At 45.7% G+C, this 288,358-nt stretch overlaps 3 protein-coding genes and 1 pseudogene across 3 annotated transcripts; 3 read left to right on the top strand and 1 right to left on the bottom strand.

The window, feature by feature from the left end:
• Positions 1-34,337: 34,337 nt before the first annotated feature.
• Prosalpha7 (proteasome alpha7 subunit) lies at positions 34,338-39,748 on the top strand. Its single transcript, XM_075678246.1, has 2 exons — positions 34,338-34,829; positions 37,733-39,748. Exons 1-2 carry the CDS (start codon positions 34,569-34,571, stop codon positions 38,231-38,233), a joined length of 762 nt encoding a protein of 253 aa, XP_075534361.1. The 5' UTR covers positions 34,338-34,568; the 3' UTR covers positions 38,234-39,748.
• A 14,655-nt stretch (positions 39,749-54,403) lies between these two features.
• l(2)37Cb (DEAH-box helicase 16 lethal (2) 37Cb) lies at positions 54,404-182,819 on the bottom strand. The gene is made up of 21 exons (XM_075678245.1): positions 182,289-182,819; positions 178,495-178,632; positions 173,096-173,154; positions 167,293-167,467; positions 158,931-159,103; positions 149,447-149,576; positions 130,800-130,934; positions 128,295-128,372; positions 126,677-126,802; positions 123,422-123,490; positions 115,213-115,323; positions 110,514-110,629; positions 109,397-109,538; positions 99,653-99,721; positions 99,411-99,542; positions 87,386-87,505; positions 77,870-78,010; positions 76,684-76,902; positions 69,966-70,259; positions 67,458-67,619; positions 54,404-55,408 (listed from the first exon to the last, which is right to left on the bottom strand). The coding sequence occupies exons 1-21, from the start codon at positions 182,484-182,486 to the stop codon at positions 55,094-55,096; spliced, it is 3,102 nt and encodes a 1,033-aa protein (XP_075534360.1). The 5' UTR covers positions 182,487-182,819; the 3' UTR covers positions 54,404-55,093.
• Positions 182,820-199,186: 16,367 nt separating this feature from the next.
• Positions 199,187-200,497, top strand: LOC142568344 (zinc finger BED domain-containing protein 4-like; annotated as a pseudogene).
• A 34,479-nt stretch (positions 200,498-234,976) lies between these two features.
• Positions 234,977-275,094, top strand: LOC142568326 (Na(+)/dicarboxylate cotransporter 3-like). Its single transcript, XM_075678333.1, has 13 exons — positions 234,977-235,378; positions 240,063-240,212; positions 243,739-243,854; positions 246,907-247,073; positions 249,399-249,477; positions 250,546-250,734; positions 250,972-251,094; positions 257,364-257,441; positions 260,270-260,374; positions 267,088-267,268; positions 270,555-270,716; positions 271,460-271,597; positions 273,086-275,094. The coding sequence occupies exons 1-13, from the start codon at positions 235,268-235,270 to the stop codon at positions 273,242-273,244; spliced, it is 1,758 nt and encodes a 585-aa protein (XP_075534448.1). The 5' UTR covers positions 234,977-235,267; the 3' UTR covers positions 273,245-275,094.
• The last annotated feature ends 13,264 nt before the right edge of the window (positions 275,095-288,358 follow it).

The following is a 288,358-nucleotide window of genomic DNA, read 5'->3' as shown; positions in this document are numbered from 1 at the left end:
TATTTCTCGTAAGGACCTCTGCATACTCCTGGGATTCCCGTGTAATTTGATCTATACGTTTCCTAAGTTTGCGGTTGAGGCGTTGTTGTTTCCATCGTCGTGTCAACCCTCTGCGGGCATTCCAAAGATGAAGTAAATGCGGGTCTATGTCTGGTGTCTCGGTTGTGGTGCGCAGTGTGCTCGTGGTGGCCTCTAGATTTTGTGCGAGAGAGTCAAGCCAGCGTTCGTACCCTTGGCACTGAGGTGGGTCCTGGCGACGTTCCCTGAATTTCGCCCAATCCGTTATACGCACATTTCGCTCGGGCCTGCGCGCACCCCGTAATGACAAGGTGGTCGCCACAATGTAGTGGCCACTACCAAGGTGCTCCTCTAAAGGCCCGTGCGCAACGACTGGGCCAGTATTGCACACGAAGGTAAGGTCAGGGCAGGTGTCACGAGATACGCTGTTGCCTATCCGAGTTGGGTGCTCTGGGTCGGTAAGCAGTGTGTATCTCATGTTACAGATGGCATTCCATAAGCGGGTCCCTTTAGCCTGCGATTTATCCGTATTTATTAATGATATGCCTAATGACATCACTGTACCGTTGCGCTTGTTTGCGGACGACTGCGTCATTTACAACAAAATTCAATCGAGACAAGACCAAGAAGAACTTAACTCAAATCTGCAAAAAATTAAGAAATGGTGCGACGATTGGCAAATGGTCATAAACCCTCAAAAATCAGTGTCTATGTCTATTTCACGCCCTATGTGTACCCTTAGTTACTCGTACTACATTGATGACAACAAATTCGAGAACATTGAAAAACACAAATACTTGGGTTTAACGTTTACATCAGATTTACGCTGGAATACACACACAGAAAATGTGTGCACCAAATCGCTTAGAGCCCTATGGTCTTTGAGGCGGAACCTCAATCGGGCAACCCCTGAAATTAAATGTCTTGCTTACAAAACTCTAGTTAGACCAATTATTGAATATGCTAAATAGTTTGGGACCCACACACCATAACTAACTGTTCTAAACTTGACCGAATACAGAGGCTAGCCGCCAGGCTTATATTTAATAAATATCGTCGCATCCATTCTCCAACAGAGTTATGTCAATTAGCTGATCTAGCACCACTTGAGCAAAGAACTAAATACGACAGATTAAAATTCCTCTTCGAAGTTATTCACAATCAAGTAGACATTAAACCAGATGATTATTTTGAGCTTCCTATGAACGCGTCAACAAGGCATCGTCATAGTATGTACATTCCTCCTCCACTCGCCCGCAATGATTGTTTCAAGTTCAGTTTCTTTCCTAGGGCGATAAGAGACTGGAATTTGTTACCCGGCTCTCTTGTAACCTCGATGTCCTTAACTACCTTTTTGGAAAGTCTTAAAAGCACCATCTTTTGTAATAACACATAGTGAATTAACCAATATGTATGCATTTACTTTTACATGCGTGACTCCCATTGTGTCTATGACGATGCGGTGCCAAATTGTGAATGGTTCTTTATTACTTTCCTTTGTATGTTGTAGTTCATACTTTTCAATTTTAAGACAAGCTTTGTGAGCCAAAGCTTGTAGCTCGGTCGCATTCTATGTATCTTTTTGTTGTTTTTATTCTCCATTCCTGTAATAACCCGATGAGGGCTGACAGTATCAATAAATGAAAAATTTAACGTAACCCCATGCAGTATGCGAAGCGTTAAAGTCGCCGGCCACCACACAAACCCGTGAAAACCTACCAAATTTTGTTAGTAGGTGCTGAAAACAGTGCGTTCGCGAACGGGGGGAGCTGTATGCATTGAGTATAAACAGACTCTCGCTGCGTTTACCTTGCGTAATTATTTCCAATCTTTGGTGAGGAATGTCAATGTTAGTGGTAGGCATGCGACATGTAACATGTTTCGAAACTAAGGCTCCCACAAGAGGAGAGACACCCGAGAGCGTGCTGTAGCCGGATAAAGAAGGGGTGCAATTGACTTCCTGTAAGAGGATGACATCGGGAGGGTTCGTGGATGTGGCGATATACTGCTGTAGGGAACCTCGTTTTCGGCGGAATCCCCTACAATTCCACTGCCACACCACTAGTTGCTCCGCGTTACGCGGCGCCATCATCATCGCGAGAGGAAGCAGGCGGTCGTGCATAGGGATGCGGGGGCCGGGTGCCCACTGTTTGAATCCCACCGATGGCAACGGTTGTTTGGATCGCACCGCTGGTACGAGTTGTTGTGGTCGTACCCGCTGGTACGATTTGTTGGGAACTCGGCGCTGACGCCCGTTGTTGTACCTGGGTCGCAAGCCCCAAGGGTAGCGTTGGCCTGGCGGCCTGGGGTACAACTGGAAGCATCAGAAGGTCCCGGCAAAGCATGAGTCGACTGGTAACAACAAAACAACTTGTTTATTTTAACATCGCAAAGAGTTGGCGGTCAGGTTGACCGGAGTAGAGAGACGGGAGAGCACTTTACTCAACAGAAGAAATCGGAGCCCTCCTTTTGGCGTCCGGGGGCAGCTGTTTTTATACTCTCGCAGTTGAGGGCAAGAAGGAACCCCTCAATAGACGAGCACGTGATTGTACAATGGGTTAAGGTGACGCATACTGTCGTAGCGCCGCTGGTCGGGCACAAAGACTGGGAGGAGAAGGTAACTTCTGCTCTCGTAGCGCCTCTGGTCGGGCACAATGGCACATACACTCACACACGCACATGAAGACACGTGGCATCGGAACATGCCTGGAAACGCCTGGAAACGCCTGGAAACGCCTGGCGGGGAGCGTAGCGGCGACGCCGAACGGGCCAAAATGTCTGCCGCTTTGTTGCAATCGCGCCGGCTAAACCGCGCGTCGTAGGTGAAACGTAACAGACCGCCCCGCCGGGGGAAGGAGATCCCGATGGGCAGGGGACTGCATCCGCTGTCCGGAGGGATGTCGCTCGATGATGCTCATAACCGAAGTCGGGCGTCCCTCGACGTTTCTTGAGCGCAGCGCACAGAGAAGGCCTCGTTCTCTCGTTCAGGTTCGCACAGGACACTGCAAAGTGACTTCGGGAGAGTTCACATTCTTGTTCTCGTTCCCGGCAAGCGTTAGAACTACGCTGAAACTCAACCGCTCAGTCAGCAAGCACGGCACAACCCTCACTAAGCCCTGCCAGGCTCTATCCCTTTTTATACCACTGCCTAGTTCCTTACAGTAGTCTAGCATCACTCAGAACGCGTCCACAAATTGGAAAATTGCACTAGAAAGCATATCATCACATTGAAACACTAAACAAAAGCAATATGTTAAAAAAAATCCTGCCTCAGGAAGAAAAACATCAGTAACAAACAATTTTGAGGCTGATTCCTACGTTAGGGGCTTCGACTTAAGCCATCGGCGTTACCGTTGAGACTCCCCTTTTTGTAACGCACCTCAAAGGAATATTGTTGCAAAGCGAGGCTCCAGCGCAGGAGGCGGCCATTTTTGGGAGAGATGGTCTGCAGCCATTGGAGAGGGCAGTGATCCGTCTCAATGATAAACCTCGAGCCGGCTAGATAGCATGACAATGTCTGAACGGCCCACACGAGACATGCACACTCTTTCTCGGTGGCGCTATACGCCTGCTCACGACTGGTCAGCTTACGACTAGCATACAGGACGGGGTGTTCTACTTCTCCATTTTCCCGTTGGCACAGTACAACGCCCATGCCTCGCTCACTAGCATCGCACTGAACAACGAACCCTTTTGTATAGTCTGGCGATCGTAGCACAGGCTGGCTTGTTAGGGCACTCTTTAGGGCGCTAAAAGCTCTTTCCTTTGTCTCGTCCCAGACGACTGTTTGAGGCTCTGTCTTTCTTAGAGCATACGTCAGGGGAGCCGCGATATCAGAGTACCTGGGAATGTACCTCTGATAGTAGCCGGCGACACCTAAGAACGACCGAATATCGGTCTTCGTGCGCGGTTGCGGAAAGTCTCGCACAGCGGCCACTTTTATTTCAGAGGGGCGGCGACGACCCTGACCAATCACGTGACCGAGGTAGACAACCTCGGCCTGTGCTAACTGGCACTTAGGAGCCTTTACTGTCAAGCCCGCTTCGCGCAGGCGGGTTAGCACTGCCCGCAAGTGTGCCATATGCTCAGACCAGGATGCGGAGAATATCGCTACGTCGTCTAGATACGGTAAAGCGAATTCTTGCTGTCCCCGCAACACTTTATCCATGAGGCTTGAAAAACAGTATGGCGCGTTCTTCAAACCAAAACTCAATACTTTAGGACGGAATGTTCCCATTGGTGAAATGAACGCCGCATACCTACTAGCCTCTTCTGTAAGTGGAACCTGCCAATAACCCCTGACAAGATCTAGGGTGGAAATAAACTGAGCGCTACTAACTTTCTCAAGGCGCTCCTCGATGTTAGGGATCGGATAAATTTGATCCTTAGTGATGGAATTAAGCCTGCGGTAGTCGACGCAAGGACGAGGTTCCTTGCCCGGTACCTCAACTAAAATCAAAGGGGAGGTATAATCACTCTCACCTGCCTCAATAACACCGAGCTGTAGCATTTTCTTTACCTCAGCCTCCATAATATCGCTCTGGCGGGGTGACACCCGGTACGCCTTGGACCGTACTGGCTCTGGGGAGGTAAGTTCTATGTCATGAGTAAGGACAGAAGTCCTACCAGGCCTCTCAGAGAACAGACCTTGAAACTCTTGTAAAAGCTGATGTAGTTCGGTTTTCTGCTCAGGCGACAGCGATGCTCCACTGACTAAGTCACTAATGACTTGACCGGTGTCTTCCCTGTTCGTCACTGAGCCTAGTCCCGGAAGCTCGACCGGAAGCTCTTCAGGAACGTTTACCATCATGCACACCACTGCTTCGCGTTGTTTATAGGGTTTGAGCAGATTACAGTGGTAAACTTGCTGTGCTTTCCGCTTTCCTGGCAGACTCACCACGTAGTTAACGTCCGACAGTTTCTGAACAATTCGTGCTGGGCCCTCCCACTGCACGTCTAGTTTGTTGTTTAGCGATGTGCGCAATATCATGACCTCATCGCCCACCTCAAAACGACGGGCCCTGGCTGTCCGATCATAATAAACCTTGGCCCTCTGCTGGGCCTTTGCCATTGCTTCACCTGACAACTCCTGTGCCCTTCTTAAGCGTTCGAGGAGCTTAAGCACGTACTCCACCACGACTGGGTCGTCGCCCCTGCCTTCCCACGATTCTCGAAGCATGCGAAGCGGAGACCGAAGCGAGCGACCGTACACCAGCTCAGCTGGCGAAAACCCCGTAGCTGCATGCGGCGCGGTCCTTAATGCAAACATCACCCCAGGCAGACACAGCTCCCAGTCAGTTCGATGTTCAAAACACAATGCTCTCAACACGCGCTTCATGACGGAGTGGAGCTTCTCAACGGAATTCGACTGTGGGTGGTACACTGAGCTGTGTAGCAGCTTTACCCCACACCTTTCGAGAAAAGTTGTCGTCAAAGCGCTAGTAAACACTGTGCCCTGATCTGATTGGATTTCCGCAGGAAAACCAACTCGCGCAAATATGGACAGAAGTGCATTGACTATCTCAACTGAGCTGAGTTCTTTAAGCGGCACTGCTTCAGGGAACTTTGTCGCTGGGCAGATCACAGTCAAAATGTGTCTGTACCCCGTGGCTGTTACCGGCAGAGGTCCCACTGTATCAATAACGAGCCGTCTAAAAGGCTCCGTAATGATAGGTACCAATCTCAACGGCGCCCTCGATTTGTCGCCTGGTTTGCCTACCCGCTGACAGGTGTCACATGTCCTCACGAAATGGTCTGCGTCCCGAAAACACCCTGGCCAATAGTACTCTTGCAAGAGACGGTCCTTAGTTTTCTTAACTCCTAGGTGTCCGGACCACGAACCCCCGTGTGACAAGCGCAACAGATCCTGACGATAGCATTGAGGAACGATCAGCTGATCGAACTCCACTCCTCTGCGGTCTAGATACTTCCGGTACAGGACTCCACCTCGTTCCACAAAACGCGCATTTTTCCTGGCGATACTTTCCTTGACATTGCAGCGTATGTTTTCTAGGCTACCATCCTTCTTTTGCTCGGCTATCAAAGCCGACCGGCTGACTTTTAGCAACCTATCAAGTCCGTCTGACGTAGGCGCGATGAGCAAATCTGCAGATAGCTCTTCTAACTTTCCCTTATCGGGCATTTCCTCTCCAGTATCTGGCGCCTTCAACGCTACCGGCTCAATTTTATTCAGTTCGGGCGTGCTCTGAATATCGGCTTGCTGCGCCTCTGACCCTTTTTCATTGTTTGATAACGTCGGCCCCGCAACTACCGCCTTTGCAGCGAGCTCCCGAACCTTCGATCTGGTTAATGCCTGAACGCTAGCCTCACCAAACAAAAGCCCCTTCTCGCGCAGGAGGTGATCGGACCTGTTCGAAAATAGGTACGGGTACTGGGGGGGCAGCATAGATGACACTGCCGCCTCCGTCTCAAGCGCTCCGAAAGGTCCTTCAATAAGCACCTTTGCTACTGGCAGACACACGCTATGAGCTTCCACGGCTTGCTTGATCCATGCGCACTCGCCCGTGAACATATGGGGTTCTACGTAAGACGGGTGAACTACATCCATCGTAGCTGCGGAATCGCGAAGCACTCGGCACTCTTTCCCGTTCACGAGGAGGTCTCGCATGTAAGGCTCGAGAAGCTTCATGTTCTCGTCAGTGCTGCCTATTGAAAAAAACACAACTTTTGGTGTTGTTTCCGGACACTGCGCCGAAAAGTGACCCGGCTTCTGGCACGTATAACAAACGCGCGCTCGCCTCATCTCGAACCGCTTTCTGCGTTTGGCTGCCGCCGTCTCTTTACGTTTGGTCGGACTGCTTTCACTCGCATCCTCACTACGCGTGTCCCCTTTTAATCTCATGGGCGTGAACTTCGGCCTCTCAAACTTGGAGCCAAATTCACCCTTTTGACCGTCCTTAACTCCGCGAGCTCGACGCGTCACAAACTCCTCGGCTAGCTCAGCGGCTTTAGCCACCGTACAAACGTCTGGCCTATCCAAGACCCAGTACCGCACGTTCTCCGGTAACCGACTATAAAAATGTTCTAGCCCGAAACACTGTAGAACTTTATCGTGGTCACCAAACGCTTTGTCTTCTTTGAGCCACTCCTGCATGTTTGACATAAGCCTGTACGCAAACTCCGTATATGACTCACTTCTGCCTTTCTCATTTTCCCGAAACTTCCGACGGAACGCCTCCGCAGACAGCCGGTACTTTTTTAGCAGACTCGATTTCACTTTGTCGAAATCCTCTGCCTCCTCTCTATCCAAGCGAGCGACTACGTCGGCCGCCTCGCCGGGTAACAAAGTGAGCAAGCGCTGTGGCCACGTTTCCCGAGAGAACCCCTGCTTCTCGCATGTTCGCTCAAAGTTAACCAGGAACAAACCAATGTCCTCTCCAAGCTTACACGGCCGCATCAGGTCAGTCATTTTGAACAATACGCGTTCTCCTGCACCGTGTGCCTGACTTCCATTACGAGCGCGTTCCATCTCTACCTCAAGACGCTTCATTTCCAAAGCGTGTTGACGGTCACGCTCTTGTTGCTCTCGCTCTTTCTGTTCTTTAAGTTCGCGCTCTTCTTTTTCTTTTTGCTCTTTAAGTTCGCGCTCCTGTCTTTTTGCAGTCTCCCTCTCTTCAATGGTCTCAAGGCATTCCGACAGCTCGTCATCCTCAGCCTCTAACTCAAGAATAGCCTTTAGCAGTTCTGGTTTTCTGAGTTTGTCCGAGACATCCAGACCCAACTCTCTTGCAAGCTCCAGCAATTTCGGTTTGCGCAACGACTTCAAATCCATGGCTGCTCTGAATGCTGCTTTCTCTACTGCTTACTATTGTCTTGCCGCAAACTAACCCGGCAGCAACGACAACCACAATTACCAGCTCTGTTTCTGACACTAACAAAAGCCTGGCAAAGCTCAGAAGAAGAAAGTCCCGCACTCACCAAACCTCGCAGCCAAGAGTCCAGCGCAGTCGTTCCGCTGCAGGCAACCAGTCATCACACAGGGCTCGTTGCACTGCTCCCGGATCGTTGTTGAGCTGCTCAGCATACAGTCAACTGCATCTCTTTGCTGCTGGCCTCCGTTGTCGCGATCTCACCGCTGGCAGACAGTTGTTTGAATCCCACCGATGGCAACGGTTGTTTGGATCGCACCGCTGGTACGAGTTGTTGTGGTCGTACCCGCTGGTACGATTTGTTGGGAACTCGGCGCTGACGCCCGTTGTTGTACCTGGGTCGCAAGCCCCAAGGGTAGCGTTGGCCTGGCGGCCTGGGGTACAACTGGAAGCATCAGAAGGTCCCGGCAAAGCATGAGTCGACTGGTAACAACAAAAGAACTTGTTTATTTTAACATCGCAAAGAGTTGGCGGTCAGGTTGACCGGAGTAGAGAGACGGGAGAGCACTTTACTCAACAGAAGAAATCGGAGCCCTCCTTTTGGCGTCCGGGGGCAGCTGTTTTTATACTCTCGCAGTTGAGGGCAAGAAGGAACCCCTCAATAGACGAGCACGTGATTGTACAATGGGTTAAGGTGACGCATACTGTCGTAGCGCCGCTGGTCGGGCACAAACACTGGGAGGAGAAGGTAACTTCTGCTCTCGTAGCGCCTCTGGTCGGGCACAATGGCACATACACTCACACACGCACATGAAGACACGTGGCATCGGAACATGCCTGGAAACGCCTGGAAACGCCTGGAAACGCCTGGCGGGGAGCGTAGCGGCGACGCCGAACGGGCCAAAATGTCTGCCGCTTTGTTGCAATCGCGCCGGCTAAACCGCGCGTCGTAGGTGAAACGTAACACCACATTTGAAGGTTGCGTCCGAGAGCCTTGTTCGGAAAGCGCGCTCTCGTTGTTACCGCTGAGCTCAGGAACTTGCATGCGTGTACGAAAGTGCACTCTATACATGATTTCACTTGCTCCATAATCCCTATTTGAAGGGCCTCCATTTGGTGTTCTATCCTGTCCAGAGCCGCCTGCATACTAGTGCTCATGTCTGCCACCAGCGCGTCCATTTGTTTTTGCAGGCGCTCACAGCGCGCCTCCATGTCACGACGTAGGCGGGCTATTTCTACTAGAGGATCGGGATTTGATAACGAATTGGTTATATGGGAAGGGGTAGGGAGAGATTTACGGGGCGGAGCGAGCTGTGGGGGACCCTACGCCCGACCTACCTCCCGAGGCGCCTCCATTGCTGTTTTCTTCTCCGGGGTCCGCTGCACCTCTGAAGGGACCAGGGTCACCTTGGCTGGGGCGTTGGTCTGCAGGGCCTTCTTGTAGGGTTGTTGGGAAGATGGGGAAGGAGGGCGCCTCTCTGGGAGGCGCACCGATGCCTCGCGGGATCGGGACCGAGACTTGGATCGTTTCCGGGACTTGCGACGGGATCTCGAACGGGTCTCCGACCGGACTTGTCTGGTCTCCTTCGTTGGGGCGCGCGACGTTCGGGTCACCGCCGTATCTGTGGTAGTGGTCGGGTCACTGGAGGGTTGGAGTTCACGCTGCTCTTTCTCGAGAGCTTTCCACACCCAAGCTTTGTTCAGTGTCTGCCTAGCACGCCGCGGGCAGTTTGGATCCGCTGTAGGGTGAGTCCCGTCACAGGATCTGCAGTGGGGGGAGCACGGATGGGACGGGGTAGGGTTTTCAGTCCCGCACGTCACGCAAATGACCACGTGCGGCGTAGGACAGTAATCAGCCTAATGGCCGAGCTTGTCGAACAACGGTGGAAGGCGTTCTGCGAATCACTTGAACCCTGCAAGCCACTGTCTATCATATGGAGGACGGTGCGCGGCCTTGGCTCGTCTCCACAGCAACGACACCCATTCTCAGCCCTAGCCCTCCATCAAGGCCGCTCGCAGGTCGATATAGCCGAAGATTTCTGTGTGAAGATTGCGGGCAGAGGGGTCACCACCAATAGCGAAATTCTGGGTGAGGTTCCTGCGACACGCTTCCCAGAATTGAATGTGTCCTTCTCACTTGAGGAATTGGACGCTGCTCTGGCCACATGCAGGAGCTCATCGTCGCCAGGACCAGACGGCATCACCTATGCTGCTTTATGTCACATAGGTGAAGATGGCCGAGGTAGACTTCTGGAGTGTTATAACCAGTCATGGGAAATGATGGCGTCGTTCCTGAGCGGTGGAAGTCCAGCCGCTTGATACCACTCCTGAAGCCTGGAAAGTCGCCACTTGACCTAGCGTCCTACCGACCCACTGCGCTGTCCAGCTGTGTTGGGAAGGTCATGGAAAGAATGATTCTGACCCGCCTAGAATGGTATCTTGAGCGCCACAACGTATATCCCGAGGCCATGGCTGGGTTTAGAAGAGGCCGTTCCTCTATTGACAACGTCATCGACCTCGTGACGTCTGTACAACAAGAAAAACACCGCAAGCGTATATCCGTTGCACTATTCCTCGATGTGAAAAGCGCCTATGATTATGTAACGCATGAAGCCATCCTTGATGCCCTGGAAAATAATGGGATTGTTGGACGCATGTTTCGGTGGATTCGGAGCTATCTATTCAAAAGATCCTTCTTTGTGCACAGTGCAGATGGCCGAACCGCTGACCATTACACTTGCCGTGGCGTCCCTCAGGGTGGGGTTCTTAGCCCCACTTTGTTCAACCTTGCAATCCTTGGACTTGCTGACGTTCTACCACATACAGTAAACCTTTCCATATATGCTGACGACATATGCATATGGATCTCGGCAGTTACACGTCTCCAGGTGCGTGCACGGCTCCAAAAAGCAGTGACCCTAACATCATCGTACCTGCGTTCTCAAGGCCTGAGCATTTCGACCGACAAGTGCGCCTTAGTCGCTTTTACCCACAAACCCATGACCTGGTACCCCATTTCTATTGACCACCAACCAATTTCCTACGCAAAAACTCACCGATTCCTAGGAGTTATTATCGACAGAGACCTTTCATGGAGCCCCCACATCTCATACTTGAAGAAGAGGCTTACTTCTATCTCCCATATATTAAGGTTTCTTGCCGGTAAAACGTGGGGTACATCCGTGGCATCTATGCTTCATCTATACAGGACGCTCTTCCTAGGATACTTGCGATATAGCACACCAGTGCTGTCCAATGCTAACAAAACTAACAGCCATGTCCTACAGAGCATTCAAGGCCAAGCCCTTCGAACATGTCTGGGGCTACCTCGAAATGCTTCAACCGTGGCAACAATTGCCACCGCGAGAGACCACCCAATAATGACCTATATAGCTATCGACGCACTCCGGGCGCATGTTCGCCATATATCCAGAGTTCCTGACCACCATCTCGCTCGCTTGCCTGAGAAAAGACCCAAGGCAGACCCAGATCAATTGCGGCTAACCGGCACTCTTTGTCCTTGAGGCACTCACCCGCAACAAGAACGCTATCCCATGTGTGGTGCTTGAAAAAGCTTCCTGTGTACCTTGCTGTTCCAGGAATAGTGAAGAAAGCTAGCCTGACCGCCGCGGCTCTCAAGCAGATCACATTGGAACTTCTGCATTGTTCATACGCTAACCGAATCCATGTTTATACGGATGATTCCGTCTCGGAAAATTCTACGGGTGCCATTGTTCGGCCATCCCAATCGGTCATCATCAAGTTTAAGACTGCGCACGTAACGCACATCTACAGGTTCCAAATTGGCCGCTCTTCGCGCTGCTGTCGAATGCATTGAAAAAGAACCGCCAAACAAATGGACAATATTGTGATTTGAAAGCAGCCCTCCAGAGCTTGCGAAGTTTACGACGTGGCAATTATGAACAGCTGGTGTCACAAATCAATGAAACCTGCCATTGCGCTTCTGAACGAGGACATGATATCATATTTCAGTGGCTGCCGGGACATTGTGGCGTCGTTGGTAAACACCTCGCCGATGACGCTGCCCGACGTGCCCAGGCTGGGGCACCGACACTCCTTATACCTTTAGCGAGAGTCGACGCTGCAAGAGAGCTTTGCAGTCTCGATCGTACCATCACGTTAAGTTACTGGCATACACCACAGAACTCTAAGTGTCGTTTATGTAGCCTCGACCCACCACTGACACTTAAATTACCAGTGAACCTTTCACTACGTGACGCAACACTGCTGTGTTGGCTGTGAGTAGGAGTAGCATTCACCAACTCCTACAGCTATCGTATTGGAATGGCGGATTCACCAATGTGTGCTAAGTGCAAGTGTGAAGAGACCATCAGTCATCTTCTGTGCCACTGTTCTCGCTTCGATCATCAACGTGAGACTCTCCAGTGTGCCTTGAATAGACTGGATAACAGGCCATTTACAGAAGCGAAGGTCTTGGGAGCCTGGCCTCCCAGTTCGTTAGCCCAGAAAGCAGTTCGAGAGCTTTTTCACTACCTGAAGGCAACAGACTTGAGTGCCCGACTATAGACATCCTACACCTAAGTTTTATCTCTCTCTCTCTTTCACTCCCCATTCCCCTCCCCACGTGTAGGGTAGCAAACTGGACTCAGTCTGGTTAACCTCCCTGCCTTTCCTTCTTCCCTTCTCTCTCTCTCTCTCTACTGCGGGTGACAACGTCGATATAGGCTCCAGTTATCTGCAGAGGTGTACAAAGGCTTTCATTATTTTGTTTCTACCCCTCACTTTCACGAACTACCATCCTTATACTCACGTCGTAAAATTTGACTGCCCTCCCTCACCCTCACGCTAAAAAGGCTGCCATCCTTCTCTTACCTTCCGTTTTCTACAATTTCAAATAAACCATTAGCGCGGCCCGCGAGCTTTTTAGCTTAAAAAGATTGTCTAGTGCCGTACCTATTGTCAAAGCGTTCCCCACTGCTTTGCTTTTAGGCGCTTGAACATAGGCCGGCAAAAAAATCGGCGCTCATTCACAAACTATATTTTAAAAGCGAAGGTCTTCTATGCGAACATCGCCAGGTTTCGTGACCGTGCCTGCGGGCGGGTTGTTCCCTTGCCGAATAGACCAACCAATCACGGCGGAGTGTGCGCGCAGCACACGTGCTGGGTTCCTTGAGTCGCCACCACATGGCGTTCGCCTCCGCGCATCCGCGCGGAAGCGAGCCCTTGAAGCCCTTGGTTTCAGTGAGAGTAGGCGAAAAGTAAATATGCCTGCAATAGAGATTAGTAAGAGGCGATTGGAAGATTGGTGGAGGAAAAGTAGGGAAACGACAAAAAAAAACGGAGGCGTACAAAAGCATAGTTCGTAATAGGGGGTCAGGAAATTTGGTTGTGGGAGTTCATAGTGTTCTTTTTTCTTTTGTTCTTCTTTAACCTAGGTAGGACATTAGTCAGTGTAATAGCAAGAGCTTGGTGGCGCAATCCACCGCCATGTTCCATAGGGGACGCTCACAACATCCATCCATATATCCATCCATCCGCGGCAGTGGCGACGCCGGTCGTGCGGGAAAAGAAAGAACCAGAAAGCTCGCCTTCGCGCATCCGTGACTGCGCGGTAACGAGGTAATAAACGCTTATTGCGGATGCAATGGATTCGAATTGCGCTACGTACGCCTGCGCATGCTGCCTCTGAAACCATGGTGCGTTCAAGGCGTCCGTCGTACTCGCTGGCAGTCAGCAACTTCGCTTAATAAAAAGGCTCGGTAAAATTTGTGAAATATGCTGAAAATCTGTTGTCGAAATCCAGATTAAAACACGCCCTAAACATTGACCAGGTCAGATTCCTTGTGCCACAGAATCGTCGTTTGAAGGCTACCTTTCTTTGCATCTGAAATATATTTGAGGTTTGATTTCTTGCAACACAATATCACCCCTTTTGCAAGGAAGCTCTGCTTCCCTAGTCCTCCCCCCGTTTCAGGATTCGTTATAACATTATGAGCCGTCAAAAAAGTCATAGATCTTGCGGGCGAAACTCTTCTCATTTTTACTGCTGTTAAAATTGTGTCAGCTTAGTCGGGTGCTAGCGCGGTCACCAACATTTATTGGCGCTGCTCTGTGAGGCCGAATTTGTTGACGATATAGTCTTGGAAATGCTCTAGCTTACTGACCTTGCAACACACTTTGCATGGTTGGCACCGTAATGCAACATCGCTTTAGAGCTATCAAGAACAAACTAGATATTTCAATATTAAACAGTTTGCGTTGCTCTTGAGGAATTTTCTTTGAAACAGTGCTAATTTAAAAGCCCTACTCGCGTGTCTACGATACTTTTTTTAACATTTGCCGTCTTCTTCTCCATAGGTTTAAGTTGAACTCGTTGCTTTTGTCTCTTCTACAATGAAAAAAATTCACTTTTTATCCCAGCATCGCCGATAGCGTACAACCTACAGTGGTTCGCAGGTAGTAAACGAAAAATTGTCACGTGATTAGAGCAGGATATACAGCCGCATATGGACTCAGAAATGACTTGGTTTGAGTGAGGAAGTGACGTCAGAGCAATCAGATACCTGGTCTCCCTAAAGCACGAATACAGAGACATATATTTGAGTTTTATGACTTACTTTATAATTAAAAAGTGTAGTCGGTTTGACTCTGTAAAGCATGTAGATTTCTGGGACAAAGAAAAGAAAGAAAGAAAACCCTCGGTTTAACCCTAATGCTTCTCCTGTGTATTCCACCACGTAATTTTTACTTGCACAAATGTGGTCTGACGACGTCCTCGCTGCAATGAGCCGGAATCCACTAATCATTTTTTTACTATTGTGTTGAAGGTTTTCTACTATACGTAAACGATGTTCGGAAATTCCGCTTCGAAATCTAGGATTGACTTTATGCAGCACAGTTATACTTTCACTTGGAGCAACGGTATTAGGACACAGCCACAGGAACATTTGACGGGTCATTTCAAATTACCTCTGTGACACAAAAAGATTGCCTTGTTAATATTTCCCATTTCCATGATTAATTGATTTCTCCGTCAATAAATTATCAGTTTAAAAAATTCGAGTCACAATAACAATTCACAGTTCCAATATTATTAAATTTAAGTATTCAAAGCTTACTAATTCTTTACGGCTACCCTTTATTTTACGTTGTGGTATAAAGGTTATAAACAGGGATAAAGTGCCTCAGAAAGGCTGGCCGACGTTTCAATAGGTGGACCTATCTTCACCAAAAGCAGGGAAAATAGGTCCTCCTATCGAAACGTTGGCAAGCCTTTCTGAGGCACTTTATCCCTGTTAATAACCTTTATACCACAGTGCGCTACTCCATCTGTCAGCCCCTTTTTTTATTCTTTATTTTACGTATTCTTTACATTAAGTTCATGTTACTATTCCTATCTATGCAAGGTTAAGTTATTGTACACTTCTTAATTTCATTTAATTTCGGTTTCTTTCTCATCCTCGATTAGTCATTTATATTCCTTTCTTTTTCTAAATCCTTTTACCACTCGGTTCGTGGCCTACCCCCTACAATGGTTTTGCGCCGTTGAATAAGACATCATCATCATCATCATCATCAAGCACACCATAAAACGAAGCTATAAACAGTTCATGATTTCCTAGCACAGCTAGGAAATCATGAAGAAACTCCACAGGGTACTGTATTTTTGTCGATTGTCTTCGCAACAGTGCTTTTACGTCCTTGCCGCCTTAATCAAACCGCAGTAAAAGAAAATATTTCTCTGCCAAAGGTACCAGCAGTAAACAGCTCTAGGAGTATGTTAATGATTGGAAAATGTAGAGAGGTCGGCCGGATATTGGAGCATCTGGCCTGCTACTCTACGTAAGGGAAGGGGAAGAGGGGAAGAAAAAGGGTCACAATAGGGGATGATAATGGGAGGAACGAAGTAAAGGACACATTACACAGCTGGTATCACAGGCGTGAGTCCAGGCCCGTGTCACCTAGGAAACGTGAAAATGCACGCATTGTCTCTGTCGTCTGCCAACTCTGTGGCCATGCGCCTAGCAAGAGGTCCTCCGACAGTGGTCTATTTTGTAAATGTCTCAGTGTATCTTCCATTGTCAGTCTTTCGCGCGCATACTCAGGGCACACCACGAGCACATGTTCTATAGTCTCTACAGTACCACACACTGAACAGTCCGGGGAGTCTGTCCGTCCAATAATGTGCAAATAATTGCGCGTGAAGGCGACGCCTAATCGCAGTCTGTGTATCAGGCATGCATGAGGGCGTGGAATTCCACGCAGAATAGGAAATTGCATATCGGGATCCAGCCTTTTAAGGCGGACGTGACGAGCGTCTGGCTGGGCCCAGTATCTTCTCGTCGCACTCCTCATTAATTCCGACAGGAGGCATCTGATGTCCGGTCTGGAGAATGGCACTGCAGTTCGCAGACCATTGCTGAGGGCGCGCCTTGCTGCAGCATCGGCCATCTCATTACCGTTGAGCCCACAGTGTCCCGGGATCCATTGGAACACTATGCGGTGGTGTTTTTTTTTTTTGAGCGCATGAAAGTAGCTCGGTGATCTGCAGTGCCAGAACCTGATATGCGGTGTGGCGCAGGAAGCATCCCAAAATTTGCAGCGCGGGTTTTGAGTACGTGAAAATGCACCACTCTTGAGGTCTTTCCCCGCAGATGTGGCGAATCGCTTCCCGAATAGCCACAAGCTCTGCAGCGGTTGATGTAGAATTATGGTCTAGTATGAAACCTCGAGTCATCTGTTGGGCTGGTATCACCACAGCTGCTGTCGATGCCTTTGGTGACGCGGAGCGGCCTGTGTAAACATGAACATATGTCTGGTATTCTGACCAGATGTACGCGAGAGCAAGTTGTTGTAGTCCACTGACGGGAACCAATGATTTCTTTAGTATGCCGGGGACATGTACGCATACGGAAGGTTGAACCATCACCCATGGTGGTTTGACGGGGTGATATGGAAGGGCATAGCCTGATGTTATGTGGGGTTGATGGCAGCGGAGTGCACTTGTGAAACTGCTGTCCGACCGCTCATGTAGAACCGACGTCAATGGATGGCAATGGTGTCGTGTCAGTAAGCGTAAGTACACACGAAGTGGTTCGTTGGACAGGTATATCGATAATGGGCATACGTGGGCTTCGTCAATTGTGCCTTTGTTGGAGGCACGCCGTGGCAACACGAGGCATATTTTGAGTGCCTGCGCTTGGACGCTCTCTAATGTCCGTAAGCAGAAAATGCTCTAGTTTGAGAGTATCGGAAGGCTGTATCGAATGTAGCCTACGAAAAGAGACTGATAAAGTCTTAGTAATGAGCCTTCCGTGGGGCCCCATTTGATGCCTGTTACGAAGCGAAGAACATGGCAAAACAGATTAAGTTTTTGCTTCAACATATTAACATGCCTCGTCCATGACAAATCGCGGTCGATGATAATGCCCAAGAATCTGTGGTGGGAGACATAAGGTATTATGACACCGTTAATGGAGATCGGGTAGCGGCAGACGGATTTGCGCGTGAATGCAACCACAGCACATTTTTCGGCAGCTAAGCGCAAACCCTGACGCCGTATGTATCGTGAAGTAGATGACACAGCCCGTTGTAATTTCGCACGTAGTTGTGGGCGTGTTGTACCAGAAGCCCAGATGCAGATGTCATCTGCATATGCACTGATGTGGATGTGAGGTGGAAGTTCGCTCACCAGGCCAATCAGTGCCACATTAAATAATGTTGGGCTGAGAACTCCTCCCTGAGGAACTCCACGGCATACCTGATGACGGTTAGTCTCCCCGTCAGGCGTGGACATGTAAACGAAACGGCCGCTGAGGTAGCTCACAATCCACAGGTAGAGCCGGCCGCCAATACCCAAGTCATCTAGGGCATCGAGAATGGCTTCATGAAGTATGTTGTTGTAGGCCCCTTTGATATCGAAGAAAACAGCGGCGACGAGTCGGCGTTGACGTTTTTCATGTTCCACTGTCGTAACGAGGTCAATGACGCTGTCAATTGAAGAACGACCCCGCCGAAAACCGGTAATCATGTTCGGATAAAGATCATTTCTTTCCAGAAACCATTCGAGCCTCGCCAGGACCATTCGTTCCATAACTTTTCCAACACAGCTGGCTAATGCAACTGGGCGGTATGAGGTAAGCTCATAAGGAGTCTTTCCAGGCTTCAAGAGAGCAACCAGGCGGCTGATCTTCCACTGCTGTGGAACAATACCGGAGACCCATGTGTCGTTGTAATAATTGAACAGCGAAATGCGACCAGCCCTGCCAAGGTGAGATAGAGACGAGTACGAGATCCCGTCAGGGCCAGGAGCAGATGAATGCCGACACGACGCAAGAGCAGCCTCTAATTCGGGCATCGTAAAGAGCAAGTCGTAGTAGTCACTTGAGGAAGGTCGCGCACAAACTTCGAATTGGATTGAGGCTGGTTGAGTTGCGCCCACAATCATTTTGCAGAAGTCGTCCGCTACCTCTACATCATTGCGGCGTTGGAAAAGGGCCAGAGCTCTGAAAGGGTACCTTTCTTGTGGGGGAAAACGTAGGCTCCTGACTACATGCCAAATACGTGACAGCGGCTTGCGAGGATCCAGTGATGAGCAGAACTTTCTCCAGCGCTTCCTTCCTAATTTCTCGAGATGGCGCTTTATTTGTCGTTGAGCTCGGCGACAAAGGGCGAGATCGTACGTGGATTTCGTCCTTCTATATTTCCTTTCAGCGCGCCGTCGGACTGCGCGGAACCTCTCAAATTCCACGTCGATAGGAGACCCCGGTGTAGGTGCACATATGTTCCGCGTGGCCTCACCAAGGGCGGACGTGATCAAGTCTTCTATTTGGGTTGGTGACTCGAGATTCGCACAGGAATTCTCCACGAATGTCTTAAAAGTGGGCCAGTCTGTGCACCGCACATGAGACGAAGTGGTAGGTGCGAACCACTTTACGCAGATGTACGTTGGTATGTGATCACTGCCATGTGTTTCCACATCACTGAACCATCTAATAGAAGACTGTAGTCGTGAGGAAACAAACGTCAGGTCCAAGCAGCTACTGTAGGACGTGCCACGCAGAAACGTAGGAGAGCCATCGTTAATATTGACGAAATACTGTGAGTGCATAAAGTCGGACAAGGCTTTGCCTCGGTTATTCATTACTGTACTTCCCCATTGGGAGTGATGAGCATTGAAGTCGCCCACAATAATATGGGGAGCTGTGCAACTCTGGATTGCTGAGGACAGATACGAGAAATCAATGGGATCTCTGGGTGGAATGTAACCGCCGAGTATCAAGAAGACCCGTCCTTTAAGCGTTAACGTCAAGCAAATGTAGTGGTTCGTGTTATGGGGCTGGAGGGCATGGCGGTAGTGTGGAATATCTCGGCGTATGCACACTAATACTTTGCTGGTTTCATCAGCTTCTCGAGACCACAGCAATACATATCCAGAAAGGCGGAAAGCAGAAGGCATGTTGGGCTCACATATAACAATCACGGGGAAGCGGTATTTCTGGACGCGCTGTCGGAAGTCACTTAGGCGACCACGCAGGCCTCGGGCATTCCACTGCATCACTACACTGCGACGTATGTGCATCGACACAGAGGAGGGGCTGTGTGGTAGCGCCATAATGAATTACTGCAGTGCCGCCAAGAGCGGCTCAATTGCATCCAAAAACTGAACAACAACCCTTGCTGTTGGCGTACTGAGGCCTGAAAGCAGCGTGCGCATGAAATGTAAGAGTTGTTTCAGAAGAACGTTCACCTGCTGGCCTTCCGGCTTGTCCTTATTGTCCGCTGGAACGTCACGTAATGATGGACGCGTTGGTTCGACGACTTTGGATGACAGAGCAGGCCATTCCCCATCAGAGGAGGTGGATAATGTACCCGCATCTTTCTGAACCACCGTGGTAATATGGGGCGCTGCAGCAGGCGGCGTCTTATCATTCTGCGGCTCAAGACTTTGAGGCAACGGACCTGAGAGTTGCTGTGACGGCGGCTGAGACAGACTAGTGACGTGTGACTCTGGGCGTCGGCGTCGGGAACGACGTTTGCGGCGACGAATAGACGCGGCCGCTTCTTGGTGACTTGAGTTGTCTTTTACCATCTTCTTCAGGATAAGCCTCTCGTTCTTCATCCTGGGACAGTCTTTAGCCGTCGCCTCATGAGCGCCGAAGCAGTTGGTGCACTTGACTGTCTCCGTCTTGCAAGTGTCATGCTGGTGTGATCCGCCGCATCGACGGCAGGATATTTCATTTCTGCAAACAGCACTCACATGGCCAATCCTGTTGCATTTGTGGCATTGAACAGGCTTGGGAACATACAGACGGACAGGATGCCCCACATAGCCCACCTTGACGTAGGATGGGATAGAGTCGGCTTCAAAAACTACCTTAACACACTGTGATCGGCCGAAACGATGAATGTCGACTATCCTGGCCGTAGAATTGATGAGTGTCCGCAGGTCGCTGTCCGTTATTTCAGGGTCTACATCTGCAATAACTCCAGCGGAAGTCCGTTTTCCGTGAGAGAGATAGGGGCGGACAGGCATACCGCCTAACACTCCAATTTCTTTCAGTTTGTCCACGGATGCCCGAGATTTCACATCTACCGTAAGGACATTCTTCCAAGCGTTGATTCTGACCTCTTGGACTTGTCCCGGAATCAGCTGGTGGAAGAATTGGGACAGCCGCTGTCTGTTGATAGTATTCAAATGAGCCGTCTCCGTTGTGGCTACGAAAGCCACAGAGAACCCGTCAGATGCGTCAACATTCTCTGTAGGCAACTCCCTCGCTGCTGATGTCCGGCGTAACGCGCCAAGTTTGTCAACAGTCTTTGTAGTCGACTCACCAGCTGTTGATGTCCGGCGCAGCTTCCTTTTCAGGCGGCGCGATTCAACAGGCGTGAAGCTGCTACTGTCGGAATCCATCTCAGTCACCGTGGAGTCATCTGCCGAATCTGGAAGCTCCACGTCGGTGACGGCCGTAGCACAGAAGGCATCAGGCGGCTGAGCAGCAGCTGGGTCAACTGCGTCGACGGGAAGCTGCACGGGACGTGTGCCCGCCATCCCGAAGGATGACGCGATCACTGTGTACACACAAAATTAAAAAGCTACAGAAAAGTGGAACAGCCGAAAACACAGACGTTCTCTATCGTCACTTCTCAAACAGCTCTAAACAACAGGACGAAGATAGGGACACAGACCACAGCGCTGACTAACAGGAGCCACACAGGTGCACAGGTGATAGGCAACAACAACAACAACCAAGTGCCTTTATTCTTTCAGTCAGCATATATATATATATATATATATATATATATATATATATATATATATATATATATATATATATATATATATATATATATATACTTTACCACTACCTCAAAGCACAAAAGCAACAGAAATTCAGCATCCACAGGGGCAATAAATTGCAATCAGTGAGATAGGAAGCTATCTCTTTCGGAAGGAGAGAAATGGAGGGGAGGCTTACACATGCTTCGCCGCTATTATGAATGTAAAAGGCTTCGGAAATAATACGTGCGCGGTCGTCACGGTATTTTGACAAATAGGTCACATCTTTAAAAGACGGCTTGCAGCCGCATTCATTGCAATGCAGGGATAGTTGACAATCTCTAGCTTGTTTTTGAACCGTGTTTGAGTGTTCGCGCATGCGGTCATTGATGCATCGCCCCGTTTGACCGATATAAAAACACTTGCGTGAAAGGGGAATCTTATAAACTACACAGTCTCAACAGTCAACAACAAACCTCTGCCTGTGCTGCTTTTTACAACTTTTGTTGTTGTTCTCGGTTACTTGTTTGACTTGGTGGCCCAGTCTACCTAACTTATTTCTGGCAGTGAACAACAACCTAACGCCTGCCCTGTTGACAACCTTTTTGAGATTATATATATGCTCAACCTGGTGCACATATGGTATAACCGCAGCCATTTGCCATGAGTGATTCTCAGATTGAGCAGCTGCCGATTGTTTTCTTTTAAGGCTTCTTGCGATGCTTTCAGCGATGCTATATTTAAACGCGGTAACGGGAAACCTGCGAGCTTCGGCTTGGCCACTTACAATTCGAAGCTTATATCTATTTGGCGGTCACAAGACCTGATAAAGGCTGCATTCAAGCAAGATGTTGCAATACCGCGCTTAACTATCTTTTGAGTGCGCGGAGGAAAAGGGAAGAAGGCTCTTATGAGACCGACGAGCATAACCCCAACATACATGGTTGCTTGAGAACGAGAGCTCTAAGTCTAAGGAATGCAGCTTAGTGTCTGACGGATGCTCCGTGACCAATTCAAAGGAATCTAAAACTGTGCAGAGCACGTCATATATTATAGAAACAGCAGGCTGCGTGTCAGGAGTGTAAGTATTATAAAACTTTAAAAGTCATCAACGTATCGCACGACTTTTACAGTGCTCGTCTGGCTGAGCTTAGTTTTAGGTTTGCAGTCATAGCTGGCCAATAAAATGTCAGAACAAGGGAAATACATGAACCGATGCACACACCTTCATTTTGTATAAAATGCGTATTTTCCATGCTGATGAAAGTGGAAAGCATGTAAAACCTTAAGAGCTCTTAAAACCTGTCGGCATTGATATCGCATGCATTCTGAAACTTAAGAAGAAGAAGTAGTTTAATGATTGGAAAATGTAGAGAGGTCGGCCGGAAAATGGAGCATCTGGCCTGCTACTCTAAGTAAGGGAAGGGGAAGAGGGGAAAAACGAGTGACAATGGGGGATGATAATGGGAGGAACGAGGTGAAGGACACATTGCATAAATGTTATCACATTCCAGGCCCGTATCGCCTAAGAAGTGTGAAAGAGCACACATTCTCTCTATTGTCTGCCCACTCTGTGGCCATGCGTCTAGCAAGAGGCCCTCCGACAGTGGTCTATTCTATCAATGCCTCAAGGTAGCTGCCATTGTCAGTCTTTCGCGCGCATACTCAGGGCACACCATGAGCACATGGTCTATAGTCTCTACAACGCCACACACTGAACAGTGCGGAGAGTCTGGCCGTCCAATGATGTGCAAGTATATGCGCGTGAAAGTGATGCCTAATCGTAGTCTGTGTATCAGGCATGTATGAGGGCGTGGAATTCCACGCAGAACAGGAAATTGCATATCGGGATCCAGCCTTTTAAGGCGGACGTGACGAGCGTCTGGCTGGGCCCAGTATCTTCTCGTCGCACTCCTCATTAATTCCGACAGGAGGCATGTGATGTCCGGTCTGGAGAATGGCACTGCAGTTCGCAGGCCATTGCTGAGGACGCGCCTTGCTGCAGCATCGGCCATCTCATTACCATTGAGCCCAGTGTCCCGGGATCCATTGGAACACTATGCGGTGGTGTTTTTCTTGAGCGCATGAAAGTAGCTCGGTGATCTGCAGTGCCAGAACCTGATATGCGGTGTGGCGCAGGAAGCATCCCAAAATTTGCAGCGCAGGTTTTGAGTCCGTGGAAATGCACCACTCTTGAGTTCTTTCCCTGCAGATGTGGCAAATCGCTTCCCGAATAGCCACCAGCTCTGCAGTGGTTGATGTAGAATTATGATCTAGAATGAAACCTCGAGTCATCTGTTGGGCTGGTATCACCACAGTTGCTGTCGATGCCATTGGTGACGCGGAGCCGTCTGTGTAAACATGAACATATGTCTGGTATTCTGACCAGATGTACGCGAGAGGAAGTTGTTGTAGTCCGCTAATGGAAACCAATGATTTCTTTAGTATGCCAGGGACATGCACGCATACGGAAGGTTGAACCATCACCCACGGTGGTTTGACGGGGTGATGTGGAAGGGCATAGCCTAATTTTATGCTGAGTAGATGGCAGCGGAGTACGTGCACTTGTTAAACTGCTGTCCGGCCGCTCATGTAGAACCAACGTCAATGGATGGGACTGGTTTCGTGTCAGTAAGCGTAAATATACACGAAGTGGTTCGTGGGACAGGTATATCGATAATGGGCATATGCGGGCTTCCTCAATTGTTTTGAAACTTAAGAACCCCGTATGTGTCAATGCAATGGCCAACTTAGATGCATACATCTTCTTGAGGCAAACAGTAATATAAGTCCTTGATGTCCATGGAACAAGCTCGGACAGCCTTTGGACATTCTTCATGGAGAAAGCTGGAGACAGTATCTGGCGTCTTCATGAGGAGGGGGTCATCGATGTCGAGGAGGCACAAAAACTTTTGCAAGTACACTCCCACTTGTTGTTGCCAGGTTCCGCGCTCAGAAACAATGGCCCGAATAAGGCACAGTTCCTTGCGACTCTTAGCCCTGAAAAACACAGAAAGGCTGGTTCCTTTGCAGGCCTTTATGGAGCAGGCCAGCTTCGAGGGTCCGGCCTTCTCGCAAAGCTGAACAGTCCTTCGCAGGAGCTATTCCTTGCACTTCCTTGAAGTTGCCTAGAATGGCAGAATCTGCTTTGCTCTTGTACAAGGCACCAGGCACCACGACAAATCCACCTTCTTTGTCAGACAGGAGCAGCTTGAGCCCGGCTTCTCGAAAGACGGTCACTGCTGTGAGGAGCCGAACTCTGTTGCCTTATTTTAACCAGCTGAGGCAGGCAGTCAACATGTTCTCTGATACATCTATAAGCTTAATCTGTTCTTGCTCTACCAACAGGTGTCCTGACGAGGCTGAGCAGTTCCGTCTGGTCCAGAACAGGATGCTCACAAAATTTAGGACAAAGCTTGAGTAGATCAGCAACATTCTTCGTGATTGAGGCGTCTCCGAGTATCGCTACCTCTCGGTCTTGCCCTGGATTCCGACGTCCTCTCCTAGGCAGTCAAACCACCAAGTTGGCCCACAGGAAGTCGGCTGTCTGAGACGCCAGTCGCAAACCTTGAAGAAGCAAGCTTCTGAGCCCTGTGGAAATGCAACTCGTTCGGGTTCACAACCTGCAAGCTGTGGGTGTAGAAGTGCACCTGCCGAAATGCTTCCGAGTGCAAAATTTTGCACATTCTCTTCATGTGGCCCTCTGAAGGCATCAGCCCCCGACCAACACGGCGACTTCCGGCGGTAGGTAAGAATGCTTGAGCGAGTAAGTGTAGTAAGTGTAGAGGCGAGCTGTACAAGTCGCGGTGGCGAGCAAATGGCGCGAACGACTGAAGGACGGAAACACGGGAAAGGCGTACACGAAGGAAAAGAGCCCGATGTAGTAGAAATAAACGGCAGAAGAGTACGCATTTGGGCTGGTTGGTTCATGATTACGAGCAGTAAACATCGCTAAACAACAGGACGAGCAGAAGGACACACAGACCACAGCGCTGACTAACAACCAAGTGCGTTTATTCTTTCAGTCAGCATATATATACTCTACCATTATTTCAAAGCATAACAGCAACAGAAATTCAGCATGCGCAGGGGCAACAAACTGCAATCAATGAGATAGGAAAGCTGTCTCCTTCGGAAGCAGAGAAATGGAGGGGAGCTTTACACATGCTTATCGCCGCTATTATGAAGGTGAAAGGCTTCGGAAATAAGACGTGCGCGGTCATCACGCTATTTTGACAAATTTGTTACCCGTTACCGCTTTTAACTAGCATCGCTGAAAGCCTCGCAACAAGCCTTAAAAGAAAACAATCGGCAGCTGCTCAATCTGAGAATCACTCACGGCAAATGGTTGCGGTTATCCCATATGTGCACCAGGTTGAGCATATACATAATCTCAAAAATGTTGTCAACACGCCAGGCGTTAGGTTGTTGTTCACTGCCAGAAATAAGTTAGGTAGCCTGTGTCACCAAGTCACTCGGGTGACCGAGAACAACAAAGGTTGTAAAAAGCAGCACAGGCAGAGGTTTGTTGTTGACTGTTGTGACTGTGTAGTTTATAAGATTCCCCTTTCCCGCAAGTGTTTCTATGTCGGTCAAACGGGGCGATGCATCAATGACCGCATGCGCGAACACTCAAACAAGGTTCAAAAACAAGCTTGAGATAGTCAACTATCCCTGCATTGCAATGAATGCGGCTGCAAGCCGTCTTTTAAAGATGTGACCTATTTGTCAAAATACTGTGATGACCGCGCACGTCTTTTTCCGAAGCTTTTCACATTCATAATAGCGGCGAAGCATGTGTAAGCCTCCCCTCCATTTCCTCCTTCCAGAGGAGATAGCCTTCCTGTCTCATTGATTACAAATTATTCCCCCTGCGCAGGCTGAATTTCTGTTGCTTTCGTGCTTTTAGATAGTGGTAGAGTATATATACAGATTGTGCTACATAACTTCAGCCGAAGTTTTAAAGATGAAAGGCACTCCGGACGCGAGTTGAACTGAAAGCATAATGTTGGCACTGGCCTAGAGTTACTCAGGCTATTTTCTTTATTTTCCCCTTAACTAACGGATTAGTTATGTTTAATCGATCAACTTTTGTGAGTATTGGCTGCAGACCCCAAGTGTGATAAGCAAAGTTGTAGAGCACCTTGAGAAACCTCTCAAAAAATTGTTTCCAACACGGTATATCTCACGTGGTCCTTTCTTCCGCGTTCCAAAGAGAGCCCGCGAAATATGAAAAAATACCACGTCATGGGGCGCTTGCCGCACTGTTATTGAAGCGTACTATGGGTGAACAAGGTCGGCTGCAGCGAGACTGGCTCACGACAGGGCGTTATGTCTGGTGTAGGTATCTGGGCATGCGGCTTTTATCACATGACGGCGCGAATGCCTGCTGCTGGCCGAGCGGTGCCAAGCGATAAAGCGCCTAAGGAAACGAAAGAGAACAAGAACATAGCTTTATTTTTTTTTATGCTTGAAATGGGGGGCAGGGGGGGGGGGCAAGAGCCTGCCGACGGAGTGTAATGGGGTTGCGTGGGGAGGAGGCGTTAGGCAGGAATGATTTTCCAGTGACCTTCAATCCAAAAAGCACCTTTTGATTATAATGCCTGTTCGAAGAAGTCACCATCTGCTGCAATGCACATTTGGCATCTCGTAGGCACATTTTCCGAGGCTTTCTTGATCATGGTATCAGGGATGGGGTTGCAGACTTGTCTTATTTTTTTTAGGTTCTCTGATGTTGCGGTTGGTGTCCAGTATACTTGATCTATGTAGCCACAGAGCAAGAAATCGAGTAAATCTGGCGACCGTGCCGGCCAAGCAATGGGCCCATGCCTTCCAACTGTGGCGATGAGTGACTCACGCGTCCCCTGATATCTTGTTTTCCCGCATAGCTCCCGTCTCCTGTAATCCGGCTTCGCCGCGTGGTCTGCGTGATGCCGTGATGCTTGCGGCGGTCGGTGTGGTTGAAGCCCAGTGCGAGAGATGGCGCGAGTGTTGCGCTGCTAAAGCCGCCTCGCGGCGGGGTTACTTGGGTGCGGGAAGGACAAGGCGCTTCCTCTTTGGTTCGGGTCGGAAAGCAGCGCGGCCGCGCCGCGCGTGCGCCGATCCATGCTTCTGCGAGACCGTCTCGTGAGGCCTCGTGCGAAAGAGCCACCGTTCGCGTGACCGTACGCGCGAACGACCAGGCGTTGGGATCCAGCAAGGGGCGAACATATTCGCTCGCTATCCGGTCGCAGTGAGTCGGACTTCCGCGATTTGTCGCGCGCCCATCGGCATGTTTTGTGGATAGCAACTCAGCTAGCGGGCATTGATCTATGAAAGGTGCAATAAATGCCCTTGTGATTGTTTGCACTACTGTGTTGTCGTTCCTTTGTCCCATGAGCATGGGTGTAAGAAGCCCACACAATCCACTGCTGCGGGAATACTTCATGGAGCCATTTGCAAGCTTTGCTGCTGATGTGCACGGGAGCACCATCATGCTGATACCAAATATCCTTGATCCTGGCCAGTGGAACTTCGCAAAGAAAATCCTCAAGCGCCCCATCAAGGATGCCATTGACTATCTTTCACCTGTGGGCGTGTTATCAAAAAACACGTGGCCAATGATAGTTCCACCGTAAATTCCACATCACACATTAACCGACCACTGATATTGGTGATGTGTCTTCAAAACCCAGCGAGGGTTTTCGTCTCTCCAATAGTGAGCGTTGTGGATGTTCACTTGGGCATTACGTGAGAAGGTAGCTTCATCGGTTCACAGTATTTTGTTCACAAAGCCTAGGTCCTCTTCCGTCTTGATCATATTCAAGTTTGCAAAGTCCTTTCGATTTTGGAAATCATGGGGCTCCAACATCTGGTGCAGCTGCACGTGGTACGGACGAAGTTGCCTCTTCTTAAGTACTCTCCACACTGAAGACTTTGACACTCCAGCTTCAGCCCCCACACTACGAAGACTTGCATGTGGGTCTGAAGAAAAGTTTGACAGAATATCTGTCTCCACGTCCTCGCCCAGGATTAAGATCTATGTCGTTTCTTCGTAAAAGTCCCAGTCTGTCTCAGCGTTTCGTATGCACGCACAATAGTCATTGAGCTCTGTCGCGTACCTGGATGCCAACGTCGAAATATCTCAACTGCGCGCCTTCTATGTCCAATTGACGCCACCTAGAGCTAAAACCATATCTTCTCTTTCCTCATTTGAGTAAGCCATATCTGCTGCTCAACGTTGGTCACAGCCAAATAGCCTTGCTGTGGAGAACACGCAGGGATACGGGCGCCTGAGGAGCACTGGATATATTGCAGTTCGCCGAGATTGGTTCAGACGATGTACATAAGATATGACCAACATCCGGTAAACTGGAACAGCCTGCGGGCGCACTCTCTCAGGTACTGACGCGCCGGTCACGGTGCACAAGTGTGAAGCCAGACGCGGCCACCCGATACTGCAACCACGAAGCGATGCGCACGTGCGGGGTCTGGTAGACAAAGAACGTCTGGTAGACAGTAAGTGTGAGAAGGAGAGCAGATATATATTGATGGAATCAGTTCGGACTCTGCCCCTGTAGAGTCTGGTGTTCCTCAGGGTTCCGTCCTGGGACCATTACTTTTCTTAGTTTTTATAAATAATAGTGCTGCCAATATATATCGATTAAAATACGTCTGTTTGCCGATGATTGTACACTTTACCATGAAATTTTGAGCCACGACGATCAGGAATTATTAAATATGTCTCTACGTAAAATTCAGGCCTGGTTTTCAACTTGGCAAATGTGCATAAATTATAAATAAAACAGTAGCTATGACTGTGACACACAAAGTTAATCATTTGAAGTTCCGCTACACCATCGGTAACAACACCTTATCTCAGGTTACAAAATACAAATACTTAGGATTTATAATTACATCAGATATGAAATGGAATGACCACATAACCTACACTGTAAATAAGGCAATGAAACAACTTGGATATTTAAGAAGAACCCTTAGTAAATCACCAACAGAAAGGAGACTACTCGCGTACAAAACTTTCATCAGATCAGTTCTAGAGTATGCAGCAGTTTGGGATCCACACACAAATAGCAATATTACCAAACTTGAGAATGTCCAACGCAAATGTGTCAGGTTCATATTTTGTATATGGTTGGAAAAAATCCCATCAGCCCTTTTGCAAACAGCCAATTTAGAGACCCTGCAGGTAAGACGACACCAGGAAAGACTAAAAATGTTCTACTTAATTTACCATAACCAACTTGGAATAAACAAATATGCATATTTTCATTCAATTACCCAGCAACAAACCCGTTCTTTCCATTCAAAGAAGGTGAGGGAGTTCTTGTGGAGAACAAATGTGTTCAAAGCCTAATTTTCCCCCAGCCCAATTCTCACATGGAATAACCTACCTGCCAATGTGGTTGAGTGTTCGACGGTGTCTTCTTTCTTGAGTGCATTCCGCAATAGCTAACGATGCTTCACATTGTCGTATCATTGTCTTTGTAGTTCGCTTTGTACGTCTTATGCAAGTTCTTCTAATGCCGTACTTGCTCGACCAAATGCACATCGTATTCTTATATGCTGTATTGCTATGTACCACCACTCCTGCCTAAAGCCTGACATTCAGGCTGGCAGTACGTAATAAATAAATAAAGATGGGGTCAGTGCGAAAACAGTCATCGTGTGAAGAAAACATGCAGAACGTTCCTTGAACACAGCCAAGGTTTTTTTACCATTTTTCAGTTTTGTCCCCGTGTGATCTATCCGCTATTATTCGAACCCTAAGGCTTAAAGTTGTAGCTTCATCGTTGAATTCGAGAACTACTGCAAGGTCATTTGTGTACAAAGGTAAAATAGTGGCAGCCGTCATCGCCTTCCATCGTTCCCACGCGCTTCGGCCTTTCCTTCTTTCAAGCAGAATCAAAATGCTGCTTTTGTCTTTTCTTTTTCGTGGCCTTAGACGCTTTATTGCTTCGGCAACGCTCGGCCAGCAGCATGCATTTGCACTGTCATGCGATAAGAGCCCAATGCCCGCAGATAACTGCATCAGACATAACGTCATGTCGCGGGCCAGACTCGCTGCAGCCGACCTTGTTCATCCATCACACGCTTGAGAGCAGCACAATAACAGTGCGCAATCGCCCCGTCACGTGGTATTTTTTCATATTTCGCAGGCTCTCTTTCGAACGCGGAAGAAAGGACCACGTGAGATATATCGTGCTGGAAACCATTTTTGAGAGGTTTCTCAAGGTGCTCTACAACTTTGCGTATCACACTTGGGGTCTGCAGCCAATACCTAAAAAGTTGATTAATTAAACATAACTAATGCGTTAGTTAAGGGAAAAATAACAAAAAATAACCTAACTGTAGGCCAGTGCCAACATTATGCATTCGGTTCAACTCGCGTCCGGAGTGCCTTTCATTTTTAAAACTTTGGCTCAAGTTATGTGGGACAACCAGTATATGCTGACTGAAAGAATAAAGGCACTTGGTTGTCAGTCAGCGCTGTCGTCTGTGTCCCTCTCTTCGTCCTGTTGTTTGGCGCTGTTTACTGCTCGTAATCATGAACCAACCAGCCCGCGCGCTCTTCTGTCAAAGGTAATTTACGAAACTAGCCTGTGTGCAGTGTGATGAAGTATAAATATATGTATTTTTCCATACGTGCATTAAACATCAGTTGTGAGTGAGCGCGTCTGGTGTGTGTTTCTCTTTCTACGTCTTTCGTGTTTTTAGCGCTCTAAGTTTTTATTAATATGCGTTATTAACTAGCCCACCTATCCACCCTTTTGTTATTAAGTGACTGTTCGCGGTTTAAAATTTTAAGAAGAAATGGCAGATTGTCAAGCGCAATTTCTGAGACTACTTAGCGTTGAGTAAAGGGCGGGAGGGTGACACGTACGCATTTTGCCTTCTCCACTGGTCGACTCGGCGAATGCGACTTGAAAAGGACATATCTGTCACTGCTTGATCTCAGAACACCGTGTCCAGGACATTATGAAGAGCAGTACAGTAGAACTAAACAATATGACTTAGCAGTGAGCTAGTCTTCTTTTTTAACTTGTTAGAAACTCTAAAGGTAGTAACGTCCCTGTCAGAAAACAATACAACGCACATGTGAGCATTAGAACGAAAAAGTCGAGCGAATATATGCTAATTATCCGCATGTAGAAAACGACAGATACTAAGACGCATTTTTAAGTGAAGTTTCGGCTCAGCGTTATGCGAATGAATGAATGAATGAATGAATGAATGAATGAATGAATGTGTGTTGTTTAGAGGCGCAAGGGCCAGGTATGGCCAAAGAGCCCCAAGACATTCAGCGTTTCTACCGGCGTTTTTTGGCGTTGTGTCTCCCGGCGTGGTCGCATGAACGGCGCCAGAGAGGGCGTCCAGCCACACGAGCAGCACGCGGACCAGCGCCAGCGCAGCGTCGCACAATGTGACCAGATTTATTTTACCAGATACCTCCTAAGCTAATTGTGTAATATCAATGAAAAGAGCTGTCATAAGTATTCTTCAATGCAATACTTATGCCTTTTGCATAGTTTTACGCTAAATAAAATATTCAGGGCTGTGTAGAAAAATTACACAAGGCTAAGCTTCAGAAAACTGGCAGAAATATCGGCGTGAACATCACGAGCGGTCGGCGCGTCGGCGTGCGAAGCTGAGCATCGAGGGTTCTTTATTCTATGATAGAGGGGGAAGTAGGTGCTTTTTATTGCTAGACGCCATACGCCACATCATGGAAAGAAGGCAGCAGCTTTTGCTGCTAAAAAAGAAGCTCCTGCTTCTCATTTGGTACACCCGGCAGGACGATGGCGGCGACTTCAATCCACAAAACGTTTTTTTAACACGATTCTTGTGTTCCTTGTGTTTGGTCTGCCACAATATCGGCCTTGCTTCTACAATGGCTATAAGAAGCTCGTTATCGATGTTCGCCGGTAGCATGATTGAAGCAACCAAACAAACAGCAATGGCGGCGCGAACTGCGAATCTGCGGAAGTTTCTTGCAAGAGTTGCCAGCAGCGCGGCCACGCCCTGCCACGCCCTGATTGGTCGGCGCTGTCGAGCCGCTTCCGACGGCGGCGGCGAGATCTGGTGTCCCTTGAGCACGACGTTTTGGCTTGGCGCCAGCCTCAGCGTCGACGCCGAGCGACGCCGGGTGACAAAACGCCAGAAAACGCCGGGAAAACGCTGAATGTGGGGCGGCCTTTATGCGAGCTGACTTGCTCATGGCAGTAATCATGACCAGAAGCAATATGCAAAAATAGTTTTTATGAAGCCAAGTGAGTAACTCCAAACGTGCAGTCGCTTCGCATGGCCTCCGAGAGTGCGGCGTTCCGCTGTTGCAGTCTGTTGCTAGAGAAACATACCGCAATCTTGGAGGCCATAGATTAGGCACACAAGCTTGACAAGCGGAACTGGCTGTTTGGGTACTGCAAGTGCAAAAAAAAAAAACCAAGAAAAAAAAGAAGATAAACGTCATAAAAGCCATGTTCTGAACGTGATATTAAAAACAAGGTGGTTATGGCGCTTTTGGCTTCTGCAGTTATTTTTGGTTTTTGAAGAGCACAAAAGCATAATCTTCGAGATTGCTATTTGTTACTCCAAGTTGATTAGTTTCTGTCATATGGTTTCTGTGACTTCTGTTGTTGCGCTACCAGTGCCCCAGTGCTTTGAATTATTCTCAAAGACGTGGCTGGTCAAGAGTCTAAACCTCAGGACCGGTGTACCGGTAGAAAAGTTATGCTAAAGTACTCTGACCACATGTGATGACTGACACTGCCGCTACCTGTGACAACAAAAGAACTGCCTGACACCCTCGCATTATCTGATTAGATGAGCTGGTATTTTAAGGTTTTTAAATGTTTCCTTAAAGGGACACTAAAGATTAATATTAAGTCAACGTGGACTGTTGAAATACTATCCCAGAAACCTCGAAACGCTTGTTTCATGTGAAGAAGAGACTTACTTTAAGAGAAAATGCGTTCTGAAGCGTCCGCGTACCTCTAGCGTAGTTCAAATCGCCCGCCCTCCGATCGAGGAGTGGGGACGTCATGGTCTCATAGTGACGTTGCGCCGTCGATGAGGCCCGCAGACGGCGCTACGGCTTTTCTGCGCAAAACGCAAACGCGTGGCCAGAAACAGAGCCAAGTTGGTTTTTTTATTTTATGACAGAGCCGACAGCAGTGTGAAAGCGGAACTATGGTGGCTTGCAGAAGGGAAAGCGAGTGACGATAAGCTGGTTCTTTATTTAATTATGACGCCAACTTTGACGCTCGTTGCAATGAACGACCCTGACAACGACACATTGGCTCGCGATGCTGGGCTTGATTTCAGCGATTTAAGCACTGATGAACGTGACCTGCTGCTGAGGGCTCGAGCTGCCGGCGTCGTTGCGTACTACTACGACGGCAACTGTATGTCATGGCTATACATATTCACACATTTGTAGCTTTTCCTTCGTGAAAACCAAATGCCGCACTCACCGCCCTGCAATCGACCTGCAGTTCTCGCGATTCGGAGAATGCAGGCAAGACCGACGGAACAGCGCTACGGGAAAGCATTGCTTTGAAAGGCACTCCACACGACTTCAGTAAGTCGGCGTTGAACTCGTAATCCTCTGGACGGAAGTGCAGCGAGCGCACTAAGTGATTTTTCGGCTCCTTGGCAACGCGCTGTGGCAGAGGTACGGCACTTAACCACTTCGAACGGAGAGGTTCACTCGTTGGCACACAGTGATAAGTAACGTAGGATTCACCGCTGCAATTGCCCTTGGCCAAGTTCCGCGGGCCGTTCGCGCATACCATGACATCACATGGACGTGGCATTCTCCCTGTTTGTTCCAAATGCAAGTTTCGCGAGCAAGTAGAACCAGCGCAGCACGACGCGATAAGGAAACAACTGAAACTCCAAAGCGCGCGCAGAGTCGAGCGATAACGAAACCTTTCTATCACCCATACTACTCAAGGGTAACGTCAAAATGTTATTTTTTCTTAAAATTGAACAGAAGTAGACAAGTGGCATTTTCTTCTGTCTTATAACCTAATGAAATGTTCTTTTTAATACGAGTAGTTGAGTACTAGTGACATAAATTATGATGAGCAATGCCTTCGTCATCGGGCTAGTACTGGAATGTCGCTGGGGGGGTCTCAAATCGTGTCATGCATTTACCTCAATTTCTCGGTTACTAAAGCTCTGTTCGCGATTATATTGCCGCCTTAGACGTTCTAGAGCATTGCTTTATCACTCTAACTTAACTTCATATTAAACTTTAGTGTCCCTTTAAACATAAAAGTTTGCCATCCTCCACGCACTTCATGCCGTGCATACATCGTCGCAGGCCGCAATGTCAGCGACATCAACCGTGATTGGGCGAAAGTCGTGTTGAAGCGCGGCGTTGCTTACGGTATTTGCCGGCCTCTTTGTGTTAAAAAATTTCGACAAGAGCCCAGTTTTACCGTTGACAGGCAGCGATGAGTTCAATCGGAACGGGCTACGATCTCTCGGCGTCGCAATTCTCGCCGGACGGGCGCGTCTTTCAGGTGGAGTACGCTCAAAAGGCGGTCGAGAATAGCGGCACGGCCGTAGCCCTGCGAGGCCGCGACGGAGTCGTTTTTGCCGTCGAGAAGCTCGTTACCTCGAAGCTTTACGAGGCTGGAGCTAACAAGCGCATTTTCACCGTCGACAAGCACGTAGGAGTGGCTGTTGCGGGGCTCCTTGCGGACGCCAAGCAGGTAATCGGGCGCAGTCCTGTTCTCACAAGCAGAAAAGATCATGCATCATACGCCATGTATATCCGTGTTTTGCTCCGTCTTATTATTACATAACATTCTTTGCAGTATTACATAGCAGAGTGGTTGGTGTGGCTCAGCTACAGTCGTGCGTTGCCTGTATTTCGCAGATTAGCGTTTTGGGCTACTTAGCCCCGGCAGAGTTGTTCTGCGGAACCTTTCGTACCCAATAACTGATCTCATGTGCTTCGTACCTTAGCCTTCGTGATGGGTAAGCTGTGATCTTGCGCGCCTTCCTACAAACCGTGCAATTTCAGTGCACTAAGGTGTCTCATTAGTTATTGCGCCGTGCGCAGCTCAGAAATGCTGACTCATGTTTGAAGGGGTGTTGTCCGCTGTCTTGCAGAGATAATGAAGTGGCGCGCTAGGATAGTCAGAGTTAGTTTTGAGCAGAGTTCACAGTTCTCCGTTCAGGGTCACCGACTCGTGCTTGGAGGGGGAATAGTTGTACGCAGCAGAGCTAAGGATTGTTTGCACGCATGCGAGCGCGTTGTTAACGGCTTTGAGCATTGTACGAGACGAGCGATTGTGTTTAGCACGTGCCGATTGATTGATTAGTTCGTTATCCATTATTTGCCTAAAGCAGCGCCTGAAAAACACAGACACACACACATGTATGGCCGTGTTTTTCAAGCATGCACTTTTAAATAACACTTGTGGCTTGCTGTGGCATTGACAGCAATGTGTAGAAATCACTGTAAACTGGACTGCAGCTTCGTTCGAGCAGGAAGATTTGTCAGTGTGGTTGATATATCGCGAAGACTCAAATGTGGGCACAAAAGCAAGCTTATGGTAGGGAGTATCTCTGTGCACTGCTCAGCTTCTGGAGTGTGTTAGAGTGAGTAATACTGATGAGAGTACGAAATACACTTTTCACTTCGAGGGACACAGCTGTAAAGTTGCGAAAGAATACCAGCTCTACATATAGAAAGCATGTCACGTGTTCTTTCTCTGCTTATTTACATGTGATTCTCTTAAAACTTTGCTTTGACTGCAGTGCTTAACTCATAATTAAAGCATTTTTCAAGTGGCATTATAATATGCATATGTAAGCATTTATTTATACACCTGAGAAGTGTTTTCTTTTCTATGATCTTAGTGTTCCTGTACTAAAAGACTGACTTCACAAAATGCTAAAGTAGCTGTTTAGATTTCTGTACAGTTCCTGCTGCATGTAACAGTTCACTTTATATAAGATCACCTAAGTAATTTAAAACAAGCAGGAAACATTGAAAGTGAAATTCAACCTTGCAGCCCAGTGATGTGCCTCCCATCACGTGATGACAATGGCGACATTAGAGCAGGTATGCTGGAAACAGGTGTGCTAGTAGCTGCATCCCTTGACACCGTGCTAAACTACTACAAATTCTAAATGATCGTGTTCCACGTGTTTCTTTTTTTTGTGTGTGTGAGAGAAAAAAAAGGATAGAAAGAAAGAGACCTTCATCTTGGTCATGCTGCTGCTGAAACATTTGTGCCAGCAGATAAGCTGAACACATTTGCTCATGGCAAAAGGAGGTCTGCACGTTCAAAGACGGGTATCGCAGGATGTTGGCAGCAGTACTGCTGCTCCTGTGCTGATGTCATGAGCAAACATGGATGTAGTGTAGACTTTTATTGATAAGCTATTGCCTAAACAAACTAGAGCAGATGCTGTCAAAGTCTGTGATGTATCGGAAAGCTCGTGTGGGAACTTCAAGGGGCATCACCACCAGTCTTCTGGTGTTGCATATTTTCTAAACCTCTGTTCATGGTTGTAAGATTTTCAACATTCTAGGAGCATAATAATACAGTTTTACTTAATGTTCCTCTTTAGTGTGCCTTTAAGAATGCATGTACAGAGGGGTCCACTGCTAAAGAGAGCACTTGAGTGTAGAGCATGTCTGGACTTTCCTCTCTTGCAAGACCAAAATCGCCGAGATTTGCAGCAGGTACCGTGTGGTTGGTAGCTCTGAATCCTTTTGAAACACTTGCGCAGTGCACTGACATAATTTCTGCAGCCACTTGCAGCTAGGGTGCCAGCAAAGTAAAAGCCATACATTTGAGTGTTTCCTTTAATAGTGGACCGCACTGTACAGTCATGAGCGAAATTAACACATCAATGCAAGTGCTTGTTGAATCACCACACTACACAGCACTTGGGGTTGCCTGGCATCAAGGCCCATGCCAGTGTGTGTGCACATCCTATACTGCCTGCCGCCATGGCAGATCTGACATGTTAAGCTATCCTTGTGCGTGTTTTCTGTGAGCCACCACGTTTTGCCAAGTATGGCTAAACGTTGGCAGTGTGTTATCTCATTGCTGGTGCTGCATGTGAAACCATTCCTGCCGATAGCTGCTGCCTCGAACACTGTGCGTCTGTTCCGGGAGATAACGACACACCAGTGATGTCACACGTTGCCAGCCTTAAGCCATATTTGGCAAGGAGTGGTGAATCGTAAAAAATATGCTCGGAGATAGCTTGACGCATTGGAAGGTGTGAATTGCCCTGCTGGCGGGTAGTGTAGGATGCACATGCACACCGGTGTAGGTCTCAACACCAGGTGAACCAAAGCGTTGTGGCACTAGGCAACGCTTGCAGGGGTCAATTGTAACTGTGTCTGCTCAAGTGGACAAACACATCAGAAACAGTGGCCTCATACAGCATTGGGCATATTTAATACAAGCTTCTTCCTTTGTAAATGTTGTCATTACTGTGATTACCCTGGCTTCCAGCTCTTTATGGGTTTCTTGTCTATAAGGTAAAACAAAATTGAAAAAACACTGATTGATGCAGGTGCAATGTCTGCAAGAGTGTGTTGTGATAGAACTGCAAAGTATGATGCGACTTTTTTTCCTTTATACAGGTGGTGGAGACAGCACGTGTGGAAGCATCCAATTATCGCTCTGAGTATGGTTCAGCCATCCCGCTAAGCTACCTGAAGGACCGCGTTGGGCTGTACATGCATGCGTACACCCTGTACAGTGCTGTGCGTCCCTTTGGCTGCGGCGTGCTTCTTGGCAGCTACGACACGGATGGACCACAGCTCTTCTGCATTGATCCATCGGGCACATCATGGGGCTACTTTGGATGTGCCATCGGTAAGGCACGACAAGCTGCCAAGACTGAGATGGAGAAGCTGAATTCAAAAGACCTGGACTGCAGGCAGCTCATTAAGGAAGCGGCCAGGATCATTTACGTTGTCCATGACGAGGTCAAGGACAAGAACTTTGAGCTGGAGCTCAGCTGGGTCTGCAAGGAGTCTGATGGGCAACACGAGTTTGTGCCCAAGGATGTCTACCATGAAGCGGAAACACATGCCAAGACTGCACTTGAAGAAGAATCAGACACAGATGATGAAATGTGATAAGTTGCTCACCAGTGAGGCAGGGAATTAAAGAAAAATAAAAGCTCTTGGCCATAAACAAGCAAAGCATGCTTGCAAGGTTGCTTCCATACAAATAGAAGCAACCTTGTATGCTGTGTAACAGCTCTTGGCAGCCCTTTGACGCAGCCGACCACTGGTTATTACAGTTAATCTGCATGTGCAGGTGTATAATGAACTGGAGCCGATTTATGATGTCAACTGCAGGTGTAGAATCAACACGGTTCTCAATAGTTAAGTGTCTTAATGTATCAGCTGAGTATGAAAGGGCATAAATGTAATCCTATGAGGTTCTTTAAGACATTTTGTATCAGTAGAGCTACAAAGAACTTTGCTGGTATAGCGTGCTGGAGGGTGAAACGGTAATTGCAGGTGATGTCTCACTTAATTTTTTTATCTAGCATTCAACTTTATGCACTAAGTTGTCATTTTTCTTGCTGCCATGCTTCACCTTTGCTTTTTAAGTGTTGTTTTATGTATGGTTATGCTCCGACTGTGATGGCTCAGTGGTCGTATTCTGCTGTCACCGATGAGGTTACAGGTTAAATTTGAGGCCATGGCGGCTGCATTGTGATGAGAGCAGAATGCAGACCTGCTCTTGTCCTGTGCTTTCACTGTGCGTTAAACAAACCCAAGTGGTTATAACCGAGCCGAGGCTCTCCACCTAAGGTTACCAATCGTACCGAATTTAGCAGGACTCCTGACTTTTGTGTACATGCCCTGTGTCCTGACTTGAACTAGTTGAGATGACCAACTAATGGATAAAAATAAATAAATCCGATTTCTTTTTATAATGCCTGGCAGCTTCTTCACACATCCTTTGTATTATGTTGCATTGTCACAAACATAAAGGAGGTTTTGTTTTTGTCGTTCTTCTGGTTCTATTGTAGGCCCTAACCATTACAGTACATCTGTATGTTCTGGCAGTCATGTTGGGCAACTATACTGCATCTTGTAAATCGCGACCCGGTAGGACTAAGAAAATTTGTTCGCCTTTCCTCTGTTGCACGTATAGACTGGCAGCTCCTGCCACTGATGGAGTCGGTTGTTGCCAGCCTCCCCCTTTCTCCTGCCTCGCCCCCCCACCGTCCTGACTTCATCCACTCGAGAGTTGGCAATGCTATCTCCACCACAGTGTCTGTCATATACCCTGTGCTGCTCAAAGGGAGCGATCTTTAAGAACCCAGTTCTTGCGGCACGACAAAAAGCTTATCCTCGGAGGTGTTTGTACCTGCAGCGGTTACTTCGAAAAGCATGTGAACATTTAGTAAGCAGAATTTTTCAATCCGAGTAATCTCTGAAAACGTAGGAGTCCCGACACAGCAAGATTGAGAAGTGCGAGCGATGCTGATAGCCTGCTTTGCGAACTAAGAAAGCAGAATGATGGCCGGCTTTCACAGGAGTGAGTGCAACTTTCGTTGACCATCTGCATTTTGACCTTTAAAGCCACTTTGGAAAATAAAATGCTGCTGCAACAAGTCAGCGTTGCTGTACAGAGCTTAGATTTCTATTGCTTTTTATTTCATAAGTACATACCTTTGTCATAGCTTGCTCCAACGTCCCAATTCTGCTGATAGACAAGCTAACTCATCCAAAATGAAAGTATGTTTTTTGCTCATGACGGCGTGGTAACACCATGTGATTTAGTGTGTTCACATTCGGAAACATGAAGTTGCTCAAAAGCCTCAGTGATTTGGAAATTCTAGTGCGCATGCGAGAGCAGTACCTACACTCGTAAGAACAAGCGCGTGTACAGTGTTTCCATGGACAACGCCAGTGAAAGTGATGACCCAGAATTTGAAAAGCCCCCATCACTACATGCCGTTGCGCAATGCAGCACCACTTTTCTACTTGCAACAATCGAAGGGTTAGCTGCGCACTGTAAGTTAAAAAAAAAACTTGGAAAAAAACTGTATTGCATTTCAGTATTACAAAAAATAAAAAAGGCGCAGGAACTGCGTACACTAATGCGAGGCAACAAGATAGGGCATCCTACTTCTTACATTTTTGCCATGCACAGCACCAAAAGTCATTTTTCGCGACTGGTTGTGAATTCAAAATAGAAATCTTGGTTTAATGAGGAAAATTCAATAAGTATAAGAGACAATCTCAATCAGCGGGAACATCTCGATTCATGTTCTCAACAGTTGTCTGTACCTTTAAGTATGTTGAAGCTAACAATCTATCAACCATTATTTTCACTATGGCTCAACATTGCTGAGTTTGTAGCAAGCCGGTTAATAGCTAGTGTTAGCAAATATCTACTGACATGTTGCTTGAACAATGGTGGTACCTCCAAAAAGTGGGATGTAAAGGCACGAAATATTTTGTGCAAAGTGGTAAGCTCTCTGCAGAGTGAATGTCGTGTTCACTTCAGCTTTTTGTGACATTACTTGTGGTGGGTTTGTGTGTAATGTTCGGAAGGTGCTTTGGGCCACATGACATTGATTTAGCAACATACTAGAATTCATTATTTTTACTAACATTTGCCATAGGTACGCAAGGCAGATGCCAAATTATTATGAAAGAGAGATGTACAAATTTGTCTTGTACAGTGAAGCTGTGAGAATTTCTCGTCGAGATGGACACAGACTTGAGATTTGTATTCAGGGCTATGAAGGTCAGAAACACTACAGTGGAATGTGTTCATAGTGTGGCTGCATGTTTAGCACTTTCACTTTTTTTATGGTTTCCATGTTCCAGTATGTTACATGGGCAACTGTACAAGTGGTGTTGCTTGGGTTAACAAAATTGGATTTACTGTTTCTCTGTGAAAAATTCAACTGTGACAAGTGTGGACCTTGAATGTCAGTTGCAACAAAATTTCACTTTAGCTAAATTTGTTATGACTGGTATATACCACTGAACCAATCTTGACAAATCTGCAGGGCTGGTTATTGTGTAGTTTTTTTGTTAGCAACCTTTAAACAGCACCTAAGCAGATGACGCGTGCACCTAGTGGTTGTCGCTAAGACGCAAGTTCCAGCACGCTACGGGCACTGGCTGCATCGTGTTGCCATGCGCCTGGAGCTATGTTGCCCACAAAGACTAATTGGAGCATGTGGTTGTCCCAGTGTCTCGAAAGTGCGAGGGCTTGTGCTGGAACACCACAGTGGCCACGGTATCTACACTACGTAGTGGACACCGCGATGCGCAACTGTAGTGCATATGGTGCGTGACCAGGCTGGAGTATGCGTTCGCGTTTGTGTGCTCCAGTGTGGCCATGCCATGTGGTGAGGACTGGCTTTGTCCTGCATGAGGTGGATAGTAGCCATATCCAGATTGCACATTTTGAAGTGCTATCAATGGGCAACCTATGTGCGGCCTGGGCTTATCTCGGAGGTAATGCAGAGGAGCCGTGGATTCTAGGTCATGCGTCACTTCTGGCGAATGGTAATAGGAATTTGTTTTTCAGTTTTGGTATCATAAACAGCTATTTTTGCAAGCTCTACGTGATGCTTCCGTCCTTATGTCAAACGTAAAATTTTGCAACGAGGCTCCTCCATATCTACACTATCTTAAATGTAGAACTCTTTTATAGGCCAGGTGATTTATTAGGGCTTAACATGACAAGGCTAAGTGCTGGGCGAGATGGTACATGTTCAACTGAGGCAAAGACCAGCAAGAGAAATGCATACATAAGAAACAAGGGAGTACACAGGACAAATGCTGGAATAACTGAACTCGTTGAAATCAACCTGCAAAGTCTTGTCAAATGCATGCGCCAACACAAAGGAATGCTTCATGGACGGTTTCATGGTTTCAATTCAAAGTTGTGATTTACAGATGGTTTTTACAAGCAATACATGCCTCGCTGCAAGGACAATCGCTTGGTTCAGTAGCGGGGGGGCTTGCCATATCATAAATGAAGGCTGCTGCAAGTCACTATAAAGCATGCCATTGCTTTTAACGGCTTGGCTTTCAGTTTTAATCACAAAAGCTTTCTTTCAGGCACTTGGTGTTGAAGGGGCCCTGAAACATGGAATTTTCTAGCTAATAGAATGGCCTCACTACAAAAGTACGTTGTCCTACGAATTTTGTGCTGGAAAAAGTTTTTGAATCCAGCTATAAATGTAGTTATTACAGTGATACCTGGCTTTCTCTGTCTTTTCGTCTCCGCTAGTGCGCTAAAAGCTATGCAGTGGAGAAGCCAAGAGTACACAGCCACGGACAAAAGTTTAGTGTCATGGCACCCTGTGGCGGCCACGTTAGACCAAGCTACGCGGCACTCCACTGCCATCTCCGACGCCCCGCACAGCAGGTGCAACTATGTGCAGTGCAAAGATGAAATGATTTGATCGCAGATGCATATATATTTAACTCAAAATTGGGGCTTATGTATTACTGACTATGTTCTATCACGAAATCGGCCTGTACAATTGGTCGGCCAACTGCTTTCGATCAGCTTTCCAGCTTTTGATGACAACATTGCGGATGCAAAAGCCATTGTCGGTTCACTGCTTTTTACATGACATTGTAAGTTCCCTGCTGCATGCAGTGCAATATTTGGCTCGCACATTCACTAGAGCCTCGTTAACAGGTAGGCAACACTTTTTTTTACCATGTTCAAAAAGTGTTTCATGGCCCCTTTAACTCTTTCCTTGTTGCTAGAAATGTGCTCATTTTTGGTGCTTTTATGTTGTGACATAAACTTCAAAGAAGCACCCCAAGGAACACAGATGAAAGTAATAATTTGCTATTTCTAGTGCAAGTACAGAGTTAAAAAAAAAATGAGATATACGGAATATGCACCTGGTTCCCAGCTTTTGTAAGTCGGATCACAAAAAAAAATTAGTGTGAATATTTGTTGGCGTCTATATTAGCCATGGTGATGCCTATGCTATACAGGAATGCCAAAGCTTCACAAATGTGAAAACGAGCAAGTTCTAGTTGTAAAGGGAGCATTTATTTTTACTCATTGCAGCAGAAACCCAATTTGTTTTTTACTGCATTCTTTAGGCTTGCAAAGGAATGGTTGTCCCATCAAGGAGCATGCAGAAACCTCCTTATATTTGATTATTGCGTTCGATCAGCTTTTCTGTGCATGCAAGCTGGTCGGGCGCATTCAACTTGCATTGGAACGTCCACGTGCTCTGTTCAGTTCCTGTACAGTGCTGTACAGTAATGTGGAGTGTTGCACAGCTTTGTTCAGTAATGAATAAGGGCACTCGCACAGGCAGTGTTCAAAATGTGAGAGATTATAGACTGCTAGTCAAGCTTCGGTCAAAGGTCGGTCTGAAATTGACTCTCTCCTCTTGTGCGAGTGAAAACCCGACACGACGGGAAGGATTGCTTGTAGTAATTTGTACGTACACTGCCAAAATACTAATGGATACTAAGAGCAACCCATGGTGGGAAAAATAAAGTTGCACTTGGTATTAGTCAAACACAATTATAAAATGATGCACACTCACGAACATGTAACGTTCGAGATGTGGGTAAAACAGCCTAGACATTGTATCGTAAAGTTAGACAACCCGACAGAAGCTTCTGTCTCTTCACTGCTGCTGTTATTTACAATGTTGTTGCCAAGTCCACCAAAGCGCAAATTTTGCATTGTTTTATTGATGAAGTGCTTGAAGCACTTGAGGCTAGATTCAATGATACTTCCAGGTGATTTTCCCATACTTCCCCGATCTGCCAAAATTTGTCAAATCTGGCCAATAGTAAAAGTTCAGTCATTCTTTCAGCCTGATGGTGCTACCAGAACTCCAACGGAAATGTTTTTAACGATGTGTTCGAAAACTGTTAAACAAATTGATCTATTTCTATAGGCCTGGTAAGGAAGGAGTTAATGCATTCTCAAAAAAAAATAATAATAATAAATTATGGGGTATAATGTGCCAAAACCACTTTCTGATTATGAGGCACACCGTAGTGGAGGACTCCGGAAATTTCGACCACCTGGGGTTCTTTAACGTGCACCTAAATGTAAGTACACGGGTGTTTCCGCATTTCGACACCATCGAAATGCGGCCGCTGTGGCCGGGATTCGATCCCACGACCTCGTGCTCAGCAGCCCAACACCATAGCCACTGAGCAACCAAGGTGCGTTTAATGCATTCTTGAAGTCCATAGTATATAAGATGTGCAGCCGTGTGATAGCCATGGACAGTGTTCTTTCCGATTGCCTGTTCTGGAGAACAGTGGAAGTTAGCAAATTAATTCATACAAGATGTGTGCCTAACCCTTCTTTTGCAGATTATTGCAATGCCTACACTTGACAAACAACTCGCCTAAGCGATAAAAAGGTTGATGAAAGCTTCGCATACAGCTTCCACCTTACATATAAGTTTATAATGTTTACACTAAATAACAAGATTGCTATTCTGCATAAAATGTAATGTCTGCCATAACTAAGTAACACTGAAATGTTTGTTTCAAGCAGAACATCACACAAAATTTTACATGCAGGATTTTCAGGCATTCTTTTTCCACAACATTTAAGGACAGACACGGCATACCTCTGCATTTCAACTATACATAGCTTGTAACGTCCAAGCCACAAATTTTCAAAGGTTGCGTGGTTTCAAAAAGCGAACTGAAGTAGGCAGAAAGAAGACGAAACGTTCTTCAGGAATAATTACAGCTGGCACACTCAATACCCCATGCATGTGTGAGCGAACAAGCGCACATGGCAGCCAAGCAATCCGAAGCAAGCGGCATCCTCCTCATGATGTCACTCGCGAAAGGATGGCACTCCAACTTCTCGCCGCTAATAGGGCTTGATGCCTCAAAGCTGTGCTGTGTGCTAGAGAAGTTGCCATAGCAGAGGGCTCCAGTTTTGACCACTGAACTCTGGGCATGGTACACATTCATATTGGGAACAGAGCAAGGCAAAGAAGGCACACATACATAGGCTGTCGGTCTTCTCCATGCCTTGGGTCTTTGTTCCAAAGATAATTTGGAACATTTTGGATTATGCAAGCGTTTTGTTTTTTTCATTCCACTCCTGTTGGTGTACAGCTGTTGCAGCTGGAATTTGATGTCGTGGCCTTGTGCTCAGTAGCGCAACACCACAACTGTTGAGTCGTTGCAGCAAGTTAAGCCAGATAGGCATGCAGACAGGTAGCTGAGAAATAAAAAGTTCAGTTTCCACTAAAGGGCAAGAAGCAGTGACAGCAACAGCTGGTGCACTATTATGTGGAGCAGGGTTCATGCTGTTCTGCACTGCTATTTGCAGTACACATTCGCACAGTCATGCCAAAAGTCTGCACATCCCTGTTTGTCAAGTTGGGCATTTTATGTAGCCCAGCTGAAAGATAATTGGGTACCTTGGTCCACAACAGCGAAGAGCTTAATGTGAAGGAGAGTCGAGTGGTCCGTTCTTCTGTCAGCCTGGGCCTGTGCAGCAGTGTGCAATACAGAGAACTGAACACTATATTAGAATTTTTTTTTTCTGGCTGTGAAGGCAAAGCTGGGGGTGGGGGTGGCACGCGTATTGCTGTGCCCAATAACCCAGGCGAGATTGAAGTTGCTTTTGGCTCCTCTGACACTGTGTTGCTTGTTTACTTTTACAAAGGTAGGCACAGTTAAATCGGTGTAAAAGTTGCACAAGAGTTGTTTCACCTGTTCTTGATAGCCATTTGTGGCTGAAGTTTGTTAAGGTGATCTGAATGATGGGCCAACACACAAGTGATCATCTGAAGACATTGGTGCAATTTTACTTTTGGGGGATGTACTGTGTATCCCAGCTAACTTAGCCAAACTGTTCAAGGACAAAAAAAAAAAGATTAAAACACACGATGCAAGATATGATTTTAAGACATATGGCGCTCAGTCGTCAGGCTTGTGACGACTGAGCAGTGTAGGTTTTAAGATCATATTTTGCACCATATTTCTAAATCCTTTTTTTCTTTGAACAGCTTGGCTAATGTTAGCTGGAACACCATATAAAGGACATGCTACAATCTTGCGTGTGCTAAAATGCTAAACAACACTCAAAAGTACAACAGCCATATTGACATATATTAAGGAGCTTTAGAAATAGTGTCCCCAAGCAGCTTTGTTTATCATAAAACTATTTTGTATGCTTTTTGCACATTCTTGTACTCTTAGTGTTGTATGCCTGGCCGGAAGCGTCCCTTAGCACTGGGTCCCCCATTTCTAAAACTCCCTATTATGTCTCTCTTCAGAGTTGAATGGTAAAGTAGATAAAACACCTTTCTCTTTATGATGTCAGAAAACAGGAACAGAACTGTGGCGCTATTTCCAGCAGTAACGCTTCATGCATGCTTTAGTTTTGTTTTCATAGTTGGGAAAAGTTGTTAATGAGTTAAAAGATGTATAATGTCATACTCTCATGCTTCCCCTTGCTCCAATCAGTCACCTAGAGCTGCATGTTGATACAACTGTACCATTTCCCACGTCTCTAGGTAATCACAATTTCTATTTGTTCCTCATTTGTATCTTGCACTTAACTTCACGTTGCGGGCTTCACTTCTTTCACCTTGGTGCTGGTTCCCGACTACCTCATACACTGCAGCACACATCACTGTGCATCGCAGGAAGAAACTGAGTAGTACACTACATGCGCTTAGTCATTTGAAATTGTAATTTTCGCTTAATGAAGAGCACATACGCTCAAGACCCAAAACTAATAAGCATATGTAAACAAATCACACCTGTGGCTTACATGCTGGTACACATGAAAAGGGAAATGTGCTTTCCGGTTTGTTTTCTTTTCATATTTCATTCCAGTATGATAACACAATTTTCAGTCAGTGTTATCGCTACATTTACCTAGCCATGTCACGGTTGCCACAACTAAGCAGGTAAGGGATCCACTGCAGCTCTCTAGACTATGGCTCAGTGCACAAAAAGATTTATGTCTATTACTGTAAGAAAAAAAAAAAGATTTTTACTTTACGATGACTGAAAATGGTAATGAAGTTTATAACCTTTAAGCAAACAAGGTTGGAGATGTCAAATGTGGTTATGGACACTGTTTCAAATAAAGGTGCACCAGCACGAGCAGTGGCCACGGGCGCTGCTTGCGCAGTTCCTGCCAGATGACGAACAAGTCGGACGTCCAGGTCTGGGTCTAATCCCCGTTATTGTTCGCTACAGGCACCACACATTGCACCTGCAGTATCACAGCTCAGACAAGCCAGAATTGTTACAAAGATGGCACTCAACTTGACCAACTTTTTCTCTTTGTTTAAGCCTGTATACTGGCTGGCATTTCATGCCCTATTTTGAGTCTTCAAATACTGAATGCTTCTCCCTCTCAATATGGCAGCCAAGAGCCTTGGGTTATGTCCTAGGGTATGAAAAGATACTGTTGGATGTGTTGTTTGTTCATAGCTTTTATCAAATATAGTGTAAAAGGCAAGAGGAATTACATGTCTCATCTCCTGTCCATTGCATTTTTTTTTACAGTAGTATTTGCACTACCTCTGACAGCAGCACTGGCATCGAAGCACTATACTCTGCATACAATATGTGGCTAGATGCACTGAATTTTGTGGCAGATGCAGTGGCGATCTATATTTTCTGCCAAGCTTTTGCTGTACATGCGTTGTTACAGCAGTTATGGCAGTGTACCCATGGATACCAATGCTGTTAAAATTCAAATCATGGGCTAGCTATTTGCTTAACTGCTACTAGTACGGAGCCACCTGTGTACCCTGCACAAGTGTTAAAGGGGCTTTGAATCACCCCTTGGGCTTGACAAAAAAACACAGTCAGCGGATACTATACGCTGTTGTGAACATCTCAAGTCAAATTTTGCATTTGTGTGTGGCGTGTGGATCTCCCAAGTGAAGCGCGAAGTCACCTTTCTCTCATATGTTCTCTTTTCAACAAAAGCCTGCTCCTTGCTCTCTGTGGATGTTTTATTTTGTAATACAGCAGATTCCCATATGCAGCTGCTATTGGCCAATAGCTGGCATCAATCAAGAAGGGTGCTTGGATCAATGCACTGCTTATGACTGTTACTCTGTATATTTATTGACACAGTTTAACAAACAGGCTAAAGTAAGCGAAAATCTGGTTTCGAATTTCAATAATACAGTAATTACGTACTTCTGGAAGAAGCCGACTAGCATCTGCTCATGCTTGGCCGCGGCCACCCGTGCAGGAATTAAACTTTGGTCATCCTGCTTATCGGCGCCGTAGCCATAGGGTCTCGCTAATTTCGACTAGTATTGAACACTCAACTAGCCTAAACCACGCGAAACTTAAGGTCAGACCACACGCATGCTTGCCAGTGCATGGTGACTCCTGGCCGCTCCTGGCTAGACGCCTTGGCAGACTTCGCTTCGTAATGAGCTTCAAAATTAGCTTTAAAATGCGCACGCTGGAAGTGGCTAATATCCGTTGGTCAAGCTGGTGCAGGACCTAGCCGGTCCACACCACATAGCACAGCCAGACAGCAGCATATGAGCATGAGCACGCACTCCAGTCCTGTCGTGGACAAAGCAAATGCTGCAGTTGCATGTAGCTGCGGTCTGCTACATAGTGTAGATACTGCAGCCGTCATGGAGTGCTGTGGCTAGTCCACTGGCTGAATGCACCGCGGCTTGCTGAGGACAACTGCGTTTGGCATGTTTGGTGCGCCGCAAGTGCCAAAATCGGAATAGTGGTGTCTACATGAACATCCAAAATCAAATTTGAACCGCATATCACGGTGATGTTCAGTAGGCGGAGCGTTGTGCGTCACACCCCACTCAGCCGTAGCCTTCGCAGTGCAAATCATTAAAGAAGGAGCAGAAGCACTGTGAACAGTATGTTTGATTGCCAGTAACTCTGCTTCTGCTGAATGCATTCAATAACTTAATGTGGCAAGGTATTTCTGAAATAGGCTAATTTAACTTAAGTGCATTTCTCAACTTCGATAAAAAGTGCTTCAGTACTACTCAAAATTTTGGTTATATGTTGGAAGTTATAGGGAATCGTATAGAGAGCGTTCTACCATAAGAATTTTTCAAATTGCTTCGTTGTTATAGGGAGAAATTGAAATGTTGCGTTGCCAGGAGAACTTTACTGCCACACAGTTTCTCTCTTATGATACCTCGACTAGCATCAACAAGCGACTTTTATTTTCTGCCTTCTCCTACATTGAAACTGACGGACCATGCCACATTTACGTCACAAGCCCTACCTCATTTCTTTCTCTTCTTGCTGTGCAGCGCACTCCCAGTGACAGTATGGTGCATTATGCGTTTGACAATTTACCAAGGTCACATTCAATAATCGGTGACATTAAAGGCAGTGCATTTTACATAGGGGCATATTCGATTCGAAGACCGAGTCAAATAGGGCACTATTTGATTTAATATTTAAAAGTTTCGAATATTTGCACACCCCTAATTACCACCCTTGCTAACAATGGCCTCACTACTACTGGTACAACAGCTCTTCCACTTCACTGCTGATCTGTTCGTTCTCTGAAACTTCAAATATGTGCCTGCCACATTATCAACAATTATTCCGGCATAACAATTTGAGATTGAACCCCAGAAAAGATGCAGTAATGCTTGCAACAGCTTGCTTATGCAGGTGACAAAAAAAAAAAAAAAAAAAAGCTTTGCACAGTCAACGCTTGGTGATCACACTCGTGCTACACCAACTTCGTCACAATGAATCCAACATGTGTTACAAGATACAAGCCACCATGATGTTAACAAGAGCCAGAGGCTAATCAAACTAACCATTTGAAGAAGAACCATTTGAAGAAGCAACAAAAGTGAAGTTAAGACAAATCCATGCATTATTCATCGCTCCCACATCACTGGAATGACTGCAGCACCAGGCAATTGCAGACTTTGTAGGAAAGCCAACCTCTCAATGGGAAAAGGCATTAGTACACGAATAGTTCTGGAACGCAACAAAGGGGAATGTAGGCAACGGTGCAGCAAGGTTCATCAACAGTAAGAAAGTTTTTCGAGGTGTTTTAGATTCAATGGCCTGATTCAATGCATTAACGTGCATCCACGCAGTCTCATTGCACAAAAGCAGTTGCCTCAGCTCAGCATAGCATGATGGATGACTGATTAACAGAGTGCTCACATGCACAGGCCTGCTGCATGCATGCTCATTTCAGTAATGAATAGTCTATCGTGTTATGCTAAAAGGCCCTTCTCTGGGCCTCCAGATGGCTGTGTTACTTCGCTTTGTAACCATAACATTATTTTAATATATTGCTATTGCCTGTGCTAGCCGCCTCCTCACAGCAGTGGAGCGCAACTATTCAATTACAGATCGTGAATGCCTGGCTCTCATCTAGGCGGTTTCCAAATTCCATTCGTACTTGTATGGCACGCACTTCTCTGTAATCACGGACCACCATGCGCCCTGCTGGCTTTCCTCACTCAAGGATCCTACCGGCTGGCTTGGTTGCTGGGCTCTGCGGCTGCAAGAATATTCCTATGCACTAATGTACAAGTCGAGCCGATTACATCAAGACGCAGACTGTTTATCACGCTATCCAGTGGACAAACCACCCACCATCCCTGACCCCGATACCGACGCTTGCGTTTTCTGTTTCTCAGCTGCTACATGTTGCCGATGAGCAACGCCGTGATGCCACCTTGCGCGCCATCATTGATGGCTTGGAATCTTCATCTTGTGATTCGTCCCTTCACCTGTTTGTTCTCTGGGATGGTGTAATATACTGCCACAATGTATGCCCCGACGGTCCTGCCCTACTCCTCGTCATTCCCAAGCACCTCCTGTCAGCTGTTCTCCAAGAACTTAATGATTTACCAACGGCAGATCACCTTGGCGTCTCCCGCACCTACGACCGGATTCGCCGACGCTTCTCTTGACCAGGACTTGCCCGCTCCGTCCAGAAATATGTTGCGGCGTGTGAGAAATGCCAGCGCCGAAAAACACCATCGACGCTCCCTGCCTGGTCCCTTCAACTGCTCGACATTCCTTCGGAGCCATTCTTTCGCGTTGGCTTGAACCTACTTGGCCCTTTCCCTCTGTCCACATCTGGCAACAAGTAGGTCTCTGTGGCAACAGATTACACCCTGCGCTACGCCATCACTAGAGCACTTCCAACAAACTGCGCCACAGATGTCGCCGATTTTCTTTTACGCGACGTGATTCTGCAGCATGGCACTCCACACCAATTGCTCACTGACCGTGGTCGGACATTTCTTTCTAAAGTCATCGCCAACATCCTGCAGTCCTGCTCAACCAAGCACAAGCTGACTACGTCTTACCATCCACAGACAAATGGTCTCACTGAGCACCTGAACCGTACCCTAACAGACATGCTTGCAAAGTACGTCTCGTCCGACCATACTGATTAGGGCCTTGCCCTACCCTACGTGACTTTTGCGTATAATTCTTCGCGTCACGACACTGCCGGTTAGTCCCCTTTTTTTTCTGTTGTTTGGCCGAGAATCCACATTGCCACTGGACGCATCCCTTCCATCTGCCGCAGCAGAGACCAGCGAGTATGCACTTGACGCCATCACCAAGGCAGCCCAAGCACGCGAAATTGCCCACGCTCACCTCCTGACCTTGCAAGAGAAGCACCGGCGTTTGTACGATCGCCAACTCGGAGACACCCACTTTTTGCCTGGATCTCTGGTACTCCTGCGGTCCCCAACTTGTCACGTCGACCTGTCAGAAAAACTCCTGTCTCGGTACACAGGCCCATATCGAGTGCTGCGTGCTGTGACTCCAGTTACGTACGAAATCGCCCCAGTCAGTACCAGTGCCTCATCTGCCCCGAATTCTATTGACATGCATGTCACACGCATCAAACCATATTACTCTCCTGTTATCGCCAATATTTAGACGCACCGGGACGGTGCTTCTGCCGCCAGGGATAATGATACATGCATAAGCATGTTTCTTGTGGCCGATGCAGGCGGGCGCCCCGACGAGGACGACGAACGTTCTCTGGCTCTCGAGCTGTCGGCTGAACTGGCCAGCGCTGCATTCTCCTTTGTAAATTTTAAAGAATACGGTAGAAATATCTAGCAAAATTCTTTTTTACATATTCAGACAATCACTTGCGACAGGCCACCTTCCCGCAGATTGGAAAATGGCGAAAGTTATACCTGTATTTAAAAATGGCAACAGGAACTCCTGTGAGAATTATCGTCCCATTTCATTGACATGCATTCCCTGCAAGTTGCTTGAACACATTATCGCTTCGCAGATTTACAGACATCTTGAGACTAACAAATTCCTTTTTCATAATCAGCATGGCTTTAGGAAGGGCCTCTCGTGCGATACACAGTTATTTGAATTTACAACAGACCTACACACTAACTTAAATTATAACTTACAAATTGATTGCTTGTTCCTTGATTTTTCGAAGGCATTCGACCGTGTCGCACATTGTCGCCTAATATCAAAACTCTCCGCACTTAAATTAGACTGTCTTACCTTGTCATGGCTCCGAAATTTCCTGTCTAATCGTCAGCAGTTTACTATTGCAAATGACTACTCTTCCTCCGTAACAGACGTTTCTTCTGGTGTACCACAGGGTAGCGTGCTCGGTCCCTTGCTTTTTCTAATATTTATTAACGACTTACCTCAAAATTTGTCCTCCACCATCAGAATATTCGCCGACGACTGCATAATTTATCGCCCTATTAAAAACTCAGATGATCATCTCGTTCTTCAGCAAGACCTTCAACAAATCAATAACTGGTGCAATAAATGGCTAATGACTTTAAATACCACAAAATGCAAAGTAATGTCTTTTACCCGGAAGTCGGCAACCTCACAGTATCCCTACCATATTAACAATTACACTGTTACAACAGCTACACAATATAAGTATCTAGGGGTTCTATTCACGTCAAATCTTTCTTGGACAGAGCATATCACGTCCATTTCAGCTAATGCCTCCCAATCGTTGGGGTACTTGCGACGCAACTTAAGAAATGTTCCTTCAAATGTTCGCAAGCTAGCTTACCTAACTCTCGTTCGTCCCAAGCTCGAGTATGCATCTCCCATTTGGTCCCCTCACCAGAAATACCTAATTGAAACGCTAGAACGGATCCAGAATAGAGCAAGCCGCTTCATCATAAACGATTACAGCTACCAGTCTAGTGTTACACAAATAAAACTTAAGCTTTCATTACAATCCTTGAGCACTCGCCGAGACATTGCCCTTTTAACACTGTTCCACAAATTCCTTCACTCCACTCGAACACCCGCATGCTTGAAACGACCCTATTCCACGTCACATAGGCTTCATAATCATTTCAGCTATGCCCGCCTTTACGGGTCTACAAAGGCATTCCATTACTCTGCTCTTCCTCGTGCTATCAGAATATGGAATTCACTCCCGGACAGCATTGCAAGCCAATCTAACTACGATTCATTCCGTGATGCCTTGATTGATTACATGACTAAAGAAAAGTGAAGTTTTACGTTTGTCGCACAATGCTTTCTATACTTGCACTATATTTACAGCTTATTTTCGCATTATTACTGTTATGTCGCTATGATTACCGTTTCGTTGGAATGTCGCGTCCGTAACTTTTCTGTTATTGTTTTTCATCATAACTGTTTTTTTTTAATTACACGACTTCACTGACAACAATCTGTGTGATTTATTCCTTGTTATTATATTATGTTTTTTCTGTTTCTTCTTTTCCCTAGTGAATCGTGATCTAAATAATTCTTTTTTCATCTCAGTTGTACTTTGGTTGTAGGTTGTAAACAGATACGGTTTATAGATGTCTTGTATTCAATGTATTTTCTATGTACTGCCCCCCTTACTCAATGCCTCACTTTGAGGCCTGTAAGGTATTTTTAAATAAATAAATAAATAAATACTTTGTAAATAGTCTCCAATTCTTAATCTTTCGTTCGCGTAACAATATTTTGTCATCCAAATTCTCCTTTCATAATGTATTCTTGGCCACGTTCATGCAAAATATAGTAACTGATTTATACTTTCAGGCAAGAAGCACTCTTTGAGACTGACATGAAAACTAACTGCTTAGGTGTCATGGCACTATCATAGCTACAAACATGAGCATGGTTATGTCTGAAAAGTCCATTTTTTTCAGGAAAGAAAAAAGCCAATTAACATGGTGCATTTCATCTTGATGCTGTTCTCAACATGTTGTCCCTGTTGTCCATTTTTCTTGCCCTGTTGTCCATTTTTTGTTTTCCTTAAGCAAGCTAAACAGTACTGGTCCATTTAAACAACTTCTAAGAGGCGACAAGTGGAAGTAAAAAAATGACTCTTATTTACCATATGTACAGTAAAAACAAAACCTTTCAATCTTATCAGTGTGTTAACATCTTTGCACAAAGACCATCATTCACAAAGTACACAAATGTACAGGCCTTTGAAGAGGGTGTAGGTTTCATTGCATTGTGGCTGTGTGCCAGTCTAGGATGTGCCACATACTATCGAAGAATAAAAACAACAGAGTATCGGTACCTACAAGTCGTGCTAAGGTCATCCTACAATGACAGTTTACTATGGCGCTCAGCTACAACACAAAAGCGCACGGTGAAGCAGTAGTCCATTGTAGCTCGTAATGAGCGCAACAGTACTCACCATCATGCTACAACCGTTGGCAGTGGGCATATCATGATCACCGCAAGTCAATGTCGAGTGTGCTCAGTCCAAGCACACACATCACAATAAACTGGACCATAGTAGTGCATCAGCTAAAGCTTTACACCTCACAATTGTCCTTGTTTGTTGCTAGTGAGCTACATCATGCTCTAAAAATTGCATGCATAAACTAGCAAGGGCCACTGCGTCACTCGAGCACATCATTCACATATTAGCCGATGTCTGGATGCAAGTTCAAAGATGTGCCCCTGCACAAACACCCCCAGTCATGTGGTGAGAAGATGCTAAGGCCCTACCATCTGGGCACGCACAAATGTATAACTCTAGGGTCAGTGGACTCGCACAAGATCGGCTCTCGCCTTCCCTGTGTTCTTGGGCATCTTTTTTGTTGAGCTGTCGTCAAGGTCTTTGGCCTTGTAGTAGTGTGGTGCTACCTCCAGCAGCCAAGAGTTCTCAATTTCAATGACTTGGCGCATGAACTCCTTAGTGGTGAAGACCAACTCAAAGTAGACCACCCAGCGAGGCAGGTCTTCAAAGAGCGAGCTGTTTGGGTGCATCATGACCGTCTGCTGGTGCTTCACTGTCTTGTAGTGGCCCCCCTTGGAAAAGCGGGCTGTGTGGTAGAAGTACCCAGCTGTAATGGCCTGCATGATTGACAATCAGAAAGGGTAAGTACTTTTGCAGTAGTACTACAAAGGGTGTGTACAGACAATACCTGCTCAGATTTGTCACAGATGGTAGCTACTGAGACTCATCATGAGACTGTGACATGGTGAGCTACTATATTCCTTTTGGTATCTAAAATTACTGTTCCATACTGCAAGCTAGGACAGCATGCAACTGGAATGAATAAAAACTAACGAAGGCAGAACAACTGCCTTTTCAGTCTTATTTAGTATCTCTTGCACATTTCACAAAGCAGTCTACAAGTTCGAGACGTGTGTGAATATTTCAATTTAAGATTAAATTGAGATGGTAAATGTTTGAACATTCAACACAGTGAATAGATGTCTCCTTTCAGTGTAGTCTTGTACTTATTCTGTTTCTTTGGAAATATACTGTTAGTTGCGAGTAGTGCCCGTGTTTGTCGTTTCTCTCTTTCTCGTCTACGTCTTTTTCGCAAACTTTTTCGTTAAGATGGAATAGATGTCTCAGCTGGCATGGTTTCGCAGATCTTTACAGGAAGATCACTGAATTACAATGACAACTACAATGCTACTTTTTCACCTCAATTAAACTTGTATAAAGCCCCTTACATCATACGTGACATGCCAAAATCTTGGTGAGAATCCACTCTGAAAAATTATGGTGCTTAGAAACAATGAAAAATGCGTAACTTGAATGCCCTGGTGGATATGCAAGATAGAAAGCTAAGCTAGTCGGTGAATGCAGTCCATAAATAGGGGAAGAGACAACATGCAAGAGAATGAGACAATGCTTGCGCTGGCCCATGAGCCCATGGAAGGTGGAAGGCTTATTCAGGGTGTCTACCAAGTTGATATTTCCAAATTCCCCAAGTTTTCCAGGTTTTCCCTGAGTGCCTTTGCAAAATTTCCTGAGTGACACAGAACTTTGTTTTATGTCAAGGCGGGCTGACACCATGTCGCCCGATGCTGTCACTCTCTAGTAAGCATGTAAAAAAATAAAAATAAATAAATAAATAAAAAAAATTGACTTAATCCAGTTTTTATAATAAGGAGTAGTGCTTATTCTATTCAATAAGAAAACAGGAAGTGGAGGGAGGGGTCCAGTGAAATGCTCAGCAAGTAAAATACCTCTGAAAAAAAAATTGTGGATCAAAAACCCATTGTGGATCAAGTCGAACGTTCTCAAATATGAATGAAGAGGAGATGCATACAGAAGCAAATATTTTCGAATATGAGCTATTTCTATCAGTTGATTAAAAGCTCATTGGTATGATGTCCAAACTGTCAGAAGTGAGGTTCTCTCTCAAGCTGTTAAGTTACCCTCAACTGTCCAGACATACTCTCAGCCCGCACACAATGTCTCAGTGTTGCGTTTCACTGCTCTAAAGAGTTTATTTTGGTTTGGATGAGGGACACCTGCACCTGCATTAGCTAACACCTGCATTAGCTAACTCTTTGTTTTTTGAGCTCAAGCTCCTTCAAAATGGCGGCAGCACGCTTCCTTTCCCGTTCATTCCTCAACGCATAGGTCCTTTCTGTTCTTGTCCTCCTTCCGACGCACGTTCACTTCACGAACCATTTGAACCATCCTCTTGGCCAGTTGTACAGTCAACGTAAAATTTTTGGTACTCCCTAGGGGCAGCGAAAACATGCGAAAAATCGGGCAGTTCGACAAAATGAATGCATGTCTTTTACTGCCCATAAGGGCTCAAATCGCCACACCCGCCGTGGTTGCTCAGTGGCTATGGTGTTAGGCTGCTGAGCACGAGGTCGCGGGATCGAATCCCGGCCACGGCGGCCGCATTTCGATGGGGGCGAAATGCGAAAACACCCGTGTACTTAGATTTAGGTGCACGTTAAAGAACCCCAGGTGGTCGAAATTTCCGGAGTCCTCCACTACGGCGTGCCTCATAATCAGAAAGTGGTTTTGGCACGTAAAACCCCATATATTATTATTATTATCAAATCGCCACAAGCACATCCGAAAGCGCTCTGAATGACTGCCAGTACACTTATTAGGCATATCAGTGCTCGTACTGTGACCAGAGATGGCGAGTGCACGCGTGCATGATCTAGGAATCCATACTGCGTCTCGTGACAATTGCCCTTTCCCACGCTTGTTATGCTTCCCCGCAATTCGCGTATGCTTCACCACGTAACCTTACTGTACTAAGGTGAAGAAAACTTTCAGAAACCGGCATTATGCAACGCGCCGTGCTTTCCGAGCTTCGAAGCTAATAGCGAGGACCACAAAGGCAGAGTCGCATTGCTGACAGTGGCGAATTATTTTAGTGAAAAACAAGGCATCGAACGGCAAGAAGGTTAACAGCGAACGCCGAAGCAGCTAGGCCTAGCGCTGCCGCGGTGGTGGCTACGGCTACAAGCGGCGCGCGAAAGCACCGTTCGAGGCGGCGAGGTAATCAAAGTAATCAAAATGGCGGCGGTGGCGGCTTTGTATGATTAATGCCATTTCGGACCTGCGGTCACGGCAAAATGTCCTGAAAATCGGACCGCGAAGGGTTCTTGCGTCCGAAATTTGAGACGTTTACACTGACTCTATGGGGTACGTGGAGGTGCTGCGAAGCTGTGCGAATTATCGGGCGTCCGGAAAGTCGGTCGTTGACTGTACACTGGCAACTCCTCCAGCTGACCACACGGCGTCAAAGTAGGTTCGTTACGATTCCTATTTGTTACTCCAGCTAGCGTTACCGCGAATTTCGTTCCCTTTCAATAAAGTTACAGCTAATTTTCCCTGATAGAAGCATAAATTCCCTAACTTTTCCCTGAGCATTCCCAGAGTATTCGAAATCCCTGAGAATTCCCGGTCAGGACTTGACAAACAAGTTGGGTAGTGCTGACCCACCGCCAGCCTCCGCTCGCACTGCAAGACCGCACTGCTCCGCTCGAACCTGACAGCACAACTCTGGGCCATCCAGCGAGCCGAAGAAGCCGCTTCGAGACAAGGTCTCGGAACCGCGTCCGCGGCGGGTGCCCAGACCCATTAAAAAGACGCCGGACTCAAATCTCATTGATTTGAAAATAAAGCTTATGCTCTCCCGGTTTTCCCGGTTGGTAGACACCCTGTTGACTGTACACTGCCAACTCCTCCAGCCGACGACACGGCGTCAAACGACCTAATCACTACGATTCCTCTCTGTTACGCGAGCCAGCATTACCGCGACTTTCGTTCCCTTTCAATAAAATTATAGCTAATTTTCCCCGATAGAAGCACAAGTTCCCTGAGTTTTCCCTGAGTATTTCCAGACTATTCAAAATCCCTGAGAATTCCCAGTTTTCCCGGTTGCTAGACACCCTGCTTATTAGAACACGTGAAACTCTAAACCAATAAAAAAATGACAAGAACTTGTATCAAACTGATACTACTTTTGCAGACAAATGGACTCTCTGCTTGATCCATCCAAACATTGCAGTGATATTCAAGATTAGTATGCCTCCATCGCCTTATGAGTGTGTCTACGCTTGAACTAGGGGGTGTGCAAATACTTGAATGTATCAATTAAAAAGTAACCAATAGTCTGATTTCTGAATTGAATACGAACGCCTTTACAATGAATGTCTCTACCATAAAATTATTTGTATAACGAAGGATTGCTAAACAAAGGTCCTGCCTGAATTCTTATCTTTAGTATTTATTCTGAATGCTTCTACAGTGAAGGCCACAATGAATTTGCCTGTACAACTTAGGAATTTGGCATCCATAGTGACAGATTTGTTGGTTTACAATGAGCTCGCCTAGTGCCACTGCCACTGAGCTGCGATGCGATGCGCATGGAGAGCACCGGCTGACAATCCAACAATGACCCTGGGAGAGGGCCAGGACTCGGCAGAAGCTATGGTAGCCCACCATCCCTACACAAGAAAGCTCCAGAAATCACTCCAATCATGCATCATTTGTTGCAACACAGCAGTAGGTGTGATGGCTGATGATGTGATGATCTGCTCAGAACTGATGACATCGACTAATACCCCTGTCACACGGGCACCTGCGAACTCCGTTGACATGAAACTCCCTAATGGAGACTTATGGCAATGGAGTTGCGGCTGGTGCTACATGGCACAATGCGAGCTTTCGATGGGCGCCGCTTGGGAGAGAAACAGTGCCACTGCACTTTTTTTTGCGTGCAACTGCTCACGTATACAGTCACCGTTAAAGGTGATTTTTTTTAAACGCGGTATGTAATCTAATAAAATGACAGTGAGAAAGCTTGCTGTATGTTGCCGCAAGATTTATTTTCCAAGCATAGCGAAGTTGAAAGCGATGCTGGCCACACTGTGCTATTGCTTTTGTACGTGGGTAGCATGGGTCACATTGTTCAACCAGTGCACTTTGAGTTGTGGTTCTGTGCTGCGTAATCATGCCTGTGCATGTGTTTGCGGTGAGCTCAACTGCTTCCAGATGAGTGACAAAGCGAATAAACAAATGAAATGGCGGAACGCTATTTCCCCATGCGGTATGGCAAAGCATTGGTGTAGAGGGTACAGGTGCTATGTCCTTAAAAACAAATTAACAACACCCATTGCGTGGCGTATAAACCAAGAGAAAAAAATAAAATAATAATGCTTAAGTTCGTAAGTGAGCCAGTTACGACGATCTTATTAACATGGTTTTCTTCGTAGCTGTAGCTATCTGGGAACAAGAGTACTCCATCCAGCTGTAATGCTCGTCACCAAACTCCCTTTGCCAAAATCTTCATTTAACTTCCTTGGCGCAAGGGAGACCATGTGACACGGAGCGCAACTCCCTTGACGTAAAGACGAAGGAGTTAAATGGAGTTCGCGGGTGGCCGTGTGACAGGGGCATAAGCCCGCATGGGGAACGCTATTTCCCCATGCGGTATGGCAAAGCATTGGTGTAGAGGTTACAGGTGCTATGTCCTTAAAAACAAATTAAAAACTCCCATTGCGTGGCGTATAAACCAAGACAGAAAAGAAATGTTGAAATTCATAAGTGAGCCAGTTATGACAATCTTATTAACATGGTTTTTTTCGTAGCTGTAGCTATCTGGGAACAAGAGTACTCCATCCAGCTGTAATACTCGTTACCAAAGTCCCTTTGCCAAAATCTTCATTTAACTTCCTTGGCGCAAGGGAGACCATGTGACACAGAGCGCAACTCCCTTGACGTAAAGACGAAGGAGTTAAATGGAGTTCGCGGGTGCCCGTGTGACAGGGGTACAAGCCCACATGGGGAACGCTATTTCCCCATGCGGTATGGCAAAGCATTGGTGTAGAGGTTACAGGTGCTATGTCCTTAAAAACAAATTAAAAACTCCCATTGCGTGGCGTATAAACCAAAACAGAAAAAAAATGCTGAAATTCATAAGTCAGCCAGTTATGACAATCTTATTAACATGGTTTTCTTCGTAGCTGTAGCTACCTGGGAACAAGAGTACTCCATCTAGCTATAATACTCATTACCAAACTCCCTCTGCCAAAATCTTCATTTAACTTCCTTGGCGCAAGGGAGACCATGTGACACGGAGCGCAACTTCCTTGACGTAAAGACGAAGGAGTTAAATGGAGTTCGCGGGTTCCCGTGTGACAGGGGAATAAGCTGATTATCAAGGATGGGAAGGAGGCAAAGACTGGCAAAGGCTTGGTGATAAAGAGCCAGACTAAAGCAAAAAATTAGGTAGATTCCACGCACTGTGGGAATCTATTTTCTGCAAGCCATTTTGCAGGTAACTGGCTATGCAGCATTGTTTGGGTTTCCGCAAATCATTGCCAGATGGACGTGATCGTGTAAGGTGAGCAATTGTATGTGACGTGAGTGTATGTATGAGCAGTAAGATGACAAAAATCGCAACGATAATAGTATGGTGGCGATAGCATGAACGAGTTTTTTTGTAATCCAGTGAAAAAATGTTACAACACAACCTGTTCTATTGCGATCTGGGCCTATCCCGAAGGTGGCACAAAGTCGCACATCTACTAGCGTTAGCTGCAATCAATCCCAAAGGCAATGCAATCTAACACAGCATCTCAAAACGCTATCTGCCACCGGGGAAGAATGGAATAAACTGTCATGCTCTTGCTTTTATAAGCAACTTGTTGATATGCAATGTGACCCACATGAAAGCCCCATGGTAAGTCTGTGGACAAATGCAAACTGGCGCGCAAGAGCACATGCTCTTGCTCGTGCTATGTGACACGATGCATGCACCAGTCATCTTAACCAACTCGTCGGCGTTAGCACAAGAGAAATATATGTGTGATTCTGGCCTAATGGTTAGAGCATCAGGCTGTTGTGGTGGGAGAATGACGTTGAATCCCACCATCGGACACTCAATATAATTTTTATCAAAGAAGCCTGAAAGAAAGCAAGAAAAGAACCTACCTATTATGAAGTGTGTGAAATAGCCAAATAAATGCTTCACATTAAAATTTTGGCACGAGAGGCAACAGGAATTCGACGCTCTGTACCTTGCGTTGAATGGGTTTCGCGGCGAAGCATGCTTTGGAACCTCAATGCCATAAGGTGGGCTGTAGTAGTCGAATCCACTTATAACGATACCAGTTTTAACAATATATAAATTATAACCCAGAAGCTGCTGTACCGTCAACTTTTGTATGTTTTCTATGGTGAAAAAACCTGCTTACTACAATGCCCCCATGCCGCATTATCAGTTATAACAATGAAATCTGGCTGCTGGGTGTCCGTGCTGAAAGGTAATGGAATGCGAAATCTTTGAAAATAAAGAATAAAGAGAGAAATTCTATGCATCGCCAGTCTTGTGCACCTGTCTACTGGCGCCCTTCCACCCTTTCAAACACAAATGGGCTGCACCCACAGCTCTATGCCGTGCCACTCTCCGAAACACCAATGAACCGTGCCAACTGCACTGACAGTGCTGCTACCAGATTGCTCGCTGGCCCCTCATTCCGCGGAGTTCTGGCAACGGATTAAGTCGCTCGTGCTCATCTTTGTTGGTTGTGTCGAAGTCGTTCCTGGCCACATGGTTTCTCCACCTAGTTTGACTCACTGTCGAAATAGAAGATGGCTGATCCGCTCGCTGAGCATTGGGAATGCACGACATTGCCGATGAAAAGAAAGCGCACTGCTACAGATTTCGAAAGGAAGTGCAGTATCGTGAAGGACTACAAAGATGGTAAAAAAGTGTGTGACTCGGTGAAAAAGTATGGACTATCGCAAGCGACAGCGTCGACAATCATCCACTTGGCAAAGAAGTTTGACAAAGAAAACTATTCAGTAGACAACGGGTGCAAACACATTCAACAAGGTGCCTATAAAGAGGTGGAAGAGGACCTCTATGAGTGGTTTCTCAATGCCCGGGCCACGAACTTCCCCACCACCAGGCCAACTCTAGCCAGGTAGCGGCAGGGTTCAGCTCTTCAAAGAGAGGCACGGCATAGTTTACAAAGCCATCACTGGCAGGGGAGCTTTGCTTGATGTGGAGGTGCAGAAGAAGTGGGTGGAGGAAACGCTGCCCTGTATCCTCGATAACTACGGTGACACCGAAGTATATAATGGCGACGAAAGAGAACTTTTTTTCTAGATCTTGCCGCCCAAGATGCATGCACTCGCAAGAGACACGTGTAATGGTGGCAAAAACAGGAAGCTGTGCGTCACTGTATTTTTGCGGGCCAACATGGACGGGAGCGACAAGTGCGCCGCACCTGTCATTGGGAAATAAAAAAATCCCTGCTGCTTCCGTGGTGCTGCCAGCATGCCGGTACGCTGCCGTTACAACTGCAAGGCATGGATGACGTGACAACTTTTTCGTGATTGGCTCTTGGAGTTCAATCAACGTATTGAGCAATCTAAGAGGAAGGTGGCACTCATCCTAGATAATTGTAGCACCCACCACTTCAAGCCTAAACTCTCAAGCGTGGAAGTTTTTTTCTTGCCGCCGAACACAACAGCAGGCTTTCAGCCCGCGGATGCTGGGGTGATCGCCAATTTTAAGGTCATGTATCATGACTATGTCCTGAACAACTAAGTCTTGTTGATGGACATGGCCAAGTGGACAAGCAAGGAGCAACCAGACTTGAAGATCAATGTACTGATGGCTGTTCAGTTTATCTTTGGTGCATGGTCCGAAGTAAGCACTTCTATGGTGCAGAACTGCTTTAGGAAAGTGTGCTTTGTCCAAGGCATCAGCGATTTATACAAGGCCTGCAAAGCTCCTACCGACCAAATAATGCCTGAACTTTGGTCCACAGTCAATGAGGATGCTTTAGGACTGGAAGAGTTTCTACATGCGGAGGATCGCATTAAAAACATCACAACATTGATGAGGCGATAGTTGTGAATGTGCTTGCATCGGATAGCGACAGTGGCAGCGGCAATGACACGGTAGGGCAGGCTGCCTCAACGTTCTGCTTGCAGGAGGCCCTGCAGATGACTCTGTCCCCTCAGATCGCGAGGAACCTTCCGCTTCACTACGTGAAGCGCCTGGATGCTTTGCAGAAGGCCGTCAGCAAGCTTCTCGTAAAGCAAGCAAGGCATGGACGTGGAGTTTTTTGCGCGAGCCAGTGAGAAGTACGTGGCGAGATGCTTGCGGTGATCTCACCCAAGTGTTACTTCTAAATTTCTCAAGCTGAGAGGCTGCCGTGGCAACCTTCTTGCAATTTTTAAAAGGCTCCTTTTGGGGCAACCAAAGCGATGCCTCAGTGGAGCTCGCATGGCACTTGCTGCCCGTGACCCTCTTTGCAGTTGTTATAGCAGTGCCATTCTCGAACGCCGACTGCCGTGGCTTGTTACATGCGATCATAGTGTGCAGGATAGTAGAGTTAAACAGTTAAACGAGTCAGCAAAATCAGCAGCCGGATAGAGGAATGTGGTGGGCAGGAGCAATGGCCTCCCCGCTATTACAGTTTTCTCACAACAGCTCTGCCATCTCCCTAATTTCTTTTTTTTTTGCAACCCGGTTATAACAATAGAATTTTCCTGGCACTTGAATATTATTATAAGTGGGTTCGACTGTACTCGCACAGTCTGCAGAAGAAAATATCTATAAAATTCATGTTAAATCAAGGTTTTCCTTTGCTGAATGTGCTTAGCATGCTCTACTGCGAGTTGTACGGTGCGCAATCTGTACAGCGAAGTGATCTGTAAAATAAAGGATCTTGGAAGTTCCGAGCATTTCACTATATAAAGGCCGTTTGATTGTATGTGCTATTCAGTTTCTTAAATATTTAGTATACACTGTAAGAAAAGCTTGCACCATTTGAGGATTATCTTGTCCCCAAATAATAATTTTCATTTATCTTGCGTGTTTCTCCTTTCTTTAAAGCTGCCCACCCAGTACTTCCAAGTCCATAGAATTCTTGACAGGAAAGTAGCAAGCGCAGAGTTTTCAAGAAAGGAAATGCAAGCAAGACAGAGGGCTAGTACAGTATTGTTATTTTGAGGACAAGATACGCCCCGAAGGGCGTAGCACTACCCGAACGAAAAGAATAGCAGAAGCAGTGGCACATATTGACAGGCAGGGTATTAATTCTTTCCTCGCTCCAAAGCCTGAGAGCATGTGGGGAGATTGTATTCGACGGGCAAATGGAAGAATATTTTATTTATTTCATGACACGTGCAAACTGTGAGTCATGGCCGAACTATTCCTAAATGTTTTACATTCTGCATACGAATGCACCTTTGAGTTGAAACATGACTGCAATGCATACTTCACAGAAGCATGCGACCAAGGTTGCGGATCCTTGCACTGTGCAAAAACACATAGTTGTAAAATTTAAGTTGTGGAAGTTGGCAACCCAAAGAATACAAAGCTTATGAAAGCATGCTGCAGTTTGCAATTTCTGGTGCCCATTTGGTTACCGCATTTACTCAAATCTAAAGCGAACTTTTTTTCCGATAAAACGGGTCAAAAAATTTCGTGCGCATTAGAATTGAGTATGACCTTAAATCGGTGTTACCATATCGCCATCGGCATTTCAAAATGGCCACCTCGTATGTGCTTCGAGCCTAGCTGTCGTAGCTTTCTCCATGTTCTGTAGTACGTGTGCTTAGGCAATGCTTCCTTTGGCTTAGGTTAGTGCACCGTCTGTGTTCCCGTTTTCTGCGTTTGCTCTATCAGCATGGAAGTGCTGACTGCAAAGACATGCTGAGTTCATCACGATGCTGCAATTAAAAGAAAAGAGATCACGTGTGCGGAGACGGGCGAAAATTGGGCCGCATTACATGCATTTGGAGTTCCCGAAACTTGCGTGCGGGACTGGCGCAAACAGGAGAGGCGTTCTACACCGGCGGCTGCTATGTACGGCGCAGCCGCATGGCCCATATCTTGAAAGCGATCTGCAACAGAGATATGCATCTAGGCGCACCACGCTGTGTTCTCGTTGCTTAGTTCGCGCCGAAGCGAGAGGCCGCACAAAGGTCAATTCCCTCGCTCCTGCTACCGCACTTTCTCACTCCAGCGTTTAAAGGGTTGCCATGGTCATTGAGTGAGACGTGTTCATGTTTGCTTGTGCGCGCATGACACCATGCTTGTTAATTTAGTTAGTAAGCGAATGTTTAAAAGTTTATACAGCCAATAAAACTAGTACTAGATTTTTCGTATAGCTGTCTACTAATTTGCTATCTTAATTGATGCTTCGCCTTTCGGGCAAAACTGCGACTTTCTTTATTTACTACAACTTTAGTGGATTGGGAGCAAATCTGTTCTTTTTTCCCAATGAGAGAAAGTTGTATTTCTATATAAAAGAATGAGGTGCGCGGTACTGTAAAGGACTTTTCTAAGGTTACAGCAAATGAGTGTGCGTTACAATCGAGGGTGTTTATTTTTTTCTACTTTTTTTTTGGTCACGGAAATAGTGTGCGTTACAATCGAGGGCGCGTTAGAATTGAGTAAATATGGTAACCTCTGCAGCTGCGTTCAGTGCTACTTTAGTTCAACCTTGGATGCACCTTTTTCCTAATGCAGGTACCCCTTTGCCTCCTGTTTTGGACACCAAGCAGGACCACCTTTAGTACCTTCACATAGCTAATTCACTTTGAGCAGCCCATGATTAGGTGAGCAGGCAATCCCAAAGGTTGACCTGAACAACGTATGCACCTGTACACATCACAAATATCTGAGAAACATGCAAACCATTCGGCTGCAGTGCGCATTCACAAAGATGGGGAAGTAAACGAATTGGCAAACTTGGAAACTCTAGGTTTTGCCACTCTCCAAAAGTCTCGCTTGGGAGCACACGTGTGTGCCCATGGTCCCCCATTTTGCTACTCAGTGCCATCGCACCGTTTCACCCCTTTCTACTTTCTTGAGCTGAAAGACCTGCACCCTTTTACATGCACACACATATGTAAATATTAGGACATTGAGAAGCTCAGTCACCTGGTGGTTAAGCTTGCTGCATTCTGAAGTGCTAAATTAGAGAGTAGGGGGGGGGGGGGGGAGCGACTAGTATTGTATCTGGGGCAGAGTTCTTAGTCTGACATGAGGAGTTTTCTCAAACTGCCAATTCCACAAGAGTATTGCTTAGCATATTGGAGCAAATACAGCATCTCTTACAAAAGCTTAATGACAATAACGACAATAAAAATATGCTGAGAGTTTGAGATTTCCACACTATGCTTCATCATTAGTGGATGGTACACATATCACTTGAAGAAAAAGAGAAATTTAAACTTTGATGTCTGTACCATTTCAATTCTAAATTTTATCTTCTCACTTTTACCTTCACTTGTGCACTAGCCAGCCAAAACAAGGTGCACTAGCCTGTTTTCATAATGTCATAGTGCATCTAACAATTATTTGCAACAATGCCCTCCTGTACACAATGCTTTTAGCAAAAATAATGGACACAGAAGAACTAGGAGACACAAATGCAGCTGCTGCTTCTTCTCTAGGTCTGCGTTCCTCTGCCATGCTCAAATAAATAGACTGTGACAAGCTATATAGCTTGGCTTTAGAAGAACTCATTGATGGGCAAGTTGGTTCACACAATAGTGCAAACTAAGACATTTGCATAAAAACACAAGGAATCTTAGCTTTCAGGCTTTGCCCATGGAAGACTTACAGCTATAAATGAGCGAGTGCATACTGACCTTACGAATGGTGATGCTATCATCCCTGTTGGACAGCAGCTCAATTTCGACCCGCTCCATGAGCCCTTGAAGCTGGTCACGAATGTCACGAGCCCGCTTCATGGAGCGCTGTTGCAAGAAGTTCTCGTAGCACCACTGGGTCGAATAGTCAGTGTCGACCCACTGCAGAGGCAGGCACAAATCCACAAGTGATGCTCAATAAAAAGATAAAATTGATCTAATAAAAAGAACGAACTGAGCAAACTGATTTTGATTTATGTTGAAAATCTAGCACAGTAGCTGAAAAAGATGTAAGGAAGAGAACACAACATAATTTAACTGTCTAAAAATACACTGCTAGTCTTGCATATAAAGCCAGAGCATGATTGGGATACTATGCGCATTCCTAAAAAAATTAGCTCTAGTGGAATGCACAATGAGATTGGAGATAACACAAATGGCTACGAATATTGCTCGCAGTTTCAAGCGACCTATAATAGGAGTTTACAAATGTCAAAGGCCAATATGCATGATAGCCGGTGGAGCAAACCCGGAACCCTGCACCAAGAACATTGTGGGCTGTACCCAGAACCATCTGGGTACAGCCCACAACCACACAGATTGCAGAGCAGACAGACCAAGCAACTGTTGGCTTTGCCACCCTGCAACAACCTGGCTTGACAGCAGCTGAGACAGCAGCTCTTTTTCATTTGTGCCAACCATGGCTGAGCCAGTGATGTCAAGTGATGCAACATCTGTACTAGTAATCTGATTCTGTCCATTGTATGGATGGATTCCTTTACAAGCAGACAATAGCCAGTGGAACCCACCAAAAGCAAAGCAAGGGCCCTTTGGTTTTAAGGAAGAAAACAGGCAATCAAAACACTGCCCGGTGTTATGCAACATGTCCACTAAGTGCCTGATCATTCAAGTAGCAACACAGCTAACAATGATCTTGATCGTGGACAACACATGCACAGTGAACAGCAAAGCCATCAACTTACAGATGCCTGAAGTGCAAAAGCAGCGCGAGTACAGTCTACGCTCGTTACAACAAACCCACGTACAACAGACTTTCGGATATAACGGACCATCTTTCAGCCTTAGTTTGTTCTACCTATTTTATTAATGCAACGAAGTTCGCTTTTATCAGACTGTGCTACAATGGACTATTGGCTACAGCGGACGAAATTAGCGGCAGTTTTTGTCAAAATCGCGCGTATAAAACGGACTTTTGCTGTGTTGACACGGGCTGGCAACTGACTTGCGAGGGTCGGCCGACGATCGCGGCTCAATATCTAGCGCGCTAAGGAGGGAGGAAAGCAGGGTGGAAGCGTGTCATATTTCGCGTGCGAGGCACGGGGGGTGGGGGAGGGGGGCGGGATTCTACTCTGGCGGCTGCGATATCTTGAAAGCGATTTGCAATGTGGACAATGTGCGCGCCCGCGTGGGCGCTGCATCTTGAAAGCGATCTACGATGTGGACAAAGTGCACCCCGTACCGGTAGCTTCGTATGCGTTGTGCTTTTTGACACTTAGTTAGCATTGAGGCGAGAGACAGCATGACTGTCGATTTTCTCGCTGCTGCTGCAGCAGCGCTTAATTTATCTTGCTTAATTAGCTATTGCAATCATGCTTCGCCTTTCAGGTGAAACTAATATTTTTTTTGTTTGTTTTTTACTTTGGATGTTTGTCACTCACTCCATACAATAAAGTTGTTAGACATCGTGACAAAAGTTTCGGAAGTGAGGCGCTTCGGATATTACGGACTTCGGATAAAACGGATGTTTTTTGATGGATTATCAGGATCCGTTGTAATGAGAGTCGACTGTAGTAATTTTTTTCGTGCCAACATTTTTTTTTTTTTCAGGAAACCACAAGCATTTCCTAGATCTTTTTATACTTGATTCATTGTGAACTGCTTTCATTATTACATGCTCTTGAGTTGCAGATAGGCAAGGCCACAGAAACAGTCTATTTGAAGCTTGACATTTATTCGAACAGAAGTTAGGCACACTTTTGCTGTGCTCCATGTGATGTGTTATTGCTGGCAATACGAGGCAAGGAAATTGCTCAGACACCAGTGCCAAGGTGTTTTTATCGAGCTGCATCCACATGGGACAGGCTGCTAGAGGCTCTAAATCTGCCTCACAATTGTAAGCACTAAGTTGAAGCTGTGAACACAGCCTACTTGAGGAGAAGAAGCAATCAAAAACACCACAATTCCAGCACTGAAAAAGGCGGCCGTCATAGCTGCAGCCGCCTAACTCTGCCTCACCATTTTAAAACCCAGAAGAAATAGACTTTCGCAGCATTTCTTCCAACCACGTCCAGGAAAAAAGTTTTCCGGGAAGCTGGCACCATTTTAATAGCACCGTAAGGTCTTGAGCATAGAAAGAAAAACTGTCGGTTGCAGCCATTCAAAGAAGGTTGTAGTAATGCAGTTTGCTCTAAGGCAGGGTTACTTTTTGCATACTGACCTCACAGAGGTTTTATGTGCGTTTTGTTCTAAGAACACAAAGAGCCATACCTGGTTGTAGACATTCATGAGTGTCAGGTGGTCCCCAGCCGGGGAGAAGAAGTTCTTGCGTGCCGTGTCAGCATGTAAGGCCTTGTCCTTGGGCCGATAGAAGACAGAGCTGTTCACCGACAACATGGCAGCGATGGTGAGCACCTCCTCTGAGCAGCGATACTTCTCAGATGCAATTAGCATCTTGGCCATCATAGGGTCAACGGGAAATTCAGCCATCCGCCGGCCCAGTTTTGTGAGCTCACCCAGATGGTTCAGAGCCCCCAGCGCATACAGTTGCTCCAGGGCAAGGACCTGTAATGATGGCAAGGTGACAAGGTATGGTCCACAATGCATCTGCACACTGGCACAGAAACTAGAGGATTCTGCTGCTGAAAAAAGTTTCAGATTCCATTCCCCTCCAGAGCAGTGAAGCTCCAGTAAGAGTGCAAGTGAGAAGGCATATACATGTTGGTTGAGATTTTGGGGCGTGCTAGAGAACCACAGGCCGCTGAAAGTAAGCTGGCACCCCGCAATTAAGGCATCTCTCATGGCCCAGCTGTCACTTTGTGAGAAAAATCAATCACTCTATCATCAACTTTCCAGAGAAGTTACAAAGCAAAGAATTTGTCACACAAAGCAACTAAAATGATTCCAGTAGAGAATTTTGCAGTCCATTAGTGAGAAACAATTTCAATTAGGGAACTAATAGGCAATACTATGCAGCTGAAATTAAGATGATCGTGGAATTGGGCAGCACACGTGATGTGTGAAGGAAGTAACCAGTGGCTATAAGAGAAATAACCTCAAGAGAAGAGAAATGCAGCTGTGGACAGCGAAGAATTGGTTGTAATTAAATGAGGTTAGGGCTAACTGCAGAGTACTTGGAGAGGCAGACAAATTCTGTTAGTCATACTGACAACTTCAGAATATGGCAGGCCTAACAAGGGTGGGCACGCTAACATGGACACCTCGCCTATGAGTGCTTCCCATCAGAGTGGACACCGTTGCCATAGCATGATGTTAGTTTCGTGTATGCCACTACCAACCTTTAGATGCAATTGGGTTTTACCAGTAAGACTACAGTCGAACCCCGCTACAACGAACGTCGCTTCAACGAAATTTTCGCTTCAACGAAATATTTCCAATTCCCCGTCAGCTCGCTATACAAAGTAATGGAACAAATTTCTCATCACAACGAACCATTTTTGGGGCGCGTTTCCGCTTCAACGAAATTTTTGCTATGCGAAGCTCGATTTAAAAATATATCTTACAATAAAACAAGCATATCGCCGCCCATCTATGTACTTCCATAGGCCCACGCTGCTTTGTTTCGCTAAACATTCGCTGGACCAAACTAATCCACTCACTGAAACGCACATGATCACCGCCATAGCATGGTGTTGATGGCTATCGGGCTGGCTGCCTTGCGACAAGGCGCGGGGGCAAGCTCCCGTTTTCTTCCAATCCAATTCAGAGCCGCAACCAATCCGTTGCCAAAGGACGCAGCAGCCTGGCAACAGCAGCGCGTTTGCCCTAGTTTTTTTTCACTCGTGCTTGTGCTGCTAGTGCGCTGTAATGAATGCGAGCATGGCGACTTCATCTAGAAAGCGGAAGTTCCTCTCGCTTGAAGAGAAGGCACGGATTATCAGCGCGGCATCCAGTGGCAGGAAAAAGGGAGATGTTGCAGCGGACTTCGGCATCTCACAGAGCACGCTGTCAACGATCTTGAAGTCGAAAGACGCGATAGCGCAAGCTCTTTCTTCGGGGACATCCGCGAAGCGGAAAAAGCTGACGCAAGCGGCTCATGAGGACCTTGAGAAGGCTCTGTACACGTGGTTCCTCGACGTGCGCGCAAAGAAGATGCCGGTCAGCGGAAACATGTTGCAGCAAAAGGCACTTGGCTATGCCTGTATGCTGGGCATCAATGATTTCAAAGCCAGCTCAGGGTGGCTGACCCGTTTTAAGGCCAGGCATGAAATCGTCGCTAAAGTGCTGTGTGGGGAGTCGGCCTCATCAGACGCCGACGCTGCATCTGCTTGGGCATCAGCTACTGTGCCGGAATTAATGGAGAAATATGCCACATCAGACATATACAATGCCGATGAAACGGGACTTTTCTTCGAGCTCCTCCCCTCCAAGACGCTTCACATGAAGGGCCAGCCATGCAGCGGAGGGAAGCATAGCAAAAAGCGTGTGACTGTGCTCCTGTGCTGCAACATGGACGGGTCTGACAAGCGCTGCCCACTGGTGATAGGCAAAAGTGCGAAGCCGCGGTGCTTCAAAGGTGGCAAGAGCCTGCCCGTCAAATATGTTGCCAATAAGAAGTCTTGGATGACACGGGCCGTTTTCAAAGAGTGGCTAACCGCTTTCGACCGTGACATGACGGCAAAGAAACGTAAGGTTTGTTTGCTCATCGACAATTGCTCAGCGCATAACGTTGAAGACGTTCAGCTTCAAAGCGTGGAAGTAAGATTCTTCCCGCCGAATTGCACGGCTTTAATCCAGCCGCTGGATCAAGGTATCATCAATAGCGTTAAAAGCGCTTATCGACAGCGACTGATTCAGCGGCTGGTGTTAAACATCGACACCGGTCGGGCAATCGAAGTGGATTTGTACATGGCTGTACAGATGGTCTCAGCAGCGTGGACGGCAACCAGTCGCAGTATCATCTACAACTGTTTTGTGTACGCCGGCTTTCACTCCGATGCTCAACTGGCAGCGAACTCCACGTCGGACGAGGAAGGCTGCAGTACAATTGCTCCACCCTCCACAGAGGCCAATGCGGCATGGGCAGCCCTTCAGGACTCCGGAGATGTGCCGGCCGATGTTCACATCGGCGACTACATCGCTGTTGACAGTGAAGTGCTAGCTCACGAGGAGCTGAGTGACGAAGCTATAATTGAGGGCGTTCGCCACAACGACGCATCATCGGATGATGACAGCGACGCGGAGGACTTAGCGCCACCACCTGCAATAAAAGTGATGGATGCTTTTGATGTGATCCGCAGATTTTTCGGTGCTCACGATGACGACGTCGCGATGCAACTGTTCACCGAGTGCGAAAGCCGCGCCACTGCACTCGTGGCAAAAAAAAAGAAGCAGAAGAAGCTGACCGACTTCTTTGGAAATAAATGATGTTTTGGGACTATGTGGTCCAACCTGACAGTGTTTTTGGCCTGTTTTCGCCTCAACGAAATTTCGCTTTAACGAAATTTTTCGCGCGCCCCGTCAGTTTCGTTGTAGCGAGGTTCAACTGTACTTCCATCTCATAGTAATGCTTTGTAAACTGGTTGGCTGAACTATGAGGAGTTAACGTGACGAAACAAAAGTGGGCAGGCAGACTTTTCATGAACATTAAGTCAGAAAAGACAAACATGCGTTATTCTTCTGTATTGCTTGTGCTACACTAGTGTTAAGCATAGGCTTCAGCAGTAGTTCCACAGATGACATGAAATGCTTCTTGGCTAAGATGTATTAGAGTATTGATTATGAATAGAATAACAGTAACTGGCCAAACTGCTTTAAAAGGGCATTTGCATCCCATGCTCCCAGTGAATGTGTAGTGATTGTACCAAGGTATGAATTGGGTCTAGCTGATTTGACATCCTTTTTAGAAGGAAATAATGGTAAGTGAAAAGAGAACAAAAGGTAAAATACACATGCAAGTACAAGCATCTTCTAAGATGGGTGGTGACCACCAATCTTGACTGAGGTGGCATTTATTGCAGTGGGTACCACCATGCGAAGCGTTCAGCTCAATTCGAGTACATAACCCTGGTTGTGCCGGTGTGGCTGGCCTTGCCCGAAATGAAAGTGGATGAGAAGCCACTTGTGCCCAAATCAAGGCTTGCATTTGCGAATCTGAACTGCAGTGAACACAAGATGCTGCTTTGCACTTGGCACGTGGGTCCTTCTACGAATGAATGCTTTCCTGAGTGCACAAGTGAGGCCAGTATCCGAGATTGCAGTGCACACCAAACTGACTACTGCATCTGTTACTCTGCACTATAGTTGCCTAGCTCTCATTACATGGTTCATATTCGCCCCATGGCAGGCAGGTTCAAAGCACAATCTAACGTCCAGATTGCACACAACAGTAGAAAGTACCAAAAGATGGCTAGGCAGAGTTATGCAGGAAGCAGCTCATCTGCACACTACAAGAGGGCTGTGCTGCATTCTAGTATCATTTCATAGTATCAGCTGTTAAGAGCTCATCTGTACTAAGCCTGTGTTTAGTCATTTGTCCAGTTCATTCCGGTAAACATCCATCTGTGATGAGTGACGTGTTACTGTAGGCGTCACAGGATATGTTCTGCATACACTGTTTGCAAAGAATGCTCACAGGTGATTGACTGATAGATTCCTTAAGTTTAATGCCCCGAAATACAATGGGGTTATGAGAGACGCCAAAGTGGAGAGTTTTGGATTAATTTTGATTTCCTGTGGTTCTTTAGTGCACACTTTAATCGAAGCACTACTACATGAGCATTTTTGCACTTCGCCTTCATCAAAATGCAGTCGCAGTGCCAGGGAGTTGAACCTGTGACCTCATGCCCAGCAGCACAATGCCATAGCCGCTGAGCCACTGCGGCAGTATCCTCACAGGTAGGAGAATGTAAGTATCAAGGTGAAATTGCAGACAGCTGGTCAGCCTGATGCAAATGCAGGTGAGGTCATTAAGCATTGTCTGGTAAAATCCTGATGTTCCTAATTAATTAAAGCTGCAAGGAACCCCAAAAGTGTGCGCAGTTGCTGCAGCAGTCAGCGGAGCATGGGTGCATTTTCAAAAAATCCTCACAGACAGGAGAACTAGAGGTATTGAGGTTAGATACTATTTCTTTAAAGATTGTCTGTCAAAATCCTAGCCTGTAATTTATTGCCAAAGTTGCAATAAATCTTGACTGAGCAGCCACAGCAGCCAGTGGAGAGTCTTTGCAAAATTTGTAGTTGTAGGTTGGTAGAATAATACCCCTGTCAAGCGGGCAAGTTAAGTGCACTTACGGCGAGTGCACTCAGTTTTTAAGTGCACTTTCCCAAATCTTAACGTCGCAGCGGAGTGTACTCTCAGATGAGTGCACTCAAGTCGGAGTACGTTCACGGAACGCACTTTGCTGGCCGAGTACGTAGCCTCGCCGCCAACGCTTTCAACGACGCAAAATGTAATGCATAGAAAAAGGACACAGAAGTTCATTTCAGTTAGTGAACAGCTTTTAACAATATAATTTGTGTTTAGCGAAAAGCGAAATAGCACAATAAAGAAACGAATTTATCATGTACGCAACTAACGGCGCCAGAATGATGCGGCACTGCGGCGCCGCCAGGTTCATTCAGTTCGTGTTTATTTTGGTGTGAAAGCGTGCTGGGGGGTGGGGGGGGACCATGCCGGTCGTGCTTTGAGCCGTGTGCGTGGCATTTTGCAGTGTAGCTAAATATCGAACTCGCCGTCTTTGCTCATATATAACTGCTCATATTCTGTTCTAGCAGGATCAACTGCCGCCTCGCCGCACGCCACCATGTTGTTTTGGATTTGCTAGGCATTCGTCTTGGCCAGCATTGACTTGCAACAGATTTATAATAAAAACGTCTTTGTTTTTTGTTGAGACAAATAGATGAAGTTTGTTTTTATATATAATTCTACTTAAAACAATCGCTTTTTAGCAGCTTTCTCTTGTTAACTTACACCTTTAAAAACGCGCTCTTAGTCTGTCGCCATTTTTTTTTTTTTACTGGGAGTGCACTCTGTTTTCCCGTTAAGAAGCACGTTGCCTAAAGTGTGACTCAAGGTCCCGAAGTGCACTCCCAGTAAGTGCACTTAACTTGCCCGCTTGACAGGGGTATAAGCTGATGCTCAATCGTTCACCAATATTTTCGCAGGCTATGTACTCACTCATACTCATAAACACTCACGCTTGTCAGCACTCACTCACGTTGCTACTCATACTCACTAACACTTGCTTGCCTTTACAGTCAATTCCATTTATATTCACAATTACTGGCACCCACTCAGGCTCATACTCGCATCCACTCCCACTCACATACATAATCACGCCTACTCACAATTGCTGACAGTCACTCACTTTCATACCAACATCTGCTCAAAATCACCGCCACTGACTTTTTTGTGCTCACGTTAACTGGTGCTCACTCTTGTTTTACTCGCATCCACTTGAACACATCGGCACTCACTCTCTTTCATACTCGCATTCACTCACACCCTTTAACACTCACTAACATTTTATCTCACGCCTGTGAAATTAGTGTGGAGCGAGCACGAGTTGGCGGGCTCATAAGCTGCCATATGACTGACAGTCTTCGTGTAAACTTTTGCATACTTGAGTGATCTCTGAAAATTCCAACACCACTGAAAAACTGCATTTGGAAATCCCTGCAGGCCTTCAAGGGTTTGCTCTCAGCTGATGCTGTTCTTGATGTATGCTTACTAAAGCTCGCACAGATCTGCCGGTGTTTCCTTTTTTTTTCCATTAAGGCCACAGGCAACTTCGAGATTAAGGCCACAGCAACTTCAAGACCCCATCCATGACATTTCAGAGCTTGCATGCAAAAACTTTCTTTGAATTGCTTTTTTTTATATTCTGCATCATGACAGAAAGCTGACTTGCATATGAAAGCTTTGCAATTAAATGCGGGGAAAAAAATTACGATAGGGAAAGGCAGAATGAACAAGTGAAAGAGGCAAAAAATAATAATAATAATAAACTTGTTTTTGCAAACACACCAAAGTCTCGTGAGCAGGTGGGTCGAGGAAGTCGAAGTGGAGTAGATCGTTGATGCCTAATGACTTGAGCATTAGTACCACATTTCCGAGGTTCACCCGCTGGATCTCGGGCACTGTGTTATCCTCGAGCTCATGCTCGTATGCCCATGCAGTGTAGAGGCGGAAGCACTTGCCTGCAGCCACACGACCTGCACGGCCTGAACGCTGCCGGGCGGATGCCTGCATTGAAGTGATGGCAAGAATCAGCATAGTGCATCGTACAGCTTGCTACGTTGAATGTTTGGTTACTTTACAATGCATTGTAATATTGTGTGTATTGTGTTGTATTATTGAGCTAGTGATACAATATCACTAGCTCCCGTGATATTGTATCACGGGGAGCTAGTGCGGAAATTTCAAGGTGGTCGCCACCTGTCTTTTGTTCTGGCATCCTTTCTGGTTTATCAAGCCTCCACTCACGATAGCACTGATATTTTTGATATTCCGGATGCTTAATCTACCAATTTAGCTAAGCGTAATGCTTTTCTTCAGTGCCCCGTTTAACCCTTTATACAAGAAAAAAAATTTTTTTTCTTGCTGAGTTTCAGTGTCAGCTGCAGAGTTTCTGGCTAAATATCTTCGGGCAACACTGAAATGGCAGGCAGCAAGCGTTATTTGTTTGTTTGGAGCAGGAACCAGAATGAGGAAGAAGCTTGGCATGCAACTTGCTTTCTTTTGAAAGCACAATGAGAGGAGACTGACCGATGCAAGATCTCCGGTTGTAGTGGTATCACACACAAAATGTAAAGCAAATAAATGCATGTACACCTATAGTTTAGATGTGACGAGAGCTGTAAAAATTAAAAATGAACCCATAGGCGGCTAGGGGTGAAGCTCACTCCCAGTTTTTTGCCTGATGTTTCTCTACTGCTCAAAAAGTTTCCACAAAGAAGTAATTCCCCCCCCCCCCCGATCAAGCTTATTCAAGGTGTATTTCGTACATTTAATTGGAAAATAAAGAAATGTTTTCAGGTATTTATGTGTATCGTCCTCAAAGGGTTGATGTAACGACTAGCTTTGACAAATGTTACAACTAAGGGCTCTTATTTACTGAAAACATTCAAGTCAGCTAAAGGGCCCAATCAGATTTGCTTTCAATGTAATGTCACTTCCCAGTATGCAGACTAGGATGCAACCAGACGCTTGCCTTGGAGATGGGCGTGACAACCAGCGAGTCCATGCCTGTGCGTGCGTTGTAGCTGTTTTGCTTGCAGAAGCCTGGGTCAATCACGTAGATGATGCCATCAATTGTCAGAGAGGTCTCTGCAATGTTAGTTGCCAGCACCACCTGCAAGCATCCCAAACCAATCCCAACAAGATTTTAAGAAACTCAGCCACAAGCTCGAGGGAACAGCATTGATAGGTTTGTGGAGAAGCCCTTCCTTTGGAAGAGTCACATTCAAACAGCACATACATGCCATATTAATTTGAATATAAGGCGAGGCTTTTTTCCCAGAATACTTGGCCTGGAAGTCACCCCCCACCTTATGTGCGAGACTTATAGATGCAGTTACTGTTTTAATATAGCGGTGGCAGCAGCACCACATTTCTGGCAATCCAGATTTTAAATGGCAGCACAAATTGTACCAAATAATTTGGCAGGTGAGAAAGTACCATGTTTTTGTACATATAACCCACACCGAGAATTCGCAAAAATTTAACAGTAAAGATGGAGTGTGAGCTAATGAATTTTGCGTTATAGTGTGGCTTCACGGTATCGTAGCTTGCCCTGCCATAAAGCCACACATCAAGGAAAAAATTTACCAATTCAGCTTTATCATCTCTTAGGGAACACCCCTGCCTCCACATGTAGAAGCTCTCTTCCCAATATTTTATGGTTGCCATTTTGCGATTTGCCTGTGTTGGTAATTCAGTATTTTGGGCTATCCCTACTGAGTCTTAATAATATGTCAGCTACTCTACGGGGTGTCGTAACTATCATGCGCCAAGATTTAAAAATATGCGAATGCCACGTAGCTGGACAGAACCAAGGTAATGTTGTTTGCCGTCGCTTGGAGGTACTCAGAGTATCTTTTGCATTCTGTCTAATTAAATAATTTGCCTTAATTAATTACCCAACATCACAAATATTATAATTAAATGAAAAGTGTCAATGAGAAAATTCTAGCGCAACATTAGAAACTCCTGACACAGCTTTCTCTTGCTCAATACGTGTTCCATAAAAGTTTTTCTGAGCATGAAAGAAGCTCGCAAATACAAGTAGAACTGCCACACAACTGGCTGCTCAATGCACTTTGTGAGGCAACAGCTGCAGGCGACGTGAAACACAGGCACTGCACTTGTTTTAGTTATTAAATACTTTCACAAATAGTGGCCTCGCAGTTTTCCTATGTTATAGTAAGTGATCACGCTACTGTCAACAATTGTGCCATGACTGCTTCTGCACCCATAGGTAAAGTTATTCAGTCAGTACTGGGGACAGGTAGCTGTGTACTTTTTGTAAATTGCTTTGAGTTCACGAGGTACACTGATATGAGATAGTGCTATGCTATTAGTCTGTGTGTGCATGTGGGCACACATTTTGTTTTTTTCATCCTTCATTGTGCATATTTGAAGTAGCATACCAAGCCTTTAGCTAGGCTAACTTCTCCAGTTAAAACAGTCTCTCTCTGCATAGTTAGCAGGAAAAATTTCACTTGTGCACAGAGGACAATGATAGCTATTGCATACACCACCTCAGTGTTCGGCGTCACCAGGCAGGTGACTGCTTTGTGTCACCATGTTGCTTTGCATGTTCAGTGGTGGGATTGCCCAAAGTAATACCGAAGCAAGTAAAATTGCATTTTGTGGCAGCTTGGAGCAGACTAAATTTCATTTTAGAGCAACTTGGAGCAGATAAAATTTCATTGTGAAGCAGTTTGGAGCAGGCCAATCTGAATTTTGGAGCAGAGTACCCTGATACTGAAACCGTCTAGTGCATGCAAATTTTGATAATAGTGTCGCTATATTTTTAATTAGTGTTAGCGATCACAAAAAGACATGCATTCTGCAATACTAGTGAGTCAGAAATGTCTGGACAGTGTTGGCAAAGTGCCTGAAAACATGCTTCACCAAAAGATTGTACAGAGAAGCCACAGTTAGGGAACTACTACTGAGACTTATGGGAATAAATTTTTAGATAATAGACCAGGATGTTTCCAAAGCACCTAATGCTCAACTTTCTAGCACATTATCTGTTTTTTCATGTCTTGAAGCTTCGACAGTGCAAGCTCCAGGCCGGAGTTGGCTTTTGTTAGAAGAGCATAGTCACTTTGAACTTTTACCATACCTTTATGTTGCATTCCTGCGCTAATAACCTCTTTTGCACTTGTAAGAAGTGCCCTGCTTAAAACAACTTGTTCTTTAAACATTTTTTCCTTCTGCAAGCTTGGTTTGACAACTGGCTTCATTTTCATTTGTCGGCTGGTTCCGCTTAGAGGAACTTCCTTCTGTATCTATACTGAGTACGTACGTGTTCCTTGCCAGCCAAAGACTTCTAACACATTCTAGGCTCAGGGGCATTTTAGTAACATCACATCTATAGCACTGAATGTACGACTTGATGTAGTAGCGCGCTTTGTAGCTATAGCGTACCGGAATATGAAAGAGTGGGTAGAGTGACCGGCACGGTGCATGCTTTTCTGTCAAGCTGAAAACATTGGTGGCGCTACAATCAAACTATATATTCCCGCACCAACGATCATGATGATAGCCAAAAATTTATTCAAATTATGCGGTCTAATCGATGTCGCAACATAACTTCTGAGTCACCGTATGTCCCTGCAGACCCAGAGAGCCGCAATTAAACCTAGAGACAGAGACACCAGCCTGCTGCAGCCTGCGCCTCCCTAATATCTAGTTCACTCGCAGACCCCTTGGCCTACTTTTCACTGATTTGCACCTCAGCTAGGGAGTGCCGCACCGCTCGGCCGACACAACCGTATTCTAGCAGATTCTAAATACAGACGCTCTGGCCGTTCCGGCTGTAGCAACGACAGCCGGGAGCGGCAGCGTGCATGCCAGCCACTTGCCAGAAGCACTGATAAGTCCAATGTTATAAGTGTGAAAATTACAAGAAACTGTAAACAAGGGAGTGCAGTGTGAGGGGTAGAGTTTGTTGCTTTAGGTGAGCCGCCATGGTTAGTTTTCTCTGCATAACCACAAAGAAGCGGAGGCAATGGAAAAGGAGACCGTGTAACTACGGTCGACAGTACTTTCAGTGAACTTTGCATGATTCCACCTAATACACGCGCAGCGCACTCTACAGTCAGCAGTCTTTCAAAGCTGCAGTCTACAGTACACCTTGCTCAAAATGGTGTGTCTTTCTCGAACCCCACCTGTAGCGTAGCATGGAGTCGCATGTCCGCTGTTGAAGAAACCTCAGCAGTCATGGAGGCATTACGGAATCAGGGTGTAGACGAGCCGTACATAAAAATACTGAAAAATATATATAGCGGCTCCACAGCAACATTAGTCCTCCATAAAGAAAGCAACAAAATTCCAATAAGGAAAGGAGTCAGGCAGGGAGATACGATCTCTCCAATGCTATTCACAGCGTGTTTACAGAAGGTATTCAGAGACCTGGATTGGGAAGAATTGGGGATAAGGGTTAATAGAGAATACCTTAGTAACTTGCGATTCGCTGATGATATTGCCTTGCTTAGTAACTCAGGGGACCAATTGCAATGCATGCTCACTAATCTGGAGAGGCAAAGCAGAAGGGTGGGTCTAAAAATTAATCTGCAGAAAACTAAAGTAATGCTTAACAGTCTCGGAAGAGAACAGCAGTTTACGATAGGTAGCGAGGCACTGGAAGTGGTAAGGGAATACATCTACTTAGGGCAGGTATTGACCGCGGATCCAGATCATAAGACCGAAATAATCAGAAGAATAAGAATGGGCTGGGGTGCGTTTGGCAGGCATTCTCAGATCATGAACAGCAGGTTGCCATTATCCCTCAAGAGAAAAGTGTATAACAGCTGTGTCTTACCAGTACTCCCGTACGGGGCAGAAACCTGGAGGCTTACGAAGAGGGTTCTACTTAAATTGAGGACGACGCAACGAGCTATGGAAAGAAGAATGATGGGTGTAACGTTAAGGGATAAGAAAAGAGCAGATTGGGTGAGGGAACAAACGCGAGTTAATGACATCTTAGTTGAAATCAAGAAAAAGAAATGGGCATGGGCAGGACATGTAATGAGGAGGGAAGATAACCGATGGTCATTAAGGGTTACGGACTGGATCCCAAGGGAAGGGAAGCGTACCAGGGGGCGGCAGAAAGTTAGGTGGGCGGATGAGATTAAGAAGTTTGCAGGGACAACATGGCCACAATTAGTACATGACCGGGGTAGTTGGAGAAGTATGGGAGAGGCCTTTGCCCTGCAGTGGGCGTAACCAGGCTGGTGATGATGATGATGATGCTGAAGAAGGAAACCTTTCGTGATCTTTTTATTTGGCCTTGCTAACCAGTGTCAGGCGAGGTATCAGGTGAGGTACTCTCAAATTACAACGTTGACAATGCAAGTGCTTATTTGCTAGCTCACATTGTCAGGTACAATGCCATTAGCAACAGCATCTGCCAATGCTGCCAGGTCTTGCGGGAAAAAGTGACGAAATGTGCTTTCTAAACATAAGGAGCAGCCCAAAAAGCATTTTATGTCTCTAAATGTAAAAAGTTTGGCAGCATGTTACACTTCTTGAACACGTGAAGGCAAAAGCCTGCTGCACATGTGGTAATCCATAAGTTATACTATAGGAGGGGTCAGACATAACGGCAAGGCATAACGAGCCGCGGTGCGAAGTATATGTATAGTGCTGTAGGTCGATCTCCTCAACAACACATGCGAGCACCTAATGAAGTGCCTAAAGGTAGGGGTGCGCAAATATTCAACAATTTCAAATATTATCAAATGTTATATTTTTAATATTCGTATTTGATTCAAAAAAGAGGCATTTGAAAATTGTCTAATATTTGATTGAATACAAATATTCAAAACAATTCGAATATATTGCTGGCTATGCAGGAGCAAACCTGGTTCTTAGCATTTATTTCTGTCTAATCTAAGTGTGTCTGATTTGGTGCTTAATTTTGCGATAAATTTATGCTGCGGGCGAAATTTCACCTGTAAAACATGCTTAGCCATTGGTCGTCTCAGCTATGCAGGAAAGCCAGCCTCTCAGTAGCAAGGGGCACGGGTTTGCGAACAGCGAGGGTGCACTCTTTTGCAGGTTCCACCCCCAACCCTGAGCTTATCACTTGATAGCAAAAGCAACGAGTGATGAATGGTATAGAGACAAATGCCTCTGAGTTTACGGGAAATTGATGCGGTATAATAAGGCACAGGTTGGTGAGAACAGACAACTAGCAGAAATTATTCAATTTTCCAAAGCTAACATGAGCCAAATACACAATCTTTTAGTATAATGGCTTACTAGTTGAATGTTTTTACCAATGACAATGTAACTGCAATGTTCCAACTTGTTCAAATAAACCAACTTGCTAATAAATGCATGCGCATATCATTATTCGATATTCAATTCAATATTCGATGCTAAGTATTCGTATTCAATTTGTATTTCAAAATTTTATTTGCCCATCCATATTTAAAGGTTCTTTCGTTTTTTGTTCTCTCTTTCTTTTGTTCTTTCTTTCTTTCTTTCTTTCTTTCGATTCTTCATTCATATTCAGCCACTGCATCTTCGCTTGCTTACGTGGGTCTGAGGCATTCCTGATGATAATTTTTGAATGACTGATTTTTTGCATCACTGAACTGGAACCCACTTTTTTATGGTATGAGCCATTACAATGAGCCACTTAAGGTGTTTGCCTTAGAAATACACATATACTATATGTAGTAGAGGTAGGAGAATATAAACTTTTTCAAATACGAGTCGAATAGTAAGTATTGAGTATCAAATAGTCAAATGCAGATGTATATATTTACATTTTACAGCAGAAATATTAGTTTTGGCATCATTAGATACCATGCTTGTACTGACTAGACAAGAAAAAAAAAACTATCACGGGATATTATGATCAGTTTTAAAAACAATATCACTAATTGTAATTAAAATAACCGCACAAAAGCCACTCAACATTTTTAGAGCCTGGTTACCAACAGGCTATCCGAATGAATGGCTGCTGTATGACTACACTCGTGGACAACTTTTCTTGGCTTTGAAGTAAAAGCTACGGGGGCAGAGCTTCTGCACATGACTGTACTCGTACACAATGTAGCCTGGGCGAGCTCGGCACCTGTTTCAGTTTCTTTGACCTTGCACAACTTCTTTATGTTAGTGAAGACAATTAACTCGGCATGAATCAATGAATGTTTATACACATCCGATATGTACCCAGTTTCAAACACCGAGCAACGCAGCTTGTGTTGGAGCTTCAAAGCGGTCATATGACCTCAGAATCAGTTGGGAGTTGGATGCGCAACCGATGCTGGCATCGGTAGAGCCAGCACTGCAGTCAGCTTGCTCACTTGCTTGTAGTCTGTGCCGACGGTTGCGATTTCCAGATTAGTTCTCTTGGTTTCTGCATAGATGCTGCAAATGCTTGTTCTGAGTGTTTTGAGAGCCTTTTGTTGCTGAAGTTAGTCAACAGCCTCTCAGGGGAGTTGATTGGCAGCACAGTAAGCGACGAACACTCACCAGAAGACGTGGGCACTATTTTGCCTTTGTGGAATGCGTAAAACATGTGATGGTCTCCGGTGTCCGAAAACTCAAAAGGGAAAACTAAAAATACAATAAAATACCAGACTTTCCCTGGTGAATTTTATGCATCAGTTCAAGTTAGGTGCGGTAAAAAGCGAAAAATATTGTTTCGTATTTCCCATGCAAGAAAATGCGAACAAAACTGCGGGACTACTTCCAGCAGTGGTGAATGAGGCCCGCTTTGGTTCCATAGTAGGGTTGTGCAAATATCAAATATCACCGAATCGAATCGAACAGTGAATGCTTGAATAATTCAATTTGCAAATCAAATATCTACTACTCAATTTTTAGATATATTTGATGCACAGACTTGCGCATTACCATATGTAGCGTGTGCCGTGGAGCCCCTCGCGCTTGATGCCGTCCAAGTGATCATTTCAATTTGTTTTCAGTGCAAAAGAAGCGCCGAGTGCAACGCGGACGGGCCGTCCCGGCTGACACGGTATCGCACTTTGTCACTGCAAGTGCTCCCCGACGTTGGCCTGATGTGGGGATCGCACACACAGTGCCCGAATGCCGCAATTCGCAGAACGGCATCACGTCGGCCGGGGCCGCCTCTGTCAGTACAAGGTTCACCAGGTTCGACAGGACCGACCAAAATAATAATGTGACATGGACAGTGGGAATGGAAACATAACCAGCGTCTTTCCTAAAGTAAGAAGATAGGGCTGATTAGCTGGCAATGGGCATGCAGATCATGTTGGATACGCAGTGAAAACTTCACGCCGCTTCAACAGTCATCAATCTATCCGCATGCATGACCTCAGGACGAATCACATGATGACCCACTCGTATAAACATTAGTGGCAAGCATTTCCTGATGGCATGCCACACCTTACCCCATCAGCCAACGGTGAATTTTTGTCATGGCTGCACTGCCAAGGCCATTAGGGCTAATCGGCGCTGCTTCACAGGGCATTGACGACAGAAGTTACACATTGGTGCCGAATGAATGCAGATCTATGCGCAGCAGCGAACAAACCACCTTGAACACGAAAGCAAGTGCACGGGAAAGTGAGTGCATGAGTTTAAAGTTGTTCGCTGTCACCATCTTTGCGACAGACCATATGGCAACCTATCATTCCCGCCGCCGCTTGCAGACACATATCAATCTCTTTTTGGAGCTTCGAACAACCAGTCACAACAATGGCTTTGGATTTATATGGCAGCAGAGAAAGTGACATATGGCCGGTTGCATGCATTTTTGCGGACAGATTTTCGTGGACAGCAGATGAATGATAGGGGGGTTGTAGATTGTAAAATTCTTGCAGATTGTAGAATCTTTGACAGGCGGCAAATCACGCCAAACCTGACAATGAAATGGAGCCGACAGTGTCTGCTCTTTACTGTCGATGCCGGCAACGTGAGTTACATGATGTGTGGTCCTTTCGTCTGTCGCTAAGATTGGCCTTGTGATAACCTGCTGTAAAGTTGTGATGGCCCTTCTGCATTTTAGAGAAAAACTGAAAAGCAAAACTTTCTATGCAATAAATAAAAGATTGATGTAAAATACAGGTCCACTGTTAAACTGAGAACCTTATTGGTGTTCAGCAAAGAGAGCATCGCTAATTCATTAGTTTTAGATAAGAAAAAAAAAATATTTTCCAGACCTTCATATACTAGAACTGAGCTGTAAGGTGTGCTGGCACACTAATTTGGTGTTCTCTTTCATAAGAGTAGACCGACCTGTATGTCTTGATTTCTATGTACCTATGTTACTGATAGCTTGCAACATTCTTGTTATGCAATGCTAGGAGACTTCCAAGTATAGGCAGCACAGTATTTTCTTGCCTAAAATTTGTAAGCATTAAATTTTGTGGAAAAGCTTTCGGATATTCGATTTGATATTCAACTTTTTCTTCTTGATTCTATTTGATTCGAAATCAACTATTTGGTATTCGCAGACCCCTATTCCATAACCTTCGCTTTATAGCCAAGAAAAGATTCCCAAAAATGCTTAATGGTTGTGGAAACAAAAGAAAAAGCTGCCGATAGACCTGTGTGCCATATAAACATGAAAAAAGACTCATTGCAAGAAAAACATCCTTGGTTGTAGCATAATAGAAAACGGCTACACGACTAGGCTACAAAGAATACTAAATTACAGACTACAAGCAAAAATCGCAGGTTGTCATGTAAGCTTCTGCCATGAAATCGAAAACAAAGTTTGCATTACCCATTTAGTTTCTGCATTGCTTTGAAAACTTTTGTCGTTGTTTTACTTCTGATAACTTGTGGGATTTTGTTTAGGTGGTGGAGAACAGTAAACAGACTTTAAAAGCCAGTTGGTGTGAAATATTTGGTTAGTTTCAGTGTTCGCAAATACCGAATAGCTAATTTTCTAAAACGAATAGTCTGTGTGTAATATTCGATTACTGTTTGAAACTTCGAATATTCGCCCACCCTTAATATATAGGCACAAAGGAAAGAAATAGGCATTTATAGGAACTATAAAATCAGTGCTAAACCACTTCTTGACAAACAATTCATGCTCATACACTAAAAGGATGCTGCCCTGATTCACAGGAAGAAACAGGCATTTGCCTATAATCCAGTCTCTAGTGACGAGCAAGGCCACTATGTTTGTAGCTTGGGTACAAAGCCTCAAGTTGTTGATTAATTTGCCTTCGCTCTGCGATCGGCTAGCCTCCTCGTTAGCTCAGGTGATACAGCGACCGCCCCGGAAAGGCGTTGGTCCCGGGTTCGAGTCCCGGGCCAGGACAAATTTTTTTCAATTGCGAGGCTTTCTTTCTGAGAAACCTGTATTGGCTTCCTTTGTAGCTTTGTGCTGGAATTCGGGTGGACACCAACTTCTCCCTTTTATATACTTTCCTCCACCTTGCGGGATTCGGCAGAACTGATTCACCACAAAGAGCTTATTAACAAGGAGGGGAAATGATGAGACAAACTTTGCCTGAAGTGAACATGAACAAGACAACTGCACCTTTCTAGCCCCTATAGGTGTCGGTTCAAAGATTTTGGCCTGCAACTCTGTGGGCAGGTTGGCATAGATTGGCAGGATCATCAGCTCCCGGATCTTGGAGCCCAGCTTACGAGTCCTCTCCTGCAAGAATAAAACATGCCAACAGTGACACCAAGCTTGAAAACAGCAATGCACAGCTAAAACAAATTCACAATTATCACATTTCCCAATCAGTTAAAGGAGCCCTGAGCCAGCACTTGAGCTTGGTGAAAAAATACATTCCGCAGATAGCTTATGCTACTGCGACCATCTCTGCCAAATTTTTCACTCGTGGGCGGCACATGGGGCTCACAAGCAGAGTGCGAAGTCACCTTTTTCTCAAACACTCTCTTTCAACAGAAGCCTTCTGTTTCAGAGTTGCCATATTTCCTCATTAGTGAATTCCCATACACCCCTGCTATTAGCCGATAGCTGACATCAATCAAGAAGCGTGAGCCGACTATTGTCTGCTCATGCTCAGCTACGCCTGTCCATGTAGGAATGAAACTTTGACCACATCCTTTATCAGGTGTTGCGGTCGTCAGATCTCACTAATTTCGATTAGTCTGGAACGCTCAACTGGCCTCGAACTATGCGAAACTTAAGAGGAAGCTTTAACTCGGATGCTCCTATCTAAATACATGTAAGAGGAGAATTCGTTTTTGTCGGCAACCACTGCACCAAACTTGACGAGGTTTGTTGCATTTAAAAGAAAAACCTAAAATCTAGTGACTGTTGGTTTCGAATTTTTGATTTACATCGTAAATTTTTTACTAAAAATTGGTAAAAATCGGAAATTTTCAGAAAACGAAACTATCAAGTTTACAACTCCGTATCTGAGCAATGAAAAATGATATCACAATTCTGCAAATTGCACCTCATAGAACATCTAAAGTGGACAAAATGGATATGTTACACATGAATCTAAAAAAAAAAAAATTGAATAATGTGCAAATACAGGCTTTGCAAAACCCTTGTACACAAAGTAACCAATTCATGTAATGTATAAATTCACATACAGAATTTGTACGCTTTGAGTGATCTAATGGATGCCGTTTACAGAACCACAGTATCTGTTCTTGATGGAGAGCTATTAATTTGTAAACTTCGTGCTTCTACTTTTTTCGAATTTTCAAATTTTTGAAGATTCTTTAAATAATATTAAATCGAAATTAAGCTTCCAACAGTCACTAGAATGTAACTTCATCTCTCAAATGCAGTAAATTTCATTAATATCGGTCCAGGGGTTATCTCAGGAAAACGTTTTTGCATTTTACGTGTATTTGAATGGGCCGCGTCGGTGTTGGGCCTGAGCTAAAGCTTCCTCTTAAGTCCAGACCCCACGTATTCTATGCCTGCCATGCCTCGTGAGGAATGGTGGTTAGTATCTACAAGGGATGCATGCCAGTGCACGCTCACTCCCAGCTACTCCTGTCCAGACGTGCTCTGTACTGAGCTTTGTATCGAGGGCTACAATGCACACAATCTGGATTTTCTTACTATCTGTGCAGGACAAAGGCGGTGCACACCACATATTACGGCCAGGCTGGAGCATGTGAGCATGCACTCCAAGCCTGCCGCCCACTTACAGTTGTGCATGGCTGCGTCTGCTGCTAGCATAAATAATGCAGCTGCTGCAGGGTGCCGTGACGCACTCTACTGCCATAACGCTGTAGGCAGGACATCGCCACTCTACTGCCACTGGCACTTTGCTTCTTCAGAACGGAGGACATTGAGGGCAAATGGGGAAGGTAAATATCGCGCTTAATGGATCTACACTTGCACTACTGAAAAATTTTTGTGGTGATATATTTTTTAGATGTACTATACTCGTTCCAAGACATTTTTGAGGCTTCAAAGAAATGTGGTTCAGGGCCTCAATAAATGTCATCAGAGGGCTTGCCAGCAAAATCACAATTTAGCCAGGGTTATCTTGCCAGCATGTTAGCATGATAAGTGAATCAGCTTTGCTTCTCAACAATAGTTGTGACAGCGGTGTCTCCCACTGTATGACTTGCACTAAAAAAAGAAAAAAAAGTAAGAAAGAAAAAAAAAACCAAAAATGATAACAACAAAATAACTGCTTGCTCCACCCACTGCCTCATGCAAGTTTACAATGTGACACAAAGAATAGCAGGAAAAAAAAAATTCAAACCAATCTCACGGTTTCTTTCCTAGTGATAATCAAAGTGATGCGTGCCTCCGTTCACCATTTTGGTTGAATGTCAATGGCACTGTTTATATTATACATGTTCAGTATTCTGAGCCTTGTCTGAATTTCAACTGCCGTGTGACCACATACCTAAATCTTAGCAAGCATCTGATACCAAAGAGTAATGTATATTGTAGCAGCCTTCTGAGACACTGGTAAATAGTACAAAGCTATTAAGGGCGAATCTATGCCCACAACTGAAATTTGATGTGCTAGCATATTCCATGTCAATTGAATTCTTCACTAGCGTCCAACTGCCCTCGAGCCACTGTTCTACCTTCATTCCTTGGCCAACCCAGCTGTTCGTGCCGCGATGAACGCTGCTTGTTGTTGAACTGCGCCATGGTAAGGCACTCATGGTGTACAAATCAAAGGGCGAAGGGCATGCTACTTGAACATGGCCAAGTTGCCATGGCACTATCCGCCTCCTAAGGCGCATCGTCGCGATGCATACAGGCACAGAAGCAGTTATTCTTTATGTCCCCCAGAACGCTCGCTTGATTCCTCATGATCTCTTATAATAAGCCATCATGCAGACAATGTGTACGAGTTCCGTGGGGTTGCGGGGTCTTGAGCACTCACGTCCGGCCGGTAGATTTCGCTTCGTAAGTGAAGTCGCATGTACGATGCAGTACTTCATAAGGGCTGAAGTATCGGCAAAAGAGCTTTACAGAGAATACGCGGCATCGCACTGGGATCCACATCTACACCTTGTCACTGGGCTGATAATGGGCTTCACTAGGTCGCAGGTTGCATGTGCTTGAGTCGACGCACTGTTGGCGGCATGTTCAGTACCTTCATATGTCTTCAAACTTGTAAAATCTGCAAGTCGCAAAAATGCGCTCCTCAACCTTTAGTGAATTACAATATTTTTTCTTGGAATCTTCGGTGCGTCTCGAAAAACTAAGTTCGATTCCTTTCTACAGAGACATTTGCCCACCTCATATAAAATTCTTATTGAAGAAAAAGAACAGTCAGGACCCCCTCTAGTTTGTCCTTATCTGAACACAATTCTTCATTTCTGACTGCTTTTTGGCAATAAGCCATGTCAATTGCAGTGGAACTTTCACACTGAAACTGAAACTGTTGACTATACATGTTTTCAAATTTATATTAATTTTGTTCAAAATCTGAAAATTTCTAAAAGTGAAATTCGAACCAAAGCCAAAACAAAGAGCATCATATTGTTACGTTGCGGAAGTATATTTACAAGAGAGACAACGATGCATAAACAAGATGGCTGTTGAGACCCGATTCCACCTCTACATGTCAAATCGTCTTCTTCCGACTGGTGCCACTCTTGGTTGCGCCGTAACATAACCCCCACAAGTAAAGGTGCCATTTCGGCGCTAACTATACAGGAGGTGAACTCGTGGCAAAGTAAGGCTTCAGCCAGGACACATATACAATGTCCATTGTGACACGATAGCCCAGCAGAGCAATCTCGTAGTTCACATTGACAAGCTGACGCAGTATCATGTAGGGCCCTGTGTAGCGCGGCAGCAGCTTTTCAGAGAAGCCGACGTGGCAACATGGTGTCCATAGGAGGACATGGAGCCAGGAGAAAATCGCATGTCCCAATGTTGGCTGTTGTACCCGATCCTCTGCGTGGCCTGAGACTGAGTGAGCCGGGAGCCGGCAATCTGGCGTGCTGTGTAAGCCCGGGTGAAGACATCTTGAACATATTTAGTGGAAGTGTTCACCGAGGAAGGAAGCAGTGTGTCAAACGGCAAAGAAGGGTGGCAGCCAAACAGAAGGTAAAAGGGTGAAAAGCCAGCGGTCTCGTGATGGAACAAATTACAGGCAAAGGTCATGAAAGGTAACTTGCTGTCCCGATCACTGTGGTCGTCAGAAATGTAAATAGACAGCATTTCTGTCAACGTGCGATTGAGCCACTCTGTCAGTCCGTTTGTCTGAGGGTGGTACATGGTCGAAAGCTTGTGCTCAGCAGAACAGGAGTGAAGTAGGTCTTCAACTACTCGGGACAAGAAGGTGCGGCCGCGATCAGTCAGGAGCTGCCGGGGTGCGCCGCGATGGAGGATATTGTTATGTAAAAGAAAATCTGCCACCTCAGTTTCACAGCTTGCGTGCAAAGCTCGCGTGATCATGTACCGGGTCATGTAATCAGCCGTGACAATGACCCACTTATTGCTAGATTTCGACGTTGGAAAAGGGCAGAGAAGATCGAGACCGACGCAAAAGAATGGTTCTGAGGGCACATGGATGGTGTGAAAGCATCCAGCAGGCAGCACAACAGGTTTCTTGTGGCGCTGACAGAGTGCACAGGCTGCAACGTAGCGGTGCACAGAGCGGTACAGGCCTGACCAGTAGAAGTGGCGCCGTACACGGTTGTAAGTAAGTAAAATGCTGAGGTGGCCTGCAATAGAGGCGTCATGCAACTGCCCAGGAACCGATGTCCAAAGATTGTGCGGTACAACAAGTAAAAATTCTGGTCTTTGAGGGCGTAAGCTGCAGCAGTAGAAAACGTCATCGCGGAGCACGAACATGCGCAGCGTGGGCTCCGAATGTCTAGAATTGAGACGATCGATGAGAACACGCAAGCAGTCACCACGCCGTTGTTCAGTGCGGATGTCGTGCAGATCAGAAATGGACAGGATACAAGAGTTCGTGTCATGCGCATCATATTCAAGGTGGTCGACAGGATGACGGGAGAGGCAGTCGGCGTCCTTGTGCAAACGGCCTGGCTTGTATAAAACAGCAAATGAATAATCTTGTAGCCGTAGCGCCTATCTACCTAATTGTCCAGTGGAGTCTAAGTGAGGAGAGCCAGCACAAAGCGTGGTGATTGGTATGGTATGAAAAACTTTATTCAGGCCCTTCAGGTAGCGCTAGTAACCACGGAAAATGTGCGGCCGTAGAGCAGGGGTGGAATTTGGCAACTGCCCAAACAAACGCCAGGCACTCCCGTTCAGTAATTGGAAAATTCCTCTCGGCGGGTGACAGGAGACGGCTGGCATATGTAATTACGTGCTCTGCGTTACGCTGCCATTGAAAAAGTACAGCCCAAATTCCATGGCCACTGGCATCCGTGTGAAGTTCAATGGCGGTAGATGGATCATAATGAGCCAGCAATGGGGGAGCCGTGAGCAAGCATCCGAGGGCGAAGAAGGCTTTGGTTTGAGCAAGGCCCCATGTGAAAGCAACGTCCTTCTTAAGTAACTCAGTGAGTGGGCGAGCTGTTTCAGCTAAATTCTTGATTAACCGACGGAAATACGAGCATAGCCCAACAAAACTTTTTACGTCTGTGGCAGAAGACGGATAAAGGAAAGTTCTGGACGGCGAGAATCTTGTCAGGGTTGGGCTGAACGCCAGCGGCACTAACAAGATGGCCAAGAATGGTAATTTGACGACATCTAAAGTGGCACTTGGATGAGTTCAACTGCAGGCTGGCACGTCAGAAAACAACAAGAATAGCCGATAGACACGTTAGATGACTCGTGAAAGTTGGCGAAGACTATGACATCGTCTAGATAACAAAGACACGTGGATCATTTATAGCCACGAAGTAACGAGTCCATCATTCTTTCGAAGGTTGCTGGGGCATTACAAAGGCCAAATGGCAAAACCTTGAATTGGTAGATGCCGTCAGGTGTTACAACGGCAGTTTTCACACGGTCCATGTCATCTACCGAGATCTGCCCATAGCCTGATCAGAGGTCTATTAATGAAAAGTACTTGGCTCCGTGCAAGCAGTCCAAGGCGTCATCAATACGCGGCAAGGGGTGAACATCCTTGCATGTGATTTAGTTGAGGTGCCTGTAATCCACACAAAAGCGCCAACTGCCATTCTCCTTCTTGACAACTACAACAGGGGACACCCACAGACTGCAAGATGGCTCTAACGCCTTTAGTCAACAACTTATAAACTTCTCGTTGTACAGTCGAACCTGGCTATACGATCTTTCAAAAATACGCCTATCAGTTCGATACAGGGCATAATTCGATATAAGCCTGCTAAAGAATTGGACGTCGTAAAAGCACATACCACTTATAAAATCACTTTATTGATGAAACTAGCTTAGTTTCGCATGAAATAGTCCTGTGTTTTCTTCTGCTTGGGCAATTTCACTGCCTGCGAATCACGCACTTCTCCATATCATCTAAAGAGTCGGAGCAGCTGATGCTGCAACCTTCCACATTCGCGCAGAAGCACCAAACTAGTGCGAGTGCACCAATCACCTCGGAGGATGTGGGCAAAGGACCATCGTTGCTTTCCTCATAGTGCCCACTTTCACTTGTGCTCAGTACAATGTTGACAATGTGGTCTTTGTTTTCGGGCTCTCCTGAGGTCGTGACACCATCATTTGCACTCACAAACTCGTCGACCGTTGAGTCGTCAATGGCTTCCGGAAATTCTGACAGCTCGCTCCAAACTTCGGCAACACTGGCAGCGGCTTCGTTGCACTCATCAGAATTTACAGTCATCACCAGGCATGCGGAAGCCAGCACGTCTGAAGCAATTTTGGATGAACCACTTGTACACGGCTGTGTGTATGCGTCGGGCACCACGGGCACCAGGTCGCGAGTTTGTCTGCTTTAGCCCTAATATCCCCCTTACTTTTCAAAATCATGCTGAGAGTGCTCCTCGGAATCTTGCACACTGAGGGGACATTCGACTTCTCACCGCGTTCAACCCGATTTGTGATTTCAAGCTTCACGGCAAAAGGCACATTCTACCGCTTCATCATGGCAACACAGCGGGAGAAGGACCACAAGGCGCAAACACAATGAACCAGAAAAGCAGCGAGACAACTTGCACTTGCGTCATCTTGCACAACGAGAGCACAAGAGCCTCTGATTGGCTGTGTGAGCAAGCGCTATGGGCAGGCCAGGATAATTTTTTGCAGGGGGGGTGTCGACGGCTTGCCTGACTCAGCACGGTCATGGTAGGGAGAGTGGTTGGAGGGAGTCGCGCCACTGAGTTACCCCATCGCAATGAGGGAAAGCTAACTTCTGGGGGCACTTTGCGCCACTTGTCGTTCGATATATTGGGAATCGCTGCTATTTTTGTTCAATGTACATGTAATTTTTGCGATATATATACTCATCGTAACTATACCATGTTCAGAAATTGTTCGACATACCAAATAATTCGATGTAAACGGGCCCGATATAGTTGGGTTTGACTGTATCCCTTGTCGTTCAGCATGTGAAACATGGTACGGCTAGCAGCGTATCGGATTGGCATCTCTGGTGTAAATACGATGGGTGGCCACCGATGTCTGGGCTAAAGGCTGGCTGTCAAGGTCCAAAATTTCGTGGTAAGTTTCCAACAGAAGGCGGAGGTCAGCAGCTTAGGCCGGAGGATGATCAGGTGCAATCATCTTGCTAAGTTCGTCTGGGAGAGTTAGTGAATTGGAGGGTCCTGTAGAGAGCGACGGAATTTCTGCATCAAGAGCTGATATCTCGCAATCGTTCACAGGCGAGATGTCGCCCAAAGACATGCCTCAGGGAAGAAATTGAGTCGAGCAGTTAAAATTAAGGAGAAGGAGCGAAGTCTGATTGCCTGTAACAACGAGCACGGTATAGGGGAACGGAAAAATTTCTTTTAAGCAGTATGTCAGCGGTGGGACATAGTACATAGACGCCGTCAGGAACAGATGGGAATGACAGTAGAGTGACGGACGTAGTGGCTTGAGGCGACAGGGGGATGTATTCAGCAGAGCATAACCGTGGTTGTGTGGCTAGTGGACTATAGCAGCCATGGGGCAGTTCAAGCTGAATGACACTAAACGCGCAATCAAAGAGCGCTGAATGGGACAATAAAAAGTCCAAGCCAAGTATAATGTCGCAAGGGCATTGTTCCAAAACGGCAAACACAACAGCCATTAGGCGACCTGTAATGCCAATGTGAGCGGTGCACATACCAAGCACGGTAGGCGTTCCTCCATCGGCGATGCGGAGGGTGCGTGATGCAGTGGGTGTGAGAACTTTGTTCAGGCGTCAGCGCAGTTGGGCACTCATCACGGATACGTGCGCACTAGTGTCAATGAGTGCTGGGACACTGACGCCATAGACTAAATTTTCCATCAAGTTCTGTTTGGTCAATAAAGTGGTAACAGGGTTTTGCAGTCGAGTGGTCGATGCAGCATCACCTCCGGGAGCTGCATTGCTTAGTTTTCCAGACACAGGTGTCGGGGCTGCATCGAGGACAGTGGGCGACAAGCCTGCGGCGATAGGGACGATGGTCGACGAGCTGGTGGACTGCTGATGTCGGAATGACGACAAGGGACTGTTCCAAGGAGCACCAGTGACATCGTTTAGCTGTTGCGGTGCGAATGGAGGCTGAAAACGATGCTTGCTCTGTTCGGGGCGATAATAACTGATGAATGGCAGTCGCAGAAGGGAGGAGACAGTACGGTTGTTACAATGGTGAGCAACATGACCGATACACCAGCAGACAAGACAGATTGGCCGATCAGCTACGGTTTTCCACTCAGCTGGATTTCAGTGGCGTGCAGGAAACCGCGAACTAGTCGATGGACCTGGAGCATGAGACAGCTGTGAAGCGGCCATGGCACATACAGAATGAACTCCAAGATTAGCGAGTTCTTCGTGGACTATTGCCTGCACAAATGGTGCTGTAGGCAAGTTGTTTGGTTCAGTGGGCTGGGAAAAAAGGGCTGCAGGAGCCATGGCTTCAAGTTCTCACCGCACTATCCACGTCATGTCATCTGATGATGATGGTCACTGGACTCCTAGCCTGTCGTCACAAGAGGATGTCGCAGCTGTTTTCGCCAGACGAGCGAACGGTGTTGCAATGCAGCAGCACTTGGCCTGATCAAAGCATTGGCACTCTTTTATGATGCCCTGTACTGTTTCACAATTCTTGCAGATGAGAAGGCTGAAAGCATCGTCAGCGATCCCCTTCAGTACATGCCCAACCTTGTCTGACTCAGCCATATCACTGTCGGCCTTACGGCACAGAGCCAGCACATCCTGGATGTAAGAGACATATGATTCTGTGGATGTCTGGGCATGGGTCGCAAGCTCTTTCTCAGTGGTGCTCTTCTGCCCAGCGAGACGGCTGCACAAGTCCCTCAGCTTTTGTCTGCACGTGTCCCTGTCGTTAAGCTCTTCCTCATAATTGTCATACCACAACTTCGCCGTAACTTGTAGGTAGAAGACCAAGTTAGACAACATAATCGTCAGATCCCATTTGTTGTGGGCACTTATATGCTCATACGTGGTGATCCAGTCTTCCAGGTTGAGGTGGTTGGTGCCGCAGAACATTCCTGGATCCAGCGGCTGAGCCAGCAGAACCGTCGGCATTTGGTTTGAAATTTCAGCGGTTTTCGCGGCATGTAACAGTGTAACACTTTGTAGGCATGATCGTTAGCATGCATTGTATGCACTGTGCTTGTCAGTTTAAAATGGCCAGACCTGGTAAGGGGCACATTAAAGGCGGTAGATTGCTATTAGTCAGATTATGATGATGATGATGATAGCAGAAGTGACAAGGATGTCCACTTCGTGTTGCATTCTTCAAGCATAAAAGACAGTGACGATACTCTAAATGACAGCGAGTCCAAAGACGAACAAAGTATGGACGAGATGGTCGTCCCGCAAATTCCTTGTAGCACAATGTTCCCAGAGTTATTTTTGTGTTTTTAAACATGTTACTGAAGTATTTCACGTCATAAAAAAAAAAAGAGTCATTTTGATACTGTTACTTTTTTTTTAAATGAGCCCTTATGGGGTTAAGAATTCTCGTGGTAGAATGAAACCTTGTTACTACAAACACCACATTAACAAACTTTTCAGATTAACGAAATTTTCGGAAATTTCATGCTGACTGCTTATAGTATCTTCCACAACATTCGAGAAATGTGAACAGGCTAGGTTCTGTTTTTGGCTTGACATATCTACATATAATGGACCTACACATCATCGTATGTTAAAGCAGCCTAGTGACAGCGTACACGCTCACTGCGTCGTAATAAAAATATTTAAAATCGCGTAAATCCTATAGATGTATCTGTGCCCACATTTACTGGCTCGCCACTTCCGCAAATAAAGGAAATGTTTTTCACTGAACACCATGTGCCACCTTTCCCTTATTCCCTTACCACCTCGAAGTGGTAAGGGAATACATCTACTTAGGACAGGTAGTGACTGCGGATCCGGATCATGAGACTGAAATAATCAGAAGAATAACAATGGGCTGGGGTGCGTTTGGCAGGAATTCTCAGATCATGAACACCAGATTGCCATAATCCCTCAAGAGAAAAGTTTATAACAGCTGTGTCTTACCAGTACTCACATACGGAGCAGCAACCTGGAGGCTTACGAAGAGGGTTCTACTTAAATTGAGGACGACGCAACGAGCTATGGAAAGAAGAATGATAAGAGTAACGTTAAGGGATCTGACCTTAAGAAAAGGTCAGATTGGGTGAGGGAACAAACGCGAGTTAATGACATCTTAGTTGAAATCAAGAAAAAGAAATGGACATGGGCAGGACATGTAATGAGGAGGGAAGATAACCGATGGTCATTAAGGGTTATGGACTGAATCCCAAGGGAAGGGAAGCGTAGCAGGGGGCGGCAGAAAGTTAGGTGGGCGGATGAGATTAAGAAGTTTGCAGGCATGGCATGGCCACAATTAGTACGTGACCGGGGTAGTTGGAGAAGTATGGGAGAGGCCTTTGCCCTGCAGTGGGCGTAACCAGGCTGATGATGATGATGATTCAGTTTCTGTGTCATTTTAACAACGCTTCAGTGCTATGAACTAACATTCCAAAATCTGGGGATCCTTAAGATTTCCATATATCCTTTACGGCAGCTAGAACAGCAGGCTAGCAGATGACAAGGCGCAGAAAGTGGACGCTGCAGCGCATGGTTTTTGAAAACACGAGGCGGCACCGGAGGAAAAATAATGCCGGGAGGGGACTTTTTTTTTTCTTTGGAGACACATCAGGTTTTTGCGAGCGCATGCTCTGCCCAGCCAACTGTCGCCTAGCAATGGAGGCGCGTTCTCTTCCTTCTCACGCCCTTCTTGCTGTACACACCTCTTCTTTCTTTCGCATTTCTTTTTGCGGTTCTAACAGCTAAGCTCACAGAGAAATGTAACCTCTGTGCTCGCAGGGTTGCCACATGGTTATGGACATTGTTGTTTACATATGCTTGCAAATTGGAATAGTTCGGGTGTCTGCCTCGAGCGACAGCGGTGTCCATGGCAAGGAATGTGAAAAACAAACCCAACGAAAGGAAACATTATGCTTTATAAGTGACATGAAGCTTCTTCTTTCTCAGTGGTTTTCTCAGTGTCAGCATTTCTTTTGCACGTGCCACCCTATGTATGGTGCTGCGGTGGTGCATGGCGGCGGAATTTATGGAAAATAGCAACAGGGTGGGCCGAGAGCCAACAACGTCATTTTTGTGGATAGCTTATACAGTGACAACTGATAAACTGATGGCTTGATGGGTGAAATGGTTACTTTTGGAACTTTCACTATAACGACTTTTCAGAATAATGAACAATTTGCCACGGTCCCCTGAAGTTTGTTATATCAAGATTTCACTGTAGAATGCTCCCTGGAGGATGCTTTACAACTTCCATTGTATAACAAAAATTTTTGACGTTGCCCTGATGTCCTCAGGAGCCAGTCAAGGAAACATTTTCACGAGCCCCTGGGCAGTTGGAAGCCTGGGGTTCTTGCCTCCTTAGCTCATAGGTTAATCCGGCCCTGTCCCCATACAGTGGGAAGCCAGACCTCTCCTTCACCTGAATACTCGTGAAAGTAGCCTTAGCTGTGGGCCACACCACTCTCTCACCATGAGCATCTCCTGGCAGGCTTCAATTTCCTCTTGCCCTGTGAGGAAGACCAAGACGTCACCCAGCGGCTGGGTGATGTGGATTTGCAGCACTGTCACCACGCATGCGTCCAGGTAGTCTGCCTCGGGAGCCTGTCAAGAGGTGTAAAGCAACATGGAGGGGCATGGCTGCGCTTGGCTCTCGCCAAAATCGCTGGTAAAGAAATGCAAACAGGGTAAAGAAACTGTGGCAAAGCAAGTACCTTGGTGTAGTAGATGTCCACCGGAAATCTCCTCCCTGGAATCTTGAATATAGGTGCATCATCGAAGAACTGCACACATAGAATGCAAGATGCTTTAGCAATGTGGTTAGAGGCAAGGTCAGGAATTGTTACATTGGAAGTACAAGTGACCTGTGTACTAGTTAGAGCTGTCATTCCAAGCAGCACACAATAAACAGACTGACAGAGAGTGATGAGACCAGCTCTATAAACAAGGACCGATGTTCTAAAAGTCTGTTTCCTATACAATGAATGAAATTGAAGCATTGTAACTAGCCTAGTTTACTGTGCTATTATAGATATTATTTCCCAATGTAGATGCAGTTGCTCTAAAATTTTGCTGTCACTGCTGTCAGAGGTATGCAGAAAGAAAGCTTAAGTATGACAAACCAGCACCACAAGTCATAAAATTTGGTGTGATATGTGATAAACTATTTTTTAAAGGGGCCCTGAACCACTTTTTATCGAAGTGGAGAAAGGCATTTGAAGAGAAAATAGGCTGTTTCAGAAATACTTTGCCATAAAAAGTAATTCAATGCATTCAGCAGAAGCAGAGTTACTGCTAATCAAACACGGCCTCCACTGTGCTCCCGTTACTTCTTCAATGCCTTGCACCGCGAAGGCTATGGCAGAGTGGGGCATGCCCACAACGTTCCACCTTCTAAATGTCACTGTGGTGCACAGTTCAAATTTCATTTTGGATGTTAACATAGATGCCCTGGCTTCTGATTTTGGTGTCTACGACATGCTAAACGTAAGCCAAATGCGGTTGTCCTCAGCGAGCTGCAGTGTTCTTCGCCAGTGGACTCATGGCAGCACTCTACGGCGGCTGCAGTATCTACGCTACGTAGCAAATTGCAGCTACCAATAGCAGCTGCATATGGTAATCCGCTTTATTGCGAAATAAAGTGTCCAGAAGAGAATGAGGAGCAGGCTTCTGTTGAAAAGAGAGCACTTGAGAAAAAGGTGACTTTGCACTCCGCTTGTGAGCTCCATGCACTGCGTACTACAGCAAAACTTGGCTGAGGTGTTCACAGCAGCATATGCTATGTTATTTCACCAAGCCTGAGGGGTGCTTCAGAACCCCTTTAACTGAACTTGAGGCCACTACCTTTAAGAACAGTTACTGCAAGATGTGATAAATAAATAAATAAATAAATAAATAAATAAATAAATAAAACTATAAATTTTTCAGATAGTGTGCCTGTACAAGCAAAATAAAAAAAAAAAAAAGGCACAAGACAATGTGGCAGCGGGCACTGACACAAGATTTAGCTTTCCACAAAAAGCAGGAACTCCCAGTAATGGCACCAGAGAGTGTTCTTGTACCCAGCTAGCACATGTGTGAAAATTTCCCCAACAACAGATTAAGATTCAATGCAACCAAACCTTTCACACATAGCTTCTACATGTGGAACTTCAAGGTTACATGGTATAACTGGACCACTGTGACACTGTGCTAACAAGCTGACAGAGTGGAATTTCACAAGCTTGCATTCGACAGTTCTTTCCAATTACTGTCACCTTGTGAGAAAAAATCAGTAAATGCACAGCTGAAGTCTCGGCAACTGCGGCAATTACAAGCCCTTATGAGGACCAACTAAAGAGAGAAAATAGAATTACTGACGTCATTACAGAAGGTGTCATTTTTCAGAATGTTACCAGAGCTTCAGTAGAGCATTAAAATTCAATGAAGTGCAGGGCAACAACGCTAAAAAGTGGTCAAGTTTCATCACTTTTGGACAACTGCATCATAAGTGGGCACAAAACTTCATCTAGTCTTCCTACGCAGTTGAAAAGAGCAAATCAGGTAAAACTGAGGTATAATAGTAGCCAACGGTCCTTACCTGACCTACAGTAAAATTTAATTTGTTACTGTTCATTCTTTTAATAGGCATACAAACTAAAAACACTGTATGACATAATTCCCTACTTGCATGTGGTACTTATCATGGCATGCAAGCCTGAACTGCATGTTCTATTCTCTACAATGATTTCATCTGAGCCTAAATTTATGGACAAGACATGTGCTATATTTTGCCTCATATTTTGTTGGAACTGTAAATGTTGTTTTTTGGCTTAAACAACTTTGTCAAGTGGTTGTTTAGGCTGCCTTTACCTCTCAAAACTCCAGTTTTTGTGGAAAACTGAAATAAAGTTTGGACTTACTGATGCTTTAACAGGCCTCCTATATATCCTGTCCATAAATTTAGGCTGTACGCTGCAGTGAACTTTCTATTCTCATCAAACTATCATAATGGCACAGACTGACGGCATTTCACGTGTTACATGTGAAGGTGATGAAATTTTTCACTGCATGGTGATACCATCACTGCCATAAATCTGTTTTATTGAGTGAACTAGAAGGCTCACTTTTATTTGGGAAAATAAACAGGGCCTAGGCACGTGAGCACACCTACATGCAGTAGAGCCCCGCTGTTATGTTCCCCGGTGCTGCGTTTTCCCGGCTGCTACATACTTTTTGTCCAGTCACAGCATAGCTTGCATAAAATCCCTTGCATTAAAAACCTCGCTGTTACACTGTAACTGCGGAAATGTTCCCATATGATACCTCGCAATCTGGCACCCCGAACCCGGCCGAGCAACAAGTGCTGACCGCCATTTTGACGAGCATTGGTCTGGCTTGACTACAGAACTGGCTGCACGGAGCCGCACATGAGTGGGAGTCGCCACCACTCGATGGCCCTCCGTGGATGGCCAAGCACCTCCTCTAACTAGGTGCCTGCGACGTCGCTTCCTTTCCACTGGAGGCGCTCTGTACCGTTCGTAAGCCGGAAGCGCGGGGTGGCACTTGCAACATTACTGCTGGAGTCATGTGACTTCTGTTGGCGCAGCTAGCTGCCGAGAGGCCGGGTTGGCAGCTTCCGCGCTCACGGCTGGTGCAGGAGGCCATGGTCTAGGGATGCCTGTGTTGATTTGAAACTGTCAAAGCACTGGGCACGACAACTGGCTTCAGCAGCTGCTCCGCGAGTCTTTCCTGAAGTCCACAGTGTGAAAGTCCTGACTGCACACTACAGAGCACTACAGGGTAACTTGACGGCACTTAATTCTTACTCCAAATTGCTATTGCCAGGGATCATGCATACTGCTGTCGGAAAGCATTGTGGAAAGACACGTCCGGGTCTTTTTTTCTCCGACTAGACAAGCATCGTGACATGCACCAATGGCACATTATTGAGCAAAATGTATGGTGGTAAGCTGAGTGAACGAGGAGATAGCATGAATTTTGTGTTCTTACGCACAGATAACAATGTGCGGTCGTCGTCTGCTCGAATTTTACCAGCGGCGCAGCCTCCGGTATGTTGCAAGCGTCCTCCAAGAGGCGGCTCCAGCAACCATACCAAAGGGACAGGTGTAAAAGGGAGAGGGAAGGGCAGGCGGTTTTTGGCTCACATCACAGGCATCTAGTTAGAGGAGGTGCTGAATGGCTATCTAGCAGCAACACTGAACTTGGAATTGTGATCCTTGTCGCGCCTTCTTGATGGCATCGCGAAAGTGGCAGAGTTGACATTGCCAAGGGCCTTGGACTACCACCCTCAACACTTAACAGCATCGTCTTGAAGTGGGCTGAGATAGAAAGAAACGCTGCGCTTTCGACGGAAAAGCTAAGCAAGCTTGTGACGCCAAGTACAGGAACCTCGATGAGGCACTTCTGATGTGGTTCAAGCAAGGTCGCACGGCTGGTGTGAACTTCGATGGCAGCTTTTTAAACGAGAAGGCCATAGAAATAACCAAGAGGCTGGGAATCATAGACTTTGCAGTGTCAAATGCCGGGATTGACTGTTTCCGAATAGAGGCATGGCACTGCTTATAGAGCGGTCAGCGGAGAAGCAGTGAGTGTTAACTTGGACATAGTGGACGATTGGAAGACCACACTTTCCTATATAATTGAGGGGTATGAGCTTCACAACATATACTATAATGCAAACGAAACCAGCCTCTTCTTTTGGGTGCAGCCATCAAAGTCGCTAAGCATGAAAGGTGAAGCGTACCACGGAGGCAAATGAAGCAAAGACCAGTCTACCATGCTTCTTCGTGGGAATATGGACGGCTCGGACAAGCTAAAGCCATGGGTGATCGCAAGGTATCGAAACCCATGGTAACTGAAGAAAACTACCCCCCCCCCCCCCCACCTTGCCATGCCACTACAAAACCAAAACCAACAGTCGTGCGTGGATGACTTGTTCTTTGCTTGAAGAATTTCTTTGGTACTTCGACAATAAGATCGATTCGCAATGCAGGAGTGTTCTCCTTTTTATTGACAACTGAGCAGTTCATCTGAGAGACCTGCCATTTTTTTGGAACGTCAAGCTTGTGTTCTTTTTTCCACCAAACACAAAAAGCCATTTGCAGTCATTGGATGCCGGCATCATAAAGAATTTAAAGCACCCCTATTGGAAGTGTATCATGAAGTGCTGTCTGGAACTTATTGCTCGTGGACAACAGCCTGCAACCATTTCTCTACTTGATGCAATGCACTATGCCGCTACAGCTTGGAGCAGTGAGCGCATCAACCACACAGCACTGCTTAGCGAGGTGTGGCTTTTGCTTGGACAGAGAGGTGGAAACGGCCATGGTGCAAGCTGAAGAGCCTGAAGAGTCAGTAGCAGCCATTAGTGACCAAGAGCACAGTGAGGTGATGTATACGCTGGGTGCCATCGGAGCCTCATACAACAATTACATCGCCGTGGATGCTGCCATCGTGACATTGGAGAGCCAGAGCATCCACGAGACCGCTGCGAACTCGGTCATGAGTGACGACGCCCATGCTTGCGATGATGACAATGAGCCCAAGCCACAAGATTCCAGGGATTTAGCAGATCCAAGCTTTGCAGAAGCCACAGCTCTGGACCTCCTGCACAGGTACTGTGCACCTGAAAGCAACGATGACAGCAATGTGGCCTTTCAGGCGATTGAGAAACGTGTGGTGCTGTCCAGTGACCTAAAGAACGAGAAAGCCTCCATTCTCTATTTTTTTTTATGCCTCGAAAGGCAACTTTGTAGAAACAAATGGTTTCAAGTCAGAACTAAACTGTTTTTGTTCATTTTTGGAGCTTTTTTCAAGGCACGTTCACACCGAAGGCGGAGCGGACAAGCAAACAAGCAAATCCGGCCAAGCGGCCGCGGATTTTCCGCTTTGCGGAAAATACGTGGCCGCTTGGCCGGATCGCGCCTGGACCGTTTTTTTCCGCGTGGATAAGTTGGCCGCTTTGGCCGCAGCCGATCAGAGCCCGGCACTGAGGAAGCGCTGGTGAACGAATGTAAACGAATGTCTTTCTGTGGGCTGTTCGCTTCTTCTCTTGAAAAGCGTAAAAACGGCAAGTGGGGCCCGTTGGTTGGGATTTATAGTAAGGTTTGTTACAGCACAACACAAGACAAGGACAAAAGGAGGTATAAAACGACGACACGGCACCGTGTCATCGCTTTATACCTTTTTTCGGCCTTGTCTTGTGTTGCGCTGTAACAAATCTTGAAAATCGACTAGACAAGTAGCGAGTAAAATGCCAACAATCTCGTTTTCTTCGTCTGAGCTCATCATTTTGCAGAAGTAGATAGCGGAAGGGAGCGCGCCGACCCACGACGAAAAACATATCGAAAGTGCGCGTACAAACCCAAAGTGCCGCGAGATGGCGGCACGTCCCTGAAATTGCTAAAGAAATTGCGAGATGCCCCGCCTTCCCGGCGGTGCGGATAGCCAGACAACACGGCTGGTCTGAACAGGTGCGGGCGCTCGCCGCCTCGCCACTTTGAAAATCCGCTTGTCCGCTTAGACGCTCCGCTTTCGGTGTGAATGTGCCTTCACTGCTGCATTTTCCTGACTGCGACATTTTTTCTCCCGGTCCGGTGAAAAATGTACGAACGGGGTTCCACTGTATTTTGCACAAGGAATCTAGAGGTTCCTTTTCTGGACAAAGCATAGTCGCAAGTTGTGTTTTCAACACATAAGCTGGTATGTTCCATGAATAGGAGATGCTTGGCACTACCCTCTTTGTTAGATGATGAAATAATAAATTTTATCAGCGCTGTATTCTTGGTCGCAATAGCGTAAAACTATTTCACTTTGTTCTTATTCCAGATCTGTCATTAGCTCTCTGTGATTGGTAAACATTTTTCAGGCTGTGCACATATTGGCAGATTTGAAGTAAAAACAGAGTGCAGTTATCGTGAACCTTGTGTCTATAATATTGGGGAACAGGTGAATATGAGAGAATGAAGTGGCTTGGAACTGCAGCAGCAGGGAGAGTTGGCCAATGGACTAATATACTGAAAGAAAGAATGTGAAGAATGAAATGGAGAAGAGATGTGAAGTAGTGCTAGCAGAGAGAGGCAGCTGGAATTTGACATGATGAGGGTCACAATGCTTACAAAAAGCCAAGTTCTGTGTGCTGCTTGCACGCAAGTCCCTGGTCTGCTGTCTATAGATGCTAGGCTTGCAAGCATATGACACTGACAGTCAAAGAGGAAAAACAAGAGAGAACCTGTGCCAGAAGTAGAAAGAGAAGATAAATTAAACAGAAACAAAACAAAAATTTATGCTGCATTTCACCTTTGGTGGCTGTGTAGTGGCATTGAAGGCAGTTCCCAGTGAATACTCAGACCCATACTCTACAATACCCTTCGCATAAGCAGATAGGCCAAGTCTCGTATTTTATGCACATATTCTGAGTACAGCTTTGCCTCTATGCATTGTGTAAGAGTACTAGGTGTGTGGTGTTTGAGGGCAAAATAAGAAATTATTTAAAACAGACCATATTGCCTGCCCTTGCATCTGGTTGTCACAAGGTGCCTCACAGTTTATACTTTGCTTGGAATCAGGCCTCAACCTGCTTTGAAAGTCAACCACATTTCACTTTTTCACTAATTACTCGCTCACTTGCTTTTTGACACTTGAGACTATGAGCTTTCAGGCTTTTGTTATGGTAACAGGTAACAAACACGCAGTCACGGTCCTTCTCATCAGCTCCAGAGTCATCCCTGCCATCGGATACACATCCAACAAGTAGTGTAGGCTATTCTGGAATATTTCTGCATCCATACCCTAAAGGAAAATATTGAAATCGGGAAGATCTGGATTCTGTACGTCACCAGAAAGCAGCACGACATGTTCGAAGTGCTGAGTAGCTAATATAGTATCTGTTCGAATCTAAGCCGACCCCCAAAATTAGGATGGTTTAAAATTAAAAAAAAAAACTTTCCTCGGATGCAAGCCCACAAGGTAAACAGCCACGAAAGGCAAAATATTATTTATTACCAGTATCTGGCGCCAGTCACGGAATTGTTCCAGCTCACTTGCCATCGTCATCACTGGGATCATTGTTTTTATTGCCGTAACTGGGTTATTTATTGATGTTTTCTTTATACAGCTCACAATCTTCAGTGCTATTAAGTGCATTCAAAATGCAGCACTTTCTAAATGCACTGCAGTGGCACTGGCTGCTCGGTGACATTATGCTGATGTCTGGCAATAAGCAAACGTCGAAGAAAAGAAGAAAACAAGGAACGCGTCTGCACACTTGCACAGCATGCACTCAAAGCAGTTACAATGGTGTTCTTTTGCCTTTGCTTCGGTTGGCTGCCCAGTGGACAGTGATGGCTAAAATGATGCTTTTTTTTACAGTGGCGCTAGCAGGGCGCCATTTTACCATTTTAAAAGCTCCTAATGAGATCCTCGAACCTAAGCCAACCCTAGAGTTTCCCAACTCTGGCAGTGGTGGAACAGCCATTTCACCTTTCGGCGCATGTCCTGGCGCAGGCAAAAAGCCGATTTGGCACAGCAGCAAGCACTTCTGGCTCAGGGCCAAACGCACGTATGCTTACCATATACCATGCAAATTTTAACTAGTATAGTCGATATGTTGTGGAGATGGGTTTGCACAAGGCTTACCTTACGAGCGCGGTCACGAAAGGATACACCGCTCCTTCACACCGCAATGCAGAAAGGGCACTGCGGCTGGGTTTGTCGACTCTCTGATAATGCCCGGAGAAGGCACCACAGACAGATTGTCAACAAACGCGGGTTTATTTACCAAGGATGCAACACAATGCCACAGTCACGGCTTGTTGGCAAAGGCTCACCACAAGAGCGATCGAGTATACACGCCTGCACGTGTCATGCCATGCACATTAGGGAGCTTTCGAACAAAGAAATAGCATCAGTGAAACTGCGCATGTGCAAGGCGCAAGGAGGGTTTTGCATTTGCGTCGGTGACGCTATATAGCCAACATGGCACAGCGACTCAAACTCGATACAATAGTTTTGCGTCAACAAATGTGGCAGTACCCATCGAAGTGGCTGCTCTTGTTGTTTACCACATTTGACCTCAGTCCCCGTAAATGTACGGCCATCAAACCCAAGAAACGGTGTCGTAGGTTCTCGCTTTCTCTCATTTGATTCAATAAAGCACGGCACAGCACAAGAAAGTTGCGAAAATATTATTTTTGCACCTTTGCAATTTTTGCATTAAACGCATTCTTGCATCTCTCCTCCACCAATATGTGACTGCCGCAGCCACAAGCAAACCCGCGATCTCGAGCTCAGCAGTGTAGCGCCATAGCCATTGTATAGGCTACCCTGACGGGTCACAAACTTCAGGGTGCACTGATAGCTAAGTCGCAAGTACGAAATGACGTTGCGAAAGTCAGTCGCAATATCTGGACATAGAAAACAAGTTCAAGAATACATATAAAACTTGACTGTAGAACGCACTTGGGCCAGCGACAAATACTCGCAAGGTTTTGTTTTTCTATTTTTATTTTCAATGGCCCCCATTTGTTCACTCTCAGTGCCAAAATTAACAACTTGGTCCATATCCATGCGACCAGTAAAACTGGTGGTACTATTATAAATCATAAGCTATTCACTAACTCATACATGCAGAAGCCGACATGTGCTTACTAATACCATTCGAAACTATGAACCACGTGCGATTCTGATCACGGGGCTCTTTTAAAAAACCCTGCTATTACCCATAAACATAGAGAAAGCTGACCTTTAATCCAAGAATGTAACATCCTCCTTTGGCAAACTCCACGGTATCCCACTGGTTTCATGAACGAAATAAAGTGCCAGCAAGATGGTATAGCGGCACTCTATATTGTACGTCCGTCAGAGAAAAATAAGGGAATGAGGAATTGGATGACTTTGACAGGCCTCTGCTTCCTTCTAAGATGATGATGATAGCGTGCTGTTGGCTTTTATATGAGATATGTTACCTGCGAAGCATTGACGGAAGGAGCGTTTCGTTCGTATGCTTGCATTGGCGCAGACTCAGCGAAAATTTCCGTTAAAATGCTATTTTCACAGAGGATGGCACAAAGGTCCACTCTCGGCGCAGTTTGGCGCAGCTGTTCCAGAACTGCTTTCATCCTTACAAAAAAATACATATATATTGACTTAAGTTCGAATAAATACAGTATGTTAGCAGGGTATCGTTCAGAGAAAGATGTGTCTGCCCATAAAATTTTCAGGGTGTGGAAACTACAAAAGCTTGAGGTATCTGAAGGAAACTTGAAGTGCAGGGGTACATAAGTCACTGCAACAATGGAGCCTTAACATCAGGCTGCATGATTAGGCCATTAAGTAGCTAGAAGCTTTTACCCATTCTACAGTTGCCAGTAAAGGGCTAAATAAAAGTTATGAAAATCATGACTGCCCCTGCTGAAGTGAAAAAAAAATAATAAAAAACAACAGAAATGGGTTCTCACCTCAGAGAACTTTTCAGCATCCAGGGTTGCTGAGGAGATCAGCAGCTTGAGGTCTGGCCTAAATCGTGCAATGTCCTTGACCAGGCCAAACAGGATATCTGTGTGAAGTGTGCGCTCGTGTGCCTCGTCCACTATGACCACACTGCAGTGAAGTGACCCCACGCTACCTTGATTAGAAACTGGTCCATCATAAATCCCATCGCCTAAAATTGCCTCTCACTAATTTCAGTTTCTGATAGTCAACCCTGGACTATGAGGGATGCTATAGTGGTAGCATATGCTCTAATTTTCAACCAACAATGCACTTTAAAGGGGGTGGACTCGTGCAGGGTGCAACCGCTCGCGACATCATTTTTGGCCTCCGTACTTGTGTTGCAGGTCAAGCAGTGCTCTCGCTAAATCGAATCATTCGTGACAACTGGAAGTTGCTGTTAAGTCAAGAGCTGGTAGTAGAGGATCACACGCATCATTTAGAGGTACTAGTGGATTCGGATCCATGCAGAGAAAGTTGCCTTCTTTTTTCTTCCCTTTTCTTCAGTTATTCTACATTTCAATTAATGAACAGTCAATTTCCCTTACACTTTCCTTGGCTTCATATGACTGTTGCTAACAGAAAATCGAGTCCATCAGGTCTTACTTTTCTTGCTCCAGCAAACTGTGTCAAAACACTGACAAAAGCTGATTGAGCACCTGTTGTGGTTTGTGTCTTAGTGCAATGATTTCGGACAATTGATAGTTTGAACCTGCTTGATAATTTAGACTTCCTTGTGGCCACCGACACCTATTCCATAAAACCAATGTATAACAGCAACTAAAATTTCAGATGCCACATGGTATGTCACTTGATTTTTCAGACTGATCTGTGAGCACAATGTCAAAAAAGTTTTTTCGGACAACCGAATTATTCAAACATTTATGCGGTCCCGTCTATAACAGACGGGACCGCAAATCCCAAAAATCGGTCGCTAACACTATTAAACAAACATTATGCATGGAGACACTCTATGAATGCACACATTGTAGGATGTGGAGTAATGCTATAAACATATTACATCTCACCCAATGATGCTATCAATGCAAAAACCAACAGGGCAAAAGGGCACGAAGGTTGTCATACCTGTAGCTAGCCAAATCTGGCTCAGAGAGGAATTCCCTGAGAAGCATGCCATCTGTCATGTACTTCAGCACTGTCCGCTCTGATGTGCAGTCCTCGAATCGGATGCTGTAGCCCACCTGAAAGACATGCAGACAGGTTCAGAGGGTGGCAGAGGATGGAATGTGCCAATAATGTTCAGGAGCCATGTTGGCCAACAGCAGGCACTTTGGGTTTGCAGTGTCTGAGGCAAGAGATTCTGGAACAACTACAGTTGAACCTTGTTATAGTGAACACGGATATGTCCAAATAATGTAAAGTTTCATTATGAATTATGCACATTTAACATTTTATATACTGAATATGCTTGGTCACGTAGCGAATATGTGAAATTCCCCAGAGCTAAAACAGGTGCCCATTAGATGCATGCGACAGGTTTATATGCATGATGCCCGATCTCAAAGAAAATGGCTCAACAGTTACGTTCCGGGCTAGAGTAGCGTGGCAAGTTGTCACACCTCCTCCTGCACCGCTATAGAGCATGCCATTTCCCCAATGAGTAAAGCTCAGCATGTTGATTCGCTGATTATCACCAAAAAAAAGAAAACCACTGGAGCAATGCAGGCTTACAGTATGTGAAGCACTGTTCCCATATCCATGGTTTGATGTGCCAGCAAATTTAGGAGTGCAATAACATAACACAGTCAACCCCGGATATATCAAACTCAAAGAGGATCATGAAAGCATTCAATATAGGTATTGATAATTCAAAATATAAAATATGCTTCTCTGCATGTTTTAATATGCATATATGAGAACTCTGCACGTCTCGTACATTCTCCCTAGATTGTGAAAAGTGAAAATTTTCTGGTTAGTTTCTTCAAGCCCATGTCAAATGCACAGAGTTTACTTTTTTTTTTTCTTTGCACATGAATGTAGCAGTTAAGTCATTCGCGCTGCAGAATGGTCCTTGACAAACTGATTGCAATGCTAACTATAAAAGCCCGTGTCACCTGGCCACAGAGCACCTCGTGCGTTGATGTTCTTGTTGCAAGTTTTTATACAGGACAAAGTAGAAATGGGAGCAGCACAGGAGCAAACCAGCCTGAATGCATCAACACATTTATACTGCAAATCGCGCATGAACATGCCCGGCTGCAAGTGTTTTGCAATACGATGTTGCCATTTAAACAGCCGATCATTATGTCATAATGAATAGCGACCATGCAAACGCTGTTAAATTTGTAAGTAGCTCCCAACCTGTAAAGCCCCCGAGTTGCATTTCCACTGATGTCTCCCTGCAACACAAATGAAACGCGTTCAGTGCGGGCCTGCAAATTGCGCAGCGAGTCTTGTCACCACTGCCATGGTGGTCTTTCCGCACAGTGCAAGTGTGGCGTGTCGTAGCTTTGTTAAATCTAAACTGTAATGTAAAAGTCTGTGCAAGCGGGACTTGTAGTCAGATTCATTTTGGCCACATGCAGAGCCACAAAATGCCGTTCACAGAAACTACACAAGACAAGCCCAGTGGTGCAGACATCTCCAGTTCATCATCCCATGCCCAGAGTCACTCAGTGAAAAGATTGAGTGCCATTCATGCTTTCTAGTGGAACATGCATAATGGACGGGACTACGGGGTGCCTTTTGCGTTCTTGAAGCAGTGTGACGATCATCTTTCCGATAACGAACCCACTGCTTGGCGATGTTATTTTAGCTATCAATATGCTTCACTGCCTTACCCTGCTATGTTGCGATGAAGCTTGCCAAAGATGATCTGCCGTTATGGAGTGCACATAAGACCTCTGCTACGTGCGCCATCCAAATTTTGAGACCTGCGCCACTTCATTTTTGTTCCAAGGCATGTACTATCCTTCAGATTCAATGCCTTCTTTAACAGCATCTGCCAAAACAGTGCCGTTTTGTGGGCATGAATATTTCCGATAACGCAAGTGACTGCAACCAATTAGGAGAAGTGCACTTGCAGGGGCCTAGCGCGAACGCCTAGTGCAGCGTTCAATATATCAAATGTGACAGGCAACGGGAGTTCGATAAGTGCACAGTACAGTGCTATACTGTTGCATGGGATTTCCAAGGGGTTATTAGAACTGTTCGATATAGGCAATAATTCGATATAACCGAGTTTAGTATATCCTGGATTGACTGTGCTTGACACAATGCTTCAAAACAATGATATGAAAATGCGTCATGTGGACTATTGGAATGTATGTATATAGTGGAATGCGGGATGTAAAGTACATGGCCATTCAATTTCCAATGCTAACCAATCTGCTTAGTCGATGGGTGCAGAAATGGCTTTGGTGCAACTGTAGGCAGTAGTTACATCATCATCATCATCATCATCATCATCATCATCATCATCATCATCCTAGTTACGCCCACTGCAGGGCAAAGGCCTCTCCCATACTTCTCCAACTACCCCGGTCATGTACTAATTGTGGCCATGTTGTCCCTGCAAACGTCTTAATGTCATCCGCCCACCTAACTTTCTGCCGCCCCCTGCAACGCATCCCTTCCCTTGGAATCCAGTCCGTAACCCTTAGTGACCATCGGTTATCTTCCCTCCTCATTACATGTCCGGCCCATGCCCATTTCTTTTTCTTGATTTCAACTAAGATGTCGTTTACCCGCGTTTGTTGCCTCACCCAATCTGCTCTTTTCTTATCCCTTAACGTCACACCCATCATTCTTCTTTCCATAGCTCGTTGCGTCGTCCTCAATTTCAGCAGAACCCTTTAAGTAGTTACATACTTATGGTCAAATGGAGCAGAAAGCTGTGAACTAATCATTAACAGGTGTGTCACCTAACAAAAAGCACCAATGCGACGCACTGCAACATCGACCATATTGCTTTGACCGCCCACTGCATCACCCCCAAGAAATCGCTAGCATCACCAGTAGAAGTCCTATATGGCTCAATAGGAGACTACAAATGGGCATGACAGTGATTCCCATCATGCCGCCTAGGCTCACTTTCACCTGCAGGTTTCCATAGTGAACTTTTCCACAGTGTGGAAACATATTATTAACTGGAACAGCAGCGCATTTGGCTGATGATTTTGAGCACTAATTTCTCGAAACATGGTTAAGGCAGAGAGTTTCTAGCAAAATATTATGCTTCGAAGGCTGGCCGATTTCACCTCTGCAATTATACATGCCCTAAAAAGTATAATTAATTAAAAGGTTATCTAGCAAAAATTTTTTTATTTATTAATTGCATTGGTAATCAGTGAGAACACTTTAATGTCTGCTGCTGCTACCAAGCTTGGCAAGTAAAATTCGGCATTTCGTCTCACACCCCGTATTTTTAATAATCTGACACAGTCCTTGAAGAAACACACAGTACAGTAAAAGTTTGCTAATTCACAACTCGTTTATTCAAAATTTTGAATGATTTGAAGTAGCCGCCACAGTCCATCCAACAATGTATTTAAAGCAATATGTATCATGTTACGCTAATTTACACTGAAATCTGCCCCGCCATCGACAATTTGAACTCTGCACCATCGTGAACGGGGAGAGTGCTAGTGCACGGGGGCCCATTGGCGATGCTGGTGTCGCCACGAGGGTCATGCAGCTTTGCCCTTTCCATCTGTGGCCCTTTGGTTAGGCCTCACTGAAGAGAGACATGTTTGGGCCTGGCCAGGCATGGCCAATGCCTCTGTTGCTGGCCGGTTCTCTCCCTCTCTCAAGACCTTCAAGATACAAATGCGGATGTGGCACTGAGTGTTTCATGTTACATTTTGGAGGCTATGCTCTTTCTATAGGAGGTGTTTTGCCAAGAAGCGGCTACAGGTAATGTTTAAAACATTGTGGCCGTGACATTTATCAGCGCTAGCAGCACTAAAAAGCATAATTTTTCAGATTCGTGGCTGTTACTCAAAAGAAAGCATCACTTGAATGCGTGTTTGGATGCCACCTATACGTATTGTGGAACTCAGCATCGCGCAGCCGGTGCAGCTACGAGAGTACAACGGAGAGCAATGTCGCAGCACGTTGCGGTGTGTTTCGCGAGTGCATTTTAGAGTGCAGCTCTTGTTCTTATGGCGAGCGTTGGCTGTACAAAGGCGCATCTATAGTCCAACGTTTACGGCGCGCATCGCTTGTGGCCAGTCATGCTACACCGCTTGCGTCGTGCCAGCCGAAATCCTGTCCCCTGTATATTTTGATGTGCATTCCGTCAGAGGCTGCTCTCTTCAGAGCATGCGCAGAACGATTCCCAACCCACGGGCCGTTTTGAACAGCCATGGCGTAGGGACTTTTTTCTTCGCGCAATGCACTATGGGTCGGCGCAGTCGGCATGAAGAATGTGCAGATGGAGCAAGAGCAATTTCAATGTCGGACAGGTCGGACTGCATTGGCCGCATCCGGTTATGTTGGCTGCGCCAACAATGGTCGTTGTTCTCACCAACGTGACGTAGCGTGAGTGAGCGAGTGCGCTCACGCTATGTCGGACTATATACGCGCCTTAACAGAGCGCTTTTTTTCTCCTACTTCTATTAGTTCGAATTTCGTATACTTTAAATTTTCGTAGCACTTCCACAGAACTCGAATGAACAAACTTTTACTGTATAGGACACCAAACAAAGGCCTCCAAATTGTTCAGAGAATTTCGCTTAACAGAGCCTTTTCTCGAACAAGTCTACTGTACGACATCTGGTTCACAAACAGGAACAGGTAGCTTATGAGCTGTCAGAATACTCACCTCATTTCCCAGTTTGACCCCCATCTCCTCAGAGACTCGAGCAGCCACACTCATGGCAGCAACTCGTCGTGGCTGGGTGCAGGCAATCTTCATCTTGTCAGCTGTGTAGCCCTTGAAGGAAAGGACAGCCAACAAGGAGAACCTAAAAACCTCAGTTCAACATGTAGGAATGGGCTTGCACGTCCTCCGCTGCTCAATATGGAGCAGTCCCCTTTGTTGACTTGCATAAATTCAAACCTTGCAATAATAAAAAAATTTTGGCTAAGCGGCATTTCGAGATATCAGAGTTCGAGTTCACCCTTTGAGGGTCAATGCCCTAAATATATGGCGCTGTGAACAAGTCCCAAATGATCGATGTCACATATTTATGGCACCATCTTTTATGTTTGAAAAACACACCCCATTTTTTAACTTTTTGTTGCCCAGCAAGTTTTTGTTGCCCTGCACTCCGTGTTAGTACAAGGAATCTTTTTTTCACTCCGTAGCCGCTTGGTTTTTATTCGCCGGCTTCTTTATGCTGGCATTTCAGCGACCAATTTTGGTTTCATCTCGTAGGCTGTTTCCATTCGTTACGCTCGTAAAAGCTGATTTCTATCTGGTTTCTAATCTCTTAAAGGGTCATTGCAAGATGCTCGCTCATCTGCTGCTCACAGGGGTACAATTACAGTTGAACCCATTTATCACAATACCGAGTTTAACAATGTATCGATTATAACAATGAGAAGCTGCTGCACTGTCAAGTTTTGTATGTTTTCTACAGTGAAATAACTCGCTTACTACAGTGCCCCCATGCCGCATTATTGGTTATAACGACGAAGTCTGGCTGCTGGGTGTCTGTGTCGAAAGGTAATAAAGTGTGAAATCCTGGAAAATAAAAAAAGTAATTACTACCAAAGCTCGCGCGCCGCTGTCATTTGCCAACCCAAAGAGACATTCGAGCCACTGCACGATTGCCCGATGGCCCAACGGCTGCTGTGTGCTCATTTTCCAGCCTTCTCCATATTGCCAGCCTCACGCGCCTCTCTCCCGTCGCCCTTCCAACTCTCTGAACATGAATGGGTTGCACCCATAGCTCTACGCAGCACCACCATCTGAAACATGAATGAACCGCACCAGGTGCACTGTGTTGCTCCCAGATTGCTCACTGGCCCCTCATTCTGTGCAGTTCTGCCAACGAGTCGCTCATGCTCGTCTTTGTTGGCTGCATCGAAGTCGTTCCTAGCCACATGGTTTCTTAGCCTCATTAGATTCGCCGCTGAAACGGAATATGGCTGATCGCCCATTCATCACTGGCAACACAAGACGTTGCCAGTGAAAAGAAAGCATACTGCTTAAGATTTGGAAACAAAGTGTTTCTAACTGATGAGGCGATTGTCATGAACGTGTCTGCACCAAAGAGTGACGGCGATGACATGGCAGGGCAGTCTCAAAGTTGTCCTTGCAGTAGGCCTTGCAGATGACTCAGTCTCAGTCTCACTGGGGCTTCGTTTTCATGAGGGATCTTCCGCGGCACTATGTGAAGCACCTGAATGCCTTGGAGAAGGATGCTGGCAAGCTTTGCCTAATGCAAGCAAGGCTGACGGACATGGGCTTTTCTCGTGAAGCCAGTGAGAAGTATATGGTGAGATGCATGCGGCCGTCTCGCCTCAGCGTTTCTGCTGTATTTCTCTAGCTAACAGGCTGCCGCGGCAACCTTCTCGCATTTTTTAAAAAGCCCCTTTTAAGGCCACCAAAGCGATGTTTTGGCAGAGCTTGCATGTCACTTACCGCCCGTAACCCCTCTTTGCAGTTGTTATAGCAGTGCCATTCTTGAACACCGACAGCTGTGGCTTGTTACACGTGATCAGAGTACGCATGATAGCAGAGTTAAACAGTTGCACGAGTCAACACATTCAGCAGCAGGATGGAGGAATGTGGGGGGAGGGGCACTAGCCTCCTCGTCATTATATTGTTCTCACAACAACTCTGCCCGCCTTATTAACTTGCTGGACAAAAATAAAGTTTTCCCCACCACCACCAACAACTCTGCCATCACCCGATTTTGATTTTTTTTTTTCATGCAGACATGTCGATATTGAATCACCAACTCGCCCAAGCTTCCACTTTATCGAACAATTATTGGTTATAACAATGGAAGTTTCGTGGCACTTGAAAATTGTTGTAAGTGGGTTCAACTGTGCAGCTTTCACAGGCGGGCGTTGGTATATTACAAGCGATGGCATCATATATAAACGATGCTGCCATGCCTGCGTTTCTTTTCTCGAGACTCGGCTCGTGAAAACTGATGGCCCCTTGTTTGAAAAGGAACGAGAGATTACTGCAAATTTCTGACTCGATTGTTTTTTCTGACGGGCGCACAAGCATCAAGTTTTCTTCCGGGCACTGATGTACACGGTTCAATTGTGCTATGGACGTTCGCTGGTTGCTTTGGTGCAAGTGAGTTGAGAGGTGATTCCTCTAATGCAGATTACTACCAAAGTACCGAATTGTAATAGTATATTTATTTCAGTGCATCTACTTTTTATTCTTGCTATAAGTATTTATGGAAGCCCAATCTGTATTCATGAATAAACGAACCATCTTTTCCCACAGAATTTTTTTGTAACTTTATAGTTACTAACGAAATTATGATAAAAGTTTTTGAAATAGGTCGGTCCGAACATTTTAAATCTGCAATAAAAAAATATGACCCCAGAAGGTCGCATTTGGCAAGAAAAATTTACCCTCAAATGGTTAAAGAAGGTTTACTGTATTCGAAAATTATTGAAGATTCGATAAGATATGAATATTAGAAGCAAATCAAATATATTGCTGACTGCACGGGAACCGATACAATTCTTTGCATTTTTTTTCTATCAAATTTGCGAATACCTACGTGCCCGATTCTGTGCCAGTACTTAGCATACTCCTGTCATTGTGGAATTGAGCCCATAAGGTAAACTCAGCCCTGCACTAGCAAGTGTTGCAGAAAAGCCAACCTCTTGGTAACAAGACGGACAGGTCTGCAAACAGCGAGGGCGCAACTTAGCACAACGAAAGGGAATGGAGGTGATTATGGAAGGGAGTCCAACTGCAGTAAAAATGCTTTGCTAGAGAGTATAGGTCCAATGGGTTGATCGACTACAGCGACGTCCATGTGGTCCACATGGCCTTACTAAACAAACATGCCAGCTGCCAACTATGTATGTGCCCATCAGAGTCCTCAATGCAGCGTGTCGTGCTCCAGTTACAGTGGAACCCGGCTATATCAAACTCGCAAAAAAACGCCTATCAGTTCGATATAGAGCATAATTCAATATAAGCTTGGTAAAGAATTGGATGCCACAAAAACACATACCATTTATAAAATCACTTTATTGAAGAAACTAGCTTAGTTTCGCATGAAATAGTCCTGTATTTTCTTCTGCTTGGGCAATTTCGCTGCCTGCAATGCACGCACTTCTCCACATTGTCTAAGAAGTCGGAGCAGCTGAGGCCGCAACCTTTCGCATTCGCACAGAAGCACCGGACTAGTGCGAGTGCACCAATGACCTCAGAGGATGTGGGCAAAGGACCGTCGCTGCTTTCCTCATTTGCCCACTTTCACTTGTGCTCGGTATGATGTCAGCAATGTAGTCTTCGTTTTTGGGCTCTCCTGTGGTCGTGACACCATCATCTGCACTCACAAACTCGTCAACCGTTGATTCGTCAACAGCTTCCTGAAATTCTTACAGCTCGCTGCAAACTTCAGCAACACCGGCAACAGCTTCGTCGTACTCATCATTTACAGCCATCACCGAGCACGCGGAAGCCGGCATGTCTGAAGCAATTTCGGACGAACCACTTGTGCACGTCCGTGCGTACGCATTGGGCGCCATGGGCACCGGGTTGCAAGTTTGTCCGCCTTAGCCCTAATCTCCCCTTATTCTTCAAGATCGTGCTGAGAGCGCTCTTCGGAATCTTGCACGCTGCGGGGCATCCAACTTCTCGCCGCATTCGACCTGATTTATGATTTTTAGCTTCACAGCAAAAGGCGAATTCTGCCACTTCATCACGGCAACACTGCGGGACAAGGCCCACAAGGCGCAACCACAATGAACCAGAAAAGCAGCGGGATAACTTGCACTTGCGCCATTTTGCACGACGAGGGCACAAGAGCCTCTGATTGGCTGTCTGAGCAAGTGCTGCGGATGGGTCAGGATAATTTTTTTAGGGGGGTGTCGACGGCTCACCCAAGGCAGCGCAGTCACGGTAGGGAGAGCGGTTGGATGGAGCAGTGCCGCCGGGTTTCCCCGCCACTGCGAGGGAAAGCTAACTTCTGGGGCACTTTTATGACGCTTGATGTTCTATATACTGTATCGGGAGTCGCTGTTATTTGTGTTCGATGCAAACATAATTTTTGCTATATATGCTCACTGTAACTATGCCATATTCAGAAATTGTTCGATACGTGTATATAGAATAATTCGAGTAAACGGGTTCGATATAGTCGGGTTCGACTACATAACATTTTAGCATAGTGATGGACAATCCGTTATCGCAATACACATCCGAGCGGGACCAACAACATGTGCAGATCCCGCAGGCAATGGGCAATGTGCTATGAACATTATGACGATGCCTGTGGGCATTGCACTATGCTAAAAGGAGCTATTCTAAACATATGGGTACATTACACATCCTTATAATTACAATCACACTTTTTTAAGCAACTGAAGGTGTCATGCCCCATTTTAACTCCCTGTGTCGAATTGTGGTTCCATTATATTTTTACAAATGCAGTAATTTCCCACCAGGGAGTCGGCCATATGTCTCACATTGAAGGAAAACAATAGGAAGGAGCTTCCTGCATGTGCTGTGCTGCAGGAGTCCTACATGCATGTTAATCAAAATGTGAAAAAAAAAAATAATGCAGATCCCAGGCACTATGGGAATCGATGTAAGCGAAGCTTTTTGTGCTGTTTGCATTCATTAACAATATATGGCAGTGATGTTGACGGCCTATGGCAGTCGTGATGTGATGAGTGTACCACTCGTGTTTGTCTACATAGCATGTATACACAGAACACACAGCTGGATGTGTTTGCTCAAGGCATTGTTGTGTGCCATTGTTCGTAGCCTGCGAGAAAGTTAGCACTGTCATTCCTTCACACGGGCGCATCACACTGTGGCTGAAGTGTTGATTTGCTGGCCAGCCGTATGCGTGTTGCCGTCTTGACGCTGCGGTGCTTGACTGCGGCTTTGCGTCTGCCCACCCTGCGTCAATTGTCTGCATGTGCAAACTTGCACGGCGCTTATTTTTCAGAAACAGCAGAAACATGCCATATCATACCTTGAATTAAAATTGCTGCAGTTTGTCCGCAACTGTTGCCATGTTTAGTAGCAGCGTTTCCTTCATTGAAGAGACCCCAAACGAAGCATGCTTTCTGACGGTGGGCCCTTCCTTTCTCCCATGATCACCTCATGTATGCAAGCTCCCACAAGCAAAGAGTCAAAAGAGCAAAAAGCCGTTTAGTCAGGGCACTGGCTTTACGCACTCTCTGTTTTCTCTTTCTACCACACTACCTCCAATCGTGGCTGGTGCATGCGAGTATAAAAGTAAGCACTGCAGCTTCTGCAATGCTTTTGCGGGGGGCTAACACGTAATTACAGCCATCCAGAGGGCATTGTGCTGATGGCCAGGTAGTCCCAGAGGGCCTCGCTGGAAAGAGCACACAGAAGACACCTCTCCCGCGTCCCTACCATGTACATTACACATGTTCTAAACCACCCCCCAACACGACGTGCAGGACAGCGACAGCAGCAGCAGCCAGCAGCAGTGGAAAAAGCAAGGGAAGATATAAAGAATACTTCACTTTAAAAGAAGTTGTGCTCCCGTGGTTCTTTTCTAAGCAGTGGTCCTAATAACTAAACAGTACACCACCACTATATAATGGATGGATGCTAGCACAACTTTGGCCTTGTTCATTTGTCATTACCTATTCAGGGCTACCCACACTCCCGAGCTTATCACTTGACAACAAGTGCACTGAATGACAACTGGCGAATACCAAATGCCTCAGAGTTGGCGGGTGTATCACACTGTATAATAATGCACAGGTTGGTGGTACAGTGAGAATGAATGAATTTTATGAATTAACAAGGGCCAAATAAACAGGCTTTCACTTTTTTTTTCGCTTTTAACATATTAGTAACATCTCAATTATGTTGCCAACACTAAAAATATACTATTTTTCGTGTTGGCCACATAATTGTAATGTTCCTAATATGTTAAAAGTAAGGAAACTAGCTAATAAATGTATCTGCATATCAATATGCAACACAGTCAAATCTCGATACATGTAACGAAGTTGTACTTGCAGTGGAAAACTTCGTTAAATCGTGATTTTTGTTCATTTAGGCTTTTAAAGTTTCCACAGTAAAAACAACTTCATAAATTCCCAGGGCATTCCTAGTAGATAGTATCATGTCAGTGAGCACTTGTAACCAAATCTCAAGGAGGTCAAGCTATAATAGTGCGGCTATGAGCACCAATGCATGCGGTGCAGATTGCGCCGACAGCAATGCATTGGCATAGCTCACGGCGTTTGAGATTTGCATGTGTTGTGTTGCAGGGGCACTGTAAATTTTGGATGCCATGACTGACCCCGCTCAGTGCCCACAGCAGGCGCCCACAAATAAAAAACAAACGTGTAAAAGGATACAGATATTCATCCTTAGCAAAAAGAAGTCAGTTTTGCCAGAAAGGCAGAGTACTGATCGCAATAGCAGAGAGTTGACACTAAGGCTATGTTCACACTTGGGAAGTGGCAAGCGGGCGGAAAAGCCAAAGCAGATGGAAAATGTTTTCTGCGCATGTACAAGTTATTCACATTTGTTTCGCCACTGCAGCAGAAACCACGGCCGCTTTAGCCCATATCCATCTAGTTTGCGTACGTTTGTATGCATGGTGGCGCTATTCAGCACACTACTTCAAGACATACATTCATTCATTGACCCGTCAGTTATTAAAGGCGATCATTTCGCGCAACTGCGCGTGTCGTCTTTAACTTTCGTCTACCATGGAAGATAAAGAAAACACAGTTTCGATAGTTTTAGCTAGTTGCTTTTCCTAAAAACAGACAATGAACAATGGAAAATGTTAAATTTTACGACCGGATGTTTACACGCTAGTGTAGCTTCCGGTGAAGCGGAACCGCTTTCCGCTTCGCCATGGCGAAAAAAATCGGTCCGAGACCGATCGAACTCGCTGCCTGGTTTTCCGCCCGTTTCTCCGCCTAGGCGGGAGGATTTTGTCAAGTTTTTACCGCTTCCACCTGCTCCGAAACTAACTGTGAACGTAGCCTAAGTAAGGTTCACAGTTTTATCAGTGTCACGCACGTTCAGGCAAACATGAACATATTTCACTTTATGACCACAACCTCGCTGTCACAACACGAGCGAGCACTTCACACTGTGTCTCGGAAACTTGAGATTATGCAACCGCAAAAACAAGATGCGCAGGAACCCAATGCACATCAAGGCAATAACCGACTTGGCTCACCCTTTGCACTTGCTGCGGAGAGATGATCTACAATATACGATGCATGGCCCACATATGGATGCGCATGTTCCTACCCACTCCCCACTCCCTAGCACGAGCTTGATCACGTTACCCTCGCATTCACTCTCTCCTCGTCCCCCTTGTGCAAAACGAATCATCAGCTCCTGTGTTTCTATGGGTGCTCCGAGCTACTGCCCGCCCCCGAAAGTTGTTTACCAATGTGACAAATGGTGGAGCGGTGTTTCCTGCCTACTGCATGCTTGCTCTTGACGGCATTTTTGCCGCTCAAACTTTTCATGCAGAAGGATGCTTGAGGTAACCCATTGCCTCGGCTGACATTTTTATAGTGTTCTGCTAGATTGAACAGCGTGTTCTGCTAGATTTAACAACCATACAGATCCTATTTAGCTACAATTGTTGTGTTGTCTGGATTTCTGGCTAAAATTACAAGAGGTCCACGTATCTCCCTGTTTCGAGAATATGTGCACTACTTAGTTCAGGCACAAGCTGGTGGTCAAAAAGCTGCTAAAAAAATTTCACACAGAGTGGGAGCTACACCAAGAGCCTATACAAATTCCTTTCTTTTTAACAAAGGTCAACCTTTGGTGGAGACCGGCATAAAAACACTTTCGTGTTAAAAAAGTAAGGGCAAGATGAGAAGGAGTGAAGAAATAGGCAGCAACTCACAGCTTCGTAAAGGTACTGGGGGATCTGTGTCGTTTTGCCTGAACCAGTTTCACCTTCAATAATCAGCACCTGTAACAGAAGATACATCTCCAATTATTATTTTAAAAACTGGAGAGGAAAAATCCAACTTAGTTTTATACACATGCCTACTACCTGTGCATTATGCTTATAAAGCCGTTCAATGCAATAATGGCCTATGCCTCATTTACACACTCATTACATGCCCCTTACATTAATCTACATGCACTGCACATTCCCACACCTGCTGAACTGTGTTGCCCCATTCATGTTCAGTGGAAGCTATATTAGACTTAATGTTAACCACTCGGCAGCAGCCTGCCGCTATTCGCCTGCTGCAATCTCTTCAGAATATGAATTATTAGTAGTGGGTGCCCTCTCACTCTGTCGGAGAGCAAATGTGCCTTTCGCAATGCTCCCCGCCTCTTTATATGTCCTTATCACATCACCTATCACAAGCTATGCGACCACTGGCAGCATGAACCAAAGACTGGGAGAAAAACTAGGGCAGAGGGTTGTGCTCCAAAGAGAGAAAAATATCAAAATTCTGTGATTTTACGTGCCGCTACTATGGTCTGATTATGAGGCACACCATAGTGATGTACTACAGGTAAATTTTGACCAGCTGGGGTTCTTTAACATGCACCTAGATCTAAGTACATTAGCGTTTTGGCATTTTGCCCCCATTAAAATGCAGCCACCGTGGCCGGGAACAAACCTGCAATCCCAAGCGCAGCAGCACAACGCTATAGCCACAATGCTATCCTGGCGGGTTTTTAAAAGAGTGTGACATACAGTGGCAAGAGAGCCACAGATATGTGTTCAGTGTTAGATGAGCCATAACTGCTGTTAACGTAAAGGATGGCTTTGTGTACTTCCACTGGTGTCAAAAGACAGACAAGGAAAGCTGCTGAATTATGAATTAAAAAGAAAAAGAAGCACACTTGCTTTTGGCATTTACTTGTGTAAAAAAAATTAGGGGTGTGTGAATACTGAATATTTTATTTCGAATCAAATATAGAATCAAATCAAGAAAAAAAGCCTAATATTGAAATGAGTATTGAATATCTGAAATTTTTTTTACAGAATTTAGTGCATACAAATTTTGCACATGAAAATATGGTGCTGCACATGCTCTGGAGTCTCTTAGCATTCCATGACAAGAATGGAGCAAGCTGTCAGTAACATACATACAAATCAAGATATACAGTACGGTCTATTATTATTAAAGGCAACAGCAAATTAGTACGCCAGCACTGATTACAGCTCAGTTCTAGTACACAAATGTCTGGAAAAAAATTTTTGTTTTATCAATAGAAGTTCTGTTCAACAGAATAAAGTGCTTTTTTTCCTCTGAAACTAATGAATTAGGGACGTTCTGTTATACTGAATACCAAAGAGGTTCTCAGTTTAATAGTGGGCCTGTGTCTTGTGGCAGTATTTAATTTATTGCATAGAAATTTTCGCCTTCCTGTTTTACACCAAAAGGAAGAAGAGCTGTCCCAAATTTACGGTAGGTACGTTACCGTGTGGCCAGTCTATGCAATGGATAAAAGGACCGCGCATCACGCGACTTGATCACCGATTCACACATAGCTGGTGCTAACGGTAAAGAGCAGGCGACGTCCATGCAATTTGTTTGCCGGGATTTACCCCCTGTCAAAGAATCTGAAATCTCGAAGGTAACTGCAAATTCACGATGATCCCCATGCCTATCGCCAGCTAATTGGCCCGATTTTCGGACATGCTTTCGCACTTTACGAAATACACGCTACTTTGCTTGACATTCCTTCTGTCCACAGTGCATTATCATTTTGATCAGTACTGCCGACCCAGATGAACACTCTACAGACAGTTGCCTGCGCTAACGCTGTGTGTGCGATCCCTGCATCAGTCCGACATTGGGGAGCGCTCGCAATGACAGTCCACAACCGTGCCAGCCGAGGTGACCCATCCACGGCGCCCTCGGTGCCAAAGACCAAGTGGAACACTCATTTGGGCGGCATCAAACACGAGGGGCTCTGCAGCGCATGCAACATGTGGCACTGCAAGGTTCTCTACATGGAATATATAGAATATTCAAAAAATCGAATAATAGACATTCGATCCATGAATCTACTTATTCGAACGTTTACTATTCAATTCAATTTGGTGATATTCGATATTCACACACCCCTAACAAAATAGCAAACTAAAATCATAACACAGCGATCCTTTGAAGTGACGACTTGGTACATATGGTGGCAGTGAGGTACAAATTTAGGTGGCACAAAACCTACCCCCCATGGATCATTTTACTTGAACTATACACTGCATTCAGCCACCAAAGATCATGGGTTCGACTCCCACAAAAGGTTTTTGGTTTGAGTGCCTTAACTGTGCCTTAACTAACACCAAAGGTTGTGGGTTTGAGTGAATTAATTAACTATATCATAATTACATGTGCCTTGATTAACTTCATCTTAATTAACACCAAAGGTCGTGGGTTCGAGTGTCTTAACTCTATCTTCGTTAACTGTGCCTTCATTAACTTCACCTTAATTAACACCAAAGGTCATGGATTCAACTCCCACCAAAGGTCGTAGGGTCGAGCACCTTAATTAAATATAGCTTAATTAACTGTGCCTTAATTCACTTCACCTTTAATAAGCCCAAAGTTCGTGGACACGACTCCCACGATAGGTCCAAGGCTTGAAGCCTTTTTGTACTATCGTGTGGACATGCTGCCAACGTCAGATTTTCCCCCTCATGAGCCATTTAATGCTTTCACATCAAAAAAAAAAATATATTTCAGAAGACACTGCGGCACATTTGCCCCCTATACGGATGGGTTTCCCTGCATTGCAACATGACAGCTGCACAAACAGTTGTGTCACCTGTTGCGAGGCAACTGTTGCTGCATCACAAGAGACCTTCCAGAGGCCTTCAAACTTCAACTGCTCAAAGCTTGAGGGCCTCTGGAGGAAGCATTGTGGCTAAGTAGCGGGCTATAAAGAGTGGATCCATCCATTGGCGGAGGCCGGCAGTGTTCTGCTCATGTGTCACACCTTCACTGTGGAGCTGGGCATGCTCCGCATAGCGTATTGCAGAGCACCTCTCAATAGCTGGCCCACTTCCCTTACCTTCCTCCCCATCCCTCTCCCTGTTAGGTCAATGAGCCATCCTTAGTGAATACAGCTTGATCATCGCCATAGCGAGACATACAACAAAGCACTTGTTGTCAACAGGGAGACCTGCCTGGTGATCAGCAACAGCTTGGAGGAGATCTTCCCGAAAGGGAAAGACGGGAAGGCTGCGACGTGTCTCCTGGAGGCTCAGCTTTTTGCGTTCGTGCTCACTCAGCTCTGGCTCGGGTTTGCTGTCCTGTGAAAAAAGGACACCAATATTCAGGAAGCAGAAATCCTATCATGCACACATCCTGTTGCTTCACAAAGACAGCACAACTCTCCTGTTGCTGTTCACATTTCTCTTCCTCCTCTGGAACCCCCCAAAGCCTCACTGGCAGTGTGTGGTGATTGATCACACTCCCAATGGGACATGCATAATTGGTTTGAATTTTCCCATGTTTAAAATAACAGAAGTGTTCAAAAAATGCAAGAAAAAAAGAAAAAAAAAGAAAAAGAAAACTAAATCGGACTGCGGGGTTTGACGTCCAAAAGAAACACATGGGCTATGATAAATGTTACAGTGGGGGGGGACACCGGATTAATTTCAACCACTGGAGGATCTTTAACCCCTTTATGCATAAATTTTTATTTTATTATGAAAAAATTAGGCAAGCCTTGGTTTAGGTCAGATGTGCCCAAACAAACCTCAATTTTTTTTTTGAAGAAACGCATGGTCGTGATTTTATGAGCAAAAGTTTTCACTTACGAGGGCGAATCAGAAAGTCTTTGCACCTGTATTTTATTGGCCAAAATAGGTACATGCAGGTAATTACAAATATAAGTACTATACTATGTAGTTTACACTATTTTTCCAGATAGTCCCCAAACCAGTTCAGATATTTGTCCCATCGCAGCCCTAAATTTTAGATGCCACTGTGGTAGAATTGGTCCGGCTGACTGTGGAACCACCGTCAGACTGCTGTCTTGGCTTCATTGTTGCACGTGAATCGTTATCCTCCCAGGTACTTCTTCAGCGGACCGAAAATGCGGATATCGCTAGGGGTGAGGTCTGGATTGCATGGTGGGTGGTCCAGACTCTCCCAGTCCCAGTCCCAGACACACGGTGCCTCCCCGAACGCTCCCTGTCATGCAAGTCTTCACGGCCTTTGCGAACTCGCAACAGCACCACCTCACACTTTTCAAAGCAAGACACCTTTCTCCATACAGGGGCTGCACTTCCCTATGGATTTCGATGGGCATTCATCCCCTGCTCCACAGAAAACAAATTACACTTTGTTGCTTGTAGACTGTGGATGTGTGAAGCACAACTGTGATCTTAAACAACTGACAGCAGTAACGTGCTGCAGAGCTACCAGTAGATAAGGCCAGACTGGTCCTAGAAATGTCCACTGCTGGGAATGAATATGTTGACTTCCCATTTACAGCCATAAATTGGCTAAAACAAAATAGGGGCAAAGACTTTCTGATTTGCTCTCATACCATGCAATTATGGGTATATTTCATGGCCATACAGACAGGCATTCAAATTGAAATAAACTTGCAAAAATCTTCTGCAATGTTTAATAAAATATTGCTTAAATAAAAGCTAGTATAGAGCCGAGCTGTTAGCTATGTACACCTTGCAGGACATGGTGCTAAAGTTAATTTATGTTCATGCCCTACATACATGTCAGAAAATCTGACGAAAAACAACAAAGGTGCTTTTGTAAGAAAGTTTTGCAACTCACCTTGTGCTTTGTACCTGGTACACGGAGAGCTTGGACGAACTCAATGGCATCATCCAAGATGAGGTCATATTTCTCTTCCTGTCAAAATAAATGCAGTAAACACACATACAAGAAAAAGAGTAGCTCTGTTAGCAAACAACAAAGTGTGAATACCTAAGACTTAAGGCCTATATAGCTGATGTTCTTACTGACCCTTTTTGCAAAGCAGTTTGCTCAGAGAAACGAGATGGTGCTTGCAGTGGCGTGCCACATGTTGCCTCAGCGAAAGCTAACAAATACGAAACCATTACCTCTTCTGCCCTGCTTCTATGCAATCAGCTGTCGGAAATACAACCGAGTATTCGCTAACGCGTGTTCCATTCATGCTGCAAAATATGGAGCGGTGGAGTGAAGACGTGTGCAGTAGTTGGCTGTGAAAATTGTGACTGGCATATTAAGGAATGGAATGAATCTGTCTCGAAGTTCACGGACCACTGTTACATAAGGACTGCCCGTGTTACCGGCTCTTATGCTATTTCGGTTAAGCAGTACTGCCGTTTAGTACATACTTTTTTCAAGCTCTAGCCAACTACGGTTTAACGAGGTTTTATTGCAGTAAGTTTATTGCACTAATCTAAACACATGCACCCTAACTCACATGCGAAATCACGCCCACTATATGGCCAATGTATCAAGAATAAGTGAACGGGCACACACTTGAATCAATGTCCTGAAACATGGGTGACAGCTACTACACTGACAGTACACTAATGTTCGAAGCTTAACACTGCGTAATGGTCCACGTAGTAAGCGAGTAACTAGCGATAATATGTATTTGCTATAAGCTATTACAACATACAGAATGTCTACGTTACAAGCCTTGTGCCCAGCAAGAACAAATCTATCGCGACTGAGCACACCCGCAAATGATGAGGCAGAAAATAAACAATCAGATAGTGACTCAATAAACAATCAGATAGTGACTGCTCGGGGAACTTTATTGAGCCAGAAGCGTGACAAGTTGCTGTTTAAAAGTATTTGCTAAATAAAGAACGAAGAGCTAAGCACACTGATACTCATCCAATTCATATCGGAAAGTTAGGATAGCTTTGGATACATTTTTAGCCCAGTTCTTATTACAAGCACCATAAACGCAGCTTGCGCCATTTGGACAAAGCGTAATGAGCTCCGAAAGCGCTTACATGTCCTTTGAAGCTGTAGCCAAAGCTTCGCTTGTTGTCTGCAAGTCACTGTCTACAATATCCACTGAAACAGAGACTTGCAGAGCCGCATCGGCATCATGTACGTCCATTGTAAACACAGAGGCAATGGAGGGAGCCGAGGCAAGCAATGGATACGTCACCACGTGATCAAACATGGCAGCGCCCACGGGACTGCCGTGAAAAGGGTCAATAAGCAAACACAATTTATTATAAGGCTAGTACTTTGCCATTCTCTAATGGGACACTAAACAGTGGAGAAACACAAGATGGTAGTGCTTATCTTTATTATGTCATTATAGCAGCTATTACAATGACATTAAATTGAATATTTCTTCAATTCTAGTATATGGCACGAGCCATTAACAGAACAGCTCTGGGATATATGCCAAGCTCATTTCAAATAGATATTTATTGCACTATACAACAAGTACAGACAAATACCTATAAACAAGCTTCCCATGCAGATCGTATTGCAAAAATCAATACAATTTTTCTTCACTGGAATATTTTGGGCCACCTGATTATCGTTACATTTTTCGTGGTCCCTGCTGTGTCTGAAAAATCAGTTAGCAACTGTAAGTAGGTTAATGGGTAACAAGGTGAGGGGATTTAACAAAGCCACTTTTTCATTGGATCTGCAGTTTATGTATGCTTTGATGTGGTTCTACTGAATGCAAGTCTCGGAAATGACCAAAACAGAGAAAGCTAAAAGCCCCTCTATTTTAGTCATGGCCATAAAGTGCACATCTTCTGCATGGCAAAAGTGATGCTAAGCACTGTTCTGCATAACTATTAACTGGTTTCACATGCCAATGCCATAGTCGAACAATTCTGCACAGTAATATTTGAAGTGTACCCCCAGCGATATACAGATCTTTCTTGCACAGGTAGAAGTAGTGAAAGACCCTGCCAATACCTGCAGCTTCATGTACTATAACATCTAATGCAATGCTTGGCTGCTATTGTGGAGGGCATCTGTAGACATCACAATGCTCTTTCTGGCCACTTGGTTTAACGGACTTCAACATGAGTGACAATAACACTAACAGAAAGTGTGCTCGCTAACAATATTTTTTTCATTGTGTCTGCCCCCGGGGAAATAACCAACCACGGAAAGTGGCCATTTGCAGAAATAGCTGCACCCAACTAAGGCTCCAGTACTGGTCTCCCTCCCAGAATCTGACACTCGCATTGAGCACAGAGTTATTAAACTGTTGCTGTTGTTGCCATTGTGCATGCTGAGTAGGAACACATGGAAGTTACACGACTTGACGCTAGACGAAAAGACATGCACCACTCTTACCCTGTGCTTCTCCTTGGCGTCCCTCGCACCAAAGCTCATGCGGGCAATGCCCATCCGCTCTTCTTCCCACTTGCGCTGCTCTGCCTGTGGCACCTGCTCACGCTCGTCCACTTCAACATACTCCTCAATGTCGTCCTGCAATGTCACCCCGCGGAACAAATAAGCATGCATCCCGAATGGCTTCCATAGGAGCCACATCACCAACACTAACAAGAGCACAGTGGGGTTGTTTCTGATCACTAAAAAAAAAAAAATGATTTGGTGCATCAAAATTATAATGTGAAATAATGCGCTAGAGAAGACAAGGTGCTATACTTGCAGAGCCTAAACGCACAACCTCCTTAGCAAAAGCTCTTCCCAGGCTAGTTGTTTCGTAGCAAGAGAGAGAGAGAGAGAACAAACATTTAATAATGTAAATCAGTGAGAAAGAGTTCTTCCTTCACTCAAAGCGGGTGGCCTCCTCAATCCAGGTAGCCATTGTCCCTTGCTGCTTCCCTGGCCCAGTTCACCAGCTTTCGCTGGTCCTCCAAGTCCGGGGCCACAAAGAAAAATTTAATGTAGGAAAACAGGGAAAGGTGCACAGTGCACAGGATAAGTGCTATGCTTTCAGCTAAAGATTTATTAGAGAAAACAACACACTTAATGTGACCTTTGTTTCCTATCACAAATTTAATGACAAAGTATTGGCAACATGTTTGCACTTAAGAAAACACTTTTGCCAATAAGGCTTCAGTTGAGTCAAAAATGCCTGTGTACCATGCATTTGGTGCACGTTAAAGAACCCTAGGTGGTCAAAATTAATATGGAGTCGCCCCACAATGGCATGCCTCAAAATTGAATCGTGGTTTTGGCACATAAAACCATAGAATTTAATTTTAATTTTTTTCATTTGCAAGTGTAGCACTCGTCCCATGCAATGTACAGTTAAACATAACAATCTCAGATATAACAAATCATCGGTTATAACGACCACATTTCAGTGCATTTACAATTTTTTGTCGCTGCCTATTGAAACTGTGTCTAGATATAATGAGAATTTTCAAAAGCGCCATACTGTTACAACGAACACTTCAAACCCAGTCGCGGTACGAGGGCACACAGCTCCGTGCCTCTTGCTCTAGTACAAGTGCAACGAAGATATGGTTGGTGAGATGAGCACCGCGCATGGATTTCTGATGCCACCAGGAAAGTCAATTGCTTTTAACTATGCTTTCAAGGCATGTCTCAAGCGTGCTTCAGGTTGAGGCAGTACAGCGTACGGCGGTAGCTGCCTCCAAGACAGCACTGGCGCACACACTGGTGCTATTTCTGAGGCTACGACGGTGGCACTCTTGTTCTTGCGCAGTTCTATATGTGGCACCGCATGCACTATGCCTATTTCAACGATTTAGACCGACGGCCGCTCAACTGTTGCTATCTTATCGTTGCAGTTGATATTCATGCAACCCGAGTTGGCATGAATGTGGCAAGACACACCACTGCCATGCAAAATTGTGAAGAGTCGGTGGTTATTACGCCGTTATTGGGCAATCATGGCTCGTTGAAGCTTCATTTATGTTGTTGCTGATAATGGTTTGCGATGGCATTCTAACTTTTGAACTTCATAATTTTTGGGTGAAGCGACATAGAAAACCTATCTTCGCAGCTCTCGGCGTGCGTGTGGCTGATGCTGCAGCCGTAATAGCAAGACCTTTGCAATATGCTGCCCTACCTCAGTAGTTTACACTTGCAGCCAACTAGAACGCTTTGGTATGATATGCAGAATCCAATCATGTCCCACTGATAGCAAAGCGTATCACAATATCTCGAAGAAAAAATGATGGTGGCTGTGCTCATAGTTTCAAAATGGCAGGTGATCAGAATCGGCCGAGCGCCACTTTGAAACAATTACAACACCACATTTCCCACTTTAGGCGATGTTTTTAATGGAAACTTGCAGCTAGATGCAGGAAAGTGCTGGGAACAAAGATGAAGATACAGAAAATCTGATTTTCGGGCTACAGTGGTGTCAAATGGTAACTGTTGATGCCAGCTTCACTGTCATTAATTTTGTACGTTCACATATAACATAGTTCACACATAACGAGCTGATGCAACGACCACTTTTAACAGAATTATTGAGTTTGTTATGCTAAATGGGTTCAAATGTATTACTGTTCTCACCCATTCTCGGTTGCATGCTTTTTGTTTTCAACAGTCTTTGCAAGTTCTGAGCAGTAAAAAAAGAAATTAAATTAAATTTTGGGGTTTTACTTTCCAAAACCATGATCTGATCGTGCCGCATGCCATCGTGGGAGATCCGGAATAATTTTGACTAGCTGGGATTTTTTAAGGTGCAGCCAATGCACGGTACCATGGGCGTTTTTGCATTTCACCCCCATTGAAAGCAGGCCACTGTGGCCGGGTTTTTATCTCACAACCTCATGCTTAGCAGCGCAACGCCATAACTGCTAAGCCAGCATGACAGGTCATGTTCTGAGCAGTGCTGTATATGTACTAAGTGAATTAAGGTGATGACGATCCTCCCTTCAACACCAATGGATATTAAGTATGCGCAACCTAGCCTTGATAATGACAGCCACTGCTGCTGGCCACCCATGAGGGATAGGGAACTAAGCAGGTATGAAAGATAAGGTAAGGGCTGGTAAGAGAAGTGAAAATGCTTAAAATAAGGGATTAGTTGTGATAGGGAGAGGAAGGGCTGCAGATGATTGTTTAGTGGTGGTGACAGTGGGCAACTCTTGAACCTGGATGTTCAACTAAAAAATGTGAAAGAAACGAAGCAGCAGGAAGAAATCAAAATACCCCCCCCCCCCCCCCCCCCAGCTTCCTAAAAAACTTGGCCTTTTGAGGTTAGACGCTATAGAAATGGAAGGAAGCCGACTGGGGCGATAGCCAACCCTAAAGACGTAACATGTTGTTGCCACTCGAATATTATCGCATAAAAATAATTATAAGCAAAAAAATGAAATAGAGAAGTCTTATGCAATGCACACAAACTCACTCACTGGTTTTATCCACACATTCATTTACCACTGCTTTTCAATCAACATCTTTGAAAGCAGAACTTTACATGGTACATGACAGAAGCTGCGAAGATGACTGCTGCAGTGCTATGGGAGGCTTCAGTACAGAGCCCTGACGTTCATGACCATTGAAGAGACCCGGCACGAGGTATGCAGAGATCAGCTTGAAAGCTGGGCTATTCCAGAGGCGTTAAGACATGACACAGATGGTGAAGCAAGTTTTTAGCTGTGCCAGAAGGCCATCAATAATTTGCAGATTACAAAAGAAAACCCCCTCCTAGTCTAGACTACAGAATATCTGGCCAGTAAAAACCACACTAAATGCACACAGCATGTGCTGACACAAGTAAAAAAAAAGAGACCACTACACAGACTTGCAAACAACAATTGTTCAGTAGTGTGGAAACTGGGAGTCCACACAACAGCTCGTGGCAAATATGAAAACTAGACAGGCCCAAACTGAACAGGAATCAATGGAGTTGAACACACCTGTAATTACACATCAAAGGGACGCCAACGTGAATCAAGATTGGTGCTACAGTTTCGGAACAAAATTCAGAAAAGGAAGTTTGACCTTCATTTTCTATTCCGTTAAGTCACATTTATTTGCTAATAAATACAGAGAGAATTCTTTAAGAGCAATCTACTAGGCTATTCTTACTTAGTGCATTCCTTTATAAGGCTTCAAACAAAGTGTGAAATCTGGCAGAATCAGCAAGAAACACCTCCCCCCACACCCCCGCCTTTCTGTGTTGTTCACAGGATCAAGGCAATTCATTCAATTCATATTTGATTCAATTTCAAAATTGACTATTCACACTTTGAAGATTTACCAAACTGTATTTTTCTTCCCTGCTCAAATGCAATGTAATTATCACTTTATTACCAGTGGCTGACAACTTCTAATTACTAATAAGAGACAGGACATGAGAAGTTGCGAGGAGTTGGCTCCATAACTCGTTTCACAGTGGTGGCGCCAATCTATTCAAACACCTGCATTACCATATTTATTAAAATCTAGGCTGGTAGCTTTTTTTCACATAATTATATACCAAATTCCAGGGCCAGCTTAGATTTGAGGATTTTAGAAAACACGCCAGTTTTTATTTAAAATTGATAAATATGGTGCACAGCTAGCGCCATCTAGAAAAGTCAGTGTCGCAGCTGCTACTGGCCATACCAGCAGCCAACTTAATCACACGAGCTATGCCGCCATATTGACCTGCGTTGTATCATTGCCTCCTTTACTAGATGCCTGCTGCATGAGCGAAAAACCAGCTGCCAAATCCTTTCCCTTTGCTCCTCTCTACTAGTGTCGTATGCAAGTGCCACAAGGGGCTGGCAGAACCACTGGGCACCACCTTGCATGGCTTCCGAAATCTTCGTCACCCGTGCACGCTGAAGGCCATTAACTCCAATCATAGCTCAGCCTATGTTTGCAGGCATTACGGAAGACAGCTATTCTAGAGCCAGACAACCAGCTTTTAAAGAGCACACCCAAAGAATTGTGCCGACCATAGTTTCACCACGATACCGACCACATAAACACCATGCGCTGGGTCACCAGCCGTTGGCACCGCCCTCTGCCTGTGATGATAGTGTTGGTCGCAAATGCCATCTCGCGACTCTTGTTCCCGACTGAGGGCAGGCCCACTGCCCTGGGAACTCGCGCCATTCCGTAGGCATCTAGTAAAGGAGGCAATGGTCGTATTGGCATTTGGCATGGCATTATCGTAATGGCACCAAACAGGCGATGCCACTATGCTGCCGCTTTCAAATAAAAAGTTGTGCAAGCCGCAGAGGCATCATCAAATGTTGAAGTCGGGCAAGACTTCAGCATCGATGACAAAAATGTCCGTCGTTGGAGTGGGCAATGGCAGACGCTTTTTGTGTGCGCCAGCCGCAATGCGAAGTCGACAGAGATAAGGAAGATAGTGATGTAGAATGAGTTTGGCATGTTCATATTCAATAAACGCTGTTTTCATTTTGTGGACGCTATCCTCGCTTTTTTTGTTTGGCCTACATTCGAGATAAGTTTCTTTTTGCTGGCTTTGGACTTTCAGGGGTCGGCTTAGAATCTAGGCCATTCTAGATACAAGTAAATACGGTATTTTCTCGCTGGTGAAAGCTATGTTCATGGCGAAAGTTACACTTTAGACATTTGAAAGCACTAATCTGTCGATCTACAGCTTTAAAGAAAATTATGGGGTTTAATAAAGCAACTTGTGAGCTGAGAGGTATGCCATAGTGGGGGAACTTTTCATTATTTTCGTCCACTTAGTTTTTTTTCAAATGCACAGCACACGAGCATTCTTGTATTCTGTCCCCCACCATTACTCCAGCTTGAATTGAGTGTTTGCCTTTGAAGTGGTGAAATGCACAACCTGCCTGAACAACAACAACAACAACAACAACAACAATAATAATAATAACAATACAGTAGAACCTCGTTCATACATTTTGGGTAAAACAGTGAGAAAAACGTACTAACTGGAAAAAGGTACGATCTTAAGTAAAAAAAAAAAATTGACAGACTCAATTACTGTTGACAACTACCGTATTTAAACGACTGTAAGTCAATTCGAATGTATGTTGACCCCCCTATATCGCGTGTGACAGGAGAAAAAAAAGAAAGAAGGGCATACCCACGGGTGCATTCTATAACGAAAATTTATTAGTAGCTGGCATGGTCACTGGTCTTCACATGTGCCATCATCCTCACTAGTGCTGCCATTGTCATCGCTGCTACGGTCCCACAGCACATCGTCGTCCAGCGAAATTCCGTATTTGGCGAACGACCGCACCATGACATCTCCTGGAACAGCCGCCCACACCGAAAGCACCCAACCACACACAGCCATCAGGGAGGCTCTTTTGACATGTCCGGATGGCATAAGTTTGTGGTATTCTGCCTCCAGCCACTCGAACTCACTGCGGAGCAGGTCCTTAAAAGGCGAAGATCCGGGCTTGTCTCATGACCATGTCGCACGTCATTGGCAGGAACCGATCACGCATTTCAGCGACGTATGCCGCAAGCTTGGCCTCCAGCTCCGGAAAGCATCCTGACTTCGGCCTGCGGAAACCTCTTCACTTGCCATCACAGGTGAAAATTTTGCTTCGCTGCAGTCGCCACTCTTGCACCACCCATTAAGAAACATCAAACTTGCGGCCCGCTGCGCAGCTATTTGTTCCTTCAGCGTAAAGGATTGCAGCCCTCTTGAACACTGCTGTGAACGAGCGCCGAATGTTTAGTGGACTCAGAGCACTCATGCCAACTGAGGAAGCACGGAAGTAGCATGTGACCGGCAGTCAAATCGAACGTATGAAACTAAAGAGCTACAGGGAAAGAGAAACATGTGAGCGGTGTCTGCTTTTCCATGAACTATCGATACTCCCTGCAAGCGCCACTGTTCTGAGGGTGCCGCCGCAAATGGGACAGCGGCACTTTCATAACTATCGACACGCCCCCATGAGTCAGTGCGCTGTAAAACTCTAACAAAATGTTGAAAAACCCTTCCAAAAAGCGAACAAACGAGCGGGATAGCGGTAAGCTACGGGTAGGGCCGTAGAGCAAACATTAAATTATAACTACGTTGTAGCTCCCCTGATGTCTCATTGGTCTCGCTTTTTTGGCGGTGCTATGTTTTGGTTTCCATTGTAAGTCGAACCCCCCCACTTCAGATTTTCAAATTTAAAAAAATAGGTCGACTCACAATAGTTTAAATATGGTACGTTATGCGAAGTGTTGTGCAGATCATTGCAGCACGAGACGCTGACGTGCATCATTCTGGTGGTGCTCCCGCGGCCCAAGACACATGCTGTTGTTTTTCTATTGCGTGGTGTTTCAAGAGGCCAACAGGAAACTGAAATCGAGCTGGTGGGCCACATTAGATGCCAGTGAAACGAAATGCGATGCCCACATTGCACCGCCTGCAGCAGGGAACGGCAGCGCGCTTAAATTATTGCCGCCTGCCAGAAGCGTACAGTATGCTACCAATCGCGTTACTCACCATGTGCTATAAAACAGATAGGTGAAAATGCTTGTCGCAGTAGGTTTGGGGTGATAACTGTCCCCGGGTGGAGATTTTCTGGTACTGGAATATTAACTTAGCACGCCGTTGTTTTCACGTGAGACAGGTGGCTATATACTGTTCTTGATCACGCATTCCTCGCGCCTTTTCTTGTTCACATGGGATCTAGCGGCAGGAAAACGTATATGATCACAGTCTGCAGCAGGGAATGACGGCGCGTTTCGATTATCACCTCTTGCGAGCATGCGCTATGCTTCCGACGGCACCATGCGCTACGAAACAGATACTCTTTAAAAAATTTGCACCCTTTGGGGCGTATCATGTCCCACAACAATAATCATCATGTCTTGCCGGCATTTTCTTTCTTTAAAGGGACACTAAAGACAAATATTACCGTATTTATTCGAATCTAGACTGATAGTTTTTTTTTTTTTCAAATAATCATACGCCAAACTCTAGGGTTGGCTTAGATTCGAGGATTTAAAAAAAACGAGCCAGTTTGTAAATGAAAATAATAAATATGGTGCATAGCTAGCACCATCTAGAAAAGTCAGTATCGAAGCCGCTACTAGCTGCGCCAGTCGCCAACTGAAGTACACGAGCAATGTCGTCATTTTAAGCTGTACTGGCATGCGGTGTGGCGTTATCGTAATGGCACTAGATAGGTGATGCCACCATAGTGTTGCTTTCAAATGAAAAGTGCTAGCCACAGAGGCATCGTCAAATGTTCAAGCCGGGCGGGACTTCGGCATCGATGAGAAAAACGTCTGTCATTGGAGGCGGCAACGGGTGACGCTTTCTGCGTGTGCGGCAATGAGGACATGACAGTGATAAGGAAGATAAGCGTGCGATTACAGAGAGGAGCTGCTCACTGAGATCGCGCCGCGTTTTAACGTGTATTGCACTGTCTGGAAATGCGCGGGCGCAAGGATGTGAGCTTTCGCGCATCCACACGCGTACGAGCATGTGTATGAGGTTAGCGGTGATGGTCATGTAGAGTGAGCTCGGCATGTTCATATTAAATAAATGCTGTTTTCATTTTGTGAATGCTGTCCTCGCTTTTTGTTTGGCTTACATTCGAGGTCCGTTTTCTTATTTTTTGGCGCTTCGGACATTCGGACGTCGGCTTAGAATTGGGGCTGGCCTAGATTTGAGTAAATACAGCAAGTCGACGTGGACTGTTTAAATACCATTCCAGAAACCTCGCAACGCTTGTTTCATGCCAAGAAAAAACTTAGTTTACTAGAAAACTGCATCCGAAGAGTCCAAATACCTTTTTTGACATTCAAACGTCCTGCCACCAAACCGGGGGAGTGGTGGCCTTGCATATGCCATCACCACCCTTTGCAGCAGTCAGTGAGTAAAACAGCACCCGACAGACGGTGGTACCGAACCAAGACATAGCGGTGGATCTGCCACTGCAGCTGCTTTTTGGTCAAGTGGCATAGACCGTTTGGGCATCCCATGACATCACATGGAAGTTGAATTCTCTGCTACTTGCAATGTGGGCGAGTTTCGTGAGCCAGCAAAGCTAGCGCAGCACTACGCGATAACGAAACTACCCAAATGCGAAAGTGTGGGCGGTGCAGAGTCGAGCAAAAACGACCTTTTTCGACCGCCTGCGTCATTGTCAAGGGTAATTTCAATTAGTTCTTCTAAAAATGAATAGAACTGGACAAGTAGTATTTTATTTCATCTTATAATACAATACAAGGATGTTTTTTGCTATGAGTGGTTGAGTACTAGTGACAAAATTTAACCGAGGAGTGCTTTCGTCATCAGGCAAGTACTTGAATGTCCCGAGGGAGTCTCTAATCATGTCCTGCATTTACCTCAATTTCTCGATTATTATCGCTCTGTTCGTGATAATATTGACACTTTAGAGATTCTCGAGCACTAATCTATCACTTTAGCTTGACTTAATATTTGCCTTTAGTGATCCTTCAACACTGCGAGCCTGGTACTTCCAAGTCGCAAACAGCATGTGCGTTATCAGCATGGCATAGTATTTTTGACAAGAAAGCAGCAAGCACAGCGTTTTCACATAAGGGAATGCAAGCAAGGCTGATGACGATTATCATTGTGGGACAAATATACACCCCAAAGGGTGCAACTATTTTAAGAGTGTAGGCGAAGATGCTTATTGCAAGAGGATTGGTGGTGATAGCTGCGAATGCCGCGTGCGAGGATCACGGAGGAGATTTGCTGGTACCAAAATGAGAAACTGAGTGTGTGCCGGCGTTTTCAGGTGAGACGGGTGGGCGAATACTGCAGTGAAGCTGCCGCAGCGGGCGGATATATACAGTCGACCCTCGTTACAACGGACCCTGATAATTCGACAAAAAACATCCATTTTGTCCGAAGTGCATAATATCCGAAAAGCGTCACTTCTGCAACTTTCGTCACGATGTCTAACAACTTTATTGCAAAGAGTGAGTGACGAACGTCCAAAGTTAAAAACAAATGAACAAAAAAGTCGCAGTTTCTCCCAAAAGGCGAAGCATCGAGTGAATTGACCTTCGTGCTGTCTCTCACTACAACGTGAACGTTGAAAGCACAGTGCATAAGAAGCTACCGGCATTGAGGACACATTGTCCACATCGCAGATCACTTTCAAGATACGGCGGCCGCGCCGAAAGCAGTAGACGCTGGAGTAGAACCCGTCTCTCTCTCCACCCTCCGGGCCTCGCATGTGAAATAAGATGGCGCGTTGCTGTCCTACCTTCCTTTCACGTGTGCGCGATGTTGAGTCATGATTGTCGGCTGACCCTCGCAAGTCAGTTGTCAGCTCGTGTCAACACGGCAAAAGTATGTTTTATATGCCCAATTTTGAAAAAAAATTGCTGGTAACTTTATCCACTGTTGCCAATAGTCCGTTGCAGTGTGGTCCATTAAAAGCAAACTTCCTTGCATTAATGAAATAGGTAGAACAAACTAAGGCTGAAATATAGTCCGTTATATCCAAGTCTGTTGTACGAGGGTCTGTTGTAACGAGTGTAGACTGTACTGTTCTCGAGTGCGCACATCTTGCGCATTTTCTTCTTTACATGGGATCTAGCAACCGGGAAATATATCATACGATCGCAGTTTGGTGACGTACTGAACGTTGGTGCCAAAAAGCGTGTTTTTCGGGAATGTATCAATGAGGTTCTACTGTAATAATAATAATAATCATAATAATAATAATAATAATAATAATAATAATAATAATAAAATGTCTCTTCTTGTCAACAAAAAAACTGAGATTTATTTACTTAGTTTCATTCACTTAGATAAATTCAGCTCATTAAGGTCTTACAGAGAAGATGGGGGTCTAAAAATATTCAACTGAATTGTGGGGTTTAATGTCCCGGAACTGCACAGTGGGTTACAAGGGCCATAGGGAGGGCTACATAACGATTTTGACCACCTGGAGTTCTTTACGGTTCACCTAAATCTAAGTAAACGAGCGTTCTTGCATTTTGACCCCAATGAAATGTAGCTCCCATGGCCAGAAACCGAAGCCGTGACTTCATGGTTAGCAGCAAAACACCATAGTAGCCACTGTTCCATTGTAGCGGGTGAATGGGATTGTACAATCCCAGGAAATCTAAAGAGCTACATAGGTGGTTGTATAAAATAGAAATGCTCTTCAGAATTGAAGCAAGATGCATCACTTACAGGGTCAATGGGGCGGGGGAGGTAGCTCTAGTCATTTGATATATTGAGAATAAATTACCAAAAACAAAGTAAAATAGAATTTCGATGATACGAATCTCTCAGGACGGCATAAAAAGATGTATTACACGAAATTTGTAGCACCCAAAAACATAAAAAAAAGCGTGAAATTAAGGGGGACATGGCAATGAAATGGCTGACTTGCTCAAAATTTGATTTTTAAATTTTTTTTCATAATCCTAAGACTTGTCCTTATTTCATGGTGAAAATTTGGACAAAATATTCAGCAGAATTTGAGAAAATTGCCCTTTCTTTTAGTGTGTTCACTTCGAAATTGGGAAAAAAATCAGAATTCTGGAGGTGCTCTTGCACAGCTGACCACGCATACGTGGCTTTCCGTTGATGCAGTGCCGCCATCTTGGTATCGCAGTAAACACGAGATATTGGACATTCAGACAGCCACAGCACTGCATTTCTCCATGTAGAAATAAAAGCAACAAAAGTGAGCACGAAAATGAAAAAGTTGAGTTGCAATTTGTTGGTCCAGTCTCGCGGTGCGAAGGAAGCACTCCTATTGGCTGATGAAAATTTGAATCACTGACGCACTTGTTTCGCACCCCTTCTGGTAGCAGTGGGCTGTGCACTTCGAGTGTTCCGAAGCTGAGATTTCAAGATCTCCTTGGTTACCTCGAGTTTCTTTTGTTACTACGTCCTAGCTGCTGCCTGATGGTTATAAAGATGATTTGCGAAAGGGAATTTGTTTATGTACTTTTCTTCGCGGTCACAAAGCTTCATATCATGCGATCTGATCAGTGCAAAGGTAGAAAAGTTATCAAATGGTCATCGGGCGCCAAAGATGAAGGAAGGCATGGAACACAGAGATAAGGCTATCCTTGAAAGTGAATGCCGCTGATCTTGCTGACACGGCAAGACAGGGTAGCACATGATTGCTGGCTCTTGACAAAGTTGCAAGGTGTTCGAAGATGGCCGACAAGTTGTATGGTGGCTGATAAGTTTTTTTTTTTTTTTAATGGAGGATCTAGGTGTAGTAATGTAGAAATGCGACTGGTGCATCAGTGCGACCACTCTGCCGGCCTGAAGACAGCCAGGGTCTCGAACTACCGGCGCAGCAAGGTCTCCTCCCCGGCTCCACCGGGGATCGCGCAGAGGCTCAATTGTTTGTATCACCCGCCATGGCACAAAGTGTGTGTGGTTTGCAACATTTGAAATTTAGCATTTTGTAAGCTAATACACTTGGGCCGCAACTTTTGAAAAATTGGTATATAATCCCCAAATTTGTATAAGGCATGATCATATCCCTGAGATTCTACTGCACAACTCCATCACACAAGATAGAAAGCATATTTATGGTGTGTGTAAATACAGTGCAGTCCACTTATAATAATGATGTTACGGGAAGGAAGAAGCGTTCGTCTATTTACAGGTAGCTTTTAATGGCTGAGCCAACAAGCGTAGAGCATCGATCTTGCTAAAACACTTCTTCGTCGTCTCCAAGACCACCGTCAGCGTCGTCTTCTTTCCACATTACCGACTGTGACATCACCCCCGTCGGAAAAAGCACCTGATTGGTGCGGCTCATCGGTCGAAGAAAGGTAAGGTTTGAGACGGCTGACGTGGATGATGTCAGAGAGGGGTGAAGGCACCGTGGCATTCAGCGGAGACACTTCATATGTGACAGGGGTCACCTGGCGAAGGATGCGGTAAGGGCCATAGTATCGCGAGAGTAATTTCTCGGAAAGACCAACATGCCGAGCTGGATACCATACTAGCACAAGAGCGCCTGGTTCGTAGTTCACGTCGTGATGGCGCTTGTCGTAACGGTACTGCTGGCGTGTCTGGGAAGCAGACAGACGAATGCGGGCAATCTGGCGTGCTTGGGTCGCTGTGGCTATTACATCCCGAGCGTACTCTGTCGGCGAGTCGAGCGTGGTCGAGAGGAGTGTCTCGAAAGGCAAAGTCGGCTCACGGCCGAAGAGGAGATAGAAGGGGGAATAGCCAGCTGTGTCGTGGCGCGAGGAATTGTAGGCGAACGTGACAAATGGTAGAGCAATGTCCCAGTCGCGGTGATCGGAGGAAACATACATTGCGAGCATGTCCGTTAATGTGCGGTTCAGGCGTTCGGTAAGACCGTTAGTTTGAGGATGGTAAGCGGTAGTAAGTTTATGTTTAGTAGCACATGATCGAAGTAGGTCGTCTATGACTTTGGCAAGAAAGTATCTGCCACGATCGGTGAGAAGTTGACGAGGTGCACCGTGGTGCAAGATAACGTCGTGAAGCAAGAAATCAGCGACGTCTGTAGCGCAGCTGGTCGGTAGGGCTCTAGTAATGGCATAGCGAGTTGTATAGTCCGTAGCGACGGCAATCCACCTATTTCCGTCCTCGGATATAGGGAATGGTCCAAGGAGATCAAGGCCAACGCGAAAAAAGGGTCGGCCGGTATATCCAAAGGCTGCAGCAGTCCGGCAGGAGGCACAGCTGGTCTTTTTCGGCGTTGACACGACTCACACGCGGCAACATAGCGCCGGACGGAGCGGTTGAGACGCGGCCAGAAAAACCGTCGCCGAATTCGGTCATAGGTCCGCGTGACGCCAAGGTGTCCAGCGGTGGGAACGTCGTGCAGTTGCTGCAGTACAATCGTTTGCAGATGAGACGGAATGACGGTTAGGAGCTCGGGCCCATCGGGGTGCATGTTGCGGCGATACAGGATGCCATTTTGTAGTACGAACATGTGAAGGGATGGGTCAGACGGAGCAGAGAGCAGGCGTTCGATAATGGGGCGTAACGACTCGTCGCGTCGTTGTTCAGCGCCAATGTCTTGCAAGGCTGAGAGGGAAAGAACGCAGATCGGTGCGACATCCACTAAACCGTCCGGTACATCGACGGGATGACGAGACAGGCAGTCGGCGTCCTGATGGAGACGACCCGACTTGTAGACCACAGTGTAGGTGTATTCTTGCAGCCGTAGGGCCCAGCGACCGAGGCGGCCGGTGGGATCCTTGAGGGAGGAAAGCCAACAAAGGGCGTGGTGGTCGGTTGTAACTGTAAATGGTCGTCCATATATGTAGGGTCGGAACTTGCCCACCGCCCAAATGAGGGCGAGGCACTCGCGCTCAGTAATCGAGTAATTGCGCTCGGCGGGAGAGAGGAGGCGACTGGCGTAGGCGATAACGCGGTCGTGCCCACATTGGCGTTGAGCTAAAACTGCACCGATTCCGTAGCCACTGGCGTCAGTGCGGATTTCTGTCGGAGCGGAGGGGTCAAAATGGGCGAGAACAGGAGGTGTAGTAAGCAGCGTGATGAGCTGCGAGAAAGCAGACGCTTGTTCAGAGCCCCAATAGAAAGGAACGTCTTTCCTCAGGAGGTCAGTCAGGGGACGGGCAACATGGGCGAAATTTTCCACAAACCTGCGGAAGTAAGAGCAAAGGCCCATAAAGCTGCGAACATCTTTGGCACAAGTTGGTACAGGGAAATTCTGCACAGCATGAACTTTAGCGGGGTCGGGGCGAATGCCTGACGAATCGACAAGGTGTCCGAGCATAGTTATTTGGCGGTGACCGAAGTGGCACTTGGACGAGTTGAGCTGTAAGCCAGCGGTGCGAAAAACAGAAAGAACAGATGAAAGTCTTTCAAGATGTGTCGCAAAAGTTGAAGAGAAGACGATGACGTCATCCAAGTAGCACAAACAGATGGACCATTTCAAACCACGCAAGAGCATGTCCATCATCCGTTCAAAGGTCGCCGGGGCATTGCACAAGCCAAATGGCATTACTCGGAACTGATATAGGCCGTCGGGTGTGACGAATGCGGTCTTTTCACGGTCCATGTCATCCACGGCAATTTGCCAATATCCAGAGCGAAGGTCTATAGATGAAAAATAAGTGGCACCGTGGAGACAATCCAGAGCATCGTCAATGCGGGGAAGTGGATACACATCTTTCTTGGTGATCGTGTTTAGATGACGATAGTCAACGCAGAATCGCCAGCTGTTATCCTTCTTTTTGACGAGAACAACAGGGGACGCCCACGGACTGGAAGAGTGTTCAATAATCCCTTTGGCAAGCATCTTGTCAACCTCGCTCTGGATAACTTGTCGTTCAGAGGGCGACACCCGGTATGGGCGTCTGCGAACAGGTGCTGCATCGCCGGTATTTATCCGATGCGTCACGACCGTAGTTTGACGCAAAGGGCGATCGTTCAGATCGAAAATGTCGGAGTAGGACTCGAGGAGGCCACGGAGTTGTGCGGCTTGTTGGGTGGAGAGGTCCGGTGCAATCATCTTTGTAAAGTCATCGGTCGAGGCTGATGCAGAAGGCGCAGAATGAGCAGTGGTCGAAGACGGCGCAACAGATAGAGCAGAAATGTGGCACTCGTGCGTTGGTGACAACGTGGCAAGAGACATGCCTCGAGGAACTACTTGCGGGCACTGTCCGAAATTTAGGATCGGAAGACATGTCTGATTGTCCGCAACAGAAACGATGGTGTGTGGGAAGGAGACATTGTGAGAAAGCAGGACTGACGTCGCGGGAGTGAGGACATAGTCTCCATCAGGTACAGGTGGGCTGGCTAAAACAGGGATGAAGGTTGCTGCAAGAGATGGCAGGCGTATAAAATCCGCGGAACAAAGCTGAGCTGGAGCTTGAGCAGGAAGGTCAATGGGAACAGGTAGGGGTAAGTCAAGTTGTACGACACCGGTGGAACAGTCAATCAGAGCAGAATGGGCGGACAAAAAGTCGAGTCCGAGGATCACATTGTGAGGGCAACGTTCAAGCACACTAAACAAAACGGACGTGTGGCGACCGGCGACACTGACACGAGCAGTACACATTCCAAGCACAGCCGGAGTTCCACCATCGGCGACCTGGAGCAGTCGAGTCGGAGCAGGGGTAAGTACCTTTTTCAAGCGCGTTCGAAGCTCCGCACTCATGATGGAAATTTGGGCTCCAGTGTCGATGAGTGCTGTAACGGGCAAACCATCCACGTCCACGTCCAGAAGGTTCCGATTAGTAGGCAGGGTCAGCAGAGGAATTTCAGGCCGGTGTTCTAGAGCAGCGTCACCTCCAGGAGCTGCCCCAGTTAGTTTCCCGTCGGAGAGCGGCGACGGTAAGCTGGGGATGGAGAGCGACGCAGCTGGGGCGAACGGGAGCGGCGACTATGTGGTGATGGCGATCGGCTGGTCGCGGTGGCTCGAGCGTTGTCAGGTGCGTCTTCAACCTCGGTGGAGAGTGATGGCGGGCGAGGATTCAGTGGGGAGCGGCGGTAGGCGGGAAAGCTTGGTCGTGAGTGGGCTGGCCAGGAACTTCGACAGTGGCGAGAGATGTGGCCCACACGTCCACAGTAAAAACAGATGGGTCTATCGTCATGGGTGCGCCATTCGGCCGGGTTGCGATAGCTCGGATACGGACCGTATTGGCTCCGGTGAACAGGGGCAGAGGCAGCAGACGAAGCAAAGTCAGGACGGCTGGCGGAGCAGATGGATGGAAGACCTACATTCGCAAGTTCTTGGCGAATGACCGACTGAATGAGTGACACAAGCGGCCGGGAATCGTCAAAGCACTGCGTCACAGGCGTGGCAGGAGACGCTGCTTCGATTTCTCGCCGAACGATACGGACGACGTTCTCGGAGGAGGTGGGCTCACGCGGTGGACAAATGTCTTCGCACGTCGACGAAGCTGCGGTATTAGGTAGGCGCGTAAACTGTTGAACTATACGGCGACTCTTCGCGTCTTCAAAGCGGCGACATTCGTTAATGATCTCATTGACCGTTGTGATGTTCTTATAAACAAGCAGGTTAAACGCGTCGTCCGCGATGCCCTTTAAGACGTGGCTGACCTTGTCTGCCTCTGCCATATTGTTATCTACTTTGCGGCAAAGAGCGAGGACGTCCTGGATATAGGCCACGTACGATTCAGTGGACGTCTGTACACGGGTCCCAAGGTCCTTCTTTGCAGCACGTTGGCGGCCGACGGGTTTGCCGAACAAATCCCTAAGCTTCTGTTTGCACTGGTCCCAACTCGTAATCTCTTCTTCATGTGTTTCGAACCAGACCCGTGCTGTTTTCTTGAGGTAGAATATTACATTAGCCAGCATAAGCGTGTTATCCCACCTGTTGTATGCGCTGACCCGTTCATAATTCTGTAACCAGTCATCGACGTCAATGTTGTCAATCCCGGAAAACATGCCAGGGTCGCGAGGCTGGGCCAGGATGACTGTCGGGGGCGACGACGGGGCCGCGGTTGAACTGTCTCCTTCGGAAGACATGGCGGCCAGGTTACGTCCGCTGCGGAGCTCCGTCTTGCTCGATTACCCCGCACCTCCACCAATGATGTTACGGGAAGGAAGAAGCGTTCGTCTATTTACAGGTAGCTTTTAATGGCTGAGCCAACAAGCGTAGAGCATCGATCTTGCTAAAACACTTCTTCGTCGTCTCCAAGACCACCGTCAGCGTCGTCTTCTTTCCACATTACCGACTGTGACAATATCAAGAAGAAAAAAAATCCAATCGTTATAACCGATCATCGCTATATCTGAATTGCCATAAAAAATTTTTAAAAAAGCTGCAGAACATACCCCCGTAGCTCCGAAACTGAATTTTCCCCCTACGATTAAAAAATTTACGCTGTAGAAAGAAGGCTGTGAAAAATGAAACGTTTATTTATACCTCTAAACAGTGTGTCAAGCGTTAGGTGCGCTGAAATAGTCAGAAACCTGCACTTCTTTCGTGGAAGTTCCAGGTTCACAACCATGGAGTGCATCGTGTCCAGCGGCTGCGCGAACACTGGCGGCTATAATTTAGTATACATGAAATTAATGAGCAACTCCATCGACGACAGTACATTTTGCGTGTACATTGGGAGTGGTGTCAAAGATGGGACACTGTAAACCTTGTCGCCTTCGTCGTACAACACCGCTGTCTGTTGCGACAACGATCGCACCATCGGATATCTCTTCGCAGACAGGGCAGTGCTATCTGCACTCAGAAACTACTCCATCAAAGCACCACCTATATTATCCTCAGTAGTGACGTGCTCCCAGGGTTTGGTAATGTCAGTGGCTGCCACCGTGTTGGTTTCACACATGGGGGTTTCGGCCTGATGCACAAATCCCACCGTTTCCGTTCATCGGCATGGTCACTGGTTCTAGCGTTCATGAATGTAGCGTGAGCTGGTACTTTGAGTCTTGCAAAATTTGCAGCTTCGTCTCAAGCGACACAGCTTTGCACTTTGTCGGGGCACCTGCCGCTGCTTCCGCAGCACATTTCCGTGCTCGCTGAGGGAGAGAGAAAGATTGTAGAAAGGGAGCACAGGCACGATTCGCTTCTAGGTTCTTTTTTGTTTTTTTTTCTCTGGATGCTCGCTGGCAATGCAGACACGAAGCAGCTGACACCAACTTGCGGCATGCTGCGCCAACTTGCGAAGCTCTCCGTGGCTTTCGCAATCGGCACGCTAGCAGGGCGCACTGCGTAGTAATGGAATGGAGGCAGATACGAACTCGTGTAGGCAAACTTTTCGTCCCAAGAGGAACTTAGCAAAGCAAATTTCTCGATTATTCTGCATGAAAAACGCTGCCCAAAAGGCAGATTTTAGATTGTTACATCCCATCTACGGTGAATAAATATCATTATATATGGGTATTTTTCTCATAGCCCTAATGCATAAGTTGATACTCTGAAGTCAACTCATAATTATAACTGATATATTGTTATATGTGGTATCGTTATAAGTGGGCTGCACTGTGTAAGGATGCAACAAAATCACATAGCACATTTTATAGAGCTTGATTTTCTTTGCTCTAAGTCTGCACCCTTGCCAGAGCAAAATGTAAAATCTTGAAAACTTTAGCCAAGAGTAGGTAACGGTTTGTGAATAAAAGGTGCAACAGCCCTAGAGGCCTTATAAGCACCAGAAGTACTTGCCTTGCCCTTGCGTTCCTGCGGCATGCGGTATCGCTGCACTTTCTCCAGCTCCCGAGCCTTGTCATGCTCTTTGGCCAGCTGCAGAACCTTCTGCTTGTACTCCAGCTCCTTACGCTCGCGATCGGTCAGTCTGAAGGGAAATGTGCATAGGATCATTTCTGTGTCCCCAAAAAATGCTCATTACTTCCAGAATTTTCTTCAAATAGTGTGTGGCTTTCACTAAATAGTTTCATAGTAAACACGTTCTCATAACCTTCTTTTAAAGAGCTCGGATAACTTTTTAGTCATAACACTTGCAGAGTCATCTGACAATATGTGCTGTCACTAACCAGGGGTGTGAAAATTTTAGAAAATCCCAAAAAATGAATGATATACAATTTCTATTCGATTTGGTGCTCAAATCAAGTACAGTCGCCGACCGTTTATTCGGACCTCACGGGGACTGCGAAAATGTCCGAATAAACAGGTGTCCGAAAAAGCAGATTAAGAAAAAAAAATTAAATTCTTCATTTCCACGCACTTATTCGGGCTCGGCAGTAGCCTTGGAAGAAATCGTGAATGCGCCGTTGCACGCTGTTCCGTTTACGCGCAATCAGATAAGCCTGAATCTCGGAGAGGGTCGTACGGTCACTATTGGCGGCTGAAAGCACAGTCACTGCTTGTACACGCTCCGCATGCGACGGCAGCGTAGCACATGGTGCGTCATCTTCCGACTCGGAGTCATCGTCCGGCGGTGCAGCAGAAACCTAACGAATGATCTTGCCGCCGTCGAGTTCTGCGCATGTCAATACAGCAGCGTCAGCACCTATGAAACTGTCAAATGACACGGTGTCCGGAATCGCAATGCCACCACTGCGCAGGTCTCGGCAGAACATTTTCCGCGTCAGTAGGGAGCACATCGGAAGCCGACAAATCTTAAGCCCAGACCACACGTACGCTTGCAGACGCGCGCAAGCTCGCGTTCACGCGCCCACGCATGCGCACACGGTGCAGCATGGCTCGTACGCGTCGAAACGCGGCGTGATCTCGGGGAACAGCTCCTCTCTGTTATCGCGCGCTTGGGTTGTCTCGCGTCGGCGCGCCTGGCTACGGAGCTACGGCGCGGAGCGTTCAACTCTCAGTGAAGCAGATTTATATCGTGCAAGAATGTGGTTCTTCCTTCCTTTTTGCACTGATCTAACAGATATAAAAATATAACAATTACGTTTATAAATATCGAAGCATCTTGAAACGCTGTCAGTAACAAAGTACGAAGCAGCGCCTGCCGAGGCGTCTGTGAGTGAGCCCAGTGAGCGCGCGCTGTCGCGCGTCTTTGTGGATGCAAACCACCATTACTCGCGAGGCGCGGCAGGCGCTAGGCGCGCGGACGCGAGCTAGCGCGCGTCCGCAAGCGTACGTGTGGTGTCGGCTTTAGGCCAGCCGGCACCCGCTTGCCGGCATTCCCCAGCGCAGTCTGCGCGGGCACTGTCGGCGCCATTAGACCCTTGACGCGATGTTTACGTATGCCGCGTTCGATCACCGAAACCTCGACACAGCACACAAAGCAAACTAAAGCCCCACCACCGTGCCGACACCAGTCGCACAAACGAAACGCGGCCTGCTCGCAGCGTCTTGCGCGAGGAAACAAATCAGCTGCTGGATTGTCTTGACATGGCTTAGTAAGCTGAAACCGGAACTGCTGCAGAGCCGCTCTATCTAACCAGGCAGAAACGATGATGATGAGCGGGGATTTCTAGTAGCGCTACTTCGTGGGGCAGCAAGGAAGCTCCGTTCAAAACAAAAATGGCGTTCAGCAAGTCGAACCATGCACCGGTCAGAGTCGGTGCATGGTGCTCTCGACCGAGTTAGCTAAAGGAGTGTCCGAAAAATCAGACGAGAGGTTGCAAGGTGTCCGAACTTTCGGCAGTTGTTATACATTATGGTCTATGGGGAGAATGGCGGTGCCGCGAAGCTGACCGAATAATCGGGCATGTCCGAATTTTTGGAGTCCGGAAAATCGGTCGGCGACTGTAGTTAAAATTCAAAACATCAAATACTTATTGAATATATTCAAATAACCAGCACCGACAAATAAATGAGCACTCGAAAAAGAAAAACTAAAACAGTGAGGGGTTTGCTTTTCTTGTTTCCCATCCGTGGACTACTCCAATATAACGCATTGACCAAGATTTTATACCACTGTAGGTAGAGTACCTAACTTGGGGTGATCTTGCTGCCTGATGCTCATGCAGCACCGATGTTCATGTGTCACCAATTTGATATTATCATATGGAGCTTAGTTTATCTATCTCATTCTATCACAGGGATTTCCTGTGACCATGGTCTCAGCTTCGCTTGTGAAGCTGCAATTCTGCTGAGCATTCTGTTTATTTTAATGCCTGTCTTTTATTTAATAGATAGCGACAAAAAACTTCGACAGAGACGCTTAAGACTGCTTATGTGTGGGAATGCGAAAGCATCATTGTCCTTTTGGTGAAATGTTTCTTTTTTCTGCACGTTCCTCGTCTGCACAAGCACCCACCTGAATTTTACTGCAACTCGATAAGGCCAAATGAAAATGCACCAAGCATCTCAATGTGCTCGCTTGCCCGCGAGGAGTTCATAATTCAAAGGACTGATCAGCGGCATTCAATTGGACATTAATGCTCTTTATTTTCTACACTCAATTTATACACTCATGACGTGCACCACCTACTACCCAACGATGCACGCTCTAGGCCACACATTTAGTCAGCTAGTTGGCTGTGACATGATGTACACAATGACGTACGCACTATACACACATTTAGTTAATCAGGACCATGCCGCCATGGCGTCAGGGAAGCATGCTCATCTCGCACCCTGGAGGCCCTGGTTCGATTCCTACCCAGATTGAAATTTACCTAATATTCTTTTCAAAAGCATTAGTTCACTGTGTTTACAGGAACTTCCCTGAGAAATCTGTTGTCAATCTGAGTTTATTTAAGGGTCTTGAAATCGCGAAAAATGGAAAAAAATGCCAATTTTCAAAAATCATGATTTTGAAGTCTTCATTGTCCAAAGTATTACCCTGCAAGGTATTGCTGCTCAATTCCTTCTCCAAGTATTAAAAAAAAACAGCAATTTGTAAGCGTTGGTGGGCCTGAATTGAACACCATGCTCGAAAATTTGCCCCAATTTCAAGCCTCAAAACTCCGGACGATGCAAGGCGATCGCTGCCATCTTGGTCTCATTTGAAAGCTGTTTTCCTATGCTTCATTTTGGCACTTTTCAGCATGACGAAGGCATTCTGAAAGCAAAGTCATCGGCACCGTTTTCTAGGGGTGCAATTCCGCAAAAGCGACGCTGATTGGGCGAAGCGCGCATTTCCCCGAGGCGCAGCCCTCTAAATTGGCCCTGGTGCGTGCCTCCTCTCCTTGCAGAGTCAGCACGGCTGGGTTTTGATGGCGTGGTGCCTTCGTGTACCCGAGGCATCTCTTTGTTGTACAGTGTTTCGTGCCCCACAGCCTCTTTTTGCATCGTTCATGTAAATGTTTTCATCATTAATTCGCTCTCGTTTAGCTTGCATTTTCGTTCCTACGTTTATTTGCCAGGTTGGCATGCTGTGCGTACGTGTGTACATGTTTTTGCGCTGTGTATTTTGATGGCGCGGGACTCACTTTTGAAAGCAAGTATACAAAAAGCGGTCAGCAAAAGGAGACGTGCTTGGAACAAGATCACTGCCTTGTCGAAAACAACTATGGCAGCTTCAGTGTCATCTCAAGCCACAGTACTACCTAGCGACGTGGCTGCGCTATGCTCATCGAGAACATCCACTTCGGTGTTGTCGCAAGCCACAGTACCGCGGGCCACCGGGGCTGCGCTAAACTCATTGAGGACCGCAAGTTTGGTGTTGCCGCAAGCTATTGCACCACGGATTGACGCAGCTGTTCCAAGCTCCTTGAGAACTTCGGTGTTGCCACAAGCCACAGCGCTGCGGGTCGATGTAGTTGCTTCAAAGCTCCTCGAGACCGTCAACTTCGGCATCGCCGGTGAGTGCAGCTGGGACGAGCTTGCTTGCACATCACATCGACACGCCGTTTTACACGGAGGCAAAGTATGCGGAGTGTGAAGAATGCGCAGACAACGCAAAGTCTTCCTTGACAAAAAAGTGTGCAACTTCGCAGAAGTTCGACCTTTTAGGCGTCAGCGCAGTGAGTGACGGCGACAATCGCGGCACTGAGTACGTCATTGTGGACATGAAAGTTTTGCAGATGCTTTCTGCGTCCATAATGGGCAGCAAGTGTGCTGCCCATTATGGAGATGGAGACAGAAGCAGCACTGATCCTGTTTAATCGGTCCCTGCAGAAGAATGGGCTGCGCTACGATTTTGCCTGATGGCTATAGCCGCACTTTTCATGCACAGACTCAAGACAGCACCTACGGTACTTAGACAATGAAAAAAAAAAAAAAAAGAAGAAGAGTGTCTGAACCATGTCCATAAGCGAATGGGGACAGCCCTTCGTGCCTTGGCGGAGAAAAATAAAGCCCAAGGAGAGTCTCTTGGTAGGAAGGGGAGACTTACACAGGATAAAATAAAAAAAGATATCAAAATATCATGGGTATGCTCTGTGGAGCCACAGGCATGACGTTCCTGCAATGCAGAAGGCAGTGCAGGCCACACTGTTGCACATGACTTCAACAAACGAAGCCCCAGATCACAGTCACTGTCCTGAAGGTGATGACTCCTGGTGCTTCTTCAACCGTGCCCTGGCCAACCAAGAGGAGCCACCACCGCATAAAAACCCTCTGCCAAGGTTTATTCACAGTGTACTAGAGCCAGTCTTTGTGAGGCTAGATGACCAAGCCCTCTTACAGCACTGCAGTGATGGCATGACACAGAATGCCATTGAGTGCCTGCACTCTGTGATCTGGACCTTAAGCTCCAAAAACAGTCGTGACCCATTGCTGGCTGTGGAAAGGGCTGTTGCTGAAGCAGTGTCACGCTACAATCAGGGAATGACGCAAACCAGCCAGGATGTTCCAGTGCAGTTTGGCTATAGTCCTGGCAGCTCCCTCGTTCGAAGGAGCCTTGAGAAGGACAAACAAAGGCTCTACAGGTACAAGGGTCACGAAGAGACTGAAAGGATGAAGAGAATGGCCAAGAAGCACAAGCCTAACAGGACGCAGGACTACATACAGCCCAGGTCTTGTGTGAACTTGTGGGAGCATTCGAAAACTTGAAAGTGACTTTCTGGATGTGTTTTTTCGTCAAGTGTCTGCCTTATGAAAGGTTTCATAAAGTTTTCATGAATTGATTTCAGTAAATTTGGTGTTCTTGTACTCAGCAACACCTGGGAAACATACTAGAGCCTAAAGGTGTTCCATATGTTCAATAGACAAAAGATGTAGTGGCAGTAAAACTTTAAATGCATGTTTCTCAACTTTCTTTTTTTCGTCCAGTGCTTCTACCTTACAGAAGTTTGGTAATGTTTTAATCAACTGATTTCAGTGAACTAAGTATCAATTTTTTTAGTAACATCTCAGCTACATCCTAAAGCTTTCCATTTTTCCTTAATTGTGACAGATCTTTAATTAGATAAAATGTAGGCTAATTAGTGCCAAATTGTTTCTTCCCAACTTTTATTTATTTGAGATAACCACAATTACTTTATTGGCATTTGCTTAGCTTTAGGATGTGCAGTGGGCCTTTGTATATGTCTGCATATTCTTAAAAACACTTCATTTTAATGAGAAATTACTACAAAGACCTGTAAGAAATGACCTAATTAGGACTATTGTATTCTGTCATTTTTTCTTCCAAGTGAGATATTTGAAATCTAAATACTGTACATATATGAAATCAGAATTCTACAATATACCTGCACATAAAATTTAAGCAACATATCCTGAGAAATAAAAGAAAGTTCTCATGACCCTCATCCCCCCTTTTACTTTTTGGCATCAGCTATTTTTGCTACCATCGCCGAATAGATTAGAAATATGATCACTTTGGCACAAACAAGGAAAGACGGAAGACAACAAGGGGAGCACCCCTTGTTCCCTTCTGTCCTTTGTTTGTGCAAAAACGATCATATTTATGGTCTACTTAACAATATAAATCAACCAGGCCAGCAACATGTACTTCTGCTACCATCGTCTGGTCACGCCGCTGACTACAATGCCGGATTTTCTTTTAATGGGGCATATAATGCTTTTGCATTAATAGCACCTTGAATACTTTATTAGCCGGGTGCCGTCATTAGCAGCCATGAGTTCTCAGTCATACATCACTTCCAGCAAGCGGTAATGGTGACAGTTTTTATTTATAATATGTTAACATTAGATGTGCCAATGTGGAAAAAAAGTGTATGTGTGTGAAGTCAGTCTCTTGGTAGAGTTGCAGAAGGGATGGGAGAGCTTAGAAGAGCGTGTATATGCTTATGTGTATATGTATATACAGTCAACATCCGATTTTTAAGATTCCCTAGGGGCAGTGAAAACACCGAAAAAATCTGGCAGTCCGAAAAAATGAATCGATAAAAAAAATTAAATTATGGGGTTTTATGTGCCAAAACCACTTTCTGATTATGAAGCATGCCGTAGTGGAGGACTCCGGCAATTTCGACCCCCTGAAGTTCTTTAACGTGCACCTAAATCTAAGTACACGGGTGTTTTCGCATTTCGCCCCCATAGGAATGCAGCCACCGTGGCCGGGATTCGATCCCGCGACCTCGTGCTCAGCAGCCCAACACCATAGCCACTGAGCAACCACGGCGGGTAAAATGAATCAATGCATTTTACTGCCCCCAAGAGCTCAAATCACCACAGGCGCGTCTGAAATAGCTCTAAAGGCTTGCCAGTACACTGATCAGGCGTATCAGTGCTCGTACCGCAACAGGAGGCGGTGGGTGCTCATGTGTATATAGTAAAGGAATGCATACTGTCTCGTAATAGTGGCTCCTACCCACTCTTGATATGCTTCACTGCAATACACTGCCTATGCTTGCTGCGTAATGCCGCTTGCATTGCGGTGAAGCTGGATTTTGGAATCTGGCTTAAAGGCCACTTAGAGTCCAGTGCAGCATGCGTGTCAGTCAGTGGCAGCGGAGATTGGTGACGCCAGGTTTGTCCCGTTACGGTGCCGTGAAAACCGATCCTGCTATAGTCCACTGGGCGCCCTGTGCCGCCTAAATGCATGCGCATTTTATACGAAATTAGGAGTTTCACGATGATAAGAAACTGCGAGCTCGCTGCAATTTGCAGGGGGACGCGCTGCCACCAGAGCCAAAACGCAGATGCAGTACATTCTGGGTGAGGAGGCTGGTATGGAAGGCAGAATGTCGCATCTTGCAATGGCTGCAGCCGGGAGATGGAGACGGACGACGGATACGCCGGTCGTGCCTCGTGCCGGACTACAGAGTGCTGCGCTTTCACTGACATGGCGTCGCCGTTCCGAGCATGCACGTGCGTGAACGCCATGTTGGACTATAAAGTGGCCTTTACACAACACTTGACTCTTGCCATTGGAGAAGATGACAAAGGCAGAGGCAGCACCATTACTGACAGTGACGAATTCTTTCAATAAAAAACATGGCACCGAACAGCAGGAACATTGGTAGCAAACATTGAAGCAGCTAGGCCTAGCATTGCCGCAGTGTCTATAACTGACAGTGGTAGGTGTGCGAGAGCCCTGCGTCGAGGCTGTGAGATTATCAAAATTGCAGTACTGGTGGCTTCAATTAATGTAATTTTGGACCTGCGGTCACAGTGAAAAGTTAGGAAAATCAGACGGTGAAGGGTTTTAGCACCCGAAATTTCAGACATCCTTACACAATGGATCTATGGGTACGTTATCAGGCATGTCCGAAAAAACAGGCGTCTGAAAAATTGGTTGTTAACTCTCTCTGTCTGTGTATGCGTGTGAGTGGGTGCATGCATGCGTATACTATAGTGCAACTGACGGTGGTCTGCTCTGTCACAGAGGTAGGCCATGTGTGGAGTGAACTTCTGAACAACACTTTGCAATCTGGTGAACCAGGTTTAAATCATAGATGCAGACCTCAAATAGGTGCAACATAATGCCCTAATACTTTTCTCCAGCATTTACTCCTAAATTGCCACGTATTTCCTTTTTTTCTTTTCAGTTTTGTTCACAAAAACATCCATTTTTCTTCGTTTTTCATGACGCGTCTACGTAGTTGCATTTCAAACGTAAAATTTTGCTTCAAGGCTGCTATACATCTACACTACACTATGTGAAACTAGGCTTTTTATGCTGTCAAAGCTTTCGTTGCAGTTGGCCTTTTAAGCGAGAGAAATGCAGAACAATGACTTGCACTAAAATCCGCAATCATTTGACTATCGGAGTGCAGTCGACCTCTGTTTAACTTACCAAGGATATAGATGTGTTGACTACTATTTATAGCGATGGCATGACATTGCCCAAAATACAGCTTCACCACATTACAAGCCATTGTTTGTGCATGCAGCAACGTGTTAACAAGATTTTTCTGCCCCCCCACCCCCCATTTGTGGAAGGATGCCACTTATTTTCTGGAGGTCCTGATACTGATTATCTGGACTTTTAGGCAGTCCTCTGCCGAGTTCGAATTATAGGTCGGCGACAGTATATGCGAAGTTTGTTACTTCACAACATATTGTGGCCCTAACTTTGAATAGAATGAACTTCAGATATAATGAACCTTTCTTGTTGGATTACTCGGGTCTATTGTAGCGAGCGTTGACTGTAATTTTTTTTTACTAGGTCCTCATAATAGCAAGAGTAAACACAATGGCTATTGGGCAGATTTTAAGAGCACAGAGGACTATTCCCATTGGATAATGAACAACAAATGCATTAACTCATTTCTGCAGTACCTGCATCATCACACAGGGCTCCATGCATATAAATTATGCTCTTTCTGTTCAGTTGTTTAACTACATATGCCTCGTGGTAAAGCCCCTGAATTAAAAGAAAGAAAACTGAAATTTCACTCTAGTGGCACCAATACTGTGGCTTCCAAGATGGGCAGTGTGCTGAAGAGTCATGCCATACAATGTTGAAGCTATGTTGTTGATAAAAAAAAAGCTGAGCATGAGGACAGATGGAGCACGGGTGCATTGTTCTGCATGGGTGTTTTGACCAGCTTCGAGCGTCACAGGAATAAAGTAACGGAGGGGTAAGTCATGAGAGCATGGCAGTGGCAGCAATTCATAACTACATTTGTATGAGGAGCATTCAAAAACTTATTGCTGGACATGATTCACGAAGTGATAGCCTTTAATACAATACCCATACCATACCTTTCATAAAAAGTGTTGCAGGGCCCCTTTGCTCTAATATCAGCTGCAGCTGCAAAGTAATTAATTCCCCCACTGTACTTCTGTTATGCAGGAGAACTATCTTGCAAATATAAGTGAATGTTCAAGTCTCTCAAATTATTAACACATTCCTTATTCCATTCAATTTGTGCACACACAGTTGCTCTGCAATAAGGTAGGGCTGAAACAGGAAGGTACGTACTTTACATCTGAGAAGAGGAAATTCTCATCATGGATGTCAGCTTCCAGCTCAACCAGTTTGTCTTCTTTCCGCTTCTCCAGATACTGACGTCTCGACTCAATCCGCAGCCGAGGCAGAAGCCGCTGCCGGTCCTCAGCCTCCAGTTTCAGTCGTTTCGCCGCCTCCTCAAATGCCTGCATATGCACAGAGCTGTCTTAGACTTCAAATATTGCTTGACACATTACAAACAAAAACTCACGCGAAATCTGTTCCTAGCAAGTGCAAAGACACATGCGTGCAGACGTGCACGTACACACGCCATATTCCCGACCAATCATTTCTCAGCGATGTCACCTTCAGTACTAGGCTAAACCAAGAGAAGCTGATGTGACGAAAGGGCCCTGTGGATGGGCACACTTTCTGTCCTTGCAATTTTCACACCCAATGCTATGAGGCATACTCTAGTGAGAAAAAACAGCCGTATCCCGCAGCCAAAAAATACCCACCACCATTACATTCAAGCACTAATGCCAAGTTCTAGAACATGTGAAAATGTACCAAAAGATATGAGATGAGAATACAACCCCTGGAAAGGGCAACACAAAAGCAGGTAGCCCGAATGATAGCACATATAATTTGAATTTATTTTTCTCAAATTTACAATTGGGTGCAAATTTCACCCTTGACTGCATGCATGCAGGAGCTCAAATGCTCAATGTCACCAATTAGCAGTGTCATACTAAGAATGAGAGTGACAACACAACACCATGCATACAGAACTCTTGTTCATTCATATAATGTAAGCAAACAATAATTTTTTTTTTACTAACTTGGGCTTGCATTTATTATTCAGTGAATGCCGATTCAAGAAGAGCCTTCGTATTTACTCCATGTGGCTGGCAACAACGATTTCAGTTTTGAACAGATCATCACAGATGGTGCCACCCATCAGAGCCAGAAAGCTTGGTAATTTAAACTGGTAACAACGGGTTATTTTAAAGCTAAGGTTTTTTTTTTCGAACCCTCCCGGACTTTCCTGACCATGACTGTAGGATCAGTGTTGCTGCTGCCTTGTCGGATAGTTCACACTTCACAACATTAAGGCAGAAATCATCCTTGGTGATTACTGTATTTTTTCGTATAACCTACACTGAAAATTTTAAAAAGTTAATAGCAAAGTCAGGGTGCTAGCTATATTCAAATTTCACCTAGATGTGTAGCTTCGCAGCAGCGTGGCGTATGCTGACATGAAGTAACACTACAAGGCAGCGAAGCATGCAGTGCTGTGAAGCCACACACCAAGGCAAGGTCGTTGGCCATTCAGTTTTGTTACCTCTAAGGGAACCCCACCCTCTCCCCGCCACTGCATGTTGAAGCTCCCTTGCCCTCTCTTTTATGGTCGCTCATTCTCCTCCTCTTCATAGGTTGCCATTTTGCATTTAGTAGTTAGCGAAGTGCACGCGGCACCGGCAAACTAGAACTTGGATCACGATGAACTGCACTCAATGGCCATCTCTTATAGCACAGTAGAAGCTGAAGAGTTGCCTCCAACTAGACAAAGAAATCTTTCAGATTAAAAAAAAAATTTTGAATGAGGAGCAAGATGCTGCGATCGAACATCCCAGCATAGCAACCTGGTGCTCTAACCAATAGGCCACAATCACATGTATACAGTCGAACCCACTTATAACAATATTCAAGTGCCACAAAAATTCCATTGTTATAACCGGGTTGCGTGAAAAAATCAAAATAGGGGGATGGCAGAGCTGACGTGAGAAAACTATAATGGTGGGGAGGCCAGTGCGCCTCCCCACCACCTTCCTCCATCCAGCTTCTGATTGTGTTCACTTGTTTGCTTCCTGGGTGCTCCAATCGCGTGCAGCAAGCCGTGGCTCTCGATCTTAAAGAATGGCATTGCTATAACAACTGCAAATTTAACAGGGGTCACGGGTGGAAAGTGATATGCGAGCACCACCGAGGCATTGCTTTGGTGGCTCCAAAAGGGACCTTTTAAAACATGCGAGAAGGTTGCCGCGGCAGCCTGTCAGATTAAGAAATCCAGAAGAAACGCTGAGGCGAGATCGCCACAAGCATATTGCCATGTACTTCTCACTGGCTTGCCCGAGAAAACCCTATGTCGGTCAGCCTTGCATGCTTTACGCGAAGCTTGCTGACATCCTTCTCCGAGGCATTCAGGTGCCCCACGTAGTGCAGCGGAAGGTTTCTTGCGAAAACGAAGCTCCGGAGGGACTGAATCATCTGCCGGGCCTCCTGTGAGGGCAACGTTGAGGTAGCCTGCCCTACCACGTCATCACTGGCATCATCGCCGTCGTCATCTGATGCAAACATGTTCACGACGGTCGCTTTATCGGTTAGAAGCACTTAGTTTCCAAATCTATAGCCGTGTAACTTTCTTTTCACCAGCAACATCACGCATTGCCAATGATCAGCGGGCGCATCAGCCATCTTCTGTTTCAGTGGCGAGTCAAACCAACTGTTGGTCAAACAAGGCTGAGAAACCGCGTGGCCAGGAACGATTTCGACGCAACCAACAAAGACGAATGCGAGTGATTAAGCTGTTTGCAGAACTGCACTGAATGAGGAGCCAGTGAGCAACATGCAAGCAATCTGCGAGCAGCGCAGTTGGTGCGGTCCATTCGTGTTTCGGAGGGTGGGGCAGCTTCTCACTGTTATAACTGATGCATTGTTAAAACCGGTACCGTTATAAGTGGGTTTGACTGTACTTCTATCATGTCAACGCCAACTACCTTTTTGAGATGATCATCACGTGTTGATTAGGATGATGATTTCCATACTATGGCACATACTCACAATAGGGGATTGGCCAAGAAGCAAGCAGTACACTTAAAATAAATAAGAAATGAAGAAATACAAGCCAATACCAGAGTTGTCACATTGTGTAGCACGGGTGCACGAGAGCACATGCGTGTGCATAGTTTTTTTTTATGCCAAGACGCAGGAATAAAATGGGCAAATTTATAGCATTTCATTACTGCTTCCCGAAAGCCTTGCTTCACACATAGATTCCAAAATGTGCGTTGGATCTGTATAATTTTTTCTAACTCAGAACTTGCCTTCAAATGGCATGCTGGGAATGTGCAATAATGAGCCTTTTGAGACATCAACTCTGCGTGTCCTGCACACACATTCAACAAAATATTTGTGCACTGTACGAGAGCCAGTGAAAAAGTTTCTGGAAATGTGCTACGTTGCTTTGGCAGAGAGTGGCAAGCTACTTGCCCGCTACAGGGCACTTCTAGCATCACTAATGAGCTAATCCAGATTTTTTTTGTTGATAATGGTACTCATTCACACCATGAGCTTTTGTAATCTATGTTGACAGTATTTTGCATTGGCCATGCTAAAAAAAAGTTGAAAGAACAAAGAATGTCAATGGCATTTTGCTCTAGACTTGGAAAGGTACCAACAGAGGCCCATTGTATGCTGCAGTAAGCATTTGGAGATGAAGACATGGTCCACAGCCATACTTATGAGTGATTCATCCAATTTGAGAGTAGCAGAATGTTTATGGAGAACAATGACAGCTCTGGAGGCCCTTTAACTGAGATAACCAATAAGAATTTGAAAAATCCAAGAAGAGATTTAAGAAGACAGCTGCTTAACCAGTAAGGTTTCTGAAATCCTTGAGTTGCCATATGGCAACTGCCACCGAATTTTTATGGTAGGATAGGGAACGTGCCACATCACAGTAAAACTTGTTCCCCATCTTCTCACAATGAAACATGAGGCGCCTCAAGTACAGGTGCGCACAGAACTGAAAGAACTTTAAGAGAATGATCAGCAGTTCATTTCCAATACAATTACCGCTGATGAAACATGGGCAAACAATTACAGTTGACTCTCGTTACAACTGCCCTGATAATCTGACAAAAAGTTTCTGTCTTATCTGAAGTCCGTAATATCTGAGACACCTCACTCCCTAAACTTTCGTTGCGATGTCTAACAACTCTAGCGAAGAGTGAGTGACGAATGTCCAAAGTAAAAAACGAACAAAAAAAGTTGCACATTCGCCCGAGAGGTGAACCATTGATTGCAATAGCAAGCAAAATAAGCGTGGCAGCAGCAACGAGCTAATTGACCTTCATGCTGTCTCTTGCTTCAATGCGAACTAAACATCGAAAGCACAGTCCATATGAGGCTACCGGCACTGGGCGCACTTTGTCCATATCGCAGATCACTTTCAAGATACGGCACCCGCGCTGTTAACAGCAGCCACCGGAGTAGAATTCCCCTATTTCCCTCCCTCCGTGCCTCGCGCGCGAAAGACGGCACGCTTCCACCCCACTTTTCTCCCTCCTTCGCGCACAAGATATTGAGCCGCGATCGTCGGCTGACCCTCACAAGTCAACTGCCAGTCTGTGTCGACATGGCAAAAGTCCGTTTTATACCCCCGAAACACCGTTGTGGCACAGTCCGTTAAAAGCGAAATTCGTTGCATTAATAAAATAGGTAGAACAAACTAAGGCTGAAATATGGTTCGTTATATCCAAAAGATTGTTGTAACGAGCGTAGACTGTATATACCAAATCAAAGCAGCAGTGATCTCAGCAAAATACCTTGAATTTTCTAAGGTTGAAGAAGGCATGCCATGTCTTTTTGACTCGACAGGACTTATTCCCAAGATGCAATATTGTGTGTGAATATTCAAAAATTCTTACTACCTATTGATTATTGTATTTTTAATATTTGTGTTTATTTCAGAAACTAAGTAGTCAAAATTTTTCAAACATTCGATTCAAAGATTCAAAGCAAATCAAATATATTACTGGCCATGTGGGAGAAGAAGTGTATCTTTACTTTTCTTTCTACTGAATTTGCAAATGTGCAGACAATTTTTGTGAGAGCATGCTTGGCATGCTCCTGTCACTGAAATTTAGTGCATAAGGTAAACTTAGCCATCAGATAGGTAAGTTTTGTGGACAATACAGCCTCTCTGTGGCAAGAAGCACATATATGTGAACAGCGAGCAGTGAGAGCCCGACTTAGCACAAAAAAAAGCGTATGGGGGAGATTGCTGTGCAGAGAGCCCAACCAGAATAAGAATGCTTTTCTATGAAGTATAGGTCCACTGTGTTGACCCCCCTATAGAAAAGTCCATTCACGCAGCCTTACTAAGGAAATGTGACAGCTACTCACTAGATGCCCACCTTGGCCCTCAATGAAGCATATTGTCATCATCATCATCATCAGCCTGGTTACGCCCACTGCAGGGCAAAGGCCTCTCCCATACTTCTCGAACAACCCCGGTCATGTACTAATTGTGGCCATGTCGTCCCTGCAAACTTCTTAATCTCCTCCGCCCACCTAACTTTCTGCCGCCCCCTGCTACGCTTCCCTTCCCTTAGAATCCAGTCCGTAACCCTTAATGACCATCGGTTATCTTCCCTCCTCATTACACGTCCGGCCCATGCCCATTTCTTTTTCTTTATTTCAACTAAGATGTCATTAACTCGCGTTTGCTCCCTCACCCAATCTGCTCTTTTCTTATCCCTTAATGTTACACCCATCATTCTTCCTTCCATAGCTCGTTGCGTCGTCCTCAATTTAAGTAGAACCCTTTTCGTAAGCCTCCAGGTTTCTGCCCCGTAGGTGAGTACTGGTAAGACACAGCTATTATGCACTTTTCTCTTGAGGGATAATGGCAACCTGCTGTTAATGATCTGAGAATGCCTGCCAAACGCACCCCAGCCCATTCTTATTCTTCTGATTATTTCTGTCTCATGATCCGGATCCGCCGTCACTACCTGCCCTAAGTAGATATATTCCCTTACCACTTCCAGTGCCTCGCTACCTATTGTAAATTGCTGTTCTCTTCCGAGACTGCTAAACATTACTTTAGTTTTCTGCAGATTAACTTTTAGACCCACTCTTCTGCTTTGCCTCTACAGGTCAGTGAGCATGCATTGCAGTTGGTCCCCTGAGTTACTAAGCAAGGCAATATCATCAGAGAATCTTAAGTTACTAAGGTATTCTCCAGTAACTCTTATCCCCAATTCTTCCCAATCCAGGTCTCTGAATACCTCCTGCAAACATGCTGTGAATAGCATTGGAGAGATCGTATCTCCCTGCCTGACGCCTTTCCTTATTGGGATTTTGTTGCTTTCTTTGTAACAGGAGCAGGAGCTTGTAACAGGAGCATATTGTGCTCCTGTTATAACATTTAACACAGTGATGGGCAATCCGCTAGCGCAATACGCACCCGAATGGGACCAATAACTTGTACAGATCCTACAGGCAACAGGTGATGTGCTTTGGGCATAAGTATCACGATGCCTGCGTGCATTGCACTATACCAAAAGGTAGTATTCTAAACATATGGGTATGCGTACATTACACATCCTTAAAATTATAATCAAATTATTTAAGCAATCGAAGGTATCTTTTTCCCCTTTCACAACCCACTTTATATCGTGGTTGCATTATATTCTTACAAATGCATTATTTTGATGGCTAAATGGTACTTTGATGAATAAATACACAACAATGTGGATGGGAAAACAGCGTCACAGTAGCTCAAATGGTAGAACATCGCAAGTGTAATGCAATGGCATGAGATTGTTCCCCACCTGCGGTAAGTTGTTTTTTCCTCCATTTTCATTTCCATTAATTTATCAATTATTTAATTCAATTATTAAGTACAAGTAATTTCCCCTATGTTTTCCTTGATGTCATTGTTTGCTGGCTTCTTATATTATTAATAGAAATTGGGCCCCTAGGTTAACACCATTTCTTCTCGTTTATTACATAACGAGGGTATCGAATTCGGCAACACTGATGCCTTCAGGTAGCATGTGTGGATTTATTGACCAGTTATCTTCGCCCCAAAAGATCATGTACTCGTGACACCTGCGGCAGAAAGGATGTTTCACATCTGCCGCCAAGGATTGCAAGTGGTGGCGCTGGCTAACACTCCCAGGGTTAGTTCTAGTAGTGACCCGCCGTGGTTGCTCAGTGGCTATGGTGTTGAGCTGCTGAGCACGAGGTCGCGGGATCAAATCCCGGCCACGGCGGCCGCATTTCGATGGGGACAAAATGCGAAAACACCTGTGTACTTAGATTTAGGTGCACGTTAAAGAACCCCCGGTGGTCGAAATTTCCGGAGTCCCCCACTACGGCGTGCCTCATAATCAATAAGTGGTTTTGGCACATAAAACCCCATAATTAAAAAAATAATAATAATAAAGTTCTTGTAGTGGATGGGAAAACTAGGCTGTGGTAGCTGAATTGGTAGAGCATCACACATGTAATGTGAAGACCTGGGATCCTTTCCCAGCTGCGCAAGTTGTTTTTTCCTCCATTTTAATTTCAATTAATTTATCATATCTTTAATTAAATTAGTAAGTACAAGTAATTTCCCCTATGTTGTCCTTGGCGTCATCGTTTGTTGGCTTCTTATGATAAGAGAGATCGTGTAAAATACTCAATTTTCCAAATTAACAAGCTCTTACTATAATGGCTTTACTAGTCTATTTTTTACTGTTGGCAACATGTTCCAACAATTAAAAAAATTATGAATAAGTGCACCTAAACATTATTACTTGATGTTCGATTCCACACTCAAAGTTAAGTGTTCAGAAGCATATATTGCTGGGTTAGTCGGTTCATATTGCTGAGTAGACCATAAATATGATCGCTTTGGCACAAACAAGGAAGGATGGAAGGGAACAAGGTGCTCCCCTTGTTTCCTCCTATCCTTAGCTTGTCTACACCAAAGCGATCATATTTATGGTCTACTCAGCTAAGTAGTCATATCTGAAAATTTTGATATTCACACACATCCCTAGCAAACAATTATCAGTGTTTTCCTGCAATGTCCTGATGTACCTTGGGAACAAGGTTTCCAGCAGTGCCTTGAGATTCTGCTTCATGACAATGCACTAGCCTATTCCTTGCTCACAGTACGCAAGTTTTTAGCATGTGTAAAGATGGCCATTGTTCCCCACCCTCCTTATTGTCAGACTCTGCTCCCTGTGATTATATTTTCCATTTACTAAACTGAAGACCAGGCTGATGGGAAAGCACTTTCATATGACAGCTGAGATTCAGAGCTTAGCATGAGAATCAGTAAAGAACCTTGCACAATATAGCATTGATGTGCACTTCCAAGCCTTGAAATCTTCACAGGAGGAAGGTATATCCACACAGGAGGAAGGTATTTTGTAGGAGCTTAAGTCAACAAAGAGATTTATTAACTGCATGTACAGCTTTTAATAAATTAATTTCAGGGGGCTGCTAGATATTCCCTGGCAGACAGTGTGGCAGTAATGTTTCCAGAAAATGTGCAATCTAAACAATGCAAGGAAGCAAAACAAAATGCAAAACTTGTAAGCAATTCACATACCTTCTTGTCGGAGCGCTCGACGATGTTGCGAGTCTTGTCTTTGTCTCGGTCACGTAACCGGGCCGCAAACTCATCTCGCTCCTTGAGATCTCGCAACCGTTCATCTTCTGGATCAGAGTCCCAGTTAGGTTCTTGTTTCACTTTTACCCCATCACCACTACTGCTGGCAGTTGGCCTGCATAAAAGGACGACACCATAAACGTTGCAAAGCGTTGTATGCAAATAGTACATATTTATGTGCAGTTCAACCTCACAACAGAAAACACTTTCAGGTCAGTGGTGATGTGAAAGCAAACGTGAAATTTTATGTACATGGTCACAGAATCAGATATAGTGTAGACTCGAGCAAGCCTATAGAAAATGGCAGTTCAGTCATTGCTTGGTTTCTATGGTGTCAGGAAAAGTGGCAAAAAACCAGATAATGTCTACGATACAAGGATATGACAAGATAAACATTGCCAGTGTTTTGGCTTCGATTCACAAAACTGCGCCACAAGTGGACTGCCATATTTGATATGTGTTGCAGCTTGCTTCAACCTGGTGTTTCCCAGAGAGCATGCCTTTGGACAACAATGGAAGTGTTGGCAAGCAAGTACAAACTAGGGGGCACAGGTGTTGGAGACCCTGTTCATGGCCTTAAAGTGCATGCCATGGAGCTCTATCAAGCTGAGTGGCCTGTGGTCTCCGGTAGTGCTTTTGTCATGATGGGCAGAAACAGGGCTGTGCTGTACAGGAACTGCGAGAACATACCTTTGCCTAGGACAGTTGTGGACCTAACAAAAGATGGGAAAGAGGGTTTCCAGCCAAACCTGAGGAGAGGGCCTGGGAAGAGTAAATTATATATGTGCCGAAACAACACCTTTTCAATAAACCAGCTGCATGTATGAGTGGCCTGCATCACCTCTCATCAACAGCCTACGAGAGCTGTCTTCTTCAAAAGCTGTTCAGAATGGACAAAGGGGCTCTGAGCCACACTCTTGGGGCGACACCTCTTTTGCCCAGAATATCACAATACTGTCAAACCTCAATATAATGAACACGGATATAACAAAGTAAACCTAAAATGTTTCTTGCCCATATCAGGGTGAAATGAATATGCTTATAATGAAAATCAGATATAATGAAGGTATTTATGTGTCAGGCACAACATCCTTATAATGTGATTCAACTGTATAACATATAGCCTTCTTACAATTTTTTGTGCCATTTCTATAGTGCTGTCAAATAACACAACAACTGTGCCAATCAAGATACATGTAGACCTCTAACCATTTTTAACCACAAGCCACTCCAATCACTGCAACAAGAAGCCAAAAAAGGGCAACATAAGCTCTCACTCACCTGTGATGTGCCTTATGTGTAACATCTCCACACATAAAACAGTGAGTTATGGGCGATAGCAATTTATACCGTAAATGTTGTCAACAAAGCGTTCACACGCACAGGTTTTCACAACCTCCACAGGTAGTCCGCAAGAACTTCTTATCTAAAACATGTGATGCTTTGCACAACTTTTACTAACTATAACCAGTTAAACCCTGCATGTAATACAAGGTTTCTTTCCAAAATTTGGCATGCACAATTTCCTTTACATATATTATATTTGCATAGCAAAACTTTGCATGTTATTCCGTGCATTTAATTACAGTTTCAGCTTTGAAATGTGATACGAAGATGCACCACCTAGTATCAGCATTGTTACCTGGTACTGCAATAAAAAAGCGACACCATCAACAGCTACGCTGAAACCGGTTGTCACACCGCCGGTTATCACACAACTGACCCCGCTTATTATGCCTGACCACCGTCCAGTTCCCAGTTGGTGAGCTTCATGATGGCAGCACACCACAGAGACAGCAAGTTGAGATCTAGTTTGGATGCTAGAACTACCAGCAAAACTGATGTTGCTTGACCATTTGGTGTGATCAAAGGGAGGAGCTGTGGCTGGCAGCAGCAAAAAGAAGCGCTTTTCATGTGCAGTGGAAAGAGACCCAAATAAGAGAGCCTTCCAAGAAATCAAGGAGGATTTGGCATCCTAAATAAAGCAACAATGTACTCTTTATCTTGCTGGCATATTTTAAGGCCAATACGCACAGGATTACCTATTTTATGAGCAGCACTGGTTTCTCATTACGTCAGCACTCTTGCTGTGAATGCTTTTAAGAAATGAATGTTGAATGCTTTGGACGGCACTGAGGAGTACCTCTGCGTAAACCTCATCAACAATGCGTCTGAGGAGAGTGAGAGTGAATGAGCAGGAAGTGCAGCTTTAAAGGGGCATGAAACCCAATTTTCGACCAGAATCTGTATTGTGCGAGGTAATCCTTGTGTGTTCAAGAACATGGTGAAATTTTAGGGCATTTGAGCCAGCACATAATTTGTAACCGAATCTTTTATATTACACTCAAATGGCCTACAGTCGAGCAACACTGGCACATTCGCGAGCCTTGACGCTACAAGCTGCATACCTGCCGAGCGAGCATGTATGTTCCAGCGAAGAATCAGTGTTTCAGCTGGGTGCACATGCGGGAAACTTCTGTCTTGTTCAGCTTACCATTAGAATTTTTCAACTTGCAACGGCTGAAATAATGCTACCGCGGCACCTACTATGTAGTGCTGTGGGGTGCCAGAGCGAACGTAGCCAGGAATGCTCCGTATTGTACTTCAGGTTCCCCAAGAGGCCCGTCAAGTGTAAGGCTTGGGAAATGAATGTGGGCAGGAAGGACTGGCACTCATTTGACGCTTTTGTTTTGTTCTTGGAACACTTCACGCCAGACAGCTACAGCGACGGTTCGCGCCTGCTCGCCGAGTTTGGGATACTCGTGAAAAAGCTGAGGCTGCGGCCAGGCGCGATGCCAACCATGTTCGTGCACCGACCCACCCAGCAGGCAGTGCCCCAGCCAAACATAAGGCTTGCTATGTTTTTAACGATACTGGGTGCAATAAAGTATGTTCCAGTAAAGGTTCAGCCAAAGCATACATCACGGTAAATCCTTGTGCCGCGGACAGATATGTGCGGGCATTTTCTTACATTTACCGCATGCAACTACAGAGGAAAAAAAAAGAACTGGTGGGAACGTACGGCAGCTTAACAAAATTGTAGTTTTGTTGAGTACAGATTCGACAGACGTGCACGCATGGAATGCATGCTGGCAAGAAATCTACGCTAGTAACAATTTGCATTATGCGAAGTAGCACCAGACTTCGTTTTCCGCAAACGGCTGGCTATGCAGTGCTGCATGCATTAAATAACAGTGCGGAAAGGCATCAGCAGCATTTCGCGCAACACTAATGTCGCCATCTTGTGTTGACCACGCTTGTTACATTGTCTTCCTCCATGGCCTCCAAGATATGTGTGCGCTGGTTTTGTTTATGGCTGGCGCATGCATGTCTTTGAGGCCATGTTTCGTCACTGAGCTGGTGGCGATGACGTCAACGTCAAAATCGGTAGCGCCATCGCTGGTTCTGCTCAAACATTCATCGTTTGCTTCATTACACGAAGTTGGCATTGTAGAAGACATGGCACACAATATCTGCAACAAATACGGCAACAAACAGCAGCTATGCTCTGACGTCATATGGTGCAGTGGCTGATTTTGTAGGAGACGATGGCTCGGTTAAATGCAGCAAATGACGTCACACATGGCCTGGTATTATGGCGGTGGGTGCCAGAGGGCGGGTCTTAGAGCTGGCGAGTTCTAGCTCATATTTTGAAACTTTTACCGCCCAGTTTTTACACGCGTATAGCCATAATAGACCTTCTACTACAATTTCTCGTGGAAAACCACAAAGTGTTGAGTGACCGTATTCTGCCCGCTTTAACGAATCATTCTGTTCACTAGGCTATAATGTAACACAAAGGATAAACTAAAAGAAACTGACACACATGTGTGCCAGTTTCCTTTGTTTTGTTCTTTGTGTTACACTTTAGCGCAGTGAACAGAACAATGCCCCACTAACTAGTCCCAGTCAAAGCCTTATTGAGGCTTTGAGGCTTTAATAAACAAAGATTATGGGAGTAAGTGTTTGTTGGATGTATTATATGCGAACAAAACTTCTTTTTCCTTTCTGTCGTGTCAAAATTACTTTTCCTATTATATATTAGGATTTTTGCAGTACAGTTTCCAAATTCTAGCTGGCAGCAGTAGTCATTTACCTATGAGCTAGTGCAGCTTTGCCCTTATGGATTATGCAACAGTACTGCGAACAGCAAATAACCACTGCAGAAAAGTTATGCGGGCCAAGAGGTGTAATAATACAATCACAGATAATGCCACAGTCAAGCCAAGCCACGTAACCATGAAACAAAGACACAACGCATGGGCCAAATCTGCACTGTGTTTACTGCACAATACAGATTCAGCAATGTAACTTTCTACAGAAACCGTAAAAACAATGCTACAACAACCAATAGGAGCTAACCAGTAATATAACATAGCTCACAGAGCTTAAGTGCATCTGAAAGAAATCTCAAATCTAGTTTTACAATTTGTCCTGTGAACAATGCAACTAGGTGCATCCCAAGACAGCATGCTGTAGGGCACAAAATGAATATGGGACAGTGGAAGACAATTGCTGCATCCAAAATAAAACTACAGCAGAGTATGCCACAAGAAAAACTCGGATGAAATTCAAGTCATAGCTAACCCCTGCAATCTCAAACATGCTTCGACTTGAAGCTCCTTCTCAGCTCCACCAGATAGACAATAGCATCGCCCCTTGACTGATTAAGACACAGATTTCAAAAACGCTGCTTCTTGACTCCTACAACAGTGAGTAGCTTGAAAAATGCATCTACAGTCTGCTGCATTTGCGTAGTCACTATGAACGCCTGGCAACAAAATTTTCCTTAAGGATTACCATACAATGTCACTAAAGTGCAGTTGAAGAGAAGCGCTTCAAGTACTGTCACAGTGAACATGTTCACTGCAGCAGCCCTTATTTGTCTCGGTCCCTGTGTGTGATGGTCTACCAGTAGGTAACTTGTCATATTCCTCTGGTGCGTCGTGATCCACCGGTGAGTCACAAGGATTTTGTGCTCCTTTGAAACTTCAATGTGGAAAGGTGGCACCATGAAGCGTCAGATTAGATGCAACAAAAATTTTTCCTGTCCATTGATTTCTAGCAGAGATGTCACTTGTGCATGGCAGAAAATCCCTGCACAGCTGCACAGGGAGTATAAGTGCCATGGCCCACCCAGGACTCACGCCGCAGTGAGCATCTTGATGTAGTGTCGAATAGAGAAAGTTCTTTAATACAGGGCTAAGTGGCAAAATATTTTGAGAGGCTCTACAAGAACTGATGGCACATAATTCTCAAACGTAATGCACAAGAGATTCAGAAGGTAAACAAAAACACGTAGTGGAAAGAATTATATTATGGGGTCACATATTTATTACACCCGGAACAAAATAAAGTTGCAGGGATCACTGGTTCTCCCTCGATAATCTTGCTCTTATGAAAAAAAAAAAAAAAAGAGAATGATGCATTTATACAAGGAAATCCGACCACAACACTTCTTTATTCATGCAGAGAAAGTCTGCATAAGAGTATGACACTTGAACGAAAATTAAACCTGCTAGAGTTTTTTAATGTCTTCTATGTATTCTCTATTGAACTCAGTGTTGGTACACCCCCCCTCCCCTAAATAAACTTTCCACAAAAATGCAACTGCTGCTCAAGCAAGCTTTACAAATCACACATGCATGACTGCGGCACAAAAGCAGCACTGGTACAATTTTGGTTAAAGCTGCAAAGAAGCAAAGTAGTCACATGCGATATGGTATGGAAGGCAACAGCTCACCTCTCTTCGTCACTTTCATCATCTGCTTTCCGGCGGAGATGACGTTTCTTTGACGTTTTCTGCAAAACAAACAAGCCTCCTGTTTCAATGTAACGCCTTATAGCAAAACTGTCTCCACCCTCTTGGCAAAGAACAGGCAATAAAAGAACACATAAAGAAAGGACAAAAAACGAACACCACGTCAATTTAGAATAGTGCTGTATTATTTCAGAAGTTGATTTCCATTGCTTTGGAATAAGAAGACTCACTGCCAGCAGATCAAACTGGGACCAAACCTTTCTTCATTTCTGAGGCCAATCCATGGTCAGACAATGTTCGTGCAATGTAGCCAATCTCACAGTGCCATTATTTCTAACTGGCAGGAATATTTTCCATAATTTGCAGTTTGACAGTAAGTGCAATGCTTTCAAATGCACTGTCATCATTCCTAATTACAAAACAACTAGTCTAGAGATAATACTGTCAAAAATCTATGGCATTACGAGAAGTAGAAGCAAGAGTTTGGCACAATAGTTCTGCAGAAACCCGCAAGGTGGAGAGAAGTAATTAATAAAGGGAAAATCAGACATCCTTGCCACCAGTGTTTTGTTTTTGTTTCTTTTCTGGATTGCCACACCTCCACTTACGGTGAGGCTGGACTATTTGTTAGCATTCCAGAAGCATAATCTGTCAATCCAGTCCAACATAATAGTACTTGTTTTTAGTGTCTCTTTATTCCGAGCCTGAGAAGCCATTTCCAGTAACAAAAAGAACATACAATATAAATGTGATGCACTTATTATATGCAAAGCCTGTTATTATTTCTTTGTAGACCTCTACTTGTAGTAGACAAAAGTGCAAACACCAAATGAATTCCTAAGCATTCTACAGCCAGAAACCCCCTATGTACAAATAGTCAAACCCAAAAAGCTAACAACAGCCGTTTCTGGCCAGGGACAGGCACTTTCAGAGCAACCACAGGGATGAAAGTTGATCCTTGGCAGTTAGGTAACAATGCATTTCAACATAAGTAGTAGTCTTTAGGTGAATCTTGCACTTAACTGTCATTGGTAGATTCACTCCATTTCATACTCAGCAAGCCATGCTTAAAAAAGCTACGCAAGTAGTCCAATCACGTAAGTCTTACTGCGCGTGTTTAGCAGTGCAGCGGTTATTGATCTGCCCAATGCTTTCTACGGAAAACCTACTTCGTGTACTATAACAACTATAATTTGTAGACTTGAGGTTACATCAAATCACATACTTATTTACTTATTTTGCCCTCAGGGTTTGCACATTACAGAGGGGAGGGGCATATTACAGACCAAAATTGGAAAAACAGTTGATACAATAACAATAAGAAGCATGAACAATCACCAGATTAATACAAAAATTAAATGAAACAGCTGCAACTAAAATAAAGCAGAGTAATTTGAGCATCTAAAACTAAAACAAGCTAAAAACAGAATAACAAATTAAATACAAATAATTAAGCAATGTTAAGCATGTTATTCAAGAAATCCTTAAAGCGCAATGTATCTATGATAGCTTTAGCTGCTTCTGGCAGCTGATTCCATTCGGAGGTGGTTCTAGATAAAAAATTGGATTATTTGTCTTCCGGTATTCGATGGGCTACAACTGTATATCAACATCTGCTGAAGGGCTAATGAACTTTTCAGGGAACTTAAAAGCCATCTCTTGTTGAAATAGAGGTTCAGTGCTTATGCTTTTGGTAAAGCACTCAACGTAGGCATAGAAAATTCGGCTCAGATTGAATGGGTTCTCAGGGTATTTAGTCATTTCAAGCGCCTTTGTTATCGACATTGAAATTTAGCTGTCAAAATAAGTAATCTTCACATGAAAAAGTATTTGAAGAACAGCAAAGAAAGTCACAGTGGTGTAAGCAACGAGCATAAAAATTTCAATTGGTGCAAGTATGAAATTTTCAACTCGGCTTGCTGAATGGAGCAAACCATTATTATTCAGTAGTCAAGGACTGTGGGAGACTAAAGCACAAATATCTGTGCACACTAACACTGTGTTACAAAAACAATTAGTTACAAGGTAGGGCACGAAAGACCGGCATGAAAGCCTAGTATGACAAAGCCCCATGGAGTGCAAATTTTTGAACCTTTGCAACTCATTAAGCCGACTGTCACCGCTTCAAATTTTGGAGATTTTTGCTATTTGTGCTGTATCAAATTATTAGAACATTATTTACAGATTTACTGTTCACAAAAGTAATCTTAACTCAGACAACAGGACTGCACTGAATTCAACATCAAATTTTGAGTTGGAACAATATCAAGAACAAACAATAAAAAAAATTCCAGCAGGCTCTGGAAGGTTGGCAGACGTTTATTGTGCTGCACACACACACAGTGGTTTTATTGGTAGAGTCGCAAATTGATAAGAAGGACATGCTTAATTACTTGGACAGCTTCGTAGCACTGCCACTTGTGCCACAGATGCAGTGTACAAGGATGACTGAAATTACGGATGTCCTTCAGCAAGCTCTTCGATGTTTTGGACTTTGCCTGAATGGCTGTGTGTTGACTCGGCCACCAATATTAGTAGAATGAGTGATGTTTATGTTTTGATACAGTACCAGCACATCCTCAAAACTGAAAGTAGCAAAGGATGAGTCGATCCTGTAATTATCAACTATGCCCATACCACAAGGCAAGCCAATTCCAGCTGCTCAGGTATGAAGGCAGCCCTTGCAAGTGGTATTTCGTGTCATTGTATGCATCCAGAGTTTGTTGCTTCACACATTAAATAGCAACAAGATTTCAGGCAACTTAGTTGTCTGCTGTTATGAATTTTTGTTGCTCAGAACATTCAAGCAGCTTTGTATAGTGCCCCCCTCAATGTCTGCGCTGACAAAGGCAATGATAAATCGAAGCAATTTGGTGCTTGTATTGACCACACTTTTGTCTATATGTAGCGACGGCATGACAATGGTCAAAATGTGGACTGGCCAGGTCATGTGCAAGGGTATGTGCATGCCACAATACATTCATGAACTCTTCTCACTACTTGTGAAATAAAGAGACAACTACTCTTCTGTCCAATCTGCTTTTTTGGACTCCCAATAATTTCAACTTTATTTGATCCCTTCTAAGTCTGAACCAACCATCTATAATTTTATATGTATCATCTATCATGTCATAAAGAGATGGAAAATAATTTTTCGTTCACCATTTTGCAACTGTGGTTCTGATAAAGTTAATGTCCATCCACCTCCGTGGACTAATGCCCGAATGCTTTGAGAGACATGGTTCATCAAGTTTGTGGTTACAGAGCTCAGACTTTGATCTGTACATACGCAAAGACGAGGAAGTAGTCCATCCACTTGATGTTAAGCAAGAACATACGATGATGTCCATGGTGTTGACTTTACAATGTATTTCACTAAACATAATGGAACACTATGCCCCATTTAAGCACACTAAATGGTACGCACATTTCCGTAAGATAACAGGCATAAACTCATTGCTTCACAAAAACAGAATGCTGTTACCGAATGTTATGACACACACATACACATTTATGCATTGTCTAAGAAACATGATGCCAAAACACATTAATCAGCCTGGCTGCAGCCAGTGTATTTATTTGCAGGAACAGCAAGGAATCCTCACATTTTTAAAACAAGTTGCTTTCTTTAGCTGTTCGCCTGTTTTCTTGATTAGTGGTAGGAGGTTGGATTTTCAGTGCTGATACAAAAGCACCGATGCAAAGGGCGTGCACTCTCGTGCAACCGAGTTGTAGGCCCATTTGGCGTCGAATGCCCACTGCTCTTTTGAGGCGCACATGATGTCCACATATACTACCGCTACAGATGTGCCGAGTAACGAATCCGTTCTCTATGGAATTATGCAGTGAAACAACAAATGCTACCTGAATATCCCCACTGCAACAACTATATGCCTTCAAGCGTATAAACCCTTTAATTGAGTGTTAACCTTTCTAGAAGCATTTGGCTATTCCCTTTTAATCACTGTAGATGGCTGCTGCACAATCCTTTAAAAGCCTTAAGCATCCCCACTGCAACAAATATACGCCTTCAAGTGTATCAGCCATTTAATAGAATGTTCATCTTTCTAGAAGCATTTGGCTATTCCCTTACAATCACTGTCGATGGCTGCTGCACAATTCTTCAAAAGCCTTAATCATCATGCGAGTTAGCCACAGTTTCTGCAATGCACTGGGAATACGAAATGCCCCTTCTCTTAGCTTCCTTCTCCCATGGTCAACAGGAAGATATCAACAACATGAATGTAAAACAGCTTTTCTTTTTTACCTTCGTAAGAAAATGTCAACCACAACATTTTTGGCTGAAGTCACATATTAAAGAAGAGTGCAAGCACAGAGTGAAAGGGCAACATACTTCAAAGGGGTCTTGAACAAACCCTCGGGATTGGTGAAATATCATGGTCTGCAGGTAGCATATGCAGCTGTGAACATCTCAGCCAAGCTTTCTTGTCGTATGCGGTGCGTGAAGTTCGCAAGCCGAGCGCAAAGTCACTTTTCTCTTAAATGCTCTTTTCAACAGAAGCCTGCTCCTTCTGGACACTTTATTTCGTAATAAAGCAAATTCCCATATGTGGTTGCTATCGGTATCTGCTATCTGCTATGTAGTGTAGATACCGCGGCCGCCATGGGGTGCCTCCACGAGTCCACTGGCGATGCGCACTGCGGCTCGCTGAGGACAACCACATTTTGCCTATGTTTAGCACGTTGTATGCACCAAAATTGGAAGTCGTGGTGTCTACGTTAACATCCAAAATGAAATTTTAATTACGTGCCACGGTGACATTTAGAAGGCGGAGCGTTGTGGGCACGCTCCCACTGCGCCATAGTTTTCGCAGTGCAAGGCATCGAAGAAGGAACGGGAGCACGGCAGAGGCCGTGTTTGATTGCCAATAACTCCGCTTCTGCTAAATGAATTGAAGTACTTTTTGCGGCAAAGTATTTCTGAAATAGTCGATTTTCCCTTCAGATACCTTTCTCCACTTCAATAAAAAGTAGTTCAAGACTCCTGTCATGTGTTTAAACCTGTGTTGGTTTGTCTATCGGTACTGTATGACAGCACAAAGACATCCTGTTGAATCCTGTCTGGACAGACAGGATGCAACTAGAACTGTTATGTTCAGAGATGATGCCATCAGATGTATGTTGAAGAGAAGGACAGCTTGCTGCATTTAAGGAATGCAGAACTCATACGTATTAGAAAGACATTTTAGACAGCATGAAAAGCAAACACAAGGGGAAAATGACGCAGATTGTGTTTGTGTTATGTTTTTTCTTTAACTGCCCATAATGCCTTTCAGTAAGCACAAACTTGCCCAGTAACAAGTTCTCCTGAATGTCTAACCATATCCTCCACCGTGGACAACATGCCAAGAGAGACGCACCTTCTTTGTACTAGCTGTTGATGTTGCTTCATCGTCACTGTCAGGAAGCAGCGTGTACTTAGCATTCTGCTCAAGCACGTCTCGTATGGCTCGTTCACGGGCACGTGCTGGCTTCTCACGCTGCTCCTTGTGTGGTACCTGCATGCATAAAACACAGACAGTATTGTGCCAGCACCACATATAAACAGGGTTCAGGTGAAGTATCATGTTTTGTTTGGAATGTTAATCATGACCTTCTTTATCGACACTTTTTAAAAGTATCGTCCCACTACAGTTCTTTCACTTTGGGACCCTCGTCTGTATATTTCTCATGTAATTACTTCTTTTTTTGGAACGAATAAATCTGAATCTGAATCTGAATCTAAATTGTAACCAGTTCCCTATAGTGCAATAAAATTGATTGATTTGTGGGGTTTAACATCCTTAAGAAACACTGTTGCTATGAAAGGTGCTGTATAGAAGGGCTCTGGAATAACTTCACCCGCCTGGTGCTTTTTGATATGCACTTGAACTTAAAGTACACAGGTATTTTTGCATTGCGATGGAGGCAAAATGCAGCCACCATGGTCAAGAATCTAACCTGCAACATTGTGCTCAGCAGTGGAATGCCATAGCCACTGAGTCAACAACTCAAGTGTTCAGTGGAAAGTGGTGAAAAATTCTTCTCAAAGCACCCTAATAGGTTAATCAGCACAACCTAACAAAAACTCAGAACCCCATACCTCATTAACATTTAACACATTCAACTGGGGAAAAAATGACACATCACAGCTACCCACGTGTCTTGATATCATTACAAGGTGTAAAAGGGAAGCCATTGCTGGAAAACATTACTAGTTCTTTATATTGCAAAACCTAGATTTAAAAAGATAACTCCTTCAAATGTTGCACTTGTGATGCCTGTGAAATTAAGAAACTATTCCAGCCATGCTCATTGTAAAACATGAATTATATCACTATACTGAAATAAAACTTAATCTCAGGAGTGAAATGTGTCTGGCCATTCCAAGCAGACGTAGTTAGACATGTCTTATTAATCTAATTGATTCATAAGAAGTATGCGCCCTTGCAATATTTGCAATGTCTATATGACACCGACAACCTACAGCTAGAAATATAGACTGAATAATTACCAGCAAGATAAATAACCCTCTCATTGAGAGCGAGGTACCCAGAATGTAGCAGCTTGCTGCTGGTCAGACTGATAAAGTCGGATTATACTACACTTGTGCAACTCGCCCTCGACAAGATATAGACCCTTTTCACGACGATCCCATAGGCGCCGCCATGTCTTATCAGGTGGTGATGCATCCACTTCTTGCCTCAGCTGCCTTTTTTGCCTCCATATTTACAATGGATGTGTATGGCACCCCAGTGAGGCTCGGCATACCTCTGTTTTGGCAAATATCGTAGACGGTGACTGGGCGGACGACACGAAGCTTTGGCCACAGCTTCAGAGGACATGTAGACAATTTTGAAGCTTATTACACCTTGTCCAAATGGTGTGAGCAATTTGTACTAGAAGTAGGGCTAGAAATGTATTCCAAGCTGTCCAAACTTTCTGCTTCTGCATTAAATAGGGAAGAGTGTCTTTTGCTCTTTATTTTCCAATCACTTTGAAGCAGCGGTTTGTCATGTTTCTGACTCAGCAATGTTCGTAAGTGTGGTCACTATTTGATTGTTTATTTTCTGCCTAATTGCTCACGAGTGTTCTCAGTTGCGGCAGATTTGTTCTTGCCACACACAAAGGCTCAGAACATAGAAGTTCTGTACTTTCTAATAGCTTGTAGCAAAGACGTATTATTCCTAGTCACTCGCTTACTTTGTGGATTGTGACGAAATGTTCAGCGTCGAATATTCGTGTGCTGTCGGCGTAGTCTATCACCCATGCTCCGACACATTGATTCAAGAGCGCCCCTATTATTCACTTATTCTTTATACATGGCCAATAAAGTGGGCATAAGTTCGAGTACAAGTTGGGGTAGATGTGTGAAGATAACGTGCGAGAAGCTTACTATACCAGGAAGCAGCACTACTCTATTTGTCACTGTTTAACGAGCGGTACTCCCTCTTGCCAACATTCCAGAATTGAAGTCCTTTCTTTGGAAGTTAGTGACACAACGCTGGCTTATAAGTGAATATTTATATCCTCAAGAAAAGCCATGCATCGCGAAGGGCCGATAACACAGGCAGCCCTTGTGCAGTGGTCTGTGAACTTGTCCACACAGATTCATTCCATTCCTTAATATGCCAGTCACTATTGACAGCTTTCATGTGATGTCACCAACCCAGCTTATCACCATGCCAGCGCACCAGCATGGTAGCTATGATGGTGTCAGTGCAAGCCATCTTATTGATAGCTTTCAAGTGACGTCACAGACCCAGCTTATCACCATGCGGGTGCACCAGCACGGCAGCTAAAATGGCGTCTACAATGACATCAGTGCAAGCCACGCATTTTTGCAGCCAACTACCGCACACGTTTTCCCTCAACTATTCCACATTTTGCAGCATGAATGGAGCACAGCGCATTAGTGATCACTCAGTTGCATTTTCGACAGCTGATAGCATAGTAATAAGGAAGGAGTGGTAATGGTTTCACATTCGTGCGCTTTTGCTTGAGGCAACATGTGGCTTGCTGCCAAAGGCCCCATCTCGTTCCTCGAGAGCAAAATACTCTGCAAAACGGGTCTACAGCATATATGAATAGCTTGATTTGTTTTTTTAGCTTACTCTTTAAAGCAGTGCCCTGTCAGAGGCAGTAATTTAACCAAGTTGGTCTGCCAGACTGGGATCCTAAGTAGCACAAAAATACAAGGACAGACATAAGAACAATGGCACACGACACTATGTGTGTTTTCTTTTTTATGCTACTTAGGACCTCAGTGTCCAGTGAACATTCCATCCACTATCACAGACTCTATAAGCATACTGTGCACTCAAGAATTGCCATTTGACTGGTGAATGCTCGCAATATTTCCAAGGCGTGCAATTTTCTTTTCTTGCTGCATTTTCTTATGAAATTCACTGCAGCATCATTTAGAAAAAGCAACAGTGGCAGCTTAATGCAACAGTGCGCTAAAAAAGAAGAAGAAGGTGCCTGTTACCATAGCTATGCCTTTCTTGTGCGGTTTTGATGTGGTACCAAGAATGCGTGCTTGTTGAACAGGCATGCTCTTTAGTTGCAATAATGCTCTCAAATGTTCAAGCTTAAAGACACACCGATCACCGAATTTTACACATTATTTTTTCGCTTGAATCTGTAGTTGGTCGTGCGTTTCCAAAATCGCCAAAATGAGCAATCGGTTAGGCACATTCTGTGTATTTCTCATCCCAGACTACTCTTCACTAGTGTTAATTTTTTTTTTCTTTATGTGGCTGCTACATGCTGAAGTAAATTGTCACAAAGATCTTTCTTTCTTTTTCCGCGTGCCATGACGAGGTGCTGCATCTCCTACCGTTTATTTGCAATGAGCAACGACTCGCCTGCTGATGTAGTGACATGCACTTAACGCGTTCTCAAAATATTATTTACAAAATTATAAAACGAAGTTTACATGCGCATTTAATGCCTATGTCATGACACGTTCGTACAATGAGTCAACATAGAACGGGCACGGCAGCCTACACTCAAAGAAATTTACTTTAATCGAGAGAATTTCGAACGCCCGCCCGCCAAGGGTCAACATGTATACAAAGTACACAGCGTTTCATTGTCCAATGTATCATTTGTGAAGGCGATCATGGCATGAAAGCACTCGACAGCACTAAAACCATAAAAATACGTTACGTACCTTGTCCCACAGCTGTCCCACGAATCCGACGACATCGTCGTTAACAGAAATAGTGCCGGTGTCACGTATCTTCTCAACGAGGTCCTGTCGAGACGAACTCTTCTGGGCCATGTTAACTAGAAATTGAGCAACATAGCGATCGCTCAACCCCAAAATGGAGTGCAGCTGATCGCTGACCCACTGCTCGACGCCAGCCATGACGGGTTACAATATCGTTTTTAAAACATGAACCATAGCTTGCACGGTCGAGTCAATAGGCCGGTGCCTCGCGGCAGAGAAGTGCGTAGACGCTCAACGCGGCGACAGGACAGCACATGTCCTGTGAGCACAGGTTAGTTCTCTTGAATCAGGCAGTTGAGCTTTATAGATTGACGAGTTGAATTGGCACTGTGATCACAAAAATCATTTGTCGCTGAGTAGGAGTTCGCATGCGAGCTTACACATTGGTTTAAACATGGTTTTAAACGACATCAGCGCGTTTAACGCGCACCGCCATTTTGCTGAATGCGTTCTCCATAGCGTTGGGCCTGCTGGTTTGTTAACGATAAAATTACATTAAAGCTTAAGAGCACGTGGTTAAAACATATAACTTAAAATATCATTTCATTTACTAGTTTGTTGCGAATGCACCCGATGCATCGGATGTCTTTATCTCAATAATTTTCGTCCATAAATATGTTTCGGCATCAGCAGCTGCAACGCTATAGACACAACTTTAAGCAGGAGTATGGCTGAGTATGGCCGGTATGGCCATAGAATAAAGAACCGTGGTATGGCCAAAGTTGGTTCTTTATTCTACGGCATGGGCTCACTTTATACTACGCTACTACGCGTTAATGTCGTTATAAACTTTATAAACTCACATGCGAACTCTTATTCAGTGACAGCCTATGTTTGTGATCACAGTGTGATCACAGTCAAGTCGTCAATCGATGAAAGCTCAACTACCTCATCTAAGGAAACTAACTCTGGCAGAATGCGATGTTTGGCTAGTCGGTTCATGCTTGGCACAAGGAAAATGAAGCGGCAAGAAGGGACAGAAATGGTGCTCTATCTGTCCCTTCTTTCCGCTTAGTTTTCCTTGCACAAGAACGACATTTCAAACTAACCCTTGCTCCGTGTGACTTCATGTGCTATGATGTTTACGCACTTCTCGGCCGCGAGCCGCCGGCTCGACCGAGCAAGTTTCGAAAGTGATATCGTAACTGCATGGCTGCCGTCGAGGACTGGTTCAACAGCTGCACTCTATTTTGGGGTGGAGCGATCGCTGTATTGCTTAATTTCCAATTAACATGGCCCAGAAGAATTTGTCTCGACAGGACCTCGTTGAGAAGATATGCGACACCGGCACCATTTCTGTAAACGACTATAAGTCATCGGATTCATGGGGCAGTTGTGGGACAAGGTATACGCAACGTATGTTTACGTGTGACTTGTCGAATGTTCGTTTCATGGCATGACCGTGTTCACAAACGCTACGTTAAGCGGTGAAGCGCTATTTACTACATACATAGCTGCCCCTTGGCGGGCGTTACAATTTTCTCGATTGAAGTAAATTTGCCTGAATGTAGGTTGTGGTGCCCTTTCTATCTGAACTTGGCGTACAAACGTGTCGCGAGTCCTGACAGATGCATGGGAAGCGCTTGTATATTTTGTTTACAGCCAGTAGATTAAACATTCTTAAAACCTGCTAAGTGCACGTCAATTCATCAGCAATCAAGTCTGCTCTCTGCTGAGAAACGGTATGAGATGCAGCGCCTTGTCATTAGAGACGTGCTTATTTGCAACATTTTGCCTTGAGCAAGTTGCAGCAATAAAAAGAAAATGGATTTAACACAACTGATGAGTAGACAGGAAAGTGGGTGGCGATGGGTCGAAAAAGGCACAGAACATGCCTTACTGATTACACACGTTTAGTTACAGGTACACGGGGATGGGAAGGTTCAAAATTAAACAGTAAAGGTGATTATTGGTGAGTCAAGCATAACTGAGAGCAGTGTTGCAACTAGACAGGGCAAGAGTTTATAAAGCAGTGCCTAATTCCAGTTTTCTAAAGTCGCATTCGCTGCAATACGGTCGTGCTGTGCGCTGAAGCATACCAAAAGTAGCAAGGGAACACAGCCACGGAGGAGGAAGTGCCTCCCTTGTGAATGGCCCTTTCTTTTGTGTGTGTGAGTGTCTGTGTGATGTAATTTTTTCCCTCTTTGTGTAATTTCACAATGCTGCTGAAAACATTTACGTATCAGTTGCCCAGACTGACATATGTCCGATGTTTCTTGTTATTGTTGACGAAGAATTAACATTGATGCGAAGTGTGAAGACAGCATGGTGTCTTCTGTAACCATGCAACTGGTAATGACACATCTGTGTGAACAACAGTGTGGTGTCTTGTCGTGTTTCATACTTGCACATTATGTAGAACACTGCTTGATAAAAGACGCCTCAGTTTCAGGCATCACCAGAAGTCATTTGTGCACATTCAAGCATGCACATTGTGCTAAAGTCTACGCAACTATAGGCTCCTTGTCTGTGGCAATGTTCACTTTATTTATTTCAATGCTGCCATTGTCGTACAGGAGTGTGACAGTACTGCATGAATTTGCAAATGGTAATGAAGTAACATTATAAAATGTTCTTCATATTTATTCATTCTTCGAATAAATTTTAATTTTTGAGCTGGGCAGTGATTGTTTGGCTAGGGCTACGCCATAATGTTGCAGTCTAACATGGCTTTTGGCAAAAGGCTGTTGTGATAGAAAGGCGTGTATTGCCAACACAGCCAGGTGAACAATTATTACTTAAAGAAAACAGATGCCACTATTGGCAAGCTGACTAAATACCATGGCCAAAACACCACACTAACCCCCATATTAAGAAATGCATTTTAACTTGAAGCCCATGCTTGACTTGATCTAAATGATGCCTGGCGTGAACTTACCAAGGACACTTACTGCGTTTCCTATGGCGTGTTCACGACAGGCGTAATTTAGATCAAGTCAAGCATCCGCTTCAAGTTAAGATGCGTTTCTGAATACTGGTGTAAGTGCACATGCTTTAAAGTAGACAAAAGTGGTGAACAAAGTTGTTCATCTGCATCAGTGCAAGATTGAGGATGTTATGTGAACTACTCTCGCCAGAGGATGCTGCTATGTAGGAGGGTCTTGCATAGCACATTTCTCCAGGTCCTTGCCTCTAGAAATATGCTGGTGAGTGCAGTAGTGCTACAGGAACCAACACATTTTACTACATATCTTTTTGAAGCATATCTTTTATGTCAATAACACTCCTCGCAAGTCATTCTCATAATTTTAATGCATGTATATTTAGGCACATTACAGCAAGTGTTTTTAGACCACTTTACAGCCATCTTGCATATGAAGTTGAGGTTTATTTTCCTTCAAAGATGAAAGAGGGAACTGCGACAAAAGGTGGTAAAGCCTGACGAGGTCACAGTTCGTCAAAACATTCGATACAGCAGTGAGCAATACAAAAATAAATATTAACATAGTATGATAGTGAACAAAGTACATTGCATCAAATGACAGTATTATAGTGAAAAATATTACTTTTGATACAAAGACAGTGCACCATAAATCAAAGGCAGTGTGTAAACATGGCATGAGGTTGCTAAAGAAAACGCACACAAGCAACTTGACATGAAAACAAAAGATGCTTCGCTAAGTAAAAGACAGATTATATTGAGTCGGTGCTGATTAGTAACCTTTAATGTCTTAATGCCTTTTTAAAATTTGTTCTTGGGGAGATCAAACATGACACCTAAAGATGGGTTATTGAGAACGACTGGAATCTGGTAATTGAGCTTTTGTTTGCCGTAATTTGTCATTGTTTTAAGGACCAAGTTTCTGTGTTGCCGAAGGGGGTATTTGGTAGGAGGGCGGTTTGGAGCAATGGAATACAAACGATTATGATGGATGTACTGTAACAGGCGAAATATGTAAACATGGTTTGCTTTAAGTAAATTATGCTTATGATAGAGTGGTAATGTTGGCAGGTTTTCCGGCCTACCATGGTAACCCTCAATAGCCCGCAATGCCTTCTTTTGCAAAAGCAATAACTTTTGAAAATTACTTATTGTTGTACTGCCCCAGACCAGTGCACAATATACCTTTTGCTATTCAGTATTCTCTTGAAAACTCTTGATCACTTACTTGAAGTTCTTAGGATAGACCTGGCACTTGTGCGATTAAACCTTTCAGGTGCCGCCTGTTCACAATGCAGAAAAAAATTTGTGCGCCTAAGTGACTATAAAAAAAGCCTAAAAATCACTAAAACAAAAAATTTTGAAGAAAGACGCAAAACTTTATTTTTTGTGCACATGTACACAATTGTGTACAAAGCACCTCAAAGCTCGCACTCTTCAAACATGGAAACTGAAGAAGCAGTTTCGGTCCTTTGTGAGGCATAGCGGAACTGTGCAGTTTCTGCAGAAGACTCGGGACCTTCCTTTGCAATGTTTGCACTTGCAGCACGATGACTCGGCCTGGCCTTGGGCCACGCTGTCGTACTCGCTGTCTGCACATGCGCAGAACATCCTAGGTTTCTTCTGCTCTCTTATGGCCCTTGGCTGCTGCATGTAGTTCCAGAAGTGGCCTTCCTTGCTTTCTTTTGGTTGGTGCAGCCATTTTGAGCACCTCAGCCACTTGAAGATGGAAATGCATCAGGTTAATAGCTTTGACCTGGGTGTACCTGTATATTCCATGAGGTAGTTGAGCCAGGTGTTGCAGATGGTGATGTCAGAAAACAAAACAGGACCCTTAGTCTCCACTTCCTAGTTCGAATGCTGATTCTGTTTAAGCTCAGAAGGAAGTCTAGCTTGTCAACACCACCCATAGAGTTGTTATATACTTGTTTATCACCTCCGATTGCTTTACCAGCTGCCTCACATAGCAACAATTTGTTAAAAGCGAGCGTGTGCATGTTTTAGCTGATGAAATTAGATGTTACAAGATGCATTCTTCGCCACACTGCTGTGCGTCTCCTCATACTGTGATGTGTTTCTGCAAGGTCAAGCATGTTGTCTTGTTTTAATGTGGAATAAACACATGTTAATGCTGAATAAACTTGCGTTTGCTCTGCAAAGTCCACCATAGTGACTGAGGGAATTCACTCCATGTCTCGTACTTGTAGCGCCACAGTACTGTAATATTTAACCCTTTATTGATGAGTGTACATACCAGAAAAAAAAAATGTTTTCCTTGCCGAGTTCCATTATTGAGTTCGAAGTTTCTGGCTAAATGTTTTTGGCCAACACTGAATGACAGGCAGCAAGTGTCATTTGTTGGTTTAGAGCAGGAACACTGGACGAGGAAGAAGAATTTTGGCACGTGACTCACTGTCTTTTGAAAGCAAAGTCGGAAGGGACAGGCCAATGCAAGATATGCAGCTGCAGTGGTGTCACACATGTGATGTAAAGCAAATGAAATGTGCACCTACAATTCACACATGGTGAGAGCTGCCTATACAAATTTAAAACAGTCTTAAGGGATTTGGGGTAAAGCCTACTTCCAGTTTCCTGCTTAAGGTTTTCCCCCTATTACTGAAAAAATTTCCACAAAATATTTTTTCTTTTGGTTGATTATGCTTATTCTTGATGTGTTTTGCACATTTAGGTAGAAAATAAGCATTTTTTCTGGTTATCTATATGTCTCGTCCTTAAACGGCTAAATAAAGAGCTCTGCACATTGTGCATACCATGTGTTGGGTGCTTCGATGCACCGTTCTCTGAAGACCTAAGAAAGCCTCACTTACATCGACAAACTTAAGGGATGTGTGCTGCATTTTTTTAGAAGCTTGTCATTACTTGCATATCTAGTCATTTTGACATAGAATACGTTCCACACTGACTTGACTGTTGTGCAGTACAGAAGTGCAATCCTACAGGGGTTCGGAAGGTTGAGTAAAGCACTCGTTTACACTTTGTGACATGCCAAATGGCATAGTATTCAAGTGTTCCATTTTTTTTTTTGGGGGGGGGGCGCATTACCTGGTGTGGTTACACAATCACCATTAACACATATTTTTAGGCACAGCTGTTTCTTTACTTCAAGGGAGGCTGTCTTGTATCTCTCAAAGCCAATTTTCCCACTCTGAAATATACCTTTAGATGGTCCGAAACAGGCCTTTGGCTGATCCAAAAAGGTCTTGGCCAATTACATCTCTGTTTAATAATAGCATGTCTGTTTGTACTAGAGTTGGTTAACAAGGTGATTTGGCCATGAATCTTCCATCAGGGATTGTTGTTTGTTAAAAAGAGCTAGTTATTTAGTGAAACTGTATTGATACTTTGCAAATGTAGTGTGTGTCTTTGCAAGCTTAGTGTCCAATGGAAGCATGTATAAACATTATGATTTGTTCATGCCTTTTTACGTATTTAACATATGTCATTCCTAAAGGAATTAAAATTTTTCAGGTTAAAGGGACACTAAAGAGAGAATTGATTTGAAATGTGTAAGTAAATTGCCCTTTCACAATGCCATAAATGTCACTCATATTACAAGAAGATGCTTGGTAAGCTAGAAAAGGTGTAAAAATGAAAGGTGGCCACTGCCACCACCTTGTATTTCCTGCGCCGTGATGTCATTTATTTTGATCCATCTGCTTGGACTTCGTCAGACTTTTTTTTGTAAAAATGGATGACATTGTATTCTAAAAGAGTCAATAAGTGAATTTGGGAATTTTTGAGAACACTTACTGAACTACCACGGATGAAGTGCAGAGAATTGCAACCCACTATGTAGCACTGGTGTACTAGCCTTGAAGTTGTGTGAAATTCAAAAATGAAACTTTGACCGCCATTTTCACTTCTAATAATCAGCCTATTGCTGTCAAAGCAACGAATGTAGAGTTCTTCAAGAAAATTTATCATTGTGAACTTTCAGTGTTTCTCTTTAGGTCCCTTTTACGGTGATCTTGACCTAGAGCTGCACCATCAGGTAATGTTGCAGTCTTGCATAGCTCTTTTTACAATAAATGTCTTATTTTAGTTGTTCTTCATGGTCTTGCATTTATTTCAATAACATTCTTGGTGAGATAGCAGAATTGTTCCATAATTGGAACCGAGGTTATTTTTCCAGCGAACGCCTTCGTTTCAGCATGAAAAGAATAACTGAGACAAGGAGGGAAGATGTGGCTTATGCAGTTGCAGGATGTCCCGGCTTTGAAAACGTATAAAAATACATTTTTCATGGATTGATACTTTTTATTGCAGGTGTGTGAACGCTCCAATATAGGAATCGGCTAGTGAATGTCTGCATTACTCTCATATTATAAGGCTCCTCAGACAAGAACGAGCTCAAGAGTCTAATAAACTAGAGCAATTCATTCGAACAGATATGGTCAACACTTCTACAAAAGCACTAGATGCCATGCAGCCATGAAGACTCACATGTTTGATGAACTACAGCGTGATGTCCTTGCTGATGACAATCCGCATCACAAACCACTGCCACTTTCATGAGCTCTTGGCTCGGGAGGTGCAGTGGAATTGTTGTAGCTTTAATCAGACAAGTCTGTGATTATGTTCAAAGCCACTGAGCGTTATTCCTCCTCCTCTAGGAGACATGCCAGGCAGCGCTCTTTGTGCGCAGTGGGTGCTTGGCCACTCAAGTGGACTTTCCTGCTCTAAGTTCTGAAGGTCGCAAAATAGTAGCTGCTAAAATTTGTCCTCCTGGGCAAAAGCTCTTTGTGGCCATGTTCGTGTATTTCTGTCCGGGCAATATCTTACTCGAACCGTACAACCAGTTCCAGACACTTGGAAGAAGTATGGAGGTGAATTTAATGCTCGCCACCCCCTGAAGTGCCTCACAACCTAACCAATGTGGCTAATATTTCTACGAAGCTGTTGAGCCTTCCCCCTTAAGCATCTGCAACACACCCAATACCCCAGCTCTGATCGGTCTACGCAAAGCGCTAAAAGGCACACTCCCGGATCGTACCTTCTCCCTCTGAGCAAGGATTTTTCAGGAGAATAGTTGCTTTCCCCTGTGTCTCAATAAAAATCAGGGTGCAAGTCATGGCGCTGAGGTGCAATCTGTTGTGCACAGCTCGTGGCGAAAGGGATTTGGTGCAGGCATGCATGCCGATTCAAGGTCGTTCTGGCACTTGCCATCCCTAGGCCAAGGGCTTTCTTGATATAAAGTGCAAAAGAACAAAAGGCAGGATTTTATTTTACAGCGAAGCTCTATATGGCTAAGGTTTTGTGCATTTTTGTTCTCCGTGAACAAAGACTATCATCACCAATGGCTCGTACCACCGTAAGCATTCATGCTCCCACAAGCAAGCAAAAAATGTAATGACTCGTAACCCCGTAAGGCAGAGGCTACAAGCAGTTGGCAAAGTGAAGCGAACAGGGCTGAAATTCTTTCTAATCATGCATACAACATACAGAACAGCATGTCAAAAACTGTCATCAGCAATGGCTCATACCCCCGTGAGCAATGGCTCATGCAAAAAATGCAATGACCTATTGTCCCGTAAGGTTCATGGCTACTCACTTTGCGTGAATTAGCTGCGTTGGCACTACACTTGTTGTCATTGTCGGTGATTTTAATGTAGATGTATCGGTACTGAAAAGGGAGTGGTTTACGCATTCCGTGTTGCAGACATATCCCTTGCGATGCCATACCGATCCAGTCCAACCGACCACCCAGCGACATACGTGCATCTATTTGACAGAATCAAAGAATTTGTTTGCAGTTGTGAGTCAAATAATGACCACCCATCAAGACAATAAATGAGTTCGTACCTTGGTTCAAAATTATGTGCCATCTCCGTGTCGTGTGCTAAATAGCTGCGCTGGTCAATCACCTTCACAGAGTGGCATGGTTCATGATTTTTTAATTGAGAAATGTAGTTCTTATTCTATTTATTATTCCAAGGATATCGAACAGTGACGCCTAAGCTGGAAAAAGCAGAGCTCTGGGCAAACGTTGAAGGTGATGGCACATGCCCTTCATCTTTACAAATGTTTTCAGCTTACTTCACCTCCAAGCTTTTCAGTACCGCTTCCTCTATATGTGTCACTGTCTGTAAAGTGATCCTTGCTAATATAGTCATGAGATTTACGCTGCCGATCTCTCCTTGGGATGGTACGAGCTCGGGTTTACAATCGTGTCGGGCCGCTGGGAACATAAAAGGTGTTTAGCTTATTACAGGATGTGTAACCACTCCTATAGTTCAGTACAGCACATTTGCGCCCATTCTCGAATCGTACCAGTTTTTGGAAAGCTCTTGCCTTAGCAGTTGTGAATAACTCGAACTCTTAGTCACATTTGCAAGGAATCCTGCTGAAAGCACACGCAATGTACGTAATACAATAGCAATTGTGGAAGAACTTCCAAACAAGCAAGGCTAGAAGCTACCAAAAAAATTCACGTAGAAACTCCTCTGGGAGTTGTCTAATTAGGTATGCATAAGCATTGTACCTCTTGCTCATCTCCACGCAGTCCGGTGTCATCATCAATGTAATGAAACTTGATCCGGCGAGTACAAACGACAGCGCTACAGCGGCACGAACTGGTGCGGACAGTGGCGCAAGGTGCATTGATAACTCAAGCAAATTATTGCAGGTAGCAGCTCCAGGTGCGCTGATGACGTTCCAATCATTATAAGCCGCTATCGCTCTTTATCATTTTATCCATCAACGTCGAACCATTATGAACCATAATTAATCGTACTCTGGCTGCTGCTGCGTATGGCACGGCCGCACGGACCGTATCTTGAAAGCGATCTGCGATACGGACAGAGTGCTGATTGCTGATAGCGCCGCGCGCCATGTTTTCCCCGCTTCGCGTTGAAGGGAGACGCGCGGGCCCATATCTTGAAAGCGATCTGTGAAAGGGGAATGGTACGGCGCGTGCTGAGAGTTTCGTGAGCGGGGTTTTCGCCGCTTCGTTCGCGTTGAAGCGACAGGCAGCACGAAGGTAATGTCGCTCGCTGCTGCGGGCGCTATCTTGAAAGCGATGGACAGACCGTTTTTCTCGTTGCATGGGTAAGTATAGAAATGCCTAGGCAGGAAAGAGAAAGTGAGCTTCGCCCGAAAGGCGAAGCATCGATTAGCGATAGCAAATTAGTAGACATGTACGAAGTAAAGATAGTAGTTTTATCGGCCGCATAAGCTTGGAAACATTCGCTTAATAACTGAATTAACGAGCATGGTGCCAGCGCGCACAGGCAAATATGAACACATCGCACTCGATGACCGCGGACACTCGCTGTCAGAACGCTGGCGTGAGCAAGCGCAGCAACAGCAGCGAGCCAAGAAACTTTCGTGTTTTCTATCGGTTCAACGCAAACTAAGCTGCGAGAACGCGGCACGCACAACGGCATGAGCAGTCTGCAGATCGCTTTGAAGATTCGGCGCGCGCGACCGCGCCAAGTACGGAGTTGCTGGCGGAGTAAGAAACGCCCTCACTCCTTCGCGCGCTGCCTCCCCGCTTTCCTCCCTTTCGCGCGCTAGATTGAGCCGCGATCGTCAGTTCCCCTTGCACCCAGTCGCGAAATACGCAGTTACTGCTGGAGCACAACAACCCCCCCCCCCTTTCCGCCCTTACATCCAACCCACGGCATTTGCGCGACGGCCGGACGGAAGACGGCGCGTGTGCTCCCCACTTTCCTCCCTCGCGTGCGCCAGATTAAGCCACTATCGTCGGCTCCCGTGCTTTCACTCGCACATACGGCGCACGGCGACGGTGTTTTCGCTCTTGGACTTTATACGGAACATCGCCTGGAGTGTTCATATAATTGCTATCGCAATAATAATAAAAAAAAGGAACTGTAAATCAGTGCGAGGTATGACAGCTTGCACAGCTCGTTCAAAGCGCGTGCTAGTCGGTAACTTCGTGGCATCATACATCGTCTGCTCACGAGTTGCTGCTAGCAGTTCTTTTCAGGGCTTTGCGGCACGTAATTGGGGCAGTATATAAAACTAACTGCCGCTAAATTACCTACCACACGTGCCTCAGGACATATATGCACAAAATGTTTGAAAATTTGCTGAATATAGAGCACTAACGCAGTCTTTGCGCGCCGCTTCCATTGAAGAGCACGCAAATAATGGGAACGCCTGCAGGCACGGCTACAGTGACTATAGTACACTGTAGCCGTATAGCTATAGCTACACTGTAGCTACAGTGTACTACAGTGCACTACACTGTAGCACGGCTGCTGTAGCAAAAGCGCTGGCGGCCCAGCGACTCTCCTGTGCGCTCCCCGTTTCGACGCGGTCCGCCATGTTTCCACCACACGCGCGATGGGCACGCAGGTAGCGTTTTACAATTGCTAGTAGGTACAGCGGGGCGTGGCGCTTACGGCGCTCGACGTTTCTGCGCAGGCGCGAGTAAGAGCGGGCGCGAGAGAGAAAATCTGGGGACTTTTGCACCTTGAATATATGACTCAGCCTAGGCATTACGCAGGAGGCTTCTTAGCGCGCGTTGTATTCGTTTGTCCCCTGGACATGCCGGCATTGCGGAGTGCGGTCGAATTTGTCTGGCTCTGCCGCTGGCTGCCCGCGCAGTGAGGCAGTGGGCGCGGACGCCGCTTGGTGATCGCTGTCTCTGAGGGGCAATGTTTTGAATGGTGTTGTATAAGTCGCGGGTTGCTTTTTTCGTCGCGACGATAGATCGGATTTTTTACAAGCACTGCTCCAGGAGGGCACATGTAACCAGCCAACGGAGGCCTCAGGAGAGCAGCTGAGGTTATTTAAAGCAGGCGGCGCAGGATCTCCGGGGCGCCCGGGCGGTAGCGGGGGGATCAAAGCTGGAAGCAGGGCCAGTCCAGCTTCTAGCTTTTATGTCCCCGTTGCCGCTGTGGTGTCCTGGAGGCGCCGCAATAATGCGAAATAGTGACACGTTGTTTTCATTAGTAAAAACATGATTGAATAAATATAATTGCGTCGAGCCGCCAACTTGCGATGCTTGGTTCAGCACTACCGCGCCCCGCGACTTCTGCCGGCACGCCCAGGGACAAGCGCATACAACGCGCGCGCCAGGAAACTCCTCCGTAGTACCTAGGCAGAGTCGTATTTTCAAGGAGCAAAAGTCCCCACATTTCCTCTCTCGCACCCGCTCTTACTCGCACATGCGCGCAAACGTCCGTAGTGTCCGCAAGTGCCACGCCCCGCTGTACCTACTAGCAATTGGAAATACGCGCCCAGTTAGGGTGACTAGCCCCCTAGCGCAGGTGAGCGTACTCGAGCGCGAACTGAAGCGCTTCATTATAAACTGTGAAGGCGACATACTGCAGAGAGGTGGTAAATTAAGTTGAATGAACAAAGGGACAGATTAAGGGGCTTGATAATAACAAGATATAGAAAACCAAAAGCATTTTTAAAATCATATACGCGCGGTCTTCGCCCTCAGCATGCGGCGTCTTCTGCGCGACGACAGACTATTTAACAATTTCTACCTTGTTTGTGGTATGGTACTCGATTTAAATTTTTCTTGGAGCTGTGGTTTATACATGTTAGTGCTCATTTCCGTCGCTAACGAGTCAATCCGTTTAACGCGATCCTAAAGCCCCTCCATGCACGCGCCACCGTGTATAAAGGGGCTTTAGGATCGCGTTAAACGGATGGAACCGTGTATAGAGGGGCTTTATGCGATCCGGCTGGCATTGGCGGGTCTGGCCCCGTCGTGCGAGCTTTCCTTTCGACGCTGTGGGTACCGTACTGTGGGGATGCTAACGCGCACCCTAGGATCGTGCTCTCTATTCCCATAAGTATTACAGAACATAGGCGCCGACTACGGGGGGACTTCGGGGCCCGATCTCTCTCATAAATTTTCCGGGGGGGGAGGGAATTGTCCCCCCCCCAACCCCGGCGATGCCGAAGCCTACCCCCCTTCCACGCACACACTCCTAAAGTGTCATTACTAGAGATTTCGCACCCACATCATTTGAGGTTTCTTTTGACTCGCCTCGACCTTTGTACTTGAAATTTTATTGTGGCTAATAGCTTACTACATCATTGTTGGCGCGTACGTGCATGGCTTTTAATTCATACTTTCGCTTTATTTCTGCAAATCCTGAGAATGGGGAGGACAAACGCTTTAGAAGCACCAGCAGCGGCTGCCTCGTCGATATGTTCTCACTTCAACATTGTTTTAAATTTAGGCTATAAACACTATGCACCATACACAATATATTTAAATATATACACAGGACAAATTTCATTATATTTTAAATTATTTCTAAAGGTATGGATATCCTATGCCTAGAGAATGAATATGTTGCTGTATGTTGACCTCGCTTCAAATTGCTTCGCTTAGTTTTTTGACCCTGAAAAAAAAAAATTATAGACGTCAGTGACCCCTTTGGCAGTCTCTTTATCAACGGCGTGTCAAAATGCACGTGAATGATATGCTTCTCAATATTGCTTCTCTTTCCAGTAAACAATGCTAACTCATGAAAAAAAAACATTTCCAATAATTTATAACATTTATTAGGCATGGAAACATCATCACTTGCATGCAGAGGTCATACATATATACAGGGTGTCCCAATGAACTATCATTCACCAAGATCTAAAAAAAGAGTAGTGCGTTACTTGAATAAAATCTAGTGCATATTGTTTCCAGTACAGTGTAGTAGCTGGCAGTAATTTTTCCGTTACTGAGTTTTTATGAGGTCGTAATTAATTATCTAACTCGAGACATACTATCATAATTATCAAAGTGTGAATGAGGCATTTGTAGGCAGAGACAAGGGGCATCTAAGTGCGGTATGTTCAGCGACCTACTGATTGCTTACTAATTTTTTTACGATTGATAAATAAACCCTGCAAAATACGGAGAATACCAAGTGACTGCGCTACCACCCGCATCGTAAAGCAGCGCTGTCGAACATGCTCCCTCTGTGTTAGCCAGGACGAAATAAGGGAATAAAGAAAAATATCGTGATCGAGCTAGTGCCTCATCTGTCGTGCCCCGGCCGAAGTAACACGTAGCGCTTGGTGTTAGGTGGAAACAAGCTGTGATCGCTGTTGTCTTAGCATGGATAAAATGCAAGGATGATTTTTTTTTTGCAAACCTATCACCACAAAAGCGAATTGACAACGCCAGTGCAAATGTTAAAGGTGCGTTTTGTTTCGTCCCAGTCGCCATGTCTTTATCTTATGAGCAGAAGGAAAACAGGATCCTTGCCTTGGGAGCTGCAAATGGCAACAAGAGGAAGGCCGCAAATATATATCAGTCATGGAAGTGTGGTGGTAGACCAAACGCATCGACTATCATCAGAAATTGTGAAAACCTGAGACAAACCGGCAGCTTCAAGAAACCGCAGCGGAGGATTCCATCTTTGAGTCCTTAGGGACCCGTAAAATCGTCTAGATTTCTCGAATTGGGTCCTCACAAAAGCCGATGAGTTACCGGACTTTTTGAGCAACATCATGTACACAGATGAAGCCAATTTTTGCAGAAATAGCTAGGTAAATTAAACATAATGCACACTATTGGGGTGACTCCAATCCACACTGGGTAAAACAGACTCGGCACCAGTACCAGTGGTCGTTCAATGTGGGGTGCGGAATTTGCGCCGATGCTATAATCGGTCCCATCTTCTTCGATCACAATCTGACTGGACAGCGTTACGTGGACGAAATCCTTGAAGGAGTGGTGTATCAGTTTCTCAGCGAAGTCCCGCCGTCACGTCTTCCACTTCTGTGGCATCAGCAAGATGGGGCGCCAGCACACAGCAGCAGCCGAGCACGAAGCTGGCTGGATGCGACTTTTCATGCACAATAGATTGGATGGCACGGGCCTGTAAATAGCGTATGTCTGCCGTAGAATTCCAGCGTCGATCATCAACGAAGTCCCAGAAGATGTGATAAAGCGGACTCAGTGTATACTGCGTAGCTGCAGAAGGAAACCTATTCGAACACGTCCTCTAGGCAGCAGATGGTGTTCAACGGGGCTTACGAATTCATATATAATAAGGGCGCACTGAAATGTAACGTTTTTTTTTTTTTTTGTGCAGGCATCCCGATCGCCAATTTGGCTCATTTAGAAGTGGTATATTTTCATTCTTGAACGCATCGCTTTTGCCTTTTCTCTATACGTGGGTCGCTTCTCGGTCTGTTTGTTTCGCATTCATTTTTGCCACGAACCTGCTTTTGCAGGACGCATACACTTTCATGAAAAATAAAACCGACACTTTAATTCGGCTTTTGTCCGAAGCACATTTCTGGCGCAAAACATATACGCGCGCACTTCTTCGATGCGGTGCGAGCAGAGCCGGGACGCCGGAATATTGAAACACTCTATGCCTATTCCATTGCTTTTCGCGTTTCTTGCGTGATCAGAGCCGCACTTCGGCAGCGTTATCAATGAACTTTTGTTATCAATGGGGTCAGTCGACCTTGAGAGACGGATAATAAGTGTGACGTAGAATGAGAGGAAGGAATAGCTGCGAAATGCGAAACCTGCTGTTGGTGCTCCTTCCGTACTATTATCAAGATGACGCGCTCTCTTTTCGGGTTTGCGACAGGCAGTGCAGTTGCTTTCAATCAGCTTATTTGAGGGCGCTGCTTTATGATGTGAGTGGGATTGCATTCACGTGGTATCTTTCATATTTCATGGGGTTTCTTTGCCAGTCGGAAAAAAAATTGTGCAATTAGTACGTCGCTGCAAACACCGCAGTTAGATGTCATTTGGGGTGCCTACAAATGTCCCATTGACACTTCGACACTTAGGACAGTACTACTGAAGTTAGATAATTATTTGCAATTACCGAAATAAATCTCAGTAACAAAAAATTACTGGCGGCTGAAGTAACGCTACTGCTCTTTTTCAAGCCTTAGTGCACGATGATTGGAGCACCCTTATTATTCACTCAGTAATCGAAATGAGGCCAAGCCGGATTCACTCAAAATCATAGTCAACAGCTGTCATGCGCAGAAGCGCTTATACACGGACTCGCAGGAAAACAAAAACAAAAAAATACAGAGAGAGAGAACCTGCAGTTTCGACGGAAAGGCGAAGCAGTATTAGTGATAGCCAAGTATACGACAATTCGACGAAGGAAGATTGCACCACCGAGAGACGCCAGATTCTTGAGGACTCGGACTCAGGCTGTGAAACTGAACTGTCTCCTACTACGAGTTCTTGTACATTTTCATAGTCCCATAATCCCATAATCTCCGACAGGTGACGTATATATATATATATGGGGTTTGGAAAACTGGTCGTTCCCCAGCCCCCCCCCCCCCCCCCCCCCCCCCCCCCCCCAGAAATGAAAACTTTCCGTCTATGGACAAAATAATTTCACAGGGAGAGATATGAAACTTTCCTGTTGGATATTTCTATGCCCCCAAGGCTGTCAAAATGATTACACAGTTTTGAACTACGTCTTTTGTCATTGCACGTCTAGTCAGAGCTCCGTATCGTCCTCTATAAATTTTTGCACATGTTGCACATTGTGCAACATGTGCAACAAGTAATATAAAACCAGTGGGAATAACTCTAATTTAAGGGACCACATGAAGCGGTGCCACGCTAACGCACCATTTCACGAGGGTCGAGGAGAGTGCGAAGAAGTAGCAGATACATGCACGGATGCGGTTGGCTCCTCAAAACCGAAGCAAAGCAGGTTGTATTTCTTTACTTCTGATAAAGGAGCCAAGTATGGGGACCAGACCGAAAGGAAAACGAAGCTTGACAAGGAATTAGCCCCAATGAAAGCAAGAGACATGCAGCCATTTACTATCGTCACTGGCAAAGGATTTCAAGATTTCTGCTACGCGCTAGATCCAAGACATGAACTGCCGAGCTGAATGCAGCTTTCTGATGTTATGTTGCCAAACTAATACGAGAACGCCGCCAAGGCGAGATTGCGCGTCACGCTGACGTCGACAAGCCACTGTGCCACGACAGAAGACATTTATTTGAAAATCTTGCACGACCGACAGCTACACAATAGTCACGTGCCCTTTTGTGCAAGACTGTGCGTTCTGCGGTGTTCTCCACGGCAGTTTTTCAGGGAGCACACATGGCGCAAAACGTCACCGATGTCATCGGAGGTGTGGCTGAAGACGGGCATATTCGCAAGGCAGTCGTGGCTTTTGTCACAGACAATGGTAAGAGGATGGTTCTTGCAGTCCGACTGCTGGTTGTCGCGATGCATACGCTGAACCTCACTGTTCATGATGGGCTAAAAAGCAGTGAAGAACTAGCAGCCGTGCTGCTAAAGGGCAAGAACATTGTGCGCTACGTAAGGTCCAGCTGCATCGTCACCGCCAAGCTACGAGAAGAGCAAGAACGTGTCGGTAAGGTTCCGCCGCTAAAACTCAAACAGGAGATACCGACACGGCGGAACAGCATCTTTTACATACTAAAAAGGATCTTGGAGGTTGGACAAGCGCCAACCTTAACACTATCAAAGTTACACCGGGCACCAAGCCCGCTAGCAGCGGAGGTTATAACGCTCACTGAGGATGTTGTGGAAGTACTGGAACCATTCGAGGAGGCCACGAAATTAGTGTCTGAAGATGAGTACACTACCATTTCCTTGGTAGTTCCTGTGGTCTGCGGCATCGCACGAGAGCTGGAAGAGCGCATCGAGCCTGCGTTCAAAACCGAAGTTGGTAAAGAAGTTCCTCGAGAGTGCATCTCCTCCTTGCGTAAACGAATGGACACTCATGAAGAAAGACAGTTAACATTTCTTGTATCACTGCTGGACCCACGGTTAAAGGAGCGAGCGTTTTCGATCAGAACGAACGCAGACCGCGCCAGTGCTTGTTTGATTGGTGAACTACGCCGGCGATTGTAGGAAAGCCCATGATGGTCCTGCAGTTGAACCGTCTAGACAGCGGGCGGTGCCAAACGAAGCTGCGGGAAGCCCAATTCTGCGGTTCCTTGAGAGGCAGCAATAGGAGCCCTCAACCGCAACCTCGAACGCAGGCAGAGCTAATGGTTCGCCAGTATACCTGGAGTTACATCCACGGGAAAGAAAGAGCAACCCTTTAGAATTCTGGAAGTATTCGCAATGCTCCACAACGCCGCTCTCTTAAGTGGCTAGGAAGTACTTGTGCATTCCAGCAACGTCGGTACCCGCAGAACGCGTATTCTCAGCGACTGGACATATACTCGTATTTCAATTTTCAATTTTCAATTTTTTTTCAATTTCAGATAGGAGGAGCATGGCTGAAGCGCAAGAAAGTTGACATGCTTGTGTTCGACTTCATCAGAATGCTTGGTTGACAATTACGTTGAATTGTTAAGTTCTACCGGAAAGGAAGCCGTCACATGAGGCGGAATAGTGCGGCTTCAAATTTATATTGCATTTTGTGATTTAAAAAAATGCCAAAAACTAAGTTTGTTGGTAAGGTGCAACTGGTTGCTTTTGAGTTTGAATTTATTGATGCACATATTCCTGCATTTTCACTGCGGAAATAATTTATTTCTTTCGCCAAAAAATTCGTCATAAATTAACCGAACTGAGTATGCTGATAGTAGGCTATCACAAATGTTTGGCAGTATCGCCGGCCAGCAACAGCATAATTATTCACAGCACTATCGATAGTATTATTGGTATTATTACTACCGATGGTACAATCGATAGTAACACCGATTGCACTATCGACGGCAATAATATCGATTGCACTGTCGATAGTACTATCGATACTTTATACATAGTATTACTATCGATAGTATTTTTACAGTATCGATAGTTAAAAAAAAAGAAACTATCGATAGTCAATTAAGCGATAGATTTGCATCGCTAATACCCACCCCTGTGATCCATTCAAGCTGAACGCATTAGTCTTACGTATTTGTAAGCTCATTGTTTTGGTTAAGTGTAGTACAACTATGCACAACCACGCGGGACGGCCTCGTAGCAACAGGCCGCCTTTCCACGCGCCCGTTGCGCGCGCAGCAACGAGTACGTAGCGTCTCTTTGTTTCGCGGCACGTGTAAGCGATGACACGGCGAGGACGTCGTCCGTCACTGTTTCGAAAGCCTCGGCGGCAAGGAATCGGGTTACAATTAGCAAACGAGGCAGTAACGGCGCTCGGAAAGGACGCCCGTTTGGCAGCATTGCCAACAGCGTGCTCCCCAACAGCATTGCAGTGCAATTTGAAGAGCGGCTGCTCAAGAGTGCTAACGTCGATAGCGTTGTCATAAAGAATTAATTCGTTTTGTTGTTGCAGTGGGAACAGATTCTCCTGTATGATTCTGTGCTAACACAGTACTCCTCTTGCGGCAAGGCTCTGACACTCGTAAAATGCCAACAATTATGTACTGGTAATTAAGATTCATGAACCAAGTTGCTAATGAATCTGTTAGGATATCAGTGTTGAGTAAGGTGCTAGAATTTTTTATTGAAGGGTGACCACATGATCCCAGGTTGACGATGGCCGCGAAGCCTATTTCTCAAGCTCCATGCCATACCATGTTGCAAAAGCTAAACAAAAATGTGCGTATCCCACGCTCTTTGGGCATCGGTTAAAGCGAAGTTATTTCTTCTTCTTTTTTTCTTTTTTGCTTTCAGCAAAAAAAACGCTGTTTCGAGACCATTTGCAAGTATAGAGCACACGACCACGTAGGACGCATTTTCATCCTGAAACGCATCGTTTACCATAATATAATGGCGCTCAAACAAGCAGAGTCCACGCATGACGACGAATGAATGACGATGACTGCATAAAGACGACGCAATGACTATGTTGGCATGACGACGACGGAATGATTTCGACGGCGTGACGACTGTATGACTACGACGAGATGAAGAAGAAGGAATGACAATGATGGAAGGACGACGGCACTATGACGATGACAGCGCGGCGCCATTTGAATAACGATGGTACGACGACGATAGCATGACGACAGTGGTATTACTACGACGGCATCACGACGACGGTATGACCACGGATGGATGACGACGACGCAATAACGACAGTGGCATGATGACGATGGAACGATGACCACCGATCGAATAATGATGACAGAATGATGATACGGCGGGATGACGAAGTGACAACGCACTGACAACAAAGTGAAGACAGCGGATTGATGACTACGGCAGGATAATGCAGGAATGATCACGATGGACTGAAAGCGATGAAATGAGTATACGACGGGAATGGCGACGGCAGCATGACGACGACGGTTTGTTTGCGTTGGAGCTCACGCCCGCGCTTACATGAATCACCTGCCGCTCTGGGTCGCTTCGGCTTGCACTACATTCAGTGTTTGTTTGTACTGTGTCCCGTACCGACCATTCATGCAGTACAGCAGCCAGCACCCGAAAAGTGAGGAGAAGAGGCAAAGGAAGCTTCGCTTTCATATCGCCTCATCTACCGAGCTCGGTTTTCTAAAGTCTAGTCACTAGACGGGACCGGATTATAGCAGCGTTCAGCTCCTCAAAGATGTTTGTTTCGCAGACGGGTCCTTTTCTGATCTCCTGGGAATATTAAAATTACTGGACCAGGCACAATTCAAAACCGTGCGCAGCAGAAGGAAGCACGTCCAGCGTGGTCCATTACTGTAAGGATAATAGTCCGTGAAAACGCGCAGCCCAAAAGTAACGCTGGAATCGAAATGACGGGAAGCTTGTTTGAATTAGCGAGGAAGCAGTAGTAGCGGTTGACACGAGCACAGACCCGTCGCTTGTATAGCTGTTAGCTCTGTGCGTCACGAGGACCAAGACGATGTGGGTGCTTGTCGAGGGAAAAATTTTGACGAGAGGTGCATGAAGGCACAGAGATGCATACGCGACACATATCTAAATACATTTAAGGCCCCTTGTGCCACAGTGACACATACATGCTGGCGGATTGATTAAGAACGAGCACATACCCACTTGCACATAGCCATTACTGAAGTTATATGTTCGGGTACCCACCCAGTGGCGCATGCCTGTACGCGTAGTGCGCGCCGATGGACGCGCCACTGCTGGCGGTCTTGCGCATAACACACGGGAGAGGAGCCAGCCGCGCGCCGTAGTTTGCTGTGTCGTTGATAGTGCTTCTCTGTCTTATTCACGTTTTCAGAGCAAAATAGGCAACACCCTTCGCATGTGCGGGGTGGCCAAAGCTTCAAGGAACGTCGAAGAAGAATTGTTGCGCGGTGGGGGGCTCAAATACCGGCGAAAACGTGCCGGCGATACGGTTCTAATCATTCCCTGAAAGCCTCATCAGTGGGAGCAACGGTAGCAATGGATCGTCGCTTCGGCGGGAAATTGCTTGTTCTCATCCTTTCCTTTGTCGCTTCGGTGTTTCTTTCCACTCGATCGTAGTTAGACGCGTAAGCGACGAAGCGACTGCATGCTGCAGTGCAGCATGCGGTTTAAAGGCATTTCGCTAATGTTCGGAGTGCCGCTAGCCGCTTATATTGTTTTCTGCTTCTTTACTGCGTTGCGCTAGCTAAGCAGCACGACTGCACGAGCGCATTGTGTTGTATGTTAAAGCTACTGAAGTTTGCAAGAACTGAAATTGCTGGTTTTATGTGGCCGCGTAAATCTTCGCACCAGCTGTCGTGCACTTCATGTTTTTACATCTATTTTATGCGTGGCTTCGGACATGTTTAACTGTTGCTAGTTGCTCAATACATAACTCTTGTTGATTCTTTTGAGCTGCGAGGTTTTCACCCTGCCTTGTTTGTAAAGGGTATGAATCACGCTGTGTATTATCGGAATGATACCAAGGAAGTGCTTCTTTAACAGCTTTGTTTTTTTCGCCCGAGGGCATCTTAGATATTGTTTGCGTTTTTGGAAATGTGTTTAGAAAATAGGTAGTTCAGGGCGAGAATTGCTAATAGCTGCTGCATATGGTACTTTTGTTCCATTTCTCGCTGAAAAGTTCGTGTTCCGTTTGGGAAGTCACCACACCTCGATGCTGCCTGAGCAAACTTAACTCGCCGAATGATTTGTTTGTTTCACAGCGTAGTCCCTTCTTGCATGTGAGTTTTGTACTCAACTGAATTCTTTCTTATACTTAGCTGCAGACGACTAAACCGGGCCTTGCCGACAGCGCTCATCTACTTTGACTGGCGCTGCTCTGCCTTTAAATATATCATGTGGCACCTCTCTCTAGTAATATAAAAAAGTACTGAAAAGTTAGTCAGTCTATAGCTTTGTACGTTTCCAAGCAGCTCCCTTGGGGAATTTAAAATTGCACAAACTGCAGCGGGAACGGTAGTTCATTGGCGTATGCAGCAGAATTGCATCGGCGGTACAGCACTAACACGCGCTTTTATTAACCCGTGTGTTTGGTGACTTCGTTGGATAGTGTACGCGTTTCCATCAATACATTGGCAACTACTCTTCTTGAGGCGACTTCGACTGCACTTATTCGGCGATGTCACATGTATTCAGACTGGGATACATAGCGCAAAAAATGACACAGGGACAAGCAGAACACATGACGAGCGCTAACTTTCAACAATTGATTTATTGCAGCTGGTGAGTATATATATACTCACTGGGACGCCACTGCAATAGAACACACTGAAGGGAAGGAGGAAAAGACAGTCATGTGACTATTATGCCCAAAAATTCAAGCTCTTTCCTTGATAAAAATATAGACGGCGTGCTAACGCACTCGTCACCTGCTCTGGCTATGTCAGCTGCTTCCACAATTTCCCTCGTAATCTTATTCCTGTGGCGATAGACAACAACAGTTTGTTTTAATAGCGGGAATCATTTTTTGCGCTATGTATCCCAGTCTGAATGTATCCCACCAACACGCCCAAACTTCTTCCCTGCCACATGTATTCATAGGCACGGCGGCCGCATTTCGATGGGGGCGAAATGCGAAAACACCCGTGTGCTTAGATTTAGGTGCACGTTAAAGAACCCCAGGTGGTCAAAATTTCCGGAGTCCTCCACTACGGCGTGCCTCATCATCAGAAAGTGGTTTTGGCACGTAAAACCCCAAATATTATTATTATTATCCTTGCGGCAATGGGCTGTTGTCTGCTACTGCTCCCGCGAGTACTATTGGAAACGTCCGCTAGGTGGCTATCAGTGGCGCCTCTATAGGCGGTGCACGAGGCGTATGGTCATTCAAGTTGTCTGCAAGGCCAGAAAGCAGCCAGTAGCAAGTTGTCTATTCGCGAGCGCACGCCCAGTGGCGCAAGTTATCTACTCGACAAGACAGCAGCAGTGACATATAGTCAGTGGCCTAAGCTGTCTATATCCGCAAATATATCCGGCGAGGAAATGACGACGAACGCCAAGCCCCGGGTTAATGAAGGCTTCGCGTTAATAATGGCTGGCCATCAAACGTGTGTAGCGCTTCATCCCGATGTGCGCGGTGAGGTACACAAAACAGCTATTTGTGTTGGGGCGAGCTACATTGCGCTGACGCAGATCAGTAGTTAATCATATACCAGCAGTTTTAATGCGATTAGCATTCTTGGGACACTTCACGCGCTTTCTGGTGTCTGACTATGTCCGGATCAAACCGTTTGCTCGTCGACTGACTGGGTGATCCATATTATAGAATGAGTAGAGCATGGGGGTTTGCTGTGCTGAGGGAAGCGGGTTCGAAACCAGCCCTTCGGACGAAACTTGGGCCACCGCCTATGAGGCGGCAACAGGTATGTGCCGCTCTTCAATGAATGGCAGGCCAACTTGAGTCACTGAGTATGTGCCATTGGATATGCATGTGCTGCTCTTCAATAACAAAAAAAAAAACAACAACCTTTATATACCTCCGGTGATGGGTGGAATCAAAGCTGCGTCATATATATTCTGATCATCATCATCATCATCATCATCATCATCATCATCATCATCATCAGCCTGGTTTCGCCCACTGCAGGGCAAAGGCCTCTCCCATACTTCTCCAACAACCCCGGTCATGTACTAATTGTGGCCGTGCCATGCCTGCAAACTTCTTAATCTCATCCGCCCACCTAACTTTCTGCCGCCCCCTGCTACGCTTCCCTTCCCTTGGGATCCAGTCCGTAACCCTTAATGACCATCGGTTATCTTCCCTCCTCATTACATGTTCTGCCCATGCCCATTTCTTTTTCTTGATTTCAACAAAGATGTCATTAACTCGCGTTTGTTCCCTCACCCAATCTGCTCTTTTCTTATCGCTTAATGTTACACCTATCATTCTTCTTTCCATACCTCGTTGCGTCGTCCTCAATTTGAGTAGAACCCTTTTCGTAAGCCTCCAGGTTTCTGCCCCGTAGGTGAGTACTGGTAAGACACAGCTATTATATACTTTTCTCTTGAGGGATAATGGCAACCTGCTGTTCATGATCTGAGAATGCCTGCCAAACGCACCCCAGCCCATTCTTATTCTTCTGATTATTTCCGTCTCATGATCCGGATCCGCCGTCACTACCTGCCCTAAGTAGATGTATTCCCTTACGACTTCCAGTGCCTCGCTGCCTATTGTAAATCCCTGTTCTCTTGCGAGACTGTTAAGCATTACTTTAGTTTTCTGCAGATTAATTTTTAGACCCACTCTTCTGCTTTGCCTCTCCAGGTCAGTGAGCATGCATTGCAATTGGTCCCCTGAGTTACTAAGCAAGGCAATATCATCAGCGAATCGCAAGTTACTAAGGTATTCTCCATTAACTTTTATCCCCAATTCTTCCCAATCCAGGTCTCTGAATACCTCCTGTAAACACGCTGTGAATAGCATTGGAGATATCGTATCTCCCTGCCTGACGCCTTTCTTTATTGGGATTTTGTTGCTTGCTTTATGGAGGACTACGGTGGCTGTGGAGCCGCTATAGATGTCTTTCAGTATCTTTACATACGGCTCGTCTACACCCTGATTCCGTAATGCCTCTATGACTGCTGAGGTTTCGACAGAATCAAACGCTTTCTCTTAATCAATGAAAGCTATATATAAGGGTTGGTTATATTCCGCACATTTCTCTATCACCTGATTGATAGTGTGAATATGATCTATTGTTGAGTAGCCTTTACTGAATCCTGCCTGATCCTTTGCTGGACAGAAGTCTAAGGTGTTCCTGATTCTATTTGCGATTACCTTAGTAAATAGTTTATAGGCAACGGACAGTAAGCTGATCGGTCTATAATTTTTCAAGTCTTTGGCGTCCCCTTTCTTATGGATTAGGATTATGTTATCGTTCTTCCAAGATTCCGGTACGCTCGAGGTCATGAGGCATTGCGTATACAGGGTGGCCAGTGTCTCTAGGACAATCTGCCCACCATCCTTCAACAAATCTGCTGTTACCTGATCCTCCCCAGCTGCCTTCCCCCTTTGCATAGCTCCTAAGGCTTTCTTTACTTATTCCGGCGTTACCTTTGGGATTTCGAATTCCTCTGGACTAATTTCTCTTCCATTATCGTCGTGGGTGCCACTGGTACTGTATAAATCTCTATAGAACTCCTCAGCCACTTGAACTATCTCATCCATATTAGTAATGATATTGCCGGCTTTGTCTCTTAACGCATACATCTGATTCTTGTCAATTCCTAGTTTCTTCTTCACTGTTTTTAGGCTTCCTTCGTTCCTGAGAGCATGTTCAATTCTATCCATATTATACTTCCTTACGTCAGCTGTCTTACACTTGTTGATTAACTTCGAAAGTTCTGCCAGTTCTATTCTAGCTGTAGGGTTAGATGCTTTCATACATTGGCGTTTCTTGATCAGATCTTTCGTCTCCTGCGATAGTTTGCTGGTATCCTGCCTAACGGAGTTACCACCGACTTCAATTGCACACTCCTTAATGATGCCCATAAGATTGTCGTTCATTGCTTCAACACTAAGGTCCTCTTCCGGAGTTAAAGCCGAATACCTGTTCTGTAGCTTGATCTGGAATTCCTCTATTTTCCCTCTTACCGCTAACTCATTAATCGGCTTCTTATGTACCAGTTTCTTCCGTTTCCTCCTCAGGTCTAGGCTAATTCGAGTTCTTACCATCCTGTGGTCACTGCAGCGCACCTTGCCGAGCACGTCCACATCTTGTATGATGCCAGGGTTAGCGCAGAGTATGAAGTCTATTTCATTTCTAGTCTCGCCGTTCGGGCTCCTCCAGGTCCACTTTCGGCTATCCCGCTTGCGGAAGAAGGTATTCATTTTCCTCATATTATTCTGTTCCGCAAACTCTACTAATAACTCTCCCCTGCTATTCCTAGTGCCTATGCCATATTCCCCCACTGCCTTGTCTCCAGCCTGCTTCTTGCCTACCTTGGCATTAAAGTCGCCCATTAGTATAGTGTATTTAGTTTTCACTCTACCCATCGCCGATTCCACGTCTTCATAGAAGCTTTCGACTTCCTGGTCATCATGACTGGATGTAGGGGCGTAGACCTGTGCAATCTTCATTTTGTACCTCTTATTAAGTTTCACAACAAGACCTGCCACACTCTCGTTAATGCTATAGAATTCCTGTATGTTACCAGCTATATTCTTATTAATCAGGAATCCGACTCCTAGTTCTCTTCTCTCCGCTAAACCCCGGTAACACAGGACGTGCCCGCTTTTTAGCACTGTATAGGCTTCTTTTGGCCTCCTAACTTCACTGAGCCCTATTATATCCCATTTACTGCCCTCTAATTCCTCCAATAGCACTGCTAGACTCGCCTCACTAGATAACGTTCTAGCGTTAAACGTTGCCAGGTTCATATTCCAATGGCGGCCTGTCCGGAGCCAGTGATTCTTAGCACCCTCTGCTGCGTCGCAGAGGGTGCTAAGAATTCTGATAATCTCGTCTGAATATACATATTCACAAACTTGCCACGCGTGGATTTAACGGTGGCGATGCTAGATGGCGCAACGTACCCAGCGTGGGAGAGGAGCCTGGCTGCAGTACGTGCCTTATCCCGACCCAAAGGTTTACTGAATGAGATACATAAATAAAAACACTGGGATTGCTTTAGAACAGACATGACATAAGCAACCCGGCGTGAGCAAAAATTCATCGTGATTTGGAAAGTGGCAATGAGGTGTTGCTCTCAAGCAAGGCAGGACACTTGTGGTTATGCTACTGGTGGAATGCCCTGCAGGAAACAATGGCGGCTTTGCAGAAGACACAAATGCATATTGTATTTGGGGAAGTGGTCAAACGTGTATCCAGGTGTGCAGTTCCTTGGACTTGGATGAATTCGGGCTAGTGGTTTACACCATCGTACCTCATGTAGACTGTCTCGGGTCTGAAGGATGCGTGATCTGCTTCAACGGAACAACTAAGATATCGGCCATAGCCCCTGATTTTCTGCGTCCTCCGGGTTGCTGTAGAGATTTGCGTCCGATATATTTTTTTTCCATTTGGGAGAATAATCATCTCTTCGATTTCCTCATCTGTTAGACATATGTTTCTTCACCTCTCCCTCCTTCTCCTACTCCTCGCCTATAATAAAAGAAAAACAGATAACGTTTAGAAAATATTGTTCGTAATATGCGTCTCCATGTCGCCTCCAATTAAATTTAAGATAAGCTGACAATAATAACTAGCACTAAGTTTTCTTTACTGTAACAAAGCCAGGAAGCACTATACACAACCTGGTTCGCTTTGCATAGTTGCAAAAGCAGCGAAAGTCGTGATACCCGCCTATCGCAATACACCCGCGTACCGTTATAAACCTCTACCCGAATGACACGATACACACGCGTGTCCCTGTGTTGTCGTTGTTGTTGTTGCCTACATGTGCGTGGCTTCAAGCCACGATGGGGGATTGGCCAGTAAATGGGTGGATTATTCCAAACTAGTAACGAGCATACATTTCCGTATATCTATGGAATTAGCATTGAATAGCGTAGAATTATCTGTTGAAATAAAATCAGAAAAGTCATACTGAATCAGTAATAATTAATTTAAAAGTAAAAAAAAATTGAATTTAGCAGGGCATTCGTTTGGATTCTGTAAGGAATTTTGCCCGCGTATCACGAAAAGCGACTGCACGCGTAACGCATATGCTCATACCGTCATGTGCCAAGTGTTGCTCTAGGGCAACACAATTTTCAGGCGGGTTGATTGCGCATTAAAAAAAAGAATTTTATGAACGTGCATGACTGCCATACCGCTAGTGTTGCCTGAGGCAGACCAAACTAAAAATTAATTGCGAAGAAACCTCTTTTTGTTGTGACAACTCAGATTTAAATGCCTAGTGTTTACACGGGGGTAGTGGGACGAAACCTCTGCGCGTCCTTCGTTAACCCAGAACAATGAGCAGGTATTGCGCTGCTGTCTCCCTTTGCAAGGTTGAGAATACTCAGACTTATCATGACATGGCATAAGGTGTGTCGATTTTCAGTAGTTGAGGAAAATATGTTTTGAGCTGTTGGTTCTGGGCAACGCTGGGCATCAAAGGACTATAGGTGACGCGTTTCGAATACATTGCTACAATGCTAATCGCATTAACGTCGACCTTCATCGTGAGACGGGTCCTGCCGGTATTGTTTTTATCCTTCTTCTCCTTTTATGACACGTTTTTTATATTGCCTCTGGCAAAATAGCTCAATTTCGGCCTCTTTTTAATATTGCGAAAAAAAAAATTATAGGGACCCTCCAGGCGAATTTTCACCGTCGCCATCGCAGTCGCCTTGGTGTTCCGCAGAAGTCCAAGGGCGATAAGACCCTATCGAGCCCCGCGCCCTGTATGCGGTGGGTGCGAGGGAAAGAGCACGAGGGCGAGCCGAAATGATGACGGCTCGATGTGCGCTGTCTTACCTCGTGCAAGGGGGAAGAAGGGGGGTGTAAGCGAGAGGGCGTCCCTTCCCCTGTAGCCAGACGTGGCTGCGCATGGCGCTGCTGAGTGTTAACGCGGCCCCGCTCGCCGCATCTTGGATGTAATTTGCGGCGGGCTTGAATTAATGGCGCGCCGGGATGGCTGGCGACTTCATGCGCACTGTCTTCCTGCGCTCCTATAGCGCTGGTGATCGCGTAATCACAACTTTCGGGGATGCGGTGAAGCGAGAGGCAGTATGAAGCGTTCGATCTCGTGCCGCGGTGCTCTACACGCCAGCGTTGTGCCAGCGAGTGTTCGCGGTCATCGAGTGAGATGTGTCAATGTTTGCCTGTGCACGCGTGGCACCGTGCTTGTAATTTAATTGTAACCGAATGGTTACGGCAATTTATACGACCGATAAAACTTCGAACCTTACTTCCACGTAGTTATCCAATACTTTTATATCGCTATCGGTGCTTCGCCGTACGGGGGAGACCGACTTTTTTAAGTGTGTTTGATGAAGCTTATAAGTTGTAGCCAAGTTCTTTAGTATTAAAGGACTCTGGCGACACGGATAAAGGCAAGCATTTGTGGCAGATACCAGCAAACATTCAAAATGCGACAAGCGGCCCATGCACAGGTCACTCTGCGCGTCGTTGTTAAGAGCGTCTGTGATTTCTAGGGCTGCGATTGGAAAGACTATCACCTGTGTAATTTGCAAAAAAATACAAGACTATCTGCGCGCATTCTCCAACTGTATTCAGCAAGCTCACGAGCGCTGGTGAGAAACTTATGCGTTCCTTAATTGTACTCACATGATATTGTGACGTTGCAGTGATGGTGAAAAACGCAGTAGAAAAAAACTGTGAATCACGAAACCAACTCTTTATTGGGCGAGCCTGTGTCCAGAAGATAGATTACGCTCAAAGCACAACGATAACAGCGATCGTCGAAAATCCGATGAGCGGGTCAAGCGCATCGGCTTTTATACGTGACTCGCCGAAGGTTCCAACATAGTTCCAGCGTAATCGCTGGTGCCAGCAAGTCTTCCAGATGGTACTACACAATTAGCGTCGCGCATACAATCAGATTACGCAAGGTTCGGTGACAACAGACAACGGATAGAGCCATCGGTAACATTCGAGAAACTTCCGATACATCAAGGCGCGCCGAGCGCTGACCGATAACGTTTAACGTTTGTTGATCGGTGAAAAGCGGTCACCCGAGAAAGATAAACAAATACACGTGTCAATATGAATAAGATGTGGGCGCACGAATGCGGCGCCACACACTTAATGGCCTTAGTTATTATGTACGGGTATAAAAACAATACAAAGTAACAGCCAAACAACGCGGAGCCGAGAGTACTTCTTGTAGGCTAGTTGGTGATACATACATGTATAGAAGACGCGCAAATTGACACATATACACAGAGTAGTGAACCGCTATTTAACTCCCCAGCTGAAGTAATCGCTTTGCTAAAACGCGGGCAAAATGTAGGCACTGTGTTTTTCGTCGATGTGGAAGACATGTTCTATTTTGTGCCTCGTGATAAATAAGGCGGTGCCCTTTTAGAATGAATCAGGAGTCGCTGTTGACGACATTTTTTTTATTAGAAGTTTATTTCAAGTTTCCTTTAATCATCTATGTCAGCGCCTTTTATGTACAGCGTATACGAATAGATTTTGTGTGTGGCTCCCATTTTATGTAATGTAACACGCCTTAGACTCTTCCTTGGCCCGCGGCCAGGTGATATGTGTTTTAGATATGTAGATGAATATTTTATCATCTTAAATAAACAGGATACATACGAAGAAGTTGCAGCGATTTTAGATAATTTTAAACAATTTCGAAATGCGCTCTTTTATACTTATGAATTGTCTATCCAAGGCTCTCTACAGTCCTTAGACATTAATTTATTTCTCAGTAAACATGCATGTTGGACTTACCGCCCCACGACACAGAAATGATTGATACCGTGCGACTCGGCTCAGCCGAAAACAGTGAAACGTGCTATCGCAAACCTGCACCTATGGAATCAATACTGAAGAAGTGGTTCTCTCACACAATGCAGGAAAGTTTCCATAGGCAGCTAGAAGAACGGCTTTTTTCGGCTATAGGTTCCCTGCTTGGTTGTGGTTTCAGTGGTAAAAGAAGGTAAAGGCACAGCAAGTAAAAGGAGCACGAAGAAGAGAGGCAGATGAACGTGGAAAAGCTCTACTAAGGCCTCTTGACTTTGACGCTGATGCTTAGCCCCTCCTGGCCTTGCTCCTCGAAACAGCGCAAAGCTCTGAATTTCTTGTTTTTATACGTTGAATCAATAGAGTTGCTCTTTTGAACTGTGACCCACCCATCTCATTACGTGAGGACTATTTTCTTTTTTTTGCATTAACCGTTAGTTTTACCAATATTACCTGCCATCGTCACCTATAAAGTCACAAGACTGGTACCTTTGTTTCTTTTTTTCTTCTACTCTTCTGCCCTCATTCTTCCAGGAAGCCTCTCTCTCTAAAGCTGAGTAATCAAGGATCAGACCGGTTGTGCTGCCCTACATCCATAAGGTTTCACATAACCTCAAGAAGGTTGCTGGGAGGTGTAAGGTGTCCATTGTGTTTACGACGCCAAATAAGCTCTATACATGGGTCTCAACTCGAGCTTGTTGTCCGTATTTCTTGTCTCGTTTTTATCGCGCTGTTTCCCTGTAATGAAACAAGCAAGCTCGCCTGCTTATGCCCCGCATTTGTTGCAAACAAGAAGGAAAGCAAGGTTGTGGTAGAAAGCACGCCACTTCATTTGGTATTGCAGCGTAGGTTTGGTATATCGAATACCATTATCTTCTGGTATGTCCTCCAGAGGACAAACTGGCCATTGCGCGAACGGCAGGGCACGGTAACATACGATAGCAGTTTAAGAAAAGAAAAAGAAAACAAAAGACGGCGCGCACTCGGACCTGCGCATTCTGGCTCCTGCAAATGCGAGCCGCGCTTCTCATACATACTATAAAAGCAAAATGGAAGAACACGCTAGCAAAAGAAATTTTAGAAGCCTGCCCTGCAAACGAAAATTATGGAGGCACCTAAGCAATTCTTATACCAGGGTGAATCAGAAAGTCCCCATTTTTTTTTTAGCCAGACTACGGCTGTAAATGCGACATGTCCATTCCCAGCGGTGGACTTTTCTTGGACCGGCCCGGCCTTATCTGTGGGTAGCTCCGCGGCACGGCGCTGCTGTCAGTTGTTGAACATGGTGGTTGTGCTTCACACGTCCACGGCGTACGAGCAACGAAGTGGGATTCGTTTTTTATGGAGCAAGGGACGAACGCCCATCGAAGTCCACAGGGAAATGCAGCCCCTGTATGGTGAAAGACGTCTCGCTTCGAGAAGTGTGAGGTGGTGGTGTTATAAGATGAAAATATGGACTAGTTGGAAAGAATGCATATTTATTAATCAGCCCGAAAACAACGAAAGACACAGAGTTAGAAGTTTTCAAGCGTTTTGTTCAATAAATTTCATTTGTTAGACCGCACTCGTGCTGTGTCCTTCTAACTCTGTGTATTCCGTTGTTCTCGCGCTGATTAATAAATATGGTGTTGTGAATTCGCAAAAGGCCGTGAAGACTTGCATGGCAGTGAGCGTTCGGGGAAGCCGCGTGCGGCGTTGACTGATGACATTTTCCGCGTGGGTGCAATGGTCAAAGTTGATCGGCGTGTGCACCTGAATGACAGTTTCCGGGAACTTGGCATTTTGTATGGGAGTGTTTACGACATCGTTTACGGGTCCTCAGGGTACTGAAAGGTTTCATGTCGATGGGTGCCTAAGCAGTTTGACGACATGATGAAAGGTAAGCGAATAATTAATCATCTGCAACGGTATGCCGATGAGGGTGAAAGTTCGCTGGACCACATTGTACGTTACTGGCGATGAAACATGGATACTGCATTTCGCACCGGAATCGAAGCAGCAAAGCGTTGTGTGGAAACATCCGGGTTCGCCTGTGACAAAAAAATTCCATTCAGGCAATCTGTTGGGAAAGTGATGTTAACGGTCTTCTGGGATCGCCGAGGACCTCCCCTGCTGGATTTCACGCCACAAGGTGCAACCATCAATACCGACATTTCTTTTTCCACACTGTCACGTCTGGTGGCTGCCAGCAGGCGAAAACGCCGATAGATTCTCGTTGTGGACAACGCGGTTATCCTCCACGACAATGCGAGGCCACATGTGGCAATCAGAACCGCCGGCAAGCTCCGGTCATTTCATTGGAAGAGTCTGGACCACCCACCTACAGTCCGGCCCTCGGCCCTAGTGTCTTCCATGTTTTAGGTCCGCTGAAGAAGTTTCTGTCAGGACAGCGATTCACGTGCAATGACGGAGCCAAGACAACAGTCCAACGGCAGTTCCACAGTCAGCCGGGCGAATTCTGCCACAGGGGTGTTTCAAATTTAGTTCTGCGATAGGAGAAATGTTTGAACCGGTGCAGGGACTATACGTGGAAAAATAGCGTAAAGTACGTAAAATAGTACATACATTTGTGATTACCTATATGCACCTTATTTTGGCTAATAAAAAAATAGGGGCATAGACTTTCTGATTCGCCCTTGTATGCGCAAATGCGAGAGCATTGCTTGTCGTCGAGTGTGTCGCTGAGTTTAGCGTTGCGGCGAAATGTTGCTTAGTGCTGATGCATTATGTTTCCGAGTGTAATGTTGCTGCTTATGAGGTCGCAGGACGCAGGACGACGACCTCATTATGAGACGCAGGACGACGAACCGGCCATATTGCGATCTCTCGGCTGAGTTTTATTCGTGGAGTTCTCATTAAAGTAGTATTTCACGCACGTTGCGTTGAGCGTACTTTGTCGATGACACCACTTTTCAGCACGGTGACGCTATTTTGCCAAGCGATGACAGTACTTTTCCGAGTGGAACCATGGCGTGGGCACTAGATTTCTTCATCGGGTTCGTAGGCGAAGTCCAGCTTGTACTCTGGGGGGATGTCGCAGTCGTCGTCCGACAAGTACCCGAAGCGCGTTGCATCTTATTCGTCGTCGGCCAAGGGCTCCAGCGACGGCGCCTGTGGGCCTCCGACAACGCGAAAGGCAGCGCGAGCGGCTGCAGCTCGCCGTGCCATCTAGCGAATCGCCCGCGAGGCAGAGCCCAAATACGTGCACGGGCCCGAATATATTCATGACTGTCACCTGTGTCAACGGTGGCGCAGTGGTAAGCCCGCTCGGCTACAGAGTGGTAGCAGGGGCAGTGGAGCAGAGGACTGTATCCTCACCGTGGCCACATCTTTCTGTAGTTATACGAAGATGACGTCGTTTGTGTGTTGCTTTTCTGCCACGGCTTTCTGTTGACGCCGGGGTCGCACAACAAGCCAAGTAATGCTCTCGCATTAAAAACGAAGATACAAGCATCATTGACGCGTCTGTACCCTTGTACGTGGCCAGAAGGCTCCTTGCAACGTGAACCCGGTAAACTATTTATATGTTTCTTTTCTGTTTTCACGGCTGATGCGGGTCTAGGCATGTAGTCTATCCCTCTTCACATTTTTAAAAAGCACCCCCTGTGATGAGTTGTTCGTGAAAAATGGCGCTTTCGCAGAAACCACAGCAGTTTCCATCTTGATGCCTCTAGAGGCGCTGATTGCTGATGCTAGACTATGATACATGTAGTTAGACAGAATGTGTTAACGCAGGATAGGTGGCTATAAGTTGCCACCCCAATTCAAAGTAACGTGGCGAGCCTGGTACTTCCAAGTCACGAACGGCATGCCCGTTATCAGCATGACAGAGCATTCTCGACAGGAAAGTAGCAAGCGCAGCGTTTTCAAGGAAGGAAACGCAAGCAAGACAGATGACGATTATCGTTGTGTGGCAAATATATACCCCAAAGAGCGTACATTTGCTTAAGTGTGTAGGGCTGCGGGGAAACTTTTTAGGGGTTTCACATATACCGGGTGTCCCAGCTAACTTGGACGAAGATATTCAAAAAACCCAAGAGCTTTCGAGAAATCGTACCAACTGCATAGTAGCGGCAGTCGTATGTACTTGCAGCCAGTACTTTTTTCATCACGAAGTATTCAATAATTATTGATTTTAATTAGTGAACATTTTAATTATTGCTTGGATCGCAAACATGTAAACTAAAAAGTTGTAGGGGACCTTAAATAACCTCCGAATCAAGCATTTATTTCGTGCTGAAGTGTGCCTGGTTGTTTTTTCCAAGAAAGAACGAAGGCCCAGGAAATACACGATATGAAATAGATGCGCGGCTGGGGCACGCCGCTACTCAAGCGCCTCCAAGCGACCTTTGAAAGACATACGGCTGCATTCGTTTATCGCCGCATCGTATAAGGCTTCGTCATGTAGGATGGCTCGAGTGGTTTCACGACCTAACTAGCGTGGTGCGATAGCGTCAGCATCTGCGGACGCAAGAATGTTGTGCTCGATCATGAGGTGCTCAGGATATCTTTAACCTTCACGTATCATGATACAAAGCAACAAAACAAATTCAATCAATGTTTAAAAAAAAACAGTGCGCAAAAGAGCACGAAAAAAGAAAAAGGGCAGCTCTCGGAAGAACAGAAAAGAGCAACTCAGGAGAAGAGTTCAATAAAAAATAAACCAAAAGCACGTAAGACGTCTCAACCGCCCACATATAAACATCCAAAGGTGCAACTGGTTTAGTCATTTACCCTTTCTGTCTCTTGAACTTCGGGAAAGAGGCAAAACAAATCATTTTTTTACCTATTACTATCTTTGTAGCGAGCTTTTTTATGTAAGGATATTGTGACATCATGAAGGTGCGTTAAACAGTCATGTGTTACACCAGTTTTGAGCGGTTATTTTCCACTGCCACTTATTGCACGTGCTCAATAGGTCACTGTCTGAAGCAATACAGTTCTTGCTTCTTTCCAACACTTGTGCTGTTGCAGCTTTGACCAACGAAGTTGGAATCTCGTGGCAGACTCTGCTTATTTTCGCCTTTAGGGCGTCCGGTATGGTAGTTTCGCTGCTATAAACGCGATCTTTCCCGTAGCCCCTCAAGAAGTCCAGTGGCGCCATGGCCGGCGACCTTGCAGGCCAGGGTACAGGTCCGTGCCGGCCAATCCACTGTCTAGGAAAAAGCTTGTCGAGCCACGCTCGAGAATGACTACTACTATGCGCAGGAGCACCATCGTGTTGAAACCAGATGTTCCGAATGTGCGCAAGGGGAACGTTGTAACAGACGTCGTTCACGGGGCCCTCGAGGATGTCGTTGACGTAGCGTTGCGTTGTTAGTGTGTTGCCAAAAAAGATGGGTCCGATCATGCTGCCGTCAAAAATACCGCACCACACATTAAACGATCACTGGTATTGGTGTCGTGTTTGTTCCAGCCAGTGGGGATTCCTATCACTCCAGTAGTGCGCGTTGTGAATATTAACTTCTGTGTTTCTGGAGAAATTAGCCTTCTCCGTTCAAAGCGCGCGAGTGAGAAAGTCCGGTTCTTCTTCACATTTCCTGAAAATCTGATTGGCAAAGTCAAGTCCGTTTTCAAAATCTCAGTCTTGAAGTTTTTTTTTTTTTTTTTTTGATGAAGATATACATGGTACCCGCCGTGGTTGCTCAGTGGCTATGGTGTTGGGCTGCTGAGCACGAGGTCGCGGGATCGAATCCCGGCCACGGCGGCCGCATTTCGATGGGGGCGAAATGCGAAAACACCCGTGTGCTTAGATTTAGGTGCACGTTAAAGAACCCCAGGTGGTCAAAATTTCCGGAGTCCTCCACTACGGCGTGCCTCATAATCAGAAAGTGGTTTTGGCACGTAAAACCCCAAATATTATTATTATTAATATACATGGTACGGGTGCATATGACCTTTTCTTTAAGATCCTCCACACTGATGATCTTGAGGTTGCGGCCTCCGCACTGGCGTCGCGCACATTACCGTGAGGGCTAACAGCAAATAATTCCAAAACATCAATTTCCGCTTCTTGAACTACCTCCGCAGTCCTGCGTCGCTTTCTTGTGAAGCTTCGCGTCTCGCAAAGGACTTAGTACGCGCATAGCAGTTTGGGCGAGTTGGTATGTCATGTCTTGTTTAGGCTTGTAGCGCAGCTCGGAACGAGAAAAAAGGAAGGTGGAAGGGGTAATGAAAAGGAACGGAGAACAGGGTGAGCGCTCACCCTGTAGTGTTCTCCGTTCCTTCTCATTACCCCTTCCGCCTTCCTTTTTTCTCATTCCGAGCTGCGCTACAAGCCTAAACAAGTCATGACTTAGTACGTTCTAAGTATTGTTGACGGACTAAGGCGTCCTCCGCAATGCCATATCCGGAATAGCTTGGCTGCTTTGCTCTTGTCGCCGTGCGCCGCCCCCAGAACCAGGATCATTTTAGCCTTCTGATCATTCGTGAAGGGCATGGCTGTCTTCTTGAAGAGCAGGTCACTGGCGTGGTACCGTCGACATCTCCTGTTATCTTCGCATTGACACGCCAAGCAAAAATGATTTACGTAATCGACAACAGCATATGCCGGCCGTACAGATCCGCCAAAACGCATTAGATGGACATAGCATTCGCAAGGTTTGTTTCTGTTGCTAAAGGGAACAAAAGGAACACACGTTCTGGGCGCGCCTATCTATATAGAACAAGATGAGTGCGCAAAGTTACAGTCCCAAGTGCGCCGTAACAGTCTCCCGGCTTCGAAATCCCTCCTATACTGCTCCACTACGCTTATCAATGCGTCAGCGGCGTGTTCTCGTCCTGATGCCGCGACCATCACATAGCGAAAAGCCCTGCATCGAGCTGCCGCCGCTAGTAAAGCCGTGTATCCGTGGCTATTCGCTTGAGAGCGCTTGAGTAGCGGCGCGTGAGCGCGTATCTATTTCGTATTATGGATGTTTCGCGCGCTTTTGTTTTTTCTCGGAAAAACCAAGGAGGCAAAGCTGAGTACGAAACAAATGTTTCATTCGGAGGTTATTTGAGGTGTCCTACAACTCTGTAATTGATATGTTCGCGATTCAAGCAATAATTAAAAAGTTCGTTAATTAAAACCAATTAATTTAATACTTCGTGATTAAAAAATACTGGCTGTAAGTACACACGACTACTATGCAGTGGGTACGATTTCTTTAGAACTTTTCGCTTCTTTTTTTGAATCTTGGTCCAAATTAACCAGGACACCCGGTATAAGGAGGCCCAAGTGGCGGTTTAGCAATTTTTTTTAGCCCATAATGAACCCACTAGCTTCAATATTTTCCAGCACATGATTTTAGCGTGTCCCGCCATTCCACCTAAATATAAGCTCGGTGAATAATTTAATTGTTTCAGGACATCGTGAAAACTGGTGCCACGTTTTCGAGCGCTATTACAGTCCCATAATAGCTTCGCTGTACAGTGCCATACTCGTATTAGCCTCAGTTTCCTAGCAGTCAACACGATACCGCAGTCTGCACTCGAGCATGGCACAAGTTGCTTGGAAGACAAAGCCTCATAATCGCACGCGCCTCTTGACCAACAACGCTTCCTATATTTTACGTGTTCTATGAAATCGCCTTCTTATCGCAATTGCCTTGGGTGCGAAGAACAGCAACCTTAAGGATTTGATGGCCATGTACGTCGGCTTCACGGATTACGACCACATAGAAAGCAGTAAAGTTTACAACTGTGGCCGCGTGAGTCGCTTGAATTGCTTTCCGTTTTCTGCATACGGTGACTCGCTGAGATCTGTTAAGCTGCGCTGAAGCTCGGCGGACTGCATTGCATTACTCTCCTTGAAATAAATATTGTTGCTATCTCTTTAACCATGGTGTGTAATTTGTAGGCATTGCCATCTCCCTGCTCTCAACTGCAAAGCTAGTGTATACCGTCTTTGCACCCTTATAATTATAAACCTCTATAAAAGTTATAACTTTTATAAACGTGCACATTTTTGCATTTTTGTAGAAAACCGGCGGCCTGTGCCCTAAATAATATAGTTATTTGGCCAAGATAACAAATCGCCCTAAATAATGCTCATATAAGACGTAATGTGAGGCCTAAACTTTGCATGAGTGTGAGTAAAATTTACAGGATCCATGAAGATGTAACTGCGGCACCAGGTGTTGGTTTGCAGCGTGTACAGAATAATGACTGCTGCCGAAGTGTGCCATGAAGAATTGTAGCAAAGAGCGCTTGTTGCTACAGATCCATGAGGGATAATAAAGCAACTCGCAAAAATGGTGTTCAATTTAAGCTGTGAAGGTGGTTGGACAGTGAAGCTGTAAACAACTAGGAGGAATACCGTAGGTTGCGACGGTAGGTTGAAATTATTCCCGTGGCGACATTAACATGAACTTTCCCTTATTATTTGGCTAAGACGTTTCGACGGCCTGCGACATGGCTTGCGCCGCTATTTCGTGCACCTACGAAGAGTGGACCAGAGAGGAGAGAAATTCCCCGCGCCTCGTATGCACGCAGCTCTTCATGAGTCCTCACTATGCATGGCCTCCCCATAGCACTGTCACGACACAGGTAAGTTGCTAGGCGGGTTCGTCTTTTACGCACGAAAGTGTATTTACCTGACTCCCTGCTTCGAATGCTACAGTCAAGCTGCCGTCACCGCGGCAGCTTGCGCAACAGTAATCTTTACCGTGAAAAGTATGCGGGGAGCGCTACGTGCTTCTCATTACATGTAGGCGCAGGAGCACCTTGTCCTCAACTATGTGGTCTGGATGCTTGCGTTGAACATGTTCTTTATTTTAACGTATGTTGTTTTGTATGTTGTATGCGTGATTCCAAAGAATGTATGCACTGTTCGTTTCACTTTGATGAGTGTTTGTAGCCTCTACTTACGGGGGTATGAACTATTGTATTTGGGGGTTTGAGCCATATAGACGATAGTTTTCTGTCAAAGTTACGCCACGAAAAAATTCCAGGATTCTAGCCATAGAATTCTAGCCATAGGGCACGGAGGTGGGTGCCCACTTACAATTGAAATTACAGAAGAAAGAACACGTCCACAAAACATTGTGCGCATGCGCAGCACCGCAATCACGGCATTAAAGTTATGTCATTGCTCAAGTTATGTATCGCGAAAGCAAGTGACGTCAGAAAGGAGCCCTATTACTTTTCTATCATGCGCCTCGAGGCAACTTTCACACACACTTCTTTTAGGAATGTGAACTTGTGAAAGTGTGAAAGTGCGTATTGGGGGGAGGGGCTGAAAATTGTGATAACATCGATTCTAGTATATTATCTAACAAATTATCTATTATTTATTATCTATTATCTAGCCACGCGCTGTCTTTTCGCGGCTTAGCTCGCGTTGGGGGGGGATGCGAGACGCAGCACGAAGGTAAATTCGCTCACTGCTGCTGCCGCGCTTCCTCACTCCAGCGTTCTGACAGCGTGTTTGCGCGGTGATCGCGTGAGATGTGTTCATATGTTAGCTTGTGAGCGGGTGACACCGTGCTTGTTAGTTTAGTTAGTATGCCTATGTTTACGAGTTTATACGGCGGATAAAACTGCCATCCTTACTTCGTATAACTCTCCACTAATTTGCTATTGCAATGGATGCTTCGCCTTTCGGACTAAAATGTGGCTTTTTTGTTACCCTAAGTACATGTGAGTATATTGTAGAGGGGAGGGGCGAAAAAACAACTACTCAGGTACAAAGCCAAGAATGCATATTTAGAAGCAGCAAAGTATATAATAAAATGGCAAAAATACATAAGGTGTAAAATACACATAACATGGTGAAAACATAAGCAGGCATCATTACAAATTACAAAACAATAGAACGCTCTTATGCAACCACAAAGACAGAATTGCAGTGTTACAAAATGTTATTCAATGCATTTTTAAAGGGGGTCTCGAATGTCAATTATTAGGCCGCATTTCAATGGGGGCGAAATGCAAAAACGCCCGTGCCCCCTGCATTGGGGGCACGTTAAAGATCCCCTGGTGGTCAAAATTAATCCGGAGTCCGCCACTACGACGTGACTCATAATCAAATCGTGGTTTTCGCACGTAAAAGCTCCGCATTCAATGTCAATTACTGATGCGTGTACATTATTCCATTCATTGGATGTTCGTGAAAAAAATGACTTTTGAACACGTCACGGTGTTATATCGGGGTGTGGTGATTTTATGCTGTTAGTCTGGACGGGCTGGAAGAAATGGCGCTTGGTGAATACATATGGAGCGAAGAGCTGTGTTACCGGGTAACCGGATTGGACGTGCTTGACGTCACAGGGTTTTCCTGGCGTCGGAATATAGGAAAGACAGGCAGTTTATATACGGACATCTTGTGTGTTACGAGCGGCTACAAGAGTGCTCCCCACATGGGGTGTGCTTGGTAATCCCGCAACTACGAGTACCCATTAATCCTGTAAATATGTTTCCTTAACTACATGTGGAAATGTAAAAAGACCCATTGCTGTTCCTGCAATCTCGCGATCTCAATTCCTCACCAAGTCATTCTCGTCGTGTAAACACTGCTGATGGCGCGGACCCACGGAGCCTTCATGTCCCGCCCTCGTAACGCAGCCAGCTAACAACGCAGGCCGGCTAACTCCCGCCAGACTCTCAGTGACGCCAGACTCCCGAACCACTAAACCCCGCTCTAACAGTAGTGGCCAGTGCCAATTTGCTAATGATACGAAACCAGCCCCACAGACACGCAGAAGGTAATTGTAGAAACACTTGCCCTGCGGTTTTATTGATATAGGCTTTTTTTTAGTGTCTGAAAGTATACCCGGTTAAAAACATGACACTGGGCGCTGTTAGGGTTGGCGTTGGACACCACGGGCGATACGTCATCCCCGTACCCTCTACATGGTCGGAGCCCACGGGCGACAGGTCATTCACCCTACCTTCTACTAGGCCGGAGCCCACGGGTGACAGGTCGTTCACCCTACCTTCTACTAGGCCTAAGCCCACGGGCGACAGGTCATTCACCCGACCTTCTCCCGGATTCGTCGAAAAGAGGATCGACTTCTCCTTCCCGTGCTCGGTAATGCAGGAGGAGGGGCCCTCTCTCTGTGCCTGTCACGTGTCATCGACGGAAGCAAGATCCCGCCCACACTTGTAGAGAGCCTATTTAAGCGGCTCCGAAATGTACTTTTGATATACTTCATACTTCATGCTTTTCTTATTTTCTTTCAACTACCTTTGAATAAACCGTACAAGTTTCGCACTAGCAAATCGTCTCGCCCCTGCTTGGTCGCCATGATCTACCGGATGCCTGCAGCCCGCCGACAACGCCACGCTACCCAATAAGTAATGTCGGTCGAGCTTCGATAGGCAGGCGTCGCTACTTCTCGGCAGCAGTACGGTACGCTACCCTGGAGTACGCAACAGCGCTGTATCAGCGAGCCGTCTGTCAGCGGCCGCGGGATCGTATCCCGTCCACGGCAGCCGAATTTCAATGGGGGCGAAATGCGAAAGCACCCGCGTACTAAGATTTAGGCGCACGTTAAAGAACCCCTGGTGGTCCAACTTACTCCGGAGTCCCCCATTACGGCGTGCCTCATAATCAGAAAGGGGTTTTGACACGTAAAACCCCATAATTTGTTTATGATCCCAGGTGAAGAAGGCAGGTTTCTAGAGCAACGCAGAAAACTGTCGGATATTGTTGCGGTGGTCTGCCTGATGCGCCACAAGTAAGCTTGTATTTTCTTTCGAATAAACTAACATACCTGTATAATACCGATATAAGTCCTGTTTTTTGTCGCCATCTTCGTCTCTGTCCTTTTTTTTTACGTCGTTGCAGTAATCTTGTAGTAACGTGACATATCAACAGGTCCAGCAACGCACTTCACATGCATGGCTAGTTTCCTAGCGGCATTTAAAAGCGTCAGTGCATGGTGACTGTCGCAGCGTTCTTCTTTTATACTTGAAGAAAAGAGCGCTACGAAGACGCGTACTAAAAGAGGAACATGTACGACGGACAAGGCGCTACTTCCAACGAAATTTTTTTTGAAGAAACAGGCTTTTAAATAGATACAACCTAGAATGGCCCATCGTGACATCCCGACCTCCCGACCCGCCGTGGTTGCTCAGTGGCTATGGTGTTGGGCTGCTGAGCACGAGGTCGCGGGATCGAATGCCGGCCACGGCGGCCTTATTTCGATGGGAGCGAAATGCAAAAACACCCGTGTACTTAGATTTAGGTGCACGTTAAAGAACCCCAGGTGGTCGAAATTTCCGGAGTCCCCCACTACGGCGTGCCTCATAATCAGAAGGTGGTTTTGGCACGTAAAACCCCATAATTTAATCCCGGCCTCCCTATCTCATTAGAAAAGCTATCTCTTTTTCGGTAAGCGTCACTGAAGGGCAGCTAATGCGCGTGCCCTCGGCCTTTGCAATGTAAAAAGCTTCTAATATCTCCCGTTCTAGTCTATCTCTAGACCGTGCCAGAAACCTGGTGTCGCGAAGATACGGACGACAATTGTGACGTTTACAGTGTTCTGCCAGATGGCCCCCCGCATTGTTATTTACGGCCCAATTGTGCTCACGCGCCGTTTCATTAAAACACCGTCCGGTTTGACCGATATAAACCTGTTGGCAACTTAGGGGTATCTCATATACGACATTACTTTTGCGAGCCGTGTACTGCGCTGCATGTTTCTTAGAGCATGGTTCGGGTTTTGCTTTTGTCATCATAGGGCATATCTTGGCCAGCTTACACGGTGCACTGAAGAGAAGGTTAACACTGTGCCTTTGCGACACCTTATTTAGGTTGTGGGACACCCTGTGCCAATAAGGAATCACATGTACTCTCTTCCTATCAAATGGCTTTTTTGTGTTAGTGCCCTCTCTTGCCTGTTTGATCTTTTGAAGAAGCTTATCGCAGACGCTAGAGATTAACAGTGAAGGGAAACAGGCTAGGCGTAATCTTGAAACCTGGTTATTGAAACTGCTTTCTACTTTGTGATTGCAAGACTTATTTAGAGCTTCCTTTAGACAAGTCATTGCAACTACTCTTTTTACTAGCTCGAAGTGCGCAGTGTTGTATGAAATTAGCTGCTTGTTCACCCTCGGCTGGTATTCGAAACAGACATGCGTGTTCGTTAGAGTGAAGTAGTGGAAGTAGCATTAGTGAAGTAGGGGAAGTAGCGCCTTGTCCGTCGTACATGTTCCTCTTTTAGTCCGCGTCTTCGTAGGGCTCTTTTCTTCGAGTATGCAAAACCAACTCGCCCACATCAAGCTTCTGCTTCTTTTATACACCAGCGCATTTTCTGCGGCCACGTAAGATACACGTGATATGCAGGGGCATGCGTGAGCAAAATGCAAGGTTTACCCGCGGAGTGTCCACTATAATTGACCTGGGCGTAAATAACAGGCACTATAACGTTTCATGGAATGCCATGCAATTCGTTCCACAGGAGCCTATTGCTTGGGCGTTCAGATGCACTCTTCGGCATTAAAACGAAAATCTACCTTGTGGTCCACCACCACGGCGCTGTTCTGTCGGCGCAGGTGAAGCACAGTTTCTCTGTCCTATAGTCATATTTCTGATAGCCTCTATATAAAATAATCTTGTAGGACCATAAATCATGTGATTTAACGCTAAGCGCCACGCAGGGACTACCAGAGATGCCGCAGGAGGGACTGCAGGAATAATTTTGATCACCTTGGTCTGACGCGCGTCTAAAGGTCTAAAGCTCGGTGTACGGGCGTTTTAGCATTCCGTATTTATCAGTATTCGGACGTATACTCGGGGAATCGATGACGGCCGCTATTTCGTTCTGAGTTGCAGGTTGCCATAATTACTGAACCACTACGGCAGGCCACATGAATTTTACCACCTATATATTTAGACGCATGACTGTGGAGATAGCATAATGTCTTTCTTTTTTTTTCGACAACGCATTATTATAGCGGCGGCGGGCATCAGCAAATGAGTGACAGTCGCAGAAAAATAAGAATGAACTCAAGATCACGAATTTCTTGATTTAATAAGTAGCCTCTTGATTACTTTAGTACACTCGTTACAATTGCAGAATGGAAGCCAGTCAATGTTGGATGCATGTCCCGTTAACAGGAATCCTGATTCTAGCACCATGCAGTTTCAAGGTATTCGTCCTTAAAGTTCTGCCACCAGATACATTGGTGGTCTATTTACGGGGGCGGATCGGAAAGTCTATGCCCCTATTTTTTTTAGTTAGACTACGGCTATGAGTACGAAGTCAACATATCCATTCCCAGCGGGGGAGACATTTCTCGGACCGGTCCGGCCTTATCTGCCGGTAGCTCCGCGGCACGGCGCTGTTGTCAGTTGTTGAAGATGGCGGTTGTGCTTCACGCGTCCGCGGCGTACGAGCAACGAAGTGCGATTCGTTTTCTATCGAGCACGGGACGAACGCCCATCGAAATTCACAGGGAAATGTAGCCCACGTATGGGGAGTGGTGGTGTTGTGAGTTCGCAAAAGGCCGTGAAGACTTGCATGACAATGAGCGTTCGGGGAGGCCGCGTGCGCCACCTACTGACGACAGGGGCATCTCAAGTTTAGTGCTGCGAAGGGACAAACGTCTGAGCTGGTGTGGGCACTATGTGTAAAAAATAGTGTAAGGTACGTAGAATAGTACGTATATTTGTAATTACCTGTATGTACCTTATTTTCAGTAATAAAAAATAGGGGTAAATACTTTTGATTCGCCTTCGTAGCTTTGTCCCGGCATGGCGCGAGGGAGGCCTCCTAAACACTAATGCATGTCTGTATGCAAGTTTTCGAAGAAATATATGCTGGTGCTCGTCTAAGGTTTCCTATACTAAGTGTGCAGGCCTTGAGAACGGATGCAGGGTATGGAATTGTGGCATGTATACCATAACGTAAATAACAACTCACTTCGTTTAATTAAATAGTTATTCCGGTGATTTTTATATGTTTACAGATGTGTCACTACGCTAGTGATACGTTGTTTAAAAAAGACATTGCTATCTCTACTGCATGGATTAAGAAGATTTCGCTAGTACTTGAAGCGGTTGGCATAAAAAAAAAAGAAAAAAAAGCAGCGACATGATCTCATTCGATCAACCGTAAGTTTTGCATGCGGAAACCACGTGGGAGACGTCTGCTCCCTTGGTTTAGCACGTGCTCTTGAGCGGGAGAGAGAGAGAGAGAGAGAGAGAGAGAGAGAGAGAGAGAGAGAGAGAGTGAGTGAGTGAAGATGTACGGAGGGAAATGTTGAGCGGAAGCAAAGCACAGAAAGATTTTAACGCCAGCATCGACAGGGGTACTTACGCAATGTGACGCAATGACCCATCCGCCTCTACCCACACGGCTAACATGTATGGGAGCGCGAAATTTAGAAGATGGCGTCATGCTCGGGGCACTGCCAACGAGTGCCATCGCGCTTATCGTTACGCGGCTGGCTATGCCTGCAGTGCGCTGTGTTATCAGTTCTTGGTCGTTCGTCTTTGCGTTCGCGGTAAGGAGCGCTGAGCAAAGGTTCAGCCGCGCCACGCTTCCCAGCTGGTATACCAGCTGTATCTTTCTCAGTGGATTCTTTCGTGAGTACAACTGCGCCTGCAAGCCGAAAAAAAGAAAGGTGAGATATCCTTCTTTGACCTACTGTATTTTTTCCTGCAACTGCGACCATCGCGCCTGCAGAAAATTTACTCTTTACTGTATTCCGAAATGCATGCGTGATATAAATGACGCCTGCCGTGAACGCGCCGAAGGAAACGCAATGAGCGTGCTGGGCACGCTCATGTCCAGGCGTCATTTCGTTCAAGCATGGGGTTCAAGTTAAGATGCATTTCTGAATACGGGCGTTAAACAAGTAGTTGGTCAAATTTTAGTAACCGATTCATTTGCTCTTTCTTTATCTGTTCCAAACTCGGTACATCGTAGGAGTATTGACAGGAGCATTGAGTCGCCCTACCTCGCAATCCATTTGTCACGTTCATTTAAAGTCCTGGCAACGCGACGCTCCCAGCTTTCTAAAGTGCTCCCTTCCGCCTTTTGCCTCCTCTCTTCGCACCTTTGTAACGTGCTGTCTCCCGTTTCCTTTCTGCTCTCGCTGTTAGTGCTATCATCAGCCTGGTCACGCCCACTGCAGGGCAAAGGCCTCTCCCATACTTCTCCAACTGCCCCAGTCATGTACTAATTGTGGCCATGCCGTCCCTGCAAACTTCTTAATCTCATCCGCCCACCTAACTTTCTGCCGTCCTCTGCTACGCTTTCCTTCCCTTGGAATCCAGTCCGTAACCCTTAATGACCATAGGTTATCTTCCCTCCTCATAACATGTCCTGCCCATGCCCCATTTCTTTTTCTTGATTTCAACTAAGATGTCATTAACTCGCGTTTGTTCCCTCACCCAATCGGCTCTTTTCTTATCCCTTAACGTTACACCTATCATTCTTCTTTCCATAGCTCGCTATGGTTAGCGCTAAATGTGCGCACCACTCTACTAACAGGCCATTAATTATAATGTCAGTAAATTTTTGCTTATTTAACAAATAGATAAGTAATAAATCCAAAGGAAGGGAAGGAAATTAGATGAGATAACAGCACTGTAAATGCCTAGCGCAAACGGCTGACACTTGAACAGCGGTCAGCAGAGGGGTGGGAGTAATAGGGGAGTAAACAACAGAGGATAACAGAGAGTAAAGAACACATCTATTGACACATGTGCAGCAGAGCCTACTGGCTCAGAGTTACCCCTAGTTCGCTTGTGAGTGACTTCCTCAAAAGAGTTCATTATTACGAAGTTACCCGTCGCGGTTGCTCAGTCGCTATGGTGTTGGGCTGCTGAGCACGAGGTCGCGGGATCGAATCCCGGCCATGGTGGCCGTATTTCAATGGGGGCGAAATGCGAAAACACCCGTGTACTTAGATTTAGGTGCACGTCAAAGAACCCCACGTAGTCGAAATATCCTGAGTCCTCCACTACGGCGTGCCTCATAATCAGACAGTGGTTTTGGCACGTAGAACCCCATAATTTAATTTTATTACGGAGTTTTGAATCGCGCGCACACAAGGGGCTTTATTACCCAAAGGGACAATGCGCACTCAAGGCGCCACGCACTGCTTGGAATCTATTGTACCCCTATTGCTTTTTTTTCTACATATTTTGCGTGTAAACCCGGTGGATCGCGTACGCAAACATTGGGTGCGCAAAACGACGAGCACACGAGAACGAATTGTGCCCGTCGGCCTGTTGGACCTTGCCGTCATCGCGAAACTCAGCGGCGATCGCGTGAAACGCGTGTCACTGAAGCGCGTTTGATCGTTACCTGCAGCTGGAAAAAAAAAGCGCGATAGCCCAATAGCGTAATGACATTTTCAGCGTTGCGACAGGGCGATAGGCAGTGAGTAAGATAGGCTTGAGTACCGACCCTCATGATAAAGCACTCCAACTTACGTCCCGCCTGTTCAAGCCCACTTGTAAGGGGCATATCTAGGTGACAGGATGAATAGCTGGAAAGTGCAAGATTGAAGTATCTTACTTGCAGACATCTAATAACTGTAGGCAAAAAAAAAAAGATAGAACATTGTCTACATGAAGAGATGAGGGTGCTTACAGATAAGACGGCAATTATGTGCTAGACGATATGAGTGCCCACTTTGAAGACCTGGACAGGTGCATGCACTATGGTGGAAAAATATTCCTTTACCTGAGTGAGCAGCACAATATGGCAGTTGTTAACCGGGCACCTAAGTGTGGCGGTAAATTAATGTGCATGGAGGTCCGGAAACATGCAGCCGGCCGTCTATTAGTTACACTCGAATACCGGAAGGAACATACAGCAAGTTGGCTGATATAATAACGGATGAAGAAGGAAGAAGCTTATGGAGTGACTACAAGACGTACCCATGGATCTGTATTTTGAATATAGAGCCCTGCAACAAAGAGGATCAGCATGGGCAGAAAGTGCCGGGGTAAATTTAAATGGCCAACAAATATCTAAGAGAGCAGCATTGAGGAAGAAATAGAAAAGGCGGAAGACTGGCATTACAGTGACCTTGCGCATATAACGGTAACCAGATAAAATCAGAGTAACGAAATGTCCTGTGGAAAGGAAAAAAAAAGATCACGCATAGCTTATGGATAAGGAAATCACGTAGGGACTCAGACAATCGGGTGTGGGGGCGCAAGGAATCCGGAGAACACACACATACAGGAAAAGGTACAACATCCACAGAGCTTTAAGTTATCAAGTTTACAACTCTAACTCAGCAATCAAAAAATGATATCACTATTCTGTAAATTTCGTCTAACTTGTACATCTAAAGCGGACAAAGTTGACGTATTATGCATGGCTTTTAATTACACCACTTATATGTGAGGATTTTTGCAAAGCCTTCTAAACATTGCAACAAATTCACGTAAGCTATAAATTAATATAACAAATTTGTTCGTTTTGTAAACTCTAATGTGTGCTGTTTAAAGAGCTGCAATATATGTTTTTGGCGCAGTGTTACGGATTTGTAAACTTCGTGCTTCTAGTTTTTCAAACTTAGGGATTTTTGGCAATTCCTGTAAAATATTTCAGAAAAGGGACAAATTTCCATCCAGCGGAATGTAGCACGAAGATATAAAGGAAAGCCGACGGATTTCTCAGAAAGAATGCTTCGCAGTTGAGGAAAAATTATCCTGGTCTGGGATGGCATTTCTTCCCTTTCATGATACTTCCTCCACCTTACGGGATTCCGCAGATCTGATTAGCCGTAAAATATTTGAGGCCCTAAATCAAAGTTCCGCTTCCAACAGTGACTTGACTTAGCTTTCTTTCTCAAATGAAAGAAATGTCAATAAAATTGGCGCAGAGGTTATTTCATTCTGCGTTTTACGTGTACTTGAATAGGCGGTATCGGAGTTTGACTGACCCTAGCTAAAGCTACCTAGGAAAGAGCAGTGAATGAGCAAACGGGAAGAGGCAGAGAAGCGAGGCTGATGCACGAAAAAAAGAAAAGAAAATGGTTCTGAACATAATCGACTGAAAAAATGGCAGGAGAGAAAATACCAAAAAGTATGGCAACCGGACTCGATCGACTAACGACGAGGCTTATGAATAATCTGAGGCGAAAATGTGACTACATGAAGAGATGGAGAAAATCGAAGGGAGGAAGCAAATCCCAAACAGTCAGCGACAGAGTATGACTCTAATAAATGAAGGAGAAGGAACCAACATTAAATCATTAGACCTGCTGAAGTATCGTCAGTATAGTATGCAGGTGAAAATGGAAACTTTTCAAGCATAGGCGGTACAGAATGAGACATTGGAATAACTATCAGCACGTTTTTAGAAAGGGCAGGCGCAAAAACAACGACCTATTCCTAGCGATGTCGTCTATATAGTAATAGCCAGGGAGAAGAAAATAGGCCATTGTACTTTGCTTTCTATCAGTGGCGCGTATACAACAATGCGAATACTGAAAATTTGTGGAACATCCTTATATGATGAAGGATAGGATAGGATAACACGGCGTAATGCGACTAAATGAGATATATCAAAATAATAAAGTACGCAGAGCATGGGAAGGGATGACGATGATGAAAACGTTTTATGACAGTAAAAGGGGAGGGGAGTTAGGAGAAGTGTGGTCGGATTCTTACTCCGGAATTCCGTTGGCTAAGGCCGCCGCCATGACTCTTTCCACGAGGGCTCGCTGGTCCTGGAGCTGGACAGGGCTGCCTCCCATTCTTCCCACGTTGGCTGTTGTATAGTCTCTATGGCACTATTAGCCCAGCAGACCCATACCACACGGTACAAATCTGGATAACTCGTGGCGAGACCGTTTACGAACGTTCAGAAAGGCTTGGGCGAGCGTTGCCCGCTATCGCATCTGCTCTTTGTGATGTATACTATCATAGACAAATGAAAGGCGAACATTGAAACGCGCTCCATAGAAGCATGACCATACAGATAGACACAGTGCGCGCCGTCGGCCAGTCATCGTTGTATACACATGGGCCGCATGTGGTTTTCACGTAGACAGCGGGCTACCCGCTCCACTGCGACAATGCTGTTTCTAAAGTATTTAGTTCGATGCTACACCGCTGGAGCGCCACTTCCACCGGCAGGAAACGTAATTGTGGCTAGCATGTAGTAATTAGAGATACCTATCATCGATGTGATGCTTACTTAAGGAACACGGTATACACTGATGTATATTGTTTTTGTTCCGTGTAATGGGCAATGTGAAGGCGTTATTGTTGTGACGTACTATATCTTTGATGGGGTATGGCTTAGTTGTTCTATGCCGCCTTCCTGAAGGTATCAATGTAAAGAAAGATGGCTCAGAACTGATTTTTTTTTGACAAAATTCTGCATTTGTGCAAAAACACGTAGACACTCTATTACTTTGTTTCTTTGAGATGACTGCTATGATGGAATGGGCACTGTCCAGCAATACTGCGACCTTTTCGCTCCAGTCATTTTTGGTTTCAACTGGCGAGACGTTACGATTGTATGTTTGGTGTGTCGTATAATCACGTGGTGATTAGATGATCGTGTCTTATATAAGAAACTGCACGATGGATAAAACGCTTCTTATGTGGTAGTAGTTTTTGCAAAGTTGATCTTTGCTTGAACACTGTCATTACTACGTAAATTTGCACGTTGGTGAGAAGCTATGTAGCAGAAAATGTAAAAGTGAGTTACTAACTTTTGTAACGTATCGGCGCTCCACACGCGCCGTGGAGCAGCATTGGGGACGTAGTATCGACCTACCAGTTTGGGGGACATTTTTTGTTTTTTTTACTTAATACGGGGAATTTGCAGCAAAGCATATGAAGTAATATAACTTTCTGTGCACGTTCATTGGATACGCCATTGCCAGAATGCCTTTCACTCCAGTGATTCGCAGTGCATGGTGGACATCGCGCAGAAAGGAAATTATCCCCGAAACTGATCGGCCGTAAATACGGGCACATGTGGTTATGCATTTGCACGAAGGAACGGTACGTGCCCCCCAGCTTATAACACAAGCGCTGGAAATGTGAGCTGAGGGCTGTAATTTGCAACAATCCATTTCCTTTATTCTTCTCGTTGTTCCGCCGGACCACTCTGCAGTAATTTAGGCGCGATATGCGCTAAGAAAAGAAGAATGAAAAATGAACTTGATCGCCACAAAATGCAGCGCCCAGAGGATACATTTTGTAGCGATCTATTTCGTCCTCTATTCGTTATTTCTCATGTTCCGTTGCACTGAGAACCCGATTTCAACGAATGACAGCGTGGTGACCTCGGAGCTAATAAAGCGGGACGAAAAGAACAGGAAATTATGGTTATAAAAAGAAAATACGGCTCCTTTAAGTCGTACTAGAGTGTAGTTGTACTATGCAGCCTGTGTTTTTCACAAACGTAAGCTGTTCAGAGAATTTAATCGTGGAGCCAACCCGTCCCGTTTCGTCTTGTCCTCTGCTGTGCGGGTTCGCCACTTGCACGTGCGCGGGTGCGTGTGTGGCTGCGTAAGCTGCCGAGAGCTTAGCTACGCTCGTGGAGTAGCGAAAAATTAAATTCCTGAGTTTCGCGCGCCGAAGCCACGGTCTGATTACGAAGCACGCCGTAGTGGGGTTGACTCCGGATTAATTTCGACCACCTGCGATCCTTTAGCGTGCACACAACGCGTGTGGTGTATGCACGGGCGCTTTCGCATTTAGTTTGGAGTAGCAACCTGCGGGTGATATTCGAGCGATGGCCGCATGCAGACAAGAAGAGATATCGAGGTGAAACTAGGCAGGAACAAAGTGTGGGACTTTGCGTAAATACCGGTTTGGAGAGCCTCAACCTCGCCTGAGCGGGTGGGCGGTGCCGCAGCCGGCGCAGAGCCTTCTCAGCATTTAATTTCGAACGGGTCTCCACGTAAGCCTCTGGTGACTTCACTGACGTCTGTAAAGACTGCAGCGCCAGTTAAAGATTGTATTTATAAGTGCTTGCGAGCCTTTAGGGTATCGCTCCCAGCTGACACTGTTCTCTATATGTGTCGGCTAACTGTGCAAAGATCTCCTCTAAGTCTATTTTTTTTTGCTTTCGTTTTAAAGCTGCACCCGTCATCTTCAGATTGTTGCTGTACGGTGGAGACAAGCGAAATGCAAGGTTGAAGCCAAGTCTAGAAGTACCGGAGTGACGCGAGGTTGACGCCGTCGGAAAGAAACGAAGTCAGTGGCACCTCTTTGTGCGTCACGAGCTTCATCGCAGCGTTACGGTTGGCGTCGCGGCGACGGTCGCTGGGCTGGCAGGCCGCCCACGACAAGACCGCCGGCTGCACGTGTCCCCACTGCCGCTTGACTTTATGACTCCGGCGTCCGCCGACGAGTGGGGCAACCGGGACGCGAAGGAAGTCCTCGCGCTTCGTCGTCGTGGTCGGCCCGTCTCGTGCCGTCGGTTGTCATAAACTGCCCGGTGACACGCGCGTCGCTGTTCGCGCATCGCTCCCGCGACCTCCGAGGCGACCATGAGGGATGGAAAGAAGATCGCGCTTCAGGCACTGGCGCTTTGGAGACAAATATTGATGGTACTCATTCCTGTCGTCCTACTTCCGTTGCTCTTCTTCGAAGACGCGCAGGTGAGTTGCCACCGCTGTTTCGTACATTGCAGGAATAGATATTGTGCCGAGCAGCTGTGTACGCGGCTAGAGTGTGTCCTCTTGATTTTGAAAAGCTCTTCGTCGTTGTGCTGTTTATAAATTGTTAGTATCATCCGGCCTCTTGTTTCTCTTAGGTATCGAGGTACTATGGAGTGTTTTCCGCTCCTTGGTTAGAAGCGTTATTGCTTTTCTTTTTTTTTCCTCTACGGTGTATTGAAACTTTTCTGGCGCTGTATATTTTTGTTTATAAAGTACGATGCCGGGCTAGCTGCTTCATAGCTTCCAAATGATATCGGTACAGACTCTATATACCGCTTCAATGCTGGTATAGTGAACTCAAGCAGCAATAATGAAAATAATAAAAGCTCGTTCCTTTATAACAAGCAGCTGAAGAAAGAGCACTGTCACTTCGCTCTGAGTGTATTGTATTCGCGGTTTGAATACATCGATAAAAAGGAAAGCTAGTGGGCCGCTGAAAAAAAAAACTTTAAAAAAGTGTTTTCTAATCAGTGACAACCGTGAAGATCTTTTCACGCCGCTAGTTTCCGTTACTTTGTTGTACTTCAGCCCATTCAGTCAAAACAGAACGTATGATCTAATCATGTAAAAATATTGGAGTGGCGGAAGAGCCTTACAACTAGCTGACTACAAATAAACATATGCATTCCTGTGTGGTCTGTACCTGTTTCCCAGACGCTTTTCTATTATTTTTTTTTCATATTCTGCCGCACGAATAGAATAGTCCACTACGTAACCTCTTCGTAGTCTTGCCCAATCGAAAGCTGAACCGTACGTGAACCAACTGCCATGGCACATACCAGTTATCATAAGTATGTCCCATGTCCTTTTGGCCACGTTCGAAAATTTCGACGCTCTGTGCTTGTGCTATCGGTTTTGTATTTGTCGCGGCTCTGTTTTTCTTTTTATGTATTATGTATTGTCGAATGACCCACGTCTAAACATTACTTTTTGTCGTGAAAAATTCACACTTAATCTGGAGTCTAGAAGCGGATTTTGCCAAATATCGGAGAAAAAAAAAACGGCACACACTTCAATGTCACTTTAAACAATTTCAGCTCATTTCCACTCCATGCAAAACAAGACTTCAAATTCACGCAATATGCGCTTTTCAAAATCTTAAGGAATCTTTAATTCACGGTGAAATGGCGGGGAAAACGAAATATTGACATGGCTCGGGGCTCGTATTTCTCGCACTCCATGTTGTCATACGACGCTCATACTTTATTTGCTCTGTTTTTTTGTTGTTGTCTGATTTTCACGTTTTAATCTTCGATACACGGTCTTCCTTGCGTCGCAATGCTCTGGGCAGCATTACTGCACTGAACAGCAAGCATCATGCTAGCTTATTGAAGGCATTCTCTGTCATTACTATCGTTGACTTTTGATTGAAACTACACACGGAAGCTGGCGTACTCTTCGCCGTCGCTTGCCTTCTTGCGCATGTTTAACGCCGGAAATTACGCAATGATCGTTTCATTTCCGCTTACATAGCAGCTTCGCTGACGTTACACACCCTTTCGCTGTTTTGAGTAACGCAGTCCAGAAAAAAATACTTTGCGGGCTGCGGTGGAAACGTGCACACCAGCTGCGCTTCAACACTCGCTCTTGTCTTTCCTTTCGGATGGCGCGCATGAAGCTCACCCCGGGAATGCGTTTGCAGTGGCAAAGAAAAGCCACCATATTCCTCGAATAGCGGAATAGCATGCAGATAACAACGACGCTGTCTAAGTGCGCGAACGTTTGCCTATTTGTTTACAGCGCACATGAATCACCGCAGTGGCACCACTGCAGGGGTTCATTTTCGACGAAAAATCGGCATGTATTTCCCCAAATTCCGAAGTGTGAATACAAACATCAAATTTGAGAAAAATATTAGACAGTGAACTATTAACCAATAGCCGATAAGTTTGTTGTTTCCTTTGGAAGCACATTCCAGTTGCTACTTGTTCTCAGAAAAAAAAAAAAAAAGAAAGGGAGGGGGGTTTGCAAAGCTCGAGGTTCTTCCTACACTTTTCGAGTGCCTAACGATCGAGTTGAAAGGTGTGTTCTCGCTAAAAGACACTCGGTCCGGTTTCATTATAGTATAGTAAAGGATTAATGGAATTTCTATTTCTTTTCCTTTCAAAGGAAGTAGAAACTGAGACTAAGGGTGGACAGGCCTGACGCGAGGTCTCAGCTGAAGAGATGAAATAGTTGTAATACGGACAGAAGCGGAAAGAGCACTCGCTGGACTAAAAACCTAATTTATCACTATGGCAAAGGACATACAATTATCTAATACACCAAAAATAATAAAAAAAATAACTGGAAACACTGTGCGCACCAGCCGCAGTCGCGTTCTATGGCAAATTCATTTTTATTCTTCGAAAGCACGGATGGCTGACTAACGCACCTGCAGCTCTTGATCCTGATATTGCATGCCTCAGAGAGTTTGTCAAGGACCATGGAGTTGAAAAAACAAAAAAACTGTCAAAAAAAAAAAGGAAAGAAGGCTGCAGCGTGTCGTGAGCGCCTCCTTTATTCTTCAAATAGCGGATAACAGATTATATACGGGGTGATCATTTTATTATTTTACGGAATTTTTGAAAGTCGTCTGCTGAAGATAGTATAACTCTTGTCCTTGAGCTGTATTATTCGAAGAGGCGGACAGTACTAGCACGCGAAATCGAAATACATATTCAACTAATTAGCGGCAATTCACAAATTAACTTTTTAATTAGCTACGTTACAGCACATATTACAACTTAAAGATTGTAGCCGGTGAGTTTGCATGACTTCTCCACTTGAAATGAAGTTCCAGGATGACACCAATTTAGAGATATATGGGACAAAATATGGGACAGAATACATCGGCGTTCCAATTACCTTCGCGCTTGAATGCCGTTTTGTTAAAAAAAAACAAAGTGGAACAACAGGGGAATTTTTAAGGCGAGTTTGATGGTGCAGTTTTTCCAAACTGGTGCTATTCTGTAAATTCATTCCAAGTGGATACGCCTTGCGAACTCACCGGCTACAATTGGTAAATTGCAATATGCGCCGTCGAGTAATTACTTAAGAAGTCAATTAGTGAATCTTTGTTAAGTTGTTGAATATGTGTTTCATATTTTCGTGCACGTAATGTCCGCCTGTCTTAATAATCCAATTCCCGAACTGGAATTGTGTTATTTGCAGCAGACGATTTCTAAAAATTTCGTAAAACTAAAAAATGCTCAAGCCCGTAAGTGCTAGAGTGACGGACCTGAGCGTCATTGTTGCTGAAGATTTTCAAATTTCTAAAATAATTCTGAAATGGGACGAATTAAGTAGTGTTCAACGTTGCCCGCAAATATGGTGTCGGCGGTCTTGTCTCCCCGATTGCCAGGGAACTTGTCCTGCTCCGTGCACAAACGCCGAAGAATAATTGATACAGAGCATGCGTTTCTGATCTAGGTGACATGCTTTGGAAGTGTGAATGCGTTTTAAAAAGTTCAATTGTTCGTGATTACTTCACCTTGAATAGGTTACTGAGAAAAAAAAAAGTTTAGAACAACACACAACCCATCAAGGCACGTTAAGATCTAACACGAATAACAGGTACAATTTCATTCTCTAAGATATTGGCGATCAAAGGAAAGATTACTTACCTGATGTAAAACTTTTAATTATGTGGTGGGGCACTTTATTAGTTTGACTTTGAGTGCAGGCATAGGGAGGCTATGACTGTCTGCGTGACTGGAAATTTGACATGATGGTTATTTTCGAGGTTTCGTGGCAAATTAATTGCTAGGAAATACGGCAGTTAGAAAAAATAGGATATATAAAAGAGATCCGCTTTCAGTCAACAGTTTTTTTTTTCAGAAAAGGTTTAGAACACGATTGCAGAGTTGGGCATTGAAGAACTGCGTCATTGAAGACTCTGTAGCAATCACTCGTCTATACAGGGAGTAATTGAATCACTCGGTCTCACCGTGTCGTCACAGTCAAGCCATACAATAACGGATCAGTCAAGTCGCAGCAGGAGACTGCAGAAGGCAGTGTGTCGACAACTCGTTTGTCTCTGTCTGTGCTACGTGTTACAAGCGTCGCATTGTGATGTCATGTTACCGAAGAGCTTGTGAGAGGTTCGTTACAACTTCAGACAGGTGTCTACGGAAGACGCTCCTCTCCGTTCCCAGTACCCCAGTGAGAAGGAATTTAATAGGCGCGTCGTTCATCGTTACTGTCTCCAAACAATAAAGGCCGTAGCACTCGTCGCAGCAGCGTGTCAAGCCCTGCGTGCTGTCCAGCGATCGCCAGCATCACGAGTGGGATTTCATCTTGTTGCAAACGGAGGTCGGCAACCATTGTACAAGAGGCCCTTGAGACGAAGGCTGTGGCGTTTATAATTTATCGACAGTCATACAACTGGCTGGCTACAAATAAACAGGTGTATTCCTGAGTGGTCTGTATCTGTTTCCCAGCCATTTTTTCTGTTGACTTTTTCATATTCTGTTACACGTATCAAATAGTGTTGGAATAAAATCGAATAAAATAGAATTCCAATTTGCCCCGTTTGGTCATAGCGTAATGCTTATCGTGACGCGAATGAATTCGTGCGTTTCGAGCTACACGGTGTAAGCGCCCGGTCGGTACACTCGGCTGATCCGTGCCGTTTGTTTTGCAGAAAGCTCGCTGTGCATATGTCGTCAGCATCGTGGGCCTCTATTGGATTGTGGAGCCCATACCTTTGGGAGCCACGTCACTCATCCCCATTGTGCTGTACCCGATGCTCGGTGTTCTCACGACAGAGAGAACGTGCCAACTTTACATGAACGTAAGTTCGGAAAGCACTATCGCAAAATACGGTAAGCGTTGCGTAACGGGCCAGAGAAACGCGACCATGCCGGAATGCCCCGACTTTTGCACTCTGTGCAAGAATCATTCGTAATACGTGTATACGAAGGGAAAGCCAGTAAGTGCACTTTGTGGTAGAACGCCTTGTGGGGCTAGTTGGTTCATCTCTTTTGAAAGATGAAGCGCCAACAGAGACCATTGTTATTTCTTCACTAGTGTGCTGTCTCTGTTGGCGCTTCATCTTTTGAATGCACTTTGTGGAATGTATCGCGTTTAGCGGAAACTGAGCCGCGGGGTGCTTGAACTGCAAATGTCTCTTACTGAAATCACTCAGTCGTCTGCTTTTGGCTCTTGCAACGTTAATGGACGCACTTAACACATTTCTGGTGTACTTACGAACATTTCCTTCTCGAAAGTAAGCAAAAACATTTAAGGGGAAGCATCAACTCGGTCCACTCTGTTCAAACAGATCTGGAATGTAGCACGAACCAGCTGAAGCGAATTCAAGTTGTTGCGTATTTTTTTTAAGAACAGGTAAATTCTACTTGCGGATGAAAGCCGAATTTCTACTTGGAATATAACGATTTCTTGAATTATTCACACATATCAAGGATCTTAAAAAGCTTACTGTCATTCCACTCTGTGAAGAAGGATAACCAGCGAAGCTGTGTATGTGGGCCCCTTAATGACGAACTGCACCTCCGCCGCGGGTCGGCCCGGCATTGCACTACCTTTGGTATCGGCCCACGTATGGGGAGTTTTGTGTCTACACACGGACACGATCTTAGGGGAACTAGCCCTTAAAAGCTTCGCTGTAAAATTCGTTACGTCTTTGTGTTTCGTAATTAATTAATGTATAATTAATAGCGAAGACGAACGCGCGCACGAGCGCGTTCGCCCGGTATCGCCGCCGAGGGGTGCCAACGAGCCAGCTGTGGAAGAAGGTGACGCTGGCGCCAATCGTGATGATGATAGTTTTGTGCTAACACAGGGACACGATCCTGGGGAAAGTAGTCTTTAACAGCCTCGCTGCAAAATTTTTTCCGTTATGGGCACAACTCCATCTTCATTACGAATGAGTCATATGAAAATCCTGCAATAAATTTGTTAAAGTGTCCAAGCCAGACAAGGCTGACATCATCATGAGCGACTTTGAACATGTACACTTCAAATCATCATTGCAAAACTTATGCAAGAACGAGGTGACAGTTTCACGTCGAAGGGGGGTATTCCTGGTCGAGTGTCCCAGGCGTCTCGCTCTACAACTTGAGATATTTTTGTAGAAAATCATGGTTATTTACTACCAGATTCCTACTCACTTACCACTATATATTGTCTGAAAGAAATTTTCTTGCCACCTGAGGCGCTTCCAAAGTTTGCTCAAGTGCGTCGTTCATGGTTCTACGAGATAATAATGGTAAAGGTATTTTAGCGTGTAGCGCTGCACAACTTCTTCTGCTGAACCTAAAAATATTTGCCTCTAATACGCAGTGGTGCTTGTGTTGCATCGGTGGGAAAAAGTTTATCAGCCAAGTCGACAATTTTTTTACTGGAAAATGTACGATAAATTTGTTCGTTGTGACTATCTCACTTAACTGGGCTAGAGCTGTACTTTGCAGTAATAATTATCCTGCGCCAATACACTGCACGATTTTTCTGAAGAAGAAAAGAGAGGAACGTGGCAAAATGTTGGTTATGGTCCACATTCAGCCCTGATTTTCGCAATGTGGTGGTGCAGGTAAAGAAGAAACACAAACTTCGTTAGATGAGTCTGTTTGTTGGCGTTTTATTTCCCTAAGTATATGTTATCATTATCACTTTTTGTTTTAAGGGAGATATGAGTGTTTGAATTTGGGCCCTGACGCACGCTCGACATAGTTCCGTGCCTCCACTTCACCGCCCAGCGCAAAGTCTGGCGGGCTTGTGACGGCCGGTGCACGCAGCTGAAACTAAAGCGCAGTTATATTGTGCAGTCTTAAGAACCATTATGACTACTGTCTTTGCCTTGTCCTGCTGCAGAACCTGCTAAAGCAGAAATGCTAGATGCACCGAACGTCGTAGTTCAAGAAAGATGCAATCACCTCGCACGCAAGTTTAGTACACAACCCTCCGAGTCATGCATCTGTAGCTGCTTAGGCAGGAGAGATAAATTACATTATTCAGCCCTTTTCGCGAGAGCTTCTCTTGTTGGGAAAACAGCGATGTCACAGAACTCACAAGAGCGGTGTTGGTGAATCGGAGATGTGTCATTTGCACTCATGGAGTCCAGTGTGATGCGACCATCTTGGTGGGGCACGTGAAGAACGGTGGCGCAAGAGGCTGACAGAAAATAATGGATAATCGGCCAAGCATGTTCAACTACGTGTGCATTGCCTTTCACCAGGTCGAAGGCGCACCCAGCCTTTGGCCGGCTTCTTTGTCCCCGTGAGGCCAACACGTGTATCGCCCGCTTCGCATCCAGGGTATGCACTGCACAACAGACAGTCGCAAACTTCCTCGTGCAAACACTGCTCGCGCTGTAAGGCTAACTCTAGCAATCGTGCTTATATAGCACGACATTCTAACCCACGGAGTAGTGTCAGCGAGGAGTGTGCGCATGTCTGTTCTCAATGAAGCAAGAAATCACGGCAGAATACGTGTATGGCAAGCAAGTTCTGCAGGAGCCCGGAAGGCGCATGAAGGTTCACAAAAGGGGCAATTGCCCCCTGCCCGGCTATCCTCCGAAATGGCGGGGGGGTTATGGCGTTGTGCCGATAAGTACTAGGTCTAGGGTTCGATTAAGGGCCGAGGCGGCCGCATTTTGATGCGTGCGGAATGCAAAAACACCCGTGTACTTAGAGTTATGTGCGCGTTAAACAATCCAATGGGTGGTTACAGTAAATCCGGAGTCCCCCACTACGGCGTGCCTCATAATCAGATCGTGGTTTTGGCACGGCAAACATCTAAATTTAATTGATTATTCAAATCCACGCGACTGTGACAAAATTCTACAAAGGAGACCCACACAGGTTTATGAGTAAGAAAGCTTCGCAGTTCAAGAAAAACTCATTCTTGTTCTTTGTGGCTTCATGCTATACTCGGGTGCATGACAATTTTGTCTTTCAGAATACCGGCATATATAGTTTCCTTTTAGGCGTCTTTGAAGCCCACGGGCCTATAAGACCACACAACATTCGATGGTGGCACTATAATTATAAAGACCTAACAACTAAGTTGTTGCAACACCTTATACATGTGTTACATATACGAACGCGCTAAACTCGCATAGTGTATCTAAATAAGGGTTTAGGTGCTTTTATGAATTTCGTAGTTTCGTCTAACTTCCCTCAATGATTGTTATAGGTTGACAATCTAGCGTGCGTGTATTATGTTATGACTAGGCCCACGCATAACATGCATGGGCCTCATATCGCATTCGTGCAGTATTGTATGGGCGGTTTTGTCTAGCTCACAAAACGCCGCTGCCATTACCTAGAAGCTTACAGTGTCTCTAATTTCTGTTTCAGGACATCAACCTCATGTTCCTGGGTACCCTGGTTATGGCCGTCGCCATTGAACATTCGCACTTGCATCAAAGGATTGCCCTCAAGACGTTGTGTCTGCTAGGCACCGGCATCAAGATGTCAGTGAGGCTTACTTACTGATGAGATACACTATAGCTGAGAAAAGAGAGAGAGAGATAAAAAAAAAGCCCAGGCTGGAACTGAAAGCATTAGAAGTGGGACCCGTAGGGCCGGAAAGCATAGAAGCCCACAGGAAGCAGAATACGCGAGGATTGACTGACGGGCTATTTGGTTCATCATTGGATAAAAAAAAAGGACAGCTATATTAGAACGAAGCAAGATTGAGCACAATGACGCGTGTCTGTACCCGTCGCAGTGGTGTAGTGGCTAGAGGGTTGCGCTGTTAAGCCCGGAAGCGCAGGACCATCCGCGGTGCCTTAGCTGATATATGGTGGAGCTCTGCTAAGCACGAGGTCACGACATCAAATCCCGGCCGCTGCGGCCGCATTCAATAGCGCCCTTGTTCCGTGCATTGGGTGTACGTAAAAGAACCCCAGGCGGTCTAAATTAATCCGAAGTCCCCCACTATGGCGTGCCTCATAACCATGCATATCGTGGTTTTGGTACGTTGAACGCCAGAATTGAATTTTTTTTTAACCCGCTTCTTGTTTCGCCCGCCAGGTGGCGCTGTTTCTTCGTCAAAGCAAAATACATTGAGCATCCCGCACCTCTGACAAAGCGTTGCTTGCTAATGTCCGTGTTCGGCTAACAATCCCGGTGGCCACTTGTCGTTATCAGTAAATTTCAAATGCTGTTTACCTTGCAGTGCTGATTACGAGACGGATTACATTTGACGTAAATCCTACCATGGATTTCTTTTTGGTAAAGTGTGGCGTAAAGTACCAGACTTCTGAATAACTAGGGTTAAGTGTTTTCAAGTTTTTGTGAAATTTTGGCGCACTCTTATTCTGCTTTTTATGTGCACCTTAAAATTCGTTTTTTAGTGAATATGTTCTTCAAGATGAACTGTCACTCTATTTATTTGGATGCCTAATTTTTCGCGTCGAGGTGACATTTTCTTTGTTGTTGCCGAATATCTGGTGCACAAAAAATTACATACGCTGAAACGAGCTATACCACGGCGGAATCTGCTCGCCAGCGCTGCCAGTTGCCTCCAATACTCAGCATAACAGTTTTCAAGAAGCAGTTTAGCAAAGGCAGAACGCCATGCGGTGGTGTGACCGTGCAGGAATTAGGAGTGCGTGCATTTATAGCCAAACGCCAATAGAATGCGACATTATTCTTAACTTTATGCAGGGGCCGTATCACGTAAAGCTACTCCGTTCTGATTTCATTACAATCTCCTGACGTCAAATTTACGTAACCGCCGACGTACGCATCGGGCGGTGATCCGAAGCTTTGTTTGAACAACCCACTCAAATACTCGTTCATAGTTGGTCCTACAGATAATACGTGGAGGTAGGTTTATCTCAGTGGCCGGCAAGAGGCGAGGAGCGCGCAGCAGTGGAGAGGGTGTCGGTGGGGCCCGAGCTAGCGTAGTGAAAGCAGATAACCAGATGTCCAGATAACTTCTCCTCGTTTATCTTGGGGTAGCTGGTCGAAAATCGCGGGGACGTGCTATACGGTAGCTTAGAATGCTGCTAAAACGGATCCTCAGCAAAGAGTGGGCAGATCGATGTCGTATATGTGCCGAAAGGGCTCGACAGAGTTATAGTTTTACGCGAAAATTCCTATTACACGCAGAGAAATTCATTCTCCCCAGCCGGGGCCCCGATTAGGCAGCGCAAGAGCAACGGCGGGCAGGCATGTTTTATTCCTTTCGGAACAGGGCAGTCTCCGGCTGTTAAAAAAAAAGTTTTGTTCCGCATAATTACGCATATTTAGTGCGTGTGAGTTTTCTTTTTTTGGTCTTGTGACGTAACGTGACGAAAAAGAGAATTAGCGGGCGCAGCCCGAAAACTTTTGGCCAATACCCGAGGTGCCACGGCGAAATTGGCGTATAATTGGAACGAATTCTTGTGCTTTTTATCGGCGTGATCCTGCCTAATCAGTGTGTGCACGTCATATCACAAGGGCAGTTCTCGCGGTTTTCGTCAGGTCGCGTGACGGAAAGGCGAATTGGGGTGGCCCGAAAGCTTTTCGACCAATCGCGGACGGCTACAGTGGCAGAAACGGAATAGAAGCAGACCGGAATAGCCTTACGTTATTTCGACCCCTAGCTCCACGAATAATACTGAAAGAAATGGCTGGGTATATACGGTCTCACACTATACCGTCACTGAACTTGCCCCCATCCAAGTTCGCAAGTGGCCGTAGCGCGAAGACTGCAGGTACCCGAGCCGTGGCTACTCAGTCCCCCATCTGCGTAATTCCTTCCCCTTGCCACTTCTCATTTTCGTCGCTGATGTCGCTCGCTTACTAGCAGGAAAGGGCGGATGGGGAAGGTCAGTGCGCTTCTCCTTTTCTACCCCGGCCGCAGCTGCGCGTGGCGCGGCTGAGAGCGGTCGAGCGCGCACTAACTCGGAATCAATCTGCGACGGGGGCAAAGAATGGGTGACCCGGGATGGCTGATGGCCTCGTGTGCGCTGTGTTCTCGCGCTGAAGCGAGAGGCAGCGGGAAGGGCAATTCGCTTGGCGCAGCTGCCGCGCTTCGCCAGGGTCCTGATGGCGAGTGTCCGCGGTCATCAAGCGAGATGTGTTCATGTTTGCCTGCGCGCACGTCACACCACGCTTGTCAATTTAGTTTGTAAGCGAATGCTAGCAGCAGTTTATACGGCTGATAAAACTCATATCCTCGGTAATTCGTACAGGTGTCTAATCTAATAATTTGCTATCGCAATAAATGCTTCGCATAACTTTTTCTAACAAAGGAACAGGCATCCCCGGGATATGATCGGTCTGTTTTTGAGAGCATCACAGAAAAAAAAAATGTTATTCCTGTGCTCGTTTTATGATACTTTGCGTCAATTATAACGATGTGGTAGAACGAGTATTCAGAATTAAGAGCTGCGAAGACTCGACAGTGTCGCGGAGGCGCAAAACGTGTTGCGATTAGGAGCAAGTATACGCGTACAGCATATTTGTAACCCCAATGAATATGGAGATTATGGAATCCTGATTTTGTGTTCCTCGTATGTGGCCGCGTTGCAGGCTGGCTTTCGGCTTGATGTTCATCTCCATGTTCCTCTCCATCTGGATTAACAACGTGGCCATCACCGCCATGATGATGCCCGTCGTAAACTCACTTGCACACGAGTTGCTTCAAGAGCGGCGTAGGAGCCTCTCGAGAGGAGACATTGACGTCGAAGGACTAGCCGGTAAGACCATGGTCTTGTTGCAATAGCAATTACAACGGTGCTGCAGGCGAATTTTCACCGTCATAGTCGCCGTGATGTGGTGTATAAAGTACAAGTGCTATAAAGTCCTATTGCTCCCCATGCGCCGTATGCTGTGGGTGCGAGGGAAAGCGTGCGAGGGTGAGCCGAGAAGGATGGCTTATTGCGCGCCGTCTTCCCGTGCGCCTAGGTGAAGCGCGCTAGGAGGGGCGTATCTTCCTCGAGCTCGGCCGTGGCTACGCGTGGATGTCCACGCGTCTGAGCGCATACGTACGCGGCCAGCACGATGTATCGTAAAGCTAAAATGCGGTGGGTGCAAAGCTAAGGGCGAGCCGGGATTGCTGGTCGCTTCGTGTGCGCTGTTTTCCTGCACTCGCCTATATCTTGGACACCACGCAATTGCAAGTTTCGGAATCTCGGTGAAGCGAGCGTCAGCACGAAGCTTTCTCTCCCCTTTGTTTGCGCTCTTCATTACGCCAGCGTTGTGTGACACCGAGTGTTCGCGGTTATCGAGCGGGATCTCGTCTTGCCAGTACATGTCAGCAGCCTTGGTAATTTAATTAGTGAGCGAATGTTCGCGGTAATTTACACCGCAAATAAAACTATGACCCTTACTTTATGTAGTTGTCTAATACTTTACTATATCGATCGCCCTCAATGCTTCCCTTTTCGGACGAAAACTGCGATGTTTTCTTGCTCCAGCTATTTTGCGAATAATATCGGTGTCCACGTATTGCTTAATTTATCCGAAGATGAGGTAGCAATAAAAAACGTATTATAATGTGTCACGCCATCTCTGAGAGCGAGAATTCGAAGCGCCTTACTTCAACAAATAGGTCCGCGACCTATAGAAATCGATATGTTGCTAAAATGCCTGCAGGACGTAATATAGATAGCCCGTAGGCTGATGGCCTTAGAGTTTTTATCGACTAATGTCCACAAACCTGCTGCAAAAAGGCATTTGAATATCTGTATCAGGACATGAAGAGGAAACAATGCACACACACACACACACACACACACACACACACACACACACACACACACATATATATATATATATATATATATATATATATATATATATGTGTGTGTGTGTGTGTGTGTGTGTGTGTGTTTGTGTTTGTGTTTGTGTGTGTGTATGCATTATGTATACATGATGAATGAATGCATCATGTATACGTTTAGCTGCGAATAGTAGAAATTCATAAGAAGTCAGCGCCCTTTACTCGAATTCTAATTCGAAATGTGGAAACATTGCATCTTATTTCACCACACAGTCACGATTCGTTTTGGTTCAAAATAATTTGGTATTGCGAAATGCCCATAGTGTTTCCAACTAAAACTACGAGAGGGAACTCTTACGCTGCTGTCGTTCGCTCACCATGGGCATGAAGACTAGTAAGTACACGGATTTGTATGATCTTCGTACTTGTGGCTTTGAGCGTAGTTTGAGCTCAACGCTCAGATGGCGCTGTGGAATATTCGGCACAAATATTTCAATTTCTAACGTTTCATGCTGGCTTAGTTAAACGATTACACTTTAACAGTGGTAATACCGTTTCATGGTTTGTGAGATAATTTTAAGCCGTTACTGATTTCATCGTGGCCGCCACCTGCCTCAAATAGTGCACAATTGAAAACCAAGATGAGGTTTATCTTTTGTTCTCAAGTGTGAGGTGAGCGTCGCTATCAGGCCGCGATTTGGAAACTTAGTATGCAGCATAAGTAGACACTGTCAGCTTTTTGAATGCTTGGAACCTGTCAAGGACTCCCCGGATGACGACCTTCAAGTCTTGCATTATGAGTAATCTTCTTATTCAATGCATGAAAACTTTAATTAGCCGAATTTTCATAGTTATATTTTAATTGATTACACGATTCACTTCAAAATGCATCCTTTTGCGGTATAAGCAGTCTCGAAGAAATTGCCTGATTATAGCATATTTTTTATATATGAGGAATTTAGAAGGCATTTCTGAAAACCCTGTGTGGTCAAATATCTTGCGGTGCACAAATTTTCGCCGCATGAGGAGGTAGTTCTTGTTAAGCGCTACGAATTCTTTAGGGTTAACTTTTTCTAAAAGTCCACTGTGACTGTGCAAGCATGCTCATTGCGAATAGAAAATTTGCTAAGGGAAACGATGACCTAGATGCTAGAATGCATTTTGGATACTGCTTGAACATTTAGTTTGGGCTTTATTGACGATACTTAAGGGCGTGTGTGAAATGTTTAATCCTAATTTGCCTGTTTCTGCCCACCACTTCCCTCTCCCTGCTGTTCCGGCCACCCTTGCCTGCGTGAAGAATTGAGACAACGCGTTGCCAAAGCTGCTGCTGCTGCTGCCAGCAACGGGAGCACCAAGCTCCTGTCACACCAGGATGAGTGCGTCAGCATCAATTATTATAATAATAATAGCTTAAATGTAAGCAGTAAGTGTATTGTTAACGTAATAACACTGCCTCTGGGAATTAACTCTGTAGCATTCAGTGAGGCCAAGAGGTGACGGGACCCGCCGTGGTTGCTCAGTGGCTATGGTGTTGGGCTGCTGAGCACGAGGTCGCGGGATCGAATCCCGGCCACGGCGGCCGCATTTCGATGGGGGCGAAATGCGAAAACAACCGTGTACTTAGATTTAGGTGCACGTTAAAGAACCCCGGGTGGTCGAAATTTCCGGAGTCCTCCACTACGGCGTGCCTCATAATCAGAAAGTGGTTTTGGCCCGTTAAACCCCATAATTTAATTTAAGAGGTGACGGAAAATAGGTGAGCGCTGCCGGACGTCCCGTCATAGATTGTGCTTTCGCATCTCGAACCTGCGTAGACTTGTCGTATTCCGAACCTTAGACATTATAACTGAATTCATCTGCGTTCTGGTGTTGCTGTCCATTTTCGGTTTATACCTAAAATGGACAGCAAAATGGACACCTAAATGGACATCGAAATGGACATTGAAATGAACACCTAAATGAAAAATTAAGGAATGTAAAATAAACAAAATAGACAAGCTTGATTGGACGCGCTGTTGCTAAAGACACCACTGTGTTCGATGGAGCAATTATTAAGAGCAACGTTTCTAATTAATGTAATGCAGCATGCAAATATTTATTCCACGAACCACCTCCCTCTTGGCGTTGTTCATCGAATAAATATTTACCTATTATAAAATACCAATCCATAATGTGTAGGCTGCGTCCCGGGCTCATCTTGTGAGGTTTTTCACGCAACTCATTATTGACCACTGCGTATTACTTATGCAAAGTTCAATACATGCTCGGTGTTTTTTCTTGGTTTTAGTTCACTTTTAATGCTTGTAGCAAGCACTTTCGGTTGTATCGTTGTTACGTTGCTGCCAAATTGCTGCTTGTTCCCCTTTTATGATATGTTTGGATTGCGACGAACCATTAGACGAGTGAATGAACTCACGAGGCGGCGTTCTTTTGCTCTTCGATAGGGACAAAGAGGAGCCCGTTGAGGTTGTACCCATGAAGGTGCGCAACCGGCATGCTTTCCTGGACAAGACGACCGAGCATCGAATACGCGCACTCCTCTACCTCAGCGTTTTGTACGGCGCCAACACGGGCACCATAGCGACCATCACGAGCGGCGCTTCGAACATTGTCTTCAAGTTTGTTATCGAGGAGTGAGTGGGGATAGCGAATTTGCAGAGTTAGCTGTATAGCTACGCCGGATAATGAGGTACTAAAGGGTATACTGTACTGCCGGCTTTGTGAGTAATGAAGCAGTTGGGTAGCAGGTAGAAAAGAAAAAGAAAATTCTTGGGAATAATATTTAAGTGGTTTTAATACATCCCTAGTCTGGACGCTCAAGAAGACAGGTTACGCGCAACTTCATTATTTCTTCTTTTTTTTTTCTTCAGCTTGTACGGAGACCGGGCGCCTGTGGACTATGCGCTGTGGATGTTTTTTGCCCTGCCAACCGCACTCATCGGAACTGGCCTCATTTTTCTCGTCGTGGTACCCGCATTCTTTCGATGCAAGAGGCAAGCTTTTCTTTTTTTTGTAATAACTACACACAAATATGTCTTATCCCCATAGAACAAACGCGAAACGAAAGCGATAGCCAACGTTCTATGGTAGAGTAATTTGGGGAATTGTGTTTGTGTTGGGCCATCTGAATAGCTGTCGTCTACTTTTGAAGGTTAATACGTTGGTTAATAGGCTGAATACTTTTGTTTACAACACAATTAGGCAAATCGTGGTTATTATGTAACGTTGTACAATTACACGCTCTTTCCACCATATCTAGTCTCATAAATTCTGTATCACTTGCGCAATTTCTCACAGTTACATTTATATCCTCCTAAAATGAATTCACCGATATTGATACTGACACATACCACGTGCTTTAACCACAGAAATACCATACACCATTCCATATCACGGGATATTAGACCAGCTTGTTCAGCTTTAATTCTGGCCATGGAGAGTACATTCTTGCAGAAAGAAAGATATTTAAAGTGTTATTAGAGTTAGAAATAATTTTTGATTGTTTTCATAGGTTATTACATGGGGTTTAACGTTCTAAAGTACCACTGAAGCCACGAGACGACGTAGTGGAACGCTCTGGGTTAATTTTGATAGCGTCTGTGGGGTTCTTGAAGGTGCACCTAATTATATGAGCGTTTTAATGCGCTAGCATTCTGGGGCTACATCCCTCGGAAATGCAAGACGAGCGACTGAAAATGATGCTTACGCACTGTCTGACAAGTGCCACTAGGGAGTTCCTGCAGTAATTTTTGCATTACGCCGCCATTCATATGTCGAAGCCGCTGCTGGGAATCGAACACTTGACCTCAGGCTCAGCAAGAGAACGTCACAGCTACCGTGCCACCGCGGGGGGTTAACTGATTTGCCGAGCTATGCATAATTGGGGAAACCTTGTTCCAGCCTAGCAAAAAACGCTACTATGAGCTTTGCATTCAGTTTCTCATGTTAAAATCAAACATTGATGTCAAACTCACAATATGAAGAATGATAGAATGATACGTTGAGCTTTGTTTGGTCAAATATTATGTTTTAGCTCTTTATCATTTCAAACAGATGGTAGATTGGTGTGCAGACAACACGATAAAGGATTTTTTGCTTCCGAGTAAAACAGCAAAATGCGCTGGCCATATGCTTGAAGAGAGATTCATGAGTTAAGTTAGGCAGTATCAGTTGACTATGCTTACAAAATGCCAAAAAGGTCAATCTGAATGTCATTGAATGCTTGGAAGGCGAGGAAAAAAATCAAGAACAAAAGACCGATCGAGACGGCTCCTTGGGAAATTACCGCACTAGCTCCCATGGCGTCATGAATTTTGAGAGCCATAAATCGGGACTAGTCTATAAACAAAGATTTCATGGCATTATACGAGGGTGAATCAAAAAGTCATTGCCTCTGTTTCTTTAGCCAAAGTGAGGTACATACAGGTAATTACCAATATAACGTACTATTTACGTACCACACTATTTTTCCACACAGTCCCCACACTGGTTCAGGCATTTATCCCATCGCAGCACGAAATTTGAGATGCCCCTGTGGTAGAATTCGTCCGGCCTGATTGTGGAACCGAACACTCATTGTCATGCAAGTCTTCACGGCCGTTTGTGAGCTCACAACACCTCCACCTCACACTTCAGCGAGGCACCTTTCCCCATACGTGGGCTACATTTCCCTGTGAATTTCGATGGGCGTTCGTCCCCTTGCTCCACAGAAAACGAATCACACTTCTTTGCTCGTACGCCGTCGACGTGTGAAGCACAACCGCCATCTTCAGCAATCGACACCAGCGCCGTGCCGCGGAGCTACTGGCAGATAAGGCCGGGCCGGTCCAAGAAAGGTGCACCACTGGGAATGGATACGTTGACTTCTCATTTACAGCCGTAATTTGGCAAAAAAAAATTGGTGAAAATAATTTCTCATTTTCCCTCATAATTCATCACCACGTCAAGGACACAATTAGGCAAGTTTTTGAAAACTAGTTTCGCGATACAGGCAGTCTCAACCCCAATACACGCGAAAAGGCGCACCACGAAAATTGCCATGTGAAACTCTGGGGCTAATATCTACGGGAGAAGGAGTATGACGGCTGAGTTGGCTTGAAAGTGATGGACAGTACATGGATTGGCGTTGACTTGGTCTTTCAGGCATCAGTCGGCTTTGTGACTTCACAATTTGACCATTTCCAACAAAATATTGATCTATAAATGCAAAAATTTGCAATGAATACGCATGTGTGTGGACACTCATTACCACATTGTGTTTGGAAAAGTATAAGTACTTGGAACTTTTAAAAGATGAAGCGTAAACTAATAACTTCGAAAGAAAGTTTGAAGCCACAAGCACAGAGATTAGACAAATTTATTCTTGTAGTAGCTGAAAGATGCCAAAATGAAATTTTTTGCCGGATGCTTGACATCACACCTAACTGACATCACACATAAGGGGTCAGGTGCAGAATTGAAAAAAGGCGACTTTGGACATCAGGGTAATTTTCGTCGCTATAGCAAAACCCATTTGGTTCCACGAAATAAAGGAGTATAGCATCTTAAAATAATGCCTCGCCACTCTAAACAAATGCAATGCTGCTTTATAGCCGGGTGTATACCTTTGGACGCACTGGTGTACATCTTTTTCTTGTACGCCTATGCACTTCGGTAATGTGAGGAATTTTGCACAAACTTAGAGTGCGTGCTTCTAGTTTCTTGAGATTAAAATATGACAGTGTTGTTCACATGGCGGGAAATTGGATTTTGACAAGTCATTCCACTGGTCGCACCAATTAGCCAACCCGTAGAATTAGCGCACTATACATATGCAAAGCACGTAAAGAAGCGGTGCTTTTTTTTATAAGAACGAGACACGTGGAGTGCTAAGAATTCCTACCGGCTCGTGAGAACAGAAGACACTATTACCAGAGCAAATAATAATAAGAAACCGAGGACATCTAAGCACTTCTTATGAGTTGTGAATGCCAAAACATTAACGTCCAATTGAAAACCGCTGAGCGGTCCTTGGTTTAACTATCTACTCGCGGGCAAGCGGGCGCGTTGAGACGTTTGGCCAACGCCTCCTGACAAGGTCGGTGCACTTCGACCCGTGACGGCATGTTACCTTGCCCGACTGCCATAGAATCTAATGGGGACATTCTCGAGAAAGCCACGGTGATTTTGACGTCACCGCTTTCGACACGCCGGGCTTTGGTTACGGAAACTTCGGCCCAAGTCGCATGACGTTGTAAAGCAGATTGCACAGGCCAGGTATCTAGGAGACTTTGGTTTGGCACGATTTGATTTGGCCTTATCGAGGCAGAGCTAAAACGCAGGCGAGAGGTTGCGCGGACAAGGAACGCGCGGATAACACAGGCATCCAATAACGAGAGCGACGGTGACGTGGAGTTGTGGCGATGCCCTCTCCCCTCACTCAACACCTGGCGCGCGCTATTGCGCAGCAGCAGGTTTATCCTTTCGCCCACACTGCTCCGTCAAGGTGCGGTCGTGACGTGGCGTCGTAGCCAATGGGAACTTAGGTGCCGTTTTTCGCTTCCCCAGAGCCTGTATTTTTCGTGAACGGGAGATTTCATGCTTTCGCTCCAAAATTTCCCTAAAAGTGTCAACAAAGCAGACAAATGGCGGACACGTTCGCTGTCGCTGCTCTTCAGCTGAGGTTACAATTCCAATATGATCGTTTGGTGGCTCGTGACACTGTCAGGAAGTTGCGCTTGGTGCTGGAAGTGAACAACTCAAGACTCTAAAGTAAAGGGTGGAATGCCGACTCTTCTCCTCCGATGAATATCCCAACCGCGGGCGAGCGCTTCAGTTTCACCTAGACGACTGTAGGCGCCGGTGGCCCGCTGTGTTTTAGTGAGCGACTTCTGCGAGAGAAGTGCTCATGTCAGATGACGTGAGCGGGCGTGCGTGTGCAACCGAGGCGGAACAGGCGGTCGCGTGGCCGTCTGGACCATCGTGTTGCGCGCACAGCGTTCACCGAAAAGAGAGAATGAAGGTCCATGCTTTCTTGTAGCACAAGCTTTCTTTCTTGACGCTGTTGCTTTATGTTAATGAATGTAAACGAAAACGCCGCTTGAATATACCGGAAATTACCGGACAACCATCGAGATGCATGCACAGGACGGACATCGCCAGTGTTGGGTCCTGTCCTGTCTCTCTTCGTGCTTTTGAGCTATGAAGTGCTTCATTGTGCGTGTACGTTCGCTCGATCTGTAGTATAATATTGAATTCCTGTGTTTTATACCATTCAATACACTGTGTCGTGTTTCCAGTGTGCTAGTGAGGTCACTCATCTTTCCTGAGGGGCAAGAATTCGCGCACACGGTATTGTTGAGAGCTTGTGCTGCAACGTGCTACCTGACAGTGACCACGGGTGCCGAGACACATGGAAGACACTGCACCGATATCGAAACTTGAACCGAGGCGGTGTCATTGCTTTTTATTTTTGTTCGATACCCTGATAGAAATCAGTTTCTTCATTCTGAACATGGTGTCAGCGTTGTAGACATCACTTAAAAGGTCGGTAGATGCGATCCGCGCTTTTCCACCAGGAGGCCTTAAGGCGTCTTGCCGTCGTTGTTTTGTAGTCGTCAACCGTCTTGTCACCATGGTCAGCTTTAGGGGGCACTTAATGTTTTCGTTTTGGGTGGTCCTGTACCTCAGCATGTCTTTTTGTGTTGTGTCATATATTCCTTGGTTTAGAGCCTCCCCTCTCCGCCGGTGCGAAGCGAAGGGACACCTATGTCTGAGAGACCAAACGTTTTATTTAAAACGCGGCGGGGATGCTGCGACTCAAATCTTACGTTTATATTTGTTTTGTGTCGTGTATGTGCTCGCGTTGGCGGTCCGTAAAGCGGTATAGGCGGTTGAAAGTCACAAGTGCATTTTCTCTTTGCAAAGGCAACCCAGAAATCACTCCATCCGAGCATATATTAACGTGTGTAGCTAAACATGCCACAATGGTAATTCTGGCGTGAGCGCGTATCGCTGGCAGTATACCAGGAGAAATAAACAAGACTATGAACAGTGGAGTATAACCGAGAGAAAAAAGAAAGTCAGGATGTGTCCACTCCTGCTAAACTTTCCGTACTATAATCGTGTCCACTCTACGTGGGCACTACGCTACGTGTTAAACCATCAAGGACTGCGTTGTGATTGCCAATGAATGTGGGGCCATGGAGCCGAGCTGGGGTCACCCTCTGTCGCGTGCTCTTGGTTTGTGTTCCATTGCGAAGGGCTGTATTAGTCCGCGTCTGGGGATGTTATTGCTTATCTGTGAGCATGTGCACGATTGATATGTGCCGCTGTGGCGTGGTTGTTGGATTCAAATTAATTATGAGGACCATTAAGCGCTCGAGAGTTCAAGTTACAGGGGGATGATTTTTACTTTCACGGAATTTTCAAACATCAGCTGTGGCAGATTGAACGATTCTTGTCGCTGAGCTGGATTATTCGAAGAGGCGGATATTACTAGCACACGAAATAGAAAGACATATTCAATCAATTAGAAAGAAAGCTAAATAACTTGTAAGTTAATTACGTTACGGCACAAATTGCAATTTACGAATTGTAGCCTGTGACTTTGCGAGACGCATCCATTTGAAATAAATTTCCAGGGTTACACCAGTTTTAAGATGTTATTTTCCTTAGTGTGATATAAGATACATGACCGTTCTAGTAACTTTTGTGCTAGAGTGTGTGAAAGAACTTTCTTTAAACAAAGTAAGCAGACCAGAAGTGCATTTTTACGGCTAGTTTGATGAGACATAACTTCAAACTGTTGTCATTATGATAATTCATCCCGAGTAGATACATTTGGAAAACTCAATGGCTGCATTTTGTAAATTGAAATGTGTGCCGTAAAGTCATTATTTAGGAAGTTAATTATTGAGCCTTTGTGATTAGCCGAACATGTGTTTCAATTTTTCGTGCAAGCAACAATCCAGCTCATGGACTAAAATTATGGTATCTTCAACAGGAGATTTTTTAAAAATTGCATAAAACTTAGAAATGATCGCCCCGTATTTGTACGAGCTGAGCGGTTTGTCCTGTTATCGCTGTTTTACCTACCTCAGTTGTTAAATTGTAGTTGGAACCACGTAGTACAGTTTGTCTGTTGCAGGACTCAGTTACACGTGCGTTCGTATGGACCCTTTTGAGTATTTTTCTTTTGCGATTCTAGCATACCGTAATGTGTGCGTGCATGATCAGCGTTAAGTTTCTGCATGAATGTTCACACCCGGCTCTCTCGTTCCAGCCCAGACCTGGGAAAAGAAAGCCGTAGCCACACCATGGCCGCCATTCATCGGAATTACGCTGCGTTGGGGCCCGTCAAGTACGTTATAAAGAGCGCGAACCTGAGCAGTTGCCCTTTTTAAAATTGCAATTCCCTTCTAGGTTTATACGTGCTCAAACCCAAAGTAGATTCTGAGGCACGTCGCAGTGGCCGACTGCGGATTAATTTTGACCACGAGGGGATCCTTAATCTGTCCCCAATGCACGGGAAACTCGCGTTTTTGCATTTCGACCCCGTAGAAATGAGGCCACCACGTGCTTGGATCTTATCCCGCGACCTCGTGCATAGCAACGCAAGAAAGCATCTCGGCGTCTTTTGTTTTTTAACTTTACAAGCACATATAGCAGGACAGAAGACGCCACAGAAAAGGAACAAAGACGCACATCGCAACTGTTTATTTTCCCAGAAGAATTCGCCCTTTCCTCACCTTTACGCCGCCATATTGCTGAAATGCTAATCCAAGTTGCCCATGTTTTAATCTTCACCCATACGGTGTCCACTCCGTGCTGTCTTGTGCCAAGGTTCTTTTGCATAAAAGCACGTAGCGATGACTGCGTGCAAACGCATACATAGTAATGGTAGAACACGACACCATCGTGGGTGAGAAAATTCTGAGCCCCATATGGTCGGTCGGTTAACTACACTGCTTGAAGCCTTTGTGGTTTGAGACATAGGGCCTAAAGGTATAAAATTATATATGTATTGTGGCTCTAATCCGTAAAATATGCATGAAGGTACGTGGTGAGGGGTAAATTGTGAAATATTTAAGAAAACAAATAAAGCGGGACGTTTTTTCTGCGTCTAATTATGGGAATGTAGGTGCAAAAGAGAAAGAACAAAGGATAAATGGAGGTGGGTCTGTTAACCAGAACTAAGCCCTCTACGGGGGGAAGGGAATGGAAAAGAAAAGACTAAATGAAAGTGAGAAAGCTCAGTGTTGATGTATATTGGAGTCACCGACGTAATTGAAACTGCAGTGTTGTATCCGCTCCACTTGCCTTCAGTAATCGTAGCAGCAATCTTGTGGCCTTCTGACCCGCAGTGGTTGCTCAGTGGCTATGGTGTTGGGCTGCTGAGCACGAGGTCGCGGGATCGAATCCCGGCCACGGCGGCCGCATTTCGATGGGGGCGAAATGCGAAAACACCCGTGTGCTTAGATTTAGGTGCACGTTAAAGAACCCCAGGTGGTCAAAATTTCCGGAGTCCTCCACTACGGCGTGCCTCATAATCAGAAAGTGGTTTTGGCACGTAAAACCCCAAATATTATTATTATTATTATTTGTGGCCTTCTGCAGCTGTGATGTACGAGAACGCGGTGCCAAGGTCTTGCTCCGTGAGAAAGGTATTTAGCCTTGCTAGTTTTCTGGGGGTGGAGGGTAAGGCTTTCTTCTAAATAGAATGGGCAATAGCCCTGAAAGTGCCATTTCCTCGTTATCTTTCTGCGTTCCCATTCCATAGTGCCGAGCAGTGAATCGGATTTGTGTTCTAGTTAACCTCCGCGCCTTTCTTTTGTTGCATCTCTTTCTTTCTATCTATCTATACCAGTTTCCTCGCGTATGTCCATCGCAATGGGCGCTTTCGTTTCTCCTTCTCAAGAGTGAGTATGCTTCGGTAAATGCAATGCCCGGCGTGAACATCAAAGTGGTCTGTCTTCACTTCGGGGAAGACCAGGTAACGGGCATAGTTGCATAGAAGGGTCGAATTAATCCAAATAATAATGAGAAAAATCAGGTGAATACCGCAGCTTTAATTTCATATCATGAGCTAATTTCTTAGGTGCTGAACTACGTGTGCTTTTGAAGAATGAATTGAAACAAAATTTGTTCCAGATGAAAACCATATTTTCTAGAATATATGTCAGAAAATAGACAATATTTAGGCCCAATACCGTGTTCACGACAATCCTATTCTGGTTAAGTTGAACAATTAAGGAATTCATGCATCCCATGGATTTCACACTTATATGCTTGCAAGGGGCTCCGAGGGGATAGATGTAGCAGTTGCTTCAAGGGGAGGCTACCTTCAAGTAAAAGTGACGCAACTATTGTAAGGTGACAGCAACATCTTTAGCTACACGTTAACTCTGGACAGCACATGTTATAAGTTACGTGAATTCTAACGTGCATGTACGGCTTTTTTTTTTCTAACTATCAAGCTATCAATGGGTTTTTATGTTGTTATAGGGGCTTCATTGTTTAAAATCCTCGACAGTCTCGATTGCTTGAGTCCAACCAATTTGGAAGGCTTTGGAATAGTTAGAGGTCACATTTGGGTGAAACTGAAGGAATGGAACGTCGGAAGGAGACGAGACTGCACCGTGAATTACCAATTCGTCGACACACAACCTGCACGGCAGTGCTATAAATAGCACACAAGCAAGGATTATGTACCAAACGCGCGTCGCAGCCGCAGTGTCTTGGCAGTGAAAGTATTAGGAATCATTAACAATTAGAAACGCCCTTCTGTTATAAAATCTGAACTTTAGATCTAAGACAGTACGCTGCGGCTGCCTCTTGATTTGTTTGGTTTTACACAAGTTAGTTGATAGGACCCAAGGTAATATGCTTTTCAAAGCTTAAGGAACACGTAATCAATGAAGGATTAATTGGCTTCCGCAGTGGACGTTGATTAGTGAAGCAAAATAGGTGCATAGGACTCGAGGGACATATCTGTGTACGTATTTCGGAAGAAAGAGGTGCTGCCGACGGCGCCCAGACAGTTAGTGTCGATAACCAGACGGGTTTCTAAGTTTCACCTCGTGACCAAAACGAAAGTTGGGTTATTAACATTCCTCACGTCTTCTATTTATTATCTTAATTTTGAACCGTCATGTGCCAACGATAATCCGTTGGTGGTATACACCGCAGGTTTCACGAAGTAGCCGTCCTGCTGCTTTGTATTCTTCTGGTGTTCCTCTGGCTCTTCCGGGACCCTATGTTCGCCAGGGGATGGGCCACTTATTTTGGCACCATGTGAGTATCTGTCGAAATGCTTGCTTGCTTCCTTGCCTCGGAGAGTGGCTCGCACCCAATATGGGGGATTGGCCAACAATCGGCTGAATTAAGAAAAAAGATTATCCGAGTCTGAAAAGAATCACTATTGAGAAATTTTGAATGGCTAAAGAAATAAAATCTGATAAATTTTAATAATTTAGCAAGGCAATCGTCCTGATTCAGTTATGTACCTCCCGATAGCTGAACCAACATCCCTATGATGGTGTCCCAGAGAACAGGCTCCGAAAGATAGAATATCAGGAATTGTATTTAATCCAGCACTATGAAATTGTCTTTCTAAAGCGTGTTTTCTCAATGCGGAAAAACGGCATCATGAGATGAAGAACTGTTCTATTGTTTCATCATCACCACAGTATGAGCGCAAGAAGGAGGGCGCCAGACCAGATCGATGCAGATAATAGTTTAATGCAGGTATTCTACATCGGAATTTCGTCAACAGGTCTTCAACTTTTCTATTACAGCAGAAGTTTCTGTTCCAAGGAAATAGGAGGTCTCGGTAATCACTTAAACTTGTTAATGACATGTTCCAACAATCTTGCATGACTGCCCGTTTCCTTAACCTAGCAGCAGTTATGAAAGCAGGCACAGGAAGGATCGGGAGAATTAAACCACTAATGGCAGCTTTCGCCAAGCTGTCATCTAATTCACTGATAACTAATTCTTTATGACCAGGCACAAATACCAATCTAATTAGTGTAAATTTAGAAGGTATCAAACAATGAAATGTACGCGAAATATGTGAGCCACTATTTGCAGAGAGAGCTGAGCATAAAGATAGAGAATTCGTTATTATACAACTTCCGAGATTGATGAGTTCACTTTTCGTATAGCCAATGTAACCGCCGGAAACACAGCTATAAATACTGGTACGTAGTCAGGAAGCTTTAAAGCGAAAGACCAGTAAAAAGCGGAAGAGAAAATTCAAATTCCAGATTGTTCTTCTGTTTGCGACGCCTCTGACGCTACGACAGCGTTTATTTTTAGCTCCAGTAAGTGATTTTGTTATAGCCCATTTAATATATTACTAGAGAGGTGTTTTGTGTTGTTCGGGTATATATCGTCAAAAATAATCTGGAGATTCTGTCTCTGACTGCCAATAGGCGGGATATCCCATAATCGTACATCTAAGGAACCAACAAGTGCCTGAACAAGGACGACATGAGGAGTGTGGAACCTAGGCCAGGAAGATAAAAAAATTATTGCAGGTTGAGAAATAAAAATAATTTGTGATTTTATAGGGAATTCATACATCTTTAGGAATGTTTGGACTGTTGATAACCGAAATCTGCACAAAAGAGACGGTAAATGAATTTCTACGTATAACACATTGTTGCAACGAACTTTGGTAAACCAAGGCACAGGCGTAAAGCTTCCCGTTTCAGAAGAACAAGGGGATGTAATTTATATGCCGGCACACCCGAATGTAGAACACATCGAAATTCCAAAATTGGCCGTACATACGTTTCACAAATCATCACATAAGAGTCTCTCCGCAACCCCGATCGACTTTTGCAATGTCTTCTTGGCATTCCAACCCTTGTACTCCTTTTTTATTTATATATTAAACGTGCGTTCGCCAACTAAGCCGGTTATCATATATTATGCTCGGGTATTTTACCGAGCCTGTCGATATGGCCCGCGACGCAGCAGAGAGGCTCGGCCTTTCTGTACCGACGTGGGAGCGGCCCGCTACGTGATGACGCGCGTTCCGAAGGACCCGGATGAAGTTTAACCATACTATACCTGAGGTATATTCTGCAGGCGGGGAGCAAGAGAGCGTTTTTTGTTGTGGTTGTTGTTGTTGGTGCCTCAAAACGTGGCTCGTACCCACAGGGGGGATTGACCACACTCGGTTGACTGAAAAGAGTTGCCGAAATCGCTCTCTAGGACCCATCGTCATCTTCCTCGGCCGCCTTTTTATATATAGCGCGCTCCGGAGCGTGTGTCTCGTGCTGCGAGCTGCGAGGTTAGAAGAAGAGCTGCTTCAGGTCCGAACGTTTCTGAGGTCTCTCACGGAAGGTGCGGTTCGACCAGGCGTGTCCAACGAACGGTGCACTCCAGAGCCCGCAACTGGCCAAGCCGACCGAAGACCGGGTGCGCCTCTCTAACGCCGGCCCGCGTTCTCGTCACAAGACGCCGGAGACGAAGATTCGCGTCAGCTGCGACCTGCGTCGCAGTACTGGAGCCTCGGATCTTTCCACAACTCGGCGTTTAGCAGCTGACTTTCATGTAAAAGCGACTGGGCAATGAGTTCATCTGAACGGGACTGCATGGTTCGGCAATTTAGCTCGTCAACCGCCGGCCGGGCCATCTTCTAGCCGGAGTGCGACCCTGCGTGCCGATATGCCGAGTGAACCGCCCGTTTACTCCGTGGAGAAGTACGAGCCCAGGCCTCCGCAGGAGCCGGTGTGTACCGAGACCCTGTCGGATGCTCCGGTCGCCGCATTATTTGCTGCATCTACATCCATGGCTGGCTGGCACTTGACACGAGTCCCGGATCTAGCAGCTGCCCCCTGTGTCGCCGAGAGATGTCGGTGTCGCAAGTGGTACCTTTGGTTCCCCTCGTGACCAACACGATCGCCCGCCTCACTGTCCGCTGTCCCAACAGAGAGACAGACTCCTCAGTAAAGGTGGCCTTGGAATCGCCGAACCACCATCTAGAGACTTGCGAGCACGTCAGGGATCTGGTCCGCATAGCACGGCCTCTTCTTGAAATATTCACTCACCTGCTCATTAAAACACTCATTGGCGTGCTCCCTGTGTTTTGTTTTATCGCTTATTTCTGTCTTTTCACTAACCGAATGACTAATACGAAGTGCAAAATACAGTCTGGCGGAGTTCCGAATGAGAAGTTATAGTGCCGTCCTGTGATACTTTAGTATCTATGGTTTCCTTTTTTTTATTCGAAACAGCTAAAAAAATGCCTAAGACGAACCAAAGCGACCGATTCACTAATAACCCATTAGACGAATGCCACGAATTCGCGACATGCGGAATAATTGTGTACACATTAACGCGAAGAAATTACGGGCTAGTTTAGGTCTTTGTGTGTTCTCCATAGACTCCTCCTTCGTGAAAAAATCGGCCACGAAAACATATTTAGTGGCGTAGGGTATGCTTCTGATGGAGCCAGCGCCAGCTTCGGAGGTCACCATCAGCACGTGGGGCACTGGACACTTGTAAAAGGCACGCGGCAGAGGTGCACCCTAACTGTAACGAACAGATGGTTTTCACGTGCTCCAAGGGCAGTGACTATCTCAGCCTCAATAAACACGTGAACGCCTTCTTCAGCATTCATCAGCACTTGTGACCAGTAAGACCGACTTTATAAGGTTTAGTAACATGAAAAGCGTTTCAGAAGACAAGAACCAGCCATTAGTAAAGTATGTGTCAGTATTAATAAATTTTCACCATTGGTCGAAGATGGACCAAATGCCCAGTGTCGCGAATTCATCACATGCCAATTTTTAAGTATAGCAGTGCAATGAAGATGGGTGGATGGAAACAACTTTATTTTTAATCCGGCAAATTGGACGACCCGGGCTCAGGTCTCCCATGAGGGGACTTCGAGGCCTTGCCCCGTCGCCGCCTCTCGGGCTTGCTGGACAGCCCGCTCTTGTGTCTTGAGGTTGGAGCTGCGCAGATCGGCGGCCCACTTCGACGCAAGAGCCTCCGGAGCTACTGCCATTGTAGCTCATGTAGCACGACACTCCCACAACATGTGTGACAGCGTCGCTCTAGTTTCCTGACATAACTTGCAAAGAGCAGTCGGGTATTGCGCGGGGAAAATGTGCTGCAATCGCACCGGACTGGGAAAGGTTTGTGTTTGCAATTGCCGCCAGACGACTGCCTGACGACGTTTCCGCATGGGGTGAGGTGGGGGCAGCAACCGCCTGCCTAGCTGGTAGTGCTTGGTGATGTGATTGTACCTGACCAAGCGTTCTCGCGTGTTTTGAACCAGTAGTTCCGAGCTCGAAGAGGCGGTCTCCGATTCTGCGCGGCGGGTCAGTTCTCGCGCAGAGCGGTGTACTACCTCGTTCAAGTTAGTGGGGCCCTCATCGGTGGGGGTGGCTACGTGCGCTGGAAACCACATGATCGCGGTGTTATCGAAGTCCTGTCGACCAGCTTTCCTTAGAATCTGGAGAGCTTCGGAGGAAATGCGCCCCCGCGCGTAGTTGCGAACTGCGCATTGTGAGCCGCTAAAAACTACCTCGCAGCGGGGGTCGGTAAGCGCAAGCGCAATCGCTACCTCTTCCGCTGTTTCGGGGTATTCCGTTGCGACACTATACGCGCGCGTAAGCCGGGAGCTAACGTCTACGACTACCGCCGTGAACCGGTGTTCTCGTGTGTATTCTGCAGCGTCTACAAAGCGCGTAGTCCTCTTTCCACCCAAGGAGCGCAGCAGTGCTTTGGCACGGGCCTGGCGTCGGCTCCGATTAAATTCGGGGTGCATGTTTCGAGGGATAGGGGCGACAATCAGCGTGTCGCTGAGGTCGCGTGGAATGACCTGTTTCTGACCGTGTTGGACGTGGTAGTTGAAGCCGAGTTTCTGCAGGATGTACCGGCCCGTGGCTGTCAGAGGCATGCGTTCGAGTTGAGAGGCTCTTTGCGCATCCACTATTTCCTCAGGTGTGTTGTATACCCCCAGCTGTAGCAGACGAGCAGTGCTTGTTTACTCCGGTAGGCCAAGGGCGATCTTGTCATTCTTGCGTATAAGGGTGTTGATTTTCTCCCTTTCGGTGACAGTCCAGTTGTGGAAGGCAGCCACATAAGTGATGTGACTGATTGCGAAAGAGCGTATGAGGCGCATGACACTGTCCTCCTTCATGCCCGTGTGCTTGTTTGTAATGCGTTTGATCAGGCGGGTAGCCGCTGTAACCTTGCTTTCGATTTTGCGAATAGCTTCTATGTTTGACCCGTTGGCTGTTATATGCATGCCTAGGATGCGCATCTTCGGGACTCGGGGAATGCAGGAGCCGTCTTGCGTATAGAGGATTATGTCGTCACATTGGCGAGATTCGGCTGTAGACTTGGGCCGGCGGCGCGGGTGGTAGACGAGCAGCTCCGATTTGAGTGGAGATAGTCGGAGACCCATGTCTTGGAGGTAGGTTTCGACTGCAGAGACCGCTGCTTGTAAGGTGGATTCTATCTGACCATCACTGCCCTTGCTGACCCGCAGGGTGATGTCATCTGCATACAAGGCGTGATGGAGGCCATCGATCTCGTCGAGGTAGGCAACTAGGGGCAACCGGGCCATCCTCGGCCTTGATCTGGAAAAGGCATTTGACAATGTAGCACATGCAGCAATCCTGAGCCGCATAAAAAAGCTCAACTTGGGTGAGCGAAGCTACAACTACGTCAGAGACTTCCTGTCGTGCCGCACAGTTACCCTCGCGGTCGGCTGCATGACATCCTACGAACATGCACTAGGAAGCACCGGCACTCCTCAAGGGTCGGTCATATCCCCGATCCTTTTTAACCTCGTGATGCTGCAATGAAGATTTCCAGTGTACATTTTGATAAAAGGGCAAACACCAAATACACCACAAAGTTTGAAATTGTTTCTCCAGTTTAAAATAAATCAGGCATCAAAGGGTTAATAAAAGGACACCATATTAACGTCTTTAGCTACGCACTTGACGGCACCCGCCGTGGTGGCGTAGTGGCTACGGCGTTACGCTGCTAAGCACGAGGTCGTGGGATCGAATCCTGGCCAAAACGCCCTTGTACCGTGCATTCGGTGCACGCTGAAGAGCCCCAGGTGGTTCAATCTCCCACTACGGGGTGTTTTTGGCGGTTAACACTCCAAACTTAATTTTTTAATGCACTTTACGTCGTGTGTTTATATTGAAGAGTCGAGAGGAATCGTCATAACAGTGTAGTTCCGAGTTTAGGAGTGGCCACGTGGACCGAAATAACGAGCGTCTAATCATTCATCCAATTTATGTGACTACGTACATGGCCCCGCGAAGGCCCAGCTCCTGCTGCAAGCTACCTCGGACGTATACTGTGGCAGCGTGAAAGAAAAACTCGCCGTAGCGCGATAAATCGGCCTGTCTCACTCCTGGTGGTAAAGTGACTAAGCGCGCAAACACGAGTTGCGAAAACAGCGAGTGGGAATGATGTCGTTAGTAGAGGGCAGTGCTATGGCAACTTCATTTTACTCCACACTTTTACGTCACAGAGGGGTTGGGCGAATTTCCGTGCTTCGGGGTGACGCGTGCGTAATTATGTAAGTTCAACGAATAATTTGCCGCCGGTTATTGCGGCCTACATCGCCATTTCTAAATGAAGAAACCTGCAGGCAGACTTTTATGATGATCGCCTTCAACATTATATAAGCATGTGCTCTAAAGTTGGGAACTTTATAGTTAGTCACTGTAATTAATTTTATTAGTGGTTGCATTTCTTTCCTGTCTCTTTCAAATGATGTCTGCCTAGGCAGATAATTAATCTGTGATTACGTAATTAAAAACAGCAAGTGTTCGAAGTAACGGGTTTCTTTGTCGAAGCGTTAGCGATCTACATTATTTTATACCTTGCTATTTTTTATTGGCCTTAAGTGCTAAATGTGGCGTCCGAAGAGCAAGAATTGTGCACTAACCACTTTATTGGAAGCGAATGCTTACGTTCGGTAATAAATGGTCTTTTGCGTGTGCTTCAAATTGCAGAAAGCCCAAGGACGCCACAGCGGTAACCATACCGGTGATCCTGCTGTTCATGATTCCATCGAAGCCTTGGGAGGGTGCCAAAAGTCCTTCCTTGCTGTCTTGGGAAATGGTGCAAGCTAAGCTGCCGTGGAGCGTCATTTTACTCATTGGCAGCGGGTTCGCCATCGCCGAAGGCATGAGGGTGAGCAAATCGCAATTTCCAGATGCGCAGCACGCAACGCTATTTTTTGCACCTATGTTGTCGCCTACTGATGACATTGCGTTTTCGCTAATGCGACGGGTCAGTGTGACTTTCTGGAAGGTCCATCGATCTAGGACTGCTTCTGGCGTAAAGCGTGTTCAGGAAAAAAATCACAGTGCCATTCTTCGCTAACTCATTATTGTGAATACGTACAGCTCAAGAAAGCTTTAACTTTGTGTTTAATGTGTCTAATGCTGAAGAAAATCTGTCTTTACGTTGGAACTTTCTAGAAAAATGAAACTGTTGGAACAGTTGCAAGCTCTTTACTGACGAAAAATGTATTGCGAAGACTTTTGGGCAAATATTGGCGGCTAACGAAGTTCCATAAAGTGCATATATATACAGAATGCATATTAATCATTGTCGTCGTACTACAGATAGAAATTTGTTACCTCTCGCGTCCATGAACTATTTACTTCGTCAATGAAGATGTCCTTTGACTACAGCCTAGCTTGCTCTCACAGCGACTTTATTGTTATCCAACTGCGCTCTCCTGGCCGCCCTGGTAAGGTTGTTGCTGACGAGATAATGACATGTGAATTTGCCTGTGTTCTCGTGTTATGGCGGTGACGACCTGCTTATGCTATGCCCCGCGTATACCAAATGCGCTTCGTACGTAACAATCTAAGGGATATTTATTTTTAATTTTTTGTATCGTGATATGTAGCCGCCTAACACACCGACGGACTAAGATATCGTGTTAGTTGAACCGGGCGACCAAAATAACTGCCTAAGGTGGACAGCGCAAAAACAGCACAGGGACGAAAACAACACGGGGCGTACTGTTTTTGCACTGTTTACGTTTAAGGTGGATTCGGAACTAGCCCACTCAGCCACCTTACTAAAGGCAGCTGGTGAATGATTCTGAATTCTGGATTCTGTTGTAGTCACGTGCTTCGAGCTGCAACAAACGGTGTGCTATAACGTAAAGCTACTCCAATCCGCTTCTCTTCCGCTACTCTCATTAGCCCTTCACAATTGGTCAAACACTTTCGGGTCATGCCCACATCGCCTGTCCTTCACGCGACGTGCCGAAAACTACAAAGACTGTTTTCTGGTTTAACGTGTGCACATTGATTACGCACGATTAGGCCCGAAGGATAAAAAGAAAAATCACCGCCCAAGCACTCCGTACAGGTGGTTAACCAACGAAGCTGAAGCGTGCGGCCCCGGTGTTTACCAATTGGTTAATCCCGATGGTTCATGAAATGACGGCTTGATAGGCTGCCGGATCCTCGGCACGAGGTTTCTGCTTGCGCTCGGCTGCACGAGTCTGTTCTTGTGCCCGGGCTGCAGCATCGGCATGGCGTAGACGAGCTCGTTGCCGGTTCTGCTCGTGACGTTGCTGATGGAAAGCCAATCGCGCGCCTCTCTTCCCCCTTTTTTTATTTCGCGCATGCGCATAGGGTTGCGCCGGAGGAGTTTCCGGCGTACAGGCGACAAACGGACGGACGGCGGAATCTGCTAGCCATATACAGTACTTATTTCCGATTCTACGCCTTTTTCGCCGTCTGCATAGGTCAAAAATTCTCTGGTTGCGCCCAGTTCGCGCCACCCGACGTCACAAAGCCTTGAGAACTCACCATATCAAAAGGACGTGTACGCTGTAAAGATGCATTAATATACCATATAAAACTGCAATATTTTCAGTAGAGCCAGAGATGGCCGCGTTTCAGAAGGGAATTGAAGATGGCTGTCAGCCGATCGATCTGGCACTGGCTAATCGTAGCTGCCAGGAAGCATGGGTTTCTTTGTTTATAATAAATAGTTGGGTGGCAGCATAATATTATCGAGCGATTTCGGCACCGTATACGCCATCACTTTGCCAACTTTTCTTATCCTAAGATCCGTTTTAGAAGCAATTTAACTACCCGCTGCATGTGGCCGCGATTTTCGACCAGCCCCCGTAGCCTAAGCAAGGGAAAATTGACCAATCGCCGACGCCGGCACTACTCTCCTGCCCGCTTATCTACTTTCACTTCACTAGCTCGGCTCCGCCCACGTCCTCTCCATTTCCGTGCGCTTTCTTGCCTCTTGTCAGCCAATTAGATAAGAAAAACCTGCCAAGGTAGGGAATGTCATTCGCTTTGAAATCAACGCAAGTGACGTCCTATACGTGAAGATAGCGTTTGATTCAACTGCATAAATAACGCTGTGGGTCACCGCCCAATGCTTGCGTCTGCGTTTACACAAACTTGATGTCAGGAGATTGGAATAAAAGAGAAATGGAATAGTTTTAACGTTATGTAGTCCATGCCTGGCAACATCTTGAAACTTGAGCTTGTCATTGTGAGAGTTTTCTTTATAACGCGATGTCTTCGAATATAATGTATTCTTTGGGTCCTTGCTGTAAGGAATGTCGAAAGAGTGGCACCTTAAAATTTTTGACCTGTGTGCAAAGTTGGTGTAGGTATACTTGGCTTAGAGGGTGCGGTCATTTGGGGAATATAATGTTTGCAGTTAATCTTGCTTTTTCATGCAGCGTCGGCATCTTAGCAAACCAGGAGTTAGCACGCAGACTTTGGCAATGACACTTTGAAAACGTAGCGTTTTCCCGTACATTGCCGTGCATTTGCCGTACATTTCCGTACATTTCCGTACATTTCCGTACATTTCCCGTACATTGCATCTCATCTAGTGCTCTGTAGATTCAAGTGCTTCCCAGTGGTGAAGGAAGTCACCTTTAAAAAGCGGGAGAGGCTTGGAACAGTCAGACACAGGCTCATTTAAACATAATGTGACCGACAGTTAGTTCAAAGGCAGTCGGCGCAGGATCAAATCCCGGTGCGACGCCTGCATTTCTATGGGGGTGAAAGGCAAGAATACCTGTGTACCCACCTCATAATCATATCGTGGTTTTGGTGCGTAAAACCTCGGAATTTCACTGGGCATGGTTTACTATAGCTCAATAAATTGTTTAACGTCGCCCCCAAGCGAGCAGCTATAGATTGTGAGGCACGTTTCACTTGGGCCATTGTCCGTTCACCCGAATTGGGTATATATATATATAGATGAACTGTGTGGTTATGTCAAGGTCAGACAATTATTGCTTCGGCTTACTTTAGCATGAGGGATAAAAGGTAATTCTGTAGTTTTTGTATTGTATCGCTGCTCTATAATTTGAGAATAATAATATTTTTGAGGAGGACGGGGCCTAAGCGATGTTTCCAGGTGGTCCCTTCAAAACTCCCCCTTTTCTCTCGTATCGCTTTTTAAACATCTCCAGGTTTCTGGGCTGTCGGAACTCATGGGCCAGAAACTCGCCACCTTGGGCCACATGCCTCCCGTGCCACTCATGATCTGCCTGAGCATCGTCTCTTCTTTTATGTCTGAACTGGTCAGCAACTCGGCAACGTGTACCGTTCTGCTGCCAGTTTTTGATGAATTGGTGAGTAGAGAGTTATGGAGCATCGCTGTGGTTTCTTTTGCGGTGCGATGCGAATTTAGCAAGCTAGATCGAAATTGAGTTTACTCTGGCACACGAAAAAAAAAAAGAAAACGGGATTAGACCGTGTAGGGAATACTACACAACGACGTATTTGCTGACGTGTTATCTCGATCCCCTCACGTAAAAAGTTAAGTTTGCTTACATAAAGACAACGATAATTCAGTATTATTTGTAGTTATCATGTAATGATGGCTCATGCATACCGCTAAAATTTTAACTCTTTGAGGTTTATCTTATATAACGCCCACTCATAGTCGAGGTCAATCTTGCGTGGGCTTCTTTTCATAGGATTCAGCGCTCGCTATTTTCCTCTCAGGAACGGTATGTCACACTGGTACTCTCGCTCAATTCTTGACTTTCAGTGAAACTACCGGAAGGGCAGCGTTAAAGAAAATAACTGTACGCCAGATATATACCGATTACTGTCGTCGGATAAAATAAGCCCAGAACAGTGCTGAATTTTTTTAGAGTAAACATCGTAAACGCACTTCCTGACAGTGCACGGCAATTGTACGGCAAAAAAAACAAAACAAAACTGGATTGCCTACCGACTGATCTCGGCGTAAGGAACGCGCAGTATGCAGAAATAAAATTCAGTAACAAAGTAGCGCCTGCCTGAAACTGCGAACACTTTCATTGAAATCATGCCCTCTGGATCTTTTTTCTGTGTTTTTTTACTCAAGGCCAAGGATCTGCATGTGAACCCACTGCTGTTCTTGATTCCGGCGACCATTGCTAGCAACTACGCCTTTTTACTACCTGTGGGAACGCCGGCGAACGCCATGGTATACGAGCAGGGTCGGCTCACTCTGATGGAAATGGTACGTTGATATCAGAAAACACGGACCAATGATTTCGTATTATTACGGGACTCTGTTAATCGCTGCTGTTCGGACTTGCGGAAGCTACAGCCGTGGCTCGCCTATTCGGACATGCGAGAAAACAAACTTGACCATTGCACCATGTTCTTGCAGCTAGTGAGCTTTCAATGCTCCAGACGATCGGCGTACTCAGGGATGGATAGCACACTGACTTGTTGGTATCGCGCTATGTACAACGTAGTGGAAACGGTGCAGGCTTGTCTATCGTGTTTAGGATCATGTTTTTGCTACAGTCTGCATAATTAGCAGGAGAGCCAATGTAACTCAACGTTTTCAACCCACAAGGCCACATTCATTCTTAACATTAGGCTGCTAGCATGTACAACTGCATTTACTGTATTAGCATGCTTAGACTTGTCTGCCCTCGTGTTTATTTCTGCTTCACAGATAGGGCGAGTGACATTGTAGAGAAGCACCGCTGGACACGGATGGAAGCAAACATCGCAGAAAAATATTGAGAAATTGAATGCGACATAGCACTTCAGCGGTTACCAGTCTGTTGCGGCATTTGTGGTAATTACATTGCGGTTGAGGCCGACCGATCTGAGTATAGCGATACTAATGCCTACAACCAATGTAGCTACAGCGTTCATTTCGACATTTTGATTAATAGAGCCCGACCTTATACACTGGTACAGTGGAGCTCGACAGAACTTACCAACACTCGCCTCCATATGGCAAATCAGTTCTGCAGAAGCCTCCAAGGTGGAGGAAAGTACATAAAAGGTAGTGTTGTCAAAATCGAAGCTTCTACAAATAGCTATTCACTCGACGTCGAAGTGGCCCACATACGTGCGACAACTTTGGCTAGGAGAATTTTGCCTTCGCTACAGTGAGTCGAGAAAAAAAATTCGACTGCGATAGACAGGCTGAACAATGGTCCCTTGTCGCAAGAAAGAATCCTGGAAGACCGGTCTATGCCTTCTTCGATACAGGAGACGTTGAATGCGTTGCTGCGTTTATTGATGATATGCGGACTGAGCGACCGGCTTTGAGAGTTGTCGTGGGCTACATCGTGCTTATGTGCATTTTTTTCTTTTTTGTTTAATTGTGTATCCCCTATCCTATCATCTTGATACTCCCCATTTACTCCTTTTCTGTAGCGCTTGATAGCCAGTTGGTCTACACGCCGGCTGACCTCGTTATCTTCTTCGTCCGCCTCGAGCTTCACTCAGTCGAAAAGGCTTCGGATTGCTGTTGTCTTTGATTAGGCGTGGACGTACGTGGTTTGAGGTGGTATACCTGTGACATTTCATTTGTGCACCAGTCGACGATCTGTGCAGCACGGGCACTTATGGAATCGGAAGTATTCCTACCAGTGCAATATTCGGTTGTGGTCAACGTGGTACATGGCTTTGAATCTTAGTGAACGGTGAGAGTAGGAGGAAACGTGTCCTTACAATAGGCGGCCACTTGTTTACTTCGCAGGTGCTACCCGGATTCCTGGCTAAAACCATCACCATGGCGGTCACCGTTCTACTGACGTGCGTCCTTGGCGACCCGATCTTCGGCATGTTCCAAGAAGCTGAGTGGGCGTCGCACGCCATCGTGGGCAACTACAGCACCTTCATCCCAGACCTAAGCTAGCGGTTTCGTAGAACCTTAAACACGGACGCGTAACACGTGAAAAGTGAAAGCGATAAATAGGTCCTGTAAACTCATTATCACTGAAACCCAAACACATGACAGCGCAACAGAACCAAATGCCACAGTACGTTACCTGGCGTCCCGTTCTGTCACCTTGGCGTGTTTGCGCTTTAGTTATAACATTGCAGTGCCACCAAAACCATATGTTGCCAATCTTGGCACTTTGTGAAAATTTTCACAGCCAATAAGCCGCATCCTCCCAGTGTGGTGGTAAGATTCCAGTGGTCAGCTCATATTTGTTGGATACGGCCTTGAACAGCAGATGTATTACGCCCTGCGAAGCTCCAGCAGTTTGAGCAATGAAGCGGATTGCTCCTTGCACCCCCACCTCCCTTGTTTTTTTTTGCGTGTAATCCTTCTAAAATGTTCTAGAATGCTGTTCGATCAAGCCTGCCAAGAGTAGCCTTTACTTTGAATTACAGAATTATTTGCACCGTGAACCCAATGCGTGAGTGGAAGTTTGCGCACAAAAGATGGCGATGTTTGACTCGAATATTTCGGGCAGGGATTTAGGTAAGAAGTGTTTGTGATGCGACACAAAACCTGAATTCAGTGACGTTTGAGTGTCAAAATAGAGTGGCATAGAAACGCTTCGTATACCTGGTGATGCGGGACGGCACAAGAACTTTCCGCCACCGGCGCTCAGGGATGAGCGGGGCCTGCGAGCTCTACACGCACATGACGCAGCACATTTTGGAAGATAAGAAATACAGAAGCACGGCCGTTTTCAGTGGCATTTATAGGCGTATCCATTTATTGCCTTTTTACTACCAATTTACCGATTTTATTACCGATTTTATACCGACTTATTACCTCTGCAAATGCTAGTCATGCTCGCAAAGCATTACAAAGAGAACCTGAATAAGTACACGAGGCTATATACGGGAAGTTAACATGGATAAAGGTTAAATGACAACTATAACTGAGAACCGAAAGTAATCATACGGAAGGTGCAGTTTTTTATCATGACTGAAGAGCACCCAACCAACTTATAGGACGAGCTGCATGTGTTAGAGAATGATTATTCATCACTCAAATGAACCACATTAAATGACGAAAATAAAGATGAAGCTCGCGTTTTATACACATTGAATGAATAGTGTAATAAAGTGCAGCGCTAACCGCACAATAAAACAATCTCAATACGGAAAACTGTCCGTTTTTTTTCGTTATGGCAAAGCAGCCTGCATAATTAAACTAAATAAGTGCAGCAGATCCAACGTGTCCTGTTTGAATCTTGTGCATTGAAGCTTACGAGTCAGTGTTCACGCGCACTTTCTCATTTGGCTCAAGGATGTTCCGAACGAGGAGCTCTGCAATGCCATGCACCTTTGAACGCAACCAGCGAGATAGGAGTTGGAAGAGGCGAGCTGGCTTCCTGTGCCATTTGTTTGGGGTACCCGACCTCCCCTTGGATGCGTAGATGCGACCGCCCACGCATTTGCCAGGCGGCGTGGCGCATGCGCAACGGGAGCCCACCTCATCCGATGCCCTCTGTGCCATAGAGTTAATATTGCCGACTCTAGAGGAAAAGCTGGGCCGAAAAAGGGGGAACCGTACGTTGGGGCGTCGCCCTGTTGCTACTTGTCAATGTTGCCTGCGCAATTACTATTGAAAGGGCTGAAAATAAGTACAGGTCGCCTTATGCTTTGTCATTAAAAAACGCATACCTGATGGCATTATGAAGGTGATGTGTGAATATTAGGTTTACAGAAAGCACTTGCTAAGTGCGTAATTTATGTAAATCACCACATACGCATACATTCAATAAAGCATGGCGCGAATTTCGGTTTCGAATCTCTGTGTTTTTGGATGCGTAGTACTTTCGTACAGTTTAGGTTTGACATGTGATCGCGCGACGACATAGGGTGCTATGGTACCTTCGTGCCTTTTGTGCCACACCCAAGCCTCGAAGGGCTCTAGCATTTGCCCTCACATGTGAGTAAACGAATGTATCTTCTTGTTCAGAACATCACGCGAGTAGACAGCTCTCGTGGCGCTTTGCGATCGTTTGAGAAGCGTCACACTAGAGCATTTTTACGTGCGGAGCAATATTTTTATCTGAAGGTTTGCCTTCAGTAATAGCGAATCGCTGGACAGGTGGATCAGCGCAACTGGAATTGTACTGGGGAATCTACAAGTCATAGAATCTGTTTATTTTTTGCACTTTGAACAATCATGCTTCTACAAAGGCCGCGGCAGAAATACAGTGATGCCTGCTGTTATGCCGAGTATTTCTGTGCCACGAAGCAATCAAGAGGCGAGTGCTTAATACGGAAGAAATCGAGTGCATGAACCCACATATTAATAGCATAGGCGTTTTATTAACTGTGCAATATTTTCAACACTTCCTTGCATGCCATTCCATGTGACATATCTTTTCTGGTCACAAATGTGTGCAGCGAATCTATTTTCATTATCGACTCCGGGTCTGTGGGACCGATCACTTGCACTTGATGCTGAGTCTTTTACATGTATCTATAAACTGCAGATATGCACATGAGGTCCCTACGAGAATTTTCAAAATTTAATTATTTTAAACAACACGCACATATGCAATACTGACATAATCTCAAATGCCACTAAGCAGCTGGGACACACATTTTTGTTGAGTATACTCGCAGGTAAAATAAGTAGGTCATGTGGACAGCTCCAGCTCCTTTTCTTTAAATCAGTGTCTACAAGGATTATGCAAAAATAATTTTTTTCTAGTGCACGGATTATTTGCTGTATAAGCAAGAGAACTCACCACATTAGTGCAACATATATGTTGTACATCACACTAATATGTGCTTTAATATACCAAGTGAGATGAGTTATTTTTGTGGCTCATTCAGTCAAATCACACCGCAAGCTGAATTCATCAATCTTCTGTTGGATTTTGCAAATGTTCAATGAAACCTGTTTCTCTGTTATGCAGATGCAATGACAAGCCATTCTGTGTGTTCCAAAGGTAAAATTTAAGCTATAAATTAAAGAGGACGTCTCTAGTCGGAAACAACAAGGAAAAATTATGAATGCATAGCATCAGAAGCCCAAGGTACAGAAATTATGAGAAGTGTCAAATGATTTTTTTAAAGAAAGAATGGTATTTCAAAATGGAAGGCTCTTTAGTTCAGGTCAAGCAAGTGAATGTAGGTAGAATACTCAGCAAAATTATGCGAGTAATGCGATGGCAAACAATGGGTCAGGAAATGTGTTGTTTTTCTGCAAAACGAAAGCTGATAATTGTCACTACATGAGTCACCTTAGCATCATGTGACTGCTGCTTGATAAATTCAGAAAGAAACAAAAAAAGAAGCCACGCAAAAAAATCTATTTAATGATGCTCTCTGCACTCTGTGGTCAATAAAAAATACTAATCACACCTGATGTGTACATATCAGACACCTTGTGAAACAGTAAAGGAAAAATTCAATTTAGAGCGATGGTACTCGTTGCATAGATGTGTGGGGCCTTGCACCAATAGCAGCTGTTGCCACTGCATTTAGAAATTGAAAGCATCCACGCAGACAAGGATGATTCTTAATATTTTTGGCTACCACTTCAAATGCCTCCACCAAGTGTTACAATGCTGCACACAGCCATACCAAGGATCTCACAGCAACACCTGCAGGTAAAAAGTAAAAGCAGTCAAAGTGCTGGTGCATTCTAGACACTATATTTAAAACTTTTAGGCAAGAACAGTGCAAGAAGCAGACATAATAACTGCATTTATTTTCATAATTCCCAATTTGAATGGTCTTTTCTTTTTGCTTAGACAATGCCTACGCCTAGCCACAGCCGCTCCCTTATGCTGACTGCAAGCCAAGACGCTGTGGAGGCACATGTATGTAAGAGGCAAGAGGCACTGGAATTGCCATTCATCCAATTTCTTTTTCTTACGCTGAGGCAGCCAGCGCACCTCGAACAGCCACCTTGACTGCGGGTGTGTCAGCAGATTCCTGCTGTACATATGCTCATAATAAACTTCAATAAATTTGAACTTGATAATAAACTTGATAATAAACACAAAGGCAAATGGGACATTGATGCATTTCTTTTTTGAACATTTAGTGTACACATACAATATATATTACACTTTGCAGCACTACAGAGCAAATTTTGAAGTATCCCTTTGTTCTTCACCTTTAATTATGGATGTGTTGTGTGGCCCCTAATGCCGCAGTTCATGCTGTAGCAGCGGCTTTGTATATTGCAAACTGGATTAAGCTTGTGATAAACACATGTGCAAAATGCCTCACCCAAGCAGAAAGGCTTGGGTGAGCTCTGCTGTAAAGGCCGTTCCTCTGTCGGTGATCAGTACTTCTGGGGCACCATGTCGCAGCAGGATGTTCTCGACGAAGAATTTCGCCGCTTCGGCTGCGCTAGCTTTTGGCAGAGCTTTCGTTTCAGCGAAGCGGGTGAGATAGTCCGTCGCCACGACGACCCACTTACTTCTGGATGCTGACGTCGGAAACGGTCCCAACAAATCCATCCCGATCTGCTGAAATGGTCAGCAAGGAGGCTCGATCGGCTGCAGTAATCCTGCTGGCCTGTTCGGTGGTGTTTTGCGTCGCTGACAGTCTCGGCATGCCTTGACGTAACGGGTGACGTCGGCGGTCAGGCGCAACCAGTAGTACCTTTCCTGTATCCTCGATAGCGTCTGAGAGAGTCCGAGGCGCCCAGGGGTCTGAGTGTCATGTAGGGCGTGCAGTACTTCTGCACGCAACGCTGAGGGAACAACAAGAAGGTAGTTGTCGCGGACTGGTGAGAAGGTCTTCTTTACGAGTAGGTTGTTTTGATGCGAAAACGAAGCCAATCCTCGCTTAAATGCCCTAGCGACAACGTCGGTGTTCCCTTCCAAATATTAGACGAGGCTTTCTAGCTCCGCGTCTGCTCTTTGCTGTTCAGTGAAGTATTCCGAGCTTATTATTCCATTTAAGGAAGGCGTCGTCATCCTCATCGTCTTCCGGCGGAGGGTCAATGGGGGCGCGTGATAGGCAATCGGCATGAGAGTGTTTTCGTCCGGACTTGTAGATTACAGTGGTGTCATATTCTTGTAGTCTGAGGCTCCACCGCGTCAGGCGTCCTGGAGGGTCCTTTAAATGCGCTAGCCAACACAACGCCTGATGGTCGCTGACGACTTTGAATGACTTGCCATATAATAAAGGGCGGAATTTTGCTGTAGCCCAAATGATGGTAAGACATTCTTTTTCGGTCGTAGAATAATTGCCTTCCGCTTTTGACAGCGACCGGATAGTGTAAGCTATCACCCATTCAAGTCCATCTTTCCTCAGGACTATGACGGCACCGAGGTCTAGGCTACTGGCGTCAGTGTGGATTTCGGCATCGGCGTCATCGGCGAAGTGTGCAAGTACGGGAGGCCACTGCATGCGTCGTTTGAGTTCTTGAAATGCGTCGGCCTGCGGCGGTTCCCACTTTCCCACATATACGGAACTTCATAAAGGCAAATGGACCCAGGGGCACACCTCGGCCCGCATCTTTAGTCTGCACTATATCTTGGACCGGCAGACGATAAGAGGCTATAAACATACCCGTTAGGGATAAGTGATACAGTGAAAAAAGTGAAATGTGAGAAAGGCTTTGTCTTAAAAGAAAAATTCCCTCGGAAATAGATCTGACGGCACAGATGCTAACTCATCGGTCTCGCGCTCCCATGATGCTATTAAAAAACTGAGCTCTGCACCTCATCTACACCTGATAAGGAACGCACATGGGATTTATGTTCACAGTTAGTGCAGAAAAATCAATTTAAGGCGTATAAATAAAAGGGAGTTTCATCTGCGGTTCCTACGTGCTAATACAAGGAATAGAGACACAGTCTTCAAACAATGCAGGTACCTTTTTGCTTTCTCTTTATTGTGCACATGAAACATATGACCATTTACAGGAAGTGCAAAACAATTCTTCGTATTTTAGTAACATAGCATAGTTATTTGGCATAAGTTACATTGACTGTCGCCCGTCATATTTTAACACAGGTTTTGGCCACGGCAAACCGAGGTCGTGTTCGCACTTTGATCAGGCATTGTGCGGTCCTGATTATTAGTTTCCGCGTGGAAGTTGATTTTCGGCTTCTAGATTTGTGCCCGTATTTTGCATTATTAATTTCATTTCATTTTCCACTCTTATGGCTGTTTGCCAGCGCTTCGGACGCCCCCGCGCCGCCGTTGTCGCCGGCATTGGCCACTCAATTGGCGCCACAGGCGATAAACAAGGAACAGATAATAAAGTTGAGCGGTACAAAATATGTAAGTTGATGCAAGGATGGTCGACCAAGCGCGATCAGATGCGCAGCCATGCAGTTTCTTCTACAGCTCAGAGCGCCACTGGACACGTGGCTCCGCCCATTTGCGGTGTACTGGCTCGAACTGCCACCTATCGGGCTGACCGGCATGTAGGTCCTCGAATTGGCTCGTGCTCCACTGGAACGGCGGCTGGTCGTCCCACGTGGGCCCACTGACGCCGATAAACTCCAATGACGAGAACAGACTGGAGCTCGTCACCTGCATGTATACGTGGCACATTCAAGGTAGATTCATACCGGTCGCGAAGCTTCGAGCCAAAAGTGGTCGAGAGCGAATTGTCACCCAAAACAGCAAGGGAGGCTATGGCGGCATCGACTGAAGCGCGACTATGTGAGGAGGGGACAAACATCGCTAAATACATACATTTTTTTAATTAAGAGCAAGACAAATTGGTGAGATTCAACAAAAAAAAAAGCATATTCACTTATATATGCCGCCATGGAGAAAAATATCATTATCACTTTAACAATAGCTACCACTTTTTTAGAGCCCCCTAAAAAGGGGGGGCATTAATGCCTATAGGTTAACATCGCTATCAAGTGCAATGCATTGCAGCTCTTGTGTGCAGAAAGGCGCGCTAGATCGTCAAATACAACTGCTACTATACGGTCCACTCACATGCTTCATTATTTGTTTGTCAACGTTTGTCTGAATGCTGGTAGCGTTGGGTCTGCGAGGTGTGTTTCATCGTGGGCCGACGTGTTCAGTCAACGATAGTGAGTTACGACCGCCACATGATTTTTAGCCTGGCGGCCTTGGTGCGGCTGTGCTGGTCGACGGGCTTGGCGTCCGACAACGTGAATAGGAGCCGTATTCTGTAAGGCTTCGGTTTTCACAGCGTTCGGTTTGGGAGGAGGGATTGGTCGCCGCATGGGTGACGCGGGCCAATTCCGACGTGGGCTAAGTTGAAATTTGGGGTGGGTCAACTTGAAATATGGAGGTGGGCCAACCTAAATTTGGGGCTGGGCCAAGATAAAATTTGGGACTAGGCCAACTTGAAACATGTGGGTGGGCCAACTTAAGTTTGGACGTATGCTTACGCACACTTAGACAACTCCAGTGGAGTTTCTGCACGCTATGTTAACGTACGACGTACCACCTAGCGGCTAATGTGGCCAACCGTAATAAACAAAATGCGCTAAATCACTCTCCGCCAGTATTGAACGAGAAGAAAGGGGGTTAACCGAGGGGCCCGATTTTATTAGTCATATCATGAGAAGCCAATGTGTCAGTGTTTGTTGGCTACTCCGCCAGTATGTCACACACATGTTTAATAACGAAGAACATAAACCTAATCAACAGCATCAACAAATTATCTTTTATTTACCAAGAAGCGTCCCTAATTTGCTATATTTTCGCTTGGTTCGTGGCGTTCACTTCCGGAAAAAAAAAAAAACTTGCGCGCCGATTGGCCTCTATCATTCCTCTCATTCTCATTACGTCAGAGGACCGGCCAAATGTGACGCGACCGCCAAAGTGAATTCTTCAGAAATCGAATCGTTAGAGAATACGGCTCCAGCATTGAACACCCAACGCTTTCTGCAGCCCGCAAAGAAACGATCTTCTGTGCATGACCTGCAAGACTTGGGTTTTCGTGATAAAAAGCTCGAAACGCCCTTAAGTTGAATTGCAGAGCATTTGAAAACATTGCTACAAAGGCATAACACCAAAGCAAGTTGTGTGGCTTCGAAAAAAACAATGACATCACTTACTTTTTAACGAATATGACGTCACGCTATTTTTTGTTCCGCCGGAAGTGTTCCGTCGTCACAAAGATAGCGCTAAACCACCTGAAATGCCGATGAACCACCATGATTTGAGCGACGCTAGGCAAACCGTCCAGAGACGTAGCGGAACTACACAAAAGGGCAATCAGATTAACCACGAGAAAAGGCACAGAGATACCCATTATCCAAAAGATAAGAGTCTTGGGTCTCTGGATAGAAGCCAGGGAAACAAACGCGGAAACTATAACGCGCCTGGAAAAGAAAGTCACGGCGACCGTTCGGCTATAATACAGAGAGTATCCCACAACAGGAGGGGCATTAAAGAAAGAAACTTCGTACGGCTCGCCCAGGCCTTCGCGATCAGTCACGTCTCGTACGTGGCGGCATTCATCAACTGGAACAAGGTTGAGAAAGACAAGATCGGCGCGCTCATTAGAAAGGCGTACAGAACGCCACTGGGTCTCCACCAATACACAAGAAAGGAAAGGTTACCATAACTCGGGGTACATAACACGCTGGAGGAAATCGCGGAAGCACAGAGGATAGCGCTACTCGAAAGAGTCTCCGGAACCAAGGCGGGCAGGGAAATCATGGAAAAGATCGGCATAATTTAACTACCACGGAATGAACGCCCCCAAGACGCAGGTTCATCCGGACGGCCGAGCCGCAATAAACACGGAAAATATCCCGAAGAACATGCACCCCGTGCACAATGTCGAGAGAAGAAAATGCCGCACGAAAACGATTCTCAAAAACCACGGCGCTCGGGAGGGGGTGCTCTTCGTAGACGCCGCCGGATACCCCCGAAACCGGGACGACAATGGAATCAATACAAATTTAGATCGCAACTCTTTACATACTTCAGGGAATGAGATATGTTAATGCGTACTATATTTTGTATGCCGAGTTCATGAGCGCTACAGCGTAAAGCTATTCCAAACTTTTCTATTCCAGTTCTGCAATCAGCCCTCCGTGATTGGTCGAAAACTTTTTGGACCCCCCCCCTCCCCCTTCGCCTGTGTGTCACGCGACGTCACGAAAACCGCGACAGCTCCCCATCTTGTACGATGTGTACACACTAATTATGCGCGACTGGACAGAACAAAAGAAATATAGTTATTTCTGATTCGACGCCTTTTCGCCATTAGCTCTCGGCTATTGATCAAAAGTTTTCGGACTACACCCACTTCACCTGCCTGCCGCGCGACGTCACAAACCGCGAAAACTCACCGGGTCAAAGTGAAGTGCACGCGATAAAGATGCCTTAATATGTCGAAAACAACTGAATTTTTTTTTCTGAATAGGCGTAGGCTGCCTCGGTCGGAAAGCAATAAAAGATGGCTGTCACCGATCGCTCAGGCACTGGCTACTCGCACCTGCCGGAGAGCACGGGTTTATTTGAGTACAATAAAACCTTTTTCGTCGCCGTGTAGCGTTTTCGAGCATTTTCGGTACGTTTACGACCTCGCTCTGCCAACTCTTCTTTGATGAGGACCGTTTTAGCGCCAATCTTAACGTTCCGTTGGTGCCGCCGCGATTTTCGATCAGCCACCGCAAGCTAAGTAAGGGAAACCGGACCAATCGCAGACGCCGGCACTACCCTCTTCATTCGGTTATCGGATTTCAGTGCACTGGCTCGGCCTCACCGAGTCCCTCTTCACTTCAAGCGTGCTCCTCACTTCTTGTCAGCCAATTAGATAAGACAAGCCGCTCAGTGTAGGCAATGTTATTTGTTTTTAAAGCAAACAAAAGTGGCTTCCTATAAACGAGGAGAGTGTTTGATTGGTCTGTTTAGACAACCCTTCGGGTCACCGCCCGATGCTTGCGCCGGCCCTTACGCAAGTTTGACGTCAGGAGATTGGAATAAAACATATTGGAATAGTTTTGTTATAGGGCCCCATGTTCAAATGTGTTTCTTTTGCCCCCCCCCCCCCAGCACTAAAATAACGACCACTGCGCACTATATTTCTTCTTGTTTGTGCACCCCCTCCCGCAGCTCATAATGAATAAATGATAATGATCATCTACACGGGGAGCATATGTTTTCCGCTGAAGTTGATAGACAATGACCCCGCCAGAACTAAGGATAATCATGAACGCCCTGCGTGAGCGTGAACCCGCATTCATTTGCGTATGTTCATATGCCACAGCGATAGTGTCACGTGCCCAAACGAACAGTTACAGCAACCGGTGATGTCATCTGAAACTGTGCGTAATGTATAAGCTAGCCTCCTCTCCTTTGTTCTACGCAAATAAGAAACAAAACCAAATGTTCACGGAACACGCGTATATTTAATGCAAATAATTTTATGCATGTTAGCGCTACTTCGCAGAATATGTTCTGAATACAAAAGCTGTTGGCGTGAGTGAGCTGTACGCGTTGCATAATTAGAACCGGATTATGCGAGCGCTGCTCTACGAATGGCAATATTAACTTGCTAACAGTGTACTAAACCCACTCTCAAGGCGATCATATATGCGTCGTATTGTTTTATCGAAGCCTTACTTTGGCATCGATGCCTCCGACAGCGTGTCTGTACATCCCAGGTGTATCGTAGGTTCCTTGCGGGTCCATGAGGTCAAATCGGGCGGCGACAGCATAGGTTGGATTCTCTGGTGGTGTGCAGTTGCAGATAGACAACGGATCATTCTTGTAGTCGTTGTACCTGCAGAGGCACACGGTGCAGAGCTTTTAAAGAAGTTCGATTAAAAAAAACGCCATATCTTGCGCAATTCTTAGGACGGCATTACTAAGTCCTTGAGACCACTCAAAGAAGCCTGCGCTATCAAATTCCGCGCACTGACGCTCCACCGAATCTCGCGACGAGCTAGCTTGCGTGAACACATAGTGAATTGAATTCCGCGAACACAAGACTCAACACATTATCGAGTTGTGGAATGGAGCTGGCAACGTACCTTTGATGCGGGCGGGATAGTTTGCGAGGCATCTTTTTTCCACATGCCTAACTATGGGGCAGCGCGTGTGCCTATGAAGCACAGGACATGCGTCTTTGTCACTGAAGTTGTAGTAGTTTTGTTGCGAGTTGTCACACCCGCCGGGAAAAGCCATGAAAAAGTAGCGCCTCGCTTTCCTTGAAGCACAAGTTTATGACCCATGAATGGTCAGGAGCCTTAGTTACAGCCGATAGCGCAAGAAATAGCGCATTATCTTAGCTATTTAGTAAATAATATTTTTTCCTCGCTTCTGTTTCTCTGGACCACTTCAGCAGACGGCAGCTTTAAGAGCGATTTCAGACGAGGGGACATCGGGCTCGATGTATTGTGCCGTGGCTGGGGGCCCGGAGCAGTCGATACCGAGAGAGGAAGAGAATTTCGTATATATATATATACAGGACGTGCTGGCGCCTTGTCCTAAAGCCGATCGCGATATGACTGAAGCTGAGAAGGTAGGGCATGGGCTCAAGGGAATTGCTGACGACACATTTGATCTGCTCATGTGCAAAAGCTGCTCTACAGTTGATGCTATCGTCAAAGAGTGCCGTCAATTCGAGCGGGCCAAAAGCCGACGCGTCCTGCAACCATTCACCAGAGTTTACTGCCGCAGCGTCGACGTGTGAAGATCAGCCCGCACAGCGGCATGCGTCGCCATAAGAGGACGTGGCGCTAATCGTTCGACGTGAACTGGACGCGATGGCCCCCGCAGCTTTCTGTTCGCCGTAGCCTTGATGCTACCCCTATTTCTGTTTCCCTCGTGCAAGGCATCGTTCGACAGAAACTTGAAAACATTGGCCTACATTCTGTCTGTGCTGTCGCCAATCCCAGAGCTAACGAACGTCCATCTAATATTTTCGCTCCAACCCGACGCTTCTCTCCGCGTTATCGCGACCCGACTGAGTGGAGAACCGCAGATGACCAGCCAATATGTTTCATCTGTCGCCGCATTGGTCATGTCGCCCGATACTGTCGCAACTCGTGGCGCTCAACTCCTCGCACGCCGACCAAACTGAGCCGTTTTGATGGAAATGCCCGCAATGTTTCACCCACCACCGGTTCTAACAGCACCAACAACTCTGCTAGGAACACGTGGTACAGTCGTTCACCATCGCCGCGCGGACACCAATCTCGTTCACCGCAAACGCGTCGCCCATCTTCCCGTTCGCCGCAGCCACGTCGCCTTTCGTCCTCTGTGGCTTTTGGCCGCACCCTTTCGGAAAACTAAGAAATGCAGCCCTCGTAGGTGGTGCTGCATTGCCTACTACTGCAGCAAATCCTCTGTCTGTGTCCACAAAGAGAAGTGTAATTCACGTTAAAATAGACTGCTTACCTGTCCAAGCACTCGTCGACACTGGAGCCCACGTATCTGTAATGAGTGCTAGCCTACGTAGACGTTTAAAGAAGGTCCTAGTCCCGACAGCTGCCCGAGTCCTTCGTGTGGCCGACGGCGGCGTGCTGGTTGTTCTTGGAATGTGTACTACGTGTTTAAGCATAGCCGGTCGCCCTACTTCTGTTCTCTTCACTGTGATCGACAACTGCCCTCACGACGTTATCCTTGGATTGGACTTTTTATCCCATTATTCCTATCTCATCGACTGCGCAACCGGCGTTCTTCAGTTGGAACTGCCTCAAGTCGCCGATGCTCCGCGCACCGCTCCACCGCACTTGTTTGTTTTCGCTTCAAGATGTGCGTATGTCACCTGAGGCAGTCACTTACGTCGCTTTGACTGCACAGCCACAGATTCCTGACGGTGAATATGTCCTTCGCCCTCTCGTCTACGTGCTTTTGAACCGGAACGCTGCTCTCCCGCATACGCTGGTGGCGACTACTAATAACGGCGTCATTCTCCCGCTTTTGAATTTCAGCCTGTGCCCTCAAGTGCTTCCAGCCGGTATGTCCTTGGCCAACGTTTCTAATACTTCCGAATATGACATTGAAAGTCTGAATGCCGAGAGCGGTTTCTTAGCACCAAGTGCAGCTCACAGCTCTGGTTCCCTAAGGGATGACTTCGCGAAGATGATTGCACCTGACCTCACCTCTACGCAGGCCACGAACGTACGTCTCCTCCTCGAATCGTACCTTGACATCTTTGATTTCGGCGACAACCCTTAGGACAAACATCTATTGTTCACCACCGTATCAACACTATCAATCCTATTCGTCGGCGTCCCTATCGAGATTGGCATGCTGAACGTCGAGTCATCAATCTGAAGTGGACAAAATGCTCCGCAAAGGGGTCATCGAACTATCAGCCAGCCCTTGGGCTTCGCCTGTCATGCAAAAAAAAAAAAATGATGGAACCTGGCGTTTTTGCGTCGATTATTGTCATTTAAACAAGATAATCCGAAAAGACGTCTACCCACTACCACGCATCGATGACGCCTTAGACTGCTTGCGCGGAGCTGAATACTTCTCGTCCATTGATCTTCGATCTCGCTACTGGCAGATATCAGTTGATGAAATGGGCTGCGAGAAGACGGCCTTCATCACACCTGATGGTTTATATCAGTTCAAAGTCATGCCCTTTGGCCTATGCAATGCTCCTGCGACATTTGAACGTATGATGGACTCTCTTCTGCGAGGCTACAAATGGACCACTTGTCTTTGTTATCTTGACGGCCGTTATTGTTTGTTTTCCGACGTTCGGCAGCCACCTTACCCGATTCGCTGCCATTCTTGCAGTCTTCCGAAAAGCCGGCCTCCAAATGAACTCCACGAAATGTCAATTCGGGCGCCGTGAGATTACCGTGTTGGGACACCTCGTTGACGCATCCGGTGTACAACCAGATCCGGAAAAAGTCCGCGCCGTTCGCAGTTTCCCGGTGCCCCGTTCTGCATCTGACGTGCGCTGTTTCGTCGGCCTATGTTCTTGCTTTCGCCGTTTCGTCAAAAACTTCGCCGACGTTGTTCGCCCTTGACATATCTTCTTAAGAAGAACACGCCGTTCTCATGGGGCCCTGAGCAAGCTCACGCGTTGGCCGCTCTCATTGGCTTTCTGACCACCGCAACCATACTTTCCCACTTTGATCCATCTGCACAGACCGAAGTCCACACTGACGCAAGTGGCCATGGCATTGGCGCTATTCTCGCCCAACAGCAGAATGGTACCAAGTGCGTGATAGCTTACGCCAGCCGCCTGCTGTCACCTGCTGAGAGAAATTACTCCATCACCGGGCGGGAGTGCTTGGCTTCAGTTTGGGCTGTCGCCAAATTCCGGCCATATTCGTACGGCCGAACGTGTTTGGTCGTTACAGACCAGCACTCCCTCTGCTTGTTGTCTTCCCTCCGGGACACCACAGGACGGCTAGGTCGCTAGGCTTTGCGGCTCGAGGAATTTTCATTTGTTGTAAACTATAAGTATGGACGTCTGCACAAGGACGCTGACTGCCTCTCGCGTCACTCCGTGGATCCTCTCGAACTTGTTGCGGATGATCCGGTGACCTGCGTGATGGCTTTGAGTGACATGAATGACATGCGCGCTGAACAACAACGCGACGCATCCTTACAGTCCATCATCCCCGGAGTGAAATCTGGCAGCACCGACGGCACGTGCAGCATGTTCGTGCTGCACAACGGCATCCTCTACCGCCGCAATATCAACCCTGACGGCCCTGAGTTGCTCCTTGTCCTTCCTCGTCATCTGCGATCCGTCGTTCTCGAACAACTTCACGATGCACCGACGGTGGGACACCTTGAAATTTTGCGTACATACGACCGCGTACGACGCCGGTCCTCTTGGCCGGGTCCCTACCGCTCTGTGCGTCGTTATGTCGCAACTTTCGAATTGTCTCAGCGCCGGAAGAAAACTCCCCTGCCACCTGTCGGACGACTCCATCCAATTGAAGTTCCCTCTGAACTTTTTTTCGAGTAGGCCTTGACCTACTTGGCCCTTTTCCGATGACGGGTGGAGGGAATAAGTGGATCGCCGTCGCTACTGATTTCATGACACGCTACGCGATAGCAAAGGCGTTGCTGACTAGTTGCGCAACTGACGTCGCCGATTTTCTCATTCACGACGTTATTCTCCAGCGCGGTGCACCTCGACAGTTACTTACAGACC

The sequence above is a fragment of the Dermacentor variabilis genome, unplaced genomic scaffold (assembly GCF_050947875.1).
Source record: "Dermacentor variabilis isolate Ectoservices unplaced genomic scaffold, ASM5094787v1 scaffold_18, whole genome shotgun sequence".
Taxonomy (NCBI): domain Eukaryota; kingdom Metazoa; phylum Arthropoda; class Arachnida; order Ixodida; family Ixodidae; genus Dermacentor; species Dermacentor variabilis.
This window is presented reverse-complemented; position numbering and strand designations above follow the sequence as displayed.

Coding starts and splice junctions, on each gene's coding strand:
- LOC142568326 (XM_075678333.1), top strand. CDS start 235,268: ATGAGGGATGGAAAGAAGATCGCGCTTCAGGCACTGGCGCTTTGGAGA. Junction 235,379..240,062: donor TCTTCTTCGAAGACGCGCAG/GTGAGTTGCCAC, acceptor TTTGTTTTGCAG/AAAGCTCGCTGTGCATATGT. Junction 243,855..246,906: donor CTAGGCACCGGCATCAAGAT/GTCAGTGAGGCT, acceptor GCCGCGTTGCAG/GCTGGCTTTCGGCTTGATGT.
- Prosalpha7 (XM_075678246.1), top strand. CDS start 34,569: ATGAGTTCAATCGGAACGGGCTACGATCTCTCGGCGTCGCAATTCTCG. Junction 34,830..37,732: donor TCCTTGCGGACGCCAAGCAG/GTAATCGGGCGC, acceptor TCCTTTATACAG/GTGGTGGAGACAGCACGTGT.